The sequence below is a fragment of the Nyctibius grandis genome, chromosome Z (genome assembly GCF_013368605.1).
Source record: "Nyctibius grandis isolate bNycGra1 chromosome Z, bNycGra1.pri, whole genome shotgun sequence".
Classification (NCBI taxonomy): Eukaryota; Metazoa; Chordata; class Aves; order Nyctibiiformes; family Nyctibiidae; genus Nyctibius; species Nyctibius grandis.
In genome coordinates, this window is record NC_090695.1 from 63,898,766 (window position 1) to 64,187,123 (window position 288,358).

General features: G+C 40.5%; 1 protein-coding gene across 4 annotated transcripts; it reads left to right on the plus strand.

The window, feature by feature from the left end:
* The first annotated feature begins 21,956 nt into the window (after nt 1-21,956).
* Nucleotides 21,957-190,856, plus strand: ROR2 (receptor tyrosine kinase like orphan receptor 2). 4 transcript variants are annotated; one of them, XM_068423614.1, is made up of 9 exons: nt 21,957-22,177; nt 141,298-141,375; nt 153,355-153,642; nt 154,711-154,741; nt 177,659-177,786; nt 181,442-181,756; nt 183,530-183,775; nt 185,437-185,639; nt 187,527-190,856. In XM_068423614.1, exons 1-9 carry the CDS (start codon nt 22,084-22,086, stop codon nt 188,967-188,969), a joined length of 2,826 nt encoding a protein of 941 aa, XP_068279715.1. In that variant the 5' UTR covers nt 21,957-22,083; the 3' UTR covers nt 188,970-190,856. The 4 variants fall into 4 exon arrangements, with proteins under 4 accessions (XP_068279715.1, XP_068279717.1, XP_068279716.1 ...); XM_068423616.1 differs by lacking the exon at nt 21,957-22,177 and adding an exon at nt 23,253-23,329; XM_068423615.1 differs by lacking the exon at nt 21,957-22,177 and adding an exon at nt 23,408-23,494.
* Nucleotides 190,857-288,358: the final 97,502 nt, after the last annotated feature.

Sequence of the window (288,358 nt, forward strand, 5' to 3'; positions counted from 1 at the left end):
ATTGAAACCTGAATATTCAAGTAAACTCAAGCCTTTGATGTATAAGCTGGGAACAAATGAGGTACTTGTATTGCAATGCAGCATAATAAATGGTTTTGGAGTTCAAGGTAAACCTGTGAAGGTAAGCATATCACCAATTAGCATTGAAGTACTAGGTTGCAGAGTCTATATTCACTTCATGCATTTTGGTTTAGGTTGTCTGCAAACGGGGGAATTTTTTGTTGCACTTTTGAGAACTAGCACCAATCTTCAGATACATGGGTTTGTTCTGTTGGTTTTGTTTTTTGCTTTAAAACGAAGTGATAACACCTAAATTGGCAGGAAGCAGAGTGGAATTTCTGGCGGTTTCAAAGCTGTGACTACATGGTTCTGATGAAACAAAAGTTCATGTCTGTTGCTAAGGGATACTACCATCTGATTCATTTGGCAAACACATACCCAGCATTAAAAAGTTGGTAAAACTGCCTTTGTATGGTTTTGATGTTTAGAAGTGCAATGAAGCTGTTGAAGGGTGTAGAGAACAAGTCTTTTGAGGAGCGGCTGAGAGAACTGAGGTGTTTAGCCTGGAGAAAAAGAGGCTGAGGGGAGACCTTATTGCTGTATACGAGTACCTTAAAGGAGATTGTAGCAAGGAAGGTGTTAGTCTCTTCTCCCGGGTAACAAGCGATAGAACGAGAGGAAACAGCCTCACGTTGCACCAGGAGAGGTTTAGACTGGATATTAGGAAAAATTTCTTCACGGAAGGGGTTGTCAAGCAGTGGAACAGGCTGCCCAGGGAAGCGGTGGAGTTGCCATCCCTAGAGGTATTTAAAAGATGAGTAGATGTGGTGCTTAGGGATATTCTTTAGGGATATTGTTTAGTGGTTGACGTGGTAGTGTTGGGTTGATAGCTGGACTCTGATCTTAAAGGTCTTTTCCAACCAAGACGACTCTGTGATTATTTTTTGATAGGTGGTGAAATGCATAAGGAGAGTGTTAGAGAGAGAGGTATGGCTGAATAACTTTGATTTTTTTTTTCACTTTTGAAATACAATCCTAGTCACTGCACAGAATGGTGTACTGTCTCCTTTCTGTCACTCCGTCTGGACTTCATTATTTTAAACAGGGTTGTGGAGTGTTGGCATTCACTGATCTATGAAGTTGCTACCGCAGAAGTGTCTTGCATCTTAAGATGACTTGAGGAATGTACATGAGCTGTAAATGTGACTTAAACAGAGGAAATATTTACAACTAACACAAAGCATTTGTACATTAAAACGTTTCTGTGTCCTAATAAAAGGAAGTGTCTGGAACATTTCTTGTTGTGTTTTTATGTTCTTTGGCAGTTTTCATGCTAATAAGATAAGGACTTACTCTGTCTTGCTGTTGATGGATTTTCAGTTTTAGTTTCTTGTCCAGTGTGTTCTAGGTCATTGCAAAATATGTATAATAAAAGTCACATAAACTAATAAATCAGCTGAGCTGCAGATTGCTGAAGTATCTCTCTTGGAAGGACAGTTCTCTACATGACCAATTTCTAACACTTAGGTAGCAGATACTTATGGAAAACTGCTGTTGGAAACTAGACACTGGGCCAGATGCAGTTTTGCTGTGACTTGGTATAGAATTTCTGATGCATCAACAAACTCTGGAGTCCAGGTGAAATATGCCTCAGCTTTGAAAGACTCTTACAGAAAAAAAATCTGCAATTTTGCCTACCATGTTACATGGCTAAGATTTCTCTATTTACCCCTTGTCACGGTTTAAAGCTGGGCCAGCTATTAAACCTGTGGCAGATGCCCTCTGTTATCCCCCCCCCTCCCCCCAGAGGGAAAGGGAAAGGGAAAGGGAAAGGGAAAAGGGAGAGAGACTTCTGGGTTGGAAAGTTAAAACAGTTTTAATAAACTATAATAATGAAAAAGAGTATAATAACAATAATAGAAATAATCAAATATATACAAATATATATACAAAACCAAGACTGAGCTCCCCTGAAGTCAGCCACGTCACCACCGGCACTGCAGGGCAGGCTCCGGGAAGGCCCAGCCTGGGCCTAGCAACGGTCGAGAGCTGGATTCAGGGATGCACGGATCGGGATCGGGGGCAGCAGGAAAACAGACAGAGTCCTCCTTGGACACCGGCCATAGCAGAAAGAGAGTGAGACCCTCGTGATCCCCCCGCTTTATACTGAGAATGACGTGTATGGGATGGAATACACTCGTTGGTCAATTTTGGGTCACCTGCCCTGTCCGCTCCCCCCTGCAGCTGCGACCCCCCTTCGGCTCTTCACTCGTAAGCAGTGAGGAATTCAGCAGTGACCTTGGTTTCTCTCAAGAACCAGTACAGCAAGAGCCTTTCTGCACAACATCCCTACCGGTGCCTCAGTGATAACTACAAACTTCGAGCGTTATCAGTCCTGGAAGCAGACAGTGTCTGCAAAAACATGCAGTTAGTTTCAGAAAGTGCAGTTACTTAGAGGAGACTTAGCTGAAAGCAAAAATCACCGAAAGGAAAATCGGCCTGGTTTAGGCCAAACCAGGACACCCTGCTATTAAAGGTGTTACACCTGACTTTGTATGCTCTTGGGATAACTGAGCTGCATTTTCTGACACGGGATCCAGTGTTGGCAAAACCAGTAACTATTGGAGTCTGAGGAAAAACTTGAATTGGAAATGTATAATCCACTGGTTAACTTCTATTTGATGCAGGCGAAAAAACGAGAACATTTGGGGCATTACTAACAGAGAGAGAGACCTGATCATCCCACTCAGAACTTGTCAGACTGTGCTTGGGAGTACTGTGTCCAGTTCTGGTCCCCACAATTCAAGAAAGACAAGGACAGACTGGAGAGGATCCAGAGGAGAGCCACAAAGATTGACCAAAGGGCTGGAGAACCTGCCCTGTGAGGAAAGACTTCAAAAGAGTTAGGTCTCTTCTCCCTGACGAAGAGGAGGCTCTGGGGGGACTGCATCGCAGTTTTCCAGTACTTAAAGGGCATCTACAAAGAGCACAGAGGCTTTCTCTCACAAGGAGCCACATGGAGGAGACAAGGGGCAATATGTACAAGTTACACTGGGAAAGGTTTCATCTTGACATAAAGAATTTTTTTACAGTGAGAAGAACAGTCAATCACTAGAAAACAAACTCCCCAGAGATGTGGTGGAGTCCCCTTCACAGGAGGTTTTCAGTGCAACTGGACAGGGTGCTGGGCAACCTCTTGTAGACTCCCTTTCTCATGAAAGGTTGGACCAGACGATCTTTCAAGGTCTCTTCCAGCCTGGACTGTTCTGTGATTCTGTAGTTCTATGATTATAACTCAAGACAGGAAGTAGCAGTAATTTTTGACACTTGCACTATTCAAAATTGGGTTTCTTTTGGAGCAAGCCCTTTGTTGATTACCAAAAAATGTCACAGTAGGTGTTGGGAGGAATGCAGGAGAAAGAATTTGAACTCAGTGCATTACAATAAGTACGTGTTAGACTGATGCTAAAGAGAGAGGATAAAAAAGATGACGTAACATCAGCACTTCATGATAATTGAAGAGGTGGTATTGACTTCCTATCATCATTTTTCAGTGGTTTGGACTTTTTCTGTTCTTTCACATAACAAGATAATGAAATGGCTGTTCTGTACCATTAATTGCTGAAAGATCAAATATTAATTTTTTTTTTCAACTTTGTCCAGGATAGTATTTTTTTTTATAAGCTAGCATTTGTGTTTGTTCTGTTTGTACTGAGTAAAGTTTTGCCTTGGTGTCAATGGTGAATGTGAACTTTGGTTGCAAAATCTAAACAGACTGTGATACCCCATACCTTTGTATGCAGCCTTTAGGTTTAAAATCTGGGAGTACTTAAGTGGCCTTTAAAGTATCTGATATTATGGAATACTCAGTGGTAAAATTCCTATTTATGACTGTTTATATAGAATATTTTATTGGTGAAAGACTATAGATCTAATTTTGATCCATCCTTAGAATTCCATTGTCAAGCTACACACAAAGATTTGCTAGCAAACAGTAATCAACATTTGCAATAATAAATTTCCTGACTTTTTAATGGATAAAAGAACTACAAGGAAGAAGTTAAGCCATAGGCATGATCATATCACATTGTTTTACTGAAATGTGCTGATTTTCAAACTTTGTTAATAAGCAAATTTTAAATACTTTAATTTTTTATGTCTAAATTGCTATCTTGGGGATAAGAATTTTAAAATGTTTAAGGATTTTAAAAGATCAGGACTTCTAAATAAGTTGCTCTCTTGTTTCTTGAAGCTTTTACTATTTCCTACACCTTTGTTTTCCAGTCATCTTCCTGCTTTTTTCCCTTCATTTTCCAGAATAGCCACCAAAAATAAATGCATTGTTAGTTGCTTAAAAATTACTTAAGCAGTGAAAGCATTTGGTATACCGTAGACCTTGTTTTAGTGATTATGTCCACATTTCCTAAAGGCAGAGGCATGTTGCTGTTGTCTGACTGGTGGGAGGCAAGGGATGTGCAGAAAGTCACATTAAATTGGGGGTTTATTATGGTGGTACAAATGAATTGGATTTATTAGGTGATGATTCCAGTGAAAACGTAATGACTCAGTTTCAGTCTAGTTCCAGTGCTCATCTGTTCCGTGGTGCATAGTGCTGGTGAATGCTGTGCAATTTACAGTACACACATACTTGAGGTTTGAAGCATAAGTCAAAATCTGTGGCAATGCATAATGACTCAAGTGTCAATGATCACCTCTAAGTGCAGAAGGCCAGTTTTGCCATTTTAGTAACTTTCTACTATTTGAAACCATAGAATTAAGTGTGGATAAGATACCACAGCTGCAGTATCAGACATGCTGGAGTTACAGGTCAAAAATGGAAACATTTTTTGAATGCTGTGAGGTGAAGACAGCAAGATAGTAATGTTTTTTACAAAGGTGAAATTTGGTAGTATTTGAGAGGCCCTCAGTTTGAACATAAAGTGCTAATTAAGTGCTGGTTAAGAGTAATAAGATATAAGTGCTGCAGTGGAGCTGCAATGGAGAAAATGGACAGCAGGATCCTGGCTATCATTAGTAATGAGACTAGGTTACAGAAGTTAATTGTCACCAGAATTGTTGCTCACCCATTGTTGGTCCACCCACGTCTAGGGGGTAACAATGCACGTTGGAGAATGGTGAGCTTGGCAATTGTTGCATATCAGAAACTGTGTTTGCAAGAAAAAGTAGTGATAGTTACCTCACAGCAAAATTAGATGCAACTGTGAAATCATATACAAACTAGAGAATGAAGTTATATATACCCTTTGCAACCTGGGGGAAGTGTTTGATATGTGGTAACAAAGAGAATTTATTATGTATCCACACATCTTTCTATAAATACATTTGTTATGCTGGGCTAGGAAAAGAGTTGAAAACAGCTAGGTGAAAAAAAAATCACCTCTTAACAGTTTTGAGCAGAGCTAAAAGATGGTATCACATGGCAGGTTTGAACAAGTTCTGGCTAATTCAACCCTTTAAATTAAAAAAGAAAAACAAAAGAGTTCAGCATATGTGTGCTGCTTTGGCCACAGACATTCTTTGTGCAGCCAGCAGGGCAGAAGAAAGGTGTAGTAAGCTAACTCATGGGTGATGGAGTTCCTGTTGTCACAGATGGAAAAATGGCAGCAACATTTGCCTTTGGGGTAGTCTACTGTGGAACAGTTGATGGGCAGCATGAAACTTGCGCAATGCCCAATCTGTTTAGCATTTGAGTATCTTGTTTGGTGACTGACAGAACTGACACAGGCCTTTACTTCCAGAAAAGAGGAGTAGCCTCAGAAGTCTTAGGATGCTAGTACACACCTTTGTGTGTTTGTTTTGTCCCTTAAGATAGTATTGATGGATTTGAGAAAGCAATTGGAGGAAAGAGCATCTTGCTGTGGAAGCAGACTCTGTTCTAGCTGCTGTGTCTCTATTCAATAGAACATAGCCCAAAAGGCCACTGGTTAATCCTGCTCTCCTACTCTTCACAGACATCCCAGTATTGCTTTTGCCAGGCATCAATGGCAAAGAGAGAAGTTTGAAACATCTGTGTTACAGGTGACACTGGAACAGCAAGTTCTAGACCAATGGATAACTTTTAAGTGCTCATGTGTTTAACCAAAGAACCTAGAGGTGGAAGAGCGTTAATATTCAGGTTTTCTTGGAAGATCCAGGTGTGGGTCCTGTCTTCTCGTTATCACTTTTCCTCTGAAATTATCCATTGCCTTGACATTATGAAGTAATTCCTGAAGTTCATGAAAGAGCAAGCTAGGTTTCTCAGCGTAGGAGCATCATGCTATGTTTCACAACAATCTCGGGATGTATGACCCCCTGATTACTTCCAGTTCTCTGGCTATTTATTTTTGTAAAGTGTTTTCAATATGGATTTTTCCAAGAACTATGTGAAACTGTGGGATGTTCCTGAGCAGTAATCAAGGGACATAATATACCCATGAAGACAGGCTACATGAATTCACATAGAAGTACTTAAATTAACAAACTTGTTTTCTTGGCTGCTGAATATTTATGTTGATGATATTTCCCACTTAGAAGCACTCAAATGTCTAGCCAATACGCTAGTATAAATATTTTGGTGTGGTCAGCTAAAATTACTCATTTTCATAAATCCTGCATCCACCTGAAATGTCTTAACTATCCAGAGATGACTGGAATGGAAATACATGTTATTACATTGATGTGGTGTTTGTTACCCTTCCCATAGTACAGGTGATTAGGAAAAGTGCTCTGCAGCAGAGAGAGTATGTTTCCTTTGTTAAAGGAAAATATTTTACTGCTTCTGGTAAGTGAAAATAAATAGAAATGCATATTTTTGTGTATATGAGAGAGAAAATATGCCCTTTTTTCCCCTCACTTGTATCTCAAGTTTTTGAGATATGTGTTTACTTATACCAGTAAATACATATAATATGAATGACCCCCTATGCAAAAACATGTTTAGCATTGAAGAAAGTGCAGTTAAAACTTCACCTGCCGTTAATAAGCAACTGCTTTCTGAAGACATATGTAAATGTATATTTTGTTTAGGGATCTGCAAAAAGAAGCACATAATCTTGCATGTTATCAACAGCTGAAATTTCTGATTTTGAAGCTTGGCCTCAGGTATGTAGGTTTGCCAGAGAAATCTTCAGCAAGTAATTGCAGAGATCTAGCAGGCTGTCAGTCCAGTCATACAAAGAGAAACTTTTAAAGCTAGTAGAGATCTCATGTTGTTTTCTTTGTATTTATGTTCACTGAAAATTACAGGGTTTGTGTTTAAATTTTGAAAATGAACCAGTCTATTTACATTAGCTTTTGATTTGTACCAAAGCTTATTTTAAAGTACTAATAAATATCGATTTTTTGGTATTTTAGCATGGGGTAATCCTTAAAACACAATATAAGGGAGCGTTTTGACATTTTGAAAGAGAGTTTGACTTTACTGTTGTTTTACGTATGAGCACATGAAATGCAATATTGGAAAGCGTTTGACTCATACCTGTGTTGTTACCTTTAAAATTCAGATCATGGACCACTGTTTTTGTCTGTCATAGGAGTACGGCTGTCCAGAGTTTGAGAAGAATAATAGGATGCTTTGTGGCAGAACTGCATGAAACTATGGTAATTTGCATGTTTATTTTATTAGACAGAAACATTTTACTTGTTTCCAGTGTTAGCCAGGTAAGCTCTCTGGCATCAGTACTGTAGAGAGCACTTAAATCACAAGGTATCCCAGGCAAGTTTGGTGCACCACGTAATGACAATACTAAGAATATGTAGAATCCCTGCCTCATGGAAGTGAGAGTATTGGTTTCCACTGAAGTCATGGTTTCACTGACACTGTGCATTTATTACTGCTAATACTCGCTCTGTGAGGGAAGTAAACTGGTGAGCTCATTGTGTGTATAAATTACTGGTTTTGTTCTGTCTGTACACCCTTTTAGCCAGGTAAACCATATATAACCCTAATACTGTAGGATTAGAGCATTTTTATTGGTATTCTGATCCTAATCCAGAAACTGTAGCTAACACCAATTGTGTTGAGAATGTTGCTTTTTACCATCAGAATACAAATGTGTCTAATTCTGTTTGGGAGATGTGAGCCATCTTGGCCAGCTGACTAGTGCTTCATCTCTAAAGGTCTGCCCAGAATACTTGTTTCCTTTTCCTTGGGTTTTGGCCTGTTGCAATTATTTATCAGTCTGAGTTAGAATAGCTTTTCACTCAAGTAAGCAAAACTGGACTTACTTTTATGAGATTCATCAAAAGTTACTGAGAATCTTGAAGGATATGAGCAAATTGGTGTTGAATATTTTGTTGAATCCTGTTGGTATTAACTGCTGCATTGGTTGGCTTGAGAACTGTCATATGGGAGGCAACTGTAGTATAACAGCTAGATCAAGAAAGCAATACTTTTACCCTCAGGCAGGTGGTTGTGTTTTTGACCCAATATAGCTTCTTTAATCATTTAGCTACACAGAAGATCTTAGAAGGCTCCAGATGGAGGCTGCACCTACGACCCCCTGACATAAAAACATCTATGATACCAATTACACCATCTGTTGGTCATAAAACCACATTCTCTATCTTTTCTTGGCTCTTGTGTCATACAAAAGCTGAAGGGTGATATTTGGAGCTGTTCAAGTTTATCCATGCAATTTAATGCAGAACACATTTTCACAGAGAGGGGGAACAAAGCACAATAGCACTAGAGTTCAATTTACATTCTTAGTCAGTGAAAACAAAAATGAAAATAAAAACCAGTTGTCTGAGTCATTATTTATACTCAAACTACGGCTTCAATTGTAGTTTTTTTCCCAGTGCCTGTGTTTTAAAAAAACCTAAAGAACAACTTCTACCACCACTACCCCGGCTTCTGAGGGCCCTGAATTGAAAGAAGATTTTGTAATGGTAAAAATGAAATTATGGCAGCATTGAGATATACACATTAGTAGACAATTAGTAGCCTAACACTAACTGGTACACTTGGGATTTGTGGTAGTGTTTGGAAATGTACAGTACCTATCTGAGTGTGGAGTATTGTTAAACTGGAGATTCGGCCAGTCCACTGCACATACCCTCAGAATCCCCCTGGATATAGGTCTCTTCTGTCTGAGCTCTCTGCTCAGGCTCATCAAACTGGTATTCTGAAATACTTAATAGACTTTGAAACTGGATCTCAAATTTTGTCCTCCTATGGGTACAATAGTTATCCCTAGGTGATTTATTGTGGTCATCAGAAATGACAATGGAATACTGAGGGCTGGGATATAAGGAATGATGTACTGAAATACAAGGTGTCATGTATTAGCGATAAAACTGATGTCACAGGTCCATCAAAGCAAGGAAATGAGAGAAAGTGTTACTGGTGCAGAATGGATAACTGAGATGAGGTAAGTTTTACATCTTTTAGGAATATTCTGTTCATATAATAAAAATATTCTTTGTAGTGTTTGACTGGAGTGTAGTTCTAGATAGTAATGACTGCTTATGGAGGCTATATCATGAAATTTAGGGGCTGCTTTTGCACGTACAGCAAGAACAGTTTGGACACCTTTCTTATCGTATGGTGGTGTGCTGATCAGTAGTCAAAAAGACTAGAAAGCTGCTGACAGAAACACACATGACCTGTGCATTCTGGTACTGTGTCTGATGGTTGATTCTGTGCTTCATGATCAATAAAGTCCCTACAACATTGCTTTTTTCAGAAACCTTGTGATCTAATACTGCCATTTATCTAACACAAAAATAAATGTCTGCTATATTACATAAGTGGTCTAGTTATACAGTAGGTGAAGGAAATATTTCTTAAGAGAAAGTCCAAAATCCCCACATTTTGCTGGTCCTTTTGTGCTTTGGAAGCTGGCTTCCTAAGCTGAGAATGAAGCATTTGAATAAAGCACAGTTGAGATTACTGTTAATACATTGTTGTTTTCTTATTGTTGTTCCATCATTATTTTTTAATATGCTATGTTTTTCTTTCTCACAAATAATAAATAATCCATACAAAGGGAAGAGAAAGAGTTGAAAACTGAAATTGAAAAGTTTCTGTAGAATCTTTGGAATTGGTTAAACTGAGGAAAATATTTGAGTTTTCTATTTTAAAGTATTCCTTTTGTGTACATCTCCATAGGGTTATACCACAGAGTTGGCAAGTACAAGTGGCTATGTTGATGCCAAAAAGAAGAAGAAAAAAGTAAGAGCATGCCAATCAGTAGGATAGATAAAGTGACAAAAGCACAATTCAGATACAATTTTCTGCGGCCAGCAGAACAATTGAGCATACTGTGACCAGAACCTTTATCCTTGGTTAATACTAACATGTCCCTTAAAAAAAGTGATTTTCATAATTCGTGATAGAAAATACAGACATAATTTTTTGCTGTTATAAGCTATAGTTAGTATTATTTTTCAGAGTATAGATTCTAAGTCCTCAGTTCAGTCTTAACTTTGTTGTATTCATCTTCATAAACAAATTTGGATACTTCAGTGTTTGCTCATGTCAGTGAAAAACACTTGTCTGTCATGGTAGAATTTAACATTTTGTTGTGATCACTTTTTTTTAATACTATTAACAGTAACATTGTCTTGCTATTTTTTAAATATTTTCTTGGAAAGGATCTCAAAAGGCCCTGTAATCTGTTCTGAAGCAGAATCAAGTACATACCAATAGCTTGTGTTAGAGTCTAGAAAAAGAGTCTAGCTGATACTAGAAAACTTGAGCTGAACACAGTTAATAAAAGACTAAGTGTACTGGATCAAGGTCTGTCTGCCCAGGAACTTGCTGTCTACAGCAGACTGTAGAACACCTGTAAGAAAGATGTTACAGTTAAGAGTATCCTTTCTGTTTCTTAAGATATTGATGATCTTAAACGCGCAAAAGGACTCAACACCAGACAACTTTAATAGTCAAATCCTGTAGTGCTGGTCTTATTTCCTTACTTAATGTCACTATAAATAATGCAAAATATATTTTACTATCTGAAATATCTTTCTTGTAGTTCTTTCCATGTTTGGAAACGTTGTAAGTTGTATACTAAGGTGTGCTCTTACGCTTCCACATCACTTTTTAGCTCTCAAGGTGTTAGAAGTAATGCAAGTAAAGTTTGGCAGAGAAAACTTCACCGCTTGAGTAGAGAAGGAAGGATTTTTTCATGTAGATGAAGGCCAGTCTTCTGAAGCACAGATTGAGAGTCAAAGTGGTATGAGTTTTCTTATCCTGATCAGAGATGCAGGTTTTGTTTCTCATAGTGTCACAATTTCTATAAAATTATGTCCATCTCCCCATGGTTTTAGTTTCTTCACCTCTAAAAAGTTGTTAACACAGCTTCTTTAACTTTGGGTTGCGTATATGCATGTTTCCATAAGACTTTGGAAACCTCTGAACAAGTAAGTTGCATAGTACAAAATATTTATTGTGAGGCAAATCTCTGTTTTCAAGTCTTGTCTTCCGCCTCTGTGCTATGTAATTTACAGTAAAGCTTTACATCTCTTTAGGAAACAACTGTTTCATCTGAACTCCTTCATAACTTCTGACAGACCTGTCTAAATACCAAATTACAGCAACATTTATAGTAAAACTTTAAATAAGTTTAAATATGGCAGGTTATGAAAGTTATGGTTATCAGTATCTCTGTTTTGGATGGGAAAGTCTCTCCTAAAGTTTAGTAAGACCAAATAAAGCTAGATGGAATAAAACTGGTAGGATTACATTGTATAAATATTAATGTAAATATAGTCTTCGCAGTTGAAAATAATGAAAGATGACCTGATAAACAGATATGTACTAGAAATTATTTTGCTAATTGGCTATGCTTTTTTCTCTCAAGTTCAGCACCATCACACTGCACCAAATGTTCCTATGTATGGTAGTCCTAAAAAATGTTAACTGTGATGTTTAATCCCTTTGTTGGAAGGTATGCATGTTTTTGTTTATATAGAAATTAGTTATATTGCTTTTGTTAGGCATGCCTGATTAAAATTTGCCAAGAAGGCTGTAGAATAGTTCCCATGTGGATACTAAGTTTCTTTTTATAACATTTCAGATTTTATTGTTTCCATAAGTTTTCAACTTCATTCAATCCTTTGTTTCAAGTCTTCCCAACAAATTTTAGTTATGATTGTTCAAATCTTCTTTGTAATATATTGCATCACATTTTAAAGCAAATGCTGACAGCAGCAGTATTATACCCTGCATACCAAGTGGATAACACATGGTTTGAATAACAGGCTTCCCTGCTGAGTGTGGATCAAATCAAAATCCTTGCATACTCGTGTAAAATGCACTGATAAGCATCTGTCTTTAAATCTGCTTTTTGGTTTTAAAATGGATTCTTTAGAGTTTATCCTGCCGCTGATGCATGTATGTGATTCCCACAAATGCTAATGAAAGTTGAAAAAGCTATGGCTTCAAGTAGTCCTAGAAGTCATCTTGACCTTGTGTACCACTAAATAAATAAAATGAACCCAGTGGAGTTTATTGTAGGTAACAGGAAGGCTAACTTTAAGGTTTTAAACACCACAGTCCTTCAGCATTACTATCAATGCTAAAGACAATTTTTTTTTATTAGGCTTTGGCCTGGAATTCGTAGCAAAAACTGCTGCTTTTCTGCTACTTAAAATGTTGAAGGTGTAAACTAAAAGCAAAAAGCAAAAGTTGAATTTCCAAGAGTAGCATTAGAATTAACTCAGTCATGTTGTATATGAGGAAGATATTTGTATTTTGGGATTTTATTGCCTGAGAATGCAATATCAGATAACTTTGTGAAATTGCAAATGTAAACAGAAAACTGGAAGTAGAATGAATATATGTAGAACTCTGTTTTAATTTATCTTCTCCTTATTGCACTGTTGATTCTGTCTTCTTCATTTTATTTTAATGGCATTGTTTCCAAAGAAGGTAAACAAAAAGGAAAAAAATTGTGGGTTTGGGATACTGGTGGTTGGTTGCATTATAAGATCTTGGAAGGTTCATTATTTCAATCATATATACACATCAGTATAAAACCATGTCTGTGCTACATCATTAATAGAATATGCATATGCCCAGTAGATAATCTCCATGTTCTAGGAACTCAAGCTCTTGTTCATAAAGAAACTTCCTCAGTTGACGTTAGCATCCATGGCAAGCTGTAGGTTTCACATTCAGCCCCACTGGCAACAGTTCTGCTAAAAAATATTCCGGTGTCCCCCCCACCCCCATTTTACAGAGGAAAAAAATGATTTCTCATCGTTCCTTCAACCCAGATGTATTTATTTAGGTGTTTTTATTTCTAGTGCCATGTGTGGCTCAGAAGCTGTCTGCTCCACTCATGTTGGTTTCAGTGCAAGCAGCCCTGTACACTGTAAGTCACTATATAGTAGAAGGCTCCTGATTCCTTTCCTACCCTTCCAAAACTCCAATTATCTATGCTATCTTTTCCCCATTCCCACTGAACTAAAAGCTATGCAAGTGTAGAAATGCAAAGTTAAAATAGACCTCCTTAGTATGTTTTATGTTATAGACTAAACAGCAGCATCTCTGCCAAATCAGTCTGTGCCTTCTTGTCTGGCTTAACTGCTATTAAATGTTGAGTATTTCAGAACCAACCACACAGAGAAATAATGTTATTTTCCATTGTCTTTTCTTTGCCTATTAGCCATAACTTACAAGCAAGGGAAAAAGTGCTGTTCAGACTTGCCCCATTTATCCTTGATGTTCACAGAGGGCTTCAGCTCGGAGTTGGAAATAAGCTGTCCTGTTTCTCCACTTCCTATTTTTCTTAGCTGCGTTGATTCCCATGCTGCTCGGTAGTTGCTGAGAACCTGACAGACAACAGTTGTGCTCAGGGTCTGAGTTTCGCCGGGCCAACATTGCATAACGTTAGCTGTTGCACAAGGCAGCAACTGGCACATGCTGGGGCCTTTGAGATGAACTCTTCGCCACAAAAATGGCACTGGTGTCTCAGAGATATCATCAAGTCTATGCAATAGCTCAGAGCATCTGAGTCCAATTTAACTGTGCTATTTAATTTAATTACAGATTTGTTGTAAGAAGTTGACTGCTGCTGCTGCTATGGTTGGTTGGGAAAGATAGATAGATAGATAGATATCAAGAAGTGTTTATTTAAGAGGCTTTCACATGAGGCAGGTAGACACTTGTGTAGTGCAGCAGCTGATGTTACGCAAGTGAGAAACCTCCATCAAAACCTGTGGCTCAGCAATTTCTGAACAACAGAGGAACCAAAGTAAGTTTTCTCTCCTGTTTGATCTTGATCAAATTACAGCTGTTAGGGGACAAGAGTAGTGACTGATCTGATAATCCATCCTTGCCTGTTTGCTCAGAGTGGGGAATGCTGACTGATGCCAGATGAGGGGTACTGATCCCTGTAAGCAGAGCCTCTGATTAGGCAGAAATTCAATTGCATTAATGGGACTCAAACCTGGAAGTATATTCTCACGATTCCTTAAGTGAAACAGGACATGGTGCCACCAAAGTAGCTGACCAGGTACAAAAATGTCGTCTCCCTCATAAAAGGTGGAACAACTTACTTGCCTTCAGTCCCTTTTCCTCTCCCTGTGTTGTGTATGGAGATAAGACCTTTTCATTCAAGTGAGTTACCTAATCTGCCCCTAGGTTGAGTTAATTACCTATCTCCCTTGGCAGATCAGACTGAGCTTGCAATTTAAACCTAAGACAAAACATGAATCATTTTTCTAATTATTGCTAGTCTCCAAACTTGTTGTGTCTCTTTTGTGAATGAAAGACACAGAATGTAAAAGGGATGATAATAAGATCTTGAAGGGAAAAATATATTTAGATAAGGTTTCTTCTACTTGTAGAATTTAAAGAACATAACTACACATAAGAGATGGGATAATTAGGTATTTAACAATCCACTTGAATAAAAACAAAGAAGTTCTAGAAAAGGCACAAAAAAGGCGCAGGTAAGAGAAGAGAAAAATGTGGCAGACTGTCTTCCTTAGTGTTATAGACCAAAGTTACGAACACTGGGGAACATAAAGTGAGACCCAACAGGACTCACCTGCTCCATGCCACAGGGCACAGCAGCACCAAATGGATTTTAGTAGTATTCATCTTCCCATTACTGTTTGTGCGTTGTCTTTGAAGTTCTTCCCATGGTTGCTCTTGCTGCCTCATGTGTGTATGCCATACGTACCCCTGAGTTTGAGGGGAGAAGAGGGAAGGAGAGCAATTTCATCCTGCCACATGACAGAACCCTAGTGCAGGATTGCATTGTGTTTAGCCTGCCTCTGCTAGACTGAGTTTGTTTTCCATTTGGGGGCTGCTTTGTGACTGCAAATGCAGAGGAGTTGCAAGAGACTTCATGTCTGCAGCATAAGAAATAATAGCTTGTGCTGACTGCTTTTAGTTTTCTACCAGATTTTATCTCTTTCTCAAGCATATAAATCTTTTTTTTTTTTCCCAAATGCAAGGCATTCTTTGATGCACTTTTGACAAGCTTGCAATGAGATGTCTTCCATCTGGAGCACTCTTAAGTGCTCTTGGGAACAGAGCATACAACTTCTGATTCTTATTTGTGGCCTGAACCCTTGTGTGCCAATGTTGAAGACTGCCTGTTCTCTAGCTAAGGCTAGCTTTAAAAAACAAAACAAAAACAATAACACAACCGGCCAAAACCCCAGTCCAAAACAAAACAAAACAAAAATTCCAAACCACACCAAATGAAACCAAAAAAATCCTCACTTTCTCTTCTTTCCCCTCTCCCATCTTCCTCCACAACTGTCCTTTAGACACTGACATGCACATCAAGGCTCTCAAAAGAGCATTCTCAGTAGTCCATACCCCTTGGGTGCTGACTTTTAAACTCTTGGTTTAGTTCAGTGTTTGGCACCTTCATGTCCAGATGATGACCTTTCAAAATAAAACAACATATAGTTTTGTGGTGACTTGCAAAGATCTACTGCATTTTGAAATTGGACTGTATTTTTATCCTGCATAGTGTACTATTATCTGGTGTCAAGATCCTCTGACATTGTTGTGTCTGCCTCACTGAGAAAATGTTGTATTTTGGCGTTGCCTTGTAAACTGCAGTACTCAACACAGTATCCTAGTACTGAGAGCTTGGGTAATGGATTTATAGTTCTGTATGAACTCGGCAGGTAACTTAGGGTGTTAAGGGCACATAGACACCCTTTTTTTTACTTTGAAATCCATCAAATGTCTGAATGTTGGTGCTCCAGCTTGACAGCTAAAACTTGTTTTGGAGTTGACATAAGTTACAATTTTATTGTTCTCATATTGTTTACAAAACTATAGCATTCTAGTGCCCTGGTGATGGCTGACATAAACAACTAAAATAAATACATGTAAGTATTTCAGTCCAACTAACAATAAATGATAATGAAAACTGTATGAAAAAAAGAACCTCAGTTTTATTTTTTGCAGTATGAAGGACTAAATGCCAAGATTACTCTTCAGTGTAGTCATAACAATTTCAAGGATTAGTTGAGCTCTAAATTTCATTAATTCATTCATTCATTCATGTTCTTGTTTAATTTGTGTAATGGAAACCTAAATCTCATTCTCTGTTCAGGTTCTGATCTTCAGTAAGTCATTCTCTAATTGTTTTACCTGTAGGAATAATGGATAGAGAAGAGAGATGCAGCTTTCTCCCTCTTTCAGTTTTTATGACTGAGAGGATTGAGAAGGTGTCGGTCTGAAGATGCTGCATGTTGTTCAGACCATCAGGTGAGTAAGTTTTTACAAGTTAGGGGAATCCACTCTATTTCTGTGAGTGTGTTCTGCATCCTAACTTAAGAAGTAAATGAAAAGCTGTGCTTATTGTTTCCTGTGGTTCTAGGCATGAGAAATACCCTTGGTGATCTTGTTTTAAAAAGTGTGTTGATGATGTGAATATGTGTCAGATCTATTTATTCTGTGGTGGGCGGGCTTCTGTGGCAGTACTGCTTGATATGTTTGTATGTGTAGAGCTGGAAACAAAAGCAAGAAGGGAGATGACCCCTGAGGCCATTTAGAAATGGACTTTACCTTCCAGAGGTAAAATATTTCCTTCAAAATATTTATTGTGGCTATTTTAATATATATATATGTGTATCTCAACATCATGTATATTTAAAGCACAATAAATAATGGTCTAAAAGTGTGGATCTGAACCTGATACTATTTTGCTTCCAGTGTAGGAAAAGGTTTTCTGATGAGTGGTTTTAACTTGTTTTTTTTATTTTGATTGTTGCAAGTTTCGTTAAAAAAAAATCAGAATTGTGCAGGTAGACTGTGAACACACAGTTCTTTATTTAAGTGGCTGCTCCAAAACTATTTTTGCTTTTATTCAGTATTCACTAACCATAACATTTATCAGGGTGACCAGTCTCATAGATTTCCTACACCTTGCTCAGTGCCTGAGACACGCAGCTGGGCTTCCCCTTGTGCCTTCTCACTTCCACCCGAAGACTCTCATGTTTGTTTACATAGAGTGGCACAGCTTCAGTAAGAGGGGTAGAGTGTGTCCCACCTTTCTGTATAGTGTCTTGTGGCCAAGTCACTCCCTGAGGGCCTAGATGTTGAGAAAGGTGAAGAGCCCAGCTCTTCATATGTTAGGCTGGCGTTTGCTGGACCAATGCATGACACTGAGTACCATCACCACAGTTTCCTTCCAGGCTGTGCTTTTCAGAAGACAGCGACTAGAGCTGTTTGGGTGGTCAGAATCAGGCATTGAGTTGTCAAGAGCCTCAAGCATTATGTCAGGAAAGTTTCTGGACCTCAGTGGAACTGGGCATTGGGTTGCTGTGGCTGGAGCAGTTCTGGCAATGTATAAATGTCCAGGTGAACAAGGAATGTTTACACCAAACAGGAGACAGCTAATGAGGTGCTTAAGATTAAACAGGTCCATTTTTGGGTTACAAATTTGGACTTGGGAGTCCGAAGCCTGTCTGAATCCTGTTTTAGATGCCTAAATCCTTCTCTAAGTTTTGGCCCATAGCAGAATTCTGTGGGACGTACTTTGCCATTGTAGAAGAAAGCCCAAGAATTGATCCTGCAAATGTGAAGTGTGTAGGTAATGTTTGCAACAATGTTTTCTGCGCTGCTTTCATCATAGGAATAAAAAGACCAGGTGTTGAATGAGTTTTTTGAATAAAGAGGGTGCACCAATGAAAACTTAGCTAAGCTGGTAAAACGACTGAAGGAACACTAAGACCTTGACGTTTGAACCACATCTGATCTTACATTTTCTTTAAAGTTACTTTTGTTATATATATTATGAAAGCAGACACACATGGCAAGGGAATCCATCCAAATTCTGTCAGGGATTTCCAAGCAAGTTCAGGCTAAATTCCAGCTTTGCCCGTTGCTCTCAACTACTCCTATCAGGCACGTACCATATGGTCACGCGAACAAATACAGGCACAGCTTTTTCTTTGTCAAATAGTGACAAAACAGTTTGGGACCATATGCTGCAGAACACTAGTAAGCACTCTTAACAGCTGGCTTACACAAGTAGGGTGAACCAACTCAGAAGAAACGTGCAGTTGTCCATGCTTCTTTGCCTGCTGTACATATTTTTCTACAATACAGAGCAAGAATTTGTACTGCGGTTTCTTCACTGTAGTGACTTCACCTCGGTCCTGCCAAGTGATTCTCCCTGCAAATGTGAAATATGAAATGGCAGTTTTTGTGGTAAGTGACAAAATCATTTGTGGCTATGAGGGAGACTTCTCAATAGCTAACTTGGTCTAGTCATTTAGCCTTCGTAACATAACCAGTTTCCCCTGCTGTCAGAAAAATAACTCACAACTGAAGTTTCTATCAAATGCTAATTTATTCCTAAATGCAAAATTTATTTGGATCCATACCCTAGTTGTTTTGTGAATTTTTTTGAGAGCACCGGAGAAAAAAAGCAAAATATTATTTCTTGGGAGGATTATGCAAAATGTAGACTAATTTATGCAAGTAGTTTTATCCCCTGTTATGTTTGGAAGGTAAGAAACTCAGCTGAACAATTATAAGCTCCAGAGGAACTCAGAGCTTGTAGGGTTTTAGACAGGTAACTGCTATAGGTTTCAACCAATTAAACTTTGTTGTAGAAGTCACAGCACTGTCTCTGCTTTAGTTTCTTGGGCACACTTCTTGGCACTGAGCTCGTCTACTGCCCTGCATTAGAAAACTAATCCCATCACCTAAGAAGTGTGCTTATCGTCACAACCAAGCAGCAGGTATTGCCAGAATTCTGGAATAAAATAAAAATGGAGGAAAGGAGAAGGAATACATGCAACTGCAGGCCTAGTTACATTTTTTTTTCCTTTCCCCACTCCTCCCATGTAAGAGAGGAGTACTGAAGGAGGTGCAGTATCATGTAACTGGGAGGTAACAAACACACTGGCTACTTATAGCCAGTGGCAAGTAACAGCTTTATTTTGGAGAGGAGCAGAAGACTATATAGTCTTTTTGTTATCCTCAGCTCATGCACTGTACATGCTTCGTGTATCACGTTATGTGGCTATGTGATCTTGCCCATTTCCCCAGAGATCAAGGCTTTGTTCAGATCTGTAGATGATATTTATGAGGAGTGAGAAAAAGTCATCCAGATACCTACAGACCTATTAGTTTGGCCTCAGGAATTTACAAATCTCTGGAACAGAGTTTGGAAGAAAAAATAACATCATGGAAGTTAACAGAATAAAACCTATTTACTAAAGAGATATCTTGTCAGGTGACCTTAATAGCTTCCTTTCAGTGATTTTCAAAACAAAGGACATACTAGATCTCACTCATCTGGACTTGAGTTGAACATTTGATATACCTCCATACAGGAAGTTACGGGTTAAGATGGAGCTTACCAGGATTCCTCAATAAACTGTAAGGTGGATGATGAGCTGACAGAAGAGAGGAAAATGAGAAATTTTGAATTGAAAACTATTAGGTGGAGGGATGCTCTTCACTAGTAGTCTCCGATATTTAATATAGATTTAATGTATTCACAAAAGCCTTAGGACACATTACCAATGAGCAGCCAAAATTTTTTGCTGATACAGAGTCAAGAAGTTTGCTGGACTTAGAGAAAGAACTGGTCTTGATGACTTGAGGTCCAAAAGAAAGGCGGAGGGTGGGATTTGCGAGGCTGGACACATAAAATTTTGATGCAGTTTTCTGCTGTCAGGTATACACTGGAAGTGATAAAAAAAGAGAGGATGTCAGTTTTCTAACACATCATAGAATATCTGTAACTGAAAAGGTGCTGTAATCATCAGGATATATCAGTTAGTCTTTTCAGCACAGAAAGGAAATTACAAGTGTTCTGGTAGAGAAAGCATCTCCAATCCTATGCAGAGCTCGAGCCACCCATCTTCAGAAAGATTAAATCAGACTGCCAAAAATGTGGGGGTGGGGAGTGAGCAGGGTGGCAGGAAAAAGGATCAGGGTGATCAGGGAATGCAGAGACGATCATTTCAGAGGAAATTTAAAAATATAGGCTTTTTTAGTGTAACAAAATAAATGTTGAGGTGTGATTCTGGTCATTTTATAGCATAGGGAGGGGAAGTGGTAAGCTATTTATGTGAAAGGATAATAGTGGCACAAGAGATAAAGAGTATGAAGTGGTCATGGACACATATAGGCTGGAAATTAGGAGTAGATTTCTAACCATCAAATAGGCTAGGTCTGGAGCAGCCTTTAATCTAAAGAGTGGAGCTTATAAAAAAGTTCCTCACTACTTTTACAGTAGGTTTCATGGTTTATGAAAAGGATTATAAAATGTGGTGTTGTGATGGCAAGGGACTGAATTCAGTCAGTCCTACATTCCTGTCAAAGAGGGATCAGGCCTCCCTTTGTCATCCTTAGGTGCCAGAAGAATTTTCAAGATGGAATTGAGACCTGAGAGGAAAGAAACAGGGTGCAAAAGCAGGAAGAAGGAATATGTTGTAGCATTTGCCTTTGTTTGCAGTACGAAGTAAATTTAATGGAAAGTGAATTTCACTGAAACGATTGTGAATTTAAAGCTTGATTTGGGGAATAACTTAAAGGGATTTGTATGTATTGAGTGCTACTCACCATCAAATCTTTAGAAATGGAATCTAAAACAATAGGGATGTATTTATAGAGAAGACAACTGATTAGATTTGCAGTTAAATTATGCCTTTAAAAATATGGCAAATATTCAGGTGCTGCTGTGTTCTTGGAGTTTTTATGACATAGTTAACAGATGCCTGCTCACAGTTCTGCATTATCTTAAGAGTACTGATTTCTTTGCACTGCAAAAAAAATAAAATAAAAAGGATTTTGAAAAGCATATTTCAGTTGTGCTCAGAATGCCCTTATTTCTGGTAGTAAATAACTTTGAAACGTTCTGAAGCTTTAGGGGCAGCAGAATAATTTTCTGCCTGTTAAAGACAGAAAGTAAAATTTACTTTTGACGCCCGAGCAAGAGCACGTAGGGGACGATCCCCGCCGTGGCGGTCCTGGCCTCTTGGAGCACGTGCTGCGGGGCTGACGCCCCTGGACGGTTTCGGGGCAGGAGTAACTGTTTTCGATCACTTAATGCCGTGTGGATGCAAAAAGGCGTCAATTGTGCCGCGAGGAGGAAGGAGGCAAAAGAGAGAAGCAGTCGCGGGTTTGGTCGATGTGCCCCCCGCCCGCTTATTTTTCGTTTATTGGGTTTTTTTTTGAGGAAGCTTGAAGGCTCCCGAGGCTCCTGGGGGCAGGACTCGCCCTTCGTAGGGGGCCCAAGCTCTGCTGGCTCCTGAGGGTCGTCAGGCCCCCCTGCCGCTGTGCGGGGGGAAAGACGGGTGCGGGCTCCCCCGCGCAGGGGCCGGAGGCGGGGGCTGCCCCCGGCAGAGGGTGCCGGAGCGCAGGGACTGTCCGTGCCCTGTCCGCCCCTCCGCGCCTCTCCCCTCCCTCCCCTGTGTCGGATGTGTCCCGGGTGACGTGGGGATACTGGGGAAGGCAGAGGAGGAGGAGAAAGGAACGCAGCTTCCTCCGCCCCCAGTCGGGGACAGTCCGTTAGCGGGAGCGTAGGGCTAGGGCGGTGGTGCCGAGAAGTTCGCGGTAGCGGCACCGGCAGCGGCAGCCGCTCCGCCCGCAGGCGCTGCTGGCCCGGGGCTCCCAGCTGCGGCGGCCGGGCGGGCAGCATGGTCCCCGCGGCGGCGGCGGGGCGGCGGGGGGCGGCGGGCCACATCCTGGCCCTGCTGGCGTCCGCCTGGCTCCTCCGCCTCCGCGCGGCAGGTAAGGAGCGGGACCCCCGGCCGGAGGGGACGACGGTGCGGCGCTGCGGGAAGGGATGTGCGGGGAGAGGGGAGGCAGGGGAAGCTGCGCCGGTTTCTGGGAGAGGTGCGCGTATCCGTTTGGGACCGGCGGAGCCGCCAGCATCCCCCGTTGGTGGTTGATGTTGGTTACTTTTTCTTCCTTTCTTCCCTCTCTCCTTTCTTTGTTCTTTTTTTTTTTTATTATTTTTTTTATTTTTTTTGGTTCTTCTTGGCAAAATGGAAACCTGATGTTGCGGTTTTTCACGAGGGGGCGGCGGACTGGCAGCAGACGGGGGCAGCGGTGGCTGCGCCGAGGAGGGCTCGCTGAAACCTTTTCGCCGAGCGCATGCCGGCGCCTCTGCCCCGCTCGGGCGGCGGGCGCTTCGTGCCTCTCCTCGTCCGATTCAGCGCACCGAGCCTGAGTCGTGGCGACTGGCGGGAGGGGGAAGGAAGGAGAAAACAAAGGAAAAGTTCGGGGTTTTGTTGTTGCCGAGGGTGGATGGCAATGAGCGGAGCCTCCTCCTCCACTCCGCCCGCCCTCTAGCCCTCCCCTCGGGGTGGTTATAATAATGTGTTATTACTTGGGCCGTTGAGTGTTGCCAGAATCTCAGCGGGAACCAGAAGGAAGGGTGGGGGGGATTAAAGTTGAGTGGGCGAGGGGGCAGCCGCCGCGCTTGCAGCTGATGGAGGCTCGGCGGGGTCTCACTCCCTGTGTTTTTGAGCTTTGGAGGGTCCCCTTTCCTCTGTGTACCTGGCTGACCCTCGGGGACGGAGGAGGTCAGCCTTTGGGCTCAGGAAAAACTAGGATTCGGTTCAGCGAGTGTCGCGATTGTTTTTAGGGCTCAATAAACTGCCCTTATTAACATCTGACCTTGCGCCGTGGCAGCGGCAGGGCGGCAGCGGCAGTTTGTCCGGCATCTCTGAGGCGGGCGCCGCGATTTATAGGGACCTTGGGGAGCGTGTGGGGTGGGAGGGCCGCGATGGTGTAAGAGTTACAGTTCCTGTAAAAGAAGCCGCATAATTTTTTTTTTTTTGTTCCTCCACGCACGCCTAAGATGTGTGGTGCTTTCAGAGCCGAAAAGGGGAGGTTTAAGGTTTTCGTTTTCCCTGGGATGTGAAATGCACCGGGGAGGTAGGAGCTGCTGCTGGGTTCAGCTCTTTGATCTTTCGTGAAACCATTCTCTGGAAAATTGCCCTCTCCCCCTCTGCAGCAGATAAACCTTGCTCGGAAACTTCCCGAGGGGCTTTGCCCAGGGACTGAGGGAGGAGATGACAGGCAGCACCGCTTTCATGCCAGGTTTGTAACCCTTCCCGTGCTGTCCTCGCCGGGCAGTGCGGGAGGTCGGTGGGCAAGCAGCGCCTTCCTCCCCCGCCTTTCCTGGCTTCAGCTTAATTGCACCGACGTGCAGGAGGAGACCGATGATGTCTTTAAGGGAAAACTGATGCTGCAGATTAGAGGGGACTTGTTAATCAATTGCACGTTTGAAAGGGCCTTTCTTCCCTTTGTTGCTTTCGCTAATCCATTTACCTCTCCCCGGGAGGTGACAGATGCCTGTATTTCCTGTCGTTCAGCTCCGGGTCCTGGGTCTTGCCATTTGTTGCGTTACCGTGAAGGGAGAGGGTCCGCAGAAAGCTAGAGGTCTGGAAGCTTTCTGGGGGCAGAGCGGGAGGCGGGCGTGTTACAGCTCGCGGGTTTGGGGTCAGTGCCCGTCGCGTTTCTTTTTCCTAGTGCCTTTATTGCTCCCTTTGAAGAGGGGGGGGGGGGCGCTAACAAACTGCGCGGCCTGCCCCGCCGCCCTGCCCCTCCTGCGAGGTCCCGGGCTCCGGGGATCTCCCGGGCGAGGGGAGGACGGGGGGGGCTGTGGTCGAAGGCAGCGCCTCCTCCCGGGAGCGGGGGGAGGACGACGGTCCTCTCCTGCGGGATGAAAAAGGAGATTCCGAGCTTTCTGTCCCTGTCCCCACTTTCTTCCCCCAGCAGCTGAATCTGTTTATTTGGACGCAGCGGGAGGGAGGCGTGCAGGGTCCGGGCAGCTTCTTTCCTTCCTTCCCTTGCAGCCCTACCCCAGGCCCCCCTGCAGCCCCTCAACATCGGCGCTTGTGCATCTCCCACTGCCAGCCTCTTTCCGCCCTCCCAGAGCCTCTCCCGCGGCTTCCCGGGCGGGAATGCGGGCTTCCGGGCACCGCCGGGCCGTGCGCGGAGCTCCCTCGGGGTGGCGCGCCGCGAGCGGGGCGGCTCGGGCTGCCAGCGGGGCCGCGCATCTCTGCCGTCTTTTGTGGGCAGTGGTACCGCTCTCTCTGCCTGCACACGTCGTCAGGAGACGTTTTACAGTTGGTGAGGGCGTTTCAGCCTTCTCGGAGGCGGTATAAAATCACAAACTGCCATTAAAAGCGGATTTGGGTGTTGGTTTTGTTTTTTTGTTTTTTTTTTTTTTAATGCTACCCCGTAAACGGGCTTGTGATGATCGTCTCAGCCACCTGTGGAGAGTGTGGATTCACTATTCTTCGATAGGCATGAAGTTTGAGACTCCATTTTCTTCACTGAATGTGCATTACAGCGGTTGAGAGCCCATAATCACAGCAATAAATACTTGTGTACTTGTATTGTTAAGCGGTATTCTTCCATTTAATTAGATTTGCTTAATGGCAAACAAGAGTTTTTTGTTAATCTACGTTTCATTTAAACGTTTCTGAAAATGTTATTTCAGCCTTTTCAGTGTTCACTTTACGATATGGCAAAGCAAGAGGCAGTAGAAGCTCGGGTGGTCGTTTGAAACTGGTGATGTAGAATGTACTCGCCCTATAGATTTGTGCGCCCTTACCATTAAATACGAAAGGACGTTTAATCAACCTGAAGTTAATGCTCACGTGACTTGCGAAGTATGCAGAATATAGTGTTTAAAAAAAAAATCTGTCAACAGAATGTCTGGGAATGAAAACATAATGGTAACTGTGATAGGTTTTGCAAGCGCTGAAGTTTGTAAACATCTACCTAATTTTATGAAGAAAAAAACGTAATTTCTTGGAGTACAATGTTAGTGGAGCAATGAATACAAGTACGGATTACTTCTGAATGTTTTTAAATGCCTAACACAAAAAGTTGTAAAATGCTTGAATTTTACAGTTGCATGAGATTTCGCTATAGCTCCCTCCTGACTTTAATAAATGAGTCAGCTCTGGAAATTGTACGTAGGTCACCTGGTAAAAGTCGATACAGCTGTGAATACAAGAAGTCTTCACATAGCTTTTAATAAATGACATTGACTGCATTAACTATTTTTAGGTCAAACCTTAATCAAACCTTTTCTAGCGTTAATTAAATCGTTAAGTAGTTTAGTGGTGAAGTTTATCCTTAGGTCAAGGGCTGCCACTGAATGTTTTTTTCCCCTCGAGTGTCTTGATTGTGTTAAGCATTTGTAATGGAATCGCAGTGTTCTTAATCTCTCTTCTGCTGTAAACAGCACAGAAATGCAAGATGCAGGAAGAAAAGGACCAGTTGACAGATGAGGCAAATTAATTCTGTTTAGTGAGCTTCCAGTTGTTTGCAGGAAAGCTGATTTTTTTTTTCTTAAACTCACTGCACTTTGTGTAAGGTGTGAATAGCTTTCAGAACTGTCACTGGCATGGAAATGTATTTGACCACTGATTAGAAAATTTGACGGTCTTTGCCCACTAGCCAATGAGAAAAAAATGTAAAAGGAAAGAATGGTAATAAATACTGAGGTTTTTTGATGACTATGGGAATCTTCTATACATTAGACTTGCAGAGTCCTCTTCATGACTTATCTTCAGAGTCTTAGATTCACAGTTTATATTCAATAAAAATGTTAGCTAGAAGCAGTCAGCATCTGAGGTTTTTAATCATACCTTTGATTGAGAGAATTTATATTAAAGAGCCTCTTTGTATGATTTTGAACATTGCAGGCAAAGAAAAAATATTAAGCCAACTTCCTTTGGTTTTTGCACATGAATCTTTCTATAGATGTTCTGTGTTGGGTTGTGTGGTTGCTCAGAGGGAAGAAATGCTACTTACAGTATTCCATCTAATTTATAGTATCTGTCATTATGTTCTCTGTGCAAAGGATGGCTTGCTATTTACGTTTGTTTATTCATTGTGAGGCTGTTGCTTTGTAAAGGAAGTTGTCATTAGGCTCAACATGTCTGGAAAATATGCAAGTCCTCAAGTCTTCTAATCCAGTGACTACAAAGTAGTTAAAGCTTCAAAGAAAAGGAATGGCAGGATTTTGCTGCACTGAAAGAAGATGCATTGTTTGTTAATCCTGCTTTTAATTGTTACTCATACTGCAGACTGATGCAGCATTGCTAGTAACCATTCAGGACAAATAACAACTTAACTTAAATGATTGTCTTTCCTCTTGGTTTTGTCTAAACGTGTAAGTGTGAAGTGAAATGTCCCTTACCAGCTTTTTGCATTGCATTTAGTTTTTCCAAGCCTTTGCCATGCACCAATATTCATTTGCAAACATCCTGCTAGATAGTTTTTCTGATGTTCTCCACAGACTTGACTCGAAACCAATCTTTTTCTCTTTACATCTGTTTGTTCTCCTTAGCTAGTCTGGGAAAGGATTTCCACTTTCTTTTCCAAGTGATGCGGGCCAATGATGTTTTTTGAAACTAAAAATGGCTGTATGTGACTTTTCTGGTGGTAGTAAAAGATGCTTCTCAAAGAGTCAGGGTGATCCCTTAGGTATAGAACATGGCTTTGTCTTAACTGGCAGTGGACAAAAGCTTTCATTTAAGAGCACAAACAAATCTGCACTGTAATTTCAGTGAAAACAAGAAATGACAGTAGAAATGCTTTTCACTAATGGTACGCTGTTACTGTGATGGGGTTAAGTAGATGTGTTCCACCCCCCTTAGGCTTAGCTCCCTCACAGGTTGGTAGCACTGGTCTTGAGCAGTTTGCAGAGCCTATTGAAGAAGCAGTGTGGGTATCCTGTAGACAGATCCATGCTTCTGAGCTGGTTTAAAATTAGCTTGCGTGTATCTGTGTGAACCGTTGTGCACATATATCGATAGTGTGCACTGCTTCATGAAACAAAGGGGCTACACTGCTGTCTGCTGATTGAATTAGTCTTCATTTATATCGATGCTTTCTGGTTTTGCTATATAAACTGTCCTAATACATGCCTGTGATGGTGAAGAAATGTGGTATACAGTAGCTGATGGAAGAGGAAGGCTATCACGATATAACTGATTCAGTAGAAGGTATTTGAGGAATGAGCATGGTCTTATGTACCTATTTCCTCTGAGTCCAGAGCAGAGCCGACTGACATCCTCTAAGGTTTTGTGGTTGTGAGGGTGCAGTTTCATGGGCACCTGAAGCTCTTTGTTTATTTAATTAAGTCAGCAAGCTGACAGCTGCACAGTAATCATAGGGAAAAGGGATTCTGCAGGAGTGAAAGGCTAGGTGGGCAGAGATGGACAGAGAATTAACACAATGAAAAGAGATAAGACCTTTTCTTTTTCCACTATAGTAATTTTGCTGGAGCAACAGTAAGATGTTTTGTGAGGGTGCTGCTTGCAGGAACAGCAAAGTGAAATCAGTGGGGAACTGTTCGGGATCCCAGTTTGGCCAGTGTCTAGTTTTAAAGTGTGAGTAGGCCCATCAGGAAATTAGATTGGGTCCCTATAGGTGTTTTGTTACTGAGCTCTCCACCGATTTCACATGGGAGGCATGCATGTAAATACCTTTTAGATTTGATACTTCCACTTCAGGAGAACTTGTAAAGAGAAACAACAAACACACATTTGATATTCTTTCTTGAAAGAAAAATCCCCATGTGTGTATTGTCGTATCTACGAAACCTCTACTGAACTTAGATCTTTGTCTTCTAATTGCTCTGTTCAGACACTTCCTTTTATATGAGCAGCATAAACATTTAATTCTGTAACTCCAGGTTATTGCCCCTTGTCCTCATCAGCACTACTCTAGGCCGTTCATTTAACAGTTCATCTGGTAAGTATTACTTCAAGATGAAGTGGCTTCTATAATTGATTTTCCTTGCTTTTGGTAGTTTAATGCCTTAACATTATTTTTTTCCGTGGTATTGTGTACGTAAGTAGAATGAGTTGACTGGTTGTATAAAGAGAGGATAAATTCTGTTGGAACTCTTCTAAACTTGTGAAGTCTTACTTTTCAAAACAACATACACAACTGTCTAGTTGAATCATAAATCAAACTATCAAAAAACTAATTCCTTCTGAAAGTAATGATGCAGTCACATATTCAATTATAGAGGACAGATAACGTACAGCAAAAGACACAAAGAATTTTATCCCTGTTTCTTTAGGAAAAAAAAAGTATAAAAACTATCATTGCAAATAATAAATTTGATTTCTACTACTTAGAAACACTCTCTTCTTCTATATCAGATGAACTGTAAACAAAAGTAACTTCATCATATGTAAGTCTAAAAGAGGAGTAACAGAACTCAACCCAGTGCAAACTAATGAAACTGGCAGGTTCCTGCACAAGTGGAGGAGCTTTCTTTCCTCCCTGCCTACAACAGAATAGATGGATCTCATACCTCTGACTTGGATGTAAAGGAGGTGCAAAAGATTTTTTTTGAAGAGCAAAGTTCAGTGGCAGAGTTAACCAGCACAGAAAAATCTTAGGAGTAGGTTAACTCAGAGCACAGCTCAGGCATTAGAGCTGTGTTCCACGAGCTGTGTTTCACAGCAAGACGTTAAAGTTACTCCTTCTGTGCATTTCTATTTGTAAGAAAGACATTAATCTTTCACTTCAAAGGCCCTTAACAAGCTCTAACTATTGTACTTTTTTTCTTGCACGTGGCCAGGCATCATCCATAGCTAAAAGTACTGTTAAAAAAAGTATCTCCTTCCCCCTACCCAGCTCTTCATCATTTCCTTCCTGCGGGATGTTACCACCTTCCAACTTTCCTGTCAGAGCAGTGGGCCGACGCTCAGCAACCTGTTTCAGGCAACATTCGCAAAATCCTGCAGTTCACTTGGTCTAAGCTAACCCAGCTGGTTTTGAGTTCAATGGATCAGAGGCCTCTCACATGAGCAGCTCTGCCAATAGGCCAGGGGAGGCTGTAACTTCTGCAGTGCTGTTACCAAGCTGGGATTTAGCAGGGACGTCACCTATTTCACTAGCTCACTTAATGTTGGTAGCCTTTGGCGAGAGAGTTTTACTGAGCTGGTGGGAGGAGGATGGGAATAGTAGCAGTAGTAACATCTTCCAACAGCAGGATTAATGAATCTCCGTTTTGCTCAGAGCGTCAGTTTCTGTCACACACTTTATCCTAGTTTCTTTCTTCATGCTTCATGGGACCTTCCCATTAATACCTGCAAAACTAATTGTTATCCTTCCTTGTTGTGATGTCTCTAGAAATCCCTCATTTAAAGGTTAGGCTAATTGTGTGGTATCATGCTGGTCAGTATTGTCTGTTTCTCTGTATGCTCTGTCTTAAATTTGTCTCATATTGCAAGCTGTTTAATACATCATTGACTAACCTGGGTCAATGCTTGGATTCCCAGTAAAGTACAGGTATATAAAGAAATAATAATCTGTTAGAGGTACAGTAAGTCCATGTCAGAGCGCTATGATAAAACTAGTTGTCTGTGGGATCACCAGTGCTGGCAGAAGGAGGTCTGAGTCACGGCAGTGCCACCTTAGGTCAGACGAAGGTGGTGTGGGACCTTGCTGGTATGTTCTTTTGGATGTAGAACAAATGAAGGTCTGCTGCTAGGGGAATAAGACATCTCTGCAAGGAGGAAGGCAAGAAGAACAGTTCTAGAAACATTCATCAGATTCATCTGGATTTGCATGTGAAATTACTCTTATGAGTGTATCAAAAGTTTTGCTGAATAGAGCAAGATCAGAAAATGAGAAAGCAAAAAAAAAAAAAAATGGCATTACTTGACAGCCCAGGACTAAAATAGCTGAGTTACTTTAAAATAGGTTCTGTGAATCTCTTGTATGAACCAATAATAAATAAAACTGCTTGAAAGCTTAAGAGGCCCCGGTGATGTATGCAATTTCCTGCATACTTGATCATAGTAAAGTTTTAGCAAGAAGTTACACAACAGAAAGAGAATGCCGAGATTTTGTAGTGTTTAAAATGAGAGCACGCGTATTCTGGGAGATAAGTTAACAAATGGTTTTATGGTGGTTGTTTCCAGTTTAGAAAAGTGACATGGCAGAATTGTATTGCAGAAAAAAGGCCAAAACTACTAGAGTTAATAACATGGTAGCAATGTTTCTGTGCGTGGTAAACTTTATGTCTTCTTAACAAACCAAAACCCTAAAAAGGCAAATGAAGGCTATGCCAACAGATTTTTAGATAGATAACCCAAATATAATGTTGCATACTCTTTCATTTCAGGCAGTAGCAATTTTGTTTTGACTTTAAATGTGTGTTGGTTTTCACATTTTGCTGATACATTAGAGAAGCATTTTTTCTTCCTAAAAAGTTGCATTGAGGTGTGCCTATCCCGAGGTGTAATTGTCAAGCAATGCACAACTACCCAAACTGTACGTCAGAGAGCTGACTGGACAAAAACTAACCCTGCAAAATCCAGTGCTGGCCAGGCTGCCTGCATTGTCTTCCTGTCCCCAGGAGCACCAGCGCTGGTGCGGGGAAGAGACCGGACTGGGTGGCTGGAGGGCTGGGAGAGGGAGCACATGGCGGCCTGAGCACAGAGTAGCTTAGCTTGCCATGGGACTATAGTCTCGGAGATAGAAAATGTGATATGCAGAAATATTAGCATAATTGTGTGGGCTTGGAATTTTAGAGACACTTTCACAATATCGTTATAACTGATGGCTGTCTAAGGTTTGGATTGTGCAGAGCTGAGCTGAACCTGTGCAGGTCAAATAAAAAAAATCTCACCTGCCTTTAAAGTCTAGTCTGCAAACAAGTGTTTAATTAGTTGTCAGGTAATTATTCTCACCACAAATACTATTTGTCATTTCTCCTTGTGTTCGAGCGCTTGAATCTCCAGCAGTTGTTGCTTAAGCTGAATTTTAGGATTCCAGTGAGTTTTGTATTGCATTGTACTAGTTAAGAATAAATGATCTTTTGAAATCAAATGTGTTAATAAAACGAGGGAGTTTTTTGGTACAATACACAGTGAAATGGACAAAAGGAGATTTTTGTGAAGGTTCTAAAGATCTATATCACAGCTTTCAGTGTGGTATTTGAATATTCTAAGTTGAAAATAACAAGGATCTTGTAGCATCTAGCCTTAATTACTCTTTTGAATCTTGCAACTTTCTGTTGAGAAATACAAATAGTGCTTCTTTAGAACAGATGATACTTTTTTTTCAGTTGAAAAGAAAAAAAGGGGAAGTGTCTATGACAGAGAAACCAGAGAATTATGTTCTTCATATAAGAAATTCCTTTGCTGAGGAAGGGGAAATAAAAATTGTTTGTGGTACCCTAGGAGTTCAATAGCTGAAGGGTGAGCTTAAACATTAAAAATTATTTTAAAAATTGTAGTTATAGTGGTGGTTAATGATGACTCCTTTCATGGTAGACCAGAATCCCTTACAAAGGGGAAGGTGGTATTACATAGATAAAATTACAAGCTTGAACAGGATCTGAACCAAACTTACATGAGGAAAACATATCTGCTGTTGTTTTAATTTTAAAAATAACTGTGCTTCCTAGCTTTGCCTGGAAGCAATTTAATGCAACAAATTGATTTTTTTTTAAGTATTTCCAGCCAGACCAGAAGCACTAGTTAATAAATGTCTTGAGAGGGTGAGTCTGTTCTTTATGCTTGGTTTTGCAAACTCAGTGGATTTGCGTAGTAATATCTGAAATCGTAGATAGTAATTCAACCTGTTTTTCTAAAGCTGATCTCACATTTATTTTGTTCTCTCTGTGTCAGTGTAGAAATGGGATTCAGAATTCAGTTCCCTAACAGGTAACAGAGAATCTGTTACGAATTTCACAATACTGTGGATTTCAAAGCAACAAGAAAAAAAAAATCCCCACATTTCTTTCAAATGTTATGTCTAGAGAGCTTTTGGATAACCTTGCTCTTGAGAAAAATAAGCATATTTTTGTCAATGTGTTATTTAAGAACATATCAAGTGTAGAAAATGCTTTGAAGAGGATCATGCCAGTCAAAGACAAGAGCATGTGGAGTTAGGAAAGACAGATTTCAGAAGTTATCCTGGTTTGTAATCCAAAGGCCAAATTTCAAGCTAGGAGCTGTTTTCTTCTGGAACTTGGGAAGGATGTGTTTACACAGGAAAGGACTGCAAAAAGCAAAGGTGTCAATTTACAGCACATTTTCAAAATTACAAAAAGTGGAAAATGTTAACTCACATTTACTGAACACTTACTGTGCCCGCAGAGGTAGTTATTAGAAAGTACTAGTTCAGAGTGAAACCACAGAGTAAACTAGATGTAGTAACTTCTTCCTTCAGACAAGTCTTTAGTGGTCAGTGAAATACTTGTTTGTGCTGACCATCAGCCCATGATTTATTGTTTCAAGAAATAAACAAGAAAAATCAAACCTCAGTACTGTGGTGTTAGGCTCTGTAGAAATTCTTCGCGTGTCTTTATGTCTGTTATATTTCCTAGGAAGCTCAAGATCTTCTGTAACCACAGTATGATGGGGAGAAAAAAGGATTGGAAAGGACCTTGAGAGGTCGGATTCTCTGTTTTTCAGGGCAGAATCACCTGTAGCTGGCATAACCTATTCATGAGAGGTGACAGGAACAGAGGTTCAGTGACTTCCACAGACAAGCATGCAGGCTTAGTGCTTACTTGCAGTTGTTTGTAATTTAAGTGCATTGCTTCCTCTGACAGTTTATTCCCTTGTAGTTGTACTTTATTTTTTTTGTGTCTGCTGAAACAGTTCCTCAGACTTTGAAACAAATACTTTTTAAAAATTATCTTGTTTCCCTGTAGACATCTCTCCTTGGACACCCCTTCTCCCTCATGTTTTCTCAGCCTTTCCTCTTACATCATGTTTTCTGCATCTCATGGTGTCGTGCTCATTCCTCCCCACCAGACTTGCTCCAAAACATCTTTTTTGAAGTGTGCTAGCCAAAACTGGCGTACTCCAGCTCAGGCTGCACCAGCACCAGCTAAAGGAAGAGGATTGTTTCCTATATTTACCAGATGACGTTGTTTTTATTTCCTAGAGTGATGTCTGACTGTTTTGTGACAGGATGGCGTTGCTCAAGCTCTGATCTACTCCAGATCTTTCACGCAGAATTGTTGCCAAGTCCCCATTTGGTACCAGTGCAATGGTTTAAGCACAAAACCTTCTGCCTGCCTTCAGTCAATTGTGCATCTTTATTCCCACCCACTCCATACCATTTTTTGATGACATTTTATTTCATTTGCCAAGATCAGAATATCGGCAACACGTAATGCCTTGATGTTGCCTGTGGAGTTCAGTAAGGGAGGTATCCATAGCACTGAAACTTGTGAGACTTCATTGTGTCAGTTAACCACTGCGAGTTAACGCTCATTTGCCAATGAGTTGGCATTCGCCTCTATGTAATTTTTACCTGTTTCACTTATGAGACTGTCATGGGGGCAGTTTCCCCCCAAAATAATTATCACCTTCATTTCCTGCTGGCGCCTTAGCTTCATACTATCATTCAATGCAGGACAGGAGCTGTCATATTACAGTCCTTGGGAGCTAAAATTCCAACAGCGGAAACTCTTGTGACATGTCTAAGAGTCTACTTTTGTGGTTTCTTCTTAAATAACTTGCCATTCTGTAAAGTAACTTTCTGTAACTCTGGTAAAGTATGTTGTCATACTGTTACCAGAGAATGTGATTCATCAGTTTGAAAGGCAGAGTTCAGACCTGACTGTTTTCAGGTCAAGATGCAGTTGGTTTTTTTTTTTCTGAGTTCAGACAAAGTTCATAGAAAACTTTTTGCAAAAGATAGTTGCTCTCTTAATATAATGGCTGCATCAATTTAACGGATTAAAATCGTATCCTTTAATCTCATACTGGTTAATGTTTTCCTGCTTCCTTTGCTCATTAAAAGCCCATATTGTGTGAGTAGTTGCATGTTGCACGACCAAGGCAATTAACTGAAACTACTGTACATTTGGGAACATATGATATCATCTCAATTTTAAGCATTAATATTTATCTGAAGTAAGTTACGGGCTTAGAATTACAGAAATAATGTAAGAATAAATAGGTACACTTGTGATTGTCTCTACAGGGTTGTCCTCAGTTGCTGTAACTCCCATCAACCCGTCCTCTTCCTTCATTTTACTTTTCTGTTCCTATGATTTTATTTTTTTCCCTACAGCATATTTCATTCTGAGACTTGTGGGTTTGGGTGTTGTTTTTTTTTTTCCTTTCGTTCTTTCTGACTAACTCTTTGTCCATTACCTAGCACTTTAGATCTCAGGAATTCACCAACATGTGATGCGTTGTGGTTTAGGCCCAGCCGGCGACTAAGCTCCAGACGGCTGCTCGCTCAGTTCCTCCTGCCCCGGTGGGATGGGGAGGAGAAAATGTAAGGAAAGGCTTGTGGGTCGGGACAAGGGCAGGGAGGGATCACCCACCAATTGTGGTGACAGGCAAAACAGACTCTACTTGGGGAAAAAAATCAGTGTCACTTGTTGCCAATCAAATCAGAGTAGGGTAATGAGAAAAAATGCCAGATCTAAAAACACCTTCCCCCCGTCCCTCCCTTCTTTCCGGGCTCAGGTTACTTCACTCCCCATTTCTCTACCTCCTCCCCCCGGGTGGCGCAGGGGTCGGGGAATGGGGTTACAGTCGGTTCACCACACGTTGTCTCTGCCGCTCCTTCCTCCTCACTCTCTTCTCCTGCTTCAGCGCGGGTTCCTTCCCACGGGAGACAGTTCTCCATGAACGTCTCCATCGTGGGTCCTTCCCATGGGCTGCAGTTCTTCACAAACTGCTCCAGCATGGGTCCTCCCCGCAGGGTGCAGTCCTTCAGGATCAGACCGCTCCAGCGCCGGCTCTCCACAGGGTCACAGCCTCCTTTGGGCCCATCCACCTGCTCTGGCGTGGGGTCCTCCAGGGGCTGCAGATGGGTATCTGCTCCACCGTGGACCGTCGTGGGCTGCAGGGGGACAGCCTGCCTCACCATGGGCTTCACAATGGGCTGCAGGGGAACCTCTACTCTGGCGCCTGGAGCACCTCCTCCCCTTCCTTCCTCACTGACCTTGGTGTCTGCATAGGTGTTTCTCTCACATCCCACTCCTTTCTCCACAGCAGGCCTTACAGCAGTTTCTTTTTTTCCCTTCTTAAATGTTATAATAGAGGCACTTCCACCATTGCTGATGGGCTCGGCCTCGGCCAGAGGCAGGCCCGTCTTGGAGCCAGGGAAGCTTCTAGCAGCTTCTCGCAATAGCCACCCCTGTAGCCCCTGTCCTGCTGCCAAAGCCCCACCACACAGACCTAACACAGGTGGTTGCCCACCAGTGGTAGGAAGTACTTCGTAGTGATCTACTGTGGCTGTTGTAGCTGTCTGGAAAAAAAATGCCTGAACAGCAGGTAGGAAAAATACCTCCAAACAGATGGTTTTCTGTAACTAACTCAGCCATTGGCATGCTTCTCCATAACTGACATTGCCAGAGAAACTGCTGGTATCAGCACCTGTACTTCTTTTGTGTGAGATGGAAGAGTATAGCCAGGAAAGGGTGAGATGGGGAGCACAGCTCCAACAAGGTGGGAGCCGGCTGGCGTGGATGGGCTTGTCTGAGCAGAGGAGCTGGACTGTGATCCAGTTTGAGTAAAATGAATGTCTGTGGGATGTGGAAGTGGGGATAGAGTTGTGAGAATGTGTGATAGCAAGTATAGGGGATGCTAACGTGCTCATGAGCATGGACTGGCAGAGAACTAGAAACTTCTAGTGCTGCCGTGCCAGCATGACTGGTGGTAAGGGTACTGAACATAGCACCGCGCTGTGCTTGAGGGAGGCCTGCCTTATACTGTGGTTGCTTTTTCCTTCTTCAGGACATATAATGTAAACAATGGCCATGTCTTTCACCATGGGTTGTACAGCAAGTTTTACTTAAGGAAAAGAAGGGAGGTGAAGTTGTGTCTGCTGCGATGGCTGAATATTTCAGATACCTTGACTGATTTGAAACATTTAAAGAGGATAGAGATGTGAAGGAAGTAATTGCCATTTTTACCATCTACAGATCCTGTCATTTTGAGAGCCATAATAGTGTAGAAACAATAGTGAACTCTGCTTATTTAGGAAAATACACATGCTTTTTTTTTTTCTTCAGGTCAAAACTATAGTTAGGAAATACTGAAAATTATGACCTCCTTTATCTTTGTGCATGTCTGATGTATGTAGCCCCTTTGTGGGGTTTATTTGTTTTTTTTTCTGTGTGCTCTTTTTCCTAGTGTGTTTTTTTTTTTTCTTTTTCCCTTTTTTTTTTTCTTCTTTTTTTTTTCCTCCTTTGAACAGATGAAACTAGTCTCTCTGTTAATTCTGAGTCAGTTAGGTCAGTCCTGGGCTTTTCTGCGCAGAGACTGTGAAGTTTTTCTAAAATATGTTGTGGTTTAGGGATTTGGATGAATGCCCAAATGGGACCAACACTTGAGACCTCCAAATGTCTTTATTGTAAAACCAGAATTTGGAAAGATTCCTTTCCGAGTCCCAAGAGAAAAAAGCCCATACTTTCATTTATACTAATAGTCATCATTCTCTCCACCATAAGGTTTCCCCTCCCTTCTGAAAAGGCTACAGTTTGTTTTGCTGCTTTAACAAAAATGAGTTTAGTTGATTTAATGTTCTGTTTTGTGATGAAGTGTCTTACCTAGGTCATAGTTTAGCTGTTAACAAGTTATTTATGGAGTGGTAAGAATTCTCTGCTCTGTGGTGGATTTAGTCTCTAGAGTGGGGCAAAATGCTATTTAACTAGCAAATAAAGTAGTTCAGCTTCAAATTATATGTTGAATTTAAATGCAACAATTTTAATCTTTTAGTAACCCCCTAAATAAGTAGAGTATCGGGAACTGCTCAAAACTTAATGTAATTTGACCTCTACTATAGGAAAAGCATTTCAAATAGATTAATAGTGCAAGTAGCTATCCAAGGGAAGAAAATTTTGGATTTAGAAACCAAGTTAAATTCACACTTTTATTCTACATGCAAACTGTAAAATATAACTGAAGACTAAGAAACTATTCCTGAGCTCATTTTTTCAGTACTCAACTCATTTGACTGACTTACCAAATACTGTGCTAAATTCTTGTAAGTATTTGAAGCTAGTAATATTTCCTTGGGCGGTGTTGTCTCTCATGTAACAGCAGTGTTATCAGCAGATGTTTCCCTCATTTTTGTGTAGTTTTTATTGGTGTTTAACATGATCACAGCTGGAGCAGTTAAGACCCAAGCAGTAGAGGCCTTCATGTTCTAGGTGATCCCCAGATATGCAATGCAAAGACACTTAGTTTTAAAGGAATTCTGTACAAACCACTGCTTCACCATCAAAAGTTTTGAAAACAGCATTGTTTGGGATTTCAGCTGCATCTGTGAAGATAGTAATGAGTTTTTAACTTTGTAAGAAACAAGATTCTCTCAGTGAACGTACAGTATTTTTTTTTTACCTGAATAGAAGATGTATTAAAAAAAAAGTCAGACCTACGTGATTATAGTGTAACTTTATAAAATTGGAACTGAAAGCCATTTCACTTGCCAGATAGGAATTTTTGTGCGTCTGTCAGCGTTCAACATCTAAAACAGAGCAGGGAATTGCAGCTCACTGACACACTTTTAGGTGTTAGTGGTATCTTGTTTTGTGGAGTCAGTAACACCTCCTGAAACTCCTGTTGCAAAGTGAAAGAACTTTGTAAATGCTAATTAATTTTCACATTGCACGAGAAAGTGAGATGGTCTTGTTTATCTTATAAATGAGGAAACTGAGGCAGAAGGAAGGTATGTGAAGTGTGCTGAGAGCAGAGAGATTTTTGTGTGAGCAAGAGTTTCTGTATATGGTGTGTTCATGAACATGTGGCACCAGGCATGATTGTGCATATACATAATAGGAAGTTTAAGGGAGAGAAGAAATAGCAGATCAAAATGCTAAACTAAAAACCCTATATCAGAAATTCCTATTGTTGATTTGAATTCAAGTAGAAGTAAAGCAACTAGCTTGCTTACATTTTTATCCAAGGAAATAGGAAATTTAAGCTCTTCTTACTGCATTTAAATACATGGGCTTATATGTACCCTGCTGCATTTAAGTACCTTTGGCCTTTTGCTATGGTTCATTCTTAATGATTACTGGTTAAAAAAAAGGGGACAGACAACACAGCATAAATGGGAAAAACTTACAGCATTTCTAGAGCAGCGTCATAAACAAGTTAATACCAACCAGAATTGTAAAGAGACATATAAAAGTCTGTTTGCAGGTTAAAATGGAAAGCATAGGAGAAAAATAGGCATGTCATAACTGGAAGGAAACTTAACAACTGTTCTAAAATGGCTGAGTGTAAGATCTTCTCTTGTTAAAATGGATTTGTTAGAAAATAGGAAAACGTACATGTACAGTTGGAGAATAATTGAATCATGGAACCATTGTAACTTACAGTTGTATATGTTCGGAGAAAATGAGTCTTTTTCAAATTGATACATCTAGTGATTAGAAAGTTCCTGAGATAGTTACGTGAAATAATTTGGGTAACAGGAAAAAACAAATTTGGCAAGGCTTTTTTTTTTTTTAAAAAAAAGGCAATTCTAGCTTCCATTCTCACAAAGATGAAGTTAAAGTACTCAACCTACTTCATTTCCATTGGTCATTATTTCTGCATGCCATCTTTCACTCAGTAAATAGCAAGCTTTTAAAGTCCTTCTGTGGAGGGCAGACTTTCAGGTTTGGGAAGAAGTTGAAATTTTTATGTGTGTAGGAGCGGGGATTTGGCCTGAAAGAGGAGACTGAGTAGTGGAGAGCTTTGTTGGGACCAGGAAGCTAAAATGTCATCCATGCACTCATTCTGCTGCTGTCAAAAGGAAACAGCACCTGCACCAGGAGTTTAGAGAAGTACCTTTCATAGATGTGTAGGGTGGCTGTGAAGATGTTGGCTTGCCTTGAAGAAAAAGTTGCTCACAGTAAGTGCGTGTAATGTTTTTTTTAATTTACAGGAGGAAGTGCATACCAAGAAACATGCAGATTTTTAATGGAAATGGCAGGACAGTTCTATTTCTCTAAGTGGAGTTTCGCATACTGCTGACTACAGAAGCAGTGTCATATACTACCAGGGCAACTTGTCTGCAATTCTTTTTTCCATCTCATCCTTTATTCGGTTTATATGATTGCAGAATGTAGAGGTTGATGCTGGCTACAGGGTAATACTACAAGAAGTGTAGTGCCTGTCTTCAGCTGTTTTAAGTTGGCATGATTCTGTTACAGTCAATGAAGTCACACTGAGAATGTTAATAACCATTCAAACAAAGATTAAATTTAGGGTCTCTTAGACTTGACAGGTGACGTTTCTAGTTTCTGAAGATGTTTTAGATGAGAAAGTCTGTGTTCAAGCCAACTGGCCTCCCCTTGAAGCAATATAGATGTTGTAAATAACAGCATTCCTCTGGTCCACAGGTCAAGATACAGGAACTGAATTAATCTTGGACTTATTTATATGTCTTTGCAATTGCGTATTATTGTATTTCAAAATACCTGGTTTTTGTCTTTCTGTTAACATTTGGTTAAGAGATGCCTGAATGCTGTTGTTTGGATTACTTGAATACAGTTTATTACCATTCATCATTTGCTTTGTTTTTTTTGGTAAGTGTAAATCAGAAAGGTGGGATATTTTAGATTCCTAACAGGACAGAGATCCTTTTTGATGCTAAAGGCAAATTGGTTCAAATGAAAGATAATTTTAACATTTGACTTTGTGTCTCTAATTTGTGCTATCTTGGTAGATATGCTAATGAATGTGTAGATTTTCACATGCGTAGAATGAAGTGCAGGCTGCTCTGAATTTTGATAGTGTTCATTTGCCTAACTGGCTGTTTTTCTGTCTTAGTTTAGTAGCGTATTGTCCTATATCTCTTGCTCTCAGGTTCACTCATCAGCATGAGGCTTGTGGAGACAGAATTTAAAGGTAGATCTTGGTTTTGCTTTTTATCTTACTGGAGCGAGTATCACAGGACATTTCTGTCTTGGGTCTGCTTTAATTTACAGCAGTTTGCTTATGTTCAAGTTTATCTCTGCGTTTTTACTGAGGGAAGTCTTTCTGAGAGCCCTGGAGTGCTCAAATGCGGGGCCTGGCCAAAGGCCATGTGTGGGGTGGTTCTTGACAGGCTGGATTGACAGTGGTGGTCAACCTGAAGATGCAGATGTTCAGTTGCAAGATGGACTGATGACCAAATCTAATAGTGCAAGGAATGACAAAAAGTTAACACAATAGAGCATTAGTTAGGCTAGACACTGAACACACAAATGAAGTGGAAATATGCGCAATCTGGCATAATTAGGGTTGGAAGGGACCTCAGTTCCTTATGGGGTCCAGGCCCTGCTCAGAGCAGGGCTGACAATATTAAATGTTAAATATTCTTTCGAGCTTTATTTCAGAGACACCCTTTCCTAGACACACTTTCTTACCACGTACCCATCCACAGTTATGACTGACAGCAGAAATAACTTCTGATTTCTGGAGGCTTAAATAAAGCCTGAATTCTAAGACAGTCCCTTAGCCTTGCCTTTTCTCACAGCTTCTTGGATTGTTAGAAGAAAATAACTGAAATACTGAAAATATACATTGTTTTCCACCTGTCTTTTGTTTTTTAGGGGCCTGGGATATTACAGCTTTCCTTTCAGCCTTTGAGATTTTCCCCTATGACTACTCCGCCTTTTCAGATAAACACCCAAAGGAAAAACAGATTTCACTAAAGCATTGTTCATTTATTTCAGCAGTTCTGCTTTACAGTGTCTTTAATCTTTTGTTTTTCCTGACCTTTCAAGAATCATAATTTTGAATTCAAAAAAGTACGACTCTCACTTCTGCCTGTAATGCTTGATTTCATGTGGACTGACTTGACAGCCTGAGGTTGCCATCAACACTTTAATTTCTCTCTATGCATAATAGGAACTATACTCTGAGTCAGTGGGGAGTTGAGGCATCCTCATTGTTTAATGCTTTTGAAGATGAGGTTTTATAGCTGTAATTACTGATACTACCTGACCCTAGCCATTTTCCTTTAATAGGCAATGTATCCTTTTGTGATTTCTTTTATTTGCATTGTATACTTTAACTACATTTCAGAAAGAATTGTTAAAAGTGTTGTCTAGAACTTGTTCTGCTTAAACCACTCTTCCGCCTAATTGCCCTAGGCCTGCAGGCTCTGAGCTGCCCTTATATTTGCCTAATACAAATTAGGCAAATATCCTCCTAGCCCATCTGTTTCTTTGAAAGGCTGACAAATTTGGTAATGGTTTCAGGTGTATTACTCTAGCCCTCAACCTTTTGTAAGAGGTTTTTTGCTCCCCTTTTTCTGTTACCAGCAGACAGTGTTTGAAGTGGTGCAGTTCAGAGTGTAAGAACAAGAGGGAAAAACTGGTTCTTTACGTTCCAGTAGGTATGAGCTGTTGTAATTAATTTTGCAGATTTGGGAAACATTTGCGCCTGTATGCTGTGCGGTTTGGCCAGAATTTCCTAACTTGGATGTTTAAAATTGCTTGTTAAATTTAAGTGACTCCATTTTCAGAATTACAGAGTATCTGCAGCTTTCACTGGAAAAAGCATATGCTTCTGAAATTTTTAAGTATTTTTTATGACTTTTTCTCTCATCGTGACACATCATGTGCAAGAGGAATATTTTTGGTAAAGGAGTCTACTCTGAATAGAAGTCAGCATTCATACTCTCCAATCAGAAGGATGGCTCAGTTCCAATATAATGTTGTGACTGTGGCAAGCACATAAATTAAACACCAAATAAATTATCTTTTTTTTTTTTTTTTTTTTTTCTGGTATGTTTACAGTGTTGCTGTTTTAATACTGATTTTGCAGCTAGTTCTATGCCCAGGATTTTATGCCTGAATATTCAGACTCACTTGGAAACCTGTCTTGCTGATTCCTGGCCAATTAAGAGTTCCAAGTGCATGCAACTTAATAACCCTTGTGCTGTTTTGATTTGCCTCCCACACCATCTGGTCTACGTCTCTCTCCTGCTCTTTTTTTTTCTGTCTTAAAGGATAGTATTTTTTCAATAATTTAAACTTTTAAGCATGTCATCTGAAAATGTAGCTTGCTCTGAAATTTCCCTGTGCAATGTGTCTTTTGAGAAAGAAGGCTTTCTGTACACAGAGGAAAAAGAACATGAACAGGAACCTGTGGACAGGCTGGAATGTCAGGAATGTAGTGCACAGTAAAGATGTCTGTTTCTTCACACTGAAATATTATTTAAGCACATTTCAAAAGTAAAATTATTTCATGGCTCTGAGGTCTACTGGTTGGCTGTTTCTCCACAACACATTCAGTTATTGGAGAGTGGCAAGAGATGTTTTAGAAATCTGAAATTGCTCAGCCTTTGCTGACATGGAAGCTGAGTGCTGCAATGAAGCTTGTGGTCTATTAACTGACCTTATTTATACTTGATTTAGTGATGATAACCTTGAGTGATGCTGCGTGAGTTTAGCTCTGTTTGTCATGACGTTTGGAAAATACCGTGTGAAAAGTTTGTTCATGTTGTGTGAAGGCGCAAATACTTGACAATGTTGTTTTAAATTTTGGAGCATTGTTTGCCTGAATGACCTGCATATTTGTCCTTTAGTCTTTCTGTATGTTTTAAACCTTGCTTTAGCTGGTGTTCAGGTTATCTCTGATTTATGCCTGGTTTTTGTTGGACTGGTGTCATGTGTTATGTAAACCAGAAGGGTTGAAGGGTAGGTTGTGAGGTGATTTTGTTCTGCCCCATGCTGTGGGTGTTGCCTGGGAGTAGCTGCTGGGGAGGCAGCAGGTGAATTGCACCTACTGTGGTGGTAGGTGGCCCTGCACCCACACCAGCAAGCTGCCATGAGAAGAGAGAAGGGAGAGCCGATGTGTCCATCCCAGTTTTGGCTGTGTTAGGCTTCTGTCCTCACAGCGATTCCTCGCCACCTTCAGTCCAAATTGTACCCTTCTTTGGAAAAGTGATGGTGGTGTCTGGCTCCCGTGTGATGTGGCGTGTGGGTGGTGCACACAGCCCTGTGGCTGTCCGTGCCTGTACAGATGGCTAATTTCTCTGGTGGGGGAAGTGAGCTGTGGTGGGTTCAGGTGGCCTGTGAGGCACTGGCTCCTGCTGCCTCAAGGATTTCCCCAACCTGTTGGCCTGGTCATCCTAGCAGATGCCTCTGGGCACCCCCTTACCTCATCTTCAGGTCCGTTTCTCAACACCACGACACAAACGCTTCGGTCGTACTTGCAAGCCTTGCTCTTCTCCTCTTGGAGGAGGACACAGCTGTTTTGCACTAAGATGCCCCCCACTCCCACATTGGATATGCTGATATTCATGAGCTAAATTCTCAAGTGTGGCTTAATATTTTCTTCCCTGATAACAATTCTTGGTGCTGTACATGTTTCAAATTTAGATAGGAAGATGTATTTCCTTGCCCCACTGCTGTCCCCGTGATGACAGATAGGTGATCTTAAGGCAGAAAGTCGATGTATACATACAGTTTCCATTTTGCCTAGCAGAACTCGTCAGTCTGGTGACATTTTGACGTAGTCCCGTCTACTTCCCCTCCTCCCCCTCCTCCAGCAGCCTGGTTTCCCTCATCAAAAGCCAACTTCTAAGCTTGCCAGACTAGTGCTCCTGTCTCCTCAGTCAGCTTGTGCAAGATAAAGGCTTGGCTTCCAGTTCTGCTTCAGTGAAGTTAGTTTGTCCCAAACCACAGATCTATAGATGCCAAAAACTACACCTGAGTGTGTGCCATTGCTGTAAATTTCACTGGGACTTAGTACAAATTATTTTGCCATTTGAATAAGTAAGTATTTTATTTTACTTTTTGTATAAGTCATGAGGTTTTGGCATGTTAGTAATATTAAAAAGAATTAACCATGCATGCTTTTACATAAATCTATCCTGTAATTTTCTGAATTCTGTTTTATGTGCAGTCTCTAGTAGGTACCGTGCTTTTATCCAAAAGCAAAAAAAACCCTACATAGCTAATGGAATTTTAAAAATGCTATTTGTACTACACATTATTTCCTACCATTTTCTGCTGTACTGAGGGTGATAATTTCAGCTTGGTTGGGAAAAAATTCCTAGTAAACCTTTCCAAAAAGAGGTTTTCAAGTTGATTTGTCCTGATAGATTTCAACAACCAGTCCTTCTTTAAGAATAAGAGCACGAGTTTTTTGGTTTTGTTTTGTTCTGTTTCATTTTGAAAAGTGAGTTAGGATCTTGCTCTTTTCTCTCTTTGTTTTTTCGTCTGGTGATTTTTGTACTTTTGCTTTTCAGAACAGTGATTTGATCGACTTTTATTCCGTATGTGTGACCTTTGTAGAGAATCTAAGAGATTCTTTTCCCCTAGTTATATTAGTGTTTTGTTTCTCTCAAGTGTCTAGTAAATGTTTAACTTGAAGTGTACCTGCACAGTGTGCCTCTGTAAAATGGCATTTCAGGAGAATCTCTGTTCCAAGAGGCTTTATAGCCTCACCTTAGGTTAAATTTGACATCCCATTTTCTGTAAGTAAAAAGGGACAGTAGCCTAGTTAAGGTTATGTGTATTTTCAACAGTGTCAATTACTTTGATGCCTTTTTCTTTTGTGTTGGTGGCTTCAATGATGACCTGCTGTACATTGCAGACAAATGCATTTCAGAATTTGCCTGCTCATGCTGGTCTCCCAATGTGCATCCCAGGGTGTTTTGATTCCATGTGGGTGGGGTGAGACTGGGTATGCACTGGTCATGCGTACTCTGTTTCCTTTTGGAAAGATACTTAGTTTGGGACAGGAAAGAAGTTAAAAGATGTACATCAAGTTCTGTGCTCTGGAGACTCAGTGTGCTCACAGCCACAAGGTGTTCAGCAGAGCATTCGTTCCCCATGATGCAGAGGAGAGATCACACCTTCCTCCTGTGCATCAGCTTCCTTACAGGGGTTGGAGCATTTATGTTGCCACTGGGAGCCACATAAACATTTTAGGATCTAGCTAAAATAAAGGACTGGTTAAAATAAAGGCACATAGGATGTCCATGTTCGACTGTGGCACTGTGTTTATAATGATATGTGTGGATGGAGTTCTTGAAGCAGTGGGCCATCTTCAAGCTTGGGAAGGGAAGGGAAGTAAGTGAGCAAAGGAATTCTTGACATTGTAACCTGATTTAGTAACAGCTGTTTTTCTTGTTCCATGAAAGTCTATTAGAAAAAGCTTTATTGACCATTTTTAATGCTCCATCTTCCACCACCTTCCCCCATCCCAATTGTTGTGAAGGGATCAACGATTAAAAGGTATTTAGCAGCAGAGTTACTGTGAGGTTTTTATCACCTCCATAATCAGGTTGCTCCACTCCTAATGAATTCCCAGTTGCAATTTATGATTCCAGTGAAGCACATTACATAGCAATAGATCAAGTTACTGACCACCTTAAAGTGGAGCATTTTGAATATAAGACTCATTTTGTGAATTCTGAAGAAATTGGTTTGGTGGGGAATGCAGTACTCTGCAGAAAACAAAAGTATGTCCCTGTCATTTTTCTGTGGTGAAGCACTGACTATGGTCTCCAGGCCCTCCTGTTAGTAGTGCAGGAGATGGAAGAGTGCCCTTCTCTCTTGTTCGACAGGCCGTCATTTGAGGCTGGGAGATTTGCCAGCTAGTGACCTAGTGTATCCAGTTTCTAATTTGGGGGAAATGTTATTGAGAAGGTGGTGGCCTGACAACTCTGGCATTTCCTGGGGTTCTCAGATTACTGTGACACCATCTGATTGGTTTTTCAGGCTGAGTTTTACTTGGATTGAACTAGTTGTATTGCTTGCTCTGCTGAGAGATCACCTCTGACCTGGAGACTTTTTTTTTTTTTTTTTTTTTTTAAATATCATTACTGATGAGCTATTAGTTTTGTTGTTCATGTTTTGGGAACATGGGGGTGTTTAGGAGTAGGTGTGACAGCTCAGTAGCTTCTAAAGAAAGCCTCAGAGGAAGACATGTAGCACTGCTTGACTTTTGAGAGCTCAGCTATCAGAAGTTTATCACTTTTCTTTTACTGTTTCCGTGAGTATTATTTTGGTTTAAGTAGTACATATACTGAGCTAGATGCTTTTGAAGCATGAAGATTCCTCCATTGCCTCTTGGTTAGAACATTGTTGATGAGGTTAATGAGGCAGCACATGTGCTGATATGGTCATGAGGGAATGGAATGGATTAGTGTTTGTCTTAAGATTAGGTCTAAAGGAAGCCTGTTTTTTTTCCTGAGGATCACTTGGAAATGGAAAAAGAGAATGTAGGTAGCCATTTGTCAAGTAGACTTAATGTATGGATGTCATGGGTCTCCTCTGGGATCTTCTGAAGGTCTACCTGAACTTTCAGATGATGAGCATCACCTTGCTTTCAAAACCTTTGCACTTGAAGCTGAGCATCTCAGGGCTTGCCCCTGCATTGTATGCTGTGATGCAGTTGTGTACTGCATTTTGTACTGCAATGTCTGAGAGTCTGACTGTGCCCAGCTAGGAGGGAAATCTCTTGCCCAAAGGGTGTGTGGCAACAGCCATGTGAGGATTTCCTGTGTTACTGGATAACACTAAAGCAGCTGATAACACATGGCCCGTGGGAACTGTTTGAAAGGCATATTCAGCCTTCACCATTCAGCGACAGAAGTATAAATGGGTTTAGGGTCAAAATATAGAAAAGTTGACATGTTTTTTGTAACAAATGTGTGTGTATTTGTGTAAGTGGTGGACCACTGACAGTTTGTGAGCTTGCTACACATTTCCATATTCAATCACAGCCCAATACATTTTGCTGACATTTTGCTGATAAGTTTGACACTTCATATTCTAAAATGTTTTGTGTTTTTTTTTAAAAAAAAAACAGTCCCCATGGTGTTACTAGGCAGTGTTTGAAAATAACACTGCAATATGAATGTATTCTCCCTCTTAAAAGGAAAGGAAGCCTTGAACTGTGCAAAATCTTTGTGGCAGTCATTGCACCATACCATCTAGAATAACTAGCATTGTCATGAATTTATCATCAGGTGCATACTCATTTAAGCACAGTATGAGCTTGTTTCAGTTTTTTTATTTTAGTTGTGGTGGCTACAAAAGAAGGAAAAAGCTTGCTGTCAAAATATGGAAGCAAAGTTTTACGTTCAAGAGAGATGTTTGGAGTTGGTGGTGATTCACACTGACTGCCAGAGGCCACTCTTGGGATTTAAATATGTTACAGGGAGGACCTGCTTAGGTGCATAACCTGCTTATTGCATTACTGACTGTAGTATGAAAGGCATTTAACAGAACAGCAAAACCTTTTTTTACTTAATGTAGGTAGCTTTTCTGTGTTTTATCCATAATAACAATCTACTATGTTGTAAACTCAAGTTTCTTTTATATTTTACATTTTGATGCATTAAAAGTTTTCTTGTTCTGCTTTGAGAGTGTTTTAATCAGAATTTTTAGCGAGTTTCATGTAGTTCAGAGCAAATGTAATGGAGCTTTTATTCTTGCCTTTATTGACATTTGCTTTTGTATAAACCCTGTAGCAAAAGTTAACATAAATTGGAATAAGAAAATTATACATCTAAGTCCTTTGGCTGGTCCTACTGATTAAGGTCAAACATCAGGCTTGGAATTTTGATAATTTATCTGAACAAGAGCCATAAGGTTTCTCTTTAACCTGAGTGAAAAAATGTTATCTCTGACACAAAGCAAACAAAGTATTAAAGATTTTCCTAAACAAAAGAATTGAAGTGGGCCTTGATATGTGTATATAATTGAATGAAAAAAAAAATCCTTTTTTTCTCAGGTTCCTAAGTATTTACAGTTGTTTAACAATATTGACGATAAGATTGTTTTTATTGACTCTAAGGCAAAAAGCACTTATCATTCTTTTCATTTTCTTAACGAGAACCCATAATGTGTCAGTTACTGGTGGAAAGGCTGTGATCAAAAGAGATTTCCATTAGGCAGCAGACTAAAGTTTGGCTTGACAAATATCGAAGTTACTTTATCTATCTCGGAAAAATGTTACAAGTAATGCTGCCCATGTAAGGAATGGCCAGCCCTGTCTTCTATTCTTGTGCAGATCTTGGTTAAAAAAACAGGCTGGAGGTAATGAATGTGTCCTAGTCTGACCAGGTTGTCTGACATGCTGAGTTAACATTTCTTTGTTAGTTCAGCTAGCTACTGTGTCTAATGTGCAAATGAAGTACCGCCTTTAGAAGACACGTATGGCTGCCAGGCTGTCTAGAGGAGAACGAAGTCCTTCAGAAAGGATACTGTGCAGCTCAAAAATAGGATTTGCTCATTTCAGTCCCTGTTGCCTGTAGGGGGTTTCTGTCTCACCTGTCAACAGCTTGTGGTGTCAGTTTTACCTATCTGTTTGTTGCATTATTCATAAAATGTTCATGCTTGTTCCTGTGGCTAATGTGCGTTATCTTTTGCTGCAGTAACAACATACAGCCTTAAGCATGTTAGCCACGTGCTTTTAAGGACTTGAGACTCTGGAGCCTTGGAAAAAGGACTTAGTTTTCTCTTGTCATTCATATATTTTTTGTTGGAGAAACACAACTCAAAATACAGATGTATAGGAGACATCTAATTTATTGATTTCTACAAATTCTTAAGGGAATTATTAAATTTCTTCCCCCAGCTCTGCATCACAGGAGGAAAGTGCTGTGTAAGTGTTAGCAATGAGTAGACTCTTTGATGCCGCTTGTTTTGTAAACACAAAACTAAATCATGAGCATCGCTCCCCAGGTGGATTAAGACCTTACGAATATTTCAAATATGTGTATTTTAAAAATTATTGTTATGCAGAAATAGAACTAGGATGCATTGTTTCTGAAAATCAGAACCATAAAGACGTTCTGGTGTAGAGAAAGAAAGGATTAACAGCACATTTTATATTCATGTCTGGGAGCGTCTATTGCATTTTACAATGTTCTGTAAAACTCTTCAGACCCAAGCAACCCTGCAACCAGTTCTTTTCTTCTTGAGCTGCCAGCATGTGACTTGCTGAAGGTGTGGGTTGTTTAGGTGCTCCAAACTGGAGTGCTTTTGTGGAATAATGCCCAGGATCATGTTGTTCCTATACAAGTTCATAAAGAAGGCATAAGCTTAATTCCTTTGTGATTGGTTTTGTTTTGTTTTGTTTTTCTGCTGCTGCTCCTGCCACAAAACAATTGTCTCAGGCTCTTCTGACTTCGATCAGGTATTTTCAAAATCCCTTCCTTCAAGTCTTCCTCTGATTCTTCTAGCTACTGTGATGTCTGTTTACCAACATGACTGTGTCTAAACTGAGTATGAAATGGCACAATATGATTAAATTAGAACTAGTGGATGCTGTCTCTCCTGTAGTGGAACAGCTTTCCGGAAGGGAGATGACTGAAGGAGACATTTCTGTTACTTATGAGAATTGTGTATCCAAAACAGATGTATAGTCAATATTCTCCTCAAGAAGAGAGAGCTGTAACATGAAGTTAGTTTCATCTTTAGGGTTTCAGCGTGGTGGATGAAAAACAGAGCCCCAAAATTGCACATAATTTAATATGTTGCTAAGGCTACTGGCACTTCATCTAAAGTAAGAGGCAGTGTAACTCTTTTTAACGGATTTTGGATCAAACCCATTGGCCTAGGAAAGCTATATATAGTGTTAAGTATTCCTACTCTCTGAAATGGTGATTTTTTTTTTTTTTTTTTGGTGGCAGAAGGCTTGCTCTGTGAAAGGATGTGTCTCTGCACGTTATTATTAGCAAAATATCTTTTGCTTTGCCAGTGGTGTGGTACTGGAAAGTTATCTCTCTGTTCTCTACCATCATACTGGTGGTGTTGGGCAGAGTTCCCAAAAGGTGATAGTTATAGCAGAAGTAATATTTAGACTTGATGTTTTTACCTATTTATTTTGTAATAATTTTGGTTAAATACCACATGAGAGTTGATGAGCCTGAAGAATAATTGATCCTGGAACATACTCTCAAGTTTAGGTCTTTTAAAAAAACATGAAGATTTCAATAACAGGCTATGGCAATTGATGAGGCAAACCAAAGCGTAGTTTTTGCAGCTGGTTTGGCCAAAATTCAGATTGAATGAGAGCAGTATTTGTGAACTAAACCAGAATTCTGCTTGTGCATCAATTATTCAACCTCTAATTTAACCCTTACAGAAGCCTGGAGTCTTGCTTTGTAGTGGAAGGTATGTTTTGAAATGAAGTATATTACCCAAAGGAAAAGAGAGGTTATGGAGAGAAATGATGTGTAGTAGAGCACAACTGTGTTTGCTGGGGCTGGGCCAAGTAAAAAGTTAGACGCATGTCAGGACTGATTAAAGAATTCCATATTGTAAGAGTATGGTATTTTAGGATGATAATGGAAGGATGGGAAAATCGTGAAAAGAATGCAGGTTTGGACAGAGCATTGTTTTGTTTTAATCAATTCTAAGTCTAAAGAAAAATAGAATTCAAGAGGGATTAAAATAACATTTTTTAAAAAAAAATATGCTTTCAAGCTAGTATAATTTAAACTCAAACTATCTTAAAATAATATGGTGTACTATTTCTTTGCCTCTTATATGAAGATAACATGGTAGTGGAGATGATGGGGATGGGTGGGGGAAATCTGGGGACCATCTGAAAGTAAGTGTTACATTTTTGTAATTATACGTTCTCAGTAATAATCACAGACTTTAATATTTCTGTATGTAAAATGAAAGCAGCTGTCGGAAATAAATCTCTCTTTAAAAGGAGTCATGAGTAACAATATTCAAAACATACTTTTCCTAGGAAAATTAGAGCTAGCACTGACCTGTGATTACAATAGACGTGTTACCTCTGATTTGACATCTGCATTCAATTCCTTAACCATCCTGGAGATTTTTTCCCAGAACATTTGTCCTTCTTTTAAAATTTGTTCCTTAAATACAGGTAATGGCTAACTTAAAAAAACAAACAGACAAACAAAAACCAAAACACAAAAAGCCCACAAAAAATTAAAGCATTTTTATTCACCACAAATAAAAAGGCCACATTTGGTGGCAGTCATTCAGAAGGGTTGCAGCAAAACTCTACCCTAAGTCCAGAATCAGATCTTTAAGTCTCTACAGGTCTTTTTTGCCAAATAGGGAAGCATAGTTAAAAGATGTAAGAAAAGCACGTATTTCTCAGTAAATAAGAATACTATGGAAAACAGCAAAACAGCAAAAAAAAAAAAAGATCAGTAGCTCTTAAATGTGTTTTGAATGTTATCTTGGCTAAGATAGCCAGTGTACTCGGTTCTGTCAAGTTTTGTGCTTGCAGAAGTTAGTCATATATTCATGTCAGCCTGTGTCATTTTTCCTCCTATTTTTGTGCGCTTTGAAGACTGTTTGCTCTGTGTCTGTGCCTCTGTAGCAGAACAGCTTCTTGGTTTCACTCATTTGCTGCATACTGGATTTTCCTTCCAGAAGTTGCTCAGTGAATCCAAGATCCAAATGCAACTTTATGTTCGCAATCACTTGGAAAACAAAGTTTTCCAAATACAACCCATTCATGTTGCTTCTCCCTGGAAGTTTGCAGGTTTCATGGTGTTAGTAAAGCAAGGGATAAGACAGGATTTTACTTCCCTAGCTGTATAAATGCATGTTTATTCATTTTAGGAGGGAGGGAGTCATGTCACAGGATCACAGTGTCAGTCATTTTGAGCTCTGTACGTACGTTGCCACGTTGAGAGAAGATGCTGTGAGTTTCAGAAGCTGTTGCTGACAGCTGTGCACCAGGCACAGTTACTGCTCACTGGTGCTGTGGGGCCAAAAGCTTTTGTTCTCTTCTTGTGTATAGTGATTACAGCATTTCCAAGAACGGCAACTGCTGCTGGGGGAGAACTGCTCACACGTTCTCGCTGCAGATACCTTTTAGGCTCCTCAGATACCTTTTTTTCAGCTTATTTGTCAAGCAATGCCACTGAATACAGAGTTTTTAGTTGCTTTCTGAGTCGCTCATTTAACGGACCAAATGAACAAGGCAGACAGACGCGCTGCGGTGCTGTTGCTACAGCTCACCATGGGAAGTGAGTTACAGGTCCAGCCAAAAAGTACAGCCTGGAAGGTCGCTGTATGCTGGGTGCTGGACCTGGAGGAGGCCAGCTTGGGGCTCCGCTCCCGCTCAGGTCAATGGTGCAGCTTCCTGTTGGCTCTGCTGAGGACTGGGCCAGGTCCCTGTTTGCAGGGGGGGCTCAAAATCTCCCTCTGTCTGAAGCCTGCAGTGAGCAGTATTGAAAGTTTTCTTAAAAACCTGTTCTACGCCAAATATTAGAGGGAGCAAAGCGATGGGAAGACAATTCCAGGAGCAGTTGTGCTTTATTTCAATAACAACCTTTAATGTAAAATTAAAAACAAGTCTGCAGGGGCTGCAACGCTGTTAACATTATTTCTTAGACCTGCTTGAATGTCATAGTCCTTATTTCTCCAATAAACAATTTCACATATCATTTTTAAATTAGCGTGTCTACTTTTGTGATTTTGAAAGCCTTCAATGAACTTTCCATCATACACTTACATCCTGCGTTCTGCTTTGAAATGTTCCTTTGGCAGGATTTTAAATACAACAGGAAATGGAGTTAGAAAGTGCATTCCTGGAAAACTCTATTAGAGTTTGCAGGCTATTTGAGAAAGTTAACTGGGCCCAGGAAAATGGATTTTTAAACCTCCTGCTACTTGCATGCAATTACCAGTATCAACTGAAAAGTGAACAAGTCAGTATTCTTGGGATATAGGAGCTGAAGTCTGATCTGGAGACTTGATAGTATGGAAGTGTTTTTAATTTTGTGTCTTTGTTTTAAATGCTGTCTGAGGTGGAGGTAAAAATGTACTTACAATCTTTTATGTGTATAATATTTTTAAAATAATGTTGAAAACCTTTCTTTAAACTGAAAGCCTATGAACTCACAAAAATCATGATATAAAAATCATGATATATTAAGATCTTTATAAAACGAAACTACCAGCCTGATTTTGAACACATTTTTAGGAAAACAACATGTTGTTTCTTTCATACAGTCTTTGCTTGCACAAGAATTTTATTTTCGGTGATGTGAGACTAGTTAGATGTTTTAATTTTAAGTACTTGTCAAAAATTGCTTATTTTCATGAAGTTACAGAATCACAGAATCACAGAATCATAGAATGTTAGGGATTGGAAGGGACCTCGAAAGATCATCTAGTCCAATCCCCCTGCCAGAGCAGGATTGCCTAGACCGTATCACACAGGAACGCGTCCAGGCGGGTTTTGAATGTCTCCAGAGAAGGAGACTCCACAACCTCTCTGGGCAGCCTGTTCCAGTGTTCGGTCACCCTCACCGTAAAGAAGTTTTTCCTCAAATTTAAGTGGAACCTCCTGTGTTCCAGCTTACACCCATTGCCCCTTGTCTTGTCAAGGGATGTCACTGAGAAGAGCCTGGCTCCATCCTCATGACACTTGCCCTTTACATATTTAAAAACATTAATGAGGTCACCCCTCAGTCTCCTCCAAGCTAAAGAGACCCAGCTCCCTCAGCCTCTCCTCATAAGGGAGATGTTCCACTCCCTTAATCATCTTCGTGGCTCTGCGCTGGACTCTCTCTAGCAGTTCCGTGTCCTTCTTGAACTGAGGGGCCCAGAACTGGACACAATATTCCAGATGCGGCCTCACCAGGGCAGAGTAGAGGGGGAGGAGAACCTCTCTTGACCTGCTAACCACACCCCTTCTAATACACCCCAGGATGCCATTGGCCTTCTTGGCCACAAGGGCACACTGCTGGCTCATGGTCATCCTGCGGTCCACTAGGACCCCCAGGTCCCTTTCCCCTACGCTGCTCTCCAACAGGTCTGTCCCCAACTTGTACTGGTACATGGGGTTGTTCTTGCCCAGATGCAGGACTCTACACTTGCCCTTGTTGTATTTCATTAAATTTCTCCCCGCCCAACTCTCCAGCCTGTCCAGGTCTCTCTGAATGGCTGCGCAGCCTTCCGTTGTGTCAGCCACTCCTCCCAGTTTTGTGTCATCAGCGAACTTGCTGACAGTGCACTCTAATCCCTCATCCAAGTCATTAATGAATATATTGAATAGAACTGGTCCCAGTACCGACCCTTGAGGGACTCCGCTAGACACAGACCTCCAACTGAACTCTGTCCCATTGACCACCACTCTCTGGCTTCTTTCCTTCAGCCAGTTCACAATCCACCTCACTACCCGATCATCTAGACCACACTTCCCCAGTTTAGCTGCGAGGATGCTGTGGGAGACCGTGTCAAACGCTTTACTGAAATCGAGATAGACCACATCCACAGCTTTACCATCATCGATCCACCGGGTTATGTCCTCATAAAAGGCTATCAAGTTGGTTGAGCATGACTTCCCGTTGGTGAAGCCATGCTGAGTGCCCCTAATGATCCCCCTATCCTTGATGTGCCTAGAGACAGCATCAAGAACAAGTTACTCCATCACCTTTCCAGGGATGGAGGTGAGGCTGACTGGTCTATAGTTACCCGGCTTCTCCGTCTTGCCCTTTTTGAAGACTGGAGTGACATTCGCTTTCCTCCAGTCCTCAGGCAGCTCTCCTGTTGCCCATGACTTAGCAAAGATGATGGAGAGTGGCCTAGCAATGACTTCCGCCAGCTCCCTCAGCACCCGCGGGTGCATCCCATCAGGGCCCATGGATTTATGGACGTCCAGATTGTTTAATTGGTCCCTGACCCAGCCCTCATCTACCAAGACAGATTCCTCCTCTATCCTGACTTCTTCTGGGGCCTTAGGGGTCCGGGGCTCCTCAGGACAGCCTCCAGCAGTATAGACAGAGGCAAAGAAGGCATTCAGTAACTCCGCCTTCTTTTTATCCTCTGTCTCCAGGGCCCCCACCTCATTCATCAGTGGGCCTACATTGCCTCTAGTGTTGGTTTTACCTGCAATGTATTTGAAGAAGCCCTTTCTGTTGTCCTTGACCTCTCTTGCAAGGTTTAATTCCAAGGAGGCCTTAGCTTTCCTAATTCTATCTTCTTTTTTTTTTTTAAAGTAGAAATTCTGTCATTGTAAAAGCTTCAATAAGGTTTTGCCCAGAGAGAGTATTTGCAGTTTTGGAATATTTTTATTTTCCTTCATTTTGCAGATTCTAGTTTTAAAAATATCAAACCGTTTTCTTCTAACCGTGTGTACCTATCACATTTTCCTGCGTACACATGGAAGATCGTAAGCACATTTTTACCTCCACAGTGTTCATATTCAGGAAGACATGCCACCATGATAAAAATATAGTGCAGTGTATAATAAAATACTTATAATCATATTGAACTGACCATAAAAAAAATTGATTGGAAGATTAAAAAGAGTTTTAAAAGGTTCTAAGACCAAAACATCACATGGTAAAGATGGGTATTACAATACTTTCAGGGAAAAGAAAATACACAGACAAGTGAAAAAAAAAAAACCAAAACCCATCATATGGTAGAAAAATACAATGCCGTTCAAAAAAAAAGAAAGGTTAAACTCAGTGACACACCTACACACAGAGAAGCTCAAACTGTTAATAAAGATTCTAGCACTAGCCTTAACTCTTGAGTGTATATATACTCATACTGACGGCCTAAGTCGGTCTGACAGCTGAAGTTGGGAAGTCAAGCAGAAGCAGCACTGAAGAAATCAACAGAACAATGTTTCAGAAATGGCTGCATGAAGTCAGTTGAAGGAACAATGAGGCTCTTGTGATTCTGTTGCTTTTAAGCAACACCTTAAACATATGTTTAAAAGAATGCTTTATACCGAACCTTTCCTTTTTCTTCTCTTCATTTTTTTATTTTGTTTACCTGATGTACATTCTATTTAAGCCTGCTGAATTTATCGTACATTGTCTCTGCTTTCATAACAGAGGATCAAACTGGGCATATATTGATGTGTGAGGATGTCTATGTGATGCATTTCTTATTAAAGAATTAATAAATTTCCACCCTGATATGAATTAATGACTTTTTGAAGATAACACTAGATCAGATTAGTTGGCTTCCAGTTCTTACTCTGGGGTGTCTATTTCTTTCATTCCCCTCCCCTCCACCCCCACTCCTTCTTTTTTTACGTGAACATTTCTTTCTGAACATCTGTGGACTGTGAATTATAAATACCAAAAGCATGTTTATCTGATTTGATTGCCATAGAGTTGATCATTCCTGCATCTAGTGAGAATCATGTAACAGGGTTTTTTTTGGTGGTGTGTGGTTTGTGGGTGGTGGCTTTTTTTTGGTTTGGGTTTTTTTTTGTTATTTCCCCCCCCTTCCCCGCCCCTGAAGAGCAGCTCAGTCTTGAAGTGCTAAGGGCTCCAAAGAGCTGGAACATACATCCTGTACTTCAAACCCATTTTCTTTATATGCGGTTCGAGAGAAACTTGAATTGCAGTTGTGAAATGTTGAATGGGTTGAGTTTGACCAGGAATTACCCTTATGTGTCTGAAGGTATAGAAAACATTTTTGGAGGCTGGTTGTGAAGCATTCTTTCTTCCTCTTTCTCTCTCCCATCAGCCTCACCAGTTTCTATTTCGTGACTGTGAGCACTTCTGTTGGATGCTGGTTACCTAGCAAAATTGTCAATGCTGCTTCTGGCTGCAGGTTTTGGGGTAGAAACTGTGTATCCATCTGGGTGAGTGGGAAGTTGTATGGCTCTCCACATGTAGCTAGAGGTACATGTAGGATATTGATGAAAAAATCTTACAGCTCCCAGCTTGGATCTTTTAGGTGTTTTTGCCTTGGATAATGACTTTGGCTCCTAATTTCACACTTCTTTGCAGCTTTTATATGCTATGGGAAGTTGACTTGGTTCATGGTAGTTTGACTGCCTGTGGGATTGCAGAGAGCAGTTGTAAACTTACTCAGAGTCCTAATACTGTATTATACCAGTTGTGAATTTGGGATGAAAACATTGTGTTTGTTTTTTTTTGGAATATTATCTTTGCAACCATAAGAGCATTATTTTGCAAGCAGGAGATGGAGGGAGAAGGAACAGGCAATGCACTTTAAAATGAAGGAATGTAACTTTAAGAAAAAAAAAAAACAAACACCACATTTTCCAGGCTTGGATGGGATATGGTAAGTCTTCATTTTTTAATTGATGTGAAGAATTTCCGGGACAGAAGATGTATGTGATTCACTGTTTTAAGAAAGCGGGGCCTGTTTTTCTTTTTTTGTTGCTTTTTTGAATGATAGGTTTATGTTTTCCATTATTGCACCAGAAGTGACTTTTTTGTCCAACCACAGATTTCTGAGTGTATTCCTCACTGCCAACAATCAAGGCTTCTTTCTTCTGCCAGATGGGTTGTTAAGGCAGTTAAAGAAAAAAAGAGAAATAAGAAAAGAAAAAAGAAAGCTTTGCTTGCTTCTAATCCAGCAATTTCTCAACAAGCAAGGGTACTACCAGATTTAAATGTTATTGTAATCTTTATTATTTCTTCCCCAATTAAGCAAGGAATTGAAAAGGCGGCAGACAGGAATTTACATTACGAAGTAACTAAATGGTCTGTTAATATTGGACAGTTCTTAGCTGATCTATCAGAAATGGTTACAGTAATATATATGAAATAGATTATGATAATTAAAAACATTAGGGATGTCCAAAAGCATTTCCTTCCTGACTATTCTTGAGAATGAATCCTCAGCAACTATTGGTTCAGACTTACCCGTTCTAGCCATTGCTCCTTTTTGGTTTAAATCCAGTATTTAATCTGTCTGTTGTAAACAATGCTTTTTATCTGTCTGGCTCTGGTGTAGTGATGTTTCAGGTGCAAACACCCAATACCTGGTAAATCTGATCGCTGGTAAGTCTCTGAAAGTGGCTGAATAAACTTGTTGGCTGTTTTGCCACTGACTTAGCTGCCTGTCTGGTGTCTAGCCTTTAAGCAAAATTGAGAGGTAGGGTAAGGTGGTGAAGAAGAGAAGGTCCTGTTCACTCTCACTTTGCAGTTCTCTTTCTTTCCGCAGTGTTTCTGCTAAATGTTTTCTGCAGCGTTCCCATAAAAGGCATAATTATATCCTATGGATGCAACAGCTTCTGCTCCATGGGTGGTGGTAAGAGAAGCTGATGTCTGACTTTTCCATGTCTCTGCTGGGTTAGTCTACTAATAGTTTTTTAGCCTAGTGAGTTATCAAAGATTGTTCACTGGCCTCTCCTCCTCACTTTTTCTAACTTTGGACTTTTGGACTGTGTAATCACTTTTATGTAAATAGCCAACATACTCTTCCCCCCCACCCCCCCCCCCCCACCCCCCCCCCCCGGCAGGATCTAAAATTAAAGAGAGATTAAAGAGCAGGAGTTATCTCTAAAAGTTGATGCTTTGTATTTTGGACCCAGCATGTCCTAAATATAGTGTGTTCTATCACGTAATAAACAAAGAAAAAGACCCAAGGAATCCAGCTCAGCAGTAAAAGTAATTATGCAATCTTCATCCAATTCTTTGGAAAATCAAGTGTGGGGACAACCACTGCCTATAAATTTTTGTAAATTAGAACTGAAATTTATACTCTCATGATGCAGTGTAATTTCTGGAACTAAAGATGTGTTCTGGTTAACAGTGTATAAGGTTGTAAAAAGATTTTAGGTAGTAAAGTTATAAAGTTTTTTTATTCCTACATGTTCTGGAAAATTATGTTCCCATTAAGATTACGTCACAGTAGATCTGCTTCTGCATCAAGTTTTCTCAGAAATAATCAGGATTTTTATTTTCAAATTTGTCTCCTGCAACTTTAGCATGTTTTTCTTGGGCTTTTTGTGATGGTTTTCACAGCAGTCATTGTTGGCCCACTTTCCCAGGTGGCCATTGTAATTTTCCTTTGCCTCAACTTGGGTTAACTATGGACATAAGATAAATTGCAGGTCAGAAGTAGTAGAGAATGGCTTGTATACTGGTTTTGGTGTAGTCCAGGCAATGTGGTCTCTGGGGGACAAGAAGTAATCTCTTTAATGTAATTTTAAGTGGCATCTCTGGTCTTAAGTTAGAAGACAAAATGAAAGTCAATTTGTCAAAGGTAATTTATGGTCTGAGCTCTTTCAAAAAGCAATTACCCCATGGAGCATGTGGCTAAAGAGCAGGGCAGTGCTGATGATGTACTGAGGTTGCTTTTTGACACAGCTTGAGGCAGCTGTACGCCAGCGCATGAAGTGTGGTTCCATCAACAATTCTGCATTTACTCTTGTTAAGAAGGAATACCTGTACTTCGTTAGGAAGAATGCCTGTTTATGTCAGTGGGAACTTTGTAGATTTTGCCATTCAGAATGCAGAGAGCATTTCTTCAATAAACTCTTACAGACTTAGTACCTTACAACCTTAGCAGATTTTAATTATCTCAGGATTAGGATGGGCTCTAAATGCAATTCTGAGACAGAGACATTCTTTCGTAGAGTTCTTTTACAAAGAGAGCTCTTTTAACATGTGGGGGGAGAGACAGTGTAAACTGTAATTTAGCTCTGGATGTATTTGAAGTAGCTGTCATATTTTATTTTATTCCAGGAAAGAAAAATAGACAGTGATCTGTATTTAAGTGGTTCAAGTTTAGTTTGCATTAGCTAAAACTTCCCCAGTGTCTCAAATAATCTAGTAGTTAAATGCAGGAGCACACTAATACGAACAGAGCGATGTTGGGACTGTGTGGCAGCATAGGAATGTATGTTTGTTTATATATTAAGCTTTCCATATAAACGAAGAATGTTGGTACTTTAAAATGTCTGCTTTCCTGATAAGGAAGCATTGCTGGTTCCACTCTTGATTCTGTACAGCATCACACTCCCTAAAAGTCCAGCATTTGGATGTTGAATTACTGCAAAGCTGGTATGGCATATGATGAATGCTGTTCTGGAAGAAACACTGGTGTACATAAGTAAGTCTGTATATGACTTTTTAAAAGGGTAGATTTATGTTAAAGATATTAAAACTCTAAGTGTATGTTTACATTTTAAAGTTATTAAATGCCTAATGGGCGAAGGGGAAAACTAATCACAAGTGTGATGCATGTAAACCTAAATTGTCATTGTAAAAATCATGCTGAAAATACATACTATGAGAGTAAATTTGGCCATGTTGTGTGAATATCCTAGTTGCTAATTCAATATGATATTTCTTTTGCTAAGTTTTGTTCATAAATTTTAAAGAGAAGAAGCTAGTTTAAGTACAGTAAGTGTCTGCTGGTACATTCAGAGATTCCATTGAACATAATGCAAGTGAGTCCTCAAAATGTTTGCTGGCCACAGATCTTGCTGTTGCTTGGATAAATATTTTCCCCAGGTGCACAAAATATTATGCAGACCAACACCAGTTTTCATTTAAAGTCTGCTCTGTAACTATAGCCAGAGGCTGTTCCATGCTGCCTGAAATAATGCACTCCAGACTGGCCAAAAAAAACCCCCCAAACCCAAGGGATTTCTCTTCCTTTTCACATCTGTAGTTTGAACATTCAACGTTTTATTCAGCTTTAAGAAATGCCTTTAACTTAAGCAACCAAAGAAATGTCTTTAACCAATTGACAAAACCTGTCCTTTTCATGTAGTGACATCATAGTATTAAAAACTACTATCTTGGTGCTAGTTATGTATCACAGAATCACAGAATCACAGAATGTTAGGGATTGGAAGGGACCTCGAAAGATCATCTAGTCCAATCCCCCTGCTGGAGCAGGATTGCCTAGACCATATCACACAGGAACGCGTCCAGGCGGGTTTTGAATGTCTCCAGAGAAGGAGACTCCACAACCTCTCTGGGCAGCCTGTTCCAGTGTTCGGTCACCCTCACCGTAAAGAAGTTTTTCCTCATATTTATGTGGAACCTCCTGTGTTCCAGCTTGCACCCATTGCCCCTTGTCCTGTCAAGGGATGTCACTGAGAAGAGCCTGGCTCCATCCTCATGACACTTGCCCTTTACATATTTAAAAACATTAATGAGGTCACCCCTCAGTCTCCTCTTCTCCAAGCTAAAGAGACCCAGCTCCCTCAGCCTCTCCTCATAAGGGAGATGTTCCACTCCCTTAATCATCTTCGTGGCTCTGCACTGGACTCTCTCTAGCAGTTCCGTGTCCTTCTTGAACTGAGGGGCCCAGAACTGGACACAATATTCCAGATGCAGCCTCACCAGGGCAGAGTAGAGGGGGAGGAGAACCTCTCTTGACCTGCTAACCACACCCCTTCTAATACACCCCAGGATGCCATTGGCCTTCTTGGCCACAAGGGCACACTGCTGGCTCATGGTCATCCTGCTGTCCACTAGGACCCCCAGGTCCCTTTCCCTTACGCTGCTCTCCAACAGGTCTGTCCCCAACTTGTACTGGTACATGGGGTTGTTCTTGCCCAGATGCAGGACTCTACACTTGCCCTTGTTGTATTTCATTAAATTTCTCCCCGCCCAACTCTCCAGCCTGTCCAGGTCTCTCTGAATGGCTGCGCAGCCTTCCGTTGTGTCAGCCACTCCTCCCAGTTTTGTGTCATCAGCGAACTTGCTGACAGTGCACTCTAATCCCTCATCCAAGTCATTAATGAATATATTGAATAGAACTGGTCCCAGTACCGATCCTTGAGGGGGTCGTACTCAAAGAAGGTATTAACTACAAACCAGACACGACTGGAGAGACTCAGTGGGGGAGCTCAGTGTGATGATTGATGGACCTTGTCATTGGTAGTGGCGGTGAATGGGGAAAAGTCCAACTGGTGGCCGGTCACTAGTGGTGTTCCCCAGGGCTCAGTTCTGGGGCCGGTGCTGGTCAATATCTTTATAGATGATCTAGACGTAGGGATTGAGTGCACCCTCAGCAAATTTGTAGATGACACCAAGCTGGGTGAGGGTGTCAATCTGCTGGAGGGTAGGAAGGCCCTACAGAGGGATCTGGACAGGTTAGATAGATGGGCCGAGACCAACAGCGTGAGGTTCAACAAGAACAAGTGCCGGGTCTTACACTTCAGCCACAACAACCCCATGCAGCTCTACAGACTGGGGGAAGAGTGGTTAGAAAGCGGCCCGGCGGAAAGAGACCCGGGGGTGCTGATCGACAGCCGGCTAAACATGAGCCAGCAGTGTGTCCAGGTGGCCAAGAAGGCCAATGGCATCCTGGCCTCTACTAAGAAGAGTGTAGCCAGCTGGTCTAGGGAAGTGATCGTCCCTCTCTACTCGGCACTGGTGAGGCTGCACCTTGAATCCTGTGTCCAGTTCTGGGCCCCGCACTTCAAGAAAGATGTTGAGGTGTTGGAGCGAGTCCAGAGGAGGGCGACTAAGCTGGTGAAGGGTCTGAAGGGTCTGACCTACTAGGAACGGCTGAGGGAGCTGGGGTTGTTTAGCCTGGAGAAGAGGAGGCTCCGAGGTGACCTTATTGCAGTCTACAATTACCTGAAGGGAGGTTGTAGTGAAGTGGGAGTCAGCCTCTTCTCCCAGGCAACTAGCGATAGGACAAGAGGACATAGCCTCAAGCTTCTCTAGGGAAGGTTCAGGTTGGACATTAGGAAGCATTTTTTCTCAGCAAGGGTCGTTAGACATTGGAACGGGCGGCCCAGGGAGGTGGTGGAGTCACCATCTCTGGATGTGTTTAAGAAAAGAGTGGACATGGCACTTAGTGCCATGGTCTAGTTGACAGGGTGGTGTCAGGGCAATGGTTGGACTCGATGATCCCAGAGGTCTCTTCTAACATGATTGATTCTGTGATTCTGTGAATGGAGCACTTGTGTACTTTGCAGGATCTGCACACTGTCCTTGTTGCATAAACCTATGCAATCCACCTCTTCTGCCCACCAAGGTCTTTGTGTGTGATCCTCCCATTCGTCCATATTTAGGGACTCTCTATGACTCCCCTAGGTTGTCTTTAATGGTGAATTTTTGTCCTTGTTGTCTTTCTCCAATGTCCTCACCTTTTCACTCAAGCAGGTTGGGCTACGTCCATACCATGAACAAAACAGGATCTAGGTTGAAGCTTGGATGCCAGCCTGCATTTGGCTGTGGTTTATTGAGGACCATGCTTTCTGCCATAGTGGTAGCCTGTAGGTCTGACTCTGGCAGTGCAGGAGTATAATGTGAGGGGGAGCATATGGCAAGGCATGTTCCCATAGCTTTGATACAGCTAGCCTTTTTGGGGATGAGAGGAGAGTTTGCAGGTATGCGGGCATGACCCATGCTGTTTCACTTGTCCTCAGGGCCAACGAACTGCCTCTGGCCTTTTCTGCTCAGTAAGATTCAATGCCTGTTCAGTTAGAATACACTCTGCACGCCCTGTCTGTGTTTCCAGTGACTCCCAAATTTCAGCCCTCAAATTTATTTCCCTTACTGTCTCCCCTCTATGTCTAACAACACCTCATGCCTCCATCGCAAAGATATCTTAACTCCCGAGTCTGTCTTACTGGAATCTGTCCATGTCTTTCTCCTAACTCTTGCTCACCTGTCCCTACTTCCAGGGTCCCTTGCAAGCAAGTTTGCTGGTGCATCCTCTCACTTTGCTCTGCTGAGACTGTATTCTCCCTCTTCTCCCACCATTTCCAGTTTTCTAAGAGACGAGTTATTTGGGATATTGGCATATTCAGCTCCTTGAGAAGCTGGGTGGAGATGGTGTCCTGCTTGAATGTGCTTCAGTGGAGTGGGTTAAAATACAGGCAGCCTGTTCACAGCTTAAAAAGTAACTGGTGGTTGTTTCTGTGTGAATAGTGACCAGTTCTGCTGCAGTTTAGCTGGTCAAGGTGAGTTTTGGTTCCAACAAGTAAACTGAGTTAAAACTGCAATTTGCTGTGCCTGTTGTCAAACTTGGCAATGAGTGAGAATACTGATTGTACTCTGAGGATGCCGATCCTAGCCTTCATATACATCTTGCCGATATTACATGTGTCAGCTAGCCCAACTATGAAGGTAGTATCTTTTCCTTCTGGTATCAGTCCCAACCTCTTAATTTTTTCCCAGTTTATTTCGCAAATTGAGGTGCTGGTCTCCAGAATTTCTGAAAAATAGCATATTACAAAGAAAATGTGGTTTTTTTTTTTTTTTTCCCTGGGAGCAGCTGTGCATATGGCTGTGCTATTGGAATAAAAGTCAAGATCATTTTATAACTGAATAGTTACATGCTAGGCAAAGCATGTTAATAAAAATAAACATGATTGTGGGTTTGTTTAATTAATTTTTCTAGCGATATTAGTGCAAATGTGAGGAATGAACAATTTTTCACTTGTCAGTTCTTTAGTGTTATATTATCTAGAGTTGTAATTGAGAAGTCACATGTATAACTTTTTGTCCAAAGTTAACCCCTTTATTTTCTTATGTTTGCTTGAACAGGATTTATGCCTGATTAAGTTACTGTCTTTTATCATAATTAAAGAAAAATGGTGTGGGGGGAGAACTAAAAACTCTGCTCAATGGAAAACAGATTGTTGTGCCTGTAATGAAACAAAAGGGACCCTGTCACACACAGTGCCTTTTTTCCTCCCATCAGAATAATCAGCAGTCAGAAAGATTTATCTGCTGTGAGAATGATTCAACTGTCCAGAGCTAAGGGTGTGTGGGGGGAGGCCACATATTTAAGCTTTTCAGAAAGGAAGCAACATGCTTCAGAGTTTGCCTGAGATCACAGGAATGGCAGCTCTAGCAACAGTGCTTATAACCTGTGTTTGTAAACTATCTTTCCTGTTTGCAGTTCATGCCAAAAATGGATTAGTAGATTTTAACAACATCTCTCTTCAGTACTGTGAGTTACTGTATACAGCGTGCCCTTGATTTATAAAGAGTTTCTTCTTGTGGTGCCTTAGAGTCTCATTTTAAATAGTATAGCATGTTTGCAATTTTTTTTTTTTTTTAATGTATACTTCTGGCAGGGAAAACTCCACTGTTGCTGTCAGCCTTCACCTATTTGAAGTTACTTTCAGGCAATAACACACCAGATAGAAATTTGTAAGAGGACATTAAAAAATGAAAAAAAAAGTAAGCCAATCACTGTTGGATTATTCAGTCTTTCTGGCAAAACAGTATATTCACTTTTAATCTGACAAACTATAATAGAACTTTTGTGGTTGATCATAATTTGTAACAGGAATTTAAAACAATCTTGTGTCCAGACCTGCTGTTCTTTAAAGTTTGAAGTAAGTTTCTAGTTGTACCCAAGAAAAACTGTCTCCAAGTATCAAACCAGAGAAGATCTGAATAAATTACAGATTCTAAAGTTTCTTTGTATGCAGCTTTGGCTACATTCTTAGGACTTATAGTATAGGGAAATATAAATACATCGGATATACATTTTCTCTCTTTATATGTATTTACATCCAGTGTTAGAGAGAGAAGCATTCTGTCCCAGGCCATAGAGGATTGTTGGTCTGTATCAGGGCTTTATCAACTCCTAATTCTGTGATGACAATTACACAATGTTTCTCAACATAGTATGAGCTAATTTATCATCAGAAATTACAGACTGAGTCCGAGAGCATGTTGTAAACATTGCCTTAAAATTCCTTTAAGAAATAATAAGCTATGTTTCTACTCAGGAATGTTCCAGTCTGGATTGTGGTGTAGTCTTTCTTTTTTAAGCTTTTGAAGTACAAGCAGTGCAAGTCCAATTGTGAGGATCACTGTTGGTATTTTTCTCTTGGTTGTTCCCCTCTGTACTCAGTCATAGGTATTTGGTACAACTGTAGCACAGGGACATTCCGGTTCATAAATCATGACCAGATCACAAAAGTTTGTTCAAAAAGCATGGGTGAGACACATATATATATATATATATATATATATATATATATAATATTTTCTCAGTATTTCTAAAGCTGTATCTTTGGCTTCAGAGGAAAGACTCTTGATACATCTGGTCTTTTCTTATGTGACAACGGGAGCAAATTTTTACTATTTTAAATTCAAATTGTTCCTGAGAAATTATATGGCTGACTCTTGTTTGGAGGTAGGATGGACTGATGTGGTTGTACATGCAAGGGTTTAACTGCTGTTGCTCAGCTGCCATCTGATCTCTTGAAATCTAACATCAGAGAAGCGCAAAGGAAAGACAACCATCTCTTCTGACCATGAAAGGGGACAGTCTCATCTTCTTGTCTTTCAGGTGTTAGCAAAGCTCTTTAACTGTGTTTCCACTTATGCAGAGAACTCTCTGTTTAGCCATCTGGTCAGCTAGGTAGCTAGAGAAAAAGATGTGCAATATTGACAGGTGTTAGCATACTGGTTTTAGATTGGGGAAAATCTGATGGCTAATAATAGTAAAAAAAAGTTATATTTTATTTAGTATTTCTTCTTATTCTCACTAATGCAGAAATGTTATCAGGGCAGGAAAATGGCGATGGTAAACAGCCATATTTTTTTTTTTTAGTTGACCAGTTTATTTGGTATTTATGCTGATTGCCAAGAAGATTATGTGTATCAGGTTTCCAAGCCATCAACCTGGAATAGTATAAAATGCAGAAATTTCACAGGTGTCAAGACCTATTTTTTTTTAAATTGTATATGACAGCAAGGGAGATGGAAATTTTCCTTACTAAGCACAGTGTTTGCTATATATTTCACATTAAGGAGGAGTTTATGTATCTGCATTGTATACTATATCTGCAGCCACCTTCTGCTGGGAAAATTCAGGGAACTGAACAAGTCGACATTGCCTACTTGTTTTGTCTGAGGTCAGCCAGTTTAGCATATATTACTAGTGAAAACACTTTGAGCAAACCTGTCTGGCTTTGCACAGTGTCCTACAAGCAATCTGTAATCATGTCAGTGGCTCCAGTTGAGCTATAAAGTACGAGACTTATGCTGGTGAGCTTCAGTGAAGAGCTGGGTGGAGATGGTGATGTTTCAGATAAAGCTAGAAGACATCTACCACACTAAAACATACACAATTATAGTGATAACGTGCTAAACTTGTAATTCTGTCATCCATCTGAGCTGATTTTATCTTCCTTCCTTATGGTTCATCTTTCATCTGGTTTACTGACAAGGCAGCAATGCAATCTCTGCTGTACTGATGGAGATGATAGGTTTTCTGAAGTGTCATATATGGCAGAATTTTGCTCATCTTTGTTCTTGATTTTTGTACAAGGAGGGAGTATCTCAGCTTGACAATTGGATTCCAGGTCAAATTTGCAGAGCTGGAATGTAAACTGAGCACATTGCTTTGGAAATCATTGCAGCAATAACCCTGGAACACAGTGGTGCCTCTTAAGAAGCTGCTCAGAGTGGAACCATAATTAGTGTGGGAAGACTTAAGCAGACCTGTTCTTAAGTTCCAACTTTTTTTTTAAAGTTGGTCCGTGGACTTGTTGTTGTTCTTGTTAACTTGCTCTTTCAAAATTTACAGCTCAGAAGTGTCATTAGATTTTTGTAAGTTCTATCATTAAAGAATACTTTCTTTTCTTTGGTATTTTTTTCCTTCCAGCATATGCATGATTTTAATATCCATACTCAAGTATCATTAATAGAGAGTGACAGGTGATAAGTCAACATTAGTTCGTGATTTGACTGCAAGATTCCATGATATAAACAACTTTCTTTTAAAGCTCATCTGTTCTGCATGTGGCAGAGAGTTTATATACTATCGTGAGATTTTAGCTTCAGAGTTGCAATGGAAATATGTGCGCTTCCCTTCTTATGAATTAATTGAAAAGCAGGTTTCCCTCAGCATAGAAGGAACTCTGACCCACAGGGGGCTAGTTTGGTCATATTGGCATATAACTGGTAGTAGTTATTCAGCAATGAAAGATAATATCCTGCTGGTGATGTGTATCTTTACATGTTGTAATTAAGTGTTCAGGGTTTCTTCTTGAATGTGTTTTCTCAGTTACTGTCATGATCAGATGCAATAAAATAAGTCATTTTGGGGAGAAAAAAACCTCTTCTGGCTTATCTTTGGCTCATCTCTGTGTAAGAAGAAAGAAATCTTAAAAAAAAAAAAAAAAGGAAAGAAAAAAAAAAGAGGGAGCTTGGTTCTTTTCTGGATAGGAAGATAACTGGTTTCTTTCCCCTACAATTCAGGATTATTTGAGATAGAAATGAGGAAAAAATTAGTAACTGGAAACACCATTTGGACTTTTCATAATATGCATGAAAAAAATTGCTATCCTATTAAACCTTTTGCCCAGAGGGGAATGAGTTTCTGGAAGGAGGTGGCTAGGAAAATAAGCCTTACTCCCTCTTTTCCTCCTCCCGTCTCCCTTGTTCACTGTCTTCCATTCCCAGCTAGACTAATTCCCGTGTGAACGAAGGGGAAAGAGTTGTCTTCTTCCCTGAGATGTTCTGCTAGCTTCTTTGAGATGTGCTTTCTTTCCCATGGGCTGTGGAATTCTGCAGTTCAGCATAAACCCACGTTTCAGCTCTTCACCGCCGGGCGTGGAAAGCCTGTCCAATGTCTTCTTCACTTCTCCGGCTCTTTGCTGCAGAGAGGGTGATCACTTCTGGTGAGACATGGGTGGCACCAGCCCCTACCCATCTTGGAGAGGCTACAGAATACAAGGCAAGACAAGCCTGAGTGGTAGAGGTGAGGCACAACTTTAGCACTGATGACAGTGCGCGGCAGCATTGCTGCCTAAGAACAGCAGTAACGTGACTGTACCTGGTTTTAGGATTAGATAGAGATTGGCTGAATAATGTGGGTTTTTAACGTAAGATTGCTCATTTATGGTCTTATATTGGCATCATTATTTTATAGCATAACTACTGTAGTGGAAATGCTTAGTAACCTTTTTCATCTTCTCAAGATTAGAAGACGAGGAAGCTAAAAACATATTGGTAGTAAATGTAGAGACAAAAAAACCCAGCTTGTTTGCTTTTTTGCAATGCATAGCCAGTCTGCAGCGTTAATTTCTTTATTAAGAAGGGTGTTACACTTACTTACACACTGTCTAGCAGGGACTCTGTGGTTTGGAACTGGAGCTACACGACACTATCAGCTGTAAGCAGGCAAAACAATCAGATAACTAATGGCTTCCTCTGGGAGGGAGGGAGGGAGGGAGGGAGAAGAGTGTGTCATTTCAGGGTTACCCACACTGCAGAAAGTAATTATTCTAATGTTTATCGAGTGCTCATGCCAATGAGATAGTTACCCACTTTGACAAATAAGGTGAAAATTTGGGCTAAAAGCCAGCAACTTGAAATAAAGCAAAACATAATGATTATTTCCACGTAACACACACACTCACATATACGCACACGCGTGCACACGTGCACACACACACTCCCGCCCCCTGGTGATTATTATAATTTTCCTACTGAACTTTTTCTTCATGATAAATGAAATCTGTACTGAAATGCTCCTACTGGCATTAAATTTAAAGTGGATGAAGGGTGGGTAACTCATTATATGAGAATTATAAACGTTTTTTTTTGGGAGCGACAAAGTTTCCTGTCCTCAGATTCATCCAAGTTTTGTGTTTCGATCTGCATTTCTTAGAAATAGATATGCTTCTATGAAGTGTTTTCAGATTGAAATCTATGCCCTCTTCAGAAATCTCAATTGTTTCCAAAGAAAACTCTTGGAAAACATTACAAAAGGTATGTCAGCAATCGAGAGAAATAAATTGTATACAAAGTAGTGAATGGTAGGGGTCAGGTCACGTCCTCCCCATTCTGGCTATCCACCTTCCAGACAGTTGTGGAATATGCTACCGTGTAGCTGGACCACCCAATGATCAATTAGATGTGCAGAAAGCGTGCTGTGGGAGCACAAAGACTGTATGGATTTCTTTATGTTTGGATCACTTAGAAGAAGCTTCCTAAGGTTAGGTAGCAGCACAGCAAATTTTTAGTGTAAGTTTAGATGAGATTAATAATTTTAGCTGAAAATCACCTAAAGCTCGTTTCAGCGCAGAAACACTGAAATGGATTGATTTACCTTCTCGAGCTGCTTTTTTTTTTTTTTTTTTTTGACAATTAGTGATATATTTTGTTGTTAATATGGAAAATATCAAAGTATTAAACTAGATTGTGGAGGAATCTGATCTACAAAACGTAATTTTGATAGAATAGTACTGGTGAAAGAGCACTTCTGTTAACAGGATGACAGGACAGAATTGAAACAGACTCAGATGTAACTTTTTTTTGGAGGATAATGCCTGTGTAATGACCACAGAATTTCTGCTATAGTCGAAGTTAATTTACTCAAGTTACTCAGCATTTTTGCGGAGGGAACCAAAACACCAGCATGTCTAATTAATGTAAGTGCAGGTTAAGTATCTTCAAATGTTAATATTTGGCCATTTAATTATATAACTCATTTAATGTTGCAAATTTGTAACCACTTATACAGAAGAAAAATATGCTTATATTATTTCTGTTTTACTATTGTTAGTTGCATTATCTTGGTCAATCATTTGTATTTTTTGGTGGAAAAATTCTTATGCAAAATATTACAGACACTAATATTCCATCTCTATATTTCCTGATAAGAAGAGACTTAGTGGTGTTTTCACTGTTCTCCAGTGTATGCCAGCTTGCAGTTTAAGACTGAATGCTTTTTCTGAAAGTTGGCTCATGTACTTAAACCTGTTTTTCAGTGTATTCACCCATCTTGAAAAGATCTCCAGCTTCACCTCTTTTCCAGTGCAAAGATGAATGGAAAAAAATAAGTTCAGGAATTAACACACCCACTTATCCCCTCTCCCTTCTCCCAGATTAAGTCAGCCTCTGGACTGTGATCAGAATCTACTTTCATCTCCTGCCAGTATGACTTAGGCCTAATCTAGGCTCAGTGGGTATCTAGAGGCGACAATTGTGTATTATTTTTGACATTTTAGGTAGAGAGAGGGAGTGGAAGAGTCAACAGAGTATTGCTTACTGGAAAAGACACCTCTTAACAGCACCTCTGTAACAGCTATTGAAGCCAAATTCAAGCATGTTAAATCAGGAAGGGCTTTAGAAGAAGGTTATTGGCTTCAAACATGAAAAGAATGAATTCCAGGTTCTTCTTACTTGTTCTGTTGTTTTAAAGTGCTTCATGTCTGCCTAGGCCACACAGAGAAGCTTTTTCTCATTACTTTGCTTGTCTCCATTGAAAGAAAGCTTAACCTGTGTGAGTGCGTTCCTCCATGACCTGGGGGATGGTGCCTCAGACCTGCCAGTACCACAGGTCCCTCGAATTAGCTGTAGCTCACCCCTACTCTGTCTGTTATCTTCGTTTTGCCTTTTCCTTTGCCCATGGGATGGCCTTGTGTCCAGCAAGTTTTACGTATATCTTTTCTCCTTCCTCTTCCACCAATTTCAAGACAAATGTTGGTAGCTATTTCATTTCTATCAAGCTTGTACCTGGGAAGGGGAGGTTGGTATAATAATTATCTAGGAATTTTCTAGGAAGGAACTTTTAAAATATTAGGAGCTTGAACACCTTCTTTTAAAATGAAAAAAAGTGTCAGTTCCATGCAGATGTTGCAGTTGTAGGATAAAAAACACAATGAAATAATTAAAGGTTTAGGGAAAAATTTAAGTTTAAAAATAAACAAGAGGTGATGCTGTTAAAGCTCATGCTTTAAAGCAGGCTATGTGTACTTCAAACCAGCCCTGACAGATGTTTATCCTGCTTCTTAAAATTTCCAGTGAATATATTGTGTGTTCCTTTGTTTACCTATCCTCAAAATAAGATATGCTCTCACGGTTTCTAAACCAAATGCTCTGGGCTGCAAATTAAGCTGATTTCTCCTTCTTCTTCATGTAGTAGAAATTAAAACAGATGCTTTCTGTCCTCTATAAAAACCCGTTCATCCATTGGACAAATGCTTACCTATGTCTTTTACGCTTAAACCTGGTTGTGCAGCTTTTCTTTGTGACTCATGTTTCCTGTTGCTTTTGGAGTTATCTGTTGATCATAGTTTTTTCAGTGGTGCCCAAAGTTGGACAAGGACCTTGGCACTTAATCAGCAGAATAATTATTTCCAGTCTTCATCAACATCTAATAGAGCAAAATAATCCCCTCCGGTATTTCAATATGATAGCTCCAGTAAAATTTCCTTGGGTTTTAAGTCTTAAGCATCCACAGTCTGCTTTTTTATTGTGTGCAGCAGCCAGAAGTTTTTCTGCAGTATTGCAGCCTGTGTAGTTTTTTGTCATTTTGTACTGTTGTAGTTTTTAAATGTTACTAAATTTCACATATGTCAGATGTTTTTGAAGTTCATCTCTTTTGATGTTAGACCCTTCCTCCTGTTTGTGAGTGTCATTTTGGTCTCAGCCCATTCCTCAGGATGCTTATGATACCTCCTGTAAGGGAGTTACTCAGAGGTTTGATAGACTCTAGTCTACCATTCAGGTTATTAATTCAAATATTGTATAGAATAAATTCCAAGACAGTAGACCTGTGAAATGCTGCTGGAGTTTCTCTTCTGGTTTGACAGTGGAGAATTACTCTGCAGGCAGACAGTTTTTCAGTTAGTTCTGAGTCCACCTAACTGATCTTTTTGCCTATGTTCCAGTTACCTGTTTTGAAGAGAAGGTCGGAAGCTGTAGCTTGTCAAGATATATTGCATGACTGCCATTCAGACATGCTTCCCCAATTCTGGCAGTCGCATAACCCTGCGGACACACTGCTGCTGGTCATCTTAACCTTGGCGTGCACAGACGTGGTCCTGCCTTTGGATGATATATCCATCCTATGAGGTGGGAACTTGGGGACACTGCCCACATCTGCTGGGCCCTTGAGAAAGAGTCTGCTGGGGGGAATTTGTTGGGACAGAGGGTGACAGATCAGACCCTGATGACGACCTGAATAATAACTCCAATTTATATAGGATTTGCTTGTTCTACCTCTATTCAAGCTTATGACCATATTCTTTTGTTAAAAATACAAGTCACAATTAATCAGCTTTTAAAAACAAGTTTGAGAAAACACCTTCTGCCTCTTTATTCTTTTGTTTTCTTTCCCAGTTAAGTGCGGACCTCACTTTTGGTTATTTCTTTAAATATACGGTTTATAGAGAACATGTTTTTACTGTCTTTTGTATCCATGCTGACTATAACTCCTTGCGTGCTTTGGCCTTTCTGATTTTACCCATATGTGTTTCTGTAATTCCTCTATACTACGACTAATCATTCATCACAGGTCCGTAATTGTAGGGTTTTTTTAAAATACCTTTTATATTTTCTGATTATAAAGAGGCCCTTACACAGCTGCATTGGCCCCTTGCTGTGCTGCTTGTTTCTTCTGTGTTGGGACAAACTCTCTCTTCACTTCTTTTTACTCAAGGTTTTCATCCCCAGGCACTCTGTTTACCAGTATCCTTAGCATGTTATTGTATCCCTTTCTGAATACAACATTCGTTATTGTATCAGGGTTTGTGTTTTATCTGTCAATCTTGTTTCTTTTTTTCCCACAGAATAAAGAATTTGTATTTTTGTGACCACTGATTTGGCTTCTGTTTCTTGACTCTCCTTTACTTAGAGTTAAATATAAATCAACCTCACCTAAGAAGTCTTCTCAAACATCTTGTTGGACTGTCTGTATATTCCTTTTTATCTTTCTCCTCCTCCCCTGTGTATTTCTTAGTGAAGTCCCTATTACTATCAACACTTTTATTCTGGATGCCTCTACTAGTTACTTAAGGGAAAAACATTACGCATTTCTCCATCTGGTCTATAGCAGGTCTGCAGCAAGATGTGGTTGTCCTTGCTCTTTTCACATTTTATGTTTGCTCAGAGATATTTAAAAGTCTTCTTCGTAACTCTTCCTGAACTTCAGAGCAAGCGTGTGCATTCTTGATTTACAATGCAAGACCTTCTCTCTTTTCTTCACCCTGCTCTGTTTCATCAGCAGATTCTTTGACCCCCCTCCCCACCAATTCCAGCCCTGCAATTTATTCCCAGTTTTTGTGATGTGGATTCAGTGGTAATTTTGGTTGATTCTAAAGACTTGAAACTTCTTGCTGTATATTCTCCTTACTTCTGACGTTTCTGTATCGACATCTCAGATGTTTGGCATGTTGCCCTATTATTCTTCCTGTTGTCTCTCCTACGACCCTCAGAAAATTTTTCGACTGCAAAATCTAGTTATTTTTGACACTCAACTAGGGGCACTTCAAAGGAACCCAGTTTCATGAAGTTGCTGAGTGCTCTCTGCCAAAACTCAGGCCTCCTTGCAATGTGTCCCATTGATTATTCAAAAGTGGAGGTGTGCAACTTCATTAGTATTGAAATTACCAGCTACAAGTCTAGAGTAAATTCCAGTCATCTTTTTTTAACGTTAACTTAGTTTCCTGCTGAACAATTATGGTTTAAGAATCCAACGGCATAGTTTAGTGTGAGTCAGCACAGAGGCAAAAGCTAGAGCTTTAATAGTAATTTATTTTGGTGATTATTGGCCTTTGAATATCTGCTCTGGTTCAGATTGAATGATTTGTGTTCTATGACAAGTTTTCAATAACCACTTTCTGATTAACAACTTTCTGGGGTATGATTTTAAATGCTCCCATCAAACACATATGGTGACTTGACAACCAAGGAGAATCAGTGAAGCGAGAGCGGTGTAGGTAGAACTTCGATGGGTGTCCTAGCTTGCCTTCTGGGCAGACAATAGAACTTTTCTAGGATAAACAGTAATTCGCCTACTGTTTTCTGCTGACTCAATGTTCTTTTGTAGCTTGTTTGTTACACAGCGTTGGAAAGCAAAACTGATTTTTTTTTTTTTCCCCTGCTCTTTTTTTCTCTCCCCTGATGTACTCTTTGGAAGGAGGTTGTTTGGCAGTGCAAGGTAGAGGTCCGGTATGTATGCAAGTAAGGATGGGTGCAGGAATGGAAACCAAAAAGGGAAGTGGTAGAAATCCAGAAGTCTAACTACACAAAAATAATACTTCTGCCAGAGGGCAGTTTTATCCTTTCTGCTCGTAATAGCAGACTTTGAGTGTTACTCATGGGGATGGGTCTGTATGGAACCTGGAAGTGATTACTTAAATGGGAACATAAAAGGCCTATATTTGTGCTTTTTTAAAGAGAAAGAAATGGAAACTTTGCAATATTTATAGTAGCTCGTGCCAAGTGGGCTTGTCATCAGTCTCAGCTCATTTTTTTCCTTTTTTCTTACTTAAGCTAGAGAAGATTTATGAAAATAGAGATTTAAGGATAAATCTCTATATGGAATAGCTGTTTGAACACAGCCATCTCTGTTGCTTCTATATTCCTTTATGATAAATGTAAGTTTTAAGATTTTTTCCTCTTGATTTTTGGATTGTGGCAGTTATTTTTCAACATGTTACTTATTTACACCTTACTGCATTTTTCACATGAGTGATTCTGTTTTTGTGTCAGGTTGCATAGGGATATATCTTCACAGCTATCCAGGCAACTCGGAATGTCTGACTTGATTTTCAAATTTGTCAGGTTTGTCAGAATTTGGTTGTATATGGTTTTCCAGTTGTCGCTAAATTTTCATGAGGATCATGCATACCTGTATTTCTGTGCTCAGAAGTACCTTTTAAAATATGACTATAGGTGCCTTCTCTCAGATATCCTGTATCATTTTGGGACAAGTCCTAGGATGCAAGAGCCCAGAATTGTATCTGCTGGCAGGCCTTGTACAGCAGTCAGTGATACATTATTTTTCTTTTCTATTCTTTAAATCTCTGGTGAAAAATAGCCCCATTTCTCTTCCTTGATCTCAAGCTGGATCATTTTACTTCTTTTTAGGGCAGTTTTATGAGCAGTTTAGGGGATTTTACAAAGAGGAAATTAATGCAGAGTAATATAAACAATGTAATGAGAAAAATAAAAATGTTAATGTAAAGCTTTATTAAATGCACATAGCTGCAATGTGAAGTGTGTGGAGTGGATTGAGGCATCAGTTTACAGAAAAGGTTGTTGGCTCTTGCAGCATAATCTGGAAAGCTTGCTGTAAACATGCTATACTTGTGGTTCCTTGCTCAACCAGTGGCGCCAGGAATCAATCCAAAGGGAGGGTGCGAGTTTTGTTTCTTTTTTTTTTTTCCTAAAAATTATTTGATATTTTATTAAAGTTTTAAGTGTTATTGTTCCATATTTGAATCATTATGGGCTTTGAGGTGTGCCTTGCTCTTGAGAAGTATGGATATCACCAGGATCCTGGACAGTGTGTGTTTTCTGTATCTGTATTTTAATGTATTTTTTGACTCTCTGCCCAGGATTTAGTTATTAGGTTTTCCTCTCTGCTGAAACAGAAGTTAATCTAGTTTTCGCTTCAGATCACACAAAGACACCTCACCTTCTCTCTAGTTTTAGTGAAGTGCTGTTGTAGAGCATGTAGCAAGTGGTGCGGTCTTGTTCTTTTATACACTTCTTTTGTTTGAGAACATATTTGTGAATATTTATTTCCAAAAACAACTTACAGGTATAGTTTTGTAGTTATAGTATCAAAATGGGATTGACCACATACCCACTTTGTTATTTTCATTTTTTTGCATGAAAGATATTCTTCGTGTCCACATTTTACTTTTTAAAGAAACATATGAAGAAGTATAGTTCATTCCAGGCTCAGAATATCTTAAGAGGCATCAAATAAAGCTGTTAGGAACCAGCTCCTACCAAGAAGGAGATGAGTCTTCATGCATTTGGCAATAGAGGTCTGGAACCAGCTGTCAAAGGATGTTGGGGATGTTGGTTGCCAAAATGTAGTTTCAAGGGGAGCTTTGGTCAAGGTCATGGAAGAGAAATCTGTTGAGGGTTACTGAGTGTACATCCACCTCAGGAACTTCCTGAGCTTGAAAAAAGTTTGAAGCTGGAAGACTATAAAGGGGAAGTGTCATATACGAATCTGGTTTTGACTACTCTTAGAGAGAGGACGCTGGGCTACATGGTCCTTTGATCTGCTGCAATGTGGCCAGTTGTATGTGTTCATGTCTTTGCTATCAATTTTCTCTCAAAGATGTTAAGTGGAATAAGTTGTACATCTTTTTCCAGATCTGCATGTTAAGGGGTCATTAGAATTTCCAGAAGTTATTAAACACTAAGAAACTATCTTTAGCTCAGGAAGCCCTTCAGCTGCTGGCAGCTAAAAGGTGTGAGAATATACTGGAGATACCATTATAAACTCCCGTTTTATTTTTAATACTATTTTCAACGTAACTGCCATAGACCACTATGGGAGACTAGGTACTCGAGGAGGTGGATCCTTGTTTTGACACAGCCTGGCCTTTCCTATTAGAGCAGTACCTCAGTGGTGGTAATTGCATGAGTTTCAGGTGGGTTCAGCCATAAGTCTTAGTCTTAGTCCTCAGTACAAGAATTTGTAGTTTTCCTTTGTGACTGAAAAGCATCTAACATGTTTTAGGTTCCACAACAAAGATAGCGCCAGGAGGTGCATGGTGTGTGCAAGAGCAATGAGGACAAAAAGAATTCTTTGTAACAATGTCTGGATTTAAAGTTTGATGGAATAAGTGCTTTCAGAAAGATAGCAGTTTATGTTGTTGTTTAAATACATGTCTAATTTGACTCTTAATTTCACTTTCTGAAGAAAAAATTCTGTGGGTATGCAATTACTACCTGCCTTCCATGTGAAAGAAGTGGCAGCGTTATCTAGTGATATTCTTTTTGTAGTGGTAAATCTGTTACTCTTCACTGTAAATAATTCATCTATTAACACTGATCGTAACTGTTCATTCATGGGCTGAGGGAGAAGAGCATTCTGGCAAGAGGAAGAGTGGTTCTTTGTATTCCTGTTGAAGTTACCACTTCTTTCCCCTCAAACTTGGGGACCCACCTCACAAACAATGCTCGTCTAGGGAAACAAATGCTTATCTAGGGAAACACGACATTTGTGAAAGGGTAAGTGATGCTCATCTGCCCTTTCCTTCTTTATTATTGATTAAGAAGGTCTGGAATGTTCTTATCTTCTTATCCATCAGTCTTTTTTTTTTTTTTTCACCAAAATTGCATTATGGCTATTTCATTGCTTCGTTTCCTTGTTCATCATCAGACAAACCGTTATGAATGTTGGGTGTAAATTAAGAAAAGTAGTCTTGAGTAAGCATTTGCTGAAAGTCAGGATGTCAGATCCATGATCCTCAATATAAGGCAAAATATAATATGTGAGCAGTATTTACTTTGCAGTACTTGCCACTGATCGGTAGTGGGAGGATCACCAACATGGGAAGAGAAAACTGGCTAGTAGTATCTCTTGGGGCTAGGTGGAACACATATAAAAGAGTGTCCCATTCATGTGTCTTTATTAGAGAGCTGTTGGAGCTTGTATAGTGTGAAGGTTTCACAGCATTGTACTTCTGGCAGAGTTGATCTTTTTGCACCTGGAATTCCTTGAGGTAATATGAAGTAACCCTAGTTGAAGTGGCTACAGGTGCTCTCTGGTAAACATCCTATCCTTGTCCTTATTACTTAACATGAACTGCCTGACAACGGAAAACATTTAGGGCATAAAGCAAGGTAGGGTAAATTTGCTGCCTTGTCACTCAGGTCAATAATTCTTTGTGCTATTTGGTTGAGATTTATATATGTTTTGATATCTCCCACAGCAATGTGCATAGAGCTAACTGCTGAGAGTTACAGCGTAGTTCCTATGCTCAGCTTTCATACCATGCTGAGAGTCTTACAGTCATATTCTTAGGAACACATCTCCGGTTTCAGATGCTCTGATTTTCTACCCCTTGAAAAATACTGGTCTTGGGAACAGTGCTGCCTTCAATGTTGTCTTTCTCTGACTCTTTTTCTTGACTGCACAGATAACCTCTTTTGCTAAAAGTCTTGCTTCCATACTCGTTTTGCTTCTGAACTGAAATATTGTAGCTTCTTCCTGAACAAAGGCGGCTTTGGATGGGTGATTTTTTTAAAAATATGATACGTTTAAAGCCTAGAAATGAGATTTAATTGTAATATCAAGTGAATTCAAATCCAGATATTTCTTTTACTGTATATTAAAGAGAATACTTATGAAAACTTTGGCTTAGTTTAGTGTATTTTATAGTAAGGTCTCAGTTACACGATAGATGACAGTCTAATAAATCGAACAAGAAGGCACAACGTAATAGCTTCCCAGAAGACAGTTCTCCCTTGAACATGGTAATAGATTATAAAATGCTGAATTATAAAATTACTTCGGTGCGTGAAAATGTAGAGGATCCCCTTTCTGGATAAATCCAAGGCTAATGCAAGACACTAAACTAGAGACACCAGGGCTATGAAGTGTCTCAAAGAAATTGGCTGCTCACAGTTTCCTTGGGAAATAAAATAAATCAGTGTCAATGGATAATCTGTGAATACTCGGCCTATATACTCATTGCTTCTCCAAAGACTTATTTAATTCTTCAGATTGTGGTGAAGTAAACATCAAAGAAATCACAGCAAACTCTAAATCTTTAAGTACAAGTCAGTATTAAGGTCTGTCAAAAGTGCTTATTTGAAAATGGACTTCTGTATTGAAAATCTATATTCTATTAAATACTGTGTTACATATGCTTGGATTATGGTGTGTGCACGTGCACACACGCACACACACAGATACACACTCCTGCACTCTTACCTGTAGATACCCATCAGCACAAACAAACCCGTTGCACAAACCAACACCCCTATACTTCCCCACTGGTACAAACATTTTTACACCTCCCTATGACACCCCACACCTAAAAACACACACACACGTATTTCATACGTACTGCACTACGTACTGCACTAGTCAGACACAGAAACACAGACCTCTGCACACACACCCCCTACATGCTCCACACACATGCAGCTACACATACTCCTATGCAAACATGCGCAACTCTACACAAACCCCGTCACACACTCATACAAACCCACATACACTTGCACACATGTGCACCTACACACACATGCACCTATACATGCCTCCATATACACATGCACCTGCACAGAGTTAGAGACATGTAGACTCCTATAACCACACACACTTGCACAAATACCCAGTCATCTATACCCCCATGCCCATACCCTCCTACACACAAACCCACCTACGTGCACATCTACATCCATTCAGAAACACACACTCCCCAAAACCCATGTGCGCACTCCACCAGACATGCACGTGCACAAGTACACACACGCAAACATCTACCAGCTCTGTAATTTAGGCCTGGATTTAGATTGAAGCATAGGCTTTACATTTCATGTGCTATTGAGAATGGTATATTATGTTACAAGTGTATCTGTAAAACCCCACTGACTTTAGTGTTTGATCCAGCTTTTACTTATTACCAGGTAGTCAATAAATGTTTGTTGGGCATTAAGGAACAAAATCCATCTTCCGGGTTGGCTTTCAAGGATAGCTTGAGCTCAGAACAAGAGTTTTTATGTTCTTCACCAGTGTGAGGGGACAAGGCTGTGATTACATGCCTGCAAAGCACAGCCTCACGCGCTGCCGTACAGAAACACCCCAGGCAGCCCTGACAGCCGTGGGCAGTGGAAGTCTTCCAGCTGCTTTCCCCCACCACCAGCATGAGCAATGCTGTGCTGGCTTGTGTGATTTTTATACTGGTTACTGTGCTGTGTTGTTTCATATGCCTGTCTTTGATCGCCCTAAGAACTAAACCGTTGAGTTAAAATGTCCCCTGAGCTGTGGGGAAAATCACAAGCACTTTTCTGTTAAGGTTTAGAATAGAGCCATACTTAAATCCTTGCTGATGACAGACTGTAATCAAGAGTGTTCATCACCATATAGAAAGATTCAGATGACAGTTTTACAATTTACACTGAAAAAAAAAAAGAGCAGAGTACAGTGAAATTATCTGTCAGCCATGGAATTGCACTGTAAAATTTTAACAGTTATAATTAAATAACTTAATTTTTCTTTTGCTACGGAAAAATATATTTTACTTTTCCAAAGGACCGTGCAATTTAAAAGTTAAATATTTATGTCTTGAATGCAAGTCCAAAAATGTTTGCTGCTCCTTCACAGGTGCAAATAAAGAGTGGAGAGCAGTGAGCCTTAGCTCTTCTTGCCTTCTTTGCAAGCTAAGTGGAAGAATAAGTCATTGTCTCCTGAAGATCCTGAATGCTGTTGCTTTGTTCTCCCAGTTCTGTGTAGTGCAGCAATCTATTTTAGATGAGAAAGAGGAATTAGAATGTTTATTGAGTTCTTTGTGGTGATTTACAGATGCTAATTGCCTCTCAAAGGAGGGAAGCCGGTAGCTCGCTGTAGGCTGTGCATCGAGCATGGTCTATTATCGTGGCAGGAGAGACACAGTGCCTGGCAAGTCTCATCTTCATACTGTATAGCTCCTTACACCTCCATTGCTGAACCTGTGCAAAACCTAGGACTCAAAGGCTGATGACAAGAAGATGACAGAAACGAGGTAGCGATTTCCATCTTAGTTTTAGGTATCGTGTTTGCTTACTTTAGTTAGTGAGAAGAGGTAGAATGAAGAGGTGCTTTTAAAATATCCAAGGTGTGCTCATGCAATGAGCATCGATGGGAGGAGGATGAAGAGGATTTTCTATTAAGGATTCTACATTTTTCTTCAAGCAAAAAGTTGTTTTTTTAAAAAATAGATTTAATTCAAAAGGCAACCTTTCTTGAATACTTTCTGGCTGTTATGGATGGCTTGAACACTTTTGCCAGAGACACAATAACTTTGTTCTGGATTGCTTGTGTTTTTAATTTTTACGGGTACAGATGGAAGTTAATAATATACAGTTAAATTTAGCAGGTATTGTTATGGTATGCATAATGACCATTTTGTGTGCGTTCTTTCTCTTTTGCTGTTGTTTTTTTTCTTACTGCTAGGTTCTGAACACCTTTATATTATAAGGATGTAAACATGAATGTAACTAACACTACAAAAAATTGTTGGAAGAATTTAAGTCACAGTCCTGCAAACAATTACTTTCATTAGCTTTGCATTGTGAACAGATATTGAAGGAGAAAGGCCTTATTATGGAGGATGCACTGAGAGTTATAATAAGCTATTTATAGTAAGTGATTTTAAAAATTATTCTCACCTTCAGTTCCTATCGTGTCACCACAATAACAAGAAGAAGTCTTATGAATATGAGTTTTTTCTGAAACTGTAGTGTGACTGAAATTTTTATCTGAGTCCCATGCTTTCCTTTCAAAAAATAATTTTCTTGGTCCCAGATTATGATGTTTTTGCAAAGAAAGACAAAAAATAAGAGGTGAGATTAGGAAAGAGTAGTTGTATTATTTTCTGCTCTAGTTTGTTTAAAGCTAAGAATATAGATTTACAGGGACTTCTTGCTAAATTTTTGGATTTGTTTTTAGGAGACCTGATTCTGTATGGAACATGTGTCTCAGGAACCAGGAAATACAGGAGAGCAGACATTGGGGAAAAGCTAAATACTTCAAATGAAAAAAAAAATCATATTTCTGTCTTATATTCATCCTGTGAGATGGTGTATCTTAAATTCACTGTTGTTCAAATGATTTAACGTGGTTATGAACTAGCCTTGCACTGGTTCTCATTTTAAATATGTGAAATGATATCCCATATAAACATCAGTCTCAGAGAGAGTTTTATGTTTCCTTTTCTAGGCATCAGCATGCAAAGAGTTAGCATTACTGCAAAACTCTGCAGAAAGAATTCAGCTACTTCAGTACAAACAATACTCTTTTGTAGGAAGATAAACTGCAGAGGGCTTGGTGAGATGGGAATCCTTGTTTGTTTTTGTCTTGTGCTCTTTTACATGAAGAAGTTGCTCATCTGTTATTTCTTAAATCCTTACCGGGATTTAAGAAATCTGGTTCTGTAAGAAAAGCAAAGATCATATTTTCTGTCAGTGCTGCTTTATGGTGTGTGTTCAGAAGCTTAATTTGTGATTCTGTCTGCTATGATCTTGTTTTGGACATCTCCCAGTGTCACAGCTTAACAATGAGACACTACAACTGGAGAGATTATTTGGGTGGATCAGTATCCTGAAGTATCCTGAAGAGATCCTCAGGTTGTTTGAGTTTGGCATAAAGCCTTGCTGAAGTCAATAGGCATGCATCAATATACACTAACTGGAAAACGCAGAATGCATCTCTGTATCTTATGCTTCCCAAATAAGTTCACTGATACAAATGCACTTCACTCTACAAAAGAACCAACTGACGTCGTCTATGTATCGTATGCCCAAAAGGTGCCCAGCATCTTTGTATCTAACCATAGTCCCACAGGTGAAGTTGCTGTGAATGATGTCATGCAGTGTGTGTGGTCCTTCCTTCATATTTCTTTGCTCTCTCCTTCCTCCTTACTGTTTTCAGTTGACTTTTCTTGCTTATGGTAAGATGCTATTATAAGGAAAGGTTTTATCAAAGAGATGGCTCTTGTATTTAGATCTGAATATGATGTAACTGTATAATCTCCTGTGACACACAAGAGTTTTGGAAGTAGTATTTAATATTTGATAAATGAGCTTGTGATTTTTCTTTGCATTAAACTCTCACTCAAATATTGGCAGCAGTGTAAGTCAGAACTTTAAATTCATCCTGAAAGGAATAAGCAGCAAAGGAAGCTCAAGGAACAATGGTCTTAACGTGTTCATAACTATCTTTGCTTGTTCATGAATGTGGCTCATGAGTTTCAAATTCCTGGTGGAACAGGTGTTTATCCTCAGGTAAGCAGAAATTAAATAATCCATTCTAGAAATCAAAAATACATTGATTTCAGAGGCAGATTCTTAATTTCAGAACGAAGGATATTTTTTATTTTCTAGGAGAAAAGGGATAGAAAATATACCTTTGTTCTTTGTGAAGTCTGTGTGTATACCAAGACTTAACAAGAGCTTAATCACAGAATCATTTAGGTTGGAAAAGACCTTTAAGGTCATAGAGTCTCACCATAAATGTAACACTACCAAGTCCACCACTAAACTATGTCCCTAAGTGCCACATCTACTTGTCTCTTAAATACCTCCAGGGATGGTGACTCCATCACTTCCCTGGGCAGCCTGTGTCAATGCTTGACAACCCTTTCAGTGAAGAAATTTTTCCTAAGGTCCAATCTAAAGCTCCCCTGGTGCAACTTGAGGACATTTCCTCTCGTCCTACCACTTGCTCATTGGGAGAAGAGACTGACCCCCACCTCGCTACAACCTCCTTTCAGGTAGTTGTAGAGAGTGATAAGGTCTCCCGTCAGCCTCCTTTTCTCCAGACTGAACAACCCCAGTTCCCTCAGCAACCCTTTGCAAGACTTGCTCTGTAGACACTTCATCAGCTTTGTTGCTCTTCTTTGGACGCATTCCAAGACCTCTCATATGCACAAGAAATGATACCTTAGCGAATTTATTGGATGTTTTCTTCTTCCAAGCAGTTTTTTTCTGCTTTCCTTCCTGGGCTTTGAATAGCAGCTCTTAGGCTAATGTTTATGGCTTCTGTGACATCCTCCTTGTTCTTGGGGCCGCCAGCCATTTCAGTACTGACTCTGACTTTACTGAAGTTGCCTGTGATTCAAGTATGAGTAGACCTGGAGCAATAATGTCCAATTTTTCAACAACTAACCTACTCACATTAATGTCAATAGCTTTTAAAAAAATTAATCTAAAAATGTTCATGTCTTCCAAGGCTCTGTTTAAATACTCTTGAAAATTTCACATATTTTTTCTGGTTAAGAAATGTATCTGTTTTCTAAATATTTCTATTTGCTAGTATTGTTAGCATGGTCATCAGATCAGATAGCTTCTGTTTCCAGAACAAAGTTTCTGACATCTCTTACGGCTAACCTGCTGCCCTTTTCAACTGCCTAAAATAAGACTTCATTTTTCCTTCTTAAATCTTTGTAATTTCTCTTCACAGCCCTCTCTTCTCCCTTCTCTTCCCCCTCTCTTCAGTTTTGGCTTTAAATCTTTCCTGGTTCTCCTCTGCATCACATTCCACAGATATTGCTATATTCTGTCTTTATAAAATGTTGAATTTTAAGATTATATAGTTTCTACCTTTTCCTAAGTCCATTAAGTGGCTTTTTTTAAAAAAAATTAGATTGAATATTCTGTTTACTTTAAAAGCCCTTCATATATCAGAGATATTATTTCTTCTGCCTTTATCTTCATGTCTCTGAAAGTCAGTATTATATTATTACTCTGCTGTTTTTTCTTTCCCCTGCAAGCATGCTTTTTGCTATATTTTTGTTCCTCTGCTTGAGAGAGTCTCGTTGCATTTTGCCTAGTTATTCTATATGTAAAGCCCTCTAGAAAAATACAGTTGATGTGTTAATTCCGCTGACGGTTGTGCTTCCTTTAGGTCTCTACACCTTCCTTTCTCTGAAGGTATTTGTGTAGCCTGTATTAAATCCTGAGCTCCTTAGGTTAAGACTGTAATATTTCTTCATTCTACAAATAGTCTTTTTTACCCAAAGTTAATTTTTACCTGTTCTTCATTTGCAATAAAAAGCTTTATGTTGCAAACAATTTAAAAATTCTAGTGCCAACTGAAACAAGATACTGGCAGAAGTGTGTCCAAGAAGAGTCTGATTTTAAAAAAAGTCCTTCTCCTAAGCCTATATGAGGATGGCTTCCCAGGCTTCTGCATTACTAAGTTGAATAATGCAGAAGGACTTGGAAGTAAACTGTTTAAGCTAAATGAAGGCCTCCAAGTATCAATTTAAGAAGGCTGGTGTTCGTTTGAGTTGTGTTAGACATTCATCTCCCAAGTGTCTGTTAGGTTCTTTGTGTTAATACTTCAAGAATCTAGGTTTTTTTTCTGGTGCTATGTCATTGTAAACACAGTTGTTATAAACCAGATCAATTCTATAACTTGATACAGATTTGGCATAATGGTATTCTGCTCCTTTTTGTTTTAATACAACTCTGGACTACTTCTAATAGCGTTCTCAGTTCTGGATAATTGTTAATGAGGCATGGTTTCACATGTCTTTCTGCAGCTGTGTTAAATTGTAGGAAGTGTTTCTTTCCAGGGATAGACTTGCACATCTGCTTCATCTGTGAGCAGTCAAAAGTGTGACCTGAAGAGCTGTGGGGATGGAAAGCTCACTCTGTTTTGCTTTGCTTGCTGGAGCTATTGGAATCTGTTGAAAGGTCTGTAATTATGCTCGTTTTTTTTGCTCAGGCTGTAAAGGTAAGCCTTGCTACCATGGAATTATTTTAACTGAGCCTCGTATATAGGAGGCTTAGTGATAAAATTGTTTTTCTGATAGCCTAGTAATAGAGACATATCAATTTAGATGTTCGCATCTTACTTTTCTTTGTAGAAGTTCATTTAAGCTGTTTTCCCTCTCCTCTGCCCTTTCTGCTTAGACATGTCCATCTAAATTTTCCATAGCTGCATTGTTGATGACTATTTCTTTCATCCATCACTGTTCTTGGAACTGTTCTGGCATTTCCTCCTGAAATGATTCTGCTCCAAAAGATCTCTAATGAAAATATGTCCAGACTGTTATGATATTAACTCATGTAACCTAGTGTTAGAGATGTGCTTTACAGGGGCAGGGGTGGTACGTTGAACACACATATATTATAGGCTGTAAGTAGGAGGGGACAGCAGTGGTGCAGGACCACTTCTGGGGGGCCCATGGGCGGATCACACCAGAGCGGGACACCCCCAAAAGACTCCAGCCCACAGGCAACCCAAGACAGACCAGGAACACCCCTGAGGGACTGCAGCCTGCAGGTGGCCTGTGCTGGGGCATGAGCACCAAGGAACAGAAGGGTAGAAACCATTGTGTGAAGCTGCGACAAACTATTAAGCGTAATGGCAGCAGAAATCTTAAGCACAGGGTAGCAGACAAAATACGTTACGTGCACCCCTTCAACCTTCTATATTGTCTGTCATTGCAGCAGAGCCATGTGAATGGATTGAGTTTAACCTGTGGTGAAAATTAGGTAAGTTGAGACTGGGGAAGGAAGAGGATATTTCTTTATGTAAGTGTTTGCTTAATAGTTCATGTCCTTTTTCTCGCTGCTTGCATCAGTGATCAGAGGTTTGTGTTGCATGGCAATAAATAAACTGAAGTGAAATTCCCCAACTCCAGACAGTTTTGCCTGCAACAGGATTTTATTCTGAAAAAAAATACAATTTTTCTCCAAGTGGAGAAGTCAATGTATGGGTAGAACAATAAATGGAGTGTGACTGTGTAGCAGAATTCACTTTATATTCTAGGATGTTTGATGATTACAGAAAGTTTCAGGCAGTGAAGTGTAACTTTTTAACACTCTGACCTATACTAGATTTTCTTCATAATTCCTCAAGCCTAGGAAATTCCCATGAATGCACTTACAGTATCTAGCTTAATGTTGAGGCGCTTTGCTTTTGGGTGCAGAATAAGGGCATAGTTTAATTTTAGTTTTCGCTAACTGTGTTAGAGATACAGGGAATACTGGCAGCATGTTCCACTACAACTCCCACTGGTGGGAGCACTGCATGGTGTCATGCAGCAGTTCCTCCTAAGTAGGTTAAATATCTTTCTTTTTTGGGAGGAACCAATTTCCTTCTTTTCATTAAAGGGTACTGCTGTGGTACATTGCAAGTTGTTTACCAATTACAGTGCTGGTTTTGCATTGCATTGATCAGGAAGGATCTTCTGCAGTAAGGTATAAGGATTTTTCTTTCAAGAAATCTCTGAGGATACAGTGACTTTGACAGGGGAGTGTGTGATAGTGTTAACATGCTATAGGAAGTTAAATAAATCGTATGTACTTATGGTTTCATTATTGTAGGCCTGATTTTGATTTGAATGGAGATGTAGTGAATAAGTATAAGGGGAAGAAAAACAGAAGCTTAGTAAACTATGTAATAGGTTATAGTACCTTCCTTGTTTGTCTGCTCATCCTCACAAACCAGTATGATAGGAATGGTAAAATCTAGGAACAAATCTTAATCCTAGCACCATTGTATGAGGCCTAAACTTAGCCTTTGAATCCTTCTTTTTTAGCCTAACCATAAACAGAGGAGTTGTTGCCAGCAGACATAAGGCAGAGCAACATTCTTGAGTTGAACTGGAAAAGCAATCATTTCCTGGCAGAGAACACACTTGGTCAAGTTATAAAGTGGTTTCACTTGAACAGAGCCCATGCTATCAACTTTTATTAGGGTACTGTTTATCTTGGGCCTTGTGGGAGTAAAGAGAAATGGAAATTTTACGTAAACCCTTGTGCTGCATCTAAAGGTTCATGCCTTTATGAAGTATGGGACTGGGGAGAAATGTTTTATTTAATTTTGAAATCACTTTCTTTTCAGTTCAGAAGTTGTCTCTTGTCAAAATGGTGTGTTAAAAAAGTAGAAAAAAAAAAAGAGTAATTCGATTTCAGAAGCCCACTGCTGGTTTGGTAGACGAGCTTAAGAATTAAGGGATGCATGTGTCTGAAAGGTAAGCTGCATGCTTTTAAAAGAAAAAGGGGCTGTATCCAGCTTTTATTACAACACTAAAAGCTATGATCTATGTGCTCTAGAACAGTGGTTTTATGTTGCTGTGGCCTAGCTGAGAAAAAAGTGGTGTTTGAGATTCGCAGAGTCTAGCTATTCATCTTTAGCCTCTTCACTCCCATGCCCAAAAGTTGTCACACCCAGCCAAGGATTTTCATGTTCAAGTGTGTCTTCACTGAAGCTAGACCTGCACCAGGAGTGCTGGGATTTGATAATAAAGTCAGCTGGACTGAGCTGTGACTTTTCAGAGCAGTGTTTGGATGTATCCAGATAACACTCTCCAGCGCTCCAGTGCTGTAAGCACTGAGCAGAGCCACCCAAGCGGTCTTGCACTGAATTAGCCCACACTGAGAACATGTTTAGATTTGATGTTGCAGTCAAGCTGATGTAACATTGTGGCTGCTAAAATCACATTCATCTGTCCCCATCTGTTTTCCTCTGGTGCTGTGTTTGGACCAGCTTTTCCACAGTCTCGTGAAACGTAGTCAAACCAGAACCCTGTGGCTGGGGTGACATGCCTGTCACCTTCTCGGTCAGGCAAGACCCACTTGGGGTATATCATGCTTGGGTCAGTCCGCATCTGCAGGATGAAGTGCGAAGCACGTTGCTGGCTTCTTATTTCCTCCTCATTCTGGTGTTAATCACTGTGGCTCTTGGTTGTCATATTCTGTACTATCTCAGGGACTTCTTTTTCACAGCCAATAAGTTGTAACAGGGATCAGCTGGAAGGGAGAGTGGAAGTCCAAGTTCTTTATGAGCTGTTGAACCCAAGGGGAAAAAAGCAGGTTTCCTAGGACTATAAGGAACCTTCTGCACCAGTAAGCAGTTTTCTGCTGTTGAAGGCACTGTGCTATATACCCCCTTTCTTAAATTTATCAGAGTCTCTATGAAAAACAGCTCATGTTTTTTTTCCTCTGCTACTCCCATTGGAAAGACTGTTCCAGGACTTGATTCCTTTAAGAGGTAAGAATCTTCAATTTTAAGCATAAGTTTATCCACTGCTTGTTTATATCTATTTACTTTTGTGCAAGCAGTTATTTTTCATCGTGGGCTTGCTTTCCTTGAACTTTTCATGGAGAACAGACACGAATTCTCTTTGACTTCATTTTGCTATGGGAAACAAGCAAATCTTGTTTCCATGTTTTCTGTAAGTACTGTCTCTCAGTTTCTTTTTCTGCATCTATTCTATTTTCTGTTTCATTCTTTAATGTATGTGATATTAACTCAAGGTTCTGTATAAGATACGCAGCAGCGCTACTTGTTTGGCAGCATTGCCATGTCTCACCTGCTATGTTTAAGGATTTTATTTTCCTGTTTCACATCTGTGAATTCATTCTAGTTCACATTCTAGTGCATTCAGACCCATCTTCACCTCAATTAAATTATGAGCTCCCAGTATACTATGGAATTTTATGTTAGTCTCTAATTCCATGATCTCATGATTTTGATATTGATTTATTCCATTTTTCTCATCCAGACTTTAAGGTCATTCTTCTTAGGCATTTTACAGTGCCATCACTGTGCATTGTGACTAAGTGATTTCAGCATCAAACTTCTGTTTGTTCCAGCATTATCAATAAAAATATTAAGCAAGAGTGGGCCAAGTACCAGTCTGTGTGGGACCTCCCTAATGATCTCCTGCCAGTATTAAACTCCTTTTGCCAGTAGTTATTACCATCTCTTTTTCAGCTTACTTGTGTAGTACCTCATAATTCATCTGACACTGTGTATAGATTTCCATATATCAAATGCTTTACTTAAGCTAGTCTGGAAGACATTGTCTATAAAATCAGTGCTTTTATTAGAGAAAGATATCAGGTAAAACAGATAGAGTTAATATAGATCCTATTTGTTTGCAATTTATCTGCATATTAATTATTCTTTCCTTAAAAATCTGTTCTGAAGCCTTGCCCATTAGTGAAATCCTGGCCTGGAAATGCCTGGATCACATTTTGGTTGCTTCTGACTGTATAAGGCACAGTCCTCTCAGTTACTTCTTTTGCATACCTGATTGCTTTTCTCGTTCATATTAGGACTTCCCCTTGTTTTCCATCCTCTGCTTACTGATTTTTATTTACCTATTGCTGTACTCTTATCTGTCTGATTTACCTTCTCTTCTGTATTATGTATTGAAATTACAGATCTCAACCTTTTCTCCATTGCTCAGTGTAAGACTCCTCTTGTGAGTCCTGCCAGCCTTACTCAGAGAAGCCTGGTTCCCCAGATTTTCAAGTGGAGCTGAGCTTCTTGTTCTGCTTATTTTAACATTGCACCTAGCTTTTGATGGCTGGCTTCCTGTAAACACAAAGGTGAATCCAAATCATAGAAGAAATACAACTTCCCTTCCTATACTATCGAAGTCTATATAGCAAGGGTAATTGCAAGGCCTCTCTATCGTTCCTCCCATTCACAAATGGAAGGGGAGCAGTAAAGATTGCCAAAATAAATTTGATTATACTAAGGGTTTTGTTGCTCTATGGCACTGCCTTTTTTTTTTGTTTTTTTCAGATAGTGCTTCGATGACTCAGTCTGCTATTTCACAGAATCACAGAATGTCAGGGATTGGAAGGGACCTTGAAAGATCATCTAGTCCAATCCCCCTGCCGGAGCAGGATTACCTAGATCATGTCACAAAGGAACGCGTCCAGGCGGGTTTTGAATGTCTCCAGAGAAGGAGACTCCACAACCTCTCTGGGCAGCCTTTTCCACTGTTCAGTTACCCTCACAAGTTTTTCCTCATATTTATGTGGAACCTCCTGTGTTCCAGCTTGTACCCGTTGCCCCTTGTCTTGTCAAGGGATGTCACTGAGAAGAGCCTGGCTCCATCCTCATGACACTTGCCCTTTACATATTTATAAACATTAATGAGGTCACCCCTCAGTCTCCTCTTCTCCAAGCTAAAGAGACCCAGCTCCCTCAGCCTCTCCTCATAAGGGAGATGTTCCACTCCCTTAATCATCTTCGTGGCTCTGCGAAGTGAGAGCCAGTGATTACCTACAGTCCCTCCAGTGATTACCTACAGTCCCTCCTACAGAAGCTGCTCCCGTTTGTGTGGGAGATGCTCAGTTGCTTCAGAGGAGGACTACAAGTCAAGTGGTCTCAGTGCAAGAGAGATGTTCCACCCCCTTAATCATCTTCGTGGCTCTGCGCTGGACTCTCTCTAGCAGTTCCCTGTACTTCTTGAACTGAGGGGCCCAGAACTGGACACAATATTCCAGATGCAGCCTCACCAGGGCAGAGTAGAGGGGGAGGAGAACCTCTCTTAACCTGCTGACCACACCCCTTCTAATACACCCCAGAATGCCATTGGCCTTCTTGGCCACAAGGGCACACTGCTGGCTCATGGTCATCCTGCTGTCCACTAGGACCCCCAGGTCCCTTTCCCCTACGCTGCTCTCCAACAGGTCTGTTAATAATGTTAGTGTGATTTATTATAATTTTGGTGTCTTGTCACTGGAAAAGATAGTCTTTCAGATGTTTACTATATACAACACAATCCATAGACACCTGGATCCCAATTAACATATGCCCATTTTAATGAATCCATGGGAAATCTTTTATTTTCTCAAGGTTTTTGTTTTATTTTGAAGATCATAGTTATTAAAAGATGAGATTTTAAATGAAGAACCTTTTTTCTAAAGTCTGGGACATTTCTAAGCCATCGTATCAGTGATCCTGCTTGCGTGAGTGTAGCTGAAGAGACAGAAGAATGTTCTGTGGAGAGGGTAGAAATCCTTACACTAACTTCACCAGTGACGAAAACATAGTGCCTTGTTCTACTTTTAAAGATATACATTGCTTTATTTGGAATACAGATTAAAAATAGACCCTCTCACCTGATCTCGCCTGTATCTCACACCAGTGAGTGTTTCTTTGCACTTCATCACCGCGCAGTGCTCTCTGGGCAGGCGATGAAGTGCAGTTCCAAGCACTCTCTGGCAAGATGTTCTTAATGGGAAGACCGTATAGTTTCATGGCCATGTCCTTTTCTGGCAGTGCTATTCTGCACTGCAGCCATTGCTTTCTGCTGCTTATTCCAATCTCCAGAGATCCCATCAATCAACTGGTGTGCACCTGTGTAGTGAACTGGATTGGAAAACTGATTTGCATTAAAAATAACCTTTTCTTTTTCTCTTCTGCTGGGTTATTTTTAGCCTGGTTAGTTGCTTGATCCACATCACAGTGTGGCTAGATAAACAGATACACTGCTACCGTAGACATACTGAGCAAAAGGGGTCAGGACAGAGAAGGTAAAGACTGTTTAAGACAGCATGGCTTCTGAAGGGAAGATCTCTGAACGTGCATGAGAAGGACTGGGGTGGCAGGCAGACTGCATAGAAACAGTTTTGTATAAAACAGTCTTATCTATGAGATGGGAAAATATTTTACTAGGTTCTTGCGGATGTGAATTTGCCATTAATAGAGAGAGATGAATGAACTGAAAGGAGCTCGGAGAAAAGCAACAAAAATAATCAGACCCTGTGTGTATGTGTACAAATGCATGAAGAGGATTGGGTAGATGTGAGCATTTTGAGGAAGTGATGATGGCCTAGGAAGGCGCAAGCACAGAAATACATGGTGTAAGCATCACTGATAGTAAGGGGTATGGTAAAATAATGAACAACAACAGTAAACTTAAGCAAGCTTTTCTTTTTTTAACTGTCAATGTAATGCATTGTACCATCAGAAGGTTTCTCTCACTGTCAGGAATAGTTTCTCAAGGGAGGTTCCATTTCTTGGAAATGATAAAACTGAGCTGGATAAATACTAGAAAACATACTGTATGCAGTAGTTCTCCATTGGCAGAGAGATGAATGACTGATCTGTTACATATTTACATCTCTTAGCAACTGTGAATCGTAGGTGGCAAATGCTCTTGAAGACCACAACTGAATTTTGGATGGGAAATCCAAAATAAATGCGGAGTATGCTGTGCAATCATGTTATTGGCCATGAGTACTACTTTTTATCTGCTTGCTTGTTTTTTCATATTGCAAGCACTCTTTCGCTATGGTCAAGTGTGAATGAGATACTGTGCTGGATTCCAGTGAGGCTTGAGCTTGTAAACTCTGGAAAGCAACTGACATTGGAGGTCAGTGTGTTATAACAACGTTAAGCTACACTATCTGCTTATAAAGGGAACCTCCTTGTGTAAACAGAGATGCTGGTGATATTGGAAAATTTTGAGACAGGAATTTTCAACTAGTTTCCTGGACAATGGTGAAACGATTTGTAGAGTTTCTGTTGTTCATAATAGAGTGGATGCAGGAAAGTATAATCCTGTACTGAACCAGTAATATAGATTTTCACTGCTCTGTAGAGTATAGATACTTGTCAGTCTTGGTACTCTAGGACTTTAAATAACTGATAGACTTTGACTGATGTTTTCAAACAGTGTTCCTGAGGATCTCATTTTGGTTCTCTTTTGTATTCCTTCATTAGGTAATCAAAGCATTTATTTTGTTTTTCATTTGCAACAGTAAATGCTATTAAAAAGTACAATTTCATTTAATGGCCTTATGTTTCTATTCAGTCTGTTCCTCTCATGTATTTAATAGTACAAATATTGGAGATGAACTTGAAGGGCAAATCTGAATGAAATTTCACATGTAATTTGGGCTCATGCCCAAATCCTAGTTCTGATTGTGGCTGGCTTTAATTATGCTGAATTCCTGGAAGCTGCTATCAGACTGTTTCATTCCCAAATGGTAAAAGTATCATGAAATCAAATTACCTTGTAAGGTTACATCTGTATTTGACTCATTACTGGAAAAATTAGATTGCATTTGCTTTTTGGATCAAACTCTTATTGCCTTCCAGGCACTGAAGAGGACTAGATATTAAACTTGCTTTTTAACCCATCTGTGTTAAATATATGGATGTAGGGAGGCAACTAGGAAAGCTAAGGCCTCCTTGGAATTAAACCTTGCAGGAGAGGTCAAGGACAACAGAAAGGGCTTCTTCAAATACATTGCAGGTAAAGCCAACACTAGAGGCAATGTGGCCCACTGATGAATGAGGTGGGGGCCCTGGAGACAGAGGATAAGAAGAAGGCGGAGTTACTGAATGCCTTCTTTGCCTCTGTCTATACTGTTGGAGGCTGTCCTGAGGAGCCCCGGACCCCTGAGGCCTCAGAAGAAGTCAGGATAGAGGAGGAATCTGTCTTGGTTGATGAGGGCTGGGTCAGGGACCAATTAAGCAACCTGGACATCCATAAATCCATGGGCCCTGATGGGATGCACCCGCGGGTGCTGAGGGAGCTGGCGGAAGTCATTGCTAGGCCACTCTCCATCATCTTTGCTAAGTCGTGGGCAACGGGAGAGGTGCCTGAGGACTGGAGGAAAGCGAATGTCACTCCAGCCTTCAAAAAGGGCAAGAAGGAGGACCCGGGTAACTATAGACTGGTCAGCCTCACCTCCATCCCCGGAAAGGTGATGGAGTAACTTGTTCTTGGTGCTGTCTCTAGACACATCAAGGATAGGGGGATCATTAGGGGCACTCAGCATGGCTTCACCAAGGGGAAGTCACGCTCAACCCACTTGATAGCCTTTTATGAGGACGTAACCCGGTGGATAGATGATGGTAAAGCTGTGGATGTGGTCTATCTCGATTTCAGTAAAGCGTTTGACACGGTCTCCCACAGCATCCTCGCAGCTAAACTGAGGAAGTGTGGTCTGGATGATCGGGTAGTGAGGTGGATTGTGAACTGGCTGAAGGAAAGAAGCCAGAGAGTGGTGGTCAATGGGACTGAGTCCAGTTGGAGGTCTGTGTCTAGCGGAGTTCCGCAAGGGTCGGTTCTGGGACCAGTTCTATTCAATATATTCATTAATGACTTGGATGAGGGATTAGAGTGTGCTGTCAGCAAGTTCGCTGATGACACCAAACTGGGAGGAGTGGCTGACACAACGGAAGGCTGCGCAGCCATTCAGAGAGATCTGGACAGGCTGGAGAGTTGGGCGGGGAGAAATTTAATGAAATATAACAAGGGCAAGTGTAGAGTCCTGCATCTGGGCAAGAACAACCCCATGTACCAGTACAAGTTGGGGACAGACCTGTTGGAGAGCAGCGTAGGGGAAAGGGACCTGGGGGTCCTAGTGGACAGCAGGATGACCATGAGCCAGCAGTGTGCCCTTGTGGCCAAGAAGGCCAATGGCATCCTGGGGTGTATTAGAAGGGGTGTGGTCAGCAGGTCGAGAGAGGTTCTCCTCCCCCTCTACTCTGCCCTGGTGAGGCCGCATCTGGAATATTGTGTCCAGTTCTGGGCCCCTCAGTTCAAGAAGGACACGGAACTGCTAGAGAGAGTCCAGCGCAGAGCCACGAAGATGATTAAGGGAGTGGAACATCTCCCTTATGAGGAGAGGCTGAGGGAGCTGGGTCTCTTTAGCTTAGAGAAGAGGAGACTGAGGGGTGACCTCATTAATGTTTATAAATATGTAAAGGGCAAGTGTCAAGAGGATGGAGCCAGGCTCTTCTCAGTGACATCCCTTGACAGGACAAGGGGCAATGGGTGCAAGCTGGAACACAGGAGGTTCCACTTAAATTTGAGGAAAAACTTCTTTACGGTGAGGGTGACCGAACACTGGAACAGGCTGCCCAGAGAGGTTGTGGAGTCTCCTTCTCTGGAGACATTCAAAACCCGCCTGGACGCGTTCCTGTGTGATATGGTCTAGGCAATCCTGCCCCGGCAGGGGGATTGGACTAGATGATCTTTCGAGGTCCCTTCCAATCCCTAACATTCTGTGATTCTGTGATTCTGTGATTCTGTGATATAATATGGTAATATGGTTTGGATGTAATTGGTTATGGTTTATGTGTAGCTATGGAATTTGAGAATCATCTAATAATTTTCCCTTTAAACAGACTTTTTAACATACCAACATGGTATGCTGCCTTCCTTGAAGACTGCATAATTTTAGATTCCTCGCTTTCATCCAGCCTTTTTCTCAAGCTTCTTGTGTGTTAGCTAATCCTGACATTTTCTTAATTTAAAGCCTAATTCAAAACATGAATTGCATTTAGTCACATGAATAATCCTACTGATTGTAACTCAGTGTGAAAGCTCTTTGCACAGTCAACTCTTCTGACTGTTTTCTCTCCTGATCTTCTTCTTTAAAGTGCATATGTATCAATGGTGCTGAAGAAGAACAATCCGTTTTATCCTCTTTATGATTACATGTTGCTGGTCTAGCTTCTATGTAGAAGGATGAAAGGTGAAATGTGTTGGGCTTGTCCTGACTTCAGTAGCTCCACAAGAACAGGTTTTCCTAGTCTGATGTATTTTAAATTCCCTCCAATTTCTGTAACAAAGGAAAATGGCAGGTTTTATTGTGTGTTTAAACTGTTCTTGTAACGAAGAAAATCACAGAGTTAACTGCTGCTACTGTGCATCTGATGCTTAGTATTGACTAAGTAGCCTTTCTCTGTAATGCAGTGAACAGGCAGACCGTAACAAGAGGATGACTTGGACAAGAAACAGTGGCTTTTGTTAGCACTAGAAGTTGGTTTATTCTTTTTCTCTTTGGATGCTCTTGGCCATTGCAGGACGCTACTATGAGGGTATCAGAGTCACCTGCTCAGATTAGATTGGAGAACCCACATCTTATGCTGCAACATCAATACTTGCTTTAAGTTCATGTGCCACATAAATCATAAAGGGTGGTTTGGTTAGTAAACTAGTAATCCCGTAAGACCTTTCTCTTAGACTCTAGGACTGTACTCTGCACTTTGTTTATTTTTACCATTTGTATCCAGTGATTTTAAAGTAAGCACTACAATTTTAATTTCACTGAACAATAGAGACAGCCTCCTGGAATGCAAATATTGTTTACAAAGTTACTTAATAATGTCATATTTCTTTATTCAGTACTAGTCCTGAATCCAGCATATTCCCTAGTGTTGTATATTATGAATAGTCCTTAATGCTGTATCTGGTTGAGGATATTTGCTATGCACGATTATTCCACTATTGTTCATAAAACAATCTACTTGTAATTATGAGATACAGGCAGTTAGGTTGATACCTAAGTATTCTGTTTCTGAACAAACAGAAATGTGGTATTTTGATGTATGTGTGGTATGTCACGCCACATGTTCCTGAAGACTGTGATGATTTACTCAGTAAGACGTAGGTTGCGCCTCGGTCATGCACAAATTAATGTATTTCTTGAGATGCAACTACTAGTGCATTAATTGGACAAATACAGATCTGGAGGGGACTACTTAACTAACTTAATTTCTTAATTAAACAATTAGTGCAATGATATTTCAGATCATCAGGGGTTGAATTCTTCCCCATATTCAGTACACTTTAAACACTACAGCAGCTAAAACCAGATTTCAGAGATCTTCTGTGCTTTTGCAAGGCTTCTGTTGTTTGTCATAGGTTGCTAAAAGCTGCACAATTGCATTCTGTGGCCCTCTAGATCTAAGGCACATCCAATTTTTACAAAGGAGGGCAGATAAACTCTTCCATTTAAGGTGGTTTTTGAGATATATATATATATATATATATATATATATATATGGGAGACTACTCTTTGGCTGAATTGTTATTAAGCATGCTAAGATTGAGTCTTAGTTGAGCAGAGGAAAAAAAAAATGTCTGGAAAACAGCCTTCAATAACCTTTGCTGCCAGAATAGTTAGCCCACTAACTAATTGCAAACACATGGGAATATTTATAAAGGGCAGGGCATGGGCTCAGAAAGTGACTGATCTCCTGCTCTGGTTCAGCATATATGAATGACAGCCCTTAGTAACCCTGTTCGCTGTCAAAGCAGGTCTGCTTCATCAGACTGTGACAAAGTACAGCTGCTCTGCAGCAATGAGCACCCCAGAATATTTCAATGAAAGTAGCTTATGCTAAGGGGAACAGATTTTGAAAAAACAGCTACCTTGCTAAGAAATAAAAAGGGCAGTTTACTTTTAGTTTCTGTCATCTATTGGTGCATTGTCTGCATTTGGAAACTTGAGGAGAATTTGCAAATCTTCTGTATTTCTGTTACCTTTCCAGTGTTACTTGATGCTTAGCAAGAATAAGTAATGGTTGTAATACAAATGCTGGCCTCTGCACAGCAGGGCCCTGACATCATAGCCTTAAAGCATTGAACACACACGTTCATTTTCGCTTCCACTGTGAACCGTTCTCCTCCAGAAGGGTCATGTTTAGTATAAACAGAACACAGAAAGAAGAATAAGAATGAAAAAAGACTGTCAAGTTTCTGGTTATTTTCATGTAAATAATAGTTTATTCACTCTGCAAGGGTGTTTTTTTTTTGTTTTGTTTTAATGTAAAGTTGGCGAGTGCAATAAAGATGTATAATTGTGATTCCTTTGCAACATCACTGCTGAAAAGTAAACGCAAGTTCCACTTTTAGCTATGTTCAATACGTTCTGAGGACTATTTTCATTCATTTTGGGGAAAATATCAGAGATTACTACCAATGAGTTTTTTTAACCAAGTGCTCAGAATTTGGGGTGCTGTCACGAGCAGCACACCAGCTTCATAAAGTCTTCTGGTGTCTGCAGAACTACTTCTGAACTCTCAGGAGGACTGGAGATTTTGGCACAACTCTTAGTGGTATTTGGCATTTGTTCAGCTACCTCTGTCATCACCAGAAAGTACAAAGTTACTTTCATATGCTTAACAGCAAGAAGGGTTTTGAGAGAAAGGTTCAAGCTGTTGTTTCAGTGAGAATCATTTTATTTTATCCCTCCCGAAAATCTGGGTTATTTGGGCTATTACTGAATTACCTTACAGTTAAAAGGCAAGTAGTGTATCCCTTGTTCTGCTGAAGATGTGAGTGTATGCTTTCAGTCAGAAATATGAGTGGTCTATGAATCAGCTTGTGTTCTGCTTCTTCGTTCTCTTCTTGCTGTTATTTCTCATCACGTGTGTGATGAACATGATGCAGAGGAGGCCACATTTCCTGCAGGTCTGAGGTACTGAAAGAAAAACGGCATGCAAGAGCTTGAAAAGAAGAGAACACAACTGTCTCTCTAGCTCTTACAACAGCTCCCAGAATTTCTGGCTTTGTACTGCCAGCTTTCCTAAGAGCTGAATGTTAAAGTTTCCCTGTTGTGCTTGTGGGTCGAGCTCTGTCATGACTTCAGGCTTGGTACTTCTACTACAGTCAAATGGCATCTTTTTGCAGAGTATATTCTGAATTACTGCTTACATTTCAAAAGCTCTGGAAGGTACATCTTTTTAATGCATACAAACATCTGAGATTGAGAACTTAATTTATTCACTATATGCCTAATCTGTGTGTTATACTTATTTTTCTTGTTGTGTTTGAAATAGTACTATACTATCAGGAACTCTAGTGTCCCATATATTGCCAAGTCAGTAGTGGTTATTTTAATTTATTTTATTGTTGTTGTTAATTATTAATATTAATTATTATAATTATTTACTCTTTATTACCATGAAGTTTCTCACTGACTTCAATGCCTTTGTTTCTGATAAAAGCTTGTGTTAAAAGAATGCTATAAGTTGTTGTAGTGTAACAGACCTTCAGAGCTTTTATTGGTGTGCTGGACTACATAGCCTTCAGAAAGACATGATTTACTCTCAATTTACTGAGAATCTGATAAATTTTCTTTCTGTTTATTGTGACTTTTGCTATTGGATATACACTGACTAAACAAATCAGGAGTAGAGCAGAGAAAGGGAAATAAATGATCTTTAATATTTGAGCTTGTAAAAGAGACAAAATACTGCATTTGTTGGAACAGAAGCTTGGGACACAACTGAATTTCTCAACACATGGCAAACATTGGTTAAAGCAGATGAAAGCATAATTTGTAAGCAAATGAATAAGAGAAAATAATAACAATTTTCATTCCATTAATGTTTTGGAATTGGAGTCAACAAAAAAACCCTGTCTGATAAAGACTGGTCATTGCATTACACATTGCAAAAGAGAAATTCCCGTTTGTCCTCCAGGATGGATACCGTTCCTTATGTTAGAACCACAAAGTGATGTGCCGGTTTCCTTCCCTTCGTCTAAGTAAGTGGTGTCTACATTAGGAATCCTCACCAATACTGAATGGGAATCATCTAACACTACTTTAATTTTGGTTGTTTTGAACATCTAATGTTGTCTTTTTCTTCAGAGTATTTAACTGATTTAGCTGTTTTTTTCCACATTACAGTCCAGTTGACTACTGCTGATGGTTTACTAAAGGTCGTTTCTACGGTGAACACTGTCAACAGGCATATGAACGTGGGGCCCTACCCCGCAAGAATTTTTTATCTCAGCATCCATAATTTATCAGTATTCTTTTGTTGTTCTCTTTTCCCACTTGCCTTCCTTTATGCCTGTTAAAACTGGCTGATGTTTTTCAAGATTATTTTTCTTAAGAGGCATGAAGATGAGAAAGCAGAGCAGGAAAGGTGCTATCAGTGTGTAATGTACATATGTAGAATATAGAAAAATCAGAAATAGATTAGTCTGGACCTTTAGAAACAAAACCAGCTTTCACAATTTTTCTTTTTCCTTCTAACTTTTGTAGTTCATATAGTTCAGCAGGTGTATAACTCTATTGCAACGGATGAGAAGTTTCTCCCTTTCTTATAGCAAGGCCTTCTGAGCTACAGTGTCATTTGGGAAGTAAAAACATTCTGATTTTTTAACATTTTAAACATTTGGGTTTTTAAAAGTATTTTTGAGACATTCTGATTTTTAAAAGTATTTTATAGCTCTTCAGGAGTAAACAAAATATTTTATTTGGGAGTCCATGTTCCTGAATCATTTCTACTTCCATTCAGGACTTCACATAAAGGAAGAGCAAGGTATATCAAACATTTGCGTAGTCAGAAAACTGGAACGTTCTTTGGAAACATGATTGACTTTTAAGTTATTCATTAAGAAAAGCATTCCCAAATGCATTTTTAGAAAGTATTTTATAAAATTGGATAATATTATTCTATACTGCTAAGTGGTAGTTGAATTTAAGGGTCAGCAGCTGTATTATCATTACTCGATATTATCATTGGCAAATTAAAACAAAAAAAAACCAAAATCCAAAAACCAACACAAAAAAAAAAAGAACAAAGAATACAGAAACACCATTCCAGAAGAAATGAGTGCTCATTTTCCTAATTATTGGGTAAAATGAATTTATTTGGATCTGAAAGTTTAAGATCTGTAACACTGTAACACTAACTTTACTGTTGTCGCACACATCTGAACAGTTAAGAAGAATTCATTGTAAAGGGAGAAATTCAAATACATTTTTGTTGACATTCTTGGAAAAAAGTCAGACTTCAAGTATGACTGGGAAAATTATGATTTTTTTTTAAAAAAGATTTTCAAAGACTGGATTCATTTAGTTTGGCAAAAGCTACAAAATGAATATGTATTTAAAAAAGCAAAGACTTAAGTGATCACAGCTCTTGGCTCTTAGGGAAAAGGAAACGCCTTTAAAATTCCATATTGCACCAAACTTCATTCTCTGCCCTCCCTCTCTTTCTAGCCCCTATTTAATGTTGTGTGGAACATCTGTTTAAGAAAACTAAGGCTAGAAACAGATTTGTTAACCCTTCAGCTGGTATATGTCCAGGTTTATTGTGAGATGGTTGTTTTCTTGGGGGGCTACTGTGTTTTGGGTACCTTTTACTATTACCTTTTTCTACCTTTCTCTCTCCATCTTTATTTATTTATTATTTTTATTTAATATGATAAACAAGAGAAATGAGAGAAGAAAAGCATGCATTGCACAGTTTTTCACTGCTTGAGAGAAAACAGAACAGACCATAAAGCTAGTGAGAAATAGATGTGTTACATAGTTGTCCTCTCCCTTACTGCCTTCATTTTGGGTGTAAAGGTCTAAAAGAACTTCTCTGCATCTCTGAGTGATGTTTTGTGGAGAGGTACCTCGTGCCTGCATTAAAAACTTGTTCTGGATTTCAGTAATTGTGTAAGGGCAGAGACACTTGACAGGGGACTGAAATGAGGCTGCAGCTTTGTATATAGACATTAAGAGCAGAGCATATCTGGTGGATAAGCGTGAGGCATCCCTGTAACCTACTGGCTGGGGATTCACAAAGAAGAGCGGTGATCTGCTGGATCTGCAGTGTCTACCTCTGTTTTCCTAAGCCCAGTGTGTTTCCAGCCCTTGCAAAAGTATTTCCAATCACACGTTGGTCTTAACCACGGTTCTTTGTCCAAGAGCTGGCTCCGGTATCTCTTATTTCTGATGCCTGGGACCTGGCTACTATGTCTCCGGCTGCTGCTAAGAAGGAGGTAAGCCTGAGGTGGCCATGACCTCACCTGGTTCATCCAGAAGGATTTCTTTTTGGTTCTCTACAAATACTGGCAACTGAATGCTGCTCTTCACTGCAGAAACTGAGCTCCTCTTATCCAGTATCCCCCATCTGAATGCAGGGGAAGAGTAGGTGTCTCTGGGGTGCCTGGGTCACCAGCTGAGCTAAAAACTACTCTTTGCCAGAAGACTTTTCTTAAAGTGCTGTCTCTTCATTCACTTGACTCAGCTAAAGTCCTCACCTACTCAGTGTGTAGTGCCCTGGGTTTTGTTCCGTTTCAGGTAATTCTGCTAACAGGGTCGTGGAACTGAACTGAAAGTCCTCTATATGAAGTTACATACTTTCCATTAATTTTTCTTTAACTCAAAGTCCCTTTTCCACCCAAGTCCATAACTATAGTTGATGGGCACTGCAAATTTAATTAAATTACTGTTTCTGAGATGTAACTAATGAGGTAAGGAGAAAGAGCTGGATTCATGCATGACAAGTCTGTCTTTCCTCATGTGACACTAGGGCCCTGCCTTTGGCTTCTGAATAACATTTCTAATATATGTTTGAGAGGGTTTCTCTGGAAATGTTTGCTTAGGAGCGTGAGAGTTAGCTGATTTGTTTGCCTTCAGCTCATAGAGGTAGTGTAGCGCAAGATTCGTAATGTTTTGGTAGGTCTTTAGAAAACAGATGAGCAAAAATGGGCTGAAAACTCTCATTAAAAATACAAAATAACAGAATAAACATTTAATTATTATGTTATTGCGTAGCTAGATTGATACTTTTTATAATACATTTATCTATTAAACTATGAGACCTTTTCAAAAGATCTCTAATGAATCTTCTGAAATTGTGGAATATCAGTGAAAACACATTTTAACTGCCAAGACTTTTCTCTGTTGATGGAGATTTCTGAGGTGGTAACTGTTAAAAGTTACAAAGGCTATAACTACCAGATATCTATGCTAAAGAGAGAGGCTTCAATAATTAGGAAGAAGCTTTGTTTAAATTATAGAAACATAAATCAAAAGTATAAATGAAAGAGAGACCAGTGGCACTACTGCCTATAAAACCTCTAAGAAACTTGGTCTAGCATCAGTCTGAGCCAATGAATCCATATTACACAGCATCATTACATCCTCCAGCCCTCATCTATGAATGTAGAAGCAGAGGCAGTGCATGACTTCTTAACATGGACTATCTAACCTACTTCTCTCCAGTGGATCTCAGACATAGGCAGTATAAAATTTGTTTTTTAGACAATTAATTATTTCGCAGTAGGTTTATTACGTATAGGCACTGTGAACTTAGATTGTACCCTTAGTAAGTCGTCTCTTGTAAGAGTTTGATTGAACTAATTCCCTAAAGTTTCTCCTTAACTTTTATAATTGTTGCATTACACACACACACACACACACACACACACATATATATACTCTCTTATAGTTTTACAATCAGAAGTAAAGGCCTTATGGTAGGATTCCCATATACCCAATGCTCAGCAGCTGTGAAAAGAATGTTCTGTGAAAGTAAGTTTAGGGTGCTGACTTCTTTTAAAATCCAGCCTTCAGCTTTTGTGGTATTTACAAAGGGTCAAGTTTTCATGTTTGTCTCTTAAGATTATTCTTTTTTCTGCAGAGAAAGAGAAGATATTTCTGCTTAACCAGATACTCTGAAATACATATTAAATATGTTGAACTAAGCATATTAAAACAGTTCTAGTGAGGTCTTCTGGACTGCTATTGCATGTTCTGCTTCAGTGACAGAAGAAGATAGATACTGTGTGTTGCACTTAAGTTGCTGAATCCTGTATTTACTGTTTTGTTACTTCACAGAATCACAGAATCACAGAATGTTAGGGATTGGAAGGGACCTCGAAAGATCATCTAGTCCAATCCCCCTGCCGGAGCAGGATTCCCTAGATCATATCACACAGGAACGCATCCAGGCGGGTTTTGAATGTCTCCAGAGAAGGAGACTCCACAACCTCTCTGGGCAGCCTGTTCCAGTGTTCAGTCACCCTCACCGTAAAGAAGTTTTTCCTCATATTTATGTGGAACCTCCTGTGTTCCAGCTTGCACCCATTGCCCCTTGTCCTGTCAAGGGATGTCACTGAGAAGAGCCTGGCTCCATCCTCTTGACACTTGCCCTTTACATATTTATAAACATTAATGAGGTCACCCCTCAGTCTCCTCTTCTCTAAGCTAAAGAGACCCAGCTCCCTCAGCCTCTCCTCATAAGGGAGATGTTCCACTCCCTTAATCATCTTCGTGGCTCTGCGCTGGACTCTCTCTAGCAGTTCCGTGTCCTTCTTGAACTGAGGGGCCCAGAACTGGACACAATATTCCAGATGCGGCCTCATCAGGGCAGAGTAGAGGGGGAGGAGAACCTCTCTCGACCTGCTAACCACACCCCTTCTAATACACCCCAGGATGCCATTGGCCTTCTTGGCCACAAGGGCACACTGCTGGCTCATGGTCATCCTGCTGTCCACTAGGACCCCCACGTCCCTTTCCCCTACGCTACTCTCCAACAGGTCTGTCCCCAACTTGTACTGGTACATGGGGTTGTTCTTGCCCAGATGCAGGACTCTACACTTGCCCTTATTATATTTCATTAAATTTCTCCCCGCCCAACTCTCCAGCCTGTCCAGGTCTCTCTGAATGGCTGCGCAGCCTTCCGTTGTGTCAGCCACTCCTCCCAGTTTTGTATCATCAGCGAACTTGCTGACAGTGCACTCTATTCCCTCATCCAAGTCATTAATGAATATATTGAATAGAACTGGTCCCAGTACCAACCCTTGAGGGACTCCGCTAGACACAGGCCTCCAACTGGACTCTGTCCCATTGACCACCACTCTCCGGCTTCTTTCCTTCAGCCAGTTCACAATCCACCTCACTACCCAATCATCCAGACCACACTTCCTCAGTTTAGCTGCGAGGATGCTGTGGGAGACCGTGTCAAACGCTTTACTGAAATCGAGATAGACCACATCCACAGCTTTACCATCATCTATCCACCGGGTTACGTCCTCATAAAAGGCTATCAAGTTGGTTGAGCGTGACTTCCCCTTGGTGAAGCCATGCTGAGTGCCCCTAATGATCCCCCTATCCTTGATGTGTCTAGAGACAGCACCAAGAACTTACTTCGCCAGAACTGTCCCTATTTGGTCAATACAACTGTAATTATGTTGTTGCTACTGCATAATTACAGTGCTGCATGGCTTATATGCTTAGTACTTACATGCTTGGGAAAACATTGAAAATTGAAGTGTGATGGTTCACTGACGGTTAGACTAGCGTAACATCAGTTGTGGACACTGTCCGCAACTGTCAGTTTAAGCCATGTGTAGTGATGACTGCAAGAAAGTAACACATTTTAAAAAAGATATGATTAAACACATAAATTGGTGGAATACGTCAGAGACATTTTTATTTCAGCTCAATAGTGGCCTGATTTATTTTATCTGGGGACAGTGGAAGAATGCTTATTGCCTCAATGTAACCACTGTAAGCTCGCTTTAGGTGCTATATCTGAGCTACATAGGTTCTGGGATCAAGCCAATATTGCTGTTACTTCTGGTTTGTGTTTAACAAACATTTAGTTGTATTTCTCAACTGAGCGTATAGCGCTCATTTCATTTGTACTCAGCTGGAGGTGACTTTGCCCTTCCCATCTGCTTTCAGGTGTTGCAGCATCCATGTTCGCAGGTACTTCTGCTCCTTGTCTCCTTTTTGTGGTCTAGCTGAAAACTATTTCAGTTGTTCTCTGCTGGGTACTGGAGAAAAAGAATCTCTGGATAACAGGAAAGAAAACTTAAGTTGTTTGTTCACTTGCACATGCCAGTACTCCAACCAGTTGTAGCCATGTTTGGTCATACAGTTTTAGGTCAGATGTCATTTCACCTGCCACTGACTCCTCAGTGCTGTGACCATTGAGGTGTTCCCAGGAAAGACTGGACAACCTACTTCTTCAGCAAGCTGACTAGGTTTCCAACTCACTTGACAGCACATTCCTGTCAACCTCTGAAAACCCATGGTGCAGGTAGCCACCTTGCATGGTACTGAAGGTGAATGGGAGAGTGGGGATCTTACATTGCCTCAAGTTCTTGCTGCATGAATTCTAGTAAGCCAGAGTTTTCTGACTTAGATGTTCCATCTACTTAGCCTTGAGCCTGTGGAGGGCCAATGCATATATGGTCAAGTCCCTGTAGAGGAAGATGAAGGGAAAGATGGTTCTGAGTGGAAAGCAAGCTCAGAGGGAGCAGGTGAGCAGGCAGAGTCCACAGAGAGCATCACCCAGGTCTTTGCTATGTTCTTCCATTCCTTCATCCTGTGCCCTAAGTGCAAGTTCTACTACGGACCCATCTCGTACTATAGTGGAGGTTTAATGCCTGATCTTGTGCACTGTCTGCAAAATGCCTGATGCTGAGAGCAGTCAGAGCTCCTCTGAGTGTGTGCTTGGGCCTCATGGTGGTGCTGGGAGGAAAGGGCTTGGAAAGCTGAAAACTTGCTCAAAAGAATGAATTTTTAGTGCTGTCATATTGCATTTGTCTTCAATACAATCTCTTATGTCCTCAGTTTCCTCTTTTGCTGATCCTGTGAGCAAATAGCTGGGGGACAGGGGTGACTGCCCACTGACAACAGAACGTCTATGGGGCCATCCATACCTGAGGAGGGCATGGATACAAACGTCTTTATAACAGTACAATTTTATCTGTTTTGTAGCATTTTTACTGCCTAAACTGGTATCAGAGCTCAGGCAACTTAGGAGTTATATCAGCATACCTAAACTGGATCGGCTTCATACCTTTCAGGTAACTCATTCTGGTTTGTGAGCAAATTAAGTTTTATAAGAGAAATTGTTTTGCTTTTCTTTGATAAATAAAAGAGTTGTTAAAACTTATGCATATATGATTGTCATAAGCAATTATATATGATATATATGTATGGCTCAGCAACATATCTATATGGTACACCTGCAATAAAAAACAGTGTTTATTCTTCTGCATTACCAGGTAGCTGTCTGAATGGATTTTCTTCGTTTGAATACCAATAACTTTATCTTAAAAAGGTATTGAGGAAGTTCAGTGGAACTGGTGAGACCTCAGTTAAGCTATATAATATCACATGCTATTTGCAATGCTAAGATCAAAAGTGTGAGGAAAACCTCTTGTTAAATATATGCCAGTAAACAGTACAACAGAAAAATATGTTCAAATTTAATCAGCAAGGAAATCAGTCTTGGGGAAGGAAAGCTTCATTAAATTGGTGAAGTAATGGGGGAAAAAAATCGTACCTTAGTACTGTGGTTTTGTTCCAGCACGTCTAAGATGCATCACAACCTGCCATTTCCATTCCTAAACAATTTATATTTTGCTTAAGTAATGGAACTTCTTGATTAAAATACAGACCTTCAGACTGGGATCAGGGATGCATCAAATTGACTGAGCCAGGGGTATGAATTTTTAGGTAATTAAGAAGCTGGATAAGCTAGTTCTGCTTCTGTTGGTAAACACAACTGTACCAGTTTGCTAGGTGTTCAAATGGAAAAAAAAAAGATAACATTAGTTTATGTCTTTATTTTGCACAACATTGTCCTCAACATGTTTATTAACATTGTTTAATGTCAAACTCTTTGAATCTGAGTGCCAGCTGTACTGGGCACCTAGCCCATACTAGGGATTTGAAGTTATCTGACTTCATCTGTGCAACTTGACTGCTGCAGAAAACACCTCCTTGTACCCTAAACAGGCCCTTTCAACTCCCTGCTCATTTCTCTCTGACAGGAAACTGAAGATAAATTTGTAACATAAAATGACTTAATTGAGAGCAACGTGGTGAAGTCTTTTCACTCTACAATCTCAGTAATTATGGAGGTGTTGTTATATATCAAAGTGGTTATTTTGCTCCCACCCCGAGACTTTAAAGCAATGGCATTGTGTGGCCTCAGATGGGGTAGGTTAGTGCTTCCCTTGTCCTTTTTACTCATGTATTTTAATTTGGGGGGAGTTCCCTCTACCCTCCCCCACAGAGACCATGCTTTGCTGTTCAAAGGCGAAGGGAAAATACTGCTCCTACGCCATGAGAAAGGGAGGAAATTTGTCTTAAACCAGAAATGAGCTCTTTTAAATTTTTTTTAAAGTTCAGATAATGGGGAGTGCTGGTGCCAACCAGTAAATCTCACTGTCAGCTCCATACCACCATATTTTTAGAGCTTATATTTTCAGCACTTTGATTTTTTCAAAAGAAGAAAATTAAATTTTTTACTCTTTCTCAACAGAAGTAATCCTAGCTCTGCATTAGGACTCTTTCCTGCTGCTATGAAAGAAACCTGAAATGTGTTTAGCAGAGGGGCTAAGTTGTTTCCAAGGGCTGTAACTGATCTCCCTTTTCCTCCAGGTTCTAGGCAAAGAAGAGCAGGGTAGAAAAATTTAAAGTAATTTAAGTGCTTCTGAGTATAATTTAAATTGGAAAATAGGAAAATTATTGCTTTCAATCTTCTTTTAATTTGGGGTGGGTTTTTTTGGTTTTTTTTGTTAGGGAAAGGTTGATTATTTTTGATAATTAAAACAGTTTAAAGGTTCATAAGTATGTTACTGGTATCCCTTTTTTCTAATGGGGCAATGTACTTTAGCAATAGTGTATTTTAATATACATATATTACGTTTTCTCATTTTCACAAAATTTGAACAATGTTAGTGTAAGCATTTATTACCCATGATTGTGCTGTTCGTGCATAAAATAAGCCTTGGGAAAAAAAAAGTTAAATCTCTTTAACATGTGTATGAAAGAGAAAATAACTTTCCAAAAATATGTTTTTAATTTGAAACATATTGACTTAGTAAATACAATTTTATCTATAGTAGTGAATTGAACTGATTGTTTCTCGTTACCATGGGCTTCAAGATTTTAAAACTGGATCTCAGCCTCTCACCTCATTTTTATTCATGGATTGTAAGAGGAAAATAAGGTTTCCTGGCTTTTAAAATCCCAGTTGGTTTTTCAGCTTCGAATGAAGTAGTCGAAATTTGGAATGAAGCAAATATTCACTATGCACCTGCGAAATAGACTGTTTCTGTCAAAAACTGGTTTAACATTTCAGCTTATTCTAGCTTCAGTTGCTTTGTCTTTGGCTTCTACTTCTTTAGAGATTTGAGTTTTCTTAAACACTTTAAATACCACTGAATATTTTTGTAGCTTAAATTAATTGTGTTTACTAGATTACTACTTTGCACAGGATATAGTCATTTCATGTTTAAATATAAACAGGGAATTTGAAGAGAAAAATGCCTATAAATAAAAGCCAGCTATTTTTAGAATTCTTTCATTTTTATCCACCCTGCCTAGATCCCTATGGAGGTCTGAGAAGCTGGCTCTCTGAAGAAAGGAAATCTGATAGAAAGGGTTGATACGTTTTCCCTCTTCACTAAACATAGTTTTGCTCATCACTTCAAAAGCAGACAGATGGAGGGTGATGTAATTTCATTCTATTAATCTGCCATTTATGTGAGTTAATTGTTTTGTCCAAGAGTTAAAAAAGATGTTTTAGTTGAAATGACTCTGTGAACACTTTCTGCCATGGCAGACCTTCACCTTAAAGCACAGAGCGGTACATACACCGCGTTTTTGCCCTATGAGCTTGTTTGAAACAGACATGTTTCATCAAGGAGTATGTGGTCTTGGCCTTGTACACAAATAAAAAAGTTTTGCCATATAGTGCAGGTGGTACTGTTTCCCTGCCAAACATGCAGGGAGCCTGCCATCACAAGGCAGGTCTTGTTCCAAATACCATGCAGAACTCTACCTCTTACAGGTGACGGACCGACTTTAATGTTAGGCATCTTTACAGCCTGTTGGAGAGGGATGACAGGCTTCATTTTCTTTCACAAAATAATTCCAGCTTCATGTAATCCTTCTTCCTTCCTTCACAGTATATTTTTGAAAGTATTTTTCTCCCTTGATCCGGAGCATAGAAAACTCTTTCAAGATCTACGTTGGTAGGTAGGATTTTTGTATGTTTATGACTTCTATCACATAATTTTTCTTTTAAACTGTGTGCTTACATAGAGGCAAGCTGGAAAATTGAGTGTTTCTAGAAGGCTGCCTGACAATCAAGGTAATGTCATATTTTCCAGCAAGAATACCAGATCTATGTCGTGTGTGATTTAACCAGCAGTTTCTGCATGAAGAACAGTGTTCACTTTGTTTATTGGAGGATTACTGAAAATCCTATAATTCATCACTAGTCTGTCAGGAGCAAGTTTTGGCTGATTTAGTGCCTCATTCGGAATTGAAATGTACATATTTTACCTTAAATGTTGAGTGTTCTGTTTCAAGTCCTACATTCTAGCTTTGTATAGAATACAAATAGTCTTAGTATATATTTTTGTAAAATGACAAACCATATTAATGAAAGAAGATGCTTTGAGGCATGTTGCTGCGAGGTTAAAATGTACTGCTTATTTATTATAAAGCTGTTTTTCAAAAGAAAATAACTGTTTGGAGTGTATGTTATTATAATGAATGATGAGGGTCTGTAGTACTTTTTCACACGTAAACTAGCATGTGTAGCATTAGAGATCTGGATTGGTTGATTTAAGAACAGTAAATGCCTGTATTTAATATCCTGTTTCTTACATGAGTCACAGCTCTGTATCTACGGTAAGTTTAGGCTGCTGTGAATCAGACATTTAAAATTTCTGGTTCATTAAAATCCTTTTGGCTTTCCTTGCTCTCTGCTGGCACTTTGGTCGCGTGGTATAAGCAAGATGATAAACAAACATGGCTACCTGTAGGACTGTTTTATCCAAAGTTGTGTTTTCATTTTTCGTAACAGCAGAAGCGCCATTATTCTGATTGTGGAACAACTGGGTTGTGTAGGTCTTATGAACTTAGAGATTACAGCTAAAACACTGCTTGAAGGTGAGACAGATACCTACACAAGCATTTTGACTAGAATGTAATTAGTTGTATGTGCAGATTACGTTTCCTCATGACAAAGGCTAAGAGATCACATATAAACCAAGTCCACTTTTCCCCTTCCCTGTTTCTGGTTCTGTTGCTGTCAGTCTGCTCTCAGACACAGTGACTGGGGAAGCTTTGGGTTGGCTTAGGTTTATTCACATGTGCTACCAAGAGGTTGAATGACTTTACAATATTAGATAGCAAGCTGTTTTTTCAAAAACAGTAGTTAATGAAATGACTCGGGCTGGCATGTCACATACTTTACAGCTGCAACAAATGAGCTGCAGCTATAGCTTTTCCCAGATATTAATTAAGAAATTGAAAAGCTCCAGGAAGAGGATTAGCCATCCAATGTTTAATTATTCTTGTAGTTAAAAAGTATTTTACCCAAACATCTCTCATTCTTGGTGTAAATTAAGCTATTAGTGTATTCTTCTAAAAATAAACTCAATGCTAGTGCTCATGCAGGCGCAGTCTTTTCAGTTTGGGATTAAAAATAAAACAATATACTGCTTCAAATTGTGAATATCCTTGAACAAAGTGGTTGTGCACTTGATGTTGTATATCTTATCTATCAAGGGCTTTCTAATTGGGACCACCAAATTATATTTCAAATGCCACAGATTATTTTCCTCTTTAACTATGTTTTCATAAATCTTCTAAAGACCTTTCCAAGACGTGGCTGACTTTTAACCTTCACTTCTCTGATCTTTGAGATTGAGGTGAGGGTAGTTGAGGCTACACAAGCCAAAACTTGATGCTTAGGTGATACGGCTAAAGGAGGTTATGGTTATACAAGTGGGTAGGTGTTCTGCTGAGGAATTAATTTACTAGCTGGCTTCCTGTTTTTCCCTGCTGGGACCTCTTTTCCTCTGCTCAAATACCACTACATCTAAGCTTTTCTCCTAGAGTCCTGCAATCCCTCCATATCCAAGCTCCCCATTCCCTTCTGAAGACTTCCCCAGGTCCCCTGCCTCCCTTTACCTTCCTGCCTTTCTCTTTATTCATCTCTATATGGAAGTTCTCGCCTCTGTTGTTTGGTTTGCCAGAGCGAAGTTGCACCACGTGCTGCTTGGCAAGGGGTGTGGCTGCTCAGCCAGATGTGGACCTTTCAGCTGGCAAATATCCTCCTCCTCAATCAACATCCAGTCTCCACTCTCCCATCAGGAGACTTGCATGCTTTGAGAGCCTTGGGCTAAACACCCCAGCCTGCCTCTCAGCTGTGGTAAGGCAGAGTTTTAACTTCGTGACCCATGTGTTGTAGGTCTGAGATCTATCTGTTTACTTAACGAAGAAACAGTGAGTGATAGGAGTAAACAAGATGCCTTCAAATGTTGATTATCATTTCTGGTATAGTTGGCTCCTTAGTTTTACTGTCTTTGCCAGTATGAAATGTTACGACAGGGAAGCCAGGGTAACACATGTTTCTACCATCCCATCAAACTCAAAATGCAAATGGCTCTGAAAAAAACACTGTGCTCTGTGAACAAGAGCCATTGTTCCAGAGACAGCAAAGTGGAAATCAGTATTTTGCGGTGACCAGGGCTGTTGACGGGCTCAGTCTTTGGAACAAAAATGCACGCAGTACTACCCAGAGCAGGGGAATACCAGAGTCACCAACGAGTCTCAATGCAAAACTTCACAATTGTGCTTTCTTCCTCTCCTTTCTGGCCCACAGATCAGCCACACCACAGTTACCATAATTGTCTTGGTCTCATTATGCAGGTCTTTCTCCAAGTCCCCATCCTCATCTCCCCCCACCCCTTCTCCACACCTACTTTCCTTTGCTTCCTCAGAAACAGACGTATTGTCCCAGGGGCGGCTTCTGTGTAAGCGTTAGTTAAGAGTGTGGGTCTGATGTCTTGGCTCATTAAAGGAAATGGAAATCCCATCTCACTGAGGTCATAAACACTCACCTTTGTGCTGGGTACATGGCCACTGCCAGTGTTTCAGCATGAAACCCATAACTTCTTTCTTAAGTGGCTTTTAAGGTCTGAAATGTGGGATCTAGAATGTTGTTTTATTAAATTTTTGAACTAGTTTTCAGAAAATTACTTGAATTTCTGCGTTGTTGAATATCTCTTAAAAGGTACATGCTTAAAAGATACTGGAGGAGTGGGACTGGAGAGAGAAAAAATCCAAATTAATATTTACTGTGTGCATATCTATGCACATACAGCATACTCATACCTATGTTAACACTCTCTTTGCAGTATAATACAGACTGTCATTCATAAACAGTCCAGGTTTCCAGTTGTCTGCAAATCAATTCTGTTGATGCTATCACTTTTGAAAGGAAACATGCATTCAAAATGCTGGAGATAAGAGTTGCAAGAGTTCCTGCTGCTTCTGTGGACGCTGTGAATCTCCAAGATCACAAGTTTCCCTATTTGAAAAGGTTCACTCGTTTCTATTTTTGAAGGTCTACAGAGTGCCAGTCTCGGTTTCAAGTTCAGTTAGGAGATTGTTTAGTATGTAGGTAATAACTCTCGCATAACACGTCTCCAGAGCTGTTGTTTACACATGAGCAAAGTTAGACATTTTTAAAAATGAAAGGAGACTTATAAACAGACATTGCTACATTTTCAGATTTAACAATGTTAAATCCTAACAGTAAAGCAACATGACTCATAGATGTAAGAAGTAATTTAATTTATATTTTTTGCTTGCAAAAACTGTTGCAAAAGATTTCAGGGAAAAATACTCTACTCTTATGATTGTACAAATTTAAGTCAGCTTACTTTGGTCCATGAATCTTGATTTTCTTCAGATACATAAAATACACAGCCCATCTCTGCGCAAATGCATGATTCCTAAAACAACCCAGTTACTGTTTAAACAGCTAGTATAAATAATGAACCACTCCATTACCAAGAATATAAATAAATGTAGACAAGTAAGGGTTCTCTAGAGCTGAAAGTTTAGGTTATGCAAAAACTTCGACAGCTGTAATTTGTAGGTACTTGTAGACTGAGGTGTGTGAGTGATGTAAACTCTGGAAAGCTGACATTTAATGTATGTCTATTTTGTCATTTTGCCAAAAGGCAGGACTTCACTGTTATGTTTCTTTTGCTGTGTACAAATTTTGAATATGGCAACATCTGGCAGAAAAAATTCCACAAAATGCATTAAGCTTTGCAGTGCTGTAAACAGCACAGTGCTCTACTGCATGAGTGATGAGTCAACATTTTAGAGAAGGCTGGTCATAAACATCTTTTCCCTGGATAAAACTAAGAAAGAAGAATAGGAGAGCAAAAGATATTAATTGAAATTTATTTCTTCATATGTTAAGATGTAAAGTTAATTTAATACTAAAAGTTAGTTGCGTCAGAAGTGTGCTTCTAATTAGTTTATAATCTAAAAAGTATTTTCTTTCTTCTGCGTAGCTAGTTGAAGAGATGTAAGATCTTTGGATCTGAGCCTTTAAGTCCCCATGTCTAAGGATGTAAATGGAAGCAGCTCAGTTCTCCCCTCTACGCTAGAGTAACCACACACCTGTAACTTCAGTGAACCACAGTGGAAAATGGCTTAACCAACACCTCAGAAATTCAGTCAATTTGAGTGAGAACATAACTTTTTAAGACCTAACTTTAAGCCAACAAATTTAAATATTTTCACTAGGATTAGTGCAAGTCCTTTGGCTTAAATTGGTAAAGTGAAAACATGAGGAAAGTTAATAGCTTTCCTTGGGGTGGGGAAGAAGGGGAGAGAAAGGGAGGGAGGAAAAGAGGGAAAAGTGGATGGAAAAAGAGAAAGGGCAGACTGACCATGACCACAACAAGATGAAATGTATCCTTGGTCCAGGGAATTTTTTAAAAAAGAGAATGGTTCCTATGTTATGGCTCTTGTCCAGAATATTTACAGAAACACTGTAGTCTATACTGTCAGTTAGTCTGAGAATATGACTACACAAGCAATCATAAACTACCCAGGTGCTGTGCTACGTTACTGAGTGAAGGTACGGAATTAAAGCAGGGCGCTCTTCTTAGCTCCCTGTTTTAAAACATTCACAGTGAAAATCACTGTTAGTTCACAAGGCTTTTTTTTTCTCCATAAATGTGCTTTTTTTTTTAAACTACCTACTTCGATTGGACTGCTGAACTTCACCTTATTTATTGCAATACAACAGTGACATGTCTCATTTTTCTGAATAGACTGTCCACCCATGTTTGTCAGCGTAAGGATTGCCACCTAAGCATTCACCCTTCTAGGAAAAGAAGAGCTAAGTGGGGAAATGCAAGTGGGAAGAAAACAATAAGTTTATTAACGGCTCTGTTAATTCTAGTGGTAGCAGGGATTTTGAAAGTGCTTCTGAATTGTTAAGTAGCAACTTCAGAGGTCCTTTGCATAAGCAGTGGTCAATAAAATGGTGATATCCCCTTTGATTCTTCATTTCCAACAGCAGCAAGCCTTACGATGCACACAGAAGAGACAAACTGTATCAGCGAGCTTTATCTCCCTTACATCTGCCATTAGGAAGCTTTCTGCAGGCTACCTGGGGGAGTTGCAGCTCCAGGCAGCAGGGGTGAAGGTGCCAAGAGGTATGTCTGCAGTGTTGCTGCCCTGCTGCAGGGCATGCAGGAAAGGGCAGTGGCTCTTGTCATTTCAGGCTTTCTTCTCTACTGCCTTTGGCATCCAGGCTGCACTTACAACTCGGGTTGCAAAGTCTGTGGTTTTTTGCATTGTACATTCTGGCTTATACACTCCCCCAGCTTACCCAAAAATGTTACCCAATGTGTGTGTTTGTATGGCACCTTCTAAGGAGGTGATCTGGGGAATTATTTTCACTATCAGAATTTCTTAATTATTTCTATTCATAATAAAAATGTCTAATGACCTCAACCATGGCTACGGGATCACAGGTACAAATGGGAGGTAAAGCATTTTTGTCTCTGTTTATCTGGATTGAAATCAAGACTTGAAGGTGAAAGAATGGCAGAGACAAGAATTACTATACCAGGTTTCCTGACAAGCTGCAGCTTGAAGTGAATGGATGGACTCTGATTAATGCCCCTATTCTCCCCATGAAGAAAAGAAAAAAAACATTTACTAAAAAAAACCTGAACACACTCTTAGTTGTAGCAACTGCTTTCTGCTAATCTAATAAAAAACATTTTCAAATGCTTGGGCTTTGTAAAGGTTTACGTCTTAATCGCTTGTAGCTTACAGTATTTGAGAGACAAGTGCTTTTCTCAAATTGTCTTATTTTTGAAAACTTCGTAATCTGAAAGAAACGTTTTTTTCCTAATACATCCTTTTCTAGGTGGATGTGAATTTGTTAAACTGCTTTGAATTTCAAAGGGCTTCTCACTTGTTCAGCTAACACAACACACTATTCTCCCATCCTAAAGACATGCTTCTGTAGGCCCGTTACGCAGGGTATACCAAAGAACTAACACATGAATTTTTGACACAAGCCTGTTTGTTTCCATCCTTGTGTCCTGTAATCAGCTTCAAATCGGTTATGTATAACTTTTACTCTTGAAAAGCTTTCCTGCAACTAAAATATCAGAAACTCTCAGAAAATTGCTGTGTCTAATACTACAAAAAAAGCTGAGGTAATGCTGAACTGAATAATTTCATTCCTGTTGATACTGAGTTATAATTTAGTCTCCAGATGTCCTCCAAGCAAGTCTAAATTTTGATCAGCCCTTTTTATATTCTAGCTGACTGAAGTGGGATGAGTACTAATTACAGCCTTCATTCCTGCTGCTGTTTGCCAACCTGTGCTCAGTCTCCCTGAGATCCTTCTCTCGCAAACCTTAGCGAGAAAGTCTGTGGAGGAAAATGTCAACCTAACATAAAGGCTTCACCTTACTTTATTATTCTGTGTTAAGCATTACTGCACTTAAGCAGCTTCTTTTGAATGCTTAGTCACTGGAATGTGGGAAAACTACAGAAATTCAACCATCCTTGTATCCTGTAATAAATGATTTTGCTCAATATACCTCATTAGACACACTTTTGCAGTGAACTGACTTAATTGGATCTTACGGTAATGTAGCTGATACAGTAGTTGTAGTTGATATCCTAGCACTTTAAGGTTAGTGTTGAGTGTTACATTCTTTATTTGAGAAGCAAAATGCATATGAAAGTGTTCGGTTATTGACTTGCTTATTGTCATTGTACTGGAGCTCTATTAATAGCATTGTTATAAGTCTCTCTTAAAAAAATAAAAGTATAGCAATCAGAATGCAATAAATGAGAATGTGATATAGCCTTTTGTACTAACTGAAGCAGGAAAGGACTGTTGCTCAAGTCAAATTTTACCATAAATTGTAAGTTCACTAAGAATTACCATTTTATGACTCAGGCCGATAAGGTCACTTTAGATCTGCTTAAAAGGCTTGTTACAGTAACATAATACAGTATATATGTTGCCTCTTTTGTTTATGAAGTAGTTTCCCAAAGTCCTGCCAAACAAAGTGACTGAAAGTTTTCAGTAGCCTTTGTCTCATGGAAAGTGATAGGTAGAAGGATGCAGTATGGTAAGGGAATTCAGTCCTTCTGTGACTACTAAAAGTTGAATTGCTGTGCTCTGGTAAGGATATGTGTTCCTCATGCAGTCTATGAATCTCCTTCTTCATCATTATAATTTAATTTCACTTTTGCCATTTTATAAAACTTCTTCTGGAAAGGGATTTATGCCAATTAAGGTCTTCATCTGTTATTGTTCATTTCTCAAGCTCCTGTTAGCAATTGTAAGCATGCAAAAACTGCAGTGCCAGATACTCAATTCTGACGTGTCTTTCAATTTCTGCGTAAGCTGAAGTTTTGGAGGGAGCTGTTACAAGTTTTGGAGGGAGCTGTTGGATTTTTTGTATATTTATTTTTGTGCAGGACAAAAGTAGGAGGGAGAAATATGTGTATGTAGTGCAGCCTGTTTTGTTTCCTCTCTATGCTATGATATGATAAAATTTTTCCCTGTGAAATTTCATATAGATTTCTCTGTGAAATTATATTTAGATTGACATGTCACATTTGCATGTTTGAGTTTACCACTACTGCTCTGTTACGAAGACTGGTATATGTTGTGTTAGTGACGCAAGTATAAGGGGAAAATGAAATTCATTTACCTTGTGTTACAACTAAGATTTCCTGCATTAGCAGTTTGACTGGCTTTTAGTTTTATTGGAGATAGATATGTTTATAAATATACAGAGAATTTTCTGTTTCAAGGAATAAAGTAATTTACTGTTCATTTTTTCCAAGTAGGAGAAAATGCAAATAATAGACAAATTAATTTAATAAAAAAACCCCTAAAATAAATATTCTTAAAATATGTTTCAGGTATGACTTTCATTAGGCATCGTAATAGGCTTTACTAATGATATTTTTCTTCTGAGAAGTCGTACTAGCAAAAACAATGTCTCTGCCTGTTGTGTAGTCAGGAGATGATATTCATGGACAGCCAAGTAACTGAGCGGAGCACTTAATAACCTATTATCTGTACAGTGCTTACTTTATCAAACGAGTGAGGCTAGGTATTTCAGACTAATATATACACGACAGAATACAGACACAAAGCAGAGAAAACCAAACTAGCCAAGAATGACAAGGTCGAGGGCAATATATCAATCGGATGGCTTTCTGGGTCATAGTAGTTTTAAATATTTGAGAAGCCATTCCATGAGTAAAACAGAGTTCTTTGTTTTGTGTTAGATCTTTGACCAGATCTTATCTACATTCATAGAGCTGGACTGTAAATCACCGAGTCTCTTTCATGTTGGCTGATTTGTAGAAAACCTAAGAGGCAGTAAGCAGTAGATGTAGTGGAAGGTCTAGAGAAGCTTTTTCCCAGTGTTTTCTTAATTTCATGTCTAGTGATAGAAAGTGCAACACATGCAAACAACCACTCTAGTCTTTCCAAAGATTCATTTCTTCAGTGCCACAGCGGACAGCTAATGCTTAGATTGTGGCTAGCATCTCACTTGGTGCTTTGAACAGAATTCCCTAAGTATTTTCCCAAAGCATGGGAGCATGCATACATACCAGGAAAAATAACCTCCCATACCTTTAGTAACACAGTAATTGCTACCTAATGCAGGTACTCTGCCAAGATTTAAAAATTTAATTGTAGTTGAATTTTGTTACAGGAAGGTGTAGATTCTCATATAGCCCCAAAGAGTGAGGAGGAAACAGCTGGATGCTCACAAAAAAAAATGTTGTAAATAACAAACATTTTAAGAAGGTAAGTGCTGAGAAAATAATGCCTGATAGAGAAGAAAAAGCTCTGTTTTCATGAAACTGGTGGCAGATGTATTAAACTTTCCTGGTCTTCACTACCATGATAGATCACTGCTGACCACTTTAATGATGGCGTCTCTGTGACTGCTAGCAAAGATAGCTAGTGGTTGCTAATTTTTATGGTATTCTTTTGTCATGTAAATGTCATTTACTATAAATGAGGATGAGCCCACAGGCAACCATCAGATAACTATTTCTATTGCTGTGAAGCTTTGTCAGATTAAACTAAAGCAACTTGGCTTGTTTCATACTAGGAAATCTATGCTTTTGATTGATGAGTAACAATCTGTTGGCCTTGTATTGATGTCGACTACTGTGTGCAGCAAAATGGTCAGATGAAGGAGAAGAAATGCACTCTGATTTGAAGTCACCTTGCCAGCCAACTGTCTTGTACTGTTGTGAGCTTCCCTCTTCCACCCTGCTTGACTGGGCGTGCTACTGTCACTCCTACAGCTTGACTCCTTTTGATCTTGACTGAGCCCCTGATCAGCGCATGCGGAGCTCAAACCAGTGTCTTCTTCATTTCTGGCAGTTCCCTCTCTGAATCAGCTGCTGTGCCAAATACCCCAGATCACAGCCTGCGCAGTAGCACAGAATGAGCTGGTAATTATCTGTCAGGCTCTGTACCAGCCAGACCTGGGAAATTCACATAGTGCAGGGAAAGTGGTTTAACTACATGTGCAAGCAAGGATGGAAAGATTTGATTCTACTTCAGTTTTGATACCAGAAGAAACCCAGTTAATATTTTAGAATATACCCAGTATTGAGAATAAACAAGAGCATTTGCAGTTAAAAAGTTGCCCATTAAGCTCAGCAGTTTTCTGTCTTTCCATTGCACAGTAAGTGCCAGCTATGCATATGTTGCTCCCATGTACATCACACAGCACGGGACAGTTCCACTGAAGCTTCATTACCAGTGAAAGTCTTAGACTCCTACAAGTACCTAAAATCATGTAATTTCTTAATGTTATTCTCTGCTGTAATGGCTGCTTTGATTGCTGTGTATACGTATGTATTCTGGTTCTAGCATCCTCTCCTGTTTGTTAGAGTTAGCAGTCTTTTTCTGTACTTTGGAGCTAATGCAGTTTTAAAGCTGTCCATGACTAACATGAAAGAAAGCAACTGCTTATACACTTGAAACAATTTATTTGGCAATTGCTCACACTCATTACAAAAAGTTCATATGTGAGGACATTTAGATTGGCACAGTTGGCTTTTGCTTGCAAAACTTTATGGTAATGTATAACACAAGTAAGTAATACCTGTGCAAATATTTGCTTAAGGATAATGAAAACCGCAGCTGTCCACTTTGATTAAACAGTGGTTGCAAGGGAATGTATCAAATATAAAAGTAACATTTGGATCTGAGCAGAGTACCTGCTATGTATATTTTGAAATGTTGAAACATAATAAAATGCATAAAGACAGAATACAAGTATGTCCCAATTTTAATTCTCACTGTGAAGAATGTGCTTCTTTAAAAACACAATCTGTTTCAATTCCAAAGCTGAGGGATCTGCATTATGGCTCAGAAGTGTTAGGAATGAAGACCAGCATGCTTGGCAGTTGCTTGGAGTAGCTGTCAGCTTTTGTGCACTTCACACTTCGGGGGTGGAACCAACCAATTTTCCAGCAGTATATGCTGCTGGTGGTTCCACACAGCTTGTTCCACTCCTATATATGATTTTGACTGCAATAGTTTACTCACAGATGTGAGCTTTTTGTTGCATTTGTTAAAAACAAGAGACTGTCGCTTCCAGTGAGTGCTTTTCTGAAAACATGTCTATGAAATCTCAGCTGTGGTTGTATGTCTTTCGGACAAGATTTATTCAATATATGAGTAAGAATGTGAGGTCATGGCTCGGTGCCACAAGTTAACCTTGCAGTCTAAAATTAGGTTGTGTGTGGTGTTTCTTGCTTACATGTCATGAAAACAGGTGTTTTACAGCCACATTTTGATGATGTAGAAGCAAACCTGACCCATGTGATGAACAAAAAACTGTCAGTCCTGCCATCACAGTAACAAAAAGGTGGGAAAGTTTGTAGTTTGCAAAACAGGAGTTTATACGTGCAAGATTCAGAGCTCTTTAGTGGGAACATGCAACATTGAAAGTGCACTGCAATTTAGACAAGTGTTGCTTTCAGGACCCATTGAAATGGCAGTGTGGCAGCCTTAAACATTGCTGCTGAAACAAAATTGTAATGAAATGGTTAAGGCTGGTCTTGTGATTAGCATCAGTTACAATCATTAAACTGGATAATGAGGAATGATAGTGGGAGCTCAGGAAATCCCTGCCTGGCTTGAGGAAATACATAGCAGTTGGCTGGAAACGGCCCAAGTGCTTTGAGCCTGCCTTCTCACTAGCGTGTGCCTGGCTGTCCTCTGCACCGCCGGGTTAGGGAAGCTGCTCCTTGCTTTGCTTACAGGCAGATATGGCAGAAAGGGTCTCCTATGCATCATTACGTCATTTGGAGATGCCTGTGTTGGCTAGTGTCAGTGGGACTGTGACCAGGTTTTCATTCAGTTCTTTCACTGTCCACCCACTGAAAACTGCATGTATCCACGTCTGGAAGCACTCTGCTTGCTCTGTTTTCCACCTCAGAGCTCTACTCTTTTTTTAGTACTGTTTTTGAGGAGAGCATAAGCAAATAATATCCCATTTCTTTTCATGCAGAAAAGTGTTGCTTTGCTCTGTTAATTAAAGACAAATAACAAAAAGCAACTGTATCAAAGTCCACTTACGCATCTAAGTTATTCCTGCCCGCCCCCTCCTCCCTGTAGCAGTGAAGGTAGTTTAAACAGGAGAAACAGAAATGGGAGTTTCCTTCACAGAAGATAACCATTACAACTTAACTGTACACATTCAGTTGTAATCCAAGAAGTCAAACAGATTCTGCAGTAGGAAGAAAAAGATTTTTCCTATCTAGACTGGACAAGCAGCTCATTAGCAGAAATATTGTGTGCTTTAGATATTTACTTTCAAATGAAGAAATATAAATATTATTTAAACTTTATTAATGTTATTGAAATAAATAACTCTATATAAATAAACTGTGAAAATGTAGAAAAACCTACTAGAACAAATCAATAACATATCTTTTAAACTTTCAGTTAGAATAACTGGTTTGCATTTTTCAATAGCTAAAATAGAACAGGTGTTAGTTGCCTTTATATCCTGGCATCCTTTGTCTTTGTCCTCCATTTTCTACACATAGAGGCAAAAGTGTTGGGAGTGCTCACTTGTGAGTTGCCTGGCCACTCCACTTGCACACTGACTTGCTTTCCATACTTGCTCCTTGGCCGCCAGTACAAGCTGAACTGTTAGTGGGGGAAAGGAATTACTCTTCTTTTTTTTGTGTATATAGACCATAACTAATGACTCATTATGAAGAAGACTTTCAGTAGAAAATTAAGAATTTTAAGTGTTTGACCTAGAAGCCAAGATACTTTGCTTTAAAAAGAAGTTTGCCTTCTCTAAAAATTGAATCTGGTGTATTTAACTTTATGCCAACTGGTCATGAGCAAAACCTATAGTAAGAAATAATTTTGACTAATGAGCAGCTGCTTCTCTTTGAACACAGTATTTGGTGTTACATATTAGCAGCATAACTTTGTAAAATCATGTTCTAATATGACTTAGTTGAGATAAATCCCAAGTGGGTGGGTAAAGCTCCAGGTAGCCAGAAGCATACTTTTCTGTCTGCTTGGGTCTTTTATCAAATTAGGGTGCTTGGTGATAGGAAAGAACATGAACATCTATTTAATGATTTTATTTAAGGATGAATATTACCCTATCACTGGCTCATTTGCCAGCCTTGGTTTCTTAGCAGATAACCCAGGCCTCCTGCCTGGGTGCCCAAGTTTCTCAAAGTAGTGTTTAGTATCAGGCACTGGGGTTTGAGAATTAATTATTCATTGGTCTCCACTGTATCCTTTCTGTCAGGAAGATAGTTATAATACTTACCCATAAGTACTTTTATCATTCAAAAAATGCTCTAATTAATAAAAATATGCTATTTACTCTCACTATTTTCTGGAGAGCAGAGTTTCTGGCTGTAATGGCCCTACCTTCCAAAACTGGTGCTGCAATTCCTGCTTTTGAAATACCATTAGAGAGTGAAAACAAACTGTAGAAAGGTTTTTTTACACTTAGAGTAGTTACACTGCCTGTAGTTGTCAACCCAGTCAGAATAACTGTTAGGACAGGTAATAGCAGCTTCTACTATATTCTGTTACGCTCAGTTGTGATCTATGCTGTTTTTATATTACCACCTAGACTGAGGGAGATTGATGTTGTTTTTTGTTTCACATATAGGAAGGCATTTTAGAGTGTGCTTAGAAATAAGCCCATTTTCAAGTGTCTGTCTGACTAGGAATGTTTTTCTGAATCGGAGTCTTAAAGATTTCAGCCTAAGGCTGAGAACAGGACTGGCATTTTTGGCTTCTAAATTATTTTTCAGAAAAAAAGAGCACTGTGAAAATCGTTGTTTATCCCAGTTGATGGAGTGCTATACTCATAAATCATGATTATTTTCAACCTTTTGGTTGAGACTATTCTGTTTTCACAGCCAGAAGCAGTAAAATAATCAATCATGTAATAATGCCATGGATAATTATCATGTTTCTTGGTGTTCTTTGAGCTACTGCAGGTGCGTTCAGAGCCTCTATTGGTTGTGTTTAAACTGTGATTTTACAGCTGAGGTGATGAAGAGCTTTGGAATGTACCCAGAATTGCATTACTTTTTTTTAACTTTTTTAGCATAATGCATTACCAACAAAGACCATTTGTTATGAAATCCAGAATGACTTGTGTTTTTTCCATGGTTCAAGGCTTTTGTATGCTCCTCAGTATATTGACTTGGACTGCTCAACATATAGTTGTACAGAAAAGCTATGTTTGTGATAGCTAGTAGACTTAGTTCCATTGTTGCTAAATTAGAAATGACCTTGAAATGCATTTGTGGTTTAGAAAGCCTCAAGTATTTTACTGCTGTAAATACCATGGAGTTCATTCTTATTTATTAAACATTCAGCACAGTTTTATTGGCATAATTACATCGTAATTTGTTTCCAAATAGTGCTTTAATTTTTACCTTTCTTTACTAGGAGCAAAGCTAGTGCTCTGTAGTGACTGTAAAGTTTCTCTGCCGCAGTGTGCAGGAATGAGTTTTAAGTCTGGAATTCTGTGATCAGTTGAAAGTGGCATAAATCACCACAGTCCTCAAAAAACTCCCTCCCATCTTTTGTCTGCCACAGCTTCTTGCTTCTGTGCTGCTCCTTTCCTTGCGCTGACTCAAACACTCATGCAGCTGCCCTGGGAGCCACATCAGGGAGCTAACCTTTCCCCCTCTCAGCCCCTGGGCAACTGAGTACAAAAGATTAAGGGGTATTTACTGCAGACTTGAGGCTCGGGTGCCCACATGCCTTTGAAAATCCTGGTAGACATCTGTCTGCATCTTTTGGCATCAAATGCTTTTAGCAATCTGGCCAAGGTAACTTGGCCAGGACTTTGTAGGAAGTCCTAAGAATTGAAAATAGGACTTTGGGTATTCCTTTGTGCAGGCTGGGTTCCTGTCTAATGATCTCCACTCTGTGTTGTAAAATAAGAGGAGCTGGACTTTATTGTGACTAACTTTATCAAAAGACTGTTTTGGCTGTGAATTAATAGAATAATTTGTAATCCAGAGGTTATAATCTTCAGAACTTGTTTGTGCACTGAAAATCGTGACTTAAAATCAGTATCTTCTTTTCTATGGGTGCTGTTTATTTTACTGTACTTGTTGCAACAGCAATGAAGGCATGTCAGTGAAGGCTCCTCTGTGAATAAAGTCTAAATAAATCTTTACCTTTGGTTTGTCTTGCTAACATTTCTGAATTCTCATTTTAAATGGGAAATACGAGTTGCAGGAGGAAGAATCTAAGTTATTTAATAGCTAAGCTCGATGATCAGGGTTGTATAATGAAAGGGTAAAGATTGACAGCGCAACTGAAAATGCAGCTACATGGTTAATGTAAAATATACATTAACAGTATGAGGCATTAAAATAAAGTATTCATTGAAGTCTGTGTTTGAATCCCTGGTAATAGTATTTTAAATTACGTATCTGATTTTGTTCTTTTCACACGGACTTCATAGTACTTGTTAAGGTGCCTGGCTGATGACTAAGAGGATAAACTGCATTTTCAGTGTACTTTTTTCCGTTTTGGAGGTTCATTGCAGCTCTGTGTGGAAATTAAGAATCATTCGTTCTCTGCAGTTTTTGTACTGATGGACAGCTGATTTCTTTTACTGTGTTTTAGAGTGGTTTGATGGTAAGTTAGTAAGAATTGTTTTATTAAATGAGGAAGTTCCTGCAGGAACCTTGTGAAATTTGTAAAGCAGCTTTTTCATCATACACTTGACTACTGGTTTTCCAAAACAGACAACTAGTCTATCTTGGATCAGTCTGTGAATGTGAACATTCACAGTAACAGAGATTAATGCAATATGCATATTCCCTCTTTGTGCATTTAACTGATAAAAGGATGTCAAAGTATAGGATTTTGAATCTCTGTTAAGATGTATTTAGGAAATGAGGTCTCACTGTGCTTGTTTGGAATTTTATTTTAAATCAATGATAAATTTTCTGTCTAAAACAAATAATGAAGCCCTTTTCATTGCTACAGATCGTAAACCTCAGGTGTGCTTTTGTCCCGTAGTGTAGTTGCGACATTTTGCAATAGTGTTTTTCCTGATACTTATTGAAATAAAACCATTTCAATATAGGTATTAGGTAAAATAGAAAAAAATCTAAAGAGGGGAAAATTCATGCTAATGGAACAAGAGATTTGCTTCAATAAGGAATGCTTATAAATTGTGGGAATTTATTCTGTATAACTCAACCCTGGCTCTTGTAAAAGATTTCTTGTCTGTGTTTTCTACCAGCTTTCTAAAGGTTCTGTGACTTGCAGGCTGGTGTTGGTTTTACTTTAAATATACTTATTTAATGTTATTTTGATATTATGACAGAGTAGACTTAGAAAAGCTCACACCATTTCTAATGGTCTCACAGTGAGAGCTTTTTAATATAATGAATTTAGCTGAAAGTAATTTTAAAGAATTTTCGGTGGCTAAAGAATAAATTTAAGTTAACTAGTTAACATACTATCCTGTGAATAATAGGCTTTGCGAGCTGATAGCAAGCTAAGAAGTGCCTGTTTTTCAGACTTCACAGTTGTCTGAGCGGAGCAACTGCAACAAAAAGTGCAGGTTATTTCCCCCACCTTCAGCTATTTTTATGTGAAGCTTCAGCAGTTAAGCAACGTGTGCTGTGGAGGTTCTAATCTGCCATCACTATGAAAGAGGCGCACTGATTCTATGATACAAACTGCATCTTTTGTAGGCTATTCACCACCCTTTACAGGTCTGCCAAGCCCACTCTGCAATTGGTTGCCAGGGGCTGCAGATGTTGGAAAAGAGAAATTTCAATGAAAGGCCCTGATTCAGCAACCCAGGCAGCCTGCCTCCCCCAGCCAAAGTAATCAGATTGGCAGCTGAATCAAAGGGTACAGTGGGCCCTTTGTTTGGGAGCTCCAGAGGCTAGTAATTGACAGAAGGTCAACAAAGTTTTATGAAGAAAAGAACAAAATATTAGAGGGTATTAGGCTGTAGAGAGGGAGTTTGGGAGTTTTATGTTATTGGAAGAAAGTTAGAACCTGAGTCAAAGGTTGCAGCCGCAGGAAGCAAAGGTTGCATATTGCTGTTTAAATCTGAAAATAGTTTCAGCTCCAGAAGCAGGATTACTGATGAGTAGAAGGAATGGCTGAACAAAAATCTGCAGTTTCCCTAATTGTAGCTATGTGCAATTGTTAGTGTTGAAGGATTTATTTGTAAGCTTTGGGATTTGACATACAATGGTAGAACGATGGTTGTTTTCCTCACAGAATTATGAGACTGGAAAATATCTTAAGAGGTCCTGTTTCACCCTGAGAAGAAGCAATAGCTGCATCTGTGCAGTATCACACGCAATAGATGCTTGCCTCGTCTGTCACCCTGGAAAATTTCATTCGCTGAGACCTGTGTGTTTGAAGAATGCTAGCTCTCAGTCCATGCCTGATCTCCTTCAGACTAAGCAGGCGTAGTAGTCATTAATTTTTTCTTTTTGTTGGTCATGTTTTGTAGACCATCCTCATGGCACTAGTTGTAGTATTTCAGTTTGACCCGCATGTATCGTGAAATGGAATACAAAAACTGGAGAAAGCAATCCAGGGCCTTACTTGAGCTGAGTAGATTGGAAAGATTACTCCTGTTTATGCGTCCCAGTATGGTGTTTGCCTTGTTTGCAATAGCTTGAGATTGTTGACTTATGTTCGTGTCTAATCCATGTGTGAGGTTCCGGATTAAGATCTGCCTTAAAAGTAAATCTAGAAACAAAATGCAGTGAGTCCCGAGAGGGACCCGCCTGATTAGTAAAAAAGTAAATCTAGCAATTAAATGCAGTCAGTCCTGAGAAGGACCCGCCTGATTAGTAACTCCAGGGCAGTCAGTCCACGTAGGACCGGCTTGGTTCAATGCAGTCAGTCCACGTGGGACCTGCCTGGTTCAATGCAGTCAGTCCACGTGGGACCTGCCTGATTATAAATCACCCGGTATGCTTTACCTGCCTGCAGGTAAAGAACCCCCAAAATCCTGACCAGAAATAAAATAGATTCATGATCGTTGAGTTTGGACAAAGCACAACCGAAGCACGGTATCAATAAACTTAACTTTGACTTTATTAAGTCCAACAATGAGGCAACTTAGTGAGCAAGGAAGGGGGAGAGAGAGAGAGAGGTAACTAAAAGGAAGAGAGGAAAAGAGAACAGTTGAGAGGGAAAGGATAGTCACCACCCTGGATCCCGCGGCGTCCCATGGGTCCTTTGTTGATTCACAGAATCACAGAATCACAGAATCACAGAATCACAGAATGTTAGGGATTGGAAGGGACCTCGAAAGATCATCTAGTCCAATCCCCCTGCCGGAGCAGGATTCCCTAGATCATATCACACAGGAACGCGTCCAGGCGGGTTTTGAATGTCTCCAGAGAAGGAGACTCCACAACCTCTCTGGGCAGCCTGTTCCAGTGTTCGGTTACCCTCACCGTAAAGAAGTTTTTCCTCATATTTAAGTGAAACCTCCTGTGTTCCAGCTTGCACCCATTGCCCCTTGTCCTGTCAAGGGATGTCACTGAGAAGAGCCTGGCTCCATCCTCATGACACTTGCCCTTTACATATTTATAAACATTAATGAGGTCACCCCTCAGTCTCCTCTTCTCTAAGCTAAAGAGACCCAGCTCCCTCAGCCTCTCCTCATAAGGGAGATGTTCCACCCCCTTAATCATCTTCGTGGCTCTGCGCTGGACTCTCTCTAGCAGTTCCGTGTCCTTCTTGAACTGAGGGGCCCAGAACTGGACACAATATTCCAGATGCAGCCTCACCAGGGCAGAGTAGAGGGGGAGGAGAACCTCTCTCGACCTGCTAACCACACCCCTTCTAATACACCCCAGGATGCCATTGGCCTTCTTGGCCACAAGGGCACACTGATTCTCGGCAGTTGGTGGTGGGAGCCCGCGCGGTCGGGCGAACCGACCTCTTTTATAGAGTTTTTTTGCAGAGTCATGTGGCACGGAGCTACCAGTCACAGTTCGCACCACTCACAGGCCCGAGGGCGGGACAGGTCCCGTTCCTGTGCCGTAGGATTGGCCCATTGCCAGGCTGTCGCCGGATGTCCCGGATGGGTCTCTCCGGAGGGAGTGGAGGGCTGGAGGGCAGAGACATCAGTCACCCCTAGTGGCGCCTAGCTTCTTGCCTCACAAAATGTCGTCAAGGTCAGGTAGTCCTGTACCCCAAAAGATGGCATCTGAACACGTGGGATAGGACGGTTTCTGAGACAATGCCGAAAAAAAAAAGGGGGACAAGGAACAGATCCCCACACCACCCCGTGGCTCAGAAATCGTCGATGTCAGTGGTTCGATTCCAGGGGGTGTAGAAAGGTAAGGACAGAAAAAGATAAGAGGTTAAAACAAGGAAAAGGGAAGAAAAAAGAATACAAGGAAATAAAGATACGTCCAATGACTTGTGATTGGTATCATTCTAATAAACAGAATGAGACACCTCCTCTTCTTTACAGAAGTCTAACAACAACAATATCATCAATAACGACAAACAACATTTGATAAAGTTATAGTGCAAGTATAACATGTCGTAAACAAAATGAGGAAAGAGTTATATAATGTAACCACATTTCCATTATCATCAATTTTCAATAAACAATTAGAGTCATTTAATTTTGCACAAACTCCTCCTCCTTCTGCTAGCAGGTAATCGAGAACCAGCCAATGTTGATTGGTTCATTGATGTTCCAGGTTGCCGGTCCATGATACTCAGTAATTTGTTGGGGATCATATAATTTGATTCCCAATTCTTAGCTGTCAGTTTTCCGTAGTGTGAAGAATGGTGGTCATATCATCCCAATATAACATATCCCAGTCCAATTTTTTTGGTAGCATTTTGTATGCATGGTGCCCGCAAATCCAATAATGACCTTTCAGGGTTCGCATCCCATTTGCAAAGGACTTGGCCATGATCTGGCAGGGCGGTAGTCCTTTGACTCAGATGGTTCCCAGGCCAAAGGGGTCCCCTGTCACACCACAGTTGATGCAATTCATTTAATTCCATCACCGTTTACATTACCATGCTCTTGCCCATTGTTTCCAAACACAATTTGCACCTAATATTTCCCCAAAGTGAGTGTAATCAGTGGGGGACCAGAAAACCTTCTCCCACCAGGGACTGATTGTACCACCCTCCCTTTTGGGTGTAACTAATACAATAGCGACCAGGAGCAGGGTATTGTATGGGTCAAGATGAGGGTGATTCTTCTCACAATCCACTCAGGAGCAAGAGGAATGGAGATCCACAGCCAACTTTCCAGACCAAATGGTCTGCCACACACCCAGCAATTAATAAGATTAAAAGCTTGAGCAATCAATTTTCCCAACAACAAGAACTCATTTTCCCATGTTAAACCTGAAAACACTGGAGCAAGGTTCTCGCCGGGTATGCTTTGAACAGTACAGATGAGACAACATACAACTGCCCAAAACAATTTTGCCAATGGTGATAAAGGCATACTGCAAAGATTATTAAAGCTATACAATTTACAACTATACACACAATCAAAACTTCCATTAAATGTTACTTTCTTCTTCTTCTTCTCTGAACTTCTATCTTACAACCTGTAAAAAAAAAAGAAACTTCTCGGTCCTATTAGTGAAAGGGCTGGGTGCGGTTTTGGTTAACCGTTGTCTGGTGGAATTGATTGGGGTCTTGGGAATGAGCAAAACCATTCTTTTAAGGTTTGGATTATGTTTTCCCCAGTGATAGGCCAGCCTCGAGCTTGTGCCTCACAGTAAATATCTTTGGCTCCCATATGTCCTCGTCTGACATGCAACCACTCCAATAGTCCTTCCCAACTCTCTGTCACTGCTTCTTTTTGCAGGCGAGCCAAACGAGACAATTTGTCTGCCCCACCGTTCCACCAACCAGCCAGACCATCACCGCCCTGATGAGAGGCCACCCAGGCTATGGCAAACTTCCCTCGTTTGGCAATCCCTAGAATATCTTGCCACTTTTCCTTTTGCCATATCAGTATCCGGTTTACTTCCCACCCATTTTTCTCCCAGAAAGGAAGCCACTCGGTGCACTCCTTGAAGACAGTGAGAGAGTCAGTGTAGATGTAGACAGGAGAAGAAGATTGAGCCTCATGTTGGAAAACGCTCCAAACAGCAATTAATTCACCCACTTGTGCACTGCCTTCACCTTCTATTATGATTTTCTCATCAGTCTGGGCTTGTAAGGCAGCGGCTCGATACTTCCACACTTTTCCCTCACGTTTGGCTGAGGTATCAGTGAACCAGACATTCGGTAATTGCTTGGAAAATGGAGGCGCTACTGGTATGACAGGAGGTGGGAGGTTATTCTCACGATCTGGAGAGAATTCCTTCTGTATAGCTAGTTTTTTAGGTGTGCCTTCTTATATGTTAAAGATGCCACAATAATGTTCAATTTGTGCATACCATTTCCACACGGATGCTCATTGTGCCACCCCGTCAGGGGGAGGGGTCCTTGCTAAAATTGGTTTTATTACCTTAAAGGGGCCTCTGAGATGATTGGTTGCTGACGAATGGTGCACTCAGCCTCTAGTAGTGCTAAGCTTACCACAAACAATCCTATTATCCACAACACTTGCCTTTGAGATGTACGATTTCTCTTTAAATTCACCAGGTTTGGGGGAGAGTGCCTCACTAGAGGACACTTCGCCTCCGCACGCCTCACATTTTTAGGTTCTGATTTCACTGGACTATATTTCCACCCACAGTTAATCAATTCTTGAGCTACTTCGCCCCACGTCCACACTTTTTGTCCTGGGATATGGCAATCCAGGGTTAAAGCTCTGGTTAAAGCAGCTGTCACCCGTGCACTCTGAGGGGTATTTCTGATAGTGCCTTGCAATTGAATTCCTAAGGCTTTCAATGAATCAGGCAAACCTCTAATCAGGGGAGTCATCCTCTCAGGATCTACCGGTATCATCATTGGGGATTCCTGCCTAAACTTCAATTCCCAATCATACATCATCTGCAAACAAGCTGCCTTTTGCACATTCTCCACAAGCTGATCCACTGAGCCTGTAAGCGCAAGAGGATCTCCCCTTTCCAAGGGATTTAAACCTCCAGCCCAATAAGGTGCTTGCTGGGTGAGAGACCAAGGGGCTCTATTATCACCAGTAGTCAAAAACAGTCCAGGTCCCCAATATCCCTCAGCTTCTCTTTCACTCAACATAATCGGATCTCCACCAGTTAACGACACTCTCCACACATACTCTGTCTCAGACTCCTTCGGACTGCGTGAATATTCTTTTTTCACCTTAGCCAATTCAGTTGCTGTATGCAGCACCTCCTTAGTAACCATCTTAGGGTTACTGTCCTCACTATCCTCATAAGCATATTCTACCTTGACCAACGGTTGGAGGGGTTGCGGAGGACCCTGCGGTAAATCATATTGCGTCCTCACTTCCTCTGGTTCTCCACTGGGGTACAAACCATCCCCTTTGTGATAATCACCATGGGACAGGGCTGCATCAGTTGCCTGTTGATGATTCCGTCGCCCCTTGCAGTCACAAGAAAGTAACTTTTCTACAAAAGCCTCCTGCAAACACCTTACATTCTCCTGTTCATTCCCTACTTCATCTTGCAGAGTTTTAACCTGTTCCTCCAGTTCACAGTTTCTGTCCTCTAAATCTGCCACCCGCTGTTGCAACAACTGCACCAAAAGCTTTAGTGCCTGCGGCGTCTGTGCCGGGTCTTCTAATTCCTGATTTTGGGTTTCAACAGATGCACTCAGAATTGCGCCCATTCTCTCTAAGCTATTGATACCTTCTGAAACTCAAGGATCCTGTCCGTGACGCCAATTTAAAATGTCAGGTTCCGGATTAAGATCCGCCTTAAAAGTAAATCTAGAAATAAAATGCAGTCAAGTCCCGAGAGGGACCCGCCTGATTGGTAAAAGTAAATCTAGAAATTAAATGCAGTCAGTCCTGAGAAGGACCTGCCTGATTGGTAAAAAGTAAATCTAGAAATTAAATGCAGTCAGTCCACGTGGGACCCGCCTGATTAGTAAAAAGTAATCTAGAAATAAAATGCAGTCAGTCCTGAGAAGGACCCGCCTGATTAGTAAAAAAGTAAATCTAGAAATTAAATGCAGTCAGTCCTGAGAAGGACCCGCCTGATTAGTAACTCCAGTGCAGTCAGTCCATGTAGGACCCGCTTGGTTCAATGCAGTCAGTCCACGTGGGACCTGCCTGATTATAAATCACCCGGTATGCTTTACCTGCCTGCAGGTAAAGAACCCCCAAAATCCTGACCAGAAATAAAATAGATTCATGATCGTTGAGTTTGGACAAAGCACAACCGAAGCACGGTATCAATAAACTTAACTTTGACTTTATTAAAGTCCAACAATGAGGCAACTTAGTGAGCAAGGAAGGGGGAGAGAGAGAGAGAGGTAACTAAAAGGAAGAGAGGAAAAGAGAACAGTTGAGAGGGAAAGGATAGTCACCACCCTGGATCCCGCGGCGTCCCATGGGTCCTTTGTTGATTTCGGCAGTTGGTGGTGGGAGCCCGCACGGTCGGGCGAACCGGCCTCTTTTATAGAGTTTTTTTGCAGAGTCATGTGGCACGGAGCTACCAGTCACAGTTCGCACCACTCACAGGCCCGAGGGCGGGACAGGTCCCGTTCCTGTGCCGTAGGATTGGCCCATTGCCAGGCTGTCGCCGGATGTCCCGGATGGGTCTCTCCGGAGGGAGTGGAGGGCTGGAGGGCAGAGACGTCAGTCACCCCTAGTGGCGCCTAGCTTCTTGCCTCACAAAATGTCATCAAGGTCAGGTAGTCCTGTACCCCAAAAGACGGCATCTGAGCATGTGGGATAGGACGGTTTCTGAGACAATGCCAAAAAAAAAAGGGGGACAAGGAACAGATCCCACACCATTTAAGCCAATTCAATGTTGGCTTCTATGTTGGTTATTACTCATCTCTCTCCTTTATTCAAAATGCTTAAAAATAATCATAGAATCATAGAATGGTTTTGGTTGGAAGGGACTTTAAAGATCATCTAGTTCCAAACCCCCTGCCACAGGGAGGGACACCTTTCCACTAGACCAGGTTGCTCAAAGCCTTATCCAACCTGACCTTAAACACGGCCAGGGAGGGGGCAGCCACAGCTTCTCTGGCAAGCTGTTCCAGTGTCTCACCACCCTCACAGGAAAGAATTTCTTCCTAATATCTAATCTAAATCTACCCTCTCAGTTTAAAACCGTTCCCCCTCGTCCTGTCACTACTTGCCCTTGTAAAAAGCCCCTCTCCCGCTTCCCTGCAGGCCCCCTTCAGGTACTGGAAGGCTGCTAGAAAGTCTCCCTGGAGCCTTCTCTTCTCCAGGCCGAAGAGCCCCAACTCTCTCAGCCTGTCTTCATAGGAGAGGTGCTCCAGCCCTCTGATCATCATAATCTCTTTGTTCCATTATTTTTCCAGGAATTGAAGTTAAGCTGGTGGGTCTGTAATTCTCTGGCACTCCTTTTTACCCTTTTTAATAAATAATTAAAACTATTTGTGCAATATCCCATCTCTTAAGATCTCATCTGTCCTCTGAAAGAACTGAAAGACAGTTATTAACGTTGCATGGCATTGCATCAGCCAGCCCTTAACTGCTCTAAATTAATCAAGTCCACTCTGATTGAAAATACCTGACTTTGTTATTCCCTTCCTGTGTGAGGCTGAGGCCTTGGTTTGTCCCTGGTATCAATTATGATAACTGCCTCCTTGTGACTGGCTTTTTGATCAAGATTAATGTATTGTTTTGATGTCTGCTTATGGCCATGAGCATTTTGAAATCTGTTTATTGCAATTACCTCTCAAGTAATGAATGATCTGTGAACTCATAACCATTTCAGAGGGAAAAATTTAGCTCTTTTATGATGAATGGTGTATTCCCCGTGAGTTGGCATTGTGATCAGTTGGGCAATTTAGTTTTCAAATGTGTGAAGGGGCATCCCTGTCTCAATAATATAGGATGCTTGCTTGTGTATTTTGTTGGTCATTGGTGCCTGAAACAGAGCAGTGGGGATACCCATGCTGGACCTTGTCAGTAAGCAAATCTTCGTAATATTTTCAGGAGAAGGGAATTGACAAAAGCAGCAATAATTATTTATATCCAGTTTGGAAAAGGATTTTCTGTAGTGCTTGTTTTCTTGCTGCAGTTTGCTATAGTAAGTCAAAGGAACAGAATGTATTTTGTACATCAGAAATAATGGGATACTGACTTTAAATATGGTTTCTCTTTTGGAGTTGAGATTTTCCTTAAATTGAAATAGCTTCCTTTATTGCCCTGAAAAGTTAAGGAATCCTTTTTGTGTGGATGAGCGGTTTAAAGAGGCACTATTTACAGCATCTGCATTTTATACGACTTGAAAAGAGGAGTATTCCTGGGGATCTGACACGTGGCACATCTGGCACATCCATTGTCCCATACTGGCAATTGGCATTCAGGCTGAGTTCTGGTTATGTTGGTCTTGTGTGGTCATACAATGTGCAAGAAGGACAGAAACTGGTGATCTTTACCTGACACTATCACTGCAACTGTAAATTGAAAAAGTGAGTGTTCAGAAATAAGCCATGATGCATTTAATGTCTGAGCAGAGTGAAAAATGTGAAAGTAACCATACTGGAGCAGATGAGATGCAACACTTTGTCTTGGTTCTGATGGCAGCAAAAAGGAGATGAAGTAAAAGTATAAGCAGAGGTCTGGTGTACATAGTACTACTTTATGCTGGGTATTTGTCTGGCCTCCAGCCACTTTGAGCTCAGGGACTTCCTTGCCCACATAGGATTTCTATGAATAAGTTAGGTCTGAACGGATTTTTCTCCGTGAACTTGCTCAGTCTCACCTGTAGCCCATGTGAACTCTGCCCATAGCCTAACTACGTTTGAGAAAACTTTACCTTGTTTTGGCTTTGTTTTGAAATTGCTTTTTGCTGTTTTTCTGTCGTACTGCCATTTCTTTTACCGAGAGATTGGTCCATCCTCTCTAAGACTCTGATGACTCCATAGACCTTTACTGTTACTGACCTCAGCCATCTCCTTCGTAGAGCAACAAATCCTAGCAGCTGTACAAAACCTGGTTTATAACTGTACTTATCCTTACTGGTCTTCTGTGAAACTCTTCCAACTCTTCTGTACCCTTTTTGAGATGAGAGGACCTCAACAGCATGCAATGTGAAATGTATGAGAGCAAGCCATAGATTTACACAGCAGCATAATGATGCTTTCAGTTTCACTCTTTATTCCTTTCCTAGAAATACCCAATACTGGCTGGTTTTGCTTTTCTTAATGCTTCTGAGAACTGAGCTAAATTTTGATGGAACTAAGTATTCTGAGCCCAAGATCTTGGTCCTCAGTAGTCACAGTCAGTTCCGAACAAATCTTGTGTTAAGACTAAGCTTTCCCCATGTGCACTTCTTTCCATTTGTATCCATTATTCTAAGTCAGGTCTGTCTTTACTCCCAGATCCCTGTCTGCGCCACTTTCTTTAGTAGCCTTGAATACGAGAGTTTGATAACCTGTATACCCTTTAGCCATTTCTTTTTTGTCTTCTCCATTCCGGGAACATCTGGGCCACCCAAAGCCCTCTGCCAGGAACTCTTTCAGGCTTGGACTTTACAAGCCTGTGCAGCTATTTTCTGTACATACCTGCACAGTTGTCCAGGCTGCTGGGGAGGTTCTTTGTACACCAATGTGGATATGTTCATTGAGACACTTTCCAGACACCATGGTGATTGATTTGGCTTCAGTTAGCTACATGTTTATGTAGTAGCATGCTAGTTAGCATACTTCTTGCCAGTGTGAGTTGATGATATCACATGTAAGGGTCAAATATTGAGCATTTCTCCTCTTATCAGTTTTTAATAAAAATGATTTTGTGGATTGCTGTTGTTTTGCCAGTTTTGTGTTTTGCAAGGCTACCTTTTTCGATGATCAGAGGACTGGAGCATCTCTCTTATGAGGAGAGGCTGAGAGAGCTGGGTCTGTTCAGCTTGGAGAAGAGAAGACTGAGAGGGGATCTTACCAACACTTACAGATACCTTAGGAGTGGGTGTCAAGAGGAGGGGGCCAGACTCTTCTCAGTGGTGCCCAGTGACAGGACAAGGGGCAATGGGCACAATCTGAAACAGGGGAAGTTCCATCTGAATATGAGAAGGAACTTCTTTACTTTGAGGGTGACAGAGCACTGGAAGAGGCTGCCCAGGGAGGTTGTGGAGTCTCCTTCTCTGGAGATATTCAAAACCCGCCTGGACGTGACCCTGTGCAACATGCTCTAGGGGAACCTGCTTTGGCAGTGGGTTGGACAAGATGATCTCCAGAGATCCGACAAGATGATCTCCAGAGATCCCTTCCAACCCTTAACCATTCTGTGATTCTGTGACAATGCTGTGTTTGTAATAGAGCTGGAAAGAGATATGACCATCTAATATCTTTGTTGCATCTAAAATCAGTTTAATGAACAATTAAATCTTTTCTAGCAGTAGCTGCTTACTGATCAAGACTGACAGTAAAAGTTGGACACCTAAAATTACTTTGTGGATTTTTCTCCCCTTGAGGCAGTGGAATAACACATAAAAAGTGCCAGGAAAAGATCCAGAAAGTAGGAAGAAGAAGAAAAGCAAAATGGGATACCTTTACTGAAATAATGAATAAACAAAGTGGGAAAAGGGGTGTAAGTTAAAAATCAGATGTGGACAGGAGCACAGTTATGGAGGGGTCTTTGAACAAGAATAAGACTGCAGAGAGGGTGATGGCACATGAACAGGGGTGCATCTACAGTGCACTACAGTGAGGGGAATTAACAAAAATGGCAACAAGAATTATTATCTGTTGAGGAAAATACTATGGTTTTCCTCCTAGCAGGAAAAATGTATTGTTATTAATGCAAAATCAGAAAGCACTGAGAATAATATTCAATGGGAATACACAGCTTTTTCCTTGAAGTTCTTGACTGCAGGATTTTTTAGTGCTGTTTAACTCAAGAGGAAAAGATTTTATTTGGTTGTAGTGACTTGTTGGTCATCTGATCCAGAAGCATTTATGGTGTAAAAAACTTAGTATTTCATATTGATAATAACTTTTTGGTGTTTTAAGTTGTGGTACAGAAACTTTAGGGTTAAAACTTGGAATTCATAACAAATGATTGCAGAAAGTATACATGTTTCTTTCATAAAAGCAAGTTTAAGTGATAGATCTCTTTTGTATTTATAATTTATAAAGTACACAAAGGACTTTCAATTTTTACTTTGCTTAGTTATGGAGTTACTGGTAGGTGGTGTCTATGGTTTGTAATTGTTCTCTGGCAAAGCACATCTGGAGATTAATGTTTTTTCCAGACATAAACATATCGAGCACAAGAGTGAATCACACAAAACTATTATTGAAACATTTTCAGATCAGCAAATGCTTTTGTTCCTTTCCATCTTTGTTTTGAAAAGCTTTAAAATATTAAGAGATATGGGTCTGGGAAGGAGGGAAGAGAGGGGAAGACATTTCTATGTTCTTTTATCTGAGCTTCCAATATTTCTTCCTGTTGTGAATCCCACTAAATGACTGAAGAAATGGAAACAACTATTCTAAAGTTGAACACATGGTATTAAACAAAAAGTACCACTCAGACCTTGGGCAGTTTGGAGTCTGGAGGTCTGAGTGTTAAGCAACCAAGCAACCTAAGAACAGGCTTCTATAAATAATGTTTCATTCTATGAAAACTGGTCGATTATGATCACCATAACAGTCCAAGTGCAGGCGGTTGTGAACTAAAAGAATAGTTGCTTTTCCTACTCTTCTTTTTACTCCAATGTCTCATTTTGGATTTATCTTTCTTGTGGCCAGTAAATGTTGCTGTCCCATTCTAAACTCCTTGTGCGACATAGAGGAGGTCACACGGAAGCAAGGGAATAGAGGTGAACTTGCCTTGCTGCCCCTTGGTAAAAATGAGACGTGATGTGTCTCTGCAGAAATTTGACAGAAATATCCCTATCATGCATTTACCAGTTCACACTGCATCAAACAAATCAACAAAACTTCTGTACAGTAAAAAGTCAGGCACTGAGTCTGCACCATGCCCTCAGGGGTGTGAAGACACATTGGGGCAGGACTTAGAATGGCAATTTAAGATGCTACCACCTTGGCCACCCATTTCCATTTTTCCGTCCAGACTGCAGATGAAGACTATCATTTACATTGGCCAGTGCTGGGAGTGGCAGAAGATGATGTCTGCCCAAGCCTTAGCTGTTCCAATTTCAAAAAGAGTCTCTTACCAGGGGTACAGCACTGTGTTCACCATGACTCTAATTGGGGTGTTTGGGAATGTGGACACAACTCAAGTGGAATCAGTAGTACTGCCAGGCTAGGAACCTCAAGCAGTGGAAGATGAAGGGAGATATGAAGTAGTGACAAGGTGTCAGTACTGTGACAAAGTAAATACTTTGAGACCCAGCCTGAGGTAGAGGATGTCTCTGACTTCTGTGTTTCACCTGGTAAACTTAAAGGCAAGTTAGCTAAATCTTCTGTTCTCAAATAATGGGTAAAAGCATAAAGGAAAAATAAAAAATGACAGTCTGTATTCTTTTCTTCTTTCATAATGTGGTGGAAGATCGATATAGGTTTACTTGTGTTTCATTACTGTGAGTTGCAGTCAAAGTGTTGTTGTAGGGTTTAGTCTGAAGGAAAAGGAATGGGGACAAAAGGAAGAGGGAGAGCCTTTTCCCTAGTTTCATTTTACCCAAAACATTACCATGTACACCACTGACAAATCTACAGCAAAAACTGGATCTTTCACTTTGGATTCTGATGACCTTAGGTTTGCATGCTTTCTTGGTAATATGCAGAGGTGATAAGGAATTTGGATGACTGAATGTAAATTAGGAAATACAAAAGTATAGGGGATGTAATTTGAAAAGCTGTTTTAGTAAAAGCACACCTACAGCTTTATCTGATTTGTAAGTTCAGCTCTGTTCCTTACAGCATCATATTTTCAAAAGGGAGAGTGGACAGGTGAACCCGCAGTTTTATAATGGTCAGGGTTTTGTAAGACCTGCAAAAGCAAAGGAACGTGGAAGTATTGTCTGCTGTCTGCAGCAACTGGTGGCTAAAGGTTGTTTTTAGCTTGCTCTGGTATATATTAGAGACGAACAAGAAGGGTAAAGAAAAACGTCTGTTGGTTTCATCACCCTTGGGAATGCTTGGCTAATTGTTATTGTATTTTAATTTCTGGGAGATATATTTTAGGAACGTGTCTGAGAATAGGATAAGAAAGTCAGCAGAGATGGTGAGTCTGACCTCTGGAAATAGAATCTGAATTACTGTAATGTAACTTCAAAAGCAGATTTGTAGCCATTTTGTAACTGAGGTTGTCAATAAAGCTCAGGTACTGCTTAATTTTCTGGGCCAGCACTGCTTTCAGGAAATGTTTACGTTCTTTGTAAAACTGTGAATTTTGTTCTGGTAAGAACTGGAAAGTAGATTTTGATGCTGCCCCTATTTGCCAAGCCCAAGGTAAGTCCACGAGGTAAATTATTGTAAAGTTTTCTAATTTGCAAATCTGGAACCAACATCCGGACTGAAAGAGTTTGCTGAACTCACTATCGTAATGCTGTTTAAGAGAAAGATTAACTGAGAATCTCAGTTCAGCAAAGTCTTTTTGTTTTTTTTTTCCCCCTAGGTGAAATGGAAATTCCAGATTCAAATGACCCCTTAGGCCATGCAGATGGACTTGAGAGACCAATTCCAACACCTAAAGGTAAAATTAATTGTAGTTACTTTTTCTTCCCCCTGCCCAAATATAAGCATACTGTAGAAAGCACCAGCAAAATACATGTTGACTCGATTTACCTGTGAATAAGGTAAAAGTCTGTAAGAAAGACAGCCTGGTGTGACTTAATACTTCTGACTCTAAGCAGGGATAGCAAAGTTCCAGGAGTCTATAAAAATTAATTTTTAAGCATGTTCAGTCCCCCCATGCTGAGGGATTAGATGTTTGACCCAAACACAGAGGGCTATAATTACCTTCCTAACATATTTTCTGTTATGTTGGTGCCATGAAAATGATTTAATTTTGTACAGTGCCACACTCAGTATCTATATGTAATTATTAAGTATCACTATCTCTAAATATCTTTGCTTTGAGATAAATCTAGCCCATGGGAACACAAGAATACTTACTTTTTAAGTAGCCCTGAGCATTAGTGATTTTTCTAAAAACCAGACTACTGGCAGAATTTCTAGTAACAGTTAGCATAAATTTTTATGATACTTTATCATGTAAACTATAGTTCTAAATGCTATTCTTGGATCTGAAAATACACATATTTACTGCAAATTGTGATTCCTATTTCAATTTGATGCAGCTTCCTAAAGCAGGACGTTTTTGGCATTCTACCTGGAGAAACATGTTTTCTCACTTGTACAGATTTTTAATTTGTATGGATGCACTGCTGTAGTAAAGTCAACCCTTATGCTTAGAAAAAATGTCATATAATCTTGTTAGCATGAAGAGGCCAGCCTGCTTTCTGCCTTATCATTAGCATTCTCAGCAAGATGAACACATGTTGGAACCTATGAAGCTCTGAGGTGCTGGTCAGATGTTCTTCATGGAGCTTCTTTTTCAGAGGAACATAAATTTTGAGGGTACCTTGGAATATAGTCTCTGTTCTCATAGATAACCAATGTCATATAATCCTTATTGTGCTTCACCTGAATGCTAGTTAGCTTTCTTATCTTGACTATGCTTATTAGGAGGTTTTTTTTCAGAATCTTCTATTAATTTCTATGCTTAATTGGATAAAAGAAGATGTGTTTATGTTTGCATGTCTCTAACCATGTTCTTACTGAACACCAGTGTGGGACTGTGTCACTCCTATTTGGAAGGAAGACTTGGTGTACTCCTCAAACCTCTTCCACTTCCTGAAGCTCCAAAATTATTTTAGAGTATTAAACTTTGTCCTCCATTTTGGAATAAATTTCAGTAACACCATTCCTGCCAGCAGCACTGTATACTACAGTTGTTTTATCCGCTCCACACTCACGTATCCACTACTTTTGATGGGAAAAGGTCCATGTTTAATCTTTAACTGCATCTGACAGGCTTGTTTACTTGGCAAGTTGGTTCCACTTTACTCTTTTGTTATGTCTGAGCTTTTAAGGGTACAGACATAAAATGTTTTTTCATGTGACATTACTTGGTTAAATTCTTGATGAGAAAGGAGTTGCAGTTATTTCCTTTTTTTTTTTTTGCAGGGCCACAGGCAATACCTGTCTAAGGAAGTAATTAATCACATCTCAAACATTTCTACATCATAAGGATTTTGTATTTCCTTCAGAAAAAAAAGAGACCCTTGTTCTTATATGACTTACTGGTATAGGATCAGTTGTTAGCTTCCAGCATGCCCCATCTGGAAATGGCCTCATTTTGCTCCTCTTTTATTTTTGTGGCTAAAAAATTCTCCAAATAAGCAAAAATCCCTTGGTTGAAATTTTTTGTTTCTTTGTTTCTTTGGTTGGAAAGTTAACGCTTGTGTTTCTGTATCATAGTGAGGTAGCAATTTTTGTTTTCAAAAAAATCATTGGGCAATTCTGCTTCAGAGTTTGTGCATACCATTGAGACCATTAGAAAGAATCCTTCATCTTCTTCCATCGCATTGACCTTCTTTCCTTCCTTGAGAAATGTTTAGTTATTCTGATTTATGACCTCTATTTTTTTCTGATTGTAGAATAGACCCAAAATAGGCATGAAAATAATAGTAAATAGGCTTTAATAGTGCCCAAAGTTTAAGCCACTTTACAAGTGCTGAGCTTATGGGTCACCCTCTCCTCTAAATCCTCCAGAAGTCCTGCAATATGGTTCTGTCTCCAAAGAAGTAACCAGGTTAAGCAAGGTGTTATTAATAATGTGCACTTTAAAAAAGTTCCAAGTCCCTTCCTACAAGTGAAGCTAGCCTTCTGATAGTTGATGAGATAGGACAATGACTCGTCTAGGGCTTTGAGGAGAATTTGTCTTCCCCTGTTCCCTTTAAGTGAGCACCTGAACCACTAAAAGAGCACTGCCTCTGAGCAGTGTTTCGCTGAAAACCAGAGCAGAACAGTGAGCATTTGCTATAGAGCAACTTAGGTCTGCTTTGCAATAAAAATAAAAGTATTTGAACACAAATCTCCTCCCACTCCAGTGAGTCTTTGCAGAGATGATCCTTTCCTCAGTCTCAGTTTCAATTGGGCATCTCTTGGTGGCTTTCTGTTTTGCAACACTCAAACTCTCCCTGGTGCCTAAGAAGTCTCTTTGCCCTGCTCAAGTAGCAGAACTGTGTCAGCTCCATGGTCCTCTCCAGAAACCCTCAGGCTCGCTGCCTGCCGGGTCTTGGGCTGCTTGCTGCCCACCTTCCCACACTCAGACGGCTTTTTCTGCCAGTGATGCGGGGGAAGGAGGTCGTGCTGGGGAAGGAGCAAAGTTCCCTCTTTCTCTCTCACTGCAGCATAGGGTCAGCCAGGACAAGGCCAACAGGGAGCTTTCTTTTCTGAAGCCCAGAGGAGAAAAAGAACATATCTGTTAATCACAAATAAATGCAAGAGTTGTGGCACAAGCCAAAACAAGCTTTTCTTTGATGATGATCACTGTTGGTGCATCATCACGGAGGGGCTCACTGCTCACAATCTTGTACTCTTAAAACAAGCCTGGGGAAGGTATTGAAGGGTAAAATATGAACTCTTCATGCATAGATGAGCTGCCAGTAAAATCTTACATCATAAATAATGTCCGGTGGTGGGATTGTTAGAGCAATACACTTTAATAGTTAAAGAAGTGCATGAGTAAGGGCAGCCTGCAATAGCTGAGACACTGAGTGAGTTGACTTGCTCCAGGAGACATGATACCTCAAACCTCTGACCTTAACTGTGGTTTCTGCACAAGTCTGTCTGGGAACTTATTCTGGTTCAAGAGGTACCTATGATAAATCCAAGTTATGACTGGACTGACCTCGTTGCTTTGACTTGACATAAGGTAACTTGTCAGGAACCATTTGTGTGTATTCTAAAAGTGGTGGATTTTTATCTATGCAACTGGTGACCCAAAGAACAGTCCACATCCTAACTGGTCTGTTGTGCCCCCCAAAGATTGGCTCCTAAATGGGCAGTAGCCGAGGACAGGTAGTACCTGCCTCTTCACAGTCTCATCCAGGAGTTCAGAAAAAAGAAAACAAAACTATTCCACCCTGTAGAATTGGATTCCTGGTCTAGGTAAGATGTAAGTCCTTCAAGTATGAGAAAATACTGCTCAAGAATAGGTTTTCTTCTGGTAATAAGACAGCTTAAGCCCACTGATTTCGGTGCGGGGGACAATGTGCACATTGTGGCGGTATTTCAATGCTAATTCCACTTCGTTCCTGAATCAGCTATAATTTTTTCCAAAGTACATTTGAAGTGCATGTGATCCAAATCACTTTATTTTACATGCTTCTGGCTGCATTTTTGTACACTGAGATCACAAACAGTATGGAATAATGGGATTAAATTAAGCTGTAAATGTATGAATTCATCTGGAAACATTATGTGACAGTATATAACAGTGTAGTTTCCTTAACTGCTCATGTATATTTTGGGAGAGCTGCCAACATCCCTTCCATTTCCTAACCTGGCTCCAGTTTGTTGTAGATCGCTCACCTTCATATTGTTGTTAAATAATGCAGAAGGGTGAAGAATTGGGAAGACTGCTTTGTATTTAGGAAAATGGTCTGTGCAAGAAATCATGAGTCTTAGACTTCTCTGTCCCCTACTTGTTAGGATGGTGTTTCACAGTGTATTTCCACTCCTAATTTACTTGGGGAAAGAGTCACTCTACTGGACTCCCACCACCTGCTAAGGTGTGATGGTGTGATCCAGGTCCCCTAAACTCTCGTACTTACAGCAGTGTTGCTATATACATCTCTAGAAAGAAATGCTTTGACTTTCAGCAACTTTCATGTTTGTTTTCTCTTACGATAGCATTCAGTTCTTTTATGAGCCCAGAACACTCTGCAGCTCTTTGGTATTCTTTATAGATTACCTGTCAATTCTGTGAACACTTTATATTTATTACTGTATTCATAACAGAAAATTTGGGAGCAGTGTTGTCTTCGTCAAGTCATTCTTTGTTAATAATCAGTCATTCCATAAGCTAAAGTATGCTTCTTAGGTGAAACATTATGTCTTATTATAGGAAATTATGAATTTGCTTCTAGTGGAAATATAATTAGATGAATTACTCAAAATGTTTTCCCAAAAAATCTTTTTTATTGGATGTAAGATTTTATTAGTCTTAAAACGCCATCACAGAAGGTTGTCATTTGAAAGAGTTGTTGTGAAAGAGGCCATGTTATCTAATAAAATGAACAAAGAGTTACTTGAAGACAAAGATGAAGAAGGGTGGGGAGGGAGGAAAAAAAGAAAAAGCAAGGGGCTGAGGGGAAAAAAAAAAACAAACCCTTTGCTTTTTAAACAAATCATAATTATACATATTTTTAGTGGTTTTGAACATTGGGAATTTTTATGCCATGATCTGAAAATGCTCTAAATTGTATGCAGTTACGCAGGCAAAAAATACTTTTTTTCTAAACAACTGATTTTGAATTTTGAGTGTCGAAAGCCAACACTGCTGTAAGTTGTGATGTGTTCTGTAATACTGAACAGATGGGTTTATGGGCTTTTTTGACTGTTGCATCTAAATTTATTTAAATACATATATATGTCTTATCAAGAAATATGTATTCTGAAAAGTGATAAAACATATATGTAATTATTACTACTTGTTCTGAAGAGATTGTTGTATCTTCAGGTATCTAGCAATTTATGACTCAAATTTTTCTTTTTTTTTTTTTTTTTCTCAGAAATTGGACGTTTAGTGTTTGTTTACCTTGTGCAATGCAGAAAGAAAAGGGAATCAGCTATTCCACAAAACTGATGATTATCTTATATCCTCATTATCTCAGGAACACAGAAAGACGTGAAACGTAGTATAGTATCGTACATATTATCATTTAGTGCATGGGTGAATTTGGGAAGTCACTTAAACTCCCCTTGCTTTATTTTCCGCATTTGGAGAGTAAGGGTGATGATATCTTCCCATCTCATGAGACTTCAATATTCATAAATAATTTAGAAGTTCTGAGATAAAAAGACTTGCAAATTTTTAATAATTGCTATTCATGGAGGCCATCATGAAGCTGTTTTGAAAATTATGAATGCAAATTATTTTTAAAATCATATAGAGAAAAAGGAGCAACAATAACAAAAAATGAACAGAACCCAAAACTTCAATTGAAAACAGCTAAGCCATAATTAGATTGATCTAAAGCAACTAAAGAGGCTTAAAATATTCTTTAGAATGAACTTCAAAATCATAGCTAAGATCTTAAAATAACAGAAGCAGAGCATTCATTTCGTATTGTGTTTATGCCAAGTATAGCACATATGGTTCGAGCCGGTAACTTGGACACCTAAGTGCCAGAATAATATAAATAAAACTAAGAAAAATAATATGCACGTGAGGCCTCAGTGATAGCTGCACCTTTCATGTTTTTAGCTTAGTATCTATTCTTGCGCATATCTTGACAGTGATTTGACACGTGCAGGAAAAGTTTATTTTTACATTCTTGCCAAAACACACAAAATAGAGCTGTCACTTTAATTTTGATTTGCAGTGGGATTCTGTTTGATATATTTATACCAAATTTATTCCGTTTAAAAATATGAAGTACTGGCAACCTAACAAAGGCATTTCAAAATATGAAAGGGTTTTGCCAGAATTCATGTCAGTCATTTTCCTAAGCTACTTTATTCATAGGGTACATAGAGTATGATAGTATAACATAATATATAGATTAAGTTGCATTATACTCTCATAGCATCTTGACAGAACAGTTTTTACTCTGTTCAAGAAAAATAAATATTAGTATTGGTTGTACACTATCTTAGAAACCATAATAAAAGAGAAATTTAATTCACAGCATCTTTGCCTACAGCAAATGCAGAAATATCCACCAGACAGCTTTTCCCTTGAAGTACTTTAAACCAAGCCAAAGGCCACTGAAGGCAGCAGAAGCATTTTCTTTCATTTCAATGAGCCTTGGAACCAAACCAGAGTATAAAAAATAGTATATAACGATAGTGTTCGTGTAACACAGAAAATTGCTGGCCATTATACTCAGATTTTTAAAAAAATCTATATGATATCCATATACCAAATGAAATATAATTGCTTATAGTGTGACATTTACAAGTTTAGTAATGCTGTTTATACATAGCAAGTCCAAAATATTTGATAGAGAGTATTTATTCTTTGTTTCAAAGGTATGTCAGTATTAAAACAGATGAACAAATCTGTTCAAGTTTTAAAAAATTCTAGTTGCCTGATGCATAACACAAAATACCGGACACAAATTAAATACAAGTTCTAGTGCCTTCACATTTCATTTCCTCCATACCTGTCCAAATGAATGTTTATTAAGAGAGAAAGAGAACCACACTGGAAAAAAATTGCTTTGCACATTGTTGAGGTCCCAGTGTATCCTGGGAAACAGTTTGTTTTTTTCCCAAACCATTGCATCAAACTGGTATCCACACAGTGTTTGTGGTGTGGTGTACATCACAAAAAGTAACTGCTGATTATCACCACAGAAATTAAATAAGGAAAACATTCTTAAGAACATGGTTCGTTAAATTTTCCACTTTGTTTGAAAGATTTGCAATTATGGGTTATCTAAAGTGGACACCAAATAACAGAGCAGCACAACAAATGGCTGCTCGCTCTGTCATGCAAGTACTTCAGATTCAGTAAGTGTATAAACAACAGACTTCATCATTTCTCAGAGAGGAAATGAAACCAGCAAATAGAGTGTGCACTTCAGGGTGTGGACAGAGACGGTGGATAGGCAGTGCGTTGTCCTACTGCTTCTAAGCAGCTCTGCAGAACTTTGAAGAAAACACAAGTCCTTGAAAGTTCAGTAGGTTAAAATATTTATTATTTGATTTGTAATATCAGAGCAATATAAAACACTGCAGAAAATGCTTGTAAAATTGGCAGAAGAAATAATGAACTAAAGCCAAATTCTGACCTGCACGAAATGGATTCAGTTACACTGACTTCAGGGGAAGTGCATCTAATCACACTGGGTCTGAATTAATCCGTAAATCTTTGGCATTGCTTTTGGAGGTAATAGTTTTGTTCTAGTTATTAATAGGATCTGATTCATAAATTCATATGAAATATTTCGAATTGCTTAAAAGCTATGGACCAAATTGCTTCCTACCGTAATTCTGGTTTAATTGGTAAAACAGAAAGGTCTAACATGGATTAAATCTTGAGTTAATAACATTTGATGGTCCTGATAAGTAAATTTAGTATCTCTTTTCATCCAAATGTATTTGAATGTAATACCCACGACTAACCTGAAGTGAAGACTCAACCCAGCTCATTTTAAATCAGGAAAAATGAAACAGTGGTAAGTGTTTTAAGCAAGCTATAAGCTGACCAATGGTACAAAACCTGAGAGTGGCACAAGAACAATGTAGACCTTTCATACACTTCTGTGTTGAGAATAAAAAGTATATCAAAGAGGTAGAAGAACCACACTTGAATTGGCCTCACCTTTATAGAAGGCATTTTCTCCGCCCCTTTCACTTCTTAGGAATCAGGAGCACCTCTGAGCCAGACGATTGTACCTCTGTGCTGGCTCCAGGCTGGAAGTGGCCCAACTTCTTCTCAAAAAAGACCTTAAACTGTTACCTTTACCTCCCCTGTGTGAGCACGTTCAGGCCGCCTCCACAGTTGCTGAATCTTGGACCCATAGAACCACAGAACAGCCCAGGCTGGGAGGTACCTCAAAAAATCATCTGGTACACCTTTTTTGGGAAAGGAAGACTAGACAAGATCATCTAACACCCTGTGCAAATGCATCTGAAAACCTCCAGTGATGGGGACACCACCGTGTCTCTGGGGAGGTTGTTTTCCAGTGAATGATTGTTCTCACCGCAAAAAATGTATTTATTCTGTTGGGATGAAACCTCTCCTGATTCAACGTGCCCCCATTGCCCCCTTCTCTTCTCTGTGTGGTTCATTGAGAAGGCAGAATCTCCTTCCTCTTTGTAGATGCCTTTTAAGTACTGAAAAACTGTGATGAGGTCCCCCCCCGAACCTTCTCTTCTCCAGGGAGAAGAGACCTAACTCATTCAAGTCTTTTCTCATAGGGCAGGTTCTCCAGCCTTTTGGTCATCATTTGGCCCTCCTTTGGACACTCTCCAGTCTTTCTGTGTCATTTAGAATTGTGGGGGCCGGAACTGGACACAATACTCCAGGTGTGGCCTGACAAACACTGAGGAGATTGGGATGATCGTGTTTCTATCTCTGCTAGTAATGCCCCTGTGGACACAGCCCAGGATCCGATTTACCTTCGTTGCAGCAGCAGCGCTCTGCTGACTCATGTGGAGTCCACCTGGATCCCCAGCTCCCTTTCAGTAAGGCTGCTCCTCAGTCACACAGGTCCTAGCCTGTAGTGTGCTCTTTGTTTATTCTCACCCAGGTACAGGACTTTGGATATGTCCATGTTAAGCTCCATAGAGTTCTTGCTTGCCCCCTCTTTCATCCTGTCCAGGTCTCTCTCTAAGATGGCTCTCCTTTCTGCCCACATCACCACCCGGTTTAGTCTTATCAGCAAACTTGGTGAAGGTGTCATCTTCCAATACGTTTGTGAAGCTATTGAATGGTATGGGGCCTGGTATCAATCCCTGGAGGACCCCACTTGTGATAGGCTGCCAGCCTGAGTAAAAAGCATTGATCACCACCCTCTGAGTGTAGCTTGTGAGCCACTTTCCCACCTGTCTTGCAGACCACGCATCCGATCTGTATCTTGCCAGAACTGTTCCTTGAGTTGGTGCTTTCATGGCCCCACATTGTGGCTCTACTCCTCTTCCACCCAACAGCTCAACACCATTACCATGACCGGATGTCCTTGCACTTCCTCAATGACCCAGTTGTTTTGATAGAATTAGAAGAATTTTTCAGCTTTTCCACTTTCCCACTTCTTTTCATAAATTGATTCTTTTGACTCAAGCAGTATTATTGAGTATGACAACTCTTTTTTGAACATATTTCAAATAAATGTAAACTTACATTTGTTTATATTACATCTCTTCCTGACTGTATACTCTGCCTTGATGGTGCTTGTAAGAATAAACTACATACAGATTACGAAAAAGTGGCAAAACAAGTTGTAGTATTCCCTAAATAGTGAGCAAAGAGTGAAATAGCCATGGAAATCCCTTTTCTAACTTGTAGCAGGATTGATCATGCTTTCTTTCTTGCTGCTAGCAATGCTTATATATGTAAAATGTGGGCTTAAGTAATAGTTTTAATCAATTGCTTCTATTCCCTGTATCAACAAGGTAATTTGTTGTTTTTCTGTTCCCTACCAGAATGTCATCCTAATAATTCTAATTCTGCAGCTATGAAATGTAACTGGAAACCACAATAAATGATATTGTTGTGTCATGACATTGCGGAAAGCATTCATGTACCTTTTCTCCCTTTTTTATCAGGCATTTGAAAAGAAATATTTTTTGTGTTCTGTTAAAATGTTTAAAGTCTGCTAAAGATCTGTAGGCTAACAATAGAGAAAACCAATGTAAAATTACATAGAGATCAATTCAAACAAAATAATTTTTCTGTAAGTTTGCAGTGTCATGTGGAGATTATATATATTTGGGTTTACTTATTTTCTCTGTAGTGACAGACTGAATTCACACTTGTCTACATCGTATTTTCATATTGTTCATTAGAGCAGATTTCTTTTGAAAGGCCAATGGTAGAGAACAGTGTAATACTCTGGAAAACACAGTTTTTCCAGCAAAATCTGGCTTTGCAAATTCACTATATTCTGATGTTTCTACTACTCCCCTCTCTAGTGCTACACTTAGCCATTACAGAGGAAATGATTTTCATGGTCATGTCAAACGTAAATCAAAGCAGAGCATCAATTTTCATAAGGTATTTCAGCAATTAGACTGCAAATGTTGACCATTGCATTACTGGTGTTAGATTCCTGTGCAGTAATTTCCTGTTGAGAGGGCGTGGAGTAAATGCACGCAGATCAATATGATCGTTAAGCAGATCTCGTTTATTTACGTATCTGAGGGTACATTTATACTATTCTATTGAGGGTGCACACTCTGTGTACATGTCATTTCTATTATGATTGGTTAGTATGCTTTGTTCACACACCTCTATATTAGTTCTGATTGGCTTATGCTAAAAAGTTATATCTTGCAGGTGCTGCATTCTTTTCTTATTTTTCAGCTTCCCCATATCTTATTTTTCTCATAGCCAAGGTCCTCAACTTCCCCCATATCTTGTTGGTCTCATAGCTAAGGCCCTTGTTCTGTATTATGATTGGCTAGTTCATCACCACCCCATTACCACCCCCTGGACATGCCTGGACATAGCTCGTTCAGTACCTCGTTCCCACCATTGTCCCGTGGGAACCCCACAATTTCCTACACTGTTTCCTAATTAAACAACTGCAAAATAATTTAACTGATAGGAAATGGCACATGTGGACATCCATAAAAGTTATTTGATATTTGGATTCATCTGACAGAAAAATGTAAAGTAATATGAAGTAATCCTGGCGCTCTTATGTCTAGATGGTATAAACTTATCAAAACAAACATAGGAGCATGACAGCTAGATCCATTTCTTACTTGTTTTGACAGTCATACTATTATTTCGGTGGAATTACATGCTTTCAAGTTTTCAATGTGTGATGTGTGTCAGTTGCAGGACTCCTAACAACAAATTAAATTTAAAAATAATAACCTATAGAAGTTTTGATTGTCAAGTTTTTACAGTGTCCTTCCGTCAGTTATTTCTTTTTTTTAATCACCTGAGATCACCAATAAAGCATACGTGCTTCTTGACAAGCCTTTAGCTTTCAACAAACCACAAATTAGTGCTTTTAGTTTCTATTTATAAAACTAAACCCCTGAAATCTGATTACTCAATATCCATACAGACCTTCCTTTGTCCAATTTAGCACTATTTTAGGACTTGATGTAAAAAATGGGAGCCTATAATCAGTTTAAAAGTGTCCTCTGTATCACAGGTTACTTCTGCAATTGAGACATTTCTTTAAATTGAATGTGAGACTTACCATTTTTAAAATTCAATTGTGAGATAAACCTGTCCAAACCAGGCTTGCCTTATGATTTTCTTGTCAGATGAGTATCTGGAAAGTCAAGTTAGTATCTAAAAGTAACTTTTCCAGTTTTGGTTATTTATATGACAAATATATAACCATGTAAGAAGATTAAGTGGTAAAATTGTAATGATATTCTAATATGGTTGCAACAGGGATTACTCTTTCATGGAATAATGGTGTATTTTTCTGTTATAGCACTAACAGTTTCCCAAGAGACGTAGAAACTAACCAGAAAAAGTCGTTATTGCTTCAGAATAGGTGTCCACGAAGGGAGTTAGGATTGTAATAGTATTAATTTATGCTTGAAACATGAAGTCAATCATGAAAAACAAATTGGAGTGTGATGCTACAGTGCCCCTATGACAGTGAATTGCATTTTTTTGGAATATATGCTTGCAAGAAGACCGAAACCATTTCCAAGATCCTCTCTTAAAAATGTGCCTTTGGGCAGTCTTTTATTGCAACCCAAGTGAAGTTTGTTCTTTTCTGACCTTTTACCCTTTTAGGTTACTTCCTGACCTTTTTGGAACCAGTAAACAATATCACTGTAGTCCAGGGGCAAACAGCAATCCTCCACTGCAAGGTAGCAGGAAATCCATCTCCGAATGTGAGATGGCTAAAAAATGATGCTCCAGTGGTTCAGGAGCCAAGACGGATCATCATTAGAAAAACAGATTATGGTTCGCGTCTGAGAATACAGGATCTGGATACTACGGACACAGGATACTACCAGTGCGTGGCTTCAAATGGGATGAAGACGATAACTGCAACAGGGGTGTTGTTTGTAAGGCTTGGTGAGTTCCTGGCTTTTATAATTACTCAGACTGCTTTATAGACTAGGTATTAGTTTTCACAATAGCTTGAGAAATGAATTTGATGTTTTAAGAATTCTCAACATGAAAGGAAATAAATAAAGCCATTGCCTGGGGCCTCTCCCCCAGGGCAGAACTTCTCGGTTGAACTGAATGCCCATTTACTGGTAATAAAAGAAAGAAAATACAGGTGGAAAGGTCTGTAAATAGGTAGTGAAGAAAAAATTTTAAAGAAGTGCCAGTATAAAGTACAAAAAGGTAACATTTCATTGCCTGGAGTTTCTACTCGACTGCTGAGTTCGGTCTGTAAAAAAAAAAATGAAGAGAAGAATGAGAAGCAGTTTTCTATGGGATGTTCACAGTGCTGGGCTGACCTTTGTGAAATACCACGTCTGCAGTGCTACGTGAAGTCTGGCCTCAGATTCTGCCCTTTGACAGCTGAAGGTACACCACACCTTTCAAGAAGTACTTATATTGCATTTTGGAGACTTAATCGTCCAGCCTGGAAGGCAGTCATTTATTTAGCTTGCTTCTGAAGCAATAGGGAAAAAATTCTAGACGTTTTCCTAAAATTTCTTCTAATTATGTAATGAAAATAGCTAACTCCACAGTTTAATTTGTAGTGATTCATTAAGTGCTGAGTATTGGACCTTGTTCCTGCTGTGACAAAGGTTAAGAGCGTGCCCTTGTTGTACCATAAACTCTGATAGTAAGGCTCAGGTGGGGCTTATTAAAGAGGTAAGTGATGTGTCAAGATAACACATGGTCTTTTTAACAGCCTGCATTTTTATTGTGGGAGATATTTTCAAACAAAAATTAAGTCCACTCAAGTTGATGCCTTGAGCAGACAGAAAATTCATGTGATTTTTATTTGTGGCTTTGAAAATAGCAATGTATAATTATGTGCAGCAACGCAGAGGGTTTTGTTTGAATACTGAGACAAACCTTCCTTAAAGAGACAGTTTCCTTTAGACTGGTGTATTGAGTTTTTTTATGCTGTTGTCCTTGAGCCGAACTTGCCAGCAATGTTTGTTTGTTTTATGTTTCCAGGTCCAACAAACAGCCCAAATCACAATCTTCAGTAAGTACTTTTGGAAAATTACTTAATGCACTCTGACCAATTTTGTTCTGTAGGAATTTAGTTCATAAACTCAGTAAACACTGCCTGCAACCACAGCATGCTTGCTAAAAATCTCTAATTTGATCAAAAACTCAGAATAGATGAAGCTTTTTCAGACAGAGATAGCATTGTGTTATGGTGGATTTTGGTTTGATCGAATTTTTTTGAGCAACTTCTGCTTGCTTATTTCATATTTTCCACCAGCGAAGTAGCACAAAGTCACGGTGTTTGAACAGTAATTGTTTACAGGGCAAGTATGGGCTGGAAGAGTGGTTAAAAATGAATGAGTGAAATGCTTATGTTGCTGTGGTTGTAAATTTACCCATGTTATGTTATTGTAACTTGAAAAGTCAGATAAAACAAGACTTAGAATCCTGTCTTTGAGTAGCTAGGTAAAACTTTTGTTTGTTAGTGTCGTTTTGACTTTGGTGGTGATTTGGTGATTTTTGTTACCTGTCTGGGCTCACTTCCTGATCCAGTCACAAGGATAAATATAGATCAGTTCTGTTTCATCATTGTTGCTTTATGTGTTAGTTTTATAAATACTGCTTATTGTATAATTTCTTGAAACAGATTATGCAGTTGATCACTTAATGGAGTGAGGAATGCAGTCTGAGGCCTTTTTGTGTGTTAATGATGTAAAATTAGTGTTGGTGTTGAGCTAATTAAAAATAAGAGTAAAAGCAAATGTGTAAAGACATGTGGATGCTTTTCAGAAGCACATTATTGATCAGTGCTTGTGATCTCTGAACTCCCAATGACATGGGTGGAAATGCTTTAAATAACTGCAGTGAGCTGACCACTAATCTATCCGTCTTGCATGTACCTCACTCAGTTGTCTTACATATATAAAAATAATACCACGTGGTACACATTCTTGTATTTTGTATGCACAGGAAGTGTAAATGAATTGCAAGGATTTCAGCGTTATAGGGATTTAACAAGTTTTCATATTTTTCTTAAAATTGATTGCTAACTATTGAAGGTTGAAAACAGCTGTTCATGAAAGAATACAAAAAAATGTGATCACTTTTGTAACCACTGAAATTGTACTTCAGATCTTACAGCACTTTAAAAAGCTGTTTTGCATCTGTTCTACAAAGGAGAAAAATAGTGAGATACCAGGAAGCTCTCTGATCTTTTGTGAGAACAGAAGGTAGAGGCTGGTACAAGAGACAGCAAACTGAAATATGCATAGTGAAACACTGAACTGAAGTTCCAAGAACAGTTCTCAAATGCAACTGAAGAGTAGCAAGCTCCAAGCACAAGCTGAAAAGCTGGGAAACAAGTTTTACATTGATTCACTTTCTGTTATTGAGCAAATAAATAGTTAATCTTATATCTTTTGGTTTCCTTAGTATTTCCCAAACTCTTCTCCTGTACTGAGCATTAACTTACTAATATTTTACAAATGTCAACATAATTTAAAAAATTCCAATTAATAAAGTGAAAAAAATTACTGTGTGACATATTTCTTAATTACATGATCCCCCGAAGTGGAAGTGAATTAAGGTTCCTGAGCCATCTTTCATTTTGGTTTTGCCTAGGTTTTGAGTGCTTAACTCTGCATCCGTTGCTGGTTTTGAACTCTTAAGTTAAAATAAAGAAAGAAATAACCAAAAAAAGAAAAAAATCCAGTCATTTGGATTATGACACCTCTGAATCAGTCTTGTACCAATGGTGTCGGTAGTGGACCTGGAAGCAGTAGTGTGCCATCATTGTTTTGGACCTGCTGCTAAAAGGTGAAGTGAAGAGTATGCTGCTGGTAGATTTTTTTTTAATATATCCTCTAGATTGAAGAGAAAGCTGAAACTTGAGAAAAAGAAGCTCAGGTCAAAGGTCAAGAGAGAAGTTGTGAAGAACTTATCATATGAGGTCCAGGAGCTTTTAGGGATTACAGATCTTTGCCTCATTGCATGTCTGCCTCTGTTTAATTTTTCTTTTCTCTTTCCTACTTAACCAGGTTTTGCCCACCTTTCCAAAGTTCCTATTCTTCCTTTTGATACCGTCTTTCTTTTTTTTCCCTTCTTATGCTTCACAATTGTTCCCATATTCCTCTACTCCATGCCTCCTAGCTAGTCCTTCAAATAAAATGCCATAATTTGGCAACATTATTTTTTTTCTTTTCAGAAACTTATAATGATTTTTTTTACTGAATATTTTGTATAAAATCAATGCAGGTCAATTTGTAATCCAGAAAAGAGGAAAAGGGACAAAAGGCGAAAGAAATACCTAACTGCTTGGAAGGAGCCTGCATGGAACAAAGGGCTCTTTCTGTTTGCTGCCTGCACAGCACAGTCTCGTCTTGAGCTACCCGAGAGCTGTTTCTCCTGGCATTAATGCTTCCAAAAAGTCATGCTTCAGTGGAAGCGCTGAAACCTAAAATCATTGTAACTTGGTTTAAAAGTATACCTAATGAATTATTAAGCGATAAAAAACATTACCTATGTAGATACCATCTAGCAAGGTATTTTTATGCAGTCCGTGTGTTCTGCTGTGGATTTCTAGAAATTATGTGCAATTAAAGATTGCCAGAGATCAAATGTGCATTATGCAGTCAGACTTGCCAGTACAAAAAAGGGCCCTGACCTTCAGGTAGTGAAGTTGAGACAGTTCCATAAAAATCTAAAAGTAAAAATTTTCAACCAAATACATAGTCTTAAACTGGTGTGGACTGTTTTAAGAGGGTGGAGAGGTCTGTATTTTCTGTGAAGGTCCATATCTGTAAAAATTTCTAGGGATTTTTCTGTAGAAAAGCAAAAAGACAATCTATCCAAATTACTTTATTTATCAAAAGTATTAAAATTATTGAAAGTGTTACTAGCTAGTACAAATTAATTTACAAAGGAAATAAAATCATAACACAGTCAGAAAACTAGTCTCTGACCAGCCTTTGCTGTCCAAAGGACTGTGCTACTAGAAGACTGTCCTACTAGAGGACAAGCCAGCAGGTTGAATTCTTTCTCTCACTGCGTAATGCTATTACGTTAGCATTAACATTATTGGCTTTTGCCCTTCTAAAGAGAGACGTCCTGTCAGTTCAGAAAGGTACAAGTGAGTGGAGATAACATAAATGGGTAGCAAATACTGGAGAATGTTTTTTTGGCATGATTTAAAATTAAACAACAGATGTTAATCTCTTGGAGTCTAAGAGTAGGAAGGCAGAAACAGTTGCCTTCCCTTCTAGAGGTGTTGCTGTTACAAGATAACAACATTCTAAAAGATTACATGTTCTCTAAGCTAATGTATTTTCCTCTTGAATTGAACAGTTAGGTTGAACTTTACCCATTAGGCAAATTTCTGGTTTGAAGCTGTTTAGATTTCTCATTACGGCTGTGGCCATAGTGGTGCCTCCTTGAAGGGAACTTGGGATGGAAGATATCTGACAGTTTGTGGGCTCTAAGGGCTTCTGGAAAATCTGATGAGGCTTTAGCAGAAGTGAGGAAGGCACAACACAGTACAGGCAGAAAGAAGTAGCTATAAACTCAGCCCTTGCCAAGTGCAGGTGAACAGAATGGGCTCTGTTGCCAGTGCTGCACTTTTCCCCACATGACCTTTCTGCAGTCTGCTCAGGATGCCAGGAGGTGAACATCTTCTTCCACAGCCCTGCGCAGGGGAACTGGGCTTTCTAAGAAATTTTAAGTCCCTGTTTTATCAAACTCTGACTAAGATCAGTTCTGAGTTTGCAGTGACTGATGCCTGTGTGCTGGACCTTTAGAAGGAGAAACAGGTGGGTAGAAACACCATCATCAAGTAGAAATTGTCATAACTTTGGGGAGGAATTTTTGAGGTATTAATCATTCAGAATAAATTTGCATGCTCTCATGCCTTATTTTCTTCAGGTAGTTTGGGACAACGGTAAAAATTTTAAGATTCAGTCCATTGAAAAAAAGTGATGAAGCAATTGTGATTGAGAAAAAGCCAGTTCTTTCAAACAATAGAAGACAGAATGTCTTTAAAAACTAGTAACACGTCTGAGTTAAAACTCTGGTGAGGAACCCTGAGACTGGGGTGGACAATTTATTCCCTATGGGTCTGAATATCCTATGACTTTTATCATATAGCCAAAGCACATCTTTTCTGTGACCGTGAAGAGGACCTTCTGCATGATGTGACGGGCACTCATACAGCTTTGTGATGGGAGCAAGTACTTTTTCATCATGTGACAAGTCTCCACATAATTATAAGGTGGAAAACAGAGTATGTGGCCTTGAGAAAGAGGGTGGAAAGGAGTGGGTCATCAGAGCACTTCACCCTGAGGCCACCTCCCTGCCCATGGCTGGCGTCTTCCAAGTAAAAGACATTAGCTGTGGGCGGCAAGTAGTTTTGTAAACTGGATCTGTCTGGCAAACCAAAGGTACCCAACATTATGTTAAAAAGGAAGTATACTTTCCTTACTGTCACACAGCAGCATCACTCATATCTGCCTCCTTTCCTCAGGTAGCATGGCAAATCCTCTTTAGTCTCAGTACAGTTCAGCCACTGATGACAACACTTTTAATCTTGTAAATTATACAAGATTATCTTAGAATTCACATGAACAGATGTTTTTATAACCTATACAAGGTTGTCTCAACTCAGAAGTTACAGTGTTTATTCAGGCCCATGAGGACCAGGTGTTCAGTGATAGGCCTCCTCCAGAACGACATGCACACCTTTTGTTTCATCAAAATATATACTTGGCTGAGATGACCATATTTGAAGTATATATATTTTTCTATGATATTTGTGGTAACATGCTGAAGTTATAGAATAAGTGTATACTTTGTGTTCTGGTTTCCTGTTTTAATCAAGGAAGAAGAAGGATTTTGTGATTAAAACACTGGACTGTAATTTTAGAGGTCTGGATTCAATTTCTAGCTGTCCTCCTGTCTCCATGTGTGTTTGCAGCAAGTTGTTTAACCTTTGTCTCTCCATGTTTTGTACATCAAATGGAGATGGTCAATGTTGGGAATTTTTTGCCTTCCTTTATTATGGGATCAGATCACTTCAAAATGTTTAGGGTACATTCTCTCCTCATTAGGCTCATTCCTATTTTTGTTATTCCTATTTTACGAATGAGGAACTGAGGCACAGAGTATCTCGGGCTGATCTACATTAAACAGCATGTGTTTGCCTTGGCAGATTTCCTGGCTCCTTGGCAATCCAATTTAGGGATATGGCTGGAATATGCTGTAATTCCCTCCTAGCTCCTGTGTGTCAGTTTCCTTTTTTCTTTCAAGGTTGTGGGGCAGGCTGTATTTAACCCTGGTGTGGGGTTGGGACTCCTTTCAGGGAAGTTTGATCCACAATCTCTGATCTGGTTCTTGGTCCATTGGTTTAAATGTCCTTTGATAGTCACTAAGGCTGAGACAGGAAATTTGTAGAAGGAGGGAACTGAAACCAAGGCTGCACTAAACCATTTTACATACTCTTTTATCTATTTTAGAGTGTCATTTTTCGGTACAGTGATTGTTTTTACTCCAGCTATGTAGGATACATCTTAGTAGGGCTCCTAAGTATATCATGTCACAAATAATATATAACTAAAAATTATACTCTGGTCTGTCCAGAGCTGTAGAGTACACTCAGAAGAAGCTGACCCTCTGTCTTGTAATGGAAACTGCGAATTTTTTATCCTGATCTTACTTCTGTGTTTCAAAAAATATATTTTTTTCTCATGAAAAATCTAGAATATGTGTAATTCACGGCAGAGTTAAAGAGCAGTTGAAGTCCTGGTTTGGGTTGCTTTGCACCACACCAGATCCCAGCTTCTTCCCACACTATATTATTTCTTCAGCTTTTATCTTCCACTTAAATATTTTCTAATCACTAGTAAATAAAGGATGAACAATCTAATGCATTTTATATTATTCAGGTAGAAGTAGAAATTCAATACGTGCTTACAAAATTGACAAATTTTAAAAGCCAGATGTGTATTTAAACTAATATGCATAGCATCCTGGAGTAGACACAAGTGTCTGTATTCCTGCAACTTGTTATCTGGGGAAACTATTGCAAGTGGTAGTTCTTTCCTTTCCTTCAAAGGAAGGGAAGAACAAAGGAAAGAAGCTGACAGGGAATATAGAAAAAAAAGATAATAGTTAGTTTCAATCATCTGTTGTGCTCACTAATCCATATTTTTCAGAAATGCCCAAAAACCAAAGGGAAGCCAAACGTATGCAAAGGTGATTAAAAATAGACCTCCAGGAAAGCTTTACCTTCTTTGTGCTACTGTATAATTCAAATGCCCCTGAGACTTATTGTGTAATGCAGCTACTTTGCACTGCTTTACTGAGAGAGCCTGATTGCAAAGACAAGAAAGCACCCTATGGGACTTGCCTGCTCCTGGGCAAGGTTTCCAAATATCTTAGGAAGAAGTGACTATTTACACTTCTGTCTACGCTTACAATTAAGGGTTAAATGTGAGGAAGCACCTTCCCACTTCTGATTAGCAGTACTGTCAAGGTACTTTTAAATGGGTTGGATCAAGGAGTGTAATGAATGTAATGCTTATCACTTTGCATTTATGTATGGGGCTACAGCATGCAATACACCAAAGCACACAAACTCCTTCCTAAGAATTCTGCTTTCCAGGATTTAGAAATTTTGCTTGTAGGTGGGTAGTAAAGGAAGTTGATAGTTTCTGTAGGGGAGAATCTACTCACAGCCTGTGTGCTGGGAGAGCCTGCTTCCTACTCTGCAGAGTGGTGGTTACGTTTTTGATAGCCAGCAGGCTATCATATCGGGCAAGCTGTAAGGTGCAGCTCCGAGATGTGCAATGAATAGCAAACAGCCAAATACAGCTCTGACTTTGTAAATATGTGACCCCAACATTCCCTCTCCCAGTAAATTCCAGATCAGCAGTAGGTGCCTTAGGTTTTGACAGCTCAGGGAAATAATTTGTATTAAACTACCAAAGAAGTTGCAAGTGAAATAAGACATTTGTTAATCCATCTAAGGACATATGTAAATTAATATTCAAAGTAGTAACGGCCATTGGGCTTTTGGCAAGTAGCTACTGCAGCTGTTGGACATCCCTGATATAACCAGCGATCTTTTAGTTTGTTTTGCTTTTGCTTCCTCCCGCTCTCCTTCTCCTTCTCTCCTTCGTTCAGTAGCTTAAATGGCTTTCAAAGTATTTATTGTATGTCATACAAAAGGACAGTTATATGTCCCTGAGACTTCCTGTCAGCATTTGATGCCACATTGAGTTTAATTAGCATTCCTTAGGATGCTGAATAGCCTCTTAAGCGCGTACAAGGAAAGGGTGGATGTTGTAGTTAGGCACCAAGATAAAGGAACACTATTCTAATGACAGGTAATTTAGCAAAATGAGATAATGTTGTAACACCACACCATAAATCATCCTTTCAATTTTTATGGCTTTATGGTTAATCTTTCCCTAGTTTTGTATTATTTCCATTATTTCCATTATTTCAATTTCAGTTTGAAAAAGCCAGACAATCTATAGATGCAACTAACTTATTGTACTTGAGAAAAGGTGAGACAGATGGTACAAACTGATAACATTTGAACAATTCCATTCAAAACTAAATAACATTAAGAGTGATAGAAGGCATTGTTGTAAAAAAAGGAGAAAGAAAATGTACTAAGGAGATCTGCTTTTTTAAAATTTTATTCCTGTTAAGTGTAAAATCTGAAGTATTTGAGGGAATACTACTCTAAGGTTGCAAAAAGCACGTCTCATCAGCAGTCTCTCTCATTCTCCTCAAAAAGGTCAATCATAAGTGTCCCATTTCTCATTTTTTTCAATCCGATAATAACACAGAAGAGGCAAAGGATTACTTTAGGTGGGACACAAACAATATTTGATATATCACAGAAGATTTGTTTTTTATACATATGTGCACACACACATACACATACTTCCCCTACCCCAGGTTTTTCTAACCATTCAATGTGTAGTCCAGAAAGCACGCTCACGCCTGCTTCACCATGCTTGCCTTCAAGTTGGAAAATCAGTCTCTTTAGTTTGGTGGGACACTCTCAGCAGGTTGACCTGCATATAGGAATCCTGATACTTTCATCTGACTCAGTTTCTCAAAATTACCTTGAAAAAACTCAATATTTTCACATGCTTAACGCCAATAAAACAGTTCCAGACTGCAAAGCAGTGAGTAGAGAGGTAAAGGAATAGAACAGAACAGTTCCAGCTGGCGGGGACCTACAATGACCATTTAGTCCAACTGCCCAACCACTCCACAGCTGACGAAAAGTTCAAGTCTGTTATGAAGGCCATTGTCCAAACGCCTCTTTTTAAGGCACTGACAGGCACAAGGCATTGACCATCTCTCTAGGGAGCCTGTTCCAGTGTTTGACCACTCTCTCGGTAAAGAAAGGCTTCCGATGTCAAGTCTGAACCTCCCCTGACACACCTTTGAACCATTTCCATGCGTTCTGTTGCTGGATCCCAGGAAGAAGAGATCAGCACCTCCCTCTCCACTTCCCCTCCTCAGGAAGCTGCAGAGAGCCGTGAGGTTGCCCCTCAGCCTCCTTCTCTCCAAACCAGGCAAACCCCGTGTCCTCAGTCACTTGGCATCCGTCTGCTGAGCATCTGCTGAAGATGGGTCCTTTCCAAGTGGAGGAGAAGAAATGCCAGTGCCAAGGCTGGATCTGGAAGAGCAGGAAGAAAGCCTGTGCTCGAGGGCAGCAGCATGGTCACCTCTCCCTGGCTGCTTTCCAGCTGGGCAGCCAGACGCATGTGCTGGTGCCTGGGGCTGTCCCTCCCCAGGGGCAAGGACTTTGCGCTTCCCCTCGTTGAACTTCTTGGGGCTCCTGGCTTGGCGCCCATTAATACATGGTGTGACCCCAGGGTGACGCAGAGAGCAACACCCAGTCGTGACTCCAAGCAGGAGGAGGGATTTGGGCGCCACTATAGCAAGGCTGAACCCAGCAGTGCAGGCTGGTAGGAGAGCAGAGCCCCGGGATGTGGGGGCAGAGGGTGCGGTGAGGAGGAGGCCAGGCCTGGGTGGCGAGTGGTGGGGCATGGGCTGGCCCTGAAGACCCCCAGCTGGAAACATCTGCCCCAGGACCAGCTGTGGAGATGGAGGCCTGGAGATGGGCAGCACTTGCCTTCGGGGGAAACAACAAAATAGCAGCTGGCATGTGTAGAAGGACCCCTCAGCATTAACATCCCACCCCACCTGGCAAAAAAGGGTGCATGCCACATCTGATGGTACAGTTCTGGTTTGGCCATCACCTGAGGCACTCTCCAGGGTCACAATCACCTCTTTTGACCAACTGGTTATACTGTGTTTGATGCACCCCAGGATGTGGTCTGCCCTCTTGGCTACCAGGGCACACTGGTGACTTACGTGACCTTAACGTCAACCAGTACCCCCAGATCCCTTTCAGCAGGGCTGCTCTCCAGCGCCTTCTCTCCCAATTTATACTTGTATTAGGCATTCCTCTGTCACAGGTGCAGAAGCCATCATTTGTTTTTGCTAAATTTCATGCCATAGATTGGAGCATTGGGCAATCATCAATCTAGATCCCTCTGCAAGGCCTTTTGTCCATTGAGAGAGTCAACAGCACCTCCCAGTTTAGTATCATCAGCAAACTTGTTAATGGTGCATTCAACTCTTGCCTCTAGATCATTGATAAAAATACTGAACAGCATTGGCCCTGGAATTGAGCCCTGCCCCCTTCACTTCAACCCCCTAAGCCCTGCCATTCAGCCAGTTCTTCACCCAGAGCACCATATACCTCCCTATGGAACACATGCAATGTTACCTCAATCCCCAAAATAGAAAGAGTCTGTCTTTCCTCCAAGATAAGAAAGAGCCTATCTCAGCAGCAAGCAGTATAAGAAAGTATTGTTTCACACAGGAGCAAGTCTTTTATGTTTTAAACTGTAATACATTACAGAAGAAAGTTAAAAGATAGTCTGCACTCCTCCTGTTGATTACATAAAATCATAGAATCATTTAGGTAGGAAAAGACCCTTAAGATCATTGAGTCCAACCATAAAATGTTACATGTGACATAAAAACATATTCTTAACTGTAAGGTCTGCTAAACTACACAGGAATCTGAAACTTGGAACAAAGGCATGCTTAGGAGTGCACTGTTTTAACAAAGCATCTTCGTTTAGCCTGCACCAGGGGCTAAACAGGAGCAAGTTTTCTCTCACCCAATGTCCCTTCCCCAACCAAGGAAGGAAATTGGGAAAAAGAAGGAGGCTCTTGGGTTAAAATTAAACAGATTTAATAAAATAAAGGTGGTCCTTTATTTAGGATCCTGTGGTCCAGCCTGGGTCAGCTGCCCTGCATTTAACTGCTAATGGCCTTGATCACCGTGGCTGGCCACAAACTGAAACAAAATCCCAATGGAACCAGGACACAAAGCTAAAAGCTTTTTGTAGCATGTTCATACTGTGTGTAGTAATTAGCATATTTTTTATTTCAGCATTAGACTGAAGAGAGCAAAGCAAAAACATATACAAAATCAATAGTTCCACGACTCATGCACTCCAGCAAGAATGTGGAACAAGTGATCACAGATATACCAGTATATACAGGATCTTATTTTCAAGTATTAAGAACTAAATGCTGAAGCGCTAAACTTTGAGAAGCATTTTATTTCCTAATTGAATTTTCTACGTGTTTTGATTCATGAAGAGATTATTAATGTTAAGCCCGATTAGACTCATTTATGGAGCTGTGGTGCTGGTACAATTGCTACTCACAGCACATCAAGCTAATAATATTTGGATAGCATCATGTGTGTGGCATCTGAAAATAAATTACGACTCTGACTTTGGAGTGTGAGCTATTTTGCTTTGCCTGAGATACAGTGCAGTATCCACTACAATATTGTGGGAAGATTTAAATGAAAAAATATGATAGTCAGCCATTAATTGGTTATAAGTAAGGGGAAAAAAAAGAAGAGCAGAGTCTTTGGAAATGAGGTCTGATAAACATTCAGTAAGTGGTTTTAAGCAGAGGAAAAGTAAGGGGAAATTATCATGTGGGATTAGCTGAGGGCTTGATGGATACCCAGGCCTCCCAGCAGTTTCACGTGTTCAGGGTGGTGTGCCCCCAGCCCCAACAAAGGGTAGCTGCAGAGCCAAAGGTTGTTCATTTCTACCCTCTTCTGGTGGCTGAAGTAGAAGGGTGTCTGTTTAATTCTTGAGCACTCCAGAGGCTTTGTTTGAAACTGGCATAGAATTTCCTGTGCAGAAAAAGCTAATCTTCCTAATTTGGAAAAAATCAACAATCCTGTTATGCGGAATCATGTTGGTACACCAGAATTATTTCATGAGTTCTGGATTCCTTAGCCCTAACACCCAGACCTCGATTGCTGGAGCCAGCCGACAAGCGGATAGCACTAATAATAGACTGCTGTCTTCAGTACAGACCATCCCAGAAGAGGAGAAACATACTTACTCATCTACTGATGGAAAGAAATAGTGAGACACAAAAAACATTAGATTTTGCTCCAGATTTTGGGGGATCATGTGCTTTCCTGGTGGTAGAGCCTTTGTGCATCCCTGACCTGCCTCTTCCTCCCACTTCCATAGCCCCTGTCCTCCTGGGCCCTCAGCAAACTCCTCATAACATTGCCTCAATTAACCTTAGGCACTAGCCCTGGCAAGGGTGCCAAGCAGTTTTATTTTCTCACACATGTCTGCGAAGCTTGCTGTAGACACGGGGTATTTGGAGAATGTATCAGCGACGTTCTCATAGGCTGCGCTGAGTACATGAAGATGGAAATGACGTAAAGGCTGGACAAATTTGGGTAGTGTTTCATGGGAACAGCAAAAGGTATGTTCCAGCAAGTCTCAGGTGTCTGCTCAATAGCAAGGGAACATGATAGCATCACAACCAAATGGCTCCTCCTTTTCCTGGTGGTGGTTTTGTTTTGGGTTCTAATTTTCTTTTTCCTGCAGAGAAAAATGGTAATTTTCTCTGGCCTAATTTTTTGAAACACCTGAAACATTTCTTTTGAAGGAAAAAAAACCCCAAACAAACCACCTCCAAAGCTTTGGACTGTGGAAAATTTCAGTTGAAGTAAATTCTACAAAGTTAAGAACAGCTATGAAAACAGCCTCTAACATTGGGAAGTATGCAGAAACTGTAACTTTCTGCAACATTGTGTAGAATAATTGGTTCATATTGTGTCCATGAGAAGTAAAAGAGAAGCTAATAAGTGCTTCATATTGTTGCTTAGATGTTTTTAAAGAAGTAATTTAGTTCATGCTAGTGTTTTCTGATAAATGGAATATGCTAATTTTCCTGTAAGACTGGAAAAATTACTGTGAAACTGACACTTCAGTATTATATGTTTATAGATAGTTGGTGTTTCTGTAGCTTTAATAAAAATGTTCTGTGAAAGTCTTTGAATATGAACAACTTGCATGTACATATAATTACGTAACCAATTTATAGCTGATGCTATGATAGTTTCTGGCTGTTTTACAAAGCTCTCTGCTATCAGATGTATAATCTCTGTGGTAGCTGAAATAGAAAAGCCACCTTTGTTATGTTAAAAAAAAAAAAGAAGAAAGCAGAAAAAAAATTATACCAGTGCAGTTATTTTCATTTTTTCATTTGCTCAGATACTTTCATAAGTGATCACATTTTTTTATGGCATGGTCAGTTAAAACGTTTTTAATTCTGAAACATTTTTTAATTAATAATGGGTTTTGACCTTTTTTTTTTACAAAAATGCCTTAACTTTTTAATCTTTACTGAAAAGATACAAAGTACTTTGCAGGAAACCTGTATTTCCCATCATTCAAGAAAGAAACACCAAACAGAAAGCTTGAAGCACTTCGATGGGATTTCGTTTTTTTGTTTTAAACTATTCCTTTGTCTTTCTTGTAACTCCCCCTTCTCCTTGGATTTATGTAACTGGCTGTTGTTGACCATGCTTTCTTAGTCTTCTTTTCCCTCAAGGTTTTCTACCTCGTACTTGTCTTCCTGGCATACATATAAAATTCCATCAGTGGATTTAAATGAACTGAACAGTGACATGAAATTTTCTGTTCGTGCATAAAATATGCCTATGTAAATCACAACGCATGAATATCTACCTGAAAACTTTAAGGATTTTTTTTTCAAAGAATTTATTATGTCATGCTTATGCCTCGTGGCTTTTATGGAGAGGGTTGGGGGCTGTGCTAGGCAAGGTCAGAGCAGCCCAGCGCAGGGTGGGCTGCCCTTCTCTCACCCACTTCCAGGCTTGAGAAGGGACTCCAATCCCCGGACCAGCCCCCTTGGTGGGGCCCGATGTCCCTCCCTCCCTCCTATGGCACCGCAGCCATCGAAGCTGCCCGTCGCTCCTTCTTTCTCCCCTCGACGGCTTTACCATGGGCAGCCGACATGGCCTCTTAGCTCTGCCTGCTCAGTCGCGTCCCTCCTTTGGCATAGCACAGCAGCCCTGGTAGAGCCCTCAGTCCCCTGTGCTGACCCCAAGGCGCTGGCAGCCCCGTTACTGAAGCCCTCCCTGGGCTGCCTAGGATGCCCCCTACCAGTTTTATTGCTACCTGTATACGACAGCGATTATAGTGACATTTTCAGCTGGTGGACTCTTCCAAGACCTTTTTGGAGTTGACCTGTGTGTATCAGGGGGGCTAGCCAGGAGGAGGAAGGATAAAATTCCCGCTCCCATCACACTGTGTGGGTCCAGAGCCTGCAGTGGGTTTTCCCTTGGGTGAAAGACTCAAGTGGCAATAAGACCCAGCAGCTGTGCTGTGTATTGACCCAGCAGTTTCCACTAGATTAACCCTGGAGGACAGCCAGTAAGGTAGACCATTACCAGGGTTTGGCACGCTGCTCACTGGGCTCTTATGTCCCTGCAGGGTGGCCTCAGTCCCTTGCACTGAGACCACTTGACTTGTAGTCCTCCTCTGAAGCAACTGAGCATCTCCCACACAAACAGGAGCAGCTTCTGTAGGAGGGACTGTAGGTAATCACTGGAGGGACTGTAGGTAATCACTGACTCTCACTTCGCAGAGCCACGAAGATGATTAAGGGAGTGGAACATCTCCCTTATGAGGAGAGGCTGAGGGAGCTGGGTCTCTTTAGCTTGGAGAAGAGGAGACTGAGGGGTGACCTCATTAATGTTTATAAATGTGTAAAGGGCAAGTGTCATGAGGATGGAGCCAGGCTCTTCTCAGTGACATCCCTTGACAGGACAAGGGGCAACGGGTGCAAGCTGGAACACAGGAGGTTCCACATGAATATGAGAAAAAACTTCTTTACGGTGAGGGTAACCGAACACTGGAACAGGCTGCCCAGAGAGGTTGTGGAGTCTCCTTCTCTGGAGACATTCAAAACCCGCCTGGCCGCGTTCCTGTGTGATATGGTCTAGGTAATCCTGCTCCGGCAGGGGGATTGGACTAGATGATCTTTCGAGGTCCCTTCCAATCCCTAACATTCTGTGATTCTGTGAAAAGTGAAGAATTTTGCTTTCCTCTGGCAGTGGGGGGAATAGGAAACTGCTTATTAGAGGCTCTTCGCAGGGCTTGTTGGCCCTGCTTTTTTTCGTTGGAGATATCAGAGGGAGATAATTTATTAGACAGTCGTAACGCACCGAGAGGGATAACTTGCCTTAAGAAAAAGGGGTGGGGAGGGAGACTCGTAATGATTTCTTTGGTGAGCATGATGCTGCATGTCCAGGTCCGTGTTCCCATACATTGAAATTAGTTTTCTGAAGGTTTTTTTTCCAATTCTTCAGTAACCCTGGTTGTAACAGAGAAGTTTCTGTTAAAAATATCTGACACTCACCAAAACAGACCTGCAGCCTTCCTTGAATTGCCAGCTGACTCGTCTGATTTCAAGATTTCATCCCAACATGCTGATACCTATGAAAGCAGAGGGAGAATTTACAAAAATGCCATTTGAGTAAATTGCGATACTTTATAGGTACAAGTAATATTAGATTATCTGTTTGAAGTTACATGTGGTAATCAGAGGATTATGGGTGGTTATACCTTCAGGCATAGTACTCTGTTCCTTGCAGAAATTTGGGACGTAGATGTCCTTGTTTAGCTTTGCTTCTTTTACTGTTTTACCCAGGTTGCTGTAGTAAGAGCCATCCTGCCACCCGTGTCTATACTTCTATATGTGATTACTGTGCTTGGGAACAGCAACAGTTTTTTGGTACACTGAAGCCTTTTCTAAATATGTAAAGCAATAATAAATACGTCAATGCCTGTGATACTGTCAAACCACAGCAGCATGTAGTGTTATCTGGTGAGCCTCCTGCCACAGTTTTGTACGTTTGGTTCTTTCCTACATCTTTGCTAGTGAGGGTTGTGTGTTTTTCTTGTTACAGGAATGATGGAGGATGATTCTGTGGAAGAAAGGAAGGCAATACCATTTTCCGTTGATTTTGTCCACTTAAATAATTGAATGTGATATCTTTTAGCAAGGACACAGCTCAGCTAAGACTGCTGACACCCATTTAAGGCAATGCCTAGTGAGAGAACAATTTGGTTCATGATTCAGTGAAGGCACATGCTTAAACCCTATTGATGTCCTCCCTCTTTCTGGCGTTTAAATGCTTTTTAAATACCTTGCATTAAAAGCATCCTCCTTTCATGGTAACATCGGAATATATGTTTAAAACATTATTTGTACTATGTTTTACAGACAGACTTTGAAGCTTGAGTTTTGTGTTTAAAAATACTTATTTTATAATCTGTTGTGGAATTAATTGCAATAGGCTAAAATTAACGCTGTTGTTTACAAGTTGCTGTTCGACAAACAACTTTTCTCTAGTTTGTCACAAACACTAAGTCCATTTGCAGCTGTGTTTTTACCAGTGATATTTCAATTAATTGCCTTATCTATTACATGGCTTAAAATGATGTCTCAAATCCTGTGATTAACATTAACAAATTCATCGTTTAGTAGAACCAGTAGAATAAAGATCAACTGTTATTTTTTACTGAACTTAGACATTGAATCTGGAGTTTCAGTTCACAATGTACTTTTTTAGGAACTAGCAGATAAACATCCAAATCAAGCACAGCACCGTTGCTCTGTTCAGTAAATGTGACTTAATTACATTTTTTTAGGGATTCTGTTATGTGCTACTTTTCAGATACAAAGCACAAAAATAAATGTTATTTGTTAATATTTTTCTAAGTTGTATGCTAGTTGTAAGAGAATCTTGCTTTTGGGGTCTGTTGTTACACTCAGTGAGCATCTGGTAGCAAAATTCACGGGCCATATCCCTGGTGAGTGTAAATTGTCATAGGTCCATTGACTTCAACTGAGCTATGACTATTTATACAAATTCCCTTGCCTGTTAGTTTTTGACATTTTAACACTCCCCTTCTTTTCTGATACTATTTTTTATTACATTCCTTTAGTGTATGAGAAAAGTTTTTACGTCCCTCTTGTGTCTTTAACACCTCTCTTTGAGGTGTTAACTAGTTCAATGGGTATTTTCTGATATCCCAGGAGCACTGATCTTTAGATGCAGGTGAAGATGTGCAAACAAATGATTTTATGTGCCGGAAAGGTGGGTTATTTGCAGATAAACCTCTGGTCAGAGAATGAAACTGTTTGTTCAGAGAATGGAAACAGGTAGGGCAGGAAGCCTGTGCCTTCTCCCATGACATGGGTGCAGGGTGCCTCCATCCAGGCAGGGGCCTGATGCAGCAGTGAAGCTGTCCCTGCCATCCTTTCTCTTCTTGGCTTCAGCAGACAGGACACAGATGTGCAGGTGTGGGTTTTTTGCTGTTTTGTGGTTTGTGGGGTTTGGTTTTTGGTTTGTGGTTTTGGGTTTTTTTTTGAGGTTTTTCCTGTACACCTGGGTTTTGGAAACTTCACTAAAACCTCCAACCCATTTCTGCATGTTACTGAATTTCTGCCCTGTACGGGCAGCAGTTATGGGGGGTTTCAGGAGCACCTGGTATTAGCCTGTCCCTTCTCAATGGATGAATAGTAACAGTTCAGGCAATACTGGTTTTGAAAAATCCCTTTCTTTTCCTCCATCAAATATTTATACCCCAGTTCTGTTGCCTTGAATGTCAGTAGTGAAACTTCCATTAATCTTCTGTGCACAACAGGAGGCCTGTGAGAAGGAACGATTTTATAGCCTATTGTAACTCTTACTTTAAAAGACAGCAGTCTTGACAAATTCTAAATCATTGTGAGACAAGAAATTGAGTGTTTTATTTTATATTTTCCCTGAAAGGTAAATATACAAACCTGACCAAAAAGTACCAAGTGTTTTTCTATAGTAACATTAATATAAATTCGCTATGTTTTTGGCAGGAGGCAAATTTTATAGATGTGATTTGGCATATGACAAGGGTAGTATGTTTCTCTTCTCTTGGACCTTCTCTGTGACCTGTGACACATTTGGAGACGTGATCTCATTTTAGCCATCGAAAAGTGATCTCCTTGTGAGTTGAGTTCACCCCCCAGCGCTATGATATGATACATGTGAAGAGTAAGGGTAACAAATTACAAGGGTTGTAGTGCCAGATTGTAAGAGGTCCTGATTTTGAGATGCAGTATAAACAAACCATGAATACATGTGTATATTAAAAACAGAAATTCCTGATTTTTTACTGCAGCCCTTTATAATGCCCTTCCCACAAGTCAGAGTGATTTGCCTCTCTTTGATTAAACATAAACCCTTTATTCCTTTAATTTGTTGTACTGCAGGTCATTTAACTTGTGTGCTTTATGTTTATGAGGTAGCCACACACCGGGCTAAGTAAACTCATAATCTGAAATATGATACCTGTCCTTTTCCCTCTGATCTTACTGTCGATTATAATCATCCTCTTTACATAGCTTCTGCCATCAGTTTTCAAGCTGTAGCTGTCAAAAACTCTGAAACTTTCCCACAAGACAGGTGACGGTATACCAAATGTTGTATTTCTCTACCCATAGCAAATAGGATGACATAAATCATTCGTCCTTTCCTTTGTCTGTCACTGTCTAACTGTGGTTTTCTGTACATTTTTCCTTGCTTTCCCACTCCACTTGTAATGGAATGAGGGGAAGTCCTAATATCCTCTCTTAGTATTCAACAGTTTTTAATTAAAAGCTGTTAATCCGTGGACAGTATGAAAGAGGGTCAAAACTTCAGGTTTGTTATTTGCCGTGGGAAAATTTATAGGAAATTTTAACTGCACTTAGTTTGCTTGTGGGAAACTGCTGTAACAGGTTTCTACTATCTTTTTTTTAAAAACTAGCTTCTGGAATATACTGTTATATTCTATGAATTGGCTTAGTATTGTTTACTTTGGTGAAGTGTAGGCCGAGGAAGTATCCCTCCAAATAACTTCTAAATTTATTTTTTTAATATATTAAAATAAATTGTTCTCAAATTATAATTTTAAATAACATTTTTGTTTATTTTATTACAAGGGTAGGTTGATAGAGTATTATTAAATTACTTGGTTTTTTAATGTATTCAATCAAAAAAGTTTTTCTGAGTTTTCTAGAGGATTTCTGAGTTTCTTTTTATGACTGATGCAGAGTGTTGTGTCTTTTCTATTTTCAGGAAAACAGAATTAGCTTACAAGTTTCTGTTGTCTTTGTGAGTTAAGTTTGTGGGATGCAATCAGAAGAAAGGTATTGTGCTAGCAAATAAATATCTAGTACCTCTCAATTCTGCTTTCAGAATGGCCTTCATGAACCCTTGGTAAAGATTGTTATTTCTTCATGTGTTTTCTCTATTTTTCAGCAAAACTACTAGGTCTGCACTCACTGTGTTTTCAGGGGCACCAAATACATACTGAAAGCTCTAATCAGACTTATGTGCTTCACAAGGTGATTTTAGTATTGAACAGAGTTTCCACGGTTGCCTTTTATTTACTGGGACTTTTTTTTCCGTATGCCCTCTGGACTGTTCAGCTGTGACAGTTGCACACAATAGATTGTGTTACATAGATATGATACAGTGTATTGTGCCGAGATGTATTCTTTCAACATTTCAGGTTTTCCATTAAGAAAAGCCTCTTTGTTTCCTATGTATTTTCTTTTGTAGTTTTTTGTTCAATGTTCTTTCTGTGTCACAGGTATAATCGAAGTAATGCTTAACGCGAGAGTGGAGGTGGAGATGTTCAGTATGTTTTTGTAGCACATGCAGTATGCCTAGAAGTCTTCCCATATACTTCTAGAGGAGATGTCTACCTTATGGAATTCTTGCATGCCCTCCATCTAGAGAGATTCCTGTTCATGCATGCTGGGTTTGATTTCTGTTCAGAGGCACCTGGTTCTTGCAGTGCTTCCTTGATAGACCCAGATGTCCCTGGAACTTACAGTTTCTGTCAGTGGGAGGAGATTCAACTCGCACAGTACCACTGAACATGCATCTTTCTTCTACTTTGCTTGTTTGGTTAATTTTCCATTTCATACAGACTTCTTCTACTCACAAACCTGAAGGCAGACTGTGTTTAATCAGGTGGTGCAGTGCATGTGTGATATGGAACTTGTAAATGTCTTATCAGTGCGTGGTTCTTCAAGATGTTTCCAGACCTTGTAAGCCTGGTCAATCTTAGAGACACTCCATGTTGTACATAAAAGTAGTATCAGTGTTCTGTTTTTATTTGGTGCGTGCCTGAAACAAAAAGTTCTCTGCTTTAGCTTTATATTAGAAAGGGTAGTTCTTAACCTTATTATTCTGGCAGAAGATCACCTTATGGGCCTGGAAAACAAATGGCATTCATCCTAAGAAATGGAAGTTGGGGTTTTAGCAATAGAGGGCCTGTTTAGTCAGATTCTTTGCAGTTTTATTTTTAAATCCAAACTCTGGTCAAACAACTGACAAGTAGCTGGGAGAAGAGTTCTCTCAGTAGGAGAATATACCTTAACTCCACTTTAATTGAGTGCTGAGAAAATTCGTGTTCCAGTTGCACTGTCTTTGAGACTGCCCTCCAGCAATGGTGAAAAAGAAGGTTAACAATTAGGATGTTCCTGACTCTGTTTTGTAAAAAAAAAAGTTATATAAAAATGGAAGAAAAACAATACTGAGAAAAGGTAATGCCATCTTGAAACATTCAGAAAGAAACAATAAAGAACAAAGGTAGAAAAGTACCTATGGCGGTTAGCTTGTAAGATTTCTGCAAGCGGAACAAATTGAACTCTTCTGGATGCTGCTTGCAGAGTCAGATTTCTGTTTTTTACCAGGGTTCTTGATCAGAGCAGACTTTACAGCTCAAGCAGCAGGAAATTGAAGAGTCAGTATTTCTGCCTGTTTTCAGCAGCTTTTAACTCTTGCTCTGATCAGCAACTGAATTGCTGGCATATGGTTTGGAGCACGAATCAAAGCCACAGGTGGTTCCAAAGACTCCTGTTTGAACTGAGCATGACGCCACTCCTGCACTGTTTTATCAGATTCCCCTTAGCTTGCTTTTTGCTCCGGATGTTTTGCCATGTGTTGAGTGTACATGTAGCCAAGGGAAAAAGTAATCTGTAACAAGACTCTTGAGTGCTGCCGCTTCTGCAGCTTTGTTGAAATCAACTGTTTTCCTAAGAAGACTAACATAATTTTGTCCCCTCGATCACTAGTACCAGTCAAACTGTATTCATTGAGTTGCCTGACCTGACAAAGATGTACGTAGAATAACAGCCCAGTTTCTGTCAGAGTATCTGACATCAGGTTACTGTTTACTTTTGCTTGCATCCATGGTAATGGTCATATCCAGTTCAGTTTAATCAGCAGTTGACTATAACATGGGAGAGGGGAGCATATGTGCATATATATAGTATCTAAGCTGTGTTTAGAAATTCTTGACAAAAATAAATAAACTGAGCTAAGTAAGAGATCACACTGCTTTTGTCACCAAATCCGTGCTGTTTGGAGTGCCATTTTTTATAGTTTGTTTTTTTTTTTCTGGCCAGAGAGTCCTGCACTGAGAGTTGAAGTGTGGAGTACAGTTTCAGTTAGATACATTGCAGACTTTGTTCTGCAGGATAGGGGTATGAATTTACTTTTGAGAAGGTCAAATAGGGGTTTCATATTCATTCAGCTCCTTATGGGAATTGCTGACTTCCTGCTGAGGTGGTCAAGGATCATAAAAGAGGCACAGACAAAATGCTTGATATTTTTGTCCCTTCAGGCATGATGCAATTGTTGCAAAATCAGAGGTTTTGTTATGAGAGTGAAAGAATTTCGCTGCAGGAATTAGTTGATCCTGAAAGACTCCTCCTTTACTTCATCTACCATAATAAAAAACTTACGTATCTTTGTGGAAGCAGAACTTGTTTCAGAGTTTGTAGACAAAATGTTGCTTTGTGAATATTTAACAATTGTACCGTGGTAGGAAATAAAGACCAGCTCTGGACAACATGAGACACTTCATATCACTATGGTTTATCTAGCAGCAGTGTAATGGATCGGATCGTGTTAAGTCATTGTCTTTCTAGGGGGAAAGCGAGAGATGCTGCTTGAGTGGTGATCGATGGTTCCAGCTTTTGGCTACACTGTATGGATGCTCCTGCCCAACTTCCCACTGCCAAAGAGTTTATTCTTTAAGAAATAGTGGTAACATTTCCCTGAAGAGATGAACTTTATCAGGGAGACACAGCGCAGGAAAATTGAAAAGAGGTTCCTAAGACAGAATAAGATATCAGAAACAAAGGGCTGCACTTGGCACTGTGTAGGTGTTGGGTGATGTTCTCTTCATGGCTGGCTGTTGTCAGGCAGCAGGTTTTCGTGCTGATTTGGCCCAGCTGAAGTTGTGTGATTTTACACATATTCACTGACAGTTTTGTCCTGCTCATGTGGCATGCTAAGGAAGGGTGGAAGTATTTGTAAGAGAAGTGGAAACATGGGTGACCAAAACGGGTATTGATATCCAAAGATAATAAAGTACAAAGTGCAGAAGAGTATTGAAGTAATACTTCAAAAATCGCTGGTATGGGAGAGGTACCTCAGACTTTTGAACTGACTGTTTAGTTGCAAAAGCTGATTAAGCTTTTGGGTGTCCTAGGATTACGCTAGAGTCATGTTTCTCCAGATTATGTTTTATGCCTTTTTTGTCCATCATGCAATGGATGATGTGATGTGAATCCGTCAGGCAATGAATGATGTGATGTGAATCCATCAGGCTAGTGAATCCCAGCACAGAGGCTGTGCCGTGCCAGAGGAAACACATGGCATACTGGGTATTAACTCTGAGAGTGCTCTCACTCTGAAGTCCCTTTTCAGTGCTCAGACAGCTACGATCTACAGATCAGCTCTGTATTTTTTACTGGGGCTTTGGGGATGATGTGTTGAACCGCTGAGCCTTTAGACTAGTGCTTTTGTGCCAAAATATTTATGTTGATGTACGGGAGTAAAATTTGGCCCAAAATCTCATTGAATTGAAAAATGTATCAAGATACATGTTGGAAAAGTAGTTTGGCATTGACTCTGAGTAAAGAGAAAAGAGGTTAAAACCTTGATTACTTTTTATTCTGTTTACCTAATTCAGAGTTCAAAATTATTCCATGTTTTAATTAAATCTTGGCAAGGTCTCTTCTGCTGTTCACTACAGGAAATGAAGAAAGGGAAAGAGAGGTGGGAGAAAAAAAAAACAACTCTTTGCCTAATTGTACTGAGTACAGCTAGATGCCAAAACCGCATGGGGACATGTAACAAGATCTATGTTGCTGTCTCAGTCTAACAGCTTTTTAATAGATTCATCTGTCAAATCTCGTTACTTTAGCATATGATTTTTAAATTAATCTTGGGTTTTGGTTTACTTCTTTCTCTAATGAGCTATTTACAGGGTGCCTCATTAATACTTCTAAGGTAGTGCAGAGAAAATTGGAGGAGAAAGCTGCACCTGGGGAATGGAACAATTTCAGATTTACAGTCTTTTGGGGTTTTCTCTTTTTATAAGAATATATTTTGTAAAAATTCATTGGGGACAGCTAGATTTTTGCTTATAAAATCCTAACCTGTCTTTTTCAGAGAAGATTACCATGAAGATGGGTTCTGTCAGCCATACAGGGGAATTGCGTGTGCACGAATCATTGGAAACAGGACCATTTATGTGGACTCCCTCCAGATGCAAGGGGAAATTGAAAACCGAATTACAGGTAAGCTTACACATCTCCGTAGCAAAGCAAAAAGCATTCATGAAAGTATCCAGTTCAGGTATTGTCCTGGTTTAGGCTAAACCAGACCAATTTTCCTTTCATGATTTTTACTTTCAGCTAAGCTGCTTCTAAGTAACTGCACTTTCTGAAACTGACTGCATGCTTTGCAGACAGTGTCTGCTTCTAGGGCTGATAACGCTCAAAGTTTGTAGTTATCGCTGAGGTACCAGTAGGGATGTTATGCAGAAAGGCTCTTGCTGTACTTTTTCCTAGAGAAACCAAGGTCACTGCTGAATTCGTCACTAATTATGAGTGAAAGCCGTAGAAGGGTTGCACCTCCAGGGAGGAGCAGACAGGGCAGGTGACCCAAAATTGACCAACGAAGGTATTCCATCCCATACACGTCATTCTCAGTATAAAGCGGGGGGATCACGAGGGTCTTGCCCCCTTCTGCTATGGCCAGCATCCGAAGAGGACTCTGTCCGTTTTCCTGCTGCCCCCAATCCCGATCCGTGCATCCCTGAATCCAGCTCTCGACCATCGCTGGGCCCAGCCTGGGCCTTCCTGGAGCCTGCCCTGCAGTGCCGGTGGTGACATGACTGACATCGGGAGAGCTCGATCTTGGTTTTGTATATATTTGTATATATTTAATTATTTCCATTATTATTATTATATTCTTTTCATTATTATAGTTGATTAAAACTGTTTTAACTTCTCTCCCTTTCCTCTTTTCCTTCCCCTTCTAGGGGAGAGGAGGATTAACAGGAGGGGAGGGGAACCTGCTTTGGCAGGAGGTTGGATGAGATGATCTCCAGAGGTCCCTTCCAACCCTAACTATCCGGTGATTCTGTGGTTCTGTAATAGAGCGCGTCTGCCACCGGTTTAATAGCCAGCCCAGCCTTAAACCATGACAGCTATAAATAATGCTATCATCCTTTTCAGTTTTATCAGTCAATGACTAAGACATCCTTATATTAAGGTTTAGAGGAGGTGAGCCAGTTTCCCACTTGTGCAGTTAGCAAAATTTGGAGCAAGGAAGATTAATATTTGCTGTCATGTGTAGACACTTTTTCCATGTCCTTATGGAAAATATCAGAGAACTGACATTTTAACAGCTTGTAGTTTATACTGGAGCTTTTTACATGATGAATTCAAATAGAAGATATTTTTTTAAATAAAATCGTGATGTAATAAAAAAATTACTTGTTTTGATTTTCTTGAAAAATGTATGGTGACTATTCCCTTGGGTTTCCTCCCATATTGCATAATCCTAGCAGAGACTGGATTTCACATTGATTTATATAAAACAAGAGTCAACCTTCCTGTGCTCTGCCCCCGCTGATTCTTTCTCTGATCATCATTTTGGTACAGAGTCACAAACATGCATCCAAAACCGTAATTACTTTTAGGGGGCTGTACATCAACAGTGGTTTTCTTCACTGGACCTCAGTTAGATGACATTAGCAGCTATGACTCTGACGTACAAGAGTAGATTAAGCAAATCAATCTGTGGAATAGAGCAAACTGTTTAACTCAGTCCAGCAGGAGCTTATTTGCATCTGGCCAGATATGGCTAACTAACTGAATCTGCAATTTTAACAACTAGTTGCCAAAAGGAGTTTGACTTCCTTTGTCAGCTCTGTCTCCCTAAAGATACTACCTTAAAGGCTCATTGTCAAGCCAGAAATTGAGGTCAGGTTTTTTTCTGTTCTTGAGATGGTGATCAGATTCTGGGACTGGCAAAATCCATATGCTGACCTTTCCTTGTGCTGTTACAACTCATTTCTCTCCCTCTTTTTTCCTGTACTTTGTTGTAATTTCAGCCTCTTTTACCATTATGTCATTAATTAATACATACTGTTGATACCATGTTTTTCTATGACATAATCCCTATCCTGTTTGGGTGTTTTTCAGCAATATGGAAATGTTCATCTATCTATCTGAATGATTAGATTTGTAACTCTCTGAATTAGGTTCATAATGTCCTTTCAAAAAAAAAAAAAAAACAACCAAAAAACTGGGATATCTTCCAGAAAATCTTTATTGATCAAGTTATGCTTGTTTCTGGAATATACAATGTGGACATTCATGACCTGGCTGCTGGATCCCTAATGCCACTGCTTATCAGTTAGATTTTGGAGGCTGGGGGCTGGGACTCTTTGTCCTGGAGTTGAGAAAAAATTCTGATGAAACTGTTCTTCTTTAGGAAAACTCTGTGAACCACCACGTAGAGCTGCCCAGTGCCTAGCTAGGCAGTAATGATAATCCGTTAATAATATGACATTTTCAAACTATATACATCTGAAGAACATACCAAAAGCCTTATGCAAAATAACCCTGAGGATTTCACAGCATTGATTCTTACAAGTCTTATTATACATAAAACAAGTATTGCAAGACACAGTGTTCTCTGTCCAAACGATAGGGTATTTTTGAAATTGTGGAACTTGTTAGATAAAAAAAAACCTCTGCTGTATAACTGCTGCTGAGATTTTGCTTATGCTTTTGCCGGTACTTCCTAAGCACAGGTTTTGGTGGGTGCTCTTGGTGCTCCGAGCCAGGCACTCCGTGGGGCATTCAGGGGAGACTGTGCCTGGGCAGCGGTGACACCTACCGACCGACACCGAGAACATTCAACAAGGTTACGGGAGACATCTGTGGGGAATTTTCATTCTGGATTTTCATTTCCCTGCCATGCTGATGTGTGAAATGCATTCCTTTTGTCTCTATGGCCCCTGGTGCTGTTTGGACCTGGCCATGTGGTTAGGTGAGAATTGCAGCCTTCTATTAATAACTGGATGTTTCTGGAGAAAAACTTGAGAGATGACTTGAAAGACTGGAAGGCCAACAATAAAAAGTGCATGGACCTGACCACTGACCTGTGAATATGTGTAGCTAGCAATGTCTTTACTGTGCTGTTTAATATCTGCTTAATCTGTGCTGGGTTTTGTGCCTCCCATCAAAATAAGGACGATTGTGAATTGTGCACTCTTTGCTCATGCCAATCTAAATTCTGTAATGCCTTCACAAAAATTAGTGTGGTGTTTCAAATAGCCAACAGTGACTGCTTCACTGCTCTGGGTTTATATTTTCCCTGTTAGTCTTTGGAACAAGCACATGTCACTGCTGCCTGTTAGGCTTCTCATGTCTATTAATAGCAATATCTCCCCAAATACCAACGGCACACTTCTTTTTGTCTGTCAAGTCTTGAAAAACACTTGTCTTGTTTATTGATCAAAATGCCTACAGGAGGAAGAAGCTAGGTGATCCTCATTCAGATTTTACCTAATCAGGAACTTTGGAAATATGTGTCAGCATCCTGATAGGTGTATCTTGCTTTCGCTCTTTATCCTGTTGAGTTAAAATTAGTCAAGCACCAACAGCTTGCTCAATGCTAATCACTTGGGTAAGTTCCTAAGAACTGGGATCCTACAAGCTCTGTGCAGAAATCAGAGGGACACTGGGATGCTGGGTTTGCTTTCTCCATTTGTCAACTCTCCTTTATAGCAGAAATAACCGCATTTCCCCGCTGCTCAGTAGACTTTCAAACCCTCAAGAAAAGATGAAAGTTGTAAAAGGCAAATGACATAAAATTATGCTGTTTCTCATGCTTTTTGTGAATTAATACTTACACAGTATTTCTGTTCCTTTCCAGCCGCATTTACCATGATTGGCACTTCCACGCATTTGTCTGATCAGTGCTCCCAGTTCGCTATACCATCCTTCTGCCACTTTGTGTTTCCCCTGTGTGATGAGCGCTCTCGGACCCCTAAGCCACGGGAGCTGTGCCGGGATGAATGTGAAGTTCTGGAGAATGATCTCTGTAGGCAGGAGTACAACATCGCTAGGTCAAACCCTCTTATCTTGATGCAGCTACAGTTGCCTAAGTGTGAGGATCTCCCACGACCTGACACCTTGGAAGCTGCCAACTGCATAAGGATTGGGATCCCTGTGGAGAGACTCAGTCGATGTAAGTCTGGGTGTTTCATCACTGGGAAAAAGTAGAGTTTGTTGCTTCCTCAGGTTGGGTCTGAGAGACAATATTTTATCAGTCATTCTTTTTGTAAAGAAAATACTGCTATACTGGATGCTACTACTTTTTATCATGTTAATATGGACCATAATCTTGCACTGTTGTAAGGTATAGTTAGGATGGCGAGGAAGTTTAAAGGATGCTGCTTAGTACTCAAAAGGATTATATCGACCACTTTGGGCTATCACACAACCAGTTTGTCTCAGATTTGCAAGAAGCAGCAGTGTGTTGCAGGCTTCCCTTCCCACATGTCTGCCCCCCACTGCTGGCTCTGTCTTTGCCTTTCTGGATGAGTCCCCCCATACAGCTGTTTGTGAGTTCTGTTTACCTATCAATAAACCTCAAACAGGCTGTGGAAGCTTCACTGGAAAAATCTGTTAAGAAATCAAACATTTAATGTTCATTCTTTCTCTACAGAAATCCACAAGAATATTAATCCTGTAAATGGAGTATGGAGTGTAATTGTCTCTCTTCACCCACACAGGATAGGTGAAAACATTGATCTCGCTTTCGTGAATTTATATTTGCATCCAGGAGTAGAAGGACTGTTCCATTGTCAGTGATTATGTGCTGACAATTTTTCTGCCTACTCCATTTCCTAGGAATTAATCACCACCCCCTACAATGTTCAACAAGGAAGCTCCAAGAGACTAAAGGTGTTTAAAGTTCAAAGCACAATAAGATTATTCTGAATATCCATTGTCTGAACCCACAGTTAGGAGCAGGGGTCATGACATAATGGTGGGCATGGAAGACTAGCTGTGTGCTAGTAAGGTAATAATCTAGTGTAGCTGAGAACCAGAAATAACTGAGAAAACGATGACAGAAACAAATCAGCCAGGGAAACAGGTATCAAGCAAAAGGAATGAGAATAAAACCAACAAAAAGTCTGGCAAAAGTCATCTGTGATCCTCAGAGCCAGTGGTGCTCTCTTTGGTGGAACCGCTGCAATCGCTGCGGTGCAAGTACCCTGGGAGTTTGGAGGAAGGGCTTTGAGAGAGCTGGATTCCTCAGGGCTGGGAAGGGGGACTAGGAAAAATGGAGAAGGTAGTGTTGCAAACATACAGAAAAATGCATGATTCAGTTCAGGTGATACATATGGGAGACAAGCACTAAAAAGTATGAAGAAAGGATAGCAGCAAAACAGAGAATAAAGGTAGGAGGTCAGCAGATATGAAAGTGATGTATCTAAAGAGAAGAAGAGCCTGAATCCTTTCTTTCTAAAGAAGAAGGAGGAAAAATTGGCAAGAGGCATTAGAAAATACAGCACTAATTTCTCTAGGAAGTGAGCAGTGTGAGGAAAACAGGAAGATTATGAGAAATAAAAGTGGCGGGAAGTTTACACTGTTGGCATCTGAAGACTTCTCCTGAAGTGAAACTCATGTCTCTAATTTAGTTTAACTTATCTTGTCTTGTATCTAAAGGTCCATACATGCTCCTTAGTATCAACTTGCATTCAGAGTTACCAAATATTGGTGTGTATAGCCGTAGAGCTGAGACACTCCAGGGCAGAATCCAGAAATAACTGGGTGTAAGAGTACAGTTACTCGCAGAACTGAAATGTCAAAACCCACAGCTTTCATTTAAATCCTGAAGTACCTAAATCCAAGTACTTTTTGCATACATGGTCTATGCACTTGAACCCTTTTGGTCTTGCTGGCCCTTTGTTGTTTTGTTGTTTGCAACGTTTTGTCAAACCCTGTGTTGCAGATCATCAGTGCTACAATGGTTCTGGAGCGGACTACAGAGGAACAGTGAGCGTTACCAAGTCTGGCCACACTTGCCAACTCTGGGACTCCCAAAGTCCCCACAGCCACGATCTGACAAGCATGCAGTTTCCAGAGCTAGGTGGAGGACATGCATATTGCCGAAATCCTGGAGGTCAGATGGATGGGCCCTGGTGTTTTACAAAGAATAAAAACGTACGCATGGAACTGTGTGACATACCTTCTTGTAGTATGTATTATCTTTCTTTTTTCCCCTACTACTGTCCTGAATCCTGTGCAATTTTGAATGTTCCCTATTTTTACAAGTAAAATTCACTTAAGAGTGTTATGCTTTCAAATGTTTCACTTGCTGTAATGAGGCACCCTTGTTTTGTGTTGTAAGCATTTAATATTTTCTGGAGATCAGATCTTGTAACTGAGATATTGGGACACTTTTTTATTATGTATTGGGTGCTTAAGATGACATAATAATTAACGATGCTGGTGCAGTTTGTATTCTAACTTGTCAAATGCCAGGCTTGATGTACTTATCACCTGTATGTGATTGGTTTGCTCACACTACTCAATGGTATGTTGCTTTCGGTCTGTATGGCATCTTGCAGGCAGCAAATATTTTCAGATCCTGTAGAGGGAGATCTAGCACCGTGCTTGATTGGAAGGAGACCCTGTGAAGTGCAGAAGCAGAAATGTCATAGACTAGATGATCTTTTTAGAAAAGTTGTACACTATCTGCTAGTGGCTCTGTACTGCACAACTGACAGCAAAAATAAAAAGCACAGCTCTCATAGCTTAATACTGTCCCACTCACTTCCCTGTGTTGGTACATGCTTCACTGTAGAGCTCTTACAGTGGTAACAGTCTTTGGACGTGACAAAGCAACTTAATAGTGTGCTTCATTAGGAAGAAAAGCATGGTTCCTGCAGCAACAGATGTATCATGGAAGCCATGAAAGTGTTTTTGTTACAGATTGCCTGGATATTTAAGAGCACTCAAAATTGATATGAAATTTCTTAGTTCACTTTTTTACAGCAACATGATTTGACATTTATAATAAACTTCTGCATTGCATGTGACATGGTGTAAAGATAACACTGGGATGTGGTTGTGGTGAAAGCAGTAGCCACAAATAGCAAAACCACGGATTGCAGAAAACATCCCAGGCAGTTCCAATGAACATTTTGGACATCACTATGCTTTCCTAGAGTCTCTAAGTATCAAGAAAAAAACATTTTAGGAAGGTTCCAGAACAGTCTTATTAAGTGTATCTATGGCTTTGTCATGTCTGTAACATAAAAGCACTTTATTAAGTACAGAACTAATAATATCTCTGCCAGTGAGAAGTGAGATTTATTTTATTCTGGTCAGAAGTAGTACCAGTGGAGGTAAAAAGTGGGCAAAGTGCTGATGAAATGGCTGAAGTTGTTGGGCAAGAAGGCCAGACTACAATGTTGTGCTGTGGTTTATCACATGGAGTTTACTGCTTTATATACTGTGATGGAGACTACTCACTTGTTTTTTATCCCATGAATAAGATAATGCAATGATACTCTGGTCTATGTTCTGCAGTTTCCACAACCAGAAGCCTCAAAAATAAAGTGAAATAAACCACATACTGTTATAGTCAACCCATTAAATGTGGGGCTCCTAGTTTTATCTTCATACTGCTAGTTGCTATGTCCATTCAAACTTCTTTGAAATATTTAATGGAAAATTATGGGGAAGGGGGAGAGGGTATTGTGACTTCTGTTTTCAAGCTATAGGAGTTTACTTTTTGTTTAAAATATAGTATTAATAATCATACTGTAGGTTTGTTTTTTTTTTTTTTTTGCTTTGCTATTAAATGCATTAAAAATACTTACTGTAAACAATGAACATTGCTGTCCCTGACAGGTCCTCATGACAACAGTAAAATGGGAATCCTCTACATCCTGGTTCCCAGCATAGCCATCCCTCTGGTTATCGCCTGCCTTTTCTTCCTGATCTGTATGTGCAGAAACAAGCAGAAGGCATCTGCTGCTACACCACAGCGCCGCCAGCTGATGGCATCTCCTAGCCAGGACATGGAAATGCCACTCATTAATCAACACAAACAGGTATTTTTTTCAGAATTTGCTTTGGCCACATATTTCCAAAGTGTCATGATTTTCAGTGTCTCAAGTTGTCAGTGTTCGAATTGAGCCATGTGGTAAGGGACCTGATTTTTACTCTGTGCTGGCCATCTACTTCACTTGCTCTTGCCAGCTGTATCTCCCGGGCAACTAGTGACAGGACAAGAGGACATAGCCTCAAGCTTTGCCAAGGGAGGTTCAGGTTGGACATTAGGAAGAATTTATTTTCAGAAAGGGTTATTAGACATTGGAATGGGCTGCCCAGGGAGGTGCTGGAGTCGCCATCTCTGGATGTGTTTAAGAAAAGACTGGACATGGCACTTAGTGCCATGGTCTAGTCGACAGGGTGGTGTCAGGGCAATGGTTGGACTCGATGATGCCAGAGGTCTCTTCCAACCTGATTGATTCTGTGATTCTGTGATCTAGAAATCCTGGCCTTGGGCAACAGCTTTCAGGACCAAGTATTTTATGATGTTTGCCTTACCCATCAATCCCCATTCTGCCTGTTGTCTCAGTGACTGGAAACGTTGTTATTTCTGATCCAGTCTTCAGCCTGCAGCTCATTTTCGTTCCTGGTAACGATGCAGTGGGTGTGCTTGTTTAAAGCAGGTGGGGTTTCCTGTCTAATCTGTCAGCGCAGTCCACTGGTATTCTGAACGGCTATCAAGCGAGGAGCTGAGCCAGGGTGCAACACTTTTCTAAGGCTGTGTATCACAAAGGACGGTGAAACGAAAATGGCTTTGAACTTCTGTCTGCAGATCTCAGCTCCTGCATACGATTTTCTGGCTCAACTAACTGATCTCTGTGCTAAAATCCTGTTCAGAGCTCATGTTGTATTTTAAATCACAGCATTTACAATATGCAAGCTCTAAAAAACAATGCTCAATTTGGAACAGTTGGCAACATCTGTTCAGGAAACTGTAGAATATTTGTGGGATATTACCAATTGTAACAAATTGCATTGTCCACAGTCTGTTGGCCACTAAAATCAGAGCTTGTTCCCAAATCACCTGTTAAAGCCTCTATAAAGCCTGCCTTGCTCCCTCCTGCTGTGGTGCCCTGTGTGTGAAGCTATGCCAGCTGCATCTGGCTCGGTCGGGAACTCCTCCAGCCCATGCTGGTCAGGATGGACTCATTAGATCACCGTCATAAACTCTGTTGCTTTCCCTGCCAGCTTCTGGAGGGAGATTCTGGGGATGTCTCACTCTTGGCTTTGCCACCTTTTCCTTCACGTACCAGAGAGAAATTCCTTCTTCCTTCTGCTCCTCTTCCGCTCCCCTTTTCATCAGAGGTAGCACAAGGTTTCTCAGTGGAGGCCCTGTGTCCTGCTACCCACAGGCAGCGGCTGTTCCTGTAGTGCAGTGGAGGAGAAAGGGTTCTGCTACTGCAGAACTGAAAGAGAGAGATTTTGTTCCTCCTTCTGCTGTAAGGGATGTTTCACTCCACCTCCAGGCTGACACCTCTTCAGCCAGTGCCCACAGCTTTTCTGACAGGTCTCCAGTGGGCACTTCTGGGCAGATCTGTAGGGCAAATGCAGCTGCAGTTAATAGACATCATCATTTGCCAGATATACTCTGAACCTATTATTCATTTAGCTTGCAGGAATATGGGCGCTGCTTTGTAAAAATAATCATACTCATAATCTTGCAGCATAATTCAATTTACATTTCTGATAATAGTATAACTCATTTCAACGTTAACTGTAAAATCAATATACTGATGTGAATATACAAAGAGCTAAAAAGTCATTTTGGCCCAATTTATCTTCTATTTGGAGCATCTAGCGGCTGGGAACTTCTCTTTAATAAGAGATTCTGTTGTTTAGAAAACATTGTAATTTTTTACTGACTAATATTCTTTACTTCATTTCAGGCTAAACTTAAAGAAATCAATCTGTCCACTGTGCGGTTTATGGAGGAACTAGGAGAGGAGAGATTTGGCAAAGTCTACAAGGGGCATCTTTTTGGCACAGCACCAGGTGAACAGACACAAGCTGTTGCTATCAAGACACTTAAAGACAAAGCAGAACTGGCTCTTCGGGAAGAATTCAAACATGAGGCAATGATGAGATCACGATTACAGCACCCAAACATTGTTTGTTTGCTGGGAATTGTGACGAAGGAACAACCCATAAGCATGATTTTCAGTTACTGTTCCCATAGTGACCTCCATGAGTTCTTGGTGATGAGATCTCCCCATTCGGATGTTGGCAGCACTGATGATGACAAGACAGTAAAATCCACTCTGGAACCAGCAGACTTTTTCCACATCGTGACTCAGATAGCTGCGGGAATGGAGTATCTTTCAAGCCACCATGTTGTCCACAAGGACTTGGCCACTAGAAATATACTGGTGTTTGATAAACTGAATGTGAAAATATCTGATTTAGGCCTTTTCAGGGAAGTTTATGCCGCTGATTACTACAAACTGATGGGAAATTCCCTTCTTCCTATCCGGTGGATGTCCCCTGAGGCTATTATGTGTGGCAAGTTTTCTATTGATTCGGATATATGGTCATATGGAGTTGTGTTGTGGGAAGTTTTCAGCTATGGCCTGCAGCCTTACTGTGGTTATTCTAACCAGGATGTCATCGAGATGATCAGGAACCGACAGGTTTTGCCATGTCCTGATGACTGCCCCACATGGATCTACACTTTGATGTTGGAGTGTTGGAATGAATTTCCCAACAGAAGACCAAGATTTAAAGATATACACAACAGACTAAGAACATGGGGAAACCTTTCTAATTACAACAGCTCAGCGCAAACCTCTGGGGCAAGCAACACCACACAAACAAGTTCTCTTAGCACAAGCCCTGTTAGCAACATCAGCAATGCTAGGTACATTGGACCAAAACAGAAAACTCCAGCTTTCCCTCAACCGCAGTTCATTCAAATGAAAGGGCAGATGAGACCAATGGTCCCACCTCCTCAGCTCTACATTCCAGTCAATGGTTACCAGCCAATGCCTGCCTATGGCGCTTACCTGCCGAATTTTTATCCCGTCCAAATTCCAATGCAAATGGCTCCTCAGCAAATGCCTCCCCAGATCATTCCCAAACCAAGTTCCCACCACAGCGGGAGTGGGTCCACCAGCACAGGCTACGTAACAACGGCCCCTTCCAATGCGTCGGTGGCCGACAGGGCTGCTCTGCTCTCGGAGGGCACAGATGATACTCACAATGGAACGGAAGACATCGCCCAGAATCCTGTCCAGGAGGAGGAGGAAGAGGAGGTCTCTGTTCCTGAAACAGAATTGCTGGGCGATAATGACACACTTCAGATGGATGAAGCAGAAATTCAATCAGAAGCCTAAGGAATTTGGCCTCTTTACCAAGAATTTCACATCACTTCTATGCATGGAGACTGTAGATCCTTAAGCTTAATTGCAGTGATTTTGATCTGACTAAAAGAAACAAAACTAAAAAACCTGCATCCATGTAAAGTGCAGCAGTAATGATATACCAGGTTTATTGACCATTGCCACCATCAGATTTTGCAAATATGATGGTATAGAATTGCTGGGTTTAATCTTTTTTACTGTCCTACAGTTCTTGAGGGAAGCTGCTTTTCAGTTACGTACTGTTGCTGTGCAACGTATTGCAGAGTAGCATTGCACATCATGTATATCATGATATGTGAGTGTAATGTTAGTGAATTATGCTTAAACCAATAACACAAAAAGGAATCCAGATATGGTTGCAGAATTGCTCTGAGCATAAAGAAGTGCCCTGGATGTGATGGACAGCTTAGTTTATAGTATTTATCTCTTTGATATAATGGACATGAGATTGTTGTTTGCTTTTTGAGTCTGAAAAAATAGCTAGAATACTGATCGTGTTCATATTACAATAACCAGAAAAGTAGGGAAACTGAACATAAAGTCAACTGTGCTGACTCAGACCATGGGTGTGTCCAGCCCAGCAGCATGTCTTGAAAGGCCATTGATAATGTCTGCCTCGGGAAGACTGCAAGGGCAATTTCCCTTGTAGAATTTCCCCAGGGTATTTCCCCAGCCTCCAGCAATTTGTGGCTTAGGGACTTCCCAAGCCAGAAGTGGATTTTTTTTCTGTTTAAAAGCCCTCGATGGAATTTTCTACCATGAATTCATGCAAATGATTTTGAACCCACATAAACTTATAGCATCCACAACATCCTGTGGAATAACATGAGAGGAGAGAGGATGGCTGTCTTTCATCATTCCCAATGAATGACTGTGACAGAAGCTTCCAAATGAGATTGTCTGACTGCATTTGTGGATGAAAGTATTCCTTCTCTGCTGTGTATTTTCAGCAGCAAGCAGCCTTAATACACTGTTAACCAAAAATGGGGATATTGTAGGGGATATCGTAGGTGTGCACTAACTTAACAATCCAACGTTAATTGCATATTGGTTATCAAGTATAGAAAAGGGCTCCACATGTATGTTCCTACATTGTAAAAGTGTTGGGTTTTGTGCGGGGTTGTAGACTTACTTGATTTACCACAATTACTGCTGGATTGCATGTGAAAGCATGTTTTTTCCTGCCTCTTTAGTGAAAATGAATCTTTGAACTTTAGAAGACCAAAATAAGCAATACTGTACAAAGTGCTGGTTTTGTGCTTCTATTTGCAGGATGAATCATGTACAGACCTTTAAATGTAATTTATGTTTTACTACATTTTATATACTTTTTTTCATTGAAATATTTGGATTTTTGAATGAATGACTTTATAACTTAACCTTTTACAATATTCACATGTGCTGCAGTTTTATTGTATTGCTGTTTCATTTTGTTAAACGTGCAGACAGGTCCGTACATTTCATGACCCTTTCTATAATACAAGCAATACACATTCTCGTTGTAGCATTGTAGCCAACACACAGTATAGCTATAAGTTGTAGCATCCAACATGGAGTATTCAATAAAGTGATGCAAAACGTATGATTAAGTATGCTATCTTTATAGTTCCTACAGCTGCTGTTTTGTTATGGTACTTTGTGGAAATAGAAATGGCCACAGTTCTTTAGGTTACAGGTTTCATATCTAAACTACAACTTCTTATTTTATTACATTGGGATTCACTTATCATTGTGATCTACACCCTGTGTTCATGGTATGGCAGCATTACTTGTTTCCAGCATTTCACCTGGATTTAGAAATGCACTGGTAGGAATAAAATATGAAAGCTTTATCACTTATGTTAATATAATGCAGCTTTGGGTGCTATTACCAAATAAAGGATAAACAAAAAAAAAAATCTGAAGTTTATTTACTTTAAGTTCTTTATTTCTTCTAGGTTTCACATTCTTAGATTAATGAACTTCATTCATTGATCAACTACATTGTACACCACAGATGGGTCAGTGAGAGAAGAGAGATAATAACAGAACGAGTGGCAGTCAATGGAAGCTTTTGTACAGCACTGTCTAAAGTTAAGCCTGTTTCTGACAGTCAAAGAGCATTACAACTTTGGGTGCTTTGGGTGCAGTTTGGGAAAATCCTAATTCCCTTCTTAAAGCCTCATAAATTCAAGCCTATAAATCACTATAGTCAGACAAAGTAGGACAGACTCCTATCCTACTGACTTTCCCATCCACACTAAAATGTGGACGTGCTCTCAAAGTGACAGTAGAGGAGTGGTATACAATTCTCTAGGCCAGCCTTGGTGATACAAACAGTATCGCAGAGGGGTTTTCTCCCCTCTGTTGATGTGGACGCACTTCCCTGAGCTGCCGCAGTCGGAGCCACGACGGCATGCGAGCACCTTGTCTCTGGCTCAGGTGAGAACCTCTGCACAAGTGGTTACCACTACCGACGCATTAGTGGCTGCTGTAAGTCATGGATTGGCAGTAACTTGTTGATCTGCAACTCCCCAGGCTACTCGCCCTGCGATATCTGCTGCAAAGACCCACTCAGAGTCAGACTCTGCCTTTCCTCCTCAAGATTTGGAAGCAAGGCCAAGGAAAAACACGGAAGGGACTTGGTGGTAAGTGGATGGGACAAAGTGGTAAGGTGGGAATAGGGGAGGGTAAGGTTGGGGCTGGGCCCCAGCAAAGCCAGCACAACGCTGCTCACTAAGGCATGTGAAGTTACTTCTTTCTGCCAGGGCTAGCAAAGCTGGAGTTGGTCCTGGTGGAAGAACAACTTTTCTAGGTAACAAATGTATGTCTGGATGGCCAGGATAGGGAAAGGTGTTTTTGAGAAGACTCTGGGATGTTTCAAAAGTTTTCTCTTGCCTCCTGCTAGTTCCTTACTCTACTACAGCCAATACGATCTTCCTAAGAAGACAGGGACTGACTTTGGGAAAAGTGGATAGATCATTAGTAGTGTCCACAGCAGCCCACTGATGAGGCAGGACGCTGTGGCTGACAAATTGCCTCTTCCCATCTTCAGTGGTATATGACACTGCACCTGGTGCATGCCCTCCCCCCACCCATCCCAACTGGTTTAGCTGTCCTCACTCAAGCCCAGCTCTCTCATATGATGCAGGTGTCTGATCTTGACTCAGACTGTTGTGGAGAAAGAGCTGCTGGAGAAAGAGGTGGAAGGAGCCCTGATGGCATCAGCCCCTTCTCTTATGTGCAGCCTATTCCTGCAGGGCATCAAAATGCTCCTGAGATTCACTTCAGGGCAGGGCAAAGCACCCCTGTGCTGAACAGGTCCCTGCCAGGGCTGGAGATCAGCCCAGCATCAGCAAGCCTGAAGGTCTGTGCTGCCTGTATTCATGAGTCCTGGTGAGGAAGAAGTGAGGAGGGAGAAGCTGAAACACAAGGCAGGAGGGCTTTGGGTGTAGCACAGTCACAAGTGCCAAGGCAAAGTCTTCACCCATGACAGGACTTTCTCAGGGTTCATGTGTCCCAGAGCATAAAGAACCAAAGGTCTTTCAGATCCAACAGTGCCTTAGTCAACTGGCATCTGCCTGTGCCTGAAAACAACTGTGGGTCCCTGTTTGCAAAAGCACGAGGTAAATGGGAAATGGATTTGCAATCACAGGGCAAGGAAGGTCGGGGATGGTTTGTAGCCTGAACAGGGAAACTAAGTGACTGTAGATGTGCACACCTCCTCCACAATGCTAGTGCAGCCTGGCAAGAACACCAGTCTGAATCCCTTTCTGATATTGTCCGAGATCTGGGTTATTGCAGGGTGTTTTCATCTGTTTTACCCATTGGGACTATAGAGAAGGCAAAACTATAAACAGTGCAGTATAAACAGCTGTGTGAGAACAGAGGATTCACCCACAGTGTAAACTGATAAGTACAAACAGGCCTTATTATTACAAGCTTTGACAGGCAGCTTCATTCCTTCACCTTGATCTAGATGTCACTACTCTCAGTTTCGTTTAATGATTTCCCTAAAGGCTGATACAGAAGGACATGCTGCCTGTGGAGATATGAATCCTTTGCTTCCTGTATCTGCTGTGGCTACAAACATTATAGTAAGTCAAAGGGAAATTAATTCACAGTAACAGTACCTCAAACTTTTATTAGAGAGGTGAATTTGAATTTCTCCCTTGTTATCTAAGGAGTTCATTAGATGTCACTTGCTTCTGTGTTCAGAGAAATCATATCACTTCAGCCATGTGGAAATGAAGGGAAGAGGTCTGCTGCTTTCTGGGAGAGAGCTCAGGGACACTTGTTGAGTTGGAGCACTCTCAAAAGATGTCAGGCCTTGAGGCTTTTGCCAAAACAAATGTAAGGATGAAATACGCAGCTAGCTACAAGCACAGTTGTATCTTCAAATAAAGCCATGCTTTACTGGTTTTAAGTCATAGTTTGACCTGCATAGACAGTAAGCCTCTGTTTCTAGACAGGCGAACTACTGCAAACTGTTCTCAAAAACAGCATTTCAGTTACCTAAAATATGAAGAAAAAATCCACTAGCAAAGCCATCCTCTGTTTGAGGAAAGGGACTAAATTCATATTGTAAGGAAAAATGTATGTTACTGTTCTATAAATAAATCTACAAAATGTTAGTGGAATGGCAGAATCAAGTTTTGGGGATTTACTCAGACACTGGGAAGGGGCTATTAGAAGGTTAGAAGAGTAGTGACATACAGCACGAACAATGACATGGCTCAGTGAATGAGGTTTAGTTCCATCTTATTAGAAAACTGAATTTTATTGTCATTTTTTCAAAAGTGACCTTGTGTAATCTTTCAATTTTACGCAGCTTGCAGATATGACAAGTTATTGGCTCCTTCAGTGAGCAATATGAGATCTGAGAAATCTAGGGACTCTCAAGCAATACTAAATGTGCTCAGTTGGCAAGATAAATCAAGTCCATGATATCCTGGTCAGGCAGACCTTTCTCTAGACCTAAATGTACAGTATCTGCTCTGATAAAATGTAGGATAGTTGGTTTGGCAGGGTTTCCTTTAAAAAAAAAATGCTGTAAAAACATTTTGAACCTAATATTCCTGTCTTGCCCTATGTTTGATGTTGAAGAGTTGTAGTGTCTGGACTCTATAGCCGCTGCTCCTCCTGGGTAGTTACATGGTGGGGGCTCCCAACACTGGGTTCCCACTGCAGAAGGCTGGGACCCCTGGCTTGCTTTGTGACCTCAAGTAGAAGGCAACCCCTGTGTGTGCATGTGTGCACGCATGCCTGTTTTTGGAAGAAACAATATCCTGTAATATAATGCAATAGCTCTGTGTTCAGGGTCAAGTGAAACGTGTGTGTGTGCATGCACATACACGTGTATGTACACACATGCACATGTATGTACACAAACGACACAAAACAGCAAGGGGCAATGTGTATTCAGATAATTGCAATTCATTAGGCGGTGTTTTTCCCTTTGCCCTCTCTGTGATGTGCAGATGGTCCAGAGCTGTGTGACGTCTTCTGCATCTCTGAATCCAAATCCATTTCCTCCTAGTGCAAAGTGAAGTCCCTCCCTGGCACCATTTCCAGTTGGTCACAGGTACTCGGGGCTGTGCCAGCAGAAGGCTCACGGGGCGAGCCTGGCACGAGGAATCCCCGAGCAGCACCCATGGGGTGCTGCCCCGTTGTAGGTCTTGCAGAGGGGGTTGTCATGTCACAGTTATGCTCCCACTCTCCCTCCGACACCCGTGCTGAGGGCCTCAGCGCTCTCCTCGACCCAGGGCCCATCCAGTTGCTTTAAATGAAAAAACGTGGCTCTAAATCTTAGCTGAATACTGCAAGATTGCACAAGCAGGGGGAAGTAATATAACTGAGGTTATGGCAGGAGCTGGAAATAGTATGGGGTTCACAGGGCTGTAAATCTCCAGGAGAGTCGGAATTTAAAACAATACGATACTGAGGGAACGCAGAATCTGATGTAGCTACTTCTCATTTCTATTGATCTGAAAGAGGAACTTTACTTTATCTCAATTACAGTGTACCTGATGGTTTAACTGTCCTTTTTAAGACCTGTGTCTAAAACTGGAAATAACCCATCTGTTCAGTAGGTTCTTTTGTTAACTCTAGAAGTGATGGAAATAGGGGGAAATTATTAGATTAAAATTACTTCATTCATTTAATTGAATGCTTGTTTCCATACATCAAGTAATAAATAATCGTCATGGAGGTTTACAGAAAGTGCTTTTGTTGCCACGTATTTTGTATTTGTTACTGAAGAAGGTATTTTTTGTAGGAGCCACCCTCCACATAGACTTCTTGCAAATTTCTTTTCAAACTACTAAAGCAGTCACTGGAGATGTTGGGAGCTGTTGTAATTTTCATTCATGACAATCAGTTTTAAAAATCTTATGAAGAAATCCAACTCTAATTCTTAGTCTGCTTTAGAGGTAACTATTTGATATACACCATCATTAACAAATGAAAGGAATTCCTTTCAGAACCACAAAAGACATTGTAATTAACAGATGGGATTGTGGGTAGAAAAACAAGGAGGCAAAGTAAAGAAGTAATTGACCACATAGGGACTGTCTCTAAGCCATTTAAAAACAGAAATATTTCAGGTTCATAGCATTAATTTAATTTAGATGTAATATGATTTCAGCTGAGGCTCATTATTCCCAGACGTAGTCTGAGGTTTTACAGATATGGTAGAGATCTTTATCTTGCTCTGTTGTTAATCCTATAAATATGTTTTTTCATAACTTGATGTGGTTTACCATTTAATTACTTTCATATCAAATTTAAATTAAATATATATCTGAGATGTAACCTGAAATGTTGGGAGAAATATCTTGTAAAAGAGCTAACAGCTGTGTGCTTTTCATACCAAGGAGGGGATGTTGTGTTCCTGTCTTTCCCACTGTCTTGTTTCCACACCAAGCGCGTATCTCCTCAGTGTATCTTTGTGTTCCCAGCTCAGTTAGGTGATCATTTTGGTGCAAATTACTGAGGAAGCATTTCAAATTATACTCTGTTAACATTGAAGGAACTGGGAATAAAGAATTTGTTTCTTTATGAAGCAAAGGTATTTCATGCTGTCTTTGCTTCCTTTGTTCCTTGTTCCTTTAATACATTCCTCGCCCTTGCCCTCTGTTAGGTATTTCTCAGAGGACAACCACAGCATTCATGGATTCACTTCCTCTACTTGAAATATGGTTCTCTGAAGGCAGACTAAAAGACACAGTTTGTGTATTTATAAATAGATATGTTTACAAACGAACTCAGTCTTGATATGTTGAAAAGCATGCAGCAGTAGAAGTGTGAGGATATGTTGTTCACTAAATTGCAAACCCAAACATTCCCAAACGAAAGCGTGTATTGAAGCAAGGTCTTTGGTTTTTCAGCCCAAGTTCACTGCTGACTTTGCCGTGGCCTGCACTTTTGCATCCTATAAAATGTAAGTACTGGCTTTTTATCAGCATTTTGCAATGTTTTTGCTTGTAATTAGTGAATATTTTTGTAATTTCTTTACCCATTCTGTTATCCAGGTATCTGATGTAAGCAGTTCAACTCTTAACAATCCTCTGCTGTTAGTGGCTCTTAAGACTGCTTTTGTGGAAAGAGCTACCCAACATTAAAAGAAGTAAATCCACCCAAACTAATGCAGAATTCGCTTCTGAAATAGGCAGGGTGCTCTAAGCTCAGGCCTTCTCCTGGCTCTGGGACACCCAGCAAAAGCCACATCAGGGAACAACGTGAATCCTCCTTACCTGCCTCAACCTCACGCTGGTCATTTGTACTGCAGACAAGCTTAGCAGCCTGATGATAGATTACACTTCGTGCTAGATACAGCACAAAGGCATTACAAAAAGGCATCTTTTGCTCCCCAGAAGACTATAGTATTAACTGTCTGCGGGGTTCTTGGGCTTGGTGCAGACTATCTGACTATAGACATACTGTGTGCAGATGTAGCACTGCTGTTGGGGACATTGGTCTGAAATGAGTAGGTGCATCTTATAATGATAAATGGTCTTGAGACCTAAACCAAAGCCCCTTGGAGTCATTGGAAAAAACTCTTCATCTTCAAAGGGTTTTGGATTAAGGCCATAAGAAACGTTCATCTTGTTCTTTTAGATAAACACTCCCCAACTTGTAATCACGTTATTAAAGCACAGTTTAAAAATATTTTTTTTCTTTAATAGCTTCCGTAACACAGAGCGAACATTGTATTCTTTTCAGAATAACTTTAAAAGCCTGTGATTTTTTTTCTTTTTTTTTTTAATGTGGCAGTGTGACATCATAACACCTCAAATTGTTCTGTGCATACCAAAAAGTATTCATGGTACATACTGTAATTTCTTGTAATCATTTTGTTCACTAGCCTGTGCCCTTGGGAAAAATATTTGCCAAAATAACATGCATGAAAACCTCCTTTTTTTTTTTCTTTGTGGCTTTGCTTGGAAATCAGCATACATATTTGCAATAATCTGCTTTTAATAAGTGGGTGTTGATGTACCTACATTGTTCATGCATTTTTAAGCGTGCTAACATATGAGAGGCTTTTGGAGGGAGGGGGATGGAGAGTTGGGATCTTGCCACTTTGGAAGGGGTCCATCTCCAGCCCGAGGTGCAGATCTGACAGAGTGTGCCTGAGCAAGGGAGAGACTGGGATCAGAGCAAGATTTTCCTCTGCCCCATGGCAACATTTATTGAAAACATCCAACATCACAGTGGAAGTCTGAGAGCCAGGGAGCTTGTGGGCAAGGCTGGGGCCACATCCCAGTTGAGTCCTCCTTGGCCAGCCTGGTCCCTTCCCTGCTGGCCCCTGGTTCTGGGGTTTTTCTTCTCTTGTTCCAAGAGGCTGGTTGATATTTGGGGTCTGTCCCAGGGCACTGAGCACATCAAGGCCACTGCGGCAACTCTGCATGGCTCTAGGAAAGGCTGTGGTGGATGCTAACAGCTGCCCAAGACCACAGCGAGATGTTGTGGGTGGTGGGGGCTACAGCCCCCATCCTGAAGGCTGGTGAGGTTTCACCTGGCCCTCTCCAGAGAAAACACTAACAATAAGAAGGCACTTGTCTTCATCTTGTCAGCAGTCTGCTCTTGTCAGCAAGTTAATGCAAACAGGCTGTAAGGCAGGGTTGTCAGTACTTCCCCTCTCCTGGATGTAAGTGCAGCCCCACAGACCTCCTCCCTGTGCTCCAGCAATTCTGCTTCTACACGGCCCCTGAAAATGGGGAGACATGCCATAGTGAGGGGAGAAGAAGCTTTTTGGAGTCCCAGAAAGCATTTTGTTCAAGTCCAGTGCAGGTTTTAGATTAATTGATTTCTTATAAAAAATTAATTTACGTGTTCTTCATGTGGGTTTAATACACCAGGGTTATTATACTAGTCCTTAATGTAGCAATTTGGTAATAATGTAACTTCTACATTTATCTAGTTGCTTTGTTTTCACTTGCAGTTTTTGAAGGCACTGTTATCAATGTGTGTTCTTTCATACACACTTTCACCTAGTATTTCTCCCTTAGTGATTTTTCTGTGAATACTGCATTGCAAGTCAAGATTTTGTATTTCTGCTAAACATTGCAATGTCATGTCAAAGTAGTTAAGGTGTGATATTTTCCTAAGAAAGTCCTTAGTTTGTGTTGTTCTGAGGAAACACTAGACCTGATTTTTCAAGAGTTTTTCACAGAAATTCCACTAAAGACAGAATAATTTAAAACTTGACCTTGAAGTGAATTGCACATACTTTAAATTCTTATTTGTTTAGATTTCTGCTGTACACACATGCATGTGCATACCTTTGTACTCTCACAGAGGCTGAGCAGACTATTGAATAAGTACATACTTGCAAAACTGGCCAATATTTCCCAGTGTTTTAGAAGCTGTGTTAAAACAAACTAAACCTCCTTCTCACATAACACAGTCAAATGTTGGAACGAGTCGAGAGGAGGGCCACGAAGATGATCAGAGGGCTGGAGCACCTCTCCTATGAAGACAGGCTGAGACAGTTGGGGCTCTTCAGCCTGGAGAAGAGAAGGCTCCAGGAAGACCTTCTAGCAGCCTTCCAGTACCTGAAGGGGGCCTATAGGAGAGCTGGAGAGGGACTTTTTACAAGGGCGTGTAGTGACAGGACAAGGGGGGAATGGTTTTAAACTGAAAGAGGGTAGATTTAGATTAGATATTAGGAATATATTCTTTCCTGTGAGGGTGGTGAGACACTGGAACAGGTTGCCCGGAGAATCTGTGGATGTCCCCTCCCTGGCAGTGTTCAAGGCCAGGTTGGATGAGGCTTTGAGCAACCTGGTCTAGTGGAAGGTGTCCCTGCCTGTGGTAGGGGGGTTGGAACTAGATGATCTTTAAGGTCTCTTCCAACCCAAACCATTCTATGATTCTACGATTCTAAATACAATGCTGTTTTGGCAAAGGGTGCACTTTCAGCACTTTTAAAAAGGGATTTTAAAAATTTATTTAAAAATAAAGCAATGTCCTAGGAAAAGGTTCAAGCAAAAGAGACTGAGCAGGAAGTCCCACTGTTTCAGGGATGGAATCCAGTGAGCTACTGGCAAAGAATTTCTTGTGTTTTGTGAAGCAGGGTGACACTTCACCTGGCATTATAAATTTTCATAAATGAAGGAAATTGTAAATGATGAACTTGGTCTTTTGCTTTTATATATCATAACGTCTCTTTCCAGTGTAGTTTTATGCACTGATGTTGATAAAAAGATACACCAGCTCATTTAAGAACCAACCTCAAGAATATTTTTCTTTTCTATTACATTGTTTTGCTCATGCCATGGTCCCAACCCCGCAAGGAGACTCAGCCCCATTTGAAAGAGCAAGTGAGAAGCAGCACTTCTTGATTGATAGGCTGTGCCATACCTGTGCTGGTTTTGCTGAACTCAGGGAGAGATGCCATATCACCAATGCTTTGGAGTCAATCTTGACTGTCACAAGGTTTGGCATTTCTGGTCATCTAGATATAATTCTAAAAGCTACCACTTTTGAAAGCTGACTTTCCTTTAGCATAGAACATATTAGAGAGAAATTAGGCTGATTCATTTTGTGGCCATTCAAGCTCCAGCTAGCAGTGAAAATCAAATAAAAAAAAATCAGTGTAAAACTGGCTTGCTCTTGGTTTCTGACCTCTCTTCTTTGTCTTGACTTCCACTTATCACGGTAAAAAAAAAAAGGGGGGAGGACTTGAACATCCATACTTCAAAATACATCTTTTCCAAGGACCCACAATTGTTAAGACATCTCACATTTCAGGCCTACAGGTGTCCAGGTTGTATAAAATTCTTGTTAGGTAACAGAAGTGAGATTTTCAGTTTATGCTAAACAGGAAAAAAGTTGGCATATCAGAAATGAAATAATTCTAAAAGATGTGGTAGAAGACTCTTTCAAGAGAGTGAGGTTTTCTGTTTAATGAGTTAACCTTACTGCACCACCAAACCCATGCGTAGGTCTCACTTTACAAGAAAAAGGATGTGGAAGAAGGAGATTCCTTTTTATGTTTGACATTTACTCTTTGCTATTCTTTTCTGTGTAAGCCCAGATCTGGTACGACTTGCAAGTATATGCTTAACATAAGGCACAAAAATAATTCTTGGGGCTATTGTGACTAATGCGACTAATTGTGACATAGACCTCAAAAATGAGAGCTGTAATGAGAGAGTACAATGTCCTAAGAGTTGTGTTTAAAAAATTAATTTTATCCATTACCTTGCAGTATTACTGAATATGTATTACTGAATGTTGCTGCCAGTGGAGAAACTATGTCTCATTAAAGGTAATGGCCATGCTCTCTTGGACTTCCCTGCTTATTGTGCCATAGGCGGCAGCACAGACTGTTGGTCACATAAGCAGACTGGGGGAAACAGAGATATGCAGTCAGAGACAGCAACAGCCTCTTTAACAACATTTTATTTTTCTGCTCGAATCACTAGAGGATGTGAACAAGATGTATTTAAACCATAAGTGTAGCTTTGACCTGTGATTCCTAGGTGGAGAGGGTAGGCATTTTGGCTATCAAATGAAGTAGGTGTGCGGGTGTCTTTAAATAAACTGGGCACCGTTGGTAGAAAAAAAAATTATATGGTGTCAATTAATTTCACAATCTTAAAAAAGGCCACTCGAAACCTCTAGGGTTTAATAAAATGAAAGGCACTGAATAAGGCAGATGCTTTTTGAAATATCCCAGAGAGCTGTGATAGTCAGACAGTTTTGTCCATATGCTTCATTTCACACTTTCTCAAAGGTTTTTGTTGATTTGGTTAAAGTGTTGTATGAGCCAATAGCAGACTGTTAAGATGTGTTACCCGTGATGGCACTGTAGCTATGAGTTTGTTTGGAATCCTTTGTTATGCAACAAAACATCTTGTGTTGACAGCCTTATGGAAAACTAGGTAATTGAGTTGGTCATTTGCTGCCTAGTTCATCTCCTGTAAAATGAAGCTCTGTACTTGCGTAATACATTTATTTGAGCGGTAATTTTGATTTACCAAGATACCAGTCTTCCAAGCTTCCACCTTTGCACCTTGTCTCTCATGCTAGTGACAGTGCTCCTGTTACTGCAGATGGTACTTTGGTATGTGTTTGCCTGTATTCCTACTCACATAGATTTCATTTGCAGCTATGCATGTATTTTTGTAATCCACATAAAATCCATTACGCTTGATGTTTATTCTGCAGTTTTTCTTGTATCTCCAGTAGATTTACTTATAAGGCATTGTTTTTGCCATTTACTTCTGTTTAAGTAAAGAATTTATGCTTCTGCATCTTGATAATGCACTCTTTCTTTAGTGACAAAAGACCATTCTGTTAAGCATTTTCAGTACAGATGGCAAGTATAACTAGAAGACAATGAAAACATAATCCAAAGGAATATACAGAGAAAACAATAGCTATACAGCTATATGAGCTATACAGCTTATGTCTGGAGTTTTTATTATTTATAAATTGCAGTGCACTTACAACATTGTCAGATTTACTTGTATATCTTGGTTTAGATCTGCCTTGTTGCTGAAATACTGTGGAATAAGTGAAATATGGTGCTCCTTCTTATATATTCACACCCAGTTTAGGTTTAGAAAAGGTCACTTACAACTCCATGTTACTGAACTACATTTACATCAGAGATAAGTGTGCAATGCTCCATTTTTCCAACATAATAATTAAATACCACATAATGACCTCAGTGACACGTAACTGTTGCACAGAAATGTTCCTCTTCAGGATTATCATGGACAGAAACAGTAAAGGTGTGATGCTTGTCAACTGCCAGAGATTCAGGCTTTAATGAGTACCTGTGTTTATATATTACACCAAACCAATCTTCCAAATAAGCAGATATTGACTCATCACTGTTTACTGCAAGTTTAAGTATTTTTCATGCCTACATTCACAAAGCTTTTATTTTTCCCATTTTCCATGACTGGTTCTTGCATTTAAATGAGATAATTCTCTAGGGAAGGACAAATGTAGGAACATAACAAACTTTCTTTTCTTTTAGGCTCCATTAAGTCAGTGATCCCTTCCCTCCTCCCTCTCTCATTTGAAAAAGCAAGTAAATATTTATTTTGGAGCAAAATAAAGGCAGTCCTTCTACCACACTTTTTTTTTCTTTTTTCCTGGTGTGTAGGGTCAGGGGCAGCTATGTTGCCTTTTTTGGTTTTTGGTCTGGGGTCGTAAAATACTTGTTTTGTAGACGTGTACCTCGTCAAGCAAATGTAAACCAGCTAAGAAAAACAAACCATTTAACACTGTGGTGTTTGGACTCTGTATGTTAGTATTTCTTGCTCTCACTTGTTGACCATGAAATGTCTGCTCACATGTAGCAAAATAAGTGCATAGAAAAATAAATTCCCCTCTTCCTTAAACCTTTTTGCAATGAGGATACATTAGTGAGTCCACTCCAACCAAGAAAGCTCAGTGGTTTTGTTACAGAAAGTCTCCATCAATAATTCTAAGACTTCACTGAAACTTCAAAATGCAGCTGGTTGAAAATTTTAAACTCTGCTAAAATCTTATTGAAGTCTAAGAATTAGCTTGAACATTAAGTTTAAATCTAGTTAGTATGGCTCTAGGTCATTTTTAGTTTGCATTCTCTTTTTTGTTTGTTCAGTAGAGATGCAGAAAAAGTAGCATTCCCTTCCACATGGCTAACCTTAGCAAACCTTTTTATTAATGAAACACTGAAGCTCCATGTAAAAAATGCTCTAATACTATATTTGCAATTACAGCTTTAAATTTGCATATTATATATCTGTTTCTTTATAATAATTCTGAAGGGGTGAGTGATGTCCAAAATGTAAGTTGTGTTGGTTTCCAACATTTTACTGTAGCAGTTCATTCTCACCACTTGTTTGTGGTTTTGACAAATTTTTGAAAAATTTTGACAAACTTAACTTTTCAGGCTTATATTTTCCATTTTCATTCTGTGCTGTAAAAAAGTAGCAGGTGCTAGAAAAAATGGATGAGTAGAGCAGAGACAAGTTCCTAACCTAATCGTAACAGTGTTCTCCATAGTTCAATGTAGGCCACTGTGATAAATAGACAGTAGCTCTAAATGACTGATCATTTAGCAGAAAGACTAACACAAGAAGCCTCCTACTGGAGTTCAAACCCTCTGTACTTTGTTTTGAAATAATTTAAAATTTTATTTGAACACAGTCTAAAAAGTTATGTTTTCTTAATTTATAGTTTTATGTTTCAGTAGAAATATTCTGCATAGCTGCCTCAGCTGAATAGATTGGATATTCAACCTGTTTGCCTTTGGTTACTCTCATTGCACTAAAGACTTGCAAATATCCATATGTTTATAGAATATTGGCAGCTTCCATATTAGTTCAGAGCTGGTTTGTTTCTTTTCCTTTCCCATTCCAAGGGATTGGATTTTGCCAAGAGACCAAAGCGCGGTTACAAAATGCAGCTTCCAAGATGTACTTCATACTTTAGCTGACAGTGTCTCTTTTGATTTTGTACTTTTTTTTTTTCCCCAAGAAGTGTAGTTTAATGACCATTTGGAAGTAAGTTTATGTTTTGTGTGTTTGGTGTTGTTCTTTTCAATATGAAGATGTCATGGTTTTATGTAGAAAGTGTAATGCAAAGTTTCTGTTTGCTTTCCTTCCTGCATTACTGGCTTTTCTTGTTCTTAAATGTAATTAGTGAAAGTTCATCTGGGGCGTAAGACTGCTCAGACTGCTCAGGTCACTGCTTAGATTTGTAACCCTCTTTTAAATTTTTGAATAACATGAAGCTGAAACTAATGCATAAGTGTAAAATTTCACTGGGTGTACGAATTTTTATGCTCTTAGTGAGTATAATCTTGGGTTTTATATAACTCTGGTGTAGGACTTCCACACAAACAATTTCAATACTCACCTAGTGTTTTCTCATTTTAATTGATTCTCAAATGCATTTTCTGTTTAAATGAAACATTGAGAATCCTGCTTTGATGCGTTAATTTCTTCCAGAGCATACTTTTGAGTATCATGTAAAGATGATGATTTATAATGAAGTTCATTTAATGTGATTCATTTCTTAGTAGTCTCAGAACACTTCATAGTTGGAGAATTATACTTCAAATTAATTTAAAAATTAAACAGTAAAGTAGTGACAATCATCTGCTATTCAAGTTTAAAAAGCTCTCATCTAAGAAATCATTTATAACTGTCTGAGAAAGAATCACCAAAACGCTTTGTAAATATGCATTACCGTCCTGTCATTGCACAGACTTATATTAACAAGAATCTTTAACATTGAAGCTGATACCATTTCCACCGCAACAGATAAGGGCGTTGTGGCCAGCGTCATATCCATGGGAGCATAGATGGCCATATCCTCTGCTTTATGCACACAGCTTACATACAAAGGACAAAAGTGAATTGTGGTTCCTTGTAGAAGGGCTAGAAACTAAAGTCACCCCCATGTCCTCTCTGAGGTGAGCAATGACACTTTGCACACCACTGCTGCTTTATGTACAAGCAGATTAAATAGGAGAAACAAAGCTTGTCAAGAAGCAGTGCAGGAATGCATTGAAAAGAAAATGCCTGGCAGCAAGAAAGAGGGTAGAGAAGAAAAGTTAAGCATTAGCTCTACAGTGAAATGTGCATATGGAAAAATTGCAGGTTTTCCAATGGCAAAATTGTTTGTAATACCTTCCACTCCTGTTAACCTTGCATAGCCAACACAGCTGGGAGGGTGTGACACAGCTCTCCTCCCTTTCTTCCCTGTTGACAAGACAGTTTGGCAATTTCCATTTAGGTCTCTACGTGCGTTCCCTCTGATGGCATTGGAGTTGCACAGCTATTACTAATGACATCATCTGAAAACTGTGGGTCTGTTTACATGTTATTAACCATCTAATTTGTCTTGCAGAATTGTTATTACTGCTGATTATGTACTTCAGTTCCTTGAATATGGCTCCTTTAATGTAGCTACCAAATTTTCCTATGAATTGGGCTGACTTCAGAAATCTTTATTGCCTTCTCTATGACAAGGGTACTTAGATTTAATTTTTAATGGGTTGCAGGAGCTACAGCATTCCCAGATCTCACATGTAATATCTGGCAGAATTCTGAAACCCCACACCTGGAGGCGGGAAAATGTAGCAGTAGTTTATCCTTCAAAGACAACCTGGAAAACAAGATTCAACAGGACTTCGAAGTCTCAAAAACAAGACAGAAGTTCCTTTGACTCAACTTCATTTGTTCAAATCTTGTAATTTTCAGTGGTTACTGTTTTTGCATGCTTAAGACTGGCAACACAAGAAACTCCAGGTGTTCAGTTGTCTTACCCAATCTATAAGCTGTCCAAGTCCACAAGGTCGAGAGAATGGATCTGGGGTCTGGAAGTGATGCTGAAGCGGAAGAGGTGTCGTAGGGATCCTCAGCATGTACAGATCTGGGAACAAAGTCTGAGGCAAGGCAGGAAAGTTACTTGAGGAGATAGCAAGGACAAAATTTTGACAGCAGTTTATACTATTGTAATTCAATACTGAGTGGAAGATTTTGACCAGAAAACAATGCTATTTGCAACAGATATACAGTAGCAGCAAAAAAAACAAATGAGAAAGTGCACTCACATGAATTCTTGTTACAAAAGAAAGTACTTTACACGTTCTGAAAGGAAGAGAGCATAATGGTTTGTACTTTGTCAGCACTTTAATTTTATGGTCTCATTAACTTGTATGTGACTGAAATGTGACTTCAGGTCTGCTCCTAATAAAAAAGAAATCAACTATAACCACCTACAACAGGTCTGGTTTTGGTAATGACATGAAAGATGGTACTGGAGCAAATCTTTCCATAGGCTTAGGTTATGAAGAACAGCATATAAGCTGTGTCCCACATTAAGAAGCAAAATATTTGTGTCAGAGTAAAACTGGCTTATGGCAGCCCTCGCGTCAGCGTGGCGTGGACTAAGCCTGTATGGAGAGGCCGTAATTCAACGCCTTACTATTTGCAACCTTGCTAATGAGGTTGCAAAGCGTCTGGAAACAAGGGCATGCAGCAAAGGTGATGAGGGCAGCCAGCCAGGAACTTAAGCCTGTATACCATCTCCTACTGTACCACATGCTGGAGACCAGGGTAATACAGGGTGTGGGACTGCATCTTGTTTCTTGTCTGAGTCCACTCACAGCAGTGGATTAAGAAAAGTGGCCAAGGACAGGCAAGGAATCTATGCCACTGATTCAGGGCTCAGACCTGTAGCAAAGAGCTGTGCGGAGCTATAGTTTTTCCACAAACTGTAGATGCTTCTGTGTTTCTTCGTGTTGTGATTGACCCACGTGTAATGAGATCTTGACACAACCAAAAGAATAACCGCTCTCCTCCGCAAGCACTGACGTCCCCCTGACAGGTTCAGCATGCTTTATAGCACAAAGGTATTGCAGCAACAGTGAAGCAGGAAGGGCATTTAACAGGTCAGAGGAATTTAAATAGCATAATTTGAAGGAGGTCAGTGCAGCAATATGTTAGCACAGTAGCTTGCCATGTCAAGTGGCTTTTATTTAAATAATCGCTCAATTTGTTGGTCTTGACATTGTCCAGGGAGGATTTTTGACCAATTGAAATACGTCATGCAGCAGCGTAAAATAGCAACATCTGCTCTAGAAGGAAGAAGAAATACAGCAAAAGGGCCTGTTACTGCTGAGGTGAGAGATGGAGAGGAAGGAGCAGATTGGAGCAGTCCCTGAAATGTTTGCTGGATTAGACTGCACCCAAGCAATTCTAATTCATTTTACAATGAGTAAATGGTCCTGAGTTCCGCTGACATCTTGTTTGGTATTATTCATATGCTGAAGCATTATCAAAGGGAAACCATAAATAAAAGGAAATAATTCAAATCCTCACACATGTAGTTTCAAAGTGGAATATAGAGATTAACTTTATTGATTCACATTTATGCTAAAAAGGGCTGCATGGTTAAATCCTCAAGCATTCTTGTTATTCCACCAGGCTCTCACTGGGGTTTCCTAGAGCTTATCATCTGTGTTCTTCTGTGAATGTAGTTTAGAAAATGTCTATAGATTAAAGATATGGGATTTAGATAAGTGTTTAGGTTTCTGACAGATGGAATATCATACGGCTGGAGGGAAGAGGAGAGAAAGAAGTTTTTACTTCTGTTTCAAATTCTGATGGACAGCAAATGGACTTAGAACACAAAGATGATCTAAACCCCTTGCAAAATAGTACTCAATAGTCGTCTTCTGAGCATTGTGTGAGGTTACACAGTTCTGTGTAAGTTTCTGTGGCAAAAATGCTTTTCAGACTTTTTTTGTGCTTGCTCATTTTCCAATTATACTTAATTGACATTATATTGGATAATGGAAAAAGTTTAATCTGGTCTTTCATCTTTTGGTAATGTGTTATTTTTTAATTATTGTCATTGGTTTGGGATATTAATTTGCATGTTAATAAGTTTAATGAAGCAATCAGTGAATATTTATTGTTAGAACAATTAGTTTGCGATTTTCAAAAAAGTACTGAAAAAAGAATCGATTCCAACCAGCAGTCCAGGTGAGATCAACACTCTGTTGTGCAATGAATTTTAAAAGAAACATTATCTTTCTGTATAAATCTGAACATGAAGGAAGATCTAAAAATAGATTGTAGCAAGGAAAATAAATCAGAGCTTTATCACAGAATCACAGAATCACAGAATGTTAGGGATTGGAAGGGACCTCGAAAGATCATCTAGTCCAATCCCCCTGCCGGAGCAGGATTGCCTAGATCATGTCACACAGGAACGCGTCCAGGCGGGTTTTGAATGTCTCCAGAGAAGGAGACTCCACAACCTCTCTGGGCAGCCTTTTCCAGTGTTCAGTCACCCTCACTGTAAAGAAGTTTTTCCTCATATTTATGTGGAACCTCCTGTGTTCCAGCTTGCACCCATTGCCCCTTGTCCTGTCAAGGGATGTCACTGAGAAGAGCCTGGCTCCATCCTCTTGACACTTGCCCTTTACATATTTATAAACATTAATGAGGTCACCCCTCAGTCTCCTCTTCTCCAAGCTAAAGAGACCCAGCTCCCTCAGCCTCTCCTCATAAGGGAGATGTTCCACTCCCTTAATCATCTTCGTGGCTCTGCGCTGGACTCTCTCTAGCAGTTCCCTGTCCTTCTTGAACTGAGGGGCCCAGAACTGGACACAGTATTCCAGATGCAGCCTCACCAGGGCAGAGTAGAGGGGGAGGAGAACCTCTCTTGACCTGCTGACCACACCCCTTCTAATACACCCCAGGATGCCATTGGCCTTCTTGGCCACAAGGGCACACTGCTGGCTCATGGTCATCCTGCGGTCCACTAGGACCCCCAGGTCCCTTTCCCCTACGCTGCTCTCCAACAGGTCTGTCCCCAACTTGTACTCATACATGGGGTTGCTCTTGCCCAGATGCAGGACTCTACACTTGCCCTTGTTATATTTCATTAAATTTCTCCCCGCCCAACTCTCCAGCCTGTCTAGGTCCCTCTGAATGGCTGCGCAGCCTTCCGGTGTGTCAGCCACTCCTCCCAGTTTTGTGTCATCAGCGAACTTGCTGACAGTGCACTCTATTCCCTCATCCAAGTCATTAATGAATATAATGAATAGCACTGGTCCCAGTACCGACCTTTGAGGGACTCTGCTAGACACAGGCCTCCAACTGGACTCTGTCCCACTGACCACCACTCTCTGGCTTCTTTCCTTCAGCCAGTTCGCAATCCACCTCACTATTCGGTCATCCAGACCACACTTCCTCAGTTTAGCTGCAAGGATGCTGTGGGAGACCGTGTCAAACGCTTTACTGAAATCAAGACAGACCACATCCACAGCTTTACCATCATCGATCCACCGGGTTATGTCCTCATAAAAGGCTATCAGGTTGGTTAAGCATGACTTCCCCTTGGTGAAGCCGTGTTGACTGCCCCTAATGATCCCCCTATCCTTGATGTGCCTAGAGACAGCACCAAGGACAAGTTGTTCCATCACCTTTCCAGGGATGGAGATGAGGCTGACCGGTCTATAGTTACCCGGGTCCTCCTTCTTGCCCTTTTTGGAGACAGGAGTGACATTCGCTTTCCTCCAGTCCTCAGACACCTCTCCCATTCCCCATGACTTAGCTCTGATGGAGACTGTACAATCCACGAGGCATACAGAAGGATAAGCCACTGGATTTTGGTCGTCTGATCAAAAATGTTTGACTATGAGATGTTAACACACCAAGTTACTACTTTATAGGCAGCAGATTTTTCATATAGGAAGCAAGGTTGACTTGAAACATGTTCCTGACATTTCTGCTTATACAGAACCGTGTGCAAGTTTGAGATTGTCTTGCAATTAACAATTTTTCCATGAGATGGCAGAAGAAATCAATCATTCTCTTCACATAACAGCAGTGTTATTTTCTGTGTTTTGATTCTGACAGACAGGTATGCCCTAATAGCCTACTAACAAGTACAATATAATGTTCCCAGCTGAGACTTTGGAATTTGTTATTGTGCATTAATAACTGAGAGATAAGCGTGTGGCAAGGGGGGCACTTCTTCTATTTGTTGACTAGGGGACACAGAACAGTATGACTGTAGCTGAATTGTTTTTGACTAATATACATAAATATTCATGGAACTCACATGAATTAAATTACAAAGGCATCTGTTACACCATGAGGGACTTAGTGCTAAAATGGGCACTTAATGCTCAATTGGAAAACAACGCCTAAAAAAACCCTCTCAACCCAATCCCTCTTTGTGTGGCTAAGATACTAAAATTTGTAATAAATCCCTGGTGGAGTCCACTGAAATATTAAGTGTAGTGAGCTTATGGGGGGAAAAAAAAAGGAAAAGGATAGGCAGTGGCGGTTACAATCTGAATTTTTTGCAAGTTCCACTGAAAGATACTTTCATAACTGGATACCGTGAAATGTCACAGTCTATCTTGTCAATTAGGAATTATTTGAAGCAGAAATAGTGAATATGATAAGAGTACAGTTTAAACATGTAAGCATGGCCTAAAGGGCATCCATGAGTAATAACAGTAGGTTTTGATCAAGCTTCCTCCAATCTTTTTTAAGTGAAGTAGCCAGTCTAAGGCTTGTCTTTAGAGATATATCATCACTAGGCTCTTTGCAGCCATCAATACCTGGCACGTTGGTATGTGTTTTGGTATGTGTTTCCACCTCTTGTTTTCCATATTGTAAAAGGACTTTCTTCTCTTACAGAAAAGAGTAAACCATGACTATTTTTATTGCAATTATTGTTCTTATTTAAAATGGCTACACTGGCAATGGAGGAAATCAACCTCCCTTTTGTCCTATGCCTAGATGAGATCCAGTGGTGACGTATTTCCTTCTTTCCCAGTCCTGCTGGTATTGCAGGTGTGACTACAGAGCCTGAATTGGACGTGAGACCTTAAGATGTTGTTCATGGCTTGTGATTTAGAGTTCTTGTGCCTTATGGTGGTTTGTTTAGTTCCACTCCAGAGCAACTGTATCAAGACTGGGCAATGGCATGACAGAGGTATTTATCAGCTTGCTTTGCAGGTCTAAGTGTAGTGCAAGCAGAGAATGTTGGTGGGGTGGGAGGAATAAGATTTTTGTTTTTTCCAGAAGCCAGATATTCCGGTTTTAAAAGTGTTTTACATACTGAGCCATCTTAGTGTCATTGACATCATTGATACTACTAGGACTGATAGAGGTTCTTACAGAAGTAAGCCAGCTCATAGCAAAAGTGCGTCTGCCTCTCCAGGGATTAATTTTGTCATGGGTTACGTTTGACCGCTATGATGTCATGTTGTGAAGTGGATGAGTATGATATAAAGGCTTAGACTCTTGAAGTGCCATAGTTCATTTATTGTCCTTTTCTCTTGACATGAGAAAATTTAGGTTATATACAACTGTTTTAGTGAGACACATTACCACATGCATTATTAAATATGCACAATTATGCTAGTTTTAGGTAAATTGCCTGTCTAAAGAGGATTACTGAGAAAGTAAATGCAGGACATGCCTGAACCAAAGCAAATGCAGTGAAGTGTTTCAGTTTATTGAAATCTCTAGATCTTTTGGATTCCTGAATTGCAGTACATTAATTACAGAGTCATGGGACAGGTTTTGCTTTATTACAAAACCTGAAATTCTTTGAATTCTTTAAGCATAGTCCTTTTGTTATGATAAATATACAATCAAGCATATTTCAGTCCTAGACAGAAAGCCAAGGCAAAATCTTCTTGCCACAAGAAGGGCACTCAGTGCTTCATTTTTATTTAAATGATAGTTGGGGTGAACTTCTTTCTCAATGCAGGGTTATAATATCGTAGTACTTTGGACTTGGATGCTTTACCCTTCCTCCTGGGATCTCAAAGAACTTTGCAAATAATACTTGGATCAGGAAGTGAAATGACAGTGCTCACAATAAATGGAGATGGATTAATTTGTCTTACTATAAGTAAAAACTACCCTGTCTGTGTGTCTTCCCACAGTATTTATTGTCTCCTTTTGTGAAGGTGATGACTTTGAAAAAAGAAATGTTTTTTTAGCCATAGTCTACAGAGTCATAGTTCAACTGCTTTGTCACACCATATGCCATCTTGCTCTATATTTCAGTGTCATGAAGGCTTCAATTTCTAAACCCAATTTATAACTTTTTTTATCAGGATTTTTATATCCCATTTAATAGATAAAATTTATTACCGACTACAGCGACCGATGCAGTTTTCTAGCACTTCAGAGCTTCTAGATATCCAGATAATACAGTCTTAGCAAACCATAGTTCTCCTCAGGACATACCAACTGTGTTTAAAATATGGATTACATAAGTGAGTGGTTGAGTACAACACAGTCCCACCCCAGATCTCGTTCTTCCACCAAATTGTTTTTACCTATGCTGCCTCAGTTCATTTAGATCTTCCTGACTCTTAGCATCTCTCTTCTTTAGTAAGGAAGGTATGTTGCTTCTGCTTGCACCCTTCCTGCTACATTTATTACACCGAGAGCTGGTTTCCTCCAGCCACCAGCTTCTGGCTCTTTTTGTTTGAAGACTTGGATGTTGTTTGTTTTTCCCCTCTTTGTTTACTTTAATAGGTAGTCACTGTGGCTGAGCTTTGGTGTATTCATGCTGAACACTAGCTATAAATAGTTTACAAGATGATGTGGTTGAGACTAGAGATGCGAGATACCTTAATGGTGAAGATTGGCCCAGGTTTATGGAAGGATTTTACCGCATCCTGAATGCTTTTCTTTACCAGAGCCTGACCAAATTTTGTCCAAATCTTTCCTTCCCCACAGATTTGCCTTTTTTGACAGTGATGAGATGCAAAACCTGATGCTTCCTTTGTCTGTTCTGACTGTTTTGGGTTTTTTTCTTCACTAAAGCAAAGCAAGCAATACAGAGGAATGAATTTCCGGGAAATGATGTGAAGTGAAAGCAGCAGGTTTTGCATAGTTAGGGTAGGAGCTGTGACTCTTGGGCAAAAAGCAAGAAAGTGGAACTCAGAGTGAGACTGAGCAAGCCCAATGGAGCTGTGAGTTACACTTTATGAGAATAACAATATCCTCAAATAAACTAGTTCGGTTTACAGTGGCAGGGTTTGGTTTTTTTTTCTGGGAGCCACTTTCAGGGGCACAATAAAGCATGAGAGTACTTCAGAAGTCTCCAAACATTTGAAGACTTTAACCAAGCTTGAACCAGACTGCCTGGAATATGTCTATCACCAGTTAAAGCCGTAACGAAATAGATTTGAAAAGATACGGCTGCTTTCTTTGTGTTTTCCCCAGCTTTCCTTTGCGCAGGAGTGTTTGGCCAGAATCCTTAGGGGAAAGCTGAGCAGCCAAACCACATGCTAGTTTACTGAGATACTACTAGGTGAATGAATAAATAATGGGTAGATAAATAATTGAGTCTCAGATTTTTTTTTGATGTTGTAAACAAAGATTGAAAGTAGTCATTGGGGAAATCTTATTCGTCTTATCTAGTACTCAGGATTCATTCCATTAGAAGTATTTTGTTCTGAAGTGACTATATGAATAAGCACGTACCAGCTGTATTAATTCCATCTGTATTTCACAGCTGTAGATTGTGCAAGCTGGGTCTTGTTTTGGCCGGGTACAGTATATCCCAGGCTCAAGGCAGTTCTGAACATTAACTTGTCATCCAGTCTCTCTATCTGCCCTTATTAATGGTTTATAAAAAGTGAATAAGACCATAACATTCTACTGCGTTCCAATACAGACTAATATGAAATTGGTTACATGTATTGTATTCCAAGGTTTGAGAGCAGAGCTGGCAAAGAGGAAGCACTGGGTGGTAGTGCTTGCACTGATGAGAATGTCCTTGGCAGGATGGAGGCAAGCATGGGTTTGGTCTCCACAGGCCTTTCCCCTCTGCATTGCAACAATACCGAATTCCCTTGTGCTCTTTCACTTTCCGCTATTAAGGACAGCAGAACTGAGACCTGCACCACCCGGGATCACGTTCCTCCCCGGCCTGTTGTGACCCGGAGACTGACATCTGTCTCCTGCAGACCAGTGGGGAGCTCTAACTTAAAGTCTATTCTGAACTGAATTTTTCTCCATCTGCTGCAGGAAAGGTACCAATCAATAGTTAAATATTCATGGGCTCTTTGTGTTAAAGCACATTTAAGGTCTGTTAGGCAAGTCTCTTAACACTTCTCTTTTAGTTTTATCAGCTGGTAAAATGAAGATCAGATCTTTGGGAACCGCTCTGGTTTGAGTGTTGGCCCGTCCTCTGAGAAGGGAACCTTAACTGTGGTGGTGGCAAGTTGTGCACTGTCCTGATTTCTGCCCAGATGACTCTCTAACACCCTCTGTCGTTAATTGCTGTGTCACATCACAAGACAGAGGTAAACTCATAGCACCAGGCATTGTGTGGGAAAAGGTTTTACAGGCACATGAGCCCATAATCTCTGGCAGCGATGCCACAGCCTTGGCACACTGAACACTGTCTGCGCCGTAGCTCCTCTGCGGCTCCCCAAACCCTGCGGAGTCACGCAATGCCGTGGAGGAGGGGACAAAAAGGAATGCCTCTCCCTCCCAGGCCCTGTCTCTTGTATTTACACATGTTCTTCCCTTAGTGAGGTATTGCGCACTTCCATTTCCAATCTGCACTTCCCCTTTACAGGCAAGGGTCCAAGGGGAGAGCGTTTGAAGGTGGGGAAATGAACTCGTATCTACGGTCTGTGTGGTCAGTAGACATTGTCATAATTCCCTAGCCCTTTAATTAATGACAGGTCTTTTAATGATGGCAAGAGGAAACAAACTCTTGAGTTTCAGAGGCTGCCATCAACTCTGAGCTGCAAAGACTGTGACTTCTGTTTCTTAAATGACAATGTGAAAGTAAGTTCACTTCACTTTCAAAGAAGTGAACCATAAACTACATTCGGTGGGAAGCAGATATATATATACACACTAATATACTGTACATATATATGCGTGTGTGTGTTTACATGTGTGTGCATGTTTATATATATATGTATTACTATAGTGTGTGTTTCAGGCAGATGATTGCACACCTAGAAAAGTTGGATCCTTTTTCTCTCTTTAACTGGAAAGAAAATAAAATTCCATTTTGGAATAGATTGGACTTCTTTTCTCTGTTCCCAGACATTGTTGTCTTTTCTGTGTAGTATTTGCTATTCCTGTTTCCATCAAGTATTCCTCATCTCTTCAGAAAGCAATTTTGAGCAGCTTGGATGAAAGCCACCAAATAGAAATACACTTTAAGGAAAAAAAGAACATTAAAAGTGTTGTAGATAGTTTCATCCTCTTAGAACAAAGTGCTTATAACAATGTGTTTGGAAAACCTATTGGGCTTATGGCACTTACTTTCAGGAAAGAAAGACAATGTCTTTTGTGTTACTCACATTTATCTGCCAAGACTCTTTTATGAGAGATCACAGGAGACCTTTCATTCAAGGCTGTAGATTATACAAACAGACATTTTGTATAATCTTAGGGGTGAACTAAATGGGAGCTCAAACTGCTGAGTGTCTCTGAAAAGCAGGCCAATTTTGCTTTGGTACTCGACTTGCATTTTCTCACACAATCGAAACTTTGGCTTGAATCTTAAATATCTTGTGAGCACTGATACAAATCTGAATCCGTCTCAGAATATTTTTTTGGGGAGTTTTTTTCAGCTCCAAATCTCAGGATATTTAGTCGTTACTTTAGCATTTCATGCGAACTCAAGCAGTAACAGCAAGTAATGTGTGGATTGTAGGACACTGCTGGTTTTACATCTGTCTTCTAAGCAAGTCAGACTGTGCACACAATGGGTATAATGAGATGAGGTGAGCTTCAGCAACTGCAGAAAGCATTCCTTTCTACTTGTACTCTTCTTCCTTAGTATGCAGGTCATGTACAATGCATGGTGCAGAGTCATTGATGTAATTGCCAAGTTTCCAGCATCATGTTATGATTCATCTATAAAGAGTCAGTTGTCGGAAAACCTATCAAATAACAGCCCTATTTTAGACCAGTCTGACACAGGAGATTCAACATCATTTTGTTGCACCTACAGAACAACAAATCTGCATGGTCCTGGCTTCTCTGAAAATTAGTACCTTCCTTTGCAGAAAGAAAAGGATCATTTCACAAGACTTTAAGGTAGTCCAAGGCATTTTTTTTTCAGGCAGATTGATTTACATCTACAAGCAAGCAAACTTGATATAAATGGTTTTGGTTTTTTGTAATAGTAATTTTAGTTTCTTAAAGAACATTAGATTGTTATTGTTTGGTAAGAACCAAAACATTTTGATTAGCAAATTAAAGAACTTAGCGTTGAGATTTACATGTAAGGCTAACAAAAAGCCTATAACATACCTGTGCATGTTTATTCAAGCAGTTTGTAGCTTATTATGTTAAAAATAGTCAATGGCACAATTCTAACTTACTCAGTGATTATTCTTTTCTTTACGGTTGTTGTCAAATTGCTTTCGAATAGAGCTGGAATTCAATTAAAATGAACACAAATTACATTTTAAAAGTATTTCTGTTAACCAGTAGCACTATCATAAATGTGTTGGATATGTAATCCATTTTCTAAAGTTAAAATATGTTTTAGACACCAAATGAATCTATCTAATCAAGCAAGAAGGCACAATCTACTGAAATAGAAATGAAAGGATTGTTTCTGATCACCAAGTCTTCCTAGAGCTGGTAGATCTCAGGTTCTTGAGTCTAGTTCCATAGGAACAGAAAAAGTTCTAGGTTTTGGTGTTGACTTTTTTTATATCTCATTCAGGCTATCAGAGTTTCATTCACTGGACTGAATTAGTTGAATAAACTGAAGAAAGTGTTTCCTCTGTGTTGGCAGAAGAGTTTCTCACCACCCCAGTCTGATTAGGGGAGCTGCCTTTTTCCACAATTCGGTCTTTAAAACTTTCGCAGCAAACAGGTATTGTTTCTTTCCTGAAAAGGGGAATTTAGTGAGCTTAAAGGCTTTGTGTTTTGATTTGCAGTTCTCTGTGTGGTCTCCTCACAATTCTGATACTCTCTTTATACTGTTTTGATTTCACAATGTATAAAAGCTGCCTTTCTGAATGTAGAGATGCAATAAATTAATTGGTTTTGGTCTGGTGTAGACTTGAGAGTGATTTGTATTAGATAAAGTTTAAAATTATTTCATATGCTCTGAATTTCATGCATGTATGAATCACCAAAATTAGAGACACTTGAGGAAATCATGAAGTTCATACATTTTTCGACAAGTGTAAGTACCTTCCCTAGGTGTACTTATCATGTAGGCCAACTTTTAGTTAAATCAGTGAACCTTAGATAAGATTTAGGCTTTTAAACAAGGAAATTCTAAGCAATTTTATCTAAGTGTAACTTTAGAAGTTTATCTTGGTAATATTCAGCCTTTAATGAAGTAAGTTCTATGTAATTTTATGCAAATGTCACCTTTTGACTTTACTTACAAGCAGAGCTCTACAGATAATGAATGTGTCAGTTTGTGTCTGGACAATAAAATAAAATTAATTCTTACTCAACTGAAATCTTCTCTTTGACCTGAAATTTCATTTAAAACTAAATAAATTGAAATTATAAAAGTTTTGTTTCAAGATAAAACACTGAAATATTGAATTCACTTTGAAATTTTCAAAATCTGTTGTATTTGGTATTTCTTACGCTTGATGTCATTTGCATACTCATCATCAATCTGAAATGACATTTTTCAGTGCAATTCATCTGAAAAATGTTCCCTGGTTCTTCCCAGGAAGTGCATTGTATTATGCTACATTGATTTGCCTGAACATAATTTACTTTGTCCAAACAAAGCACATAAGGTGTTCTTCATACTTGTAAACTAGCATGCTTCAAAACAAGGACAACATAAGTGTATTTAATTTGGGAAAGTGTCTGATATTAGGTACATTGGAGCAGCATGTGAACTTTCTTGAAAATATAAATATAACTTTTTCTATTAAATAGGCAACAAGATATAAACAGGAGGCCTCTGGTTTAGAGCAAATAGGATGTTGGCCTTTTGCATTTCGCCTTCACCAAGAAAACGTATAACCTACTTGGCATCCATTCCCGATGATTAATTTATAAAGCATTAGTATGAAAGGGCTATGTGAAGCCGTATTTAAGGAATGAAATATGTTCTGATGAAAAAATGCTTTTGATGCCTTCTGACCAGTGTGTGTTTGGCAATTATAAACGTACTAATATTTAAAAGGAAATATATATAACACCTTATGAGGCAAGACTGCTGAAGAACAACAGAAATTATAGAAAAACAATTAGTATGAAAATAAACAAGACAAAATATTCCTCTCTTATGAAACAGCTAATTAAATGCAATGTTGAAATATACTGCAGTTTGTTCTCAGCATTTTATGTACCAGGTCCCAGTATGGCAGGAAGACTGGGGCCTCTCTTTCATAGACTGAGAACTCGTCTTGGAAGAACGCAAAAACTGTTTTGAGCCTAGAAGTCCCTTTTCCCCCAACTCTACTTGCTTGCTAAAATTTGACATTTGGACAACAGCAGCAGTCTGAATGTTTCCCCTGCTGTAACGAGGAGTAACTACCTGGGTGCAATCTCCTGGTCCTTGACGGTCCAGGGCATGAGAGCAGAGATGGGACTTTGCTGCTGTGTGTAGGGGTTCAGGATGCTTGACAAATATATGATACTGTACAGATGCTTGTCTGAATAGAATCCTGTTTCTCCACAAAACAAAGAAACAGAAGAAATGGTGGCCAGCAACAGATGCCCAAGATACAAAGAGATACTTTTCCAGAATAATCCTTTGGCTTCCAGTGATTTGTGGTTTGCAGATCACTGGTGTTTTTGTGTCCCTTTGTCAGTCCGTCTGATAGCATCTTCAACCTCCTGTGGCAAGAAATTCAACCACTGGACTTGTACATGTTGTATGAAGAAGTACCTTCTTCTGTTTGCTTTGAAATTGCTACCTACTATCTTCATATGATGTTCACCAGTTTTTGAACAGAACTGCTTGTGATCATATAAAAATTATTATATGCCCTGTCTGATCTGTTATGTGCTTCGTCATAAGCAGGCAGTATAAGTTATTCCTACCTGGACAAATATAAGACCCTCAAGTTGAGAATCTGTGTAGTAAGAAGAACCAATGCAGATGTGTTACAAGTTTGCCATTCAAACTTTTTTGTGTAAAGTAAGAAGACCAAGACCATATCTGGCTTTTGAAATTTCTAGCAGAATACTTGGTTATGTGACAAATATCATCTAGCATATTGGTTCAACACCTACATGTAGAAATCTTGGTAGCTTAGGCATTCAGATTTGAAAACTGGGTCTCCATGAATCATTTTCTTTAATGACACTTAATTGCCTCAGATTTAATTCTTTTTTAAATGACCAAAAAAGGGCGTTATCCACTTTAAATTCCAAAGGTTATCTGTATTCAGTGAGTTAATGCTAATGGAAATGTATATTATGTGGTAATGACTGTAATTACTACATCTAAGGACTCAGGAATCTGTTTTTAACATGGTTTCCTAAGGAAATTATGATTATGCAATCTCTACTTGTCTGTCTGCCTTCCTTTTTGCTTGAGAACTTTGAATCTGTTGGCCAATTTTTACCAACTTTGGAGGAATAGAAGTCTCAAAGATGTTTTCTTATAATGTCTGTTAAAATCAGTGTCTAAACAGGAGAGAGGGAGGGTGGGAAGAGAGAGAGACTTGAGTCATTGTAATAGATGAGTTTTCTCTGCAAAGATACAGTGTTTTTGGCAGAAGTGATCCAGTCAATCAACGTGCGTGTGTAGACTGGCTGGTACCGAAAGCATACACTTAGCTCCAGATAAGCAGTTATGATATGCCCTGTCTCTGGCCTGTTAGAAGAGACTCAGGAAAGCAGTATGGAAGAAGAGTCTGCGATAGGTACAAAGATTAGCTGGTCATGACAAGCTGGACTTTATTCCTTCTATTGCTTAAAGAGCTAAAAGGCCAAATGGCCTTGCTTGATGGTCTAAAAATCATGGTGAGGCATGGAAAGAAGAAGAAAAGTGGAGAAATGAGAAATGTAAAAAAAAAAAAAAAAAAAAAGCAAAAAATATTCTGAATCTACTAAGAAGTGGGATTTCAAATGATCTCCTCAAATGACGAACCTATTATCCTTTTATTATAGGAATATTCACAGCAGCTTAAATTCTGCATCGATGAGAAGACATTTTCTTTCTAAATGGACCTCTTTCAACCTATAGAATGGCTTGGAATAGGTACTTTCTACTTCATATACTTATTTTTAAGGTTTTGGGAGCACTTTTCCATGCCTGTATAACTGTCTGGAGTGAAAATGTAAGCTCAAGGTCACAGGCAGGTGAGCCACCTGTTCTAGTAAAGCTTGGTTTATTCAGAATTGACTTTGAGAGAGCAGAATTAGGTATGTGGTGTAACTTTTTTTCCATATTGAAAATATTTTAAATATCCAGGATTTCAAAACATACCACGTTTTGAAAAGTCTGTTTCCAGCCTCTTCATGAATGGGATTCCATGGCTAAGGTAAAAGGTAATGGTAGCTAGAAGATGACAATCCCCTGCTGAAGGCATCAACAGAGCAGGCTTAGAGCAGAACAGGTACCCTACTACACACAAGAAAGCTCACCATACAAATCTTTCACTAACATTAACAGCAGGAGAGTTCTGGTGGAGCATCTCAACAGAAATGTTTGCTTTAGGGAAGATAATAAAGGTGTTTTGGGTTCCATATACTCCATGTGCACACGCTACAAACTTCATCAGTATTTTTACAAAATCAAAAGTGTAAGTTTTGTGAACATCAAACTGTATCACACAGATTTCAGTTGCTCAACAAAGTAAGTTCACAAAACTGATCTGCAACAATATGCTGAATGTATATGAAATCTCTAATATGTACTTTGCAGAGTAATAGCCTTAAAAACATCTTTTGCTAGCCAAATATCTTTTTTGATGTAGATACATCATCCAGAGAATGGGTACAAGAACCAATGACTCCTTTCCTTGGAAAGTGGACTGATGCTAAGTGAAAGGTAGGCAGGCTCTAACCCAGAGTGGGGTGACAGCTCACCACGATAGTTTACTCAGTGATTCTTTAAACATAAAGGTGACCAGGTGATAAGTTTACACTGCTAGGATTAGGCCTTAGTTTTCAACATAAGAGAAGGTGGAAATACTCAACTTTCCCTTCCTTAAAAAATAAAGATGACAAGAAAATGTGTGGAAATCGTCACTGGCGCAACTGGTGAGGGGTGTGCATACATGTACAAGGGAATTTGATGAGCCAGTGACATGACAGGCACGTCTTTGGTCTTCTGGCTGGTGGTGGCAGGTATGTGCCTTAGAGCAGACATGGCACAGCTGCACTGAAAGATGGGGCTCTCTCTCATCACACCATGAAAACTCCCTTCCTAGTGACTGTGCTCTGGGGCTGGCTGACTGTGTGTGTTTTAGTATATTCTTTTGGGGGTACATCCACTATTTCAATCTGTTAGAAAATTGAGTCTTGGTCTTCTTTTTGGGGACGATTTTTGGGGCGTAGCTCAAGCCCGGGCCAGGTCTGCACAGCCTGGTGGTGCTACAAGTGGCAGAGGGCTGTCCACTGCTGGGAGAAGAGCCACCAAGCCTGGTGCCACCCTAATCATGGCCCATGCTGCTGTGGCCAGGTTGCATCCTGCACCAGGGCACTGGTGCTCACTGTAACAACAAGCTTGGTGCTTTGTAGATGTACCCTAGAAGACATTAAGGAAGACATAATGGAGAAGGACAGAAAAGGCTCTCAGAATCACAATTTAGACAACTAATTTATTGCTAAATTCCACTGCAACCCATCTCTTGCTGGATATGGCCTATAACCTCAATAAGCTATTTTGGTGCCTCTTTAAATACAGTGAGGACAAAGATGATCATATTTTTCTACCTCTTATCTTTTCGCTCCCTTTTTCACTTTCTCAAGATTCTCTTGAAAAGCTTTTCAAGGGCAAGTGAAAGTAGACTAAAATTATACTTTGAATAGAATGGCATGAATCACACACACAACTATTCAGATGAAATTTTAGTTGTATAAGCAATTTTTTCCAGTTATGTCATCTTCAACTTAGGAGGCAAATGAGAAAATATTTGTGCATCCTGTATTCTTGATACATAAAGCAATGTCACTGCTGGTGTAAAATGGGATTAAAATACAGTTTCAATTTATTTTCTATGGTCTGCTTTCTTTACAATGTGTTTAACTTTCCCAGACATTACTGTGTGCATTATGGAAAGTGAAGGCAAAAACCTACGATATATCTCTTTACAGAAATAATCATTCTACAAAGACTATCCTCTTCAGAAAATGTAACAGCAATCCATGTGCGCCAAGCGCTTCAGAAGCACAGCCATGTGCAATTGATAGCAGCTGAAAATAGTTCCACATATCCTCATATAGTTCCACATTCTAGAGCTAATGTGTCAATTATCTGTTATAGATTTGAATTTCAAGGGGCTGATTGTTATTTCATGATAAAAACATTTCTGGACAGGATTATGGAACATAAAAATCAGCTCAGGATTGCCTTGATATATGGTGTATATAAAAAAGTAAATCCAGTCAGGTTGATCATTTCTTTTCAAAAGGGAAGAAATGTTTTTCTGGGCAAGGCAAAACAGACTGCATTTTAAAAGAGATTTTTCTAGCTTTCATTCTTCAACATGAAATGCTGAAAAAATGAAATGTGATTTCATAAAGGAAAAGTTAATATGTGTTATATGCACTGCTTTTGGAAATGCTCAGATAGTTCAGAATATTTGTAAGCATCAATGAACTCCATGCCTGTGCATCCCAGCTATACTTCAGTACGTCCAGCTGCATTTTATAGTGTGAATTAGATTCGAGTCTGTCTCATTTTCATCCATGTGCTAAATTGTAGTTTGCAGACTGAAACTAATCCACAAACATTTATTTTGAAAATTAAATTCACACACCAAAACCTAAAAGGTGAAAACCTATACCATGAAATATTAAACACCTAGGATGCATGTTCTTAGTTGAAGCATCTCTGACAACAGGCTGGTTTCTAGCTATGTGCCTAGATAGATAAAGGGACTTCAGTATATGCAATCCACACTGCACTTTAATATCTATGATCTGCTTTGCCACATCTTAGTTATACTTGAATTTTTAAAAATGTGTTCAGACTTTTGTCTGTGTATGAAATATGAATACTAGCAGGAATGTAAAACCTTTTCTTATTCACATTTCCTTTGAAGAGCAGCAAGGTCACTGAGGTAAAATTTAATATAAAGGAAGGGATAATTAACATCGGACTATGAAATGCTGTTTGTCTGTGGAGGTATGCTAATTGAGACACTTACTGGGTTTCTAGTAAGCGCTAGATGCTAAGGGTCTGTAAAGATGCTTTTTGTCATTTAGCATCCTCATTGCCTAGTGTCCTTCTAACAAGATGCTGTTCTGCTCTCCTGATGCCTCCATGTCAAAGAGGTTGCCTAGGGATAGATTTCACTTCTGAGCACTAATCAAAGTCATGGTTTTTGTTTTATATTAAAACTGTTTCATGCTTCCACCATGTAACTCCTTGAACAAAGTTTTTGGTTATATGACATTTTATAAACAGAGACTATATATCAGGTCTTTGCTCATCCAGTCACTGCGGAAGAACTATGCAAATACTGTGGTTAGAGTACTTTATACAGCATGTGACACACCAATTCTGAATTTCATAAATTCTCTCTCATGGCCCTGTAATGTCATCAGGTTTAAAAACAGCTTTATTTGATGCTAAAAAGTTAATAAGACCAAAGGAAATCAAAAGATGGAATTTTAAAAAAGTCAGATCTGAACTCCATGGATTGCTGCTACATCTTCTCTGGGTTCTTTGTTAATACAGTAATGCCAACATCACGGGTCCCAGGGAGCTGGGGACATCCACCAACCAGAAGTCACCACACCAACGCAACACAGAGGTCATTTTGCAGGGTATTGCAACATCAAACACGAAGTGTTTCTTGAAAGTCAGCAATCTCTGGAGGAGAAAGTACTGATGAGACAATACTGACCAGCATGGCAGGGATACAACCACCCCAAATATTTCACCAAGCATCCTCACAAAGGAGGTGGCTACTGCCCCTTCCCTGGGCACTCCTTCCATGTCTCAGAGCAATGCCTGGAAAAGCAATGGCTGGTGTAGCTGGCTGCGTGGAGGCAGGAGTCAGCCCCAGGAAGGGATGAGGAGAGGATGGACCATGAGTGACCCAGAGAGGCAAGAACAGCTTAGGCTGATGTGTGGGAGGAAGGAAAGCTGCAGCAGATGTGAAGTGTCAGTGAGAAAAATGGGCAGGTCAGAAGGAAAGGCTGTGAATGAATGTAGAAAGAAGGTGTGTTGAGACATTTGTCAAGGGTTGAGAGAAAGATCTGTCAGTGGCTGAGCTGTAAAAAAAGAGTCTGGACATAATTTTTAAGAGTGTGGATGAGCAGAAGGAGAAAAATATTTCTACATAATAATACTATCACATAGAAAAAAAACCTGAAGCCAAACTGTAGACCTAATTAACTGGAACCAAATTTCTTGCAGGTCAGCTTACTTTGTAACACAAATGTTAGATTGTGTCCACATGAAGCTGGCTGAATTTGAGTGTGTTTCTGCACTGAAACGAAATGGAACAATGATTAGGAAAATGAAAGGTGTCTGTAGAAGGTGCATTGCTGTTGAGGAAGCTGTGTGGTGGAAAAGCTCATGGAGCTCTTAAAAATTTTGTTTGTTAACAGTTTTAATGTGCACTCCAGCATGTTATTTGCCATCCATATACCATATGACAGTCCCATATTTAAAAAAAAAATGGAGAAATTAGTTCTAAGCATGTATCTTTTGCAGGATGGGGTGTGCTCCTCTTAATTGTCTGACCATCACTCCATTTAGGAAGTACGTAACACCTGTATAGAGGGAATAGGTTTGGGGATACTTTTCTTTTTCTTTTTCTCTTTTGGAGCACAGGAGAAATCATTTCTACTGGGACCTCTGTGGAACTGACAACAGCGGATGGCATGATTATTTGTTACAGCCAGTATCCTAGTATACAGAAGTAATTCTATTTTTTCTCTGTCACTTAGCAGCCTTTGTTTGGATTTGAATCCCAGCAAATTTTGAAAAGGTATAAATTTGTTATGGAGCTTTAATATTGACTTGTGCTACATAGTTCTAATTAAGTATTCCCAGAAATGCACTAAAATGGCATTGTGTTTCTTGTGTTCCTGGCTTTGTTTGTTGGGCTTTTTTAAAGGGGAAAAAACACGGCTATTATTTCCCACTCACCTAAAAGCTCTTTTGTGATTATAATTCATATTATTCAGGCTTATACTGACCACACAGTAAATAATGTTCAATTGCCTTTGATTACAAAGAAGAAAAAAATCTCTTCTGGCAATTATGTATTTTATTAGCACTGCTGTAAAATACAAGAACAGCACTTGCTAATTCCCTAATGCCTTGGGATCCCACAAAATCTAAGATTCTTCATCGTGTTTATCAGATTTAAATATTGCAGTGTTGGACAGAGGGGAGGAGTGGCTTAATGGGAAAATGAATATTTCAGGCAGGAACAATTGTATTTATGTTTTCTGTAATGGGGAATAAAGAACATGAAGCAGCCTAATACATCAGTTTTTAAGGAGTGGGGAAAGAATGATGACTGTAGTTTGGAATCAAGAGTCTGGAGAAATGTGGGAAGCTAGAAAAAAACCTTTGAAATCTTAAAAAATTTTCATTGTGCAGATATTATTGTGTCTCAATTCCAAGAGCCCCAGGCATCTCTATTCAAATATCCAGAGGAGGGTTTTCTGAACTTTCCTGTGAATATCCAAGGCAGTTTATAACTTCAGTGTCATTTTAAACTAGACAGGCCATAGAAAGCTCTATAGGAAAAATCCAGCGCTTTTCATCCAGCCCTTATTGTTTGGAGACAACCCCCCAGAAGACCTAATGGTGTCCTCTCTTCCTAACCACTGTTAACAGCTTTTCTGTAGGTGAAGTTCAGCCTGCAGATATGGAGAACATCAATCTGTCAATTTTTCTTTCATGCTGCGTGCATTTGGGACTCATCATGATGGGGAAAAGATTACCAAAGACTCCTTTAATGGAGAGTTTGGCTTTCTTAAGTACGGAGTACAAATCTTCTGAAAAGAGAAATATTTTTCCTGGTTTCTCTATTCTCCTACAAGCATCTGTACTGTACACAAAAGTGTCCACACGGCGGCTAAACAGACTGTTTGATATCTAGTCCAGAGAGAAGGGCAATGCTTGTATGGTCTTTGCATTTCCAATTTCAGGCCATAAGCCTTTCCAAATTAAAAGAAAAAAATCTGTAGGGTCAGAACTTAGGAGGCAAAGAACTAAACCTCAACCCAAGACTTTATCTAGAATAATTATGTGTATCTGAGGAAAAAATAATCCTTAAAAAAAAAGCCCTTATCAATGGATATAACAAAGAAAAACAAATCGGCTGGCAGTAAAGACAGACTATATAGGCTAGTAAAGTTAAGTTTACTGTTTTGATGTTGTTATCCATTTAAAAAAGTTCTCCTAATGATATTTATTAAGAAAGGGAAGGACTGAAGTTCTTAATATTTTCAGATTCCCATAAAAGAAAAAAAGGAGGATCATATAATTGCTTGTATTTTCATTGCTTTAGGCAAACAGAGGAAGGTATGCTTATCTATGCTAGCGGATCATTTGAGTCTTAGCTTAAATAGTCCTGCTCCCAGTTTGAGGTCCTGAAAGAATCATGTACACCCAAAGCAGCGTAAACCTAATTCGGGTTACAGCTGGAAAGGGGCTTACACAGGATTCCTCTCAGTGGCAGAGATCAGATGTAAGTTATGATGAATTCTTCTTGCAAGGAGATGCAGTCTTGATTTTCTCATCAGTAAACTGAGATGATGACAGGAGCACCATTCCCCAATAACTAAGAGGATGTTTTTAAGATTATTTGTTCACAGTGGCTGGAAAAATGAATTGCTGTATTTTTATTAAGATATAGATCACTTGACTGAACACGTTTTTTTCTTCTAATATACTATAAGACTGAATTTATGGGTACCTAGTAGTCTGTGAATTCACATCCTCTGTAGCAAATACTCCTGTTCTCTTTTAGCTGCAATGTTTAGAATTGCTGTGTTGGCATGTATGAAAAACAAACAAATCTCATACAGTTGCCAGAGACCTGCTTATTTCAAAACATAAAACCTGAGCATTTCACCTAGATCAGCAGCAGGGTCTCTAACAGCCTGTGCAGGAAGTCATAATTCTGGGAGCAGAAAATTAAACTGCTGCCGTACTTGGCTGGCCAAGTGCTTGTGGACGCTCCAGGAGCAGGTTCAACATGCAGAGGCAGGGCTTCTTGCTCCCATTAAGCATTTCAAACATCTGTCCCCAGTGTTGAAAGCTCTGTGCTGGCATCTGTTGAATAGTAGATCATTTGCAGGGTTGTACGTCATGGATTTAGCTCATCCCAGTTTTGATAATCTCTTTATTCCCTGCATGCCTGCCATGATCTGAGATCTGCTGACACAGGATTTCTGTGGTTCCTAACTTCCATCTCAAGACAGAGAATGTGGCTTTAGGGCTTGTACTGCTTTATGCTTTCCTGTTTTGAAGTTCATTCCCACCTGATGAGGTCAAAGCTTGACAGTTGTTTTGATATTCAAGCACTTCTTTCTGGCAAAGGCTTATTGTCACTGCTTACAAGTTTCCAAACCTTATTGTGGGGCCCAGGAATGCCTAACCTTTAATCACAGGTGCCACAAACGTTATTGATGGCTTGGGAATAGAAGGTCATGTCATTACATAAATTCTACACCCCCTGTTTCCTTCTTAGCAAAATAGGCATTGCATCTCATGAGCATTTCAATGAACTGATTTGCTGTATTGGATGTAAAATGTTTTGTTCATCTGCTGGGTAATAAATGTCACTTTTATGTTAAGATAGCACCAGACCTCTGAGGGAGTACCTGAACTCCAAATTCACATGCTTGTTAAATGTTTTGATTGTTCTCCTTGGATGGGATGCCCTGAGATGCATGAGGACGTGGTTTTTAATAAATACTACTATCTTTACAACCCTGTTTAAAGTCTTTGTATGTTCTTATCTGTTTTAGTAATCTTTATTGCATTCTTAAGCAGTCCTTTTGTCAGGAGATTGATAATCCTGAGCAAAAGACTCTCATATAAACAGAAATTCTCTCAATTGTCCCCTGGACCAGCTTACAGCCTTTTCATGTGGCCTAGCCGAGTGATTTCCACAGTCTGACCCATTTAGGGAGGGGATCTTCTGACCTAATATATACTATTGTTGGCAGAGGAGGCTTTGTAGGATACATTCCTGGACAACAAAAAGTGTCACTGGGAGGCTGGGGTTGGGACACTTTTTCTTGTACTCACTTTACAGAGGCACTTATTGTGGTTACCTTACAGGATGCTTCCCAAGCCAGCATGTAGGGGACCCAAATCCATGTCTGTGATTCCCAGGTACCAGAATAATGAAAAAAGTAATGTGAGTTAAGAATGCAGAAGAAATGTGGGTATTATGTGCAGTCTGAGTACTGCAAAATCAAGAAGTTCTGGCTTACTCTTTAGATGTCCTGAAGTAATGTGCTAGGGTTGTGGACTGTCTGAAAAACTGGCGCACTAGTATGTGTTTAAAGACTCACTGTTGCAAAGCCTACAAAGACCTTCACATTTGCCAGTTACCCTATGACTGCTCTGAGAAAAGTTATGTTAGAAGAACATAAAATAATTTCTCTGACAGAATCCAAATGTGAGTCATGACATGCCAATGGTTACAGAAGCAAGTGACCAGGAATGAAAAGACAATAATTCTCCATAAGAGAATAATGAAAAGAGAATATCTACCTTCCTACTAGATGAGATCCAAAACTGTCTTTTACTTGATATTGTCCGGCTGATAGCTGGTTATGATGCTTCACACCTACATGAATTAGTCTGTGGTTCTGGGGTCAGTCCTTATATATCTGTTTTCCATTTACAGACAGTAGAAGGGATTTGGGAGATCACGCTTTTTTGGTAATGATCCAAAAGTACGCTATATGTGCCGGTAACAATGCCCTAGCCCTTAATCAGGTAAAAGTTTCAGGATTCCAAACTATTTTACGCCCCTTTCAGGAAAATGTTAATGACTCTTCTCATGGATAGGTGTGGCTGTCACCTGCCCAGACGGTAAACAGAGTCAGCTAACAGCTACTCTGGTGTTGGGCTAATGGTTAACGTATTGCAAGGCAGAAAAACTTTTTCTGTGGGTGTGGCAGTGTTTAAATGCCAGAATAAAGCATTTCATTTATTGCTTGAATTTACCATTTCCTAAATGTGCTTTATACCATCGACTGATATCATTAACTGCGTGTGATGAATATAACATATCATGTGCTCTCATACAGTAGTAACCAGTGATGAATTTAGGAGTGAATCAAATTTTTCCCACCTACTTCAAACCTTTTTTGAAGGATACTATAACAATACTTAAGCTGGCTTAGAGTCTGTCATTCCTGGCTATAACAAACTGGTTTTTTTCATATGCACAGTTGTTCTGTTTATGTATTTGCCGTGCTAAGCATACTGCCTCCTTTATTTTTCACAACAAGCAGAAATATGGGAGAGAAGAGGGAAATGCAACAAAGGTAAAAAAGATCAGCTGGGAGGGTGGCACTAAGCATAAGTGCAGGGGAATTAAAAGGAATTTGAAAGCTGGACCTCAGTGTAAGTAAGCAGTTTGATGGAAGAGGGAGCAGAATGAACATGAAAGGCAAAAGAAATTAGAACAGATATGTCTTTGAACAGTTACATAAGAAAGAGGCATGAACAAGGAATTGAGAATGTGGAATAAGGTTGGAGAAGAGAACAATCCAGTAGGTAAAGATGAGAATAAAACAAGGAGGTGGAAGGAAATGAGCATAGTGACATGAGAAGAAGATGAGAAGAACAGCAGTGTCGAGTTTACGTGATTCTAATTCATTTCTGCAGAATGGTGAGTGTTTTTAGAAGTTCCTGGCAGTAAGGTCAGAGGAGAACTGAGAGAGTTCTGTTTGAACATGTGAAAAATCAACAAGCCTGGGATTTCCATCTGCTGTTGCATTTAAGGGTCTGCCTTCAGAAAGCAAAGTGGAGATCCTGAAGATAAGTACAGCAAGACCTAAGTCACTCAGATAAGAGTGCAAATGAAGGTCTTTCCTGAGAGATTTTTAACAACCCCATACTCTGCTCCCTATCATCAAGACAGGAGTTGTTATGTCATTTCATTTCTGCTCACCTGCTAGATCTCACGGAAGTGCCATCTTTCCAGCAGGAAGAACTGCAGAAGGGAGGCTGAATGAGGGACCCTCGCAGCCCACATTTTTCCAGCAGGAGAGGCAGGGACATGGCAGCACAGCAGGGAGCTGCTCGTGCTGAGAAATGAGTCAGTGGAGCTGAGGGAGTGGGAGAAATCAGTTGGTTCTCCCAACTCATGGGGATCCCGGACTGGCTTTTTCTTACAGCAACCAGAGAGATACCTTTCTTCTTCCCAACTCCTGGGTCTTTGGTAGTTCATCCAGTGCTCAGAGGGCAACCACCTGGGAGCTGGCTTTTTGCTCTAAGCATTGGTCTTCTGTAGCCACCACAGCATTCACCTAAAGCAACCAGACTTCAATGAATCCAGCGTTCACGACCTTCCTCACTCCACATGACTCACTAGGTCATGGAAACCTTCTGCAGGAGCTGGCCTTTTCTGTTTGGCAAATATTGACTTTTTTTCATCTATTGTTTCCTCCTGAGCCCAAGTCAGCAGAGCCCAGGTTTTCACAGAGCCCTGAAGGCTGGCTTGTAGAAGAAATCAAGGATGCTGCAGAAACGAGCCTCGTGCTGGTATTCTGACAGTGGGCAGTGATGTTCTCCATTTTGTAGATAGGAAAACAAAGCATAGGCCTGTCCTCAGCTAGGACATACAGTAAGAAATTCAGCAAGGAAAAAGTCTGGAATAGGATGCTGGGCCCAGCCAGGGTAGCTTTTCCCTCTGTGTGTGGCCGTAGTTGGGACAAAGGCATTGCAAGGCTGCTGTAGTACCTAGATGTGCGCACATGTCTGGGAGATTGGAAGAGTAGAGGTTAGACTGGGAACCTCAAAGGCCTTGCTAATGGATTAAGTTCTGCTAAAAACAAATCATATTCTGGGTTTAAATACCCTGCTAAAGTAATTCAAGTAAGCAAACATTTTCTAAAGCCAAAATTAACTTGAGTCTGCCCTGTAATTGTCTGATGGCTGAGAAGTGTCAAATCATCCTCCCTCTGAGACTAAAGTATAACAATCAGCCTCTATTTTTACTGTTCATTCCATAGCACAAACTATTTAGCAAAAAGAGGTGAAAATGACATTGGAAACTGAGATCCAAAGTTGGTAATTTTGTAGTTTAGGAGGAGAAGCAGCGGGGGTGATTTTATAGAAGCTGGCTTCCCCTCCCCAACATCAAAGTGCTTTATTATATTATCGTTCATGCCTTTATACTGTTTTCTAATATTGTACTGACTTGTCTGAATCACTTTGAAAACTAAGGCTGCCTCCTTCTGAGACAAATCCAGACCTCATTAAAATTCATAAACAGGCAGCCAAAAGCTTTGAGTGCTTTTCCATTGACGCTGAGAAATGTCCTTATTTATCCTGATAGCATATTATTTCAAAGGGTGTCCACATCCATAGGCAACTGGGTTTTGATTGATAGCATTTAGGGCTCGCTATGAAAGAAACTGATTTTCATTAAGGAGTTCTGTGACACAAACTAGTTAATGGTATATCAAATCAGCACCATTTCAGTGTTTAATTGCATTCTTTTGGTATGAAAAAACTTCACGTTAGCATTAATTGCAAATCTATGCTGACACATAGCAGCGGTCTGATCTTCTCAGGTAGCATGCGTGTATACCTGGGGCTTCGTTGTATATTGTCACTGCTAATTATATGAACTTTCCCTCATTTTGAGGGAGTAGTGGGGGAAGGAGGGAGATAGTTACTTGTCTCTGCTATTGAGTCCAGCTGAGCTCCTGGGTTACACAATTTGAGACCAGTTGTGAAGTATATTTGGGCACTGCATTGTATATGTTTGTCATTCTGCCAAATATGCACAGGGAATAATGATATTTCTCAAAAATAATTCTCAAATTCAATTAGAAAAAGAAAAACCCCATATGCTTTAATCAAAGTTGAAAATTGAAATATTTTGACACAATATAATCTCAGAAATATAAGAATTTAAATGTATTAATTGGCAGCCACACCAATGCTAATCAATCAGTAGGCCTTTTCAGGGCTTCAATATGGAAAGCATTTAAAACTTCAGCAGATAAAATCTACTGAGGTAACGTGTTTGGTTAAGAATGTGTGTAAACAGGCTGCCCAGGGAAGTGATGGAGTCACCATCCCTGGAGGTACTTAAAAAATGTGTAGATGTGGTGCTTAGGACATGGTTTAGTGGTGGACTTGGCAATGCTAGGTTAACGGTCGGACTTGATCATCTTAACGGTCCTTTCCAACAAAAATGATAAAAAAAAAGTCTGTAGGATATACTTTTCATAAAAAAAGTTGTAGAATCAGATTCCATTGGGCAAAGCTAGCACTGAAGATACATTATATGAAACATTAGTAATTGATCAGTTGGCATTAATTTTATTGATTTTCTTTGTAAGGACCACATAAATGTGACACATAGTATAAGTATCAACATAACCTTCTAATTAAGAACTGATATTTATTTATAGCTTAACATTGTCCTAGAACTAGTGTTTTAGAACTAAAATAATTCTTGGTTTTAGGCTGAATTCGTTTGAGTTTGGGTTGTACCTCCAACAGGAGATTTTTTTCTGCTACCCACTCAAGCAAGTGTGGATTCTGATGAGAACTGGCGTACTTAAACTCATCTACAGCAGTGGAATATCCTTCTAGATCTTTTTTAAAAGACAGCAAAAATTGTAAGATCAGCTGTTTTCCTGAGGTGTCTACACTTTCAGGTTAATATGATTTACATTATAAAAATGTAATTATGTATATTTACATTTAGTTTCAGAAGCATAGTTCCAAAACCACAAGCCTAAATACTACCTCTACACTATTTTTTTCAGATCTCTGGAGTCTGCCTTGGCCTTCCATGGTGTGTTGTACCTAAACAAAATGTTTCTTGGACATCTTCCTTTCTAGGAAATCTGAGAGGTAACACGCCAAAGTGTTAAAACTTGTAAGCATAGCAGTTAAAAAGACTATTGTTGATATTCATAGAAACTGTGTTGTTTATTACCACTCAGAAAATGCAAAGTGTAAATGGGGAATATTAGATTTGTTATTAAGAAATGATACATAAGATTAAGTTACTTTTTTCAGTCTTACCTTTTATAACAGGGCTCAAAACAATCCCATTACAGCATGAATTCCCCAGTAGATTTGATGGTGGCTTGCTTTTGTAGAAAGCCTAGCAAACATATGTTACTGATGACTTTTATTAAATGTGTCTTCAAAATAGCAGTAAGTACATGACAAGAGCACTTTGTTTTTGAAACCTGTATGCCTTCTAGATTTGATGTATGAACTCAAACCCATCCAACAGAATTTTTGTAACCTTGTGTTTGGCAAATCAATGTAAAGATGGTGACATTTTTTAGTAAATGGGCTTCCAGCCAGTTTGTCAAACAGGAATGTTTGTACTTACTTATCATAGCTGGTAGCCAAATTTGTTCTCATTCTCAGTCACAAAGTTGTGGTTTCCCAAGGAAATCTTGCTATAGGCTATGTCTCATCAGAAATATTAATGTGATTTTAATTCTCAGTATTGTTAAATCTGTAAAAATTCTCAGAATTTTACCTGAATATGTCTAGTCCATTCACTGAATGCTGAAACGGATTCAGGAGGCAAAACAGAGGCACCCAATTCAGAAGTTCTGGACCTGACACAGACCCATTACTCTTAAAAACATGTAGCCTGGTAAGGAATGCCCTTTGCAATGTTTTTCACTCCGACTGCCTCCAAAAGGCTCAGAGATCTTTTGCTTTTATATCTGCGATGAATAATACCCAGCTTTGGACCAACCAAGTTGCTCTTTTTCCATGTAATACAGCCTTGTAACCTGTCACGGTTTAAAGCTGGGCCAGCTATTAACCCAGTGGCAGATGCTCTCTGTTAACCCTCTTCCCCCCCCCCACCCTAAGGGAAAAGGGAGAGAGACTTACGGGTTGGAAAGTTAAAACAGTTTTAATAAACTATAGTAATGAAAAAGAGTATAATAGTAATAATAGAAATAATCAAATATATACAAATATACACAAAACCAAGATTGAGAGCTTGGAAATCCTCCTCAGGCAGAGTTGCTCCCCCCAGCACAGGCAGAGGGGAAAATGCAATAGCTCCCCCTGCCATCACACCTGCAGGCTTTTAACTGGAGAATTGGCAAAGCTGGTACCAATCAGTGGGAGACAGGAGGGCCCCTCCCTCCTGGGCCCCACCTCCAGGAGGCAGTGGGTTAGTGATAAATAGGAAAGTGAGAATGATGTGTATGGGATGGAATACCTCGTTGGTCAATTCTAGGCCACCTGCCCCATCTGCTCCTTCCTGCAGATGCGACCCCCTTCGGCTCTTCACTCATAAGCAGTGAGGAATTTAGCAGTGACCTTGGTTTCTCTAAGACTAATTGGCCTGGTTTGGGCCAAACCAGGACATTCCACCCCTTATTCCATACCATTCATGTCATACTCAGATCACCACTACCTTTTCATTTTCAAATATATATATACATATCACTAGTTTATGATTCATCTTTATGCAAAAAGTTCATCAAGTTCATTTAGTTCAGGATTGTGGGTTTCCATCTGGCTAGCAGTCTCTCAGCAGTCTCTCTGGCTAGCAGTCTCTCTTTTGTCATGGTTCATGCCCACGGGTTGCAGGTTAAAGATGTCAGACTCGAGGAGGTTACTGGACGCCACTTGATGAAGCTAGCTCCGGTCTCATCACCACTGTCTTAACCTAAAAGACACTTATGCAGCAACAACATGCAGTTCAGAATTAAGTAGTCTCACCCAGAATCAGATCACCTTCAGGGACACATCGGACTTCACCATCTTGCAACATCACCCACCAAGTACATCCAGGTCCCTGAGCAAAAGCAATCCCACGAATGGGTTTACCTTTGCCCATTGCAGGAAGAATCCAGACAGTTTTTTCCCAATAGATTCCTTTCATGCACCACCGGGACTTTATCTCCTTCTACTGTATGTAGAAGGTCTGACTGAGCAGGGCCAGCTCGATTTATAGATCCTCTGGTGTTAACTAACCAGGTAGCTTGTGCCAAATGCTTATCCCAGTTTTTAAAGGTTCCACCCCCCATTGCTTTCAGGGTAGTTTTTATACCGTTCAATTATCCCAGAGGCTGGTGCATGATAGGGGATGTGGTATACCCATTCGATGCCATGCTCTTTGGCCCAGTTGTCTATGAGACTGTTTTTGAAATGAGTCCCATTGCCCGACTCAATTCTCTCTCGTGTGCCATGTCGCCACAAGATTTGCTTTTTGAGGCCCAGAATAGTGTTCCGGGCAGTGGCATGGGGCACAGCGTATGTTTCCAACCATCCGGTGGTCGCCTCCACCATGGTAAGCACATAACGTTTACCCTGGCGGGTTTGAGGGAGTGTGATATAGTCAATTTGCCAGGCCTCCCCATATTTATATTTCAACCACCGCCCCCCATACCACAAAGGTTTTAACCGTTTGGCTTGCTTAATTGCGGCGCATGTTTCACAATCATGGATAACCTGTGCAATAGAGTCCATGGTTAAGTCCATCCCTCGGTTATGAGCCCATCTGTATGTTGCATCTCTCCCTTGATGACCTGAAGTGTCATGAGCCCACCGAGCTAAAAATAGTTCACCTTTATGTTCCCAGTCCAAATCTATTTGGAACACTTCAGCAGCCTGATCTGCTTGTTGGTTGTTTCGATGTTCCTCAGTTGCCCGACTTTTAGGTACGTGAGCATCTACATGATGTACCTTCACGACTAGTTTCTCTAGCCAAGCAGCAATATCTTGCCACAATCCAGCAGCCCAAATAGGTTTCCCTTTACGCTGTCAGTTGCTTCGCTTCCACTGCTTTAACCACCCCCACAAGGCATTTGCTACCATCCATGAGTCAGTATAAAGATACAGCCTTGGCCACTTTTCTCGTTTAGCAATGTCTAGAGCCAGCTGGATGGCTTTTACTTCTGCAAATTGACTTGATTCACCTTGTCCTTCTGTGGCTTCTGTGACTCGTCGTATGGGACTCCATACAGCAGCTTTCCACTTCCGATGCTTTCCTACAAGACGGCAGGATCCATCGGTGAACAGGGCATACTGCTTCTCATCCTCTGGTAGTTCATTATATGGTGGGGCTTCTTCAGCACGTGTCACCTCCTTTTCTGGTGGCATTCTGAAGTCTTTGCCTTCTGGCCAGTCCATGATCACTTCTAAGATTCCTGGGCGATTAGGGTTTCCTATTCGAGCCCTCTGTGTAATTAATGCAATCCATTTACTCCATGTAGCATCAGTTGCATGATGGGTAGTGGGAACCTTACCCTTGAACATCCAGCCTAGTACTGGTAATCGAGGTGCTAGGAGAAGTTGTGCTTCAGTACCAATTACCTCTGAAGCAGCTCTAATTCCTTCATATGCTGCCAGTATCTCTTTTTCAGTTGGAGTGTAATTGGCCTCAGAGCCCTTGTATCCTCGACTCCAAAATCCTAGGGGTCGACCTCGAGCCTCCCCTGCCACTTTCTGCCAGAGGCTCCAGGTAGGACCATTGTCCCCAGCTGCGGTGTAGAGCACATTTTTAACATCTTGTTCCGTACGGACTAGTCCAAGGGCTACTGCATGCACAATCTCTTGTTTAATCTGTTCAAAAGCCTGTCGTTGTTCAGGGCCCCACTGAAAATCATTCTTCTTTCTAGTCACTTGATAAAGAGGGCGTACAATCTGGCTGTAATCTGGAATATGCATTCTCCAGAAACCCACAACGCCTAAGAAGGCTTGTGTTTCCTTTTTGTTAGTTGGTGGGGACATAGCTGTTATTTTGCTGATCACCTCTATCGGGATCTGGCGACGCCCATCTTGCCATTTAATCCCTAAAAACTGGATCTCCCGGGCAGGTCCCTTGACCTTGCCTCTTTTTTATGGCAAAACCAGCTTTCAGAAGAATTTGGATTATTTTCTCCCCTTTGTCAAAAACTTCTGCTGCTGTATCACCCCACACAATGATGTCATCAATATATTGCAAATGTTCTGGAGCTCCACCCTTTTCTAGTGCAGTCTGGATCAGTCCGTGGCAAATAGTAGGACTGTGTTTCCACCCCTGGGGCAGTCGATTCCAGGTGTACTGGATACCTCTCCAGGTAAAAGCAAACTGTGGCCTGCACTTTGGTGCCAAGGGAATAGAGAAAAATGCATTAGCAATGTCTATGGTGGCATAGCACTTGGCTGCCTTTGACTCCAGTTCGTATTGAAGTTCTAGCATGTCTGGCACAGCAGCATTCAGCGGTGGCGTAACTTCATTTAGGCCACGATAGTCCACAGTTAATCTCCATTTTCCATCAGACTTTCGCACTGGCCATATAGGACTATTAAAGGGTGAGTGAGTCTTGCCAATCACTCCTTGATTTTCTAATTGTCTAATCAGTTTATGAATGGGGATCAGGGAGTCTCAATTGGTGCGATATTGTCGTCGGTGCACTGTGGTAGTAGCAATTGGCACCTGTTGTTCTTCAACCTTCAGCAACCCCACAACAGAAGGATCTTCTGAGAGGCCAGGCAAGGTAAACAGCTGTTTAATGTCCTCAGTCTCTACAGCTGCTATACCAAAGGCCCATCTATACCCTTTTGGGTCCTTAAAATACCCTCTCTTGAGGTAGTCTATGCCAAGGATGCACGGAGCATCTGGGCCAGTCACAATGGGGTGCTTTTTCCATTCATTTTTAGTTAGGCTCACTTCAGCCTCCAATACAGATAACACTTGAGATCCTCCTGTTACTCCTGAAATACTGATAGATTCTGCCCCTTTATGATCCGATGGCATTAGGGTGCACTGTGAACCAGTGTCTACCAAGGCTCGATACCTTTGTGGTTTTGATGTGCCAGGCCATCGAATCCACACAGTCCAATAAACTCAGTTGTCCCTCTCCTCCACCTGGCTGGAGGCAGGGCCCCCCTAATTAAGAAATGGATTCATGCTGCTCACAGGGACTGGACCTTCATTTCTCCTATTCACACTTGGGAAAAAGGGATTTGAGGCCCATCTCCCCTGACTGGGGTCCTGCTCACTGGTAACTGGAGCAGCCATCCTCCTAGAAAAATTCTCTCTGGTATTTCTTTTAGCTTGCAACTCATGTACTCGTGCCTGTAGGGTAGTGGTAGGTTGTCCATGCCATCTGCTCATGTCCTCCCCATAACCACGCAGGGCAAACCACAGGATACCTCGTGACGTGTTCTGTTTCCTTTGAGCTGGTCCTGTAGGAGAGCGTTTTCTCCTAACAGCTGCAACGCGTGCCTGTGTAGGTAGAGAGTCAAGTTTATTCTCGATCATGGACAGTTTGTCTGACAGTTGTTTAAATGAGTCCTTGTTTTCCTTAGTCAGTTTTTCCACAGCCAAGACACGGGTCTGCAGTGGGGAAGAAATACTATCTTCATACTGTCACATACAGTTAGCCATTTTGCCCACAGTAGAACGTGCCATATCATCTTCTCCCCATACTAATATTGACAACGTATGGGTATATGTCGGTGGAGCATTCTTCACAACCTTCCGGAACATGGATCGGTTGCATTCCACTTCATCAGGATCTACAGGATCTACAATTTCCCGTGGGTGTCTATAAATGATCTCTTGCACAGCCAGTTCTCTAAGGTAGTTAATACCTTTTTCTATAGTGGTCCATTTGCTTAGGTGACTCATAACATCATCTTTATAGGGATACCTGCTCTTTACAGCTGACAAGAGTCGCCTCCAGAGACTGATAGTGTTTGACTTTCTTGCGAGCGCCTTATCAATACCACCATCTCTGGACAGGGATCCCAACTGTCTGGCTTCTCTGTCATCTAATTGCATGCTGTCTGCCCCATTATCCCAGCATCGGAGCAGCCAGGTAATAATAGGTTCACCATCATAACGGCTGAAGTCTTTCCTTATATTTCTCAGGTCCTTCAGGGATAAGGAGTGGTAGGTTATCTCTACGTCTGAGTCCTCCTCTTGTGATAGTTCTGCTTTAGAAGGACCTTTCTTCTGTGATGGGTCTGCTTTAAAAGGACCATCGAGGAAACCCCCATCTGTGTTGGGCCCTAACTCTGCCTGAGAAGGGCCCTCACCTGGGTCATATGATGGCTCTGCCTTAGAAGGCTCTGAGTCATCATCCTTCTCTTCACGAGCTGATTTCTTTTGCTATTTCTTCCTGGTTACAGGAGCAATTGGTACAGATTCAGTAGATGCTGGGGTCCGAGTAGCTGCAGTGGCCATCTTGGGGGGTGTAGCAGCTGTGGTACAGGCTGCCAAGGTTTCAGTGGGTTTAGTGGCTGTAGCGGCAGTACACACTGTAGGATCTGAGGTGGCTGCATAACACCTACAACTGTCCCTGCACCGATATTTAATCTTATCCCACATCAGAAACACATTCAGGACAACCGAAAATAAAAACATGCCACCTAGACAGCACCATCCTAATTTCGCAAAATCTAGTGGAATCAGCTTGGCAGAAAAGGAGAAGGTACTATTTCCCAAAGTAAAACTGGAAGTGTAATCATTAACAGAATCAGCTAAAGGACGCCTGGAGCGTGCAAATGAAGTTGCTGCTACTGATTCGCAATTAAAGCTGCCCATCATTGTGTCATAGAGATAAGAGATCGGAATAGTAACTGCCCAGTTTATCACAGCATAAATCAGTATCAAACCCCATACTAAAACAATACATTTCGAGCAACGCCCACTGCTAAACTGCATGTAAACATTCATAAGAAGCAAGTAATAACACAGTGCCCACGGCAGGTAAGGCATCATTGCAATACTCAACTGTGAAAGAAACTCCATAAAAAGATGGGATAGTACAGCATTCAAAAATGACATCACCATCTTCACTATCTGTTTTAACTTTCCAACTCCTGGTAAATCTCAAAGGAAGAAATCTGATATTCTCTCAGCTGAGCTCTCTGGGTCTCCTCCCACCAGAGCCAGGATTCAACTTATCAGAGCAACCTGTTGGAGCTTCTCTCGAGCCCCACGTTGGGCACCAATAAATCTGTCACAGTTTAAAGCTGGGCCAGCTATTAACCCAGTGGCAGATGCTCTCTGTTAACCCTCTTCCCCCCCCGCCCACCCTAAGGGAAAGGGAAAAGGGAGAGAGACTTACAGGTTGGAAAGTTAAAACAGTTTTAATAAACTATAATAATGAAAAAGAGTATAATAGTAATAATAGAAATAATCAAATATATACAAATATACACAAAACCAAGATTGAGAGCTTGGAAATCCTCCTCAGGCAGAGTTGCTCCCCCCAGCACAGGCAGAGGGGAAAATGCAGTAGCTCCCCCTGCCATCACACCTGCAGGCTTTTAACTGGAGAATTGGCAAAGCTGGTACCAATCAGTGGGAGACAGGAGGGCCCCTCCCTCCTGGGCCCCACCTCCAGGAGGCAGTGGGTTAGTGATAAATAGGAAAGTGAGAATGACGTGTATGGGATGGAATACCTCGTTGGTCAATTCTAGGCCACCTGCCCCATCTGCTCCTCCCTGCAGGTGCGACCCCCCCTTTGGCTCTTCACTTGTAAGCAGTGAGGAATTTAGCAGTGACCTTGGTTTCTCTAAGACTAATTGGCCTGGTTTGGGCCAAACCAGGACATAAGCATAAGTTATTTTAAGTCAATTGTGTATTAGCTCTGTGAAGTCGGTGAATACTTGATGAAATGCTTTTTCCTTACTGAAATATTCATGACTCTAATTTTCAACAATCAACAAAATCAAGTCATGTTTTTGAAAAAGAAAACATCTTTCCATATCTGCATGTTGAATACAAATCAAAAAACCCCTAAAATAGAAGTGATCAGATTCACTTTTTGTATTTGCTCCTGATTTGATGAGAATTTTGAGTCCCAATCAGCCAGCAAGTGAATAGCTCCTTTATTATTACTTTGATTTCAGTTATCAGCCATCCTCTTTTGAGAGTGAGTATATAGCACTGAATTTGATATTGAATCCGGAACACAACCCTGACCATAGCAGGCAGTAACATTTCTATGAGGAATTTCATTTAATCTAATTCTCTAATATCTCGAAGTCTTAATGTTTCCTATTTCATGCACACTTTAAAAAAGTTTAGCTGGCTTCCAACAAAGTACTCCAACTAATATTTTCATGGTGTCTAGGGGAAAACCTGAACCAGTATTTACCAGTATTAAGTCCACTGAAGTTCATCAAATCACTGCAATTCAGCCTAATCACTATTTTGGGGGTGGTGTTTTTAGTTGCATGCTATATCAAATTCAGGCTGAGGAAAAGTTTAATTTGTAAAGGGTTCTTTCTGTATGTCACTTTTGGCTTTGAATGCAGGAACATATTTTGAACTTTCCTAATCATGAGATCCAAAAAAAGATCACAAATGTTTTGAGGATAGCTCCTATAGCACCTCTCATTTTAGCTGAGCAGCCTAGAGGTTGACACAACCTCAGTTCTAATGGAGAAGGATGCACAACTGCAATTCGTGGCATGTTTGGAAAAATGCACAGTGGCAGGCAGGCAAATGGGCAGAGAGGGAAGAGACATGGGATGGTGACCTCCTTGTCCACCCGACAGTGGAGCTTGGTTGGCCTAGGAAAAACAACCCATGACATTATATAATGCATGTAAGCTCTCTACATGGTGCATGCTGAGAAGCAGACATGAGAGCCACATGGAGAAAATCACAGCCTTACTGCTGAGCAAGTTCCTTCCTAGAATGACATGGAAAGTTCGTGAAAAGCAAGATACTGGAAATCCTGCCCATGCAGGGAGCCAAAGCATGCTGTTCAAGAACCTAGTTCTTCTGTTCCCCTCAGATTCACTGTTTGGGACTGTCCACAGAGTCAAGAGACAAGTGACTGTTTAGAAAGGACTCAAAACTGGGCTGGAGGAGGAGGAAGATGGTAGCTGGGCTTGCCTTCAGCAAAATAGCTAAGTGGTTAGAGTGCTCACCTAGGAAATAGGAGAGAAGAGTTACTTGTCCTCAGCCTGAGGCTGTCAAAAACCTTTATCTCCTATCTCTTTCATAGGAAACTGCTGTCAGCACCAGGGTAGCTGTAAAGCTGGCTGGAAGCAATCCCCACGCTTCCTGTCTAAGCTTTTCTCCTGCAAAACAAGAAACACAAGAAGCATTAGGAACAAGAAAGATACTGTAAGAAGATACTGTAATGTGACTTGTTGCCAAAGGTTAGTTGAGTTCTAAGAGTGTCCACTGTAATGTGCATCTCCCAGAGGACTCAGGTAGAAACACAGCTTGTTCTTGAATCCCTGTCACTTCATTCAGCAGCTAAGTTTGGCACCAAAAAGATGGGCAGTTCTGGCCATTCGCAGGGTTGCTGCTGTAGGTAGCTGGGAATGTGGGAATCAGATGAGGCGGGGGGAAGCTCCAGGCGTCGCTGGCACCTGAGCTTGGGAGGTTCAGAGCTGAAGCCCCAAACGCAAACAGCAGTGTCTCGGGTGTTCTGCCTAAATGTTCCTGATGTAGGAATGGCAGTTCTCCAGCAGATCTAGCTGTAACTCTTCTTAAAATTTGTATGATTATAAATTTATTCAAGTAAACACATTTTTTTAAAGAAAGGGCACTTCACCTCTCTTAGATTCAAACCATTTTGCTTGTAGAAAAAACTAAGTTAGAATAAGAAATATCTCATGAAATAAGAATAAAATGTGCCCACCATACAAAGAGCCCTCATTAAAAAAACAGAAAAAGTCAGCTGTGAAATGGCCAGGTTAAACAAGATGCGGCTAATGCTAGTTTGTTCCTCTTCAAACTTCCGTTAGCACATGATAGATCTGAACAGGCTTGGGGGAGGCAGGGGCTACTTCGTAACTTCATTGCTTGCTTAAATAGCTGACCTTTTTCTCACTTGGCAGGATTTCTAGGTATCACTTCTTTATGTAGATAAACTGTTCTTTAGTCTAACTTGGCTCTTCTTTAACAACTGAAATATTTTAGAATGGATACCAAGCACAGCGTAAAGCTGAGCATGCCATAAGTATAAATGTAATTTAGAAAAAGCACCCCTGGTCAGACTGAGTCAGCTGCATTTTAGTTTGTTGACTGTGTTAGTTCTAGTGGAAACAAACAGAAAACACTGGCACGTTAAGGGAGAGTGATGAGGAGAAATCATCTGGGGCTTTTAGAGGCAGTAAAAGTGCAGTAAGGCAAGAAGCTTTGAACACATTCCTACAAGGCAATCGTCTTTCTTACAGTGAGAAGACTGGGGGCTCTGGGGTGTCCTTAGTCCATTATGGATCCACAACTCTTCTCTAATTCTTTAATTATCTTTTACTGAGCTCATGCCTGCAGTGCAAGATGTAACGTGTGTTCCACAGCCAGACAAACCTGTTTTTGTTCACTGACAGAGCAGTGAATTGCTTCTCCCATTCCTTCTTTTGAATATGTTGTGTTTTTTGTTTGATCCTGTGTTTTGCTGGTATACTTTTATGATACTGTTATTATAAATGAGTACAAATGCCCTTATTTACAGAACTCATGTAGGTAGCATTGTCTGTCTCTGGATACCAAAGTCTTGCCCGCACGTGGAAATTAAGAAATATATTAATATGGTGACATACTGCCTTATAACTATTCCATGTATCTCTATGTAAACACACTTATCCTCCATTAGAAGTAGTTTTTTTAATTCAGTATTGAAATATATTTGGAAGTATGTTAAGTTAGAAAGTAAAAATACACCATTTCTATTTACATTGAATGTTAACTAGGATTCAAGTAAAATGTAAATTTAAAATATAATATCATCTCAGCATTTATGCAAGAGAATAATAAGAATGTCTCATTCAAGTTTAATTTAATCACCTTTAAAAGTGGATTTAAAAAAAATGTCTTCTTTCATTGGTAAGTGTTCCACATTAAGTTATTCAAGAAAAAATCTGGAGTATTTATTCGCAAAGTAAAGATATTTGCATAACTTCCTGTGTGATTATATTTTGGTGTAGAATAAAATATTCTGGTTTATATATTTTAATCTGGACTACTTCCCACATAAAAAAGATTTGATGATTTGACCCAAACTTGCCCCACTTGCCTCTAAAAATACCATCAGGAAGCCAGATAACGGGTGTAATCCTGATAGGTGACATCAGCTGTTAGTCAACTGGTTTCTGCAAGGCATGCCTGATCCTGTTCTTGTCATCCTCATTCTGGCAAGATCTCTTGGTATAATCCAGGGTAACTTTGCCTGTGTGAGATGTCAGGATTAGGCGCTGCAATTAACCGCATCTCTGAGCTGCCTGCCTGAATCCAGTCTGTATTCTGTTGATGGCTTGATGCTGCAGTATACAGAACATTATAATGCACGGGATTTCAGCGTTTGGTTGATTGTTCTCTGAACCTTTGTTAAAAATCAGCCATTTATGTCCTGATTTAGAGTCTAGTCCATATTCTGCATATCTTCTGCATAACTCATGCAGAGGATGTACTGTAGCACTGCAAAGAATGACTAATTCTTTCTCTATTATGATGACTCACTATTTGTTGTTCTAAGAAACAGGCTTCTCAAATCATGGCTCTCCCTTAAGATTTTTTTTCCTTTCTTTTCATTTTTTTCACCTTTTCATATTTACTATTTATCAGTCTAGGCAGACGAGAGACTTAAATTTTTCATATAAATTTTCCACCAACATCTTCCCTTAAGTATTGTCTGTAGAATTTTTACCTCCTACATGAAGATTTGAGAAAAGATCATTCACGTATCTAACACGATGAATAATTTAGCATTTGAAAGACATATTCTCTCAATGCTACAATTAAAGCACAGTTGCTCCTTACCATTACATATAAAGAAATTTTCTATCTAATCCTGTTGCTTAATCACGTCTTCCTTTTCTCCACTGACTAGCTGTCTAAATTTACATGCCTTTTGCAATTACCTTAAGCACAGACCTCCAAAATTCTGCTGTTATAGCTGTCTATATCTAATTAATTGTAGAAACAAACAGCTAGGTGTTGGGCCTTTGGTAAAATTCGGGTAATTTATTTCTATATTTAGTATTTCCTTTGGACTGATTCATGGCCAAGGCATGCAGCTGAGATGTTTCAGTTTGCAGATTTTGCTTCTTTTCAAAACCATGCAGTTTTTCCTCCATTTTATGGTACACAGAGTAGTTTACTGTGCATCAAGCCAATGTAATAAAATTATTGTATCTTTTGGCAATGTCAGCTACTTTGAACAATAGAATTCTTTTGAAAACACCAGCCAGCAGTACATTCTTGTGGCACACACTTCAGTTTTGTGAAATGATTGCTTTTGTTTGCTTTGGGTTGGGTCAGTGACTGTAAGCACATTTTTAAAATTGCCTTGTCATAACTTATTTTCTTTAAATCACTATATTTTTAATGTTTGTGTGTCTTGTGATGCCCAGATTGGCTGCATCATTAACTCCTCATGTAAAGAACTACACGTTTAAGACCTGCTCTATCTTTCTGTTAAATGGATGTTGGCATACGCTTTGAAAATCTGCCCCCTTGGTAGCTATGACAACTAGTGATAGATTCTGGGATATTACAAGCAAATATGAAAGGTGGTGAATAACACAGAGGCTAAGAAGAATTTATCTTCAAGGTTAGTTACTGTCTGTTTTCCCACTGAATTTCTTTACAGCCTTGATAGTGAAGGCACTCTATAAGTACCTCAAATTTAGGCCCAAGCTTGTTCACACCCCAGATGTTGGGTGTTTATGTGCAAGAGCCTGTAAAGAAACAAAAGAAGCTGAAGAAAAAAATAGGCGTCATGTGAAATGAGATTTTCTTTTAGGGTTCTTGATTGTTTTTTCTGGATACATCTCCATCTTTTTTGTGTGAGGCTTTCTTTTTAGTAAAGAACCCAAATGCGGACTGCAGGGTGTGGGGACTTCTTCCTCCATTTGGACACGTATCTCCTCCCTGCTCAGCTGCCATTCAAGTTTAGGAGTTGGAGATGGGAGAGGACAGTCTTTGCAGGGTGCCGTGGCTGTCAGCTTCCTTCCTGTTCTGGAAAGGGGAGGAAAGCTGTGTTGATCTCCCGCATGTGAGCCAAGGTCCTTCTGGCACTTAGGATCGTGGAGAGAAACTGCAGAGCTCAAATCACCTTGCTGGAAACACCTCTCCATGAATCAGATCCTTGGGATGTTTCTGGCCTGGGAAAAAACAGATCCCCTGCTGCCTGTGCCCATTATCAAAACTGATTTCAGCTTCTTGGGAAGACGAAACAAGAATCCTAGAGAATAGATCTGCTTGGCCTTCTGATCCCTCCAGGGTAAACAGCTTGTTTTTTGCTATTTAGAGACTTATTTGTCAGGCAGTGCTGTTAAAGACAGGAGAAGCAACTTACCCTTGGAATATTAAAACATTGTTTCGTGTGTTTCTGCTGGACATCGTATGGCAAGCAAGAAGGCAGTGCCCACCAGGATGGAATGAGGAGAGGAGAGGAGAGGAGAGGAGAGGAGAGGAGAGGAGAGGAGAGGAGAGGAGAGGAGAGGAGAGGACTGTCTTTGTCAAGTCATTTGCTAATCTGTAGGCAGTATTTATCAGCTGAAGAAAAACAACTTTGTGTGCTAGCTTTCTTGATAAGACAAGACCACTATCAAATGTGCCTACATTTGTTGGAGCTTCTTAGAAAAACTGGTAGCAAGCCAGAGAAAATAAGATAGGCCAAATAGCCTCAGTCTGTGGAGTCAGTCACAAGCCGAAGGAGTCATCCTAACCATTGGGAATCACCTGATGAAATCAAACCTGAAATCCCAAAAGCAGCTGGAGCCTGCAGGTGTGTGCAATGGACTGGGGCTAAGGCTCAGGGATGTGCAAGGTAGCACCAAGCAGCATGATACCAAGTATTTATCGTTACAAGCTGAGCAGTGTTAACACGGAAAAAGGGGAAGCTTAAGGAGAGGGTTGAATTAGGATAATAAGGGTGCTTAGTGAATAATTCCAGGGCCTCTTCTTATGCTCCAAGGGCTACAGTGACAAAGCATCACAGTGCTTATTTAAAAGTTTTAAAGAGTAGCTGGTGTGGTTTGTATTGCGGTCTGTAAAGTTTATGACTGGCCATGAGCATTTCTGGCACACAGGCAGCAAACCTGCACGGCTGAAGCGTTTGCTGCCTGTTTTCAGCCGTGCCTGTTACGCTCCTGTCTTTCCAATCCACTCTTCCTAATGGAGCCTACAAATGAGAAAAGGCTGTAAAAAGAACCTTGTACATCACTCTCAAGTGTGATTTGTGCAAAAGGGGGCTTGTGAATCCTGGTTTAATCAAAAGTTAAATGAAAATCTTGATCTGTGAACCACAGGGACATTTACTAGCAGTTTACTCCATTTCTGAACTTCCCCTGGTACTTCCCCTGGTAATATTCTAGGCTGTATGGATGACAGAATGACTTTGTCAGGACAATTCCTTCTGATCTGCTTCTGCTTTTCTTGTTGTCTCTTACCACATTTTTAAATATTTTTTGAGCTGAAGAGGGTGAAAACATTGAATAAGACCAGGGTTATGAGCACTTAAAAATATTTCAGTGGAGAAAGTACAAGCTGTAGAGATGTCTGAAATAAACATTATGCCTGATGAATGTGCTGGAATTCTTTGAGTGCACACTAAATTGGCAGGCAGAAATGAAACAAATACAAATAATCTTATTTGGAAGACAAAGCTGTGTATCACAGATGAAAAAGCAGTAACTGTCTTATAAGACCAATGGATTTTTTAAATGGATGTCTGTTCAGCATCTGACCTCTTTTTTTTTTCCTGCATCTTTCTTATATTCAACTTTCCTTAGTAAAATTGTAAGACAGAAGCAAAAGAATGAAATATTACTGCTTGTGCCATTACAAAAAAATTATTTTTTGTAACGTGTCGAATCCTAAGATTTTGCTTGGGTGGTTGATATCTTGTTAGCAGCCTATTTTCAGTCTAGTTTAGGATACTCAAACATAGTGCTGGTTTGCTATCTTTGCTCTACTCTTCTTGAGTCAGCTCAATCTATGTCTTAATACTAGCTTAGAGATTTGGGTAGTGTGGATGTCATCATGATATTCCATGTGTTTATGTGCAGTGCTCTTCCAGTGGCAGGGTAAGTAGCTTCTGGGCATACTGAACATATTTCTTCTGTTAATGCAAACTAATTCCATATGCCCACAACAAAACTCCACCTGCTAGAGTCTCATCAAAATATTGGAGGAAGTCTGTATGGCTCTAATCTTTTTTCCTCTATAGAAGAAAGCCTTGAAGTTGCCATGTATATATCCAGGTTTTAAACATGCAAAATAACTGGCCAGAATTAATAAAATTAGGCTTATTACTCACATTTTGGTGCTAAAGGCATTTCTTTTTATGGTGTATACTCATGAGTCTTGTTACAGTACTAATGCAGGAAGAAGTAATTTCACCTTTTATCCATATTACATAACTTTAAACATCCAATTAATGCCTGTATGTTCTGGTTGAGTCTACTGTATCTGCATGAAGTTACCTTTCAGCCCACACTCTCTCCAGTAGCCAGTGATACATCTCTAAATTATCTTGAAAGAAGAAATTGTTGTGGTACTTCTGAATTAATAACTTTTAATGATCTTCTTTTACTGCTAGGAAAAAATCTTGAAGAAAAAGACACCCTCCTTCAATTTAGCAGACCAAGACACAATGGGAATTTCCTTATCTGAAGCCTTTCCCCTGCTTAATCATATAATTAACTTTTGTCTTCTGTATCAGGCTTATTAAGTTCACTGCTGTGTTTTTAAATTATGCCCTTGGACCTTCCACAGAATTAATTATCACCTCTTTGCCTCTGTATGTGGTCTGCAAATTCTACCTTTACTTGGAGTTTTGAAATAACAACTTTTTCAAATTAAATTTGTATAAATGCTTTTGCAATATCTCAAAGTCCAATGACTTTCCTCCCTTTGGTTAATTCTCTTGTGCTTTGCAGGCTTGCTTTTTCCTGCTTACATAGAAAAAGAAGACTTAGTATCATTTGGGAACTGGGAGTTTTTGAAGGGGTTGTTGGACCCTGTGGTCAAAGTAAAAAGAAAGATTTTGGATTACAGTCCTTCTGTGTTTGTCTCATACATCTTGATCCCTCATTTTCTTTAAAAAAAAAACAAAAACCCCCAAACCACAACCAAAAAAACAAGGTAAAAGATTTTACTCTAAGACTTTTCTTTCCTTGTTTTTGATAAAAATCCCTGGATATCCTCATTATATTCATGCTGATACTTTTCTTTAGGAAAGGACTGAACTACAGCTAATATAATATTTGTGTTTTAATATTAAATCTTGTTGAAAATTAAATGCTGAACGAATGACTAAAATTCTTAAACTTTGAGGGGAATTTCAACTGAAGGGTTTGAAACGCAATATAATTTTAAATGAAATGCTGGGAAAACAAAGTCATTTTCATTTCTTTGTACAAATTGCTGGAATTTTTAGAGCTTATTGGAGTTAGGCAGAAAAGTTCATGGGATCCAGACACTTAACTCCATTGGGCTCCTCTGAAAATGCCAGTTAATACTGTCTATTCTACATGAAATATTTTAGGACTTTCTGTACCAGAATAGCAGAGGTGCACTATCTGTATCTGACCTGGCAGGAATTCAGAACTGAAGTTGGGGTCTCTATAATGGTATGTGTTGTGTAATCTTAGCGGTGAACTGTATCACTCATGTCACCTTCAGTGATGTGTCTGGGGTAAGTAGAAGTTGGTATCTCAGCATTATTGCCATCTGGCTCCCTCTGACAGATGCTGGGGACATCTTGAAAATCCCCTTTAACTTGCTTGTTAAAGTAAGGTAATCAAAGAGTCCTTGGTATCTTAGCAAATGTTTGGTATTTTCTTTCACCAGTTCTGCACCTCTAAAAATTATCTTTGTCTCTTAAAAATATTTGGGAATATGAACAGACAAAAGATACATCATGGAGACAATACTGGCTGCATCCAGCCAAGATGCACTTGACCGATGACAGTCACTGAGTTAGTCACTGGTGCGGTTTTGTATCTTGGATAACATCAGCCTAAAACAATTTGGAGCAGTTTAACCATGTCAGGTGTTAGGGTTATGGACATACTCATGTCCTTTGCTAGTACTCTAAAAAAGGCACCTTGCTTATTCTTCAGTGTTAACCTTTCTGTCAGCTACCAGTAAATAACTGTCAGCAGATTTTTCAAAACTTTAATTTAACTTACCTGTTATTCCTGCATTGGTGCAGTTAGCCATTCCTCTGGCTTAGCTAATTATTGCTGTTCCCTTATTTATCACTATCTGGATCTGCTATACTTGTCCTTTCCTAATAGGTTGAAAAGCAGAGGTGGTAGGGAGAGGTCACTGTTGCCTACACATTCTTTCCAAAGTGTACAAATTCTTCCTTCATGCAAAATGTTTGGCATGATCTCACTGCTCTAGCCGTTCAGATCTGCTCCTCCTCCATTATCTGTCATGCTTATAATAATTATCCCCATTGACTGTAACAAAAACTTTTATGGCATTTAATGATGTCACTTTCGTTCCTTTACTGACTCAATCCACAAGCTGCCAGATGTTATCCACCTGCCAGTACTGAAACCAACCTGATCTCTGCTAATCGAGAGCTTTATGCGGTTTTCCAATCCTTTTGCCAAATTATTTGAAGGTATTTTTGATATTGAAATGGCACAGCAAATGGCAACAGACTTACTGATTTGTCTTCATTAAAGGTGACAATATTTCAACCAGATTCATTCAGTTTTTAACTGTCCTTGACTTAAAAACACCATTAAAGATTCTGAACAGCTTAGGAGAAGATATTACTTCCAAAAGCTTAAAAATCTCAGTTGGGAATCCATCTGTGCCTGTAGCTTTTTTTCCTGTTGACAAATACTTAATTACCTAGCTAATTTCCTGATGCAGAATTTCTGTCTCCTGTCTAAGCTGCTACATCTAACTTGGGAGGGATTTTCCCTATCAAGAGTGATGCACAGAGGTATTTCTCTTGGTGGAAAAAATATAATCTTTGTGCAATGTGCAAGTTTAGTCTGATGGCTTCAATATCAGCTGACTCAGTCCTTGTGCTGATTTGTTGTTGTTATATTTTAGAATTCTTAACTGCAATAGTTTCTTTGTAAACTGTCAGTCTGCTTTATTATTTTTCCAAAGAAATCTCTCTCTGTGAATTGGATGAGAGACTTGCTTTCATTATTTTTTGATGTTGCTGGACAGTTTTGCTCTGCCTTTTTTTTTTTTTTTTACATTCATCAGTCACTAACCAAATAGTTGAAAAGCCATTTTTAATGACTTCTCAGTGGTGATAGAATACTTGAAACATGTTGTTGCTTGGTGTCTAAAAATAACAGTATGGACTTTAGTCTGAAGCAGAGAGGAACTCAGCATGGATAAACTGAGATGGAGTAATACCTAGTTCTATAGATCTGTAGTTTAGAACCTGTGTGCAAGTGATAATTATCAAGAATAAGTTAAAATTAATTCATGGACAAGTGAGTGTGAGTTATGGTATCTGGAACATAGGGCTCTATTGCTATTTTAGGCAATGTTTTTTCACAGACAACATTCCACTGTCCTGGGCTGCAAAATCTGGGTAAATTATAACTGTGGTGTCTCATCTTCTTCATGAGGAAACAAAGCATGAGAAAAAGTAAAAGTGAATCCTGTGGAGATCAAAGGAGTGTTGTGAGTCTTGGCTATTTCGTTAGTGCTTTGCAAGTGGTTTGAAATCTTTGACTAGAAGGTGGCACTAGAATGAAAACTATTCATGTTGAGTTTGGTTCTAGTGTTTGCACAGCCCGTACTCAGAGAACAGTTGTATTAACTCTTAATGATCCTGTTGAAAATAAAACCAAAACCGAATGCTTTCGTTTTAAAACAAATTAGCCAAAGGCTACATCAGAAACTGGCAACATTAGAAATCTATGGTCCAAATGCAGCCTTCCAGGATTTTTGTAGATTGCACCAAACCTTTGGGGATGTTGATTGTGCAGACCACGATATAGGAAGGCTGGCACTGATCCAATCGTTGCTGTTACAGCCTCTGCCAAGAGGATGGAAACTAGTGAACAGTTTCAAGTATTAATCACACCTTTCTCCATTTCTCCCATATCTAATAACTGTTCTGTACTACAAGGGGTAGATGAAGAGAAGGAAGGCACTGACTCAGAGCTGATGGCAGCCTGCACACCAGGGGATACGACAGTCTTGCATTCTCATTTTGTGCCCAAAGAAACTGTGGATGCAATTAAGATATTAATTTCAAGGAAACTGTACTGTAGCTGGAGGAGTTCAGTAAATACTTCACAGATCAGCTAATCCTTCTTTTATTGCTGACTTAAATTAGCTCTGCACATACAGGTACAGTGTGCTTTTTCTTTCAAATAAACACCAAAGTTTTCTATAGTGGATTGAAGTGGCTTTGAGCAGTATCTGGCAACAACACTCTTGCCTTTTCTAGTAGTTCCAACAATGCTTTCCAGGCTTGTGGCTCAGCTACAGCATTGAGAAAGAGCCCCACGCAGGAAGGCTGCAGAGTCCTCTCATGCCAGAAGAACGGAAGTCACCAGGCAACCCTTGCCTGCTGGGAGAGTGTGAGCTCATTGCAACACCAAACCTGCCTCTTTCTTTCTCTCGACCTGCACTGATCAGGAGCAGTCCTTGGGTGCTGTACCTGGGATGATGGACCTGAAGCCCCATGTCTGTAAAACACAGTGTGTGCGTGCATGCATACAGGTGCACACAGCTTATATGGAAATTACATTCTTTCCTCATCCTCATCTTTTACCCAGGTGCTACCTACTTGAGGAGAGGCTGCCACTGCTTTCCCAACAATTATAAACCAAACAAAACCAAACTTGGGGTTAGACCTGCCTCTTTGACTTTGGTTCAAAATCGTCAATCGGAAAACTTTTATCCAGGGGTGTGTGTGAATCTCTGGCTTCTTAATTTGCTCTGAGCATACTGCTGCCCTTGTTTTCCAGAAAACGTCATGAATTGTTTAAAGAAGAAAAAGAACAAAATTTCCCAAGAAAAGTATAAATATTCAGAGTGCTGCTCAGCAGAAATATGCTGTGGCCTCTTTCCACAGGGAAAGGCAGAGGATATTGGGATTTCACCCCTCTGACCTCTTTCAGGAAAAACATGTGCCCGACCCATATAACTACATTTTGGTGTCAGTGTTCAACAGAGTTCCAAAAAAAAGAGAGAAGAAGGTTCCCTTCCCCTTCCCCCTTAGCACAAGTTTTGATTCAGAACAGGAAAAAAACCCCTGGTATTATCATGTAATCACTGTATGAGAGAGAACTATTTTTAATTTTTTGAACTTCCTTCTTGGAGGCATGTAAATATGACAGCATCTTTAAAAAGCTCAGCAGGGAATTTTCTGAATCCACGCACCATAGTCAGTTCACAGGAAAATATGCATTTCTACTAGTGCAGCCATAGCTGTACCTTAAAATCTAGATGCAAAGCAGACACGTGTGTTCAACCAGGCATCTTGTCCATGCTGCTTGCTCTTAAGGTGCAAGCAGTACAAGTCTCAACTCAATGAGATTCCAGTCCCACATGAGCAACTGGGTTTTGCCAAAAATAGAAATATGCTGTTAATTTTCCTCTGTGACAGCACTGCCACATCGTCATCCCACTTGACAGCCAACCATATCTGGGAAGACTTAATGCATTAAAGTACTAGACATCAATGAAAACAAAGACAGGGGTGGCAGTGGGGGGTGTTTGACAGCAGGATGGCAACACTCCAAGTTCTCGAGGCCAGTCCCTGGCAAACAGTGAGCAATTTTGTTATAAGAACAGCGAGCACAACAACCCTGAGGCATGCATTTGTCTCGAGGAGGGGCATTGCAGCAAGTCAAGTGCGGGGCTGTTTGGGTCAGGAGGAAATGCTGCCCTGGCCTGAGGGGAAGACCCCAAATTCCCCGCGTTATTGAGGAGCAGGGCAGTGCAGGAGCTAGCGCTGGTGGGGCAAGGGGCAGTGTAGAGAAATGAGAAGCAGAGCAGGAGGTGTTTAATGTGATAGAGGTGCCGCTGTGACTTGGAGTTGTCCCAAAGGTGGTTGGGGCAAGAGATATCCATGCCAGAACTAGTGTGGGATCAAGGCAGTTTTGATTTCTGAAGAGTCCAGAGCACTGAGACCTCCTCCAAGGCCTTGGGATGGGGTTGCATTAATGATGTGTATCTGCTGGCATACAGCAAGGCATATGCCTAGCCTTTTCCTGAATGTGTTCTACATGATTTGAAAGCAGAGCCCATTTTACACTGATGTTGCCAGTAAGTTGTTTATGAGTGTAGATAAGGTCAAATTTGGAAAGATCAATTAGCCTTTTATGGCTGAATTGTCTCTTCTGTAGTCAATAATATGCAACTGTAGGTGCTTTAAAAGTACATGAGAATTACAGGTATCTGTTCTGGAGTCTGCTCTCCATTAGTAAACATGTCATTTGCTCCCCAACTTGACCTTAAACTTCAGAATCACCTATAAAGGAAAAGCCACAAAACTCAGGGTTTTTGCTCAAAATAGAATCCTTATTTCTTTTCCCGATAAAGGCACCTTAAAAAAAAGCCAGTGGCGAAGCTTACAACTGAATGTCTGTCACAAGCGCAATGGTACCGCAAACCACAAATAATAATCCTAGAGAATAAGGGAGGATAATAATCCTTTCTATGCATTTCTTTCTGCTTTCCCTTTGTAGGCTGATGTCATCATTATGAATTGTCAGTTCCTGGGATCACAGCTAACGCTCTGGTGGTTTTGTTAGAAAGATAATTCAGGTAGTGGCAGAAGCTAATTGTTCTTCAGATTTGTCCTTCATTGTAGAATTTTATGAATAAGTTTGTAAGTGAATTTGAACCTTGTCTGAGCCACTTGGGCTTGTCCCCTGGTGCTGCTAGCTTTATTCCCAGGTTAAACCATCCATCTAATAAAAGTCCCTGCTTCCAGAATTAGCTAAGGGCCACTAAGAAAAGCATTTGATACTGTAAATAGAGAAGTAAAAGTACAGTAGCAGCAGCCTTAAGTTTCAGAAATGCTTTCATTGTATTATCGTCAGCTTTTCCAAAAGCTGCAGTAGCCTCTGGTGACCTGTCTGCAAATACTTCCATTACAAAGAATAATAGGTGAGGCCATCCTTTGTCAGTTCTCTTTCAACATGTGCTTAGGAAAACAGCAGAATGTCTCATCAGACAAAAGAAAAGCAAGGAGAAGTATAAAGGAATGTTGCCAATAGGCAACAGGGTAATAGTTGGATGACAACGATACTGCTTATAATACTGATTTTCCTGCAGTTGCCTTCAATCCCAGCAGCCTCATTTTCAGCAGGATCCAAACCTAGTGCTATTCAACAGTTTTCCCTTTAGTATACGAGGTAATTTACCATTTCAGTTGGCCTTGCAGTGACTGAAATATTTAGGGGATTTGTGTAGTGACAGAAATAGATAAGATGTTTGAGGCAAATGGCTTAGCTCTGTTTAGGAAAATCTCCATGGGATTTAAGAGGATGCACTGATGTAATACAATTGGTGGGTTTATTAAAATTCTTTCTGAATAACATCTATGGTAAAAGTATAGCCTATTCCCATTACAAAGTCCTCCCCATCTCCTACCCCCCCACATAATATCCTTCCTGAATGAGCTAGAAACCTGTCTAGTGGTGTAAATAATACAGCAACAACAATGAGTACAGAAATACTTTGGAAATCAAATAGATTTTTAAATTGTCTTTATATACTTGCTTATAGCTGTGAAAATCACCTACAACCAGATCCTCCAGTGTAAGTTAAAGCTTAAGGCAGTTTCATGTCATTGTTTAAAAAAAATGTCAGAAGTAGCAGATTATCTGCTTGTTTCATAGAATCGTAGAATGGTTTGAGTTGGAAGGGACCTTAAAGATCATCTAGTTCCAACCCCCCTGCCATGGGCAGGGACACCTTTCCACCAGACCAGATTGCTCAAAGCCCCATCCAATCTGTCCTTGAACACTTCCAGGGAGGGTGCATCCACAGCTTCTCTGGGCAACCTGTTCCAGTGTCCCACCACCCTCACAGTAAAGAATTTATTCCTAATATCTAACCTAAATCTACCCTCTTTCAGTTTAAAACCATTATCCCTCGTCCTATCACTACATGCCCTTGTAAAAAGTCCCTCACCCACTTTCCTGTAGGCCCTCTTCAGGTGCTGGAAGGCTGCTATTTTATATACTATTTCTATATTGCTTAATCATCACACGCAAATGAAAATAAGAATACCGATAGTCCACGTAGAACTGCGTCCAAGCACATCTATGTCTATGCGCAAATGTAAATACGAACATGTCTGCATTCACTGATATGGAACTAGGTTGCACACACACACACATTGGTAAAAGATTATTAATAAGGATGTACTCTAAAGCACTCAGAAAGCTAAGAAATACCAAAAAGTGAATGTTGCTCGGGCAACCTTAATTTGGTTTTCTGGTGTGTCTTTGCTGCCACTGAAGCTGTTTGGGAATTTTTCTACATGATGTTTTTGTCATAAGATGCCAGTCTATCAAAATCAAGACACTCATGTACGCATTCCAGTTCTGACAAAATTTTATCAAGCCCAGACTGGAATCTCTGTGATGAGAGATTCAATTTAGGGCTGGTTCAGACCAGTTTTGGAAACCCGGCTTTTTCCAGGAGGGAGCCCTAACTAGGCAACTTCCAGGTGACTTCCCAGGCCTGGCCACTATTTTATTTCCCTGTATTTCCCAGTTTTCTGACTTGAGGCTGTAGGACCATGTTGCAGAAATGCTGAATGCTCACAGCTGCAGCTGTAGTTAGTGGAAGCTGAGCTTTGAAAATACAATGCTAAATAATCATAAGAAACAGGTTGCAGACATTTGAAATTGCTTACCAACTTCGAATATCTCTGCCTCTCTTCAATCTGTGAAATGATTCATTAACATTTGTGTATCACTCCAGTGCTATTATGGTAAGCACTACAGAAAAGCCCTTGAGGAAATTTTATATTCTTTTTTTCAGAGCAGGCTTGAATAGTGTTCGATGAATAACACATTAGACAAGAGCATATTGAACAAGAAAGAATAAAATATTGAACACCTATAGGGCACTGTCCTTCCTAAGTAATTGAATGAGGCAGAAGTCTTGTGAGAAGAAACCTCCATGTGACTGTGTCACCATTCATGATGACGATACATATGTACATCAGAGGTTGAATTAAGGTTGCACAGGGAGCCTTAATGCTGGGATTTCCTAAATCCTGAGTGCTTAACTTTGTCTTCTTTTAGAAGAACAGTATTAAGGTGTGTTTTCTGTGGGTAATACATGTATAAACTACAGAGAAAATATATGCCAAATGTTTGACAGGAAGATTTTATTGGGAGGAGTTTGGTTGACCTTGTTATTTCTAAACAGTCATTAACTGGAATTATATTTAATTAATATGTTTATTAACATTAAGTTCATTGATCTGTGCAGGAGTTGCCACTAATGTGTTTTCAAGGCCTCCAATCAAAGCTGAGATAAGATCTTTCTTGTACACAAGCATAGCACATACTTACACCCAACGCCTCTCTATTAGCCACTTGCTAGAAATTTGCACGAGCTGTAGCCTCCTTTGAACCAACAGAACTGCAGCGGGATTCAGCGTGAAGGCAGAGACAGATGAGAAAGAGGTGAAGGTAGTTCAGGGAGTGAAGGTGCCTTTTAAATTCAGGTCTCAGCAGCTCAGTCTCTAAAGTTTGCCACCTGTCTGAGAACATCACATCACTGATGAGTTATAGGCATACATGTAGCACTGCTGGGATCTTCTGGATCTACAACCTGATTTCTTGATATCTTGTGAAAGTGGGCTTTCTCCCTTTTTTTCTGATTAAAAAATAAAAACTCTCCTTCCCATCTGTAATAAAGAACAATAAATCAAATTCTAAGTGTAACTTTTCAGTGCACTGATGGGACAGGGGCGAAAAGAAAAAAATACAGAAATTCTCCTATTCTAAATAGTAAGAGCCACTCAACACTGCAGAAAAATCTTTCCTTTTTCCAGAGTATACAGCCAGAGTTTCCTTTGAACCCCTTGCAATGGAGCTCCTGGTCAGCCCTTATGGCTAATTCTTCTGCAGTATGCCCAGGCCCCTTCATCCAGAGGATCGAAAACCTGAACAACAAGAGTTTTTCTCAAAGAACATAGCTTTATGCCAGCCAACCCCAGAGTACTATTCCTTCTTCTATTTATTTAGAAGAAACACCCGCCAAAAGATGGGGAATCGGTGTTCAGACATTTAGGGGGAATGAAAACAGAGAGAAATAGTATTACAAGCAGTATTATCTCCAGTACCGCAGGGAAAGCTCTCCTGATCAAATAGATAGTTGTATGAAACTGCTGTTACAGGCTATGAAATGCCCCTGTCACCTCAGAGTAAATATGCTTAAGAATGAATTGCCTTTATTCAATGGAGATCCATTAAAGGAGGTGAGCAGGGATTTCTTTGCCTTCTGTAAATGTGTAGGTTATACATTGCCCTCTCTGGAATGTCCATGAGAAAGTTACTTAATACTCTAAGCAGTACTTACAAGGAAAGGGAAGGCAACTGTTATCACTTGGGCTCCCCTTGGGGGATGCTGTGATGATAACTTTCCTGTTTAAATTTGGGAAATACATAGCACACAAATGAATGAACTTCATTGTCTTTGAAGTTTCCTATGTGAGTCATGATGAAGATTCTACATAATTACATTAAAATTATGGGGACAGGAATCAGCATGCAAACATGCCATGGGCAAACATATAGTTACGTGATTTTATCAACTATACAAATGAAAATTAGCTCCCTTTCCATGCTACTTGCCATGGTCTCTGTAAGTGTTACATAAGTTAGTGATAATATCTAAACATGTTTTCAGAACTTAGAAAAATCTTGCCAGGAAAATAAATCAGTGTAAAAGCCTTACAAGAAATTTGCTGAAAGCCAGTATTAGTAATTCATTTAACATCAAACCTGCCAAGCATGCCTGTTTTGGGGGCCCAAATACAGAAGCTTAAGCCAAGTAACTCTAGCAAGAGCACTTTTCTGTCACTGTTCAGACAATCTGCATTGGCTCACAGCCCCTTTTTCACGTTTCCAGTGTAGCATGGAGGCACATCAAACAGACAGTGGTGAGAGAGCTGGCAGAGTGGCTGGGAAGTGAAGAGGTGTTTAGAAAAGGTTTGCTAAAGGAACAAAGGTATGAGTATCTCTTAATAAACTTCAGAGATTGTCAAATGCACAGCAGTGCTATGAGGAAGCTGAGCAAACTGCACTGTACACTTTCACTCCTGGCTAACGTGACTATTAGATGACTATTAAATGTTGATTTATTTTATTTATGGCAAACAAGAGCTTCCTTCAGATCAGAGGAAGTTTGAAGGGGAATGCAAAATTATTTGTAACTGCCAGAATGATTCTGAAGCTTGTTGCTCCCTGTCACCCTGAGCATTTCTTCATGTGGAGGGCAAGGAGGACGGGGCTGAGGGAAGGAAGTCTTGCAGAACAACCTGAGAACAAGTTTCAACACTGACCACTGCCTGCCAGTCCTTTTATTTATCACTGTTCTCTTTTCTTTGTTATGAAAGGAAGTCCAAGTCTTTCCCCATGGTAAAGTACATTGTGTTTTGTGATGAGCAACTGGAATGTATACTAAATGGACAGTTTTTCAAAATCAGCTTCTGGTGTTCTGCATCTTCTCTCCAAGTGCAAGCAGAACAGCAAATATCAAAGGATGAAGTACGTGTGCACTTTTCTTTTATCTTATAAACAATTGTCAATAAATAATACAGGAATTTCTATTTAATTTATTGATAATGTCAGCAGACATTTTCAAAGTGCAGTCAGGTTCCTTTTCTAAGATGACTTCTAACTCTGATCACTTTAATTTGGGGTTGTCTCTGCTGCAGAAACAGCATAACTAGAAATTGTAAGTTGGAGTGGCTAGAGCCAGCGTCCCCAAGCCCATATTTAGGCATCCATAGAAATGGTCTGATTTCCAAAACTGCTGAGCAGCCAGCAGCCCTAATTGGAGTCCATGGGAACTGTCGGATGTTCAGCGCATATAAAAAATCGGGTCACTTATGTGAGCAACTAATTGTTGCTGTAAGAGCCCAACTTCGGCACCTAGTTTTACAAGGGCTTGATGTTGCTTTGCCCAGAAACCTTTCAAAGTTGGGCATCTGGCTTGCGCTCACTGCTGATCCGAGTGTAGGCCCTGATTGCTGTTTGCATCCTGGGAAAGTCTGTCCAGCAGGCTGGGCTTCACACCATCTACCTTTTTAAGACACCTTGGCGAGGTGCCCGCACTGGGGCTGGCAGCTGCTTTCTATGATTCGGAAACAGTGGCCCCACCAGGCTGCGGCAACTGCACTGAGAGCCTCCCAGTCCCAGGCCACCTCCCTGGACCCCATCGGCTGCCTCTGAGTGACCTGGGACCACCAGACGCCACCCCCAGACAACCCCTGAGCCTCTGATATATGAGAGAGGGGATGTTTCAAAGTGTTTGCCCCATTTAAACAGTATTCCTGGAAACTCTGAGGCTTTATTGGCTTTATTCTGTTCTGTTTGGAAAAGAAGAAAAAAAAAAACAAACCTGTGGAAAAATCCCGCGGAAAGAGACCCGGCTCTTGGCTCAAAGACCGTCCTCTTTATGTCAGCAGGGATCAGCCTCCAGCCCCGTGTGGCGTGCCACTTGCTGAAGGGTGTGAAGCAAGTATGGGACAAACAGTGCCACGAACTATTTTAGTGCGAAAATGAACTTTGTGTAGTAAACATGGGGAGGCTTAAGTTCATTTAGTACCTAAGAGGGTAAGTTTGCAGAAGTTCTTGTAAATCCCTATTGCACAACAGGCTCAGTGCGACTGTCGTCCTGAAGTAATAGATATTCCTCAACATTGTGAAACATAAATAGGTGTCTTAGTCTGACTTTCCACATCAGCAAGGACCAGTGCAGAGTGTTTTCCTCTTTGTTCTTATGTTTAAAATAGTACACAACAAATGTAAGCAAGTTTCTTAATTCCTGGGTAGGGTCTGGTTTCCTAACTCCTGGTGCCGGGCCAAGCTCTAATCTGGGGCACACAGCATGCATAATCATATATCTCCACAGACATTTCCAGGTACACGGTGCTGCTTACAATTCACCCGAGATTACAATCTGACCTGCGAAGAACGTTCTGGACATGGAGGATACAGGACAAACAAGTCGTGCAAAGGAGCAGAAGCAGCAGCGGCGTTGCTCGGGCTGCAAGCCCCGAGTGCTTCTTGCAATAGCAAGCCCCGAGTGAAGATTGGCAATTTTCAGAAATAGTGCCTTTATGAAGATGTGCTAGTATTATGAAATATTTGCATCCCTTTCATTACAGCATCCCCACAACCTTCAGAAAGTAGGGCAGGCTGACGGGCAGCATTCAAAGAAAAGCCGCACTGGGTGCAACGTCAACACCGTCACTTTAACTTACAAAATTATCTGTCTTTGTTTAACTTAATTTAGTAGGAGCTGGGAATAGCTGCTTGATTGTCAACCCCACAGATGCAAGTCAGCTCTTCGGCTTTAGTTGAGGGTCGGCGTGACTGCAGCTGTCACATGGTTCTGCAGCATGCCCCGCCACTGCCTTTCAGCCTGGGCTCAGCACTGTCCTCCTTTGGCATTGAACTGGTGGGTAAGCCTAGGTCCCTTTGTGCCACTTCTGACAAGGTGAAAGTTACATTTCATACTCATGACACTTAGTAGTATTTCTATTGCTCCACGTATCTTCAAAGTACTTTGTAAGGAGCCAGCTGAGCTGTGCGGCTGCCTGGGGTGGAATAGGATTGCAAGGCACTTCATCTGTCAGGTCCCTGAGGAGGAGTCAGAGACGGCTGCAGCTCTGGCACACATGCAGGTGTAAGAAGTACATCAGATCCAGTGATCTTTCTGCCAGAGGGTGCATTGGATCAGTTCACTGAACCAATGCAGGGGCTAATCCACCATCTGTCCAAGCTGCTCACTGGCCAGCCCTGCAACTCCTGAGAGCGAGATGAGATATGAGCAGGAGCAAGCGAACAAATTGGGGAGGGAGGACAAGGAGCAGGGGCTCCTTTGAACAAATCTCCCAGTTGCATTCAGCTGGCTGTGGTGTGAAACTGCACATCAAGCAAAGCACGTGTACGTGTGGAGCCAAATATCCTCCCTGTTTCTCCTGCACCAACCCCCTCCTGTTGGTCAGGCACACTCTTCCCCATAGGTGGGAAACACTGCATCTTTCTAATTCAGCTCCTATGTTTTGATTAGAATATCATTTCTAGTACTGTTGCAATATTATTTCTACTATTAGGCACTCAAGGAGGCATTGTATTTACAGTACTCTATTGTAAATCAGTAGTCTAATACGTCAGCATAGAGAAGGGAGGCAATAAATTACGTAGGATTTGTACAGTCAGCCCTACACGCTGAATCACATTTGTTGATGTTTTGATAGAAAATACCTCGCAGCTGACAAGCTGCAGTTAAAGTACAATTTGGTTCGTGTGGCTTATGGGTAGTTGTCGGTATGAAACTATCCTCCTTTAATGTCTTAAAATATTTAAGATGTAGGAGGTAAAACTCTCTATTTCATGACTGTTCAACTTTTTCCTTTTCCACCCCAAAACCCAGCCTTCCCCAACTAATTTTATTGACTGTTTTTGTAGTCTGTCCTTTTCCGGAGATCTGTGGATGGATTTTGTTCACAGGAATGAAGACAGAAATGTGTGTTTGTGCTTTCTGCTAAATACAGACGTAAGCCTGATCCCCCTTTCTTTTCTTCCTCATGGCACATACTGTCATAGTGAGATGACGCAGAAGTGCATCACCACAGAATATCATGACTTGTCAGGACAGGCACCACCTCTATCTTTGTTTTAACGGCTGGCCTATGACTGAAAAGAAACTTAAAAGCTGCCATACTGATGGCAGCTAGTAAATATTACTGGGAGTCAAAGTTAGAGATAGAAAGCTGGCAAGAAAAATCACTCACCTACTCGATATCAAAGAGTTGTGTCTGTGCCAACAGCAGTGAGACAGTGCCAGAGAAAATGTGTTGCAGTAACATTACACATTGCCTTTCTGTGCAAAAATACTGGACTAGATTCAGCCTTTGGTGTAAGCAAAGGCAGTTCTGCGAACACTTCTGGTGCTGTACCTGCCTGTTTACACCCAAGTGGCCCACAACTATATGTTTAAATTACATTAAGGGATTAAAAGGAATTTGCTTAAACTGACACAAAGGAAATTCAGTTCTAGGGCCCACGGCATAACCTTAGCTCACATTGCTGGGGCTTGGGTGCTAAGGGATAACAAATGGCCAGTCTGAACTTGGAAAGAGAGAGAAATGGCAGAATACACACAGAAACGGAGTCCTTTTCCAGCCAAGGACTCCCTTGAGTGCCAGGTTATGGGGGAAGCTCCTGGTTCCTTTCAGCTGATGTTTCCTTTCCCAACAGGACCCAGAAGGGAGATCATATGCAACTTCTCAAAGCTGTTGCCAAGCATGTGTGCCCCCCTAGCCCCCTCCTCCCCAGGCAGCTGCTCTCACCCTTTCTGTCTGCAGCCTGATGGGCTACAGGCTCTTCCCTTGTACTGCACACAGCTTCATGGCACCAAGATTGGATTTTGCCCTCAGTGTTATTTATTTCCAGCCTTATTTTGTACCATAGCTTTTTTTTTCCTTAAAATGTGGTTTTCTTGAATCAGATAAAAGCATTATCATGGAAAATAATGTGGCAAGGCAGCAGGGCCGCAAACTGGTTAAACCTGAATGTAAACTGTTCTCTAACGAATATTGCTGGTATGTGGGCAATAACCCTGAATAATTTCATTAATTAGTTATATGCCAGTAACTGTTTTTAAAGGGCACACTATTTCCACTGTAGGCAGTCAAACATGTAATTACATGCTAAGGATGCATGTTATTTTATTGTCATGAACTCTGTGAATGCAAGACAAAACATATATTATAAAAGCAGGTGATCTCATTTGTATCATAACTAAGACTAAACTTTGGCATTAAGACATACAATTTTTGTTCAAAGCTGCTTATATGTCCAACATGACAACCATTTTTCCTGTATTTTCCACTCTATTTTAGAAAAAAAGCCATACCACATACACTGCTAAACAAAACTACATGTATTTACAGTTCATATACAGGTTCACTATAAAGAGAACATATGAGGAAGAAAGAATTACTTTAAACCAGTAGAAGTATTTCATGCTACTGCAGCTGGTGGTGTTTTAAGGCTGCCTCGCTTGTTTATTGAGGGTTGTCACCACTTGTTGCAGTTGAGGTTGTTTCGATGACCTTACTGTGAATTTCTATTGGTATAGACTGAACTTTGAATCTTAAGGGTTTCTCATATTTGTTTGTGGGATAACTGCAATATTCTTATAATGATTATTTTATCTATGTTTTTAATCTATGCTCTCTGTCTTAACTCTATTTTTAGTATAGTCTTGGCCTGGGAATACTATACGGTAGGTATAATGAAGTAACCAGTTGACAGCTTTGTGTTAAGATTATGTATTGCAATTTGATGTTTGCACTGAGAGCTAATGGCAGTGCTGGAGATGGAATTGCTAATACCACGCTGAGCATACTTTGGGCATGTATTTGCAAGCAAGTACCAAAATGTGTTGATATTGGCCTTTCAAATGTATGAAGAGCCAGAAGAAGGGACACAGTGAAAATTAACACAGCAAAGGAGAAAGGATTAAATGAGATGACAAGAAGGAACACTGCCTGAGACCTAGGCTTTGTGGGATGCTTCTAGAGAGCTCCAAAGAGAGAAACTGAGGCAGGAGACAGTCTCAGCACCTGCTGAAGAAAATCTCTGCTGCATTCATCTTATTTTAGTTTGTTACTCCAGAGAATGTGTTGTATGACATTCAGTTCATGCTGGCTGTAACTATTCATACTGGGATGTTATCACCACTCTGGTATCCTCACAGACAAGCTTCCCATCTAGGTCAGAATGTGATGCCCTTGCTCACCAAGGAGTATATCAAAGCCTGGTCCCTCATCAAACCTGTGAGGGGTTGTCGGCCCTATATGACCTTCATATTTTACTAGTGTGTCTTAGCTCTTCTGCAGCGGTACTCTGTCACTTACTTTTTGCTGACAGAGGGCTCTTCCCATACTTTCTGTGACGTAAGGGGAAAGTGTAATGAGACACAAGCCAAGAAACTACGGATTTTAAAGACAACCTCTTGTGTTCCTGGGCACTTCATGATCTTGCTAATCAATGGATCCTGCTCCAAATCAGGAAACGAGCAACTGTTCATCTATTTTGCCATCAGATTACAGAGTTATTTCTCAACATTTCAGGCTTCATTCTCCCCTACTTTGCCATGCTGCCAAGCTCACGATGCAGGATAGGTCCTTATTCTTGCACTGGTTGGACGACGCATAGTGGCTTATAAATCTCCATTTTAATGTGCATGATCTTTTATCTCAAGTGATAAGATCTATAGATTGAAAAGAATTCTCCTGAATTGCAGTCTACCCAAACCCGAAAGCATTTCTGACAGCTAAATTAAAATCTACTCCCAAAGAAAGGAGAGAACCCAACAATAAACCCAACATGAAACCCAACATTTGCACTTCCAAAGGGTGTTGCACTTGGAGGGCTGCTCTCCAGCAGATAATAGCATGACTTTCTCCACCAGTTCCTCTGCTGGTAGAATACAGGACGACTGTGCAACGCCTTCCTAGGCTGTCATTCCAAAGCCACGTCAAAGAAAAAAATGTGTACATGTCAGCATCCTAACATATACTCCTGTGAGGTAAATATGGCATTAGAGAGGTGAATTTGCATGGACAGTCTACTGCTGTTGATAGCTGTGTTGATGAGAGCTGACTTTTAGGAACTGGGTGGGGTAGAACGACTGAAATAAGGTATGCCTGCAGAGTGGTGGCTCCCAAATCTCAGCCATCACTTGGACAGAGGAACCAAGGTTCCCAAGAACCCCTGATACCTCTCTCGTGAAGGTTACTAGCACTCTGTTAGAAGATTACATGCCTGGGAGCATTGTTGATTATAATCTTTTGGCTGTAGTTTACCAGCATAAATATCACCTCGATCTGTAGAGTTAAACCTGCTCACATGTAATTGATGTTTTGTGGTTGCTATAAAGCACAGGATTTTGGGGCTGGGAGCAGGATGGGAGAGGCAAGGACTCTCAGTTGCAGCCCTTAGACACAAATTCCTTGCCATCATTTTTAGTCACTAGAAGATGCAGCATAGGTCTGTCGGTCACAGGGAAGGGACTACAGAAAGGTGAGTGGCTATGAAAACCTTCACAGGTGACTGCTCAGTAGTTAAGCTGAGGGTTTTGTTCAGCAGGGCTGCTTTCCACCCCCACAGCAGTAGTGCAGGCTTTGAAAAAGGAAGTTGGTTATATGCAAATTAGATGCAAATACCTAATAAGCTTGTTTAATAATTGGCATAGAATATCACACATGGTGCAGCATCAAACTTGGCAGCTATGATTGTCCCTACTGTACTGCTAGTACTTCACTGGTGCTAAACTGGTTTATACCAGCTGAGGATCTGGCCCACGTAGCATATGGAATTTCCTGGATAAGCTACTACTTGCTGTCATACTTAATCACTGATAAATACAGGCCAGATTTATATTGTATGAATACGCTGAATTTATTGGATGATCTTTCTCATTCTGCCATCAGTTCGAGCAGTCCATTAAAACAGTCATTGCAAATGCACTGTGTGCTGGAGTCAGAGCTGATCACATGCTGGCATTTAGTTTTCTTGATAAAGAATAGAGGAAATAGCGTAAACAAGCATGCTTGATTACTTTCCCACCCCCGTTCATCCATTTCTGAATCATTTTGGATTAACAACACATTTGAAACAAAGATACTGAATTTTATTAGCATTGCTTGCTCGCTGGTGTCATTATTAAATGCTACATTATTAGCTACTCGGGTATAGCATACATTCTTCCTGTACCGTTCCTCAGAAAATAAGCAAAAGCCAAATTTTTTCGCAGCATACTGAAACCAGTGCTGACTTTATGCAGCAGATGTTCATCTAGCCACGCATGTAGATGATTTCATAGATGGGGTGAGTGTGCTCACCAATCACACACATTGCTTTTTTTCCTCCAGCACTGAATCATCATCTCTCCTTAACTATATTTTTTTTGTAAATGGAGAAAGTAGAGCACTGTGCAAACAGTCGTGACCTTTCCTGTCTTTAACCAAGATTTTTTTTAATGCCCCAGTTCCAGGCTGACCTCCTTTTTCACGGCTATTTTTGGAACTCAAACAATACTATGAAAATACATTTGTCAGCTTCACAATTAGTGCTTTAATGGTGATTTTCTTTCACTGCTTATTTTCCGCCTGCTGTTTGTATTATGGAAATTTCATATTTGTGAACACAGAAAATGGTAAAGGAAAATGCAATTTATTTCTTTAAATTTACCTCTCTTTTGAAGACATTTCTGAGGGCTGCACTTAATGTGTGTCTTTAAAACTAGAGAACTTGCAAAACTAAGTGAAGCTTTTGTTTAGTCTAAGGAGGACAGTAGGAGTTACTTGCTTTTGCCATCACTATCTTAAACAGCTTCAACAGCCTTGTGCATCTAATCTAGCTGCAATACTAATACTAATAACACACAGTTCATAGGAAATCACGATCAGCAATGTGGCTATGTTTAAGAAACACAGACATCTAGAAATATTAAGCAGCTCGTGGTGTGAAGGTCAAAATTACTTACATGCTGCTTGTTGTGGAGATGGGAGAACACGCTGTGTCTGGTATTGTGCTATCACGAAACAAAACTTTCTACAATCCTTTTTTAAATTTCAAGCCTCACCTCTGTCATCTCATGGTCCTTTCCCCCACTACAGTTGTCACATCAGTGTATAAAAATGGCAGTTAACCATTGCAGGGGGTTCCTGAATCATGCATGCCATTACATCAGTGTCCTCCCACTGAAACTGGCTTTGGAATGCTGCTCACTGGCATGGTGGTTAGGTTTGCAGAACATACACTCAACTTAAGCAGGCTGCGTACGTTCAAAGCTCCTCTGCATCGATATCAACTACATTGCAAGTTTGCTGCAGGCTGAATGGTGAATAGAACCAGAGGAGTTTGAATATATATAAAAGTATATGTATAGTCTAAGAAAGGCATGTTTTGGGCAGGGTGTTTTGCTTGTGCAGCCAGATGTAGAGATCTCTTTCCACCATGCCAACTGTTTCTTGACTCCACCTTCTTCCTTCTTTTTCTCTTATCATGCTACTGCTCTTCAGTTTTTCACCAATCTAGTTAGCCTCTTTATTTACATTTCTATCAAACTCAGAACTATTGCAATGTAAAATAAAGTTCATAATGTAAAAACAACGTAATGATCCTTATTTTTCAAATACTTAGCTGAGGGTCAGGAAGAAAGATGACTGGATGAGTGAAGAAGCTGAGCAAGCTGATAAAGTAGCAAAACAGTGGCATAAGTGACCCTTCAGGATTCAGTAGCACCAGCCCAGTGGTAAGGACCACACGCTGTCTTTTCCTAACTGAGCATCTCCTCGCGGTACTTAATACCGCCTGGGACGTACTTTATTAAAAACAAAGCCGTGCTGAGGCTGCTGCTTTGTGGCATCCCATCTCGCTGGGCGCCTGACGTGCCACATCCCAGCCGCAGCGTGTCCCTGGGAAGGAAGTCACCTGACCCCAGCCCTGCATGCCACTCAGGCTCTGCACGTAGCTCAGGCTTCAGGAAATGAAAGTCTTCTGGCTAGCTCTCCTTGCACATGACAAACCACATGGGCATCCTCATAGAATTGTGTCCAGGACAACACTGAGTTTTGTCTGTGCAGTAACAGCTCTGACACCTGCTCTGTAACAGCAATAAGTCGCTTTGAAAGTGAATCCTGTATGATTTTAGGAAGCATATGCCAGTCCCTGACAAAGAGGAATGTGTTTCTTGGAGACTTTTTGCCCAGTAGTGTCCAATCATGTACAGCTTCAGCAACAAACACAGATGGCTGGTAATGCCCAGATTTGTTTGAGCATTTCACAAAAGGAAATAGAAATTGCTGGCATCCATGCATGGGTGATGATCAGATACTTAAACAGAGCCCAGAAATGGAAATACCCACCTGATATTATTCTAGAGAGCAAATAAAATTTTTAAATTCAGAAGCTTAAGCCCACATCATTCAGGGATATGCATGAACTGTACAAACTAGCGATAGGACAAGAGGACATAGCCTCAGGCTTCGCCAGGGGAGGTTCAGGTTCGACATTAGGAAGAATTTCTTCTCAGAAAGGGTCATTAGACATTGGAAGGGGCTGCCCAGGGAGGTGGTGGAGTTGCCATCTCTGGATGTGTTTAAGAAAAGACTGGACATGTCACTTAGTGCCATGGTCTAGTTGACATGGTGGTGTCAGGGCAACGGTTGGACTCGATGATCCCTGAGGTCTCTTCCAACCTGGCTGATTCTGTGATTCTGTGATTCTGTAAAGGGACAGGACGTAGAAATATGTCGGACAAAGCAGCTGCCAGGGAACCCCTGTTGCTGGCCTCAGGTGCTATGGAGGTTTTTCCAGCTGTAAGTTGGAGTCTCATAGCTTCATTCCTGAAGTCAAGGAGTGACTCTCATCTTCCAGCCATTGCAAAGCTTTCTGTGAACCTGCTAGGAAGCTGGATACTCGTGACTCTCTCTGATCTGGAGCAGAATACAGATATTTATAACTGGACAAGTTTTGTATGTCTGATAGTCCCTTTTCCCAAAAGCCCCGCTGATGACCCATGACAATAACCATAGATAGATCACCTTCAGACATGTTGAAAAGATGAGTAGGTGTTGTATTCGTGGTGAGGATATCAGAAACAGAAAGACGGAAACTTGCTTCTGAAGAAGAAAGTACAAACACCAAATCGGCCGGCTCCGAAGTGCAGCCTGCAGTGAGTAAGAACACCAACAACTTAACTAGCAGTGATGTAACAGTAATCAAGAACTAGTTTATGGCTGCCCAACTCACAGAGCCTCTGCTCTAATGAGCCCGTAGGAGAAGCCTTGGTGCTTCACCTTGGGAAACTGGAGCTCACTCTACTCAGATGTGAAACACCTACCAGCTCAGCCCACAGTCAGCACTGAACACACATCATTTTCAGCTGGGTGAGGTCCGGTCCTATGTGCAGAGTGTGACCACATCGAACGGTAACATAGAGCACTGCAGCTTGCATCTAGCATAGCTCACAGGAGTAGAAAACACACTGTGCTGACACAGTGTTCACTGCATAAATCTCTGTTAGCAGTCCAAGTATGAAAACTGGCAGTATTATACAGACGTGATGGTCACAGGTAGCCACACAGAGGGAAGCTAAAACTCCATCTGATCTACATGAAGTTAGATTTCATGGGGTTTACTCGACCACAACCTACAAAATGGTGTGCAAATCTCAAAAAGCTTCTTTTTGCTCTTTAGCTATGAGGTGTCCTTGGAGCTAAACCTTGACATATGCTGTGATACAGAGGAGTCTGAACTCATTTCTTCTGCTGAGGAGGTGTGGCCATTGCTCTGTAGAAGCCAGGAATTAAATAAAAACTACTGGCAAGTATGAGAGCTATGCTGCTGCACTCAGAGGGTGGTTGGGCACCAAAGAGTGGCAGAGCATGTTCCTGAATAAGAGGTGACAATTCAGTCACTGGAGTACCAGGACATACCCTTGTCAAAAGATTTGTACCTGCTGTAATAATGATGTTTTCTCTAATGTGTACTCCTGAGCCGCTAAATTCTGCAAAGAGCAACATAAGACCCTCTTTCTTTCGTGCTACTGCACCCCATATAGCATAAGGTTCATAAAAAAGACTCCATATGAACAGTCAGTTAAATATTGGTTTGGTTGGTAGAGTCAGTCAGGGCACAAGTGTTGACATTGATGGTTTGTTTAGTTTATTGCAGAAAACTGTTGTGTGACAAGCATTTGGTTGTTATTGATTAAAATAGATTTATTTTTATTTGTTGCAAATAAAGAAAGAAGGAAGGAGATGGAACAGAATGGGAGGAAAAAACCCTTCTATGTTCCCATTAATCTGTAAGTTGAAATAGAATAATACAATAAATAGTATTTCTACATCCAGTGATATGGTTTATTACTAGGGCAGGTTTTTTTTAGAATGCCTATGGCTAATTTTTTTCAAATTACAGAAGGATATGGGCAAGATTTATGACTGGAATAAACTAGGCGAATTTGAGTCATGAAGCACAGCTGTGAAAAGTGGACATGGAAGGAATATCCCAGTTCCATACTGAGAACATTTAACTGAAAACTAGATTTTTGTGTCCCATCATCTGAGGTCAGGTTGTACAGTAAACACCCTCAGTGCTTGCTATGCCACCGGTTGGTGGCATATGGTTCTCCTATACCATGCCTTTGATATTTTTACTCCAGGCTCTTCCTGTACTCCAAAGACTGGACTGCTTCTCACGGTCAAGTTCTCTGTCTTCTGTAACTTGCACAAAGTAGTGGCATTAGTCAGTCTCATTTAGTCCAGCCCCGTTAATCTGTGCATCCAGTTTCCTTCTGGCATCTTTACTGACCTCCATAACCTCTGTTTACTCATGCTTCTCCTATGCCTGTTTCCTGATTTACTACCATCAATTTGCTACTTCCTCTACTTTTTTTTCTTTTTTTTTCCCTGAAGATTACCTCTTGGCCATGTCATTTGTATGGAGGAGTTCCTGACTCCTTTTCCTATTAGATTCTTTTGCTGGTGTGGTCCATCAACATACTGACCATAATAGTCCATAGTGTGATATTTTACTTCAAAGAGGCTATGTTTCTGTTTGAGTCACAATGTGCAGATCTACTTTGTGCATTTACTAGACACCAGACTTCATACTTTTCATAGTTCCTCATCTCTCTAGCCACTTTACTGACGGTAGCATCTCTAGCCAATAAAAACTAGTTGGTATTTCTCTATTAATATTAATTGGCAAACATAACATGGTCTTTAGCCCTTTCCTAAACTAAGTTTGTTTTATTTGAGTTATCAGGATCAACTACTCTCTTGATTTTAACATCCAAGGTTTGTTTCAAGATGTTGGTTCCACACAGTTCCACTTCTTCCCTCTTAAACTTCCAGTTATCTCTATTTCAGTTCTTATGTACTAGGGCCAAGCTTTATATTGCCATAAAATTTTTCCACCACTCGTGAAAAAGCAAATATGCCTGAAGAAATTCACTACATATTTCAAAAGTGTACATGCAGATGTGTGATTTTTGAGACAAAAGTTTGCAGAGGGTATCACATAGCAACATGCAGAAAATAAAATAAAAAGGGTGAAGAGCTAGCAGCACTTGCACGTTTTATGGTGAGTTAGGATTCTAATCTCTTGCTGCAGAAAACAACAAAAACTAGAGAGAACCAGAGTAAAATTAGCCCTACATCAAAAATCAGTCTTTGATGAAGTTGAAGCCTGATCCATGAATTAACGAAATGCTTAAATTGTCATTAAAAGCTGAGTGGAAACCATAGAAAGAACATGAATGCTAGATTAATTTGATTATGCTAGCGTGAGTCAGAGAGAGGGCGGGCAGCCATGATAGGCGTTAGAGCCCAAACACTACCTTCCATGTTACAGTCATCCATCCTAGCAATGACCACAGTATGAATCTTCTGATGTACAGGTTCCTCACAAGCAGAAAGGGATGACTTTTTTTAGCACGCTGAACTTGGAATAGGGCATTTGGGGGTCCTTGCATGGTATGCAAATGCCAGGGTTTCTCGCTAGTTTGATTCAAAGACCTGCATGCCTCTCAGTTAATCTTTTCACAGTAGCCCTCCTGTCTGATCTCAGCTCACACCAGCTGGTCTTTATCCAAAGCCTGATTTCCTGTAAACAGGTTAATTGTCTACATGTGGTCATTTTTAAATTAGTGTCCTGGTTTCATTGGGATTTTGTTTCAGTTTGTGGCCAGCAATGCCGGGCAGCTGACCCAGGCTGGCCCACAGGTGGATTCTCTATCATTAACAATCAAGTTCACTATAAAAGTGAGGGCTTGCTAGGGAGAGGTGGGGCTGTTTTTGTTCCCTCTCTGTCCTGGTTTGGCTCAAACCAGGCCAAATAGTCTTAGAGAACCCAAGGTCACTGCTTACGAGTAAAGAGCCGAAGGGGGTTGTACCTGCAGGGAGTAGTGGACGGGGCAGGTGACCCAGGATTGACCAGCAAGGTATTCCATCCCATACATGTCATTCTCACTTTCCTGTTTATCACTAACCCACTGCCTCCTGGAGGTGGGGCCCAGGAGGGAGGGGCCCTCCTGTCTCCCACTGATTGGTACCAGCTTTGCCAAATCTCCAGTTAAAAGCCTGCAGGTGTGATGGCAGTGGAGCTTTTGCATTTTGCCCTCTGCCCATGCTGGGTGGAGCTATTGCATTTTGCCCTCTGCCCGTGCTGGGTGGAGCTACTGCCTTTTCCCCTCTGCCTGTGCTGGGGGGAGGTACTGCCTTTTCCCCTCTGCCTGTACTGGGGGGAGCAACTCTGCCTGAGGAGGATTTCCAAGCTCTTGATCTTGGTTTTGTACATATTTGTATATATTTGGTTATTTCTATTATCATTGTTATTATATTCTTTTTCATTACTATAGTTTATTAAAACTGTTTTAACTTTCCAACCCATAAGTCTCTCTCCCTTTTCCCTTTCCCTTGGGGTGGGGGAGAGGGTTAACAGAGAGCATCTGCCACCTGGTTAATAGCTGGCCCAGCTTTAAACCGTGACAGATTCATTGGTGCCCAACGTGGGGCTCGAGAGAAGCTCCAACAGGTTGCTCTGATAAGTTGAATCCTGGCTCTGGTGGGAGGAGACCCGGAGAGCTCAGCTGAGAGAATATCAGATTTCTTCCTTTGAGATTTACAAGGGGTTGGAAAGTTAAAACAGATAGTGAAGATGGTGATGTCATTTTTGAATGCTGTGTTATCTCATCTTTTTATGGAGTTTCTTTCACAATTGAGTATTGCAATGATGCCTTACCTGCCGTGGGCACTGTGTTATTGCTTGCTTCTTATGAATGTTTACATGCAGTTTAGCAGTGGGTGCTGGTCGAAATGTATTGTTTTAGTATGGGGTTTGATACTGATTTATGCTGTGATAAACTGGGCAGTTACTATTCCGATCTCTTATCTCTATGACACAATGATGGGCAGCTTTAATCGCGAATCAGTAGCAGCGACTTCATCTGCACGCTCCAGGCGTCCTTTAGCTGATTCTGTTAATGATTACACTTCCAGTTTTACTTTGGGAAATAGTACCTTCTCCTTTTCTGCCAAGCTGATTCCACTAGATTTTGCGAAATTAGGATGGTGCTGTCTAGGTGGCATGTTTTTATTTTTGGTTGTCCTGAATGTGTTTCTGATGTGGGATAAGATTAAATATCGGTGCAGGGACAGTTGTAGGTGTTATGCAGCCACCTCAGATCCTACACTGTGTACTGCCGCTACAGCCTCAGATCCTACAGTGTGTACTGCCGCTACAGCCACTAAACCCACTGAAACCTCGGCAGCCTGTACCACAGCTGCTACACCCCCCAGGATGGCCACTGTAGCTACTCAGACTCTCAGCACTCCCAAGACAGCCACTGCATCTACTCAGACTCCAGCATCTATCGAATCTCTACCAATTGCTCCTGTAACCAGGAAGAAATACCAAAAGAAATCAGCTCGTGAAGTGAAGGATGATGACTCAGAGCCTTCTAAGGCAGAGCCATCATATGACCCAGGTGAGGGCCCTTCTCAGGCAGAGTTAGGGCCTGACACAGATGGGGGTTTCCTCGATCGTCCTTTTAAAGCAGACCCATCACAGAAGAAAGGTCCTTCTAAAGCAGAACTATCACAAGAGGACTCGGACGTAGAGATAACCTACCACTCCTTATCCCTGAAGGACCTGAGAAATATAAGGAAAGACTTCAGCCGTTATGACAGTGAACCTATTATTACCTGGCTGCTCCGATGCTGGGATAATGGGGCAGACAGCATGCAATTAGATGGCAGAGAAGCCAGACAGTTGGGATCCCTGTCCAGAGATGGTGGTATTGATAAGGCGCTCGCAAGAAAGTCAAACACTGTCAGTCTCTGGAAGCGACTCTTGTCAGCTGTAAAGAGCAGGTATCCCTATAAAGATGATGTTATGAGCCACCTAAGCAAATGGACCACTATAGAAAAAGGTATTAACTACCTTAGAGAACTGGCTGTGCAAGAGATCATTTATAGACACCCACGGGACATTGTAGATCCTGTAGATCCTGATGAAGTGGAATGCAACCGATCCATGTTCCGGAAGGTCGTGAAGAATGCTCCACCGACATATACCCATACATTGTCAATATTAGTATGGGGAGAAGATGATATGGCACGTTCTACTGTGGGCGAAATGGCTAACTGTATGAGACAGTATGAAGATAGTATTTCTTCCCCACTGCAGGCACGCATCTCGGCTGTGGAAAAACTGACTAAGGAGAACAAGGACTCATTTAAACAACTGTCAGACAAACTGTCCATGATCGAGAATAAACTTGACTCTCTACCTACACAGGCGCGCGTTGCAGCCGTTAGGAGAAAACGCTCTCCTACAGGACCAGCTCAAAGGAAACAGAACACATCACGAGGTATCCTGTGGTTTGCCCTGCGTGGTTATGGGGAGGACATGAGCAGATGGCATGGACAACCTACCAGTACCCTACAGGCACGAGTACATGAGTTGCAAGCTAAAAGAAATACCAGAGAGAATTTTTCTAGGAGGATGGCTGCTCCAGTTACCAGTGAGCAGGACCCCAGTCAGGGGAGATGGGCCTCAAATCACTTTTTCCCAAGTGTGAATAGGAGAAATGAAGGTCCAGTCCCTGTGAGCAGCATGAATCCATTTCTTAATTAGGGGGGCCCTGCCTCCAGCCAGGTGGAGGAGAAGGACAACTGAGTTTATTGGACTGTGTGGATTCGATGGCCTGGCACATTAAAACCACAAAGGTATCGAGCCCTGGTAGACACTGGTGCACAGTGCACCCTAATGCCATCGGATCATAAAGGGGCAGAACCTATCAGTATTTCAGGAGTAACAGGAGGATCTCAAGTGTTATCTGTATTGGAGGCTGAAGTGAGCCTAACTAAAAATGAATGGAAAAAGCACCCCATTGTGACTGGCCCAGATGCTCCGTGCATCCTTGGCATAGACTACCTCAAGAGAGGGTATTTTAAGGACCCAAAAGGGTATAGATGGGCCTTTGGTATAGCAGCTGTAGAGACTGAGGACATTAAACAGCTGTCTACCTTGCCTGGCCTCTCAGAAGATCCTTCTGTTGTGGGGTTGCTGAAGGTTGAAGAACAACAGGTACCAATTGCTACTACCACAGTGCACCGACGACAATATCGTACCAATCGAGACTCCCTGATCCCCATTCATAAACTGATTAGACAATTAGAAAATCAAGGAGTGATTACCAAGACTCACTCACCCTTTAATAGTCCTATATGGCCAGTGCGAAAGTCTGATGGAGAATGGAGATTAACTGTGGACTATCGTGGCCTAAATGAAGTTACGCCACCGCTGAGTGCTGCTGTGCCAGACATGCTAGAACTTCAATATGAACTGGAGTCAAAGGCAGCCAAGTGGTACGCCACCATAGACATTGCTAATGCATTTTTCTCTATTCCTTTGGCACCAAAGTGCAGGCCACAGTTTGCTTTTACCTGGAGAGGTATCCAGTATACCTGGAATCGACTGCCCCAGGGGTGGAAACACAGTCCTACTATTTGCCATGGACTGATCCAGACTGCACTAGAAAAGGGTGGAGCTCCAGAACATTTGCAATACATTGATGACATCATTGTGTGGGGTGATACAGCAGCAGAAGTTTTTGACAAAGGGGAGAAAATAATCCAAATTCTTCTGAAAGCTGGTTTTGCCATAAAAAGAAGCAAGGTCAAGGGACCTGCCCGGGAGATCCAGTTTTTAGGGATTAAATGGCAAGATGGACGTCGCCAGATCCCGATAGAGGTGATCAACAAAATAACAGCTATGTCCGCACCAACTAACAAAAAGGAAACACAAGCCTTCTTAGGCGTTGTGGGTTTCTGGAGAATGCATATTCCAGATTACAGCCAGATTGTACGCCCTCTTTATCAAGTGACCAGAAAGAAGAATGATTTTCAGTGGGGCCCTGAACAACGACAGGCTTTTGAACAGATTAAACAAGAGATTGTGCATGCAGTAGCCCTTGGACCAGTCCGTACGGGACAAGATGTTAAAAATGTGCTCTACACCTCAGCTGGGGACAATGGTCCTACCTGGAGCCTCTGGCAGAAAGTGCCAGGGGAGACTCGAGGTCGACCCCTAGGATTTTGGAGTCGAGGATACAAGGGCACCGAGGCCAATTACACTCCAACTGAAAAAGAGATACTGGCAGCGTATGAAGGAGTTAGAGCTGCTTCAGAGGTAATTGGTACTGAAGCACAACTTCTCCTAGCACCTCGATTACCGGTACTAGGCTGGATGTTCAAGGGTAAGGTTCCCACTACCCATCATGCAACTGACGCTACATGGAGTAAATGGATTGCATTAATTACACAGAGGGCTCGAATAGGAAACCCTAATCGCCCAGGAATCTTAGAAGTGATCATGGACTGGCCAGAAGGCAAAGACTTCGGAATGCCACCAGAAAAGGAGGTGACACGTGCTGAAGAAGCCCCACCATATAATGAACTACCAGAGGATGAGAAGCAGTATGCCCTGTTCACCGATGGATCCTGCCGTCTTGTAGGAAAGCATCGGAAGTGGAAAGCTGCTGTATGGAGTCCTATACGACGAGTCACAGAAGCCACAGAAGGACAAGGTGAATCAAGTCAATTTGCAGAAGTAAAAGCCATCCAGCTGGCTTTAGACATTGCTGAACGAGAAAAATGGCCAAGGCTGTATCTTTATACTGACTCATGGATGGTGGCAAATGCCTTGTGGGGGTGGTTAAAGCAGTGGAAGCAAAGCAACTGGCAGCATAAAGGGAAACCTATTTGGGCTGCTAAATTGTGGCAAGATATTGCTGCTCGACTAGAGAAACTAGTCGTGAAGGCATGTCATGTAGATGCTCACGTACCTAAAAGTCGGGCAACTGAGGAACATCGAAACAACCAACAAGCGGATCAAGCTGCTAAAGTGTTCCAAATAGATTTGGACTGGGAACACAAAGGTGAACTATTTTTAGCTCGGTGGGCTCATGACACTTCAGGTCATCAAGGGAGAGATGCAACATACAGATGGGCTCGTGACCGAGGGGTGGACTTAACCATGGACTCTATTGCACAGGTTATCCATGATTGTGAAACATGCGCCGCAATTAAGCAAGCTAAACGGTTAAAACCTTTGTGGTATGGGGGGCGGTGGTTGAAATATAAATATGGGGAGGCCTGGCAAATTGACTATATCACACTCCCTCAAACCCGCCAGGGTAAACGCTATGTGCTTACCATGGTGGAGGCGACCACCGGATGGTTGGAAACATACTCTGTGCCCCATGCCACTGCCCGGAACACTATTCTGGGCCTCGAAAAGCAAATCTTGTGGCGACACGGCACGCCAGAGAGAATTGAGTCGGACAATGGGACTCATTTCAAAAACAGTCTCATAGACAACTGGGCCAAAGAGCATGGCATTGAATGGGTATATCTCATCCCCTATCATGCACCAGCCTCTGGGAAAATTGAACGGTATAATGGGCTGTTAAAAACTACCCTGAAAGCAATGGGGGGTGGAACCTTTAAAAACTGGGATAAACATCTGGCACAAGCTACCTGGTTAGTTAACACCAGGGGATCTATCAATCGAGCTGGCCCTGCTCAGTCAGACCTTCTACATACAGTAGAAGGAGATAAAGTCCCGGTGGTGCATGAAAGGAATCTATTGGGAAAAACTGTCTGGATTCTTCCTGTAATGGGCAAAGGTAAACCCATTCGTGGGATTGCTTTTGCTCAGGGACCTGGATGTACTTGGTGGGTGATGTTGCAAGATGGTGAAGTCCGATGTGTCCCTGAAGGTGATCTGATTCTGGGTGAGACTACTTAATTCTGAACTGCATGTTGTTGCTGCATAAGTGTCTTTTAGGTTAAGACAGTGGTGATGAGACCGGAGCTAGCTTCATCAAGTGGCGTCCAGTAACCTCCTCGAGTCTGACATCTTTAACCTGCAACCCGTGGGCATGAACCATGACAAAAGAGAGACTGCTAGCCAGAAAGACTGCTGAGAGACTGCTAACCAGATGGAAACCCACAATCCTGAACCAAATGAACTTGATGGACTTTTTGCATAAAGATGAATCATAGACTAGTGATATGTATATATATATTTGAAAATGAAAAGGTAGTGGTGATCTGAGTATGACATGAATGGTATGGAATAAGGGGTGGAATGTCCTGGTTTGGCTCAAACCAGGCCAAATAGTCTTAGAGAACCCAAGGTCACTGCTTACGAGTAAAGAGCCGAAGGGGGTTGTACCTGCGGGGAGTAGTGGACGGGGCAGGTGACCCAGGATTGACCAGCAAGGTATTCCATCCCATACATGTCATTCTCACTTTCCTGTTTATCACTAACCCACTGCCTCCTGGAGGTGGGGCCCAGGAGGGAGGGGCCCTCCTGTCTCCCACTGATTGGTACCAGCTTTGCCAAATCTCCAGTTAAAAGCCTGCAGGTGTGATGGCAGTGGAGCTTTTGCATTTTGCCCTCTGCCCGTGCTGGGTGGAGCTATTGCATTTTGCCCTCTGCCCGTGCTGGGTGGAGCTACTGCCTTTTCCCCTCTGCCTGTGCTGGGGGGAGGTACTGCCTTTTCCCCTCTGCCTGTACTGGGGGGAGCAACTCTGCCTGAGGAGGATTTCCAAGCTCTTGATCTTGGTTTTGTACATATTTGTATATATTTGGTTATTTCTATTATCATTGTTATTATATTCTTTTTCATTATTATAGTTTATTAAAACTGTTTTAACTTTCCAACCCATAAGTCTCTCTCCCTTTTCCCTTTCCCTTCCCTTGGGGTGGGGGAGAGGGTTAACAGAGAGCATCTGCCACCTGGTTAATAGCTGGCCCAGCTTTAAACCGTGACACTCTCTCCCAATTTTCTTCCTCGTTTGGGGAAGGGACATTGGGTGAGAGAAAACTTGTTCTTGTTTAGCCCCTGGTGTGGGGCAATTAATCAAATATCTATAGGTGAGCACTAAGTCCATGATACTCATGTTGATGTTGTGAGATGGTGTGGATCTCTGTAGAACTTCAAAATGAAGGGCAATTCAAGAAGTAAAAGTTACACTTGCTGCTCTCCCAATCCTGTGGGACAGAAAGCATTGGAGCAATTCTGCTGTAGGGCTATCTGCTTCTACTGTGTCTCACAGTAGTATAAAAATCAGCCCATGCATTGATACAGCTGTGTGCCTCCAGACAATACTGATCTCAAAGTCCAAGATGAGCACTTGATAACTAGGAACAAAATGTCCTCTGTTAAGTTATCTCAGAAAAGAAGATGAGAAAACCTTGAGACTGACAGTCTTCAGAAACAAGAACAACTCTCTACATTGAGACAGCCTTTGTGTCATAAACGTTTCCTTTCAGATATATCTTTTCAGTGCCAGACTCTAATAGCTTCCACACCCCTCAACAAAAGAAATATCTGACCTGAAAAAGAAAAGCCTGAAAAGCCTTGGTCCTGCAGTCCATTAGGGATTTTGTCATTGCCACTGACATTACCTGTGAGACACTCAAATATACTATTGATAAGTAGCAATATTGTAACTATTTAGCCATAGATGACTGCAAGTGTGGGAAATATTATTATCTTCCAGTGGAAGATTTCTGTTCCTTTTCCCTTCCACCCCCCACCCCCAGCAGAAAGACAAAGTAATAGTGATGACTTTTTCATTAATTTTTCCAATCACGACTAAGACAATCAGTGAAATAAAATCCAAAGTGGTAAGAATGGAAGGGAAAGGAGACAGAAATGTGTCAAATTACTTAGCTAGGAACTGAATCTTTGTACATTACTGAGATGGTCCAAACTAAAAAACTCAAATCTGAACTTCCTCAGAACTTGGAAAAACAGGAATCTGTATGTGAACTTTGTGGCTTGGCCCCTCTCTTAGACCCAGCCTACCTCATGAGTCACAGATGCAAGAAAGTGCAGAAGAATCATTACATACCCTACAATATCTTAAAAGAAAATAAATGAATCAGTTGAGCCAAAAAGGAAAACAAGTGTGACAGGCTTATTCTCTTCTGAGTTTCCTGTCTGTCAAATCCTGCTTTGAAATACAAGGCCTGAGAATAAGTTCAGTTTGTCAGAGCAAGCAGAACCGTGTTGTTATTCTCAAAAAGACAAGGACGAAAACATATAACATTGGCTTTTAATATGTACACCAGACACACTGGGGTGGAGGAGGGGGAGGTGATGAGAAACAAAAGCAGAGGGCAAAGCAGAGAATGATAGGAGTTTTTCTTTAACCTGCATCATGTTTTCCATATCCTTATTTTCCTAATTCAGCAGTTCATAATATTAAATTGCAAACTGAGAGCAGGTTTGTGTGAGATGAACTAACTTGAGCAATGCAACTCATAATTATGAATATTTGTGAGGTACTTTAATGCATGGGAAGGGCTTTTTCTCTCTGTCTGCCTGCAAAGTATTCCTCTAATGTCAAACGGCCCGGGCCTGGAGTTTTGCCTGTGTCATACCCTGCCCTTATTCATGACAGGCACGGTGGAGCTTAGTGTTCCTGCAGGGTAGCACTCAGTCTCTTGTCAGCATGACCGTTTTGAGTGGGAAGCACTGAAGGATCATTGCAATGGAGTGTATCGTAAATGTGCAGCTTATCATCAGTGAAGATGGTCAGAAGTGTTCCAGGGGAACAAGACACCTGCCCTGAAACGCTGATTAATCAAAATCAGAACGTTCCGTGGGAATGTGTCTGTTTTAACAAATCTTCTGACGAAACACAGGCTCATTTCCAAACTTGCCTGCCAGGCAGGTTTCAGTCAAATGCCTGCCCCAGTTTCATGCCAGCTTGCTGACCTTAGCAGTCTGCCCAGTGGCCTGCTGGGGAGACAAAATGCCGGGCTTCCAGACTTCCCAGGGCTAGGGCAGCCTGTTGAACAAAGTGCCACAGCACTGGGGGACCCCAGGCTTGCAGACTGTCCATCACACAGCTAGACTGGTTATCAGCCTTAACAGCAGGCAAGACCAGGGCTGTCTGCCCTGAGAAGGGCAAGAAAGATGTTTGCCTGAGAGTTCTGTAACAGGCAAGGTACATGAGGGGTGAGGAGGAGCAAGGCTGCAAGAAGGACAGCAAAATACCCATTTCCTTTTGCCCTACTTAGTCCTGCAACTGACCCTGTTTTGGGGGAGTTCCAGTTCTGGATCTGATACCCATTGAGGAGGGGAGCACTAAATTGGCTCAATTACCTGAAGATTCCTATCTATCAAAGTTTCTGTGTATGCAAAGAAGTGTTTCAACCTTTTTTTCCTCTAGGTTCAGTTTAACTTCTTCCTGTCCTGGGGAGGACAGAGCAGCACAGCCCCTTTTTTGTCATATGGTGTGCTTGTACCAAGCCCAGCTCACTGATGTGTACTGCAGAGTGCCTGCATTGCGTGTGGATGGTAGACCAAGTTCTTCCCAGCAGCAGGGGACTTGCCATGCACCTGCTATGATGCACAGGTCTGCGACAGCCCCAAGAAACATCCCAAGTGCTAGAGGCAATTCAGCCAACCTGTCCCTACCAGTCTTTTTTTTTTTTTTCTCTTCTCAAGAACAACACAGGAACATAAAATGAAATAGGATGTACATTGGGTGAGGCACTGTGGAAGTGATAATCTATCTTTATTTGCAACTTTGGGGCCTCTTAGTTTTTCCTTCATCCTTTAAAGGGTGTGTTCTATTAACATAATGGAAGAGAACATGAAGGATCCCCACAAAAGCTAGTGAGTAGTAATGGGCTTCTCTCAGCTCTCAAACTACTCAATTCTTCCCACTGCTTGCTGCCTGATTGATCCCAAGTTTTCCCCAGGAAACCAGTTCGCAAATTGTGCGAGTAGGTCATCTGTGGCCTGGGGTAGGAATGAGGGCTGAGAACTTGTGGCTGAGAAAATGGTCTTGCTAAACACTTCTTTAACTTTTCTTTTTAGTAGGTTTTATCATTTTCTTTCTAATCTGTGAGGGAACATATTTTATTCTAAGAACAATATCTGAGGAGCAATAAGCAAAAATGGCAAATTGGGGATTTGGATGAAAAGTGATCTTGACCATTTTACTGCATTCCCATTACTGGCCACTGGAACTAACACCAGTTCTTCTCCATGAGAATTGTTGACAGAAAATTAAACCAGTTTTTTTGTTAGAGAATAATATGTCAGTCTGAAAGGAATTGCCCATGCTTATTGTTCTGAGACTTGACGACATTAATTTACAGCTAACTAGCCCAAGCAGAGTTTAGCTTAGCTACACTAGGCAGGACTATAGCTGCATGAACTGCCACTTAGCTGACTTTTGTACCAAAACTGTCTTCCTAAGCTCATATAGCTGAAGATGTTGTCTGTTGTGTCTTCTAGACATATACTCAGTTTAAAAGGGAAAAGGCTTATGTTTGAGAAGACTATTTGTAGCAAGGAAACAACATTTTTCTTCTCGCACATGTTTTGAGCCAAACATTAGTAAAATCAAATTAAAAACATGGCCTTGTCCTTAGAACTTACAGGAACTATGGAGATAAATTATAGGCTTATTTTCACCAATTGCATGGAGAGCATTTGGGATTTGGCCTAGAAAAAGAAACAATCTCTTACTCTTTCCATGTTTACTCACTGTTAAATACCCTCAGGAAGTCTTGCTTCATTGATCCCTTATTTTCCTCAGATGTTTTCTGGGGACGTTTGAGAGAATATTTAGTTTCCGGATCTTTTTGTATTCCTCATCACCAGCAGTGCAAGCCTGGTCCCCTTGACCTAATTCTGGACCATGGTTCTCTCATCGCTTGGTAAGAAGTTCACAGCTAGTGTTTCACTCCTCAAATACAAACCTATGCAGCTACATCAGGTTTTGACCCTGGGCAAACACCAGCTCCCCTCAGCTCTGTCCTTCTCACTGTCTGGTGTCTCCTTCTCTGTTTAAACATGAGGAAAGGCACCTCGGAAGCTGACTTAACAAATCTCGAGAAAATATTCCTACAGGATGTGTAATCACCAGCAGACATAAAAGATAGATTCCGCCATGTTTCAAAGGGAGGTTGGGTGGCTTGCAAGGGTGTGTGCCATGTGCAGTCAATAATAATGGGATGGCAGGGAAAAAACCTCCATCCCTTTAGTTTGTTGCCCCATTCTTTCTCGGCCTGCCACAGGTCAGCTTTCAGAGTTAATTCAAATAATTTCTCTAGCTGGTCTAACATAAAAATGTTTCACTGGGCTACTGGATGGCTAGAAATGCTATGCAAAGCTAGCTTGCCACTAACACTGCAGGCTTTTTAAACCATTACTTGACTTACTGCATTATTTCAAAACTTTGTCCTCTGTTTCAGACAGCTCAGTGTAAAAGCAGGATTACAGTCAAGCTTAATGTTTTCCTGTGTTGCTATGACTTGTGTTAGCAGCAGCTCTGAAGTCATAAATGAATTAATTTTTCTGGAGAGAAGATACTTGTAACTCTTTAAGTGTTGCAACCACATAGGTATATGGAACACTAAATCAGGATTTCCTTTTCTCTAGTTCCAGTTTAATTTCACAATAGATTTTATCTGTGTCTACCTGTTCTAACATAGGAGATTTGTACTGAATATTGTTGAGGGATTGGTGTTTATGCATGAAGAACAAGAGTATGGTAGTTGAAATAGATTAACACACTAGACTTTTATCTCCCATGTAAAGGAAAGTCACAGGCGTTAACAGATAAGATACATCTGAAATAGCTTTGTTTACAGACTGCTGAGCATTACTGGCTTCGTTTGACTCCATATTCTCCAACTCCACTCTCTTACAACATTCAGATCTTTTTTGCATTTGCCATCTGTTTCTTGCATGAAACACAATGAAGAAAACTATGTATACATTATTGTGTAAGTCTCCATCATACTTAAAGAACTATTTTTGAGCTAGCTAGTAAGTAGTTTTTTGCATGTGGTGCGCTGTGAGGGAATCAGGATGGTTCAGGACAGAATGAATACAACATCTTTGCACATATCCACGATGACTATCTATTTATCCCAGGTAACATAGGATGTTCTTCAGGGTTGGGTCCAGCCCGTTCAATGCATAAACTGTCCTTGAAGTAAGCAGTGAAACACAGATACCCTTCTCCCATGGCGAATGTCCTGATGGCTATGCTATAAAAGGCAAGATCACTTTTGCTCTTTGCGTCTGCTCTGGTGACTTCTTAACTCTTTTTCTGCATGTTAGGCCACTTCCTACCCACCCACCTGGATGCCAATTTTAGAACTCTGCAGTCCAAGAGTTAGGATGCCACCAGTGCAACAGGGGTTTATACCAGCAGCGCTTGGTAGAGATTTTTCCAAACACCTATCAGACAAAGGCCTGCTCTGGACTTGAGTAGAAGAGGTCCCTGTTTCCCACATCTCTAGGTCCCAGCTGGACTCATCTGCAAGAAGGGCACCTCCCTGCTGCATGCACAGAAGGAAAAACTTTAGTCATCTGGCCATGTTAAGGGTGAAAAGGAATGATGGCAATGTTATTTCTAGTCCTCCAATGTTACCAAGTAGCTGAGCAGAGAATTTCAGGAGCAGAAGTTTGAATTAAGCCATCTGCCTGACTTTAAATGATGAAGTCCATGCAACAACGGCTGAACAACCATTGAAGTCCATGCAACAACGGTTGAACAACCAGGAGCATGCTTTTAAGTGATCCCTGTTAAGGGTGTTTTCCAGACTTTCCACGGTCCTTGAAAGTGAGGGTCTAAGACTCCATTCTTCATTCTCCCACAAGGCTATAATTAGCTTGCCCAGTGCTTGTGCAGCTTTAACATACAATAACCATAAAACAGTAGCACAGACATCCCCTGCACAGAACAAAGGCTTCTTCTTGTCTTTCTGCTAATCATTGCTGTGTGACAAACTTTTTATAGCTCTTGATGTCTTTAAGTTTACTACTCAATTTTCACTTCAATAGAACACATTTCCAACTATTTTGCAAAGCAGAGTGGCTTCAACAAATGATTCACTGATAATTACTGTCATAGGAGAGCCAACTGCTCAGTATTTTAATACGCATTTTACTATTCTTAGTTGTTATGGTGGCTGTAAAAATCCTCAGTGTCTGCCTTCAGTGGTCCAGCATACAAACATTTTGGTGAAAATCAAGTGAGGTACATTTCTTACAGATTTAGTGCTGTCACTTAAGCAAGGGTTACTCACAAATGTAAATAATCAAAGTCAGTGGGATGCCTAATGTGAACAAAGATTAAATGGCAAGACCAAGCCTCAAATCTGTATAAGAAATGACTGCAAAAAAGCATCCCACTGGTTTCTTTACACATCTCTCACCTTGGAGTATGACAAATGAAGCAGAAAAGTAGATGACTGGAAAAGTAGCGGTGAATAGTGTTAGGTCATATGTAAAAAACTCTGCCTAAGAGTTTTGACTTTCCCTTGTCTTGGCTTTGCTGGAGACCGGGCGGTGAAGTTTTTGACTTCTATCATCATCTCTGAGTAATCTCCTTGAGATGACTAACTGAATCAGGCTTGTGTTAACTCTGTCATTTGGGTAACTTTTACGCAAGACAATTTTATTTTGTTTTGGAGATAGGATTGCTCATGTCTATGTGGACGGAAAACTGTCTTAAAAGGAAAATGCGAAAACCTGTGTGTTTTTTTTGTTTATTTGCTAGTGTGGTGGATGTTATTGCTTCTGTGTCAGAAAGCTTAATTTGCTGGGGCTTTAGACTACAACCTGTTGGCAATTGGTTCAGTCACTGTAGACCAGGAGAGCCTCTGGACATGAGGGACTTTAGGTCCCTCTCTAGTAGAAATGGTCTTATGTCTTCTCAAGAAATCATCATTTCACATGAGAAAACCTGCAAATTATTGGCCTGTCTCATTTAATTGGAATGATTCAAATGTCAGCAGCGAGGCAGCTCTGAGTAACTGCACATTTCAAACCCCCCTGGTACTTGGCAACCTCTGAGCAAAGTGCCATGAAGCTGGAGCTTAGCGTGCTGCCTGGTGGGCTCATTTCGCCACGGGCTGAAAACAGCTGTTCCCAGTGGCATTGCAATGTCACTTGTCTCCCTCTTGTCCTGTTGGCCATGAGAAATTGCTGATGTCCCTACCTGTGTGCCATCTCCCCCTTCCTTTCAAACGTGTGTGGGTGTAAGGTGTGCCTTGTCTTCTCAGTCCCTGCAGGGTGCCTGCTGCTTTCCTCCTCCAAGACTTCTATGTGATGCGCTCCAGGTTTCCTACTCGTCATATCTGCTGCTCAGTCATATATAGAGGGAAGCTAGAACTCATCCTTTTTTTTTTTTTTTTTTTTCAGGGATATTCATAGCACTTCCCGCTTTCTATATACATAGCATACCATACACTTCATAAAATGGCACATTTTCACATTCTTGAGGGCTTTCCAGTGATGTTTTTTCAGTCTAATCTTGAAAATGAATGGCGATAACATGTTTCTACTTTCCACAGTATTGGCAGCACTACCTCAGAATTTCAGTAGTGGCAGTGGCATATGTGTTGATTAATTAAAAAAACCTTTTTGAAAATACTTTTCCTCTTTGTGTTTAAAATATACAGGTGAAATCAGATACCTCCTTCAGTCCTGAAGATATTGCTGTTCTCTAGATTGTCTCTGAATCTAAGTAGGATAAAGTGCTAGCGGCTCTGCGGGCAGAATTGCTATCTATGTCCTAAGAAACAGGACGTTTTTGTTTGCTTTTAGACTCATCTAAAATATTTGAACATAATAACCTTCTTACTTTTGCGCTTTACGTTGTAGGTCTGAGAATACAAAAGCCATTCATAGTCATTGAGTTTGCACTTTTATGTTGTGTGAAGGATACGAATGAGCCATTAATCTTAAGTTGGTTGTTGCAGTGCAAAAGTATCATGTAAATTTTCTTTATTTAGTCCATGCATTTATT

Bases quoted from the DNA above. Each gene is read 5' to 3' on its own strand.
- ROR2 (XM_068423614.1), top strand. From the start codon at position 22,084: ATGGTCCCCGCGGCGGCGGCGGGGCGGCGGGGGGCGGCGGGCCACATC. The intron at 141,376-153,354 runs GTAAAATTAATT...TTACCCTTTTAG, and splicing joins ACCAATTCCAACACCTAAAG to GTTACTTCCTGACCTTTTTG. The intron at 177,787-181,441 runs GTAAGCTTACAC...GTTCCTTTCCAG, and splicing joins AATTGAAAACCGAATTACAG to CCGCATTTACCATGATTGGC.